Consider the following 257,328-nt stretch of genomic DNA (forward strand, 5'->3'; position numbering starts at 1 on the left):
TGTCAATTAGAATATCGGTTATCCCCGTTTGTTCTCAGATCCACACCGCTCTCTTGACTGTATATCTTAACAGATGACTATATCTTATGAAAGAAAATAGTAATACAGATGAAGTTCTCATTTTAATAGCGGAGCTGTTTCAGCCGGGCCTAATGTGTCCGCTGAATCCAAAAATGTGGGCCGATCCTGGCAGCATTGCAGAAAGGGTCCAAGCGCAATGGCACATACACCTGTGAACTAGCGAAGCTGAGCCTGGATAAGTCTAGCTAAGAATAGTGGGGACTAATTGCCTATCGATAGGCAATTGATAGCCAATCAATAGCTAGTCGATAATCGATCAATAATCAATCAATTCCCGAAAATGCTGGGGATGACTTTAGCCTAGCCCAAATACGTGGCCAATACCTTACGATAGCCAATCTACCGCCAATCAATAGCTAATCGATAATTGATCAATAATCAATAAATTCGGGTAAGTTGGTAGTGCTTAACCTATCCCAAATACGTGGCCAATATCTTGCAATAGACAATAGATAGCCAATCAATAGCTAATAGATAATCAATAATAAATCAATTCCGGGAAATGCTGGGGATGACTTGGTAGTGCTTAGTCTAGTCCAGAAGCCAGGACTAGCTAGGTGCCCATCATCTCCGCTGTCTCTTTAGCATTGCGCAGCCAGTGCAAGCTACGCTAATTTGTTTTTTTCCTTTTCCGCAAAAACGAACATTGTTTCCGCGTAAGGAAAAATAAATTATACAAAGAACCACTCCTCAAACCATTTCCATGTTACCGCTTTTGCGATCGCACTATTACCAGTGTCGATAATATGGCATTATTTTAGCGCTAAGGCCAGTTACTTTTTGCTTCAATGCATAAAACAGCGTTTTCCTCAATAAGTTAATAGGAACGCCCATAAATTTTGTCAGGCATATTGAAAATTAATATCTCGAAACTGGTTCAGTCCTGAGAATTCGTTCCAAGTGGATACGCCTTGTGAACTCAGCGGCTATAATTCGTAGATTAAAGGATGTGTCGTAAAATAATTAAAAAGTTAATTCGCGTAATTATGTTAAATATTCAAGTAGGCGTTTTTACCATCCATTAGGCCATCCATGTCAGAATCAGCTTGTAACTACAAAAAACAATTAGCCTCCTTAGAGCGTCGTCGCATTAATGCGAACACAAGAAATCCTGAGATATTGTCAATTCCATACTTCAGAACACTCTATAAGCATCAGTCGTTAATACATGACCTACCATTCACTTTCCACAGATAGAAAAATGGCGGTACTTTCAGTAAGAAGGAACTCAGCTGACACTTTGGTCACTTGTAATGTATCTGATGTGATTATTATTCTGCCTTTCTGTATGGTTCTGAGTATATAATATAAATCCTGTTTCGTTTTATTAGCAAATGTTGATCTTGTAAAATTCAGCCTCATGCTATGTTGTATAGCTGGTTGTCACCTTTACTTGGGAGTGTGGAGAGTTGCGTGCATGCGCTACTCTCGATGGAGGAGAGACACGACCGGCGGCACAGCAAACGAGGATTTAATATGTACAGGGACAGTGAACGCACGCGACACACAACACAAAAACCGAAAGTCAAAACTAAAGGCACGCGAAACTAAAATTGATTCAACAAAAGTCTTCACTGGAACTCAAACAACAAACTCAGATTAACTACAAACTACTTAAACAGAACTATCTCAGTTTCGGAGCCTCGCTCCGCCTTAAAGTTTCTCGGTCAGTCTTAGCTTTTGCTCACCAAAGTCTGGCCACCTTGGCCCCGGTCTAACTGCGTCGCAAACAAAACGTGGGCTCTTACGGACCGCCGATTTGAAGCTACTCACGTCGGGTCCAAGTCGCATTCATTCGGGGCGTCGTTACTGCCGTAGATGCCGACGACTCGCGTAGCCTCCTTTGTCGGTGGTGAGCTCGTCGGTATCTCGTCGGTGATGCGCTCGTCAGCGACGGCGCTCGGCGTTACTTAGGCCCACCTGCCTAGGCCTAGCGTCGGGATGCGTCGCAACTTCTTCAGGAGTGCCGACGTGGCGTCCCCAGGAGAATCGAACGTGCTGGTCTGCCGCAGAAGGGGGATCCTCTCTGGGGTGCCTGGTCTAGCCGTGAGAAGCTGCAGCCCGTCTAGGAGCCTCGCCCGAACTTGCCGAGGTCGACGGCCACACCTTGGACGGCCAGCGTCGCGGACTCAACCAGACCCCCAAGTCTCCCGTCGCTGGAACGTAGCTGGAGATGCAACCTTCCTGACCCGGTGCCACGTTGAAACTCGACGGACAGCGCCGTTCATCCCTCGACTATGCCTCGGTTCGTGCGCCTCGCGCGCTCGCGCCGTTCGGAACCCCGTGTTTCTCGTGCTCCTTTTCTTTTTCGCGCCACCGGCGGCCTCTTACATATGACATGGGTCCCCTTTTTGAGAGTTTTTTTTCAAAAAAACTGCTTACTCCTGATCTGTGGGGGGAGGGGGCGACGTTCGGGTGATGACTGTGACTCCTCGTAGTGACATCGGTGCCGGTTCGTGTGAAGACTTGATGCACCACACAACACCACCACACACTTCACCGCACAATTCACCAGTTGCACTGTTCACCACGTTTAAGAGTGTACTTTATGCACATTTCATCACCTACAGCATTTAACTCAACTGTGCACAATGTTCACTATCTAATGTTCTGAAACGCTCTCACGTGAATAAACTTTGGGCCTAGACATATCTTACAATACTTCACATGCCCCATATATGCGTAGGTACTGTTACAGTGTATTCCTTTCTATACACATTTCTGAATCCCGCAGTCTTCCGCATGCCATTCCTAAATGTTTTTTACTTTTGATTCCGACCATCGCGTCTGCCCTATTTTTTCCATCTCTTGCGAATCTTTCTCCTACCCTTACGCGTTACATGTCTATGGCGATTTGTGTATCTATCCCCTTCGCCCTTCTTGTCGGAGTCCCAATGTCCCATCACGTCTAGTGCTTCATACTCCCTGGACTCAACATCACTTACAGACTTCCTATCTTTCCGAGGTGAAACGACTTTTTCCACTCTCTTCCGCTCTTCGGGTATATAAACCTCGATCGGGATGTTGTCCATCCTCTTATCCCGGTTAACCTGAACCAAGGGCTCTCCGGTCGTGAGCTTCTTTACGGCGTCATGGGCACTATCTACTCTGCCTGTGTCCTTCCCTTCAGCAATCGTGCACACACTCATATTCTTGTTTTTGCCCTTAGCCATAGTCTTTTGACATACGTCACATGACCTGACGTATCTCCTCACGTCGCTCTGTACCCCGATCCAAAAGAAATCTGTTAATTTTTCTAAAGTGTCTTTTATTCCCTGGTGGCCTGCCGTTACGTTATCGTGCCCTAATTTCAGTACTCTATCTCTCAGTTTCTTTGGGACCATCAATTGCTGAACCTCTCTTCCCGAACTGAACACACACCTCCGGTATAATAAGTCGTTCTTCTTGAAAAACTCCGCTACGTTTCGACTTCCTTGTCTTCGTACTACTTCCCCTATCTTCTGTACGCACTTCTGCAGTGATTCGTCTTTCTCCTGTAATTCCTTGAACTCAGCGACCGTTATGCTCAACCCCTTAATGTTCGTGACCGGTAATGGTTTTAAGGGTTTAGTACTCTTACTCCTGGCTCGCGTTTGTACTGCCGCTGCTACCTCTACCTCAGGTGACTCCTCTTCTAGCGTCTCTGGGTTTTCTCTCTTCTCTAAATCTTCTGTCCTCTTCCAGTTTGGGTCTGGGTCATCCGCCCTTCTCACCCCTGATACATTCCCCAAAATCAAGTCAAACAGAGGATCTTCTACACACCTAGCTGTGATTACTCCTGTGAAATATGGGGTTGATACTTGAACTCGCGCCTCTGGTAAATACTTAACAGACCTGTCCGCCAACATGACTGGTTTGAAATTGCCGGTCATGTTCTCGGATGGTACCAGACTTTCCCTAACCAATACTGTGTTCGCCCCCGTGTCTCTCAAAACTGTGGCCCTGCGTCCTTGAACTTCTCCCTCCACCACGGGCATGTTCTTTTCTCTCGGCTCACCCTCTTTACCTTTCATCATACATGCAGCTTTGTCTGCGTATCCTGATCTGCATTCGTGCGCTCCATGCCCTCTCTTTTGACATAGCTGGCAAACCACTGGTGGACCACGTCTACTATCCTTCACCCGACAGTTCATTGCTATATGACCCAGCCGGTTACAAAGAAAACATCTTTGGGGCGTCCCTTGCCTGTTCATTGGACCCCGATTCCTCGTCTCACCTGCAGCTGCCATCGGCGCATCCTTGCCACTCTTTCCTACATTCCTTAGACCCTGCGCCTCTACAAACTGATCTGAGTGCGCTGCCATCTCCTCCACTGTTTTTAATTTCCTCTCTTTGAGGAATACCGCCAGACTGTCGCTGCACCTGGCGAGATATTGCTCTCCTACGACCTTGTCCCGCACCCCTTCATATGTCTTGTTGGCCTCCGACAACTCCATCCATCTCTCAAAGTAGTTTGTTAATCTACATGCAAACTGTTTTCCAGTTTCCGCGTCTTCCGGCTTGCATGACCTGAACTTTTCGCGGAAACCCTCAGCGGTTAGCCGAAATATTTGCAATAAAGTGTTTTTTACTTTATCGTAGTCTAGACTATCTTCGGCGGGCATCCGGCCGAACACACTCAAAGCCTCACCAACTAGACACAGGCTTAAGGCGCTAGCCCACTCGTTCCTTGCCCAGCCTTGCCCGACCGCTATTTTTTCGAAGCGATGCAAGTACGCATCTAAATCGTCCCTACGCTCATCAAAAGGAGCCATTAATTTCCTAGGACAAATTTGCTTTGATCTGGGCGAAGTTGAGTTGGATGACGCCGATCCGGGTGAACTCGCGCCGTCACGAGAACCTGCGCCCATCTCCGCTAGTCTAATCTTTAGTTCTAAAATTTCTTTTTCGCTTTTCTGCTGTTTTTCCTTTTCTTGTTGTGTTTATTCAAAAAACGCCATCGTCTCCTCCTTCGACATATTTAAATCCTTCGCTACCGCCGCCAAACGTTCCCACTCCATCTTTACAACTCCCGAGTATCGGTGACTGGGCCGTATCAATCCTGGCAGGCTCGCCAATATTTTGTCACCTTTACTTGGGAGTGTGGAGAGTTGCGTGCATGCGCTACTCTCGATGGAGGAGAGACACGACCGGCGGCACAGCAAACGAGGATTTAATATGTACAGGGACGGTGAACGCACGCGACACACAACACAAAAACCGAAAGTCAAAACTAAAGGCACGCGAAACTAAAATTGATTAAACAAAAGTCTTCACTGGAACTCAAACAACAAACTCAGATTAACTACAAACTACTTAAACAAAACTATCTCAGTTTCGGAGCCTCGCTCCGCCTTAAAGTTTCTCGGTCAGTCTTAGCTTTTGCTCACCAAAGTCTGGCCACCTTGGCCCCGGTCTAACTGCGTCGCAAACAAAACGTGGGGTCTTACGGACCGCCGATTTGAAGCTACTCACGTCGGGTCCAAGTCGCATTCATTCGGGGCGTCGTTACTGCCGTAGATGCCGACGACTCGCGTAGCCTCCTTTGTCGGTGGTGAGCTCGTCGGTATCTCGTCGGTGATGCGCTCGTCAGCGATGGCGCTCGGCGTTACTTAGGCCCACCTGCCTAGGCCTAGCGTCCGGATGCGTCGCAACTTCTTCAGGAGTGCCGACGTGGCGTCCCGAGGAGAATCGAGCGTGCCGGCCTGCCGCAGAAGGGATATCCTCTCTGGGGTGCCTGGTCCTGCCGTGAGAAGCTGCAGCCCGTCCAGGAGCCTCGCCCGAACTTGCCGAGGTCGACGGCCACACCTTGGACGGCCAGCGTCGCGGACTCAACCAGACCCCCAAGTCTCCCGTCGCCAGAACGTAGCTGGAGATGCGACCTTCCTGACCCGGTGCCACGCTGAAACTCGACGGACAGCGCCGTTCATCCCTCGACTATGCCTTGGTTCGTGCGCCTCGCGCGCTCGCGCCGTTCGGAACCCCGTGTTTCTCGTGCTCCTTTTCTTTTTCGCGCCACCGGTGGCCTCTTACATATGACACTGGTGCTGCGTTGTTTTGTATAGCTAGTATTGTTATTGTAGTCTTGTTTAAAATGCATTCTGTTAAAACTTTTCCAATTCTGTTAACTCGCCGTTACGCAAATATTCTCTGCCTTTCCATTCATAGCTATTTCGTCTATGAGGAATTCCAGCGATAGCTGGAAATATATGTGAATTATTTTGCATGTGTGGTCTTTCGGGTCATGTCAAGCTACATATGTAGCTTTTAGTCCAAAATGACCGTCCAGCATGTAAACTGGACGATAAATTGATTTGATTTGATTGATTTCGTCGGACACCTTGAAAATTATTATCTCGAAACTGGTTTAGTCCTGAGAATTCGTTCAAGTGGATACGCCTTGCGAACTCGGCGGATATAATTAGTGGATTGAAAGATGTGCCATGAAATAAATAATTAAAACGTTAAATAGCGTAATTATGTTAATTCTTCAATTAGGCGTTTCGATTTCTCGGGGAAGTAATGGCCGCCTCATCGAGTAGTTTTGATGAAGGATTGTAACTGTGCTATCTGCCACAGGCAATCTTTAAAAATTTGGTTCAGCTAAAATGAAACGCCCTGTATATTTGCATGCTAAATGACATCATAGAACCATATCGTACAAATCAAGGTAAGTACATGCGCACCACCAGAAAAATAGTAGCACAGGCAATGGGCCGGATTACTGATGTTCCCCTGGGAGAAACAAAGATTTCGGCCTTTTATTGCTTATATACTGCAGCTGATTAAACCTCGAGAAGGTGAGGCTGACAGATACGGTACAATCTGTAAGTAAAAAAAAAGCAATTTTTTCTTACAGGCCGGGCCTGGTCATGCACACGCGGGCCCTAGCTAAGCTTAATAATGAACGCCCGGGCCCGGACCGGGCCCGGGCTCAGTAACACGGGCCCGGGTCGGGCCCGGGCTTGGAACCACGGGCCCGGGCCGGGCCCGGGCTGGTCTCGGTCATGTACGCTCGGGCCCGGGCCGGGCTCGGGCTTTGTATTACGGGCCCGGGCTGGGCTCGGGCCTCGTAAAGCGGGCCCGAGCCGGGCTCGGGCCGAAAAATCAGGCCCGTGCAGTGCTCTAACGTATATCCTGGCATAGCCGAGCTAAGCCACTGCAACTTTTTTTTTCTTCTTTTTTTTAGCAAGCCAATTTGCGCCTATTTTTTATGAAATCGCGCGAATCTGTGTGCGCAGGTGAATGGGGAGTGCTGTGTGCTTTGAACAAGTGCTTTTGAGATGTGTGATTTGACATGGCTGGCCAACATTTTAATGGCTATTCTCTTACGTTTTTTTTTTTTTTTTTCATTTTTTCGGGCAAGCCAATCTGCGCGTATCCTTCTATTCAACGCGTAAATCTGGGTCCATTCTCTACTACGGTGCGATAACCTTTTCAAGAAACACTACCAACCTGGATAGAGTGTATCTGCATTTCGGTACTTATCTATAGTTGTATAGTTATTTTCCTTAGAAGTCTTTTGGTGTGCTTAGGACTGTATAATACGTTCTTGCTTTTTTATTGTGTTCATCTCATATTCAGTGTTTCTCAGTATTTTTTTTTTAATCCTCCAACCACTGTTCTGAAGTGGACAGGTTCTAACTTGGCAAGTGTAATGTGAACTTTGTTCTCGTATTTGCCACACTACTAGATGTATAAAATCCAGTTGTTTTCTTTTTGTAAGCCGTTATTTTTTCTTCCCTCACTCTCTTAACAACTTTTTGTCGTTTGGAATACCATTAGTAGTGCAACGCACGCGTAATACGGAGGCTGTGGGTTCGCTCCCATCTGTGGCAAGTTATCTTTTCATCCACTTTTGCATTTCCCTTTTGTGTATTATTTCTTGCATTTCACTTTCAACCACAACTAATTTCCCCGATGCTTTCCTTGGCTTCATTTTCTGTTGGCTTTATATGGTCACGATATATATATATATATATATATATATATATATATACATACATACATATAAATTGTTTGCCTTGAATCAGTGCTCCTATACACATATGTGTGCAAAAACTGTGCAAATATATGTGCAGGGACTATGTGAAATAGTCCCTGGTGTGTGTGTCTTGATTCCAGTGGGTGGGGTGCGGTATTGCGCCCAGAACCACGTGACCCAATAAAATTTGTATCAGCGTATGAACATGAGTTATATTTGAGCCTGCACTTGAGCATAATAATTGCTATGTGATCCAACAGAAAGGCGCTGCAATGACTGCCAGCTAAAGAGAAAAAAAAATAAAAAATAAAACGAGACACAGCAGGAAAGCACAAAACACAGGGAGGTGTCTTCTTGTCGGGCTTCTGGGCTTCACTTTCTATCAAAATTGTTCCGCTCCAGGCTTTTGGCAGTAGTGTATTCGGAAAAGTCGTAACGTACACTATAGTCAATAGCTGCCCTCTTCCGTTGTGTCTGACGTCCACAGTGAAATAAATGCATGGCTGGTGAACACTGGTGTTCCTTGCAATGTATGACGTCACTGCTGCGAAACAGGAAATGCCAATGACGCGATGTCGGCCGCATCACCTTGAACACATTCGATGAGTTTGGCCTTCACTCGCCCTGAGGACTGTGCACAGTGTTCCAAGTGCGAGCAAGCTGTCACAGTCAGCTGTCGTGTTGAGGACTAGGATTCGAATAGCTGGTGTAAGTGGTTTCAACGAGCTATTGCTCGTCTACATGACGTTGCAGAGGCTTCCATACATGGATTCTCCTCGAAGCGTGATCATCGAAGGCTGTCGGCTCAAGTCGTCTGGAGCCGCAGGCTAGAAGCATAAAAGAAAGAAGAAAACAAGGAAAATGCCATTTGTGTAACCAGCTTGGGCGCCTTGCACTCTGAGCTTCACCTCTTTGCCCGTGTTCTAGAAGGATCTACGAGCTGACTGCCGTTTTGGTCGAAACAGCGCAAGCCATTGTGGTCACAAAGGGAAACGTTCGTATGCTGAGGTTCCAATGTTGAGATTGCACTGCTACGAGATAGATGCTAGAGACAGCTTGCGAAATATACGCCTGATTGACAAGCCCACAATTCAAGCTGCAAACAGTGCAAAATTACACGAAGGTCAGTCATGTGTCTTGACCGGTGTGCAGGAGTGGCTCAGTTAGGGAACAATTTGTGCTTTAACAGCCGGCAAATTCTGTGTGTATGTAGCTTCTTCCAGTGTTTTCACTGCATCTGATTTAGTTTTATAAAATGAAACGTTCATTGAGAGGAACTAATTTTAAAATATATATATACATATTTGAAGGGCATAGCGCTGTATAAGGAAGATGACTTTGCATGTTGTGACTGTGAGATGTCGAATAGAATTGGAAGACAAGATTTTCAAATACTTCAGCGCTAAGACAGTGCATATTGACACACACACACGCGTGCGCACAAATATAAACACTTTGACAGATGACCTGTTTCTTTAAAAAAATTAACTTAGATGGAGTACATGGCGCGCCAATATAAAAGGGACCACCTAACCGATAGTCCTACAAGAAACTGCTGCACATATGCAACTAATAACAACACTCTACTACGTTCCGACTAAGCATCGCATTGTACATCGCGTTCTCCAGCACCATTTCAAGTTCAGAGATATTTCAGTGAAACCAATTCACTTTTAGAGAAATCTAGTACTCTGTTTAGGATTCCGACCCCCACCCCCTTTTGTTCTCATCTACACCCGTGACAAAAAGTATACGAACCAAGGCTTCTGCAAAAAAAGAGAATTTTCACGGTGCCTTGGCACGTAACCTGGAACCGAAGTCTAAAGGACTAACTTGGCATTACAAACGCTGCAGTTCATTCGTCGTTAGCTTGAGGTTGCCATCATCAGCTGCCAAGAAATATGTTTTCTTGGTCCCTGTTGTGCATACTTTTGATTACGGGAGTACGTTCAACTATGATACAACTCACCTGCAACCGTAATTTATATAATGCTTGTGCAAGAGCCGTATTGAATAAACTGTTCGTTCCTGCGATTATACCGCATTGTAAGGGTTTCCATGGCACACTGTCTTCATATGTTTGTTTGCCACTCCCGCGTGCAATATATTATCACAGACACATAGTTCACTTGAAATTTCTTAAAGCATGCAAGCTACCTCGTTATGCTGTTCGTCCGTTTAAAAACAATACCGGCTTTTTGTGTGGCGCACATGCTTTCAGATGTGACTTTCCTCATTGTAGACTCTTTTGAGTAAACAAAACTTTACAAAATGTCTTGAGAGTACAGTCTCACCGCTGGTGTTGGGAACGTTTAAACTCACAATACTTAGGACCGCCACTGTTCTCAAGTGCGCAGCAGACTTCATTAAACAATATTGCGTCTCGTGTAAGAAACATTATATACACGGCATCAGCAGCCGCGTAAAGCTGAAATTTTCTCAATAAGTCAACATGCATAATTGAGACCCTTGGACTGACCATCAGTATTCATCCTTAAACTCTATTTTACAACCCTTCTCAGCAAAACATGCTGTAACAAGTGGAATATGTACACCACTGTCGTCACTGAGCCATGAAATTTGGCTGTAGCAGAAACGAGCACAAATATGACTAGGATTCAAGTATATTGTTGCAAACCTTAAATGATCAAGAAACGGTGTAGTCTGTAGCTACACAAAAACAATATTTTTTTAAAGCACCGAATGTTTTACATAGTTTAGTTGCAATGTTGTCACGAAAGTAATAAGCGAGAGCTCGGCATATAGTCGTCCTTTTAATAATAGCCAGCACTAGGAGAGCACGCACACCACAGCACATTTGGTCGTTCTTACCCAGGCGGCCCTGCGGCTCTAGTAGGCAGCCTACTCCACGTCAGTATGATGTTGCTGAAGTGATGCATGGATATGTATTTCCGAAAGAGATGTCTCTAACATAGCTCACTTAAGCTCGCTCACTTTCAGACAATCTAAGCTGGCTAAGTGGCTCAGCAACATTATTTGGCATATTGAACAAGGCAGACAACACACACGACTACACAGAACAAGGCAGAAAGCAATACGCATTGCACGAAACATCCATAATAACGGACCCACAACAAAAGCCCGTAGAGAAGCTTCAAGTTGGAAGGTAGAGGCTCATCAGCAAAGGTGTTGCTGAACATGATATCTGAAGAAGATGCTATTTACCTTGTGTATACATATGGCGGGTGGCCTGGTTTATTAATTCCATACGAACTTTTCTTAAATTTAAGTCGTCCTCGACTGATTTTGCACACTGCAGCGGCCCTGAAGTCAACCGCTTGCAGTCAACATACAAATCATATCCCAATAAATCATGCCCAAGCCTCAAAGAAATTGATAAAAGTATCGATGCACTGGCTAAAATCATCACAAAAACAATAAACGGTATGTAAAAGAAATAGAGAGAGAAACAGGTGGAGCACCGACTACAAATAAAGGCACAGAAAAGACGAAGACCCCATAAAGAAGAAGCATCAGAAAAAATCAAGTACCTGAAACCACAAAAAAAAAAACACAGAAGAGAATCGATCTATCCCAACAAGCACAAACAGCCCTTCCTTTGTACTGTTACTTCTGACCTTGAATGTACAAGTAAAGGGCCAATTTTGCACTCTTTTTGCAAGAGGAAAACTTAATTCACGGATATGGTGACAAAGAGTGCGCTGACACCATGCTCCAAATTTCCTCTACGTGCTCAAAGCGTCTACAACTTATGTGTTGATTTGTGTAAATCACTTGTAAAATACTCAAACACATTTGGATATCCTGCTGCAACTGCGAACCCAGCCCTACTCAAGAAACACTGCCAGGATTCTGAAGATACTAATATGATCATGAGTGATGGATGCTGTCGTCGATAGCCTAACAGCGGAGTAACTTTTAGTGCGACAGCAGCTATAAGTTACAAGCTTGGTTCTCTAAGCCTGTCCGTCGGCCTTTTCTATTACATTGTGCTCGTCACGTCATCGTCATATTAAAATGTCATTGTCGTTATCTTGTCATTGTCAGTCAGGCTGCCTCCTTATCCTAAGATTCACTAGCCCCCTATGTCGAAGAAAAACTAAACTTTGTTCACCCCAATTCGCTGCTGATCGCACTCATATTCTCCAGCGGCTCCGCGTACTTGGGGGCCGGACGCTCTTACCGTTCCATTATCGTGCACCATAGGTGTTTAGAAAACCTTCACAGATGCATGTAAGTCTGATAACTGATACATGCAAGACAGCGAAGCTGTTTAAACAAGTTCTCACACCCCGGGGATATGCTGGCTGACGTCTTCGAGAACGGTCGTGGCTGGCTGTTCTTAGTAACCACCACACCGGGTGCTTTGCAGCACCACGGCGACAGCCTTACACCGTCACAGGCGTAAAAACTCCTAGCAGACGTCCAACATGCAGAGGGTATAAGGCAGCATTAAAAACAAAAATTACGGATTGCCGGTTAAATCGAAAACGTGGATAAATGTTGCTGTCTGTTTGAAATAACATATATACAAGGTAACTTTTATTTTATAATCATCATTCATTACGTTTCAAACTCGAATTCAGGACTCCCACATATGTGACACTGCAATTACATTTGATATCGACCACGTCATCCCACGCCGGCCTTCAGCACCGCACGAAAAGCATTGCGAAATTCAAACGCATTCACTCGCTCTAACAGCTTCATTGTAAAATATGCATGGAATTTTGTAGGCGAAGCAGACAGTGAGAATGGTAGTACCTTTGCATGCACTTTGGAGGCCACAGCAGGTAATACCATATAACGAGGACGACGTTGCATGTATTGCCAAGATATTATTCAGAATAAGCCGACATTTCTAAGCGAAGCTTTTTTTTTGCTCCTCCTCCCCGCCCTTTTGCGGGTTCTGGCTGCTGTCTTGCCGAGTGTACAACTTCAGTCACTAGGTATGTCTCAATAGACAACTTGTGACACCGGGTAAGTGCAACGTGGCATATGCTATTCAGTATTTTTCTAAATAGACAAGTTGGGACGTCCTGGTATCTGCAACTGTGCATGTGAACATTCGTGGCCAATCATCCGGAATGAGTATGCGCCACTGGATAGGTGCAAAATTAGACTTGCAGAACAAGAGGCAGCAAGTGAAGTCGGCAACAGAATATTTTCGGAATCAGCTACAGAAATGTGAAGAAGTCGACACCAGAAGCAGTCTAGTGTGGAGGAAGGAGTGAAGGGAAATACTAATGGGACCAGAGCGTGCATTCAGCGAGGTGCGTTGAGGTGCATAGAAGTGAGGAACAAGTCGGCCACAGAAAATCGAAGATGTCACCTACAGAGAGGGGAAGGAATCGGTAACAGAAACGCGCGACTGTGGAGAAAGGAGTTGAGCGAACAGAATTGAACCTGAGTGTGCATTGAGCCATGGGCGTTGAGCTATATCGAAGTGAACGTGAAATGCGGTGAAGACATTTTACTAAATGGCAATAAAAGCTTCGCTTTTCACCGATTCACACATATGCGTGAGAACCGGCGATTTTCTTTTTACTCTGCTTTCCTGCCACCGCCTCTTCCTGCAGGGAATGTCATTTGCATTCCTGACAAAACAAATAGGTTTAGCTTTATCGGCTGACATTAGGTGCATTTCAGTTGGGTGCCGACCACGGGACCACTCTATCAGCTCTCTCCAAGTTCATTCACGCGTCCGGAAGGTTGCGTTGCTGAAGTTGCTGATCATAACGGGCTTAGTGTGAAACACTCTTTGGCTCATCCCAGGTAGGCAGGTATAGGTCCCTGTCTCGCATCGTCTTAGACTTCTTCAATAACAAAAAATAAAATGTCCGAAGGTGGCAATGAACCGGGGACTCTCACCCATCCCGGTGATCTAATCATTAGACCACACTCTCTATTTTTTTTTATTACCATTAGGTCACAATCCCTGCGCATACTTCTCTCGTGCCACTATGAGCTCGTTTTTTTCACACCCCTGGCATATGGGGCTGCGTGAAGCATGTCGCGTTGCACGAGCGAGAGCATCTGTGCAATGCGCCAGTTTCAATTCGGCCACAGTCTCGGGAATAAAACGTACAAGTAGTCGTCAATCTTACCATTGTTTTTGCATTCGTCACGTCTCATAGCAACAAGTTGCGTATAAAAGCGAGAGCGTGCCAGTTGTTCCCATTATTCCCTAGAGGCCGCTGACGCTTGGAGACGCTTTGCCAGACAGAACCGCCTTCGTTATCGGCCTGAGGTCGTAATGAAGCAGGTTGTGGGTTTTCTTTGCCGCTGTACAAAATCAGTCGTAATGTCATTGCCATCATACTATCGTCGTCACTGTCATCTTGCTGCTGTTGTCGGACACACACGCTCGCTTAGTGCACATGATAGCTTGCGTTGCAGAAAAGCTTTCGTTCATAGCTCAATGTGAGAGTAATAACATCTGCGAGACGGTAATACTCTCGTATTAGAAGAAACATGAAAAGAAACTAACAAACAAACATCTGGAGACGCAATGTACGCAGAATGATATTTCATAATTCGACAAAACGATGCAAATCCCGCGCACTGCGGGAATCGATGTCATGCCAAGCCTGCAGGGTCCAGCTTTTTACAGGAGGCTATCCAAGCATCGTTTAGGGTTCTGCAAAGCGTTACCAACTGAGCCAATGTTCTTGATGATGATGTACTATTGCTTTGTGATGCAAGCGCCCCACGCTTCTAATGTGAGAGTATTACCGTCTGTGAGGCAGCAATACTCTCATGGGTATGAGCCATATTCTCAGACCACGACAACAACGGCGGTCTCATAGCAAGGCGCTGAAAGTGAGTCATAGCAGGGTGCTGAAGTGCAAAACTTGATATCCACTTTCTTGTACACAAGACAAAACATGATAATTAATGCGAGAGGTTTTTGATTCAACATGTGCATTATATCGAAGGTCCTCACAGTACAATATCCCGATTGCATGTCCCGAAAAAGTTGGTAGTTAAATAGCGCAGGTACAGATCGTTAACGTTATTCCACAGTGAGAGCAACACTCCTTGGTCAGTACTTTAGCTCTGTGTGAGATGTAGTGAACGCACTAAGAGCCAATATTCATGGCTCATAACAAAATCATTTCCCTTCGTACATCAAGGCAGACGTAACATATGGTATAAGCTGGTTTCAGAGTTCATTGGTGCGGGTATTTGGGCCTTTTTGGTATGTTCTCTGCCTCGCTGAACCACTTTCACTTCGTATTTCATCAATATTTTGGTACAGACGGCTTCGGTTCGCACATTTAGTGACAATGATTGATGCAATTTCACGGCCTGTTGATATGCGTACGCAGTGAGGGACATCACAGTATAGGGCTGCAGATTAAGTTTCGACATGTCGCGTACATCAAAGGTACTATACTCACGGAATGAAACGCTGACGATAAATTTTACAGTAGAACACCCAATAATCACAATTACTCGAGAGTGCAACGTCACGCCCCGGCGCATTCGTTCGCTAAAGATGACATGAACTCTGATATAAGCAAGTAGGTGTGTTAACGAGGCCTAAATTGACGCATTTCGTACTGTGACAGTAACACATCGAGGACTCTCAGTGCGCTGGGAGCTTCCAACAAGATTCGCCGTGGAATCAAATCTTCTGCCTGGCAATGAGCAGGAGAACCCCACCGCCACTTAATCAGCACGGCGGATGGTTCTGAAGATTTGTGGCAGATCTGACGTATTTACCTGGGCTCTGAATCCGCTGACAAAACCTGTGCTGTCTTACGTGCTTTGCGACCCACGCACATCTTTTTCCATCCGAACCACCATTTCCTTCAAGACATAGTGCCACATAATCATCTAAGTGGGTTTGTGCCTTGCGTTTAAACATTCGAAAGATTGCGACATGTATCCAGTAGCACGTACTACACATATTTGAAACAGCTCAGCATTCCTTATTGGAGCTTGCACTGTTAGCGGATACGCACTGGTGACTCTTTCTTTACGATTGAACGTGGTGACCAATCAATTGCATCTTTTGTCCGACTAGTTTCATTTTGTCGCTTGCTTTGAAAATTTGAGCATATGCTCCTTCGCCAAAGATGATGATGCTGTGATTTGTTTACCACCTTCCCGATGTAGTCGTGTCATGGACTTACCGGTTTTCCCGTTAGGCTTTCTTTTTCAACGAGATGGCAGAACGTACTTTTTCTAAGGGCACGTTTCAGCTTCCGGCCCATTTAGTGTATAATGTTTGCATTGAAATAGCCTGGGCTGCACTTGTAAGCACACGTTTCTCGTTTTCAATAGGGCATGCAGCCGACTTAGGCCGTGAACATCTGGAAGCGGTTTGGTAAGCCCCTCGGACCTGCTTTTTATTAGCTTCCTGAGTTTGCATATAGCAGTCGTTTGTTTTAAAGCACAGCTCCAGCGGGTTTAGGTATTTGTTCGTGGACTGTTGTTCCAGTATTTTCGTGCTGAGATTCGTACATAGCTGCTTAAAATACCGTCAGTATACCAGTTCCTTTTTTTAACACCCTTCAAAAAAGAACGTTTCAACCGAGCATGGACATCTCACCCTAACAACTTTGACTTCTAATGTTCAAGATTCGTAGAAACTGTCCAAGCAACACTTCTACGGTTCAAAAACGGAAAAGGCTCTAAAGACCTATGATTTGTAATTATTAAGCTGCAAGCATTATCTCAATATGCTTTCATTTGTATATGTGACACCATGCAATTTTTATCAGCATGCCATTGAGGTGATCAGGGGCAGTATTCTGCAAGAGTCTACCTAGTGGACTGTCCATTTCGGCTGTCGCTGATTGGCTGCTGCTTGATGTGCAGGAAGGTGCCAGCCAGTCTCCTTCCTGCACGTCAAGCAGCAGCCAATCAGCGACAGCCGAAATGGACAGTCCTACTAGGTAGACTCTTACAGAATACCGCCCCAGGAGAAGCTGCGTGAGGGCGTGGCACTAAGCCCAATATCGTACATTTCTACGCAGCCAAATTGCGTAATGTTGCCGCTAATGAGGAACAGATTCCATCTAATTCGATAAAGGCATAAACATGGCGCCACTTCATGCAGCAAGGTGCTCATAAAAGAGTCCTTGGTTAGATGCACGCATTTGTTTGTCGCGATGTTCGGCTTACTGCTGCTTTCGATTTTTACGCGTACATGACTGTTTCTTTGTCACAAGCGAACAGTCACCATAAATAAATTACTGTGTTTACGCTGTCTAAAGCTTAGCCTAGACAAACATTTTTTGAACTTTGCTTTACCCATCTTGTGACTGCCTGTATTAATATTTATATTGTTTACTCCTGTTGAGACTCTTACTCTGTGTCCCCCCTTACCTAACGCCCTTAAATGGGCCTGCAAGGTATTTTAAATAAATAAAGCTTGATCATGGTTCTATCATATTTGGGATATTTTATTTTATTAGGCTACATCCTGGGCAGGATTGTTTCCAGAGAGTTTAAGGATACCTTGTCACGAAACAGCTTAATTTCCTTTGGCGGATGGTTAAAAGAGAGAGACCTCAGTATTAGTAAGTTTTCAAAAATGATGCAATGATGTCTCCAATTTATGGTTGATAATTGTCAAGTGGAAATTTTGTAGAACAATACGGCTAAAGCCATATTGAGGTGCAGTTGTGGTATCGTAGAGGCTCAAGTATGTGGCAAAAAAAACTGTTTGTTTTTATTTATTTCTATAACTGCTCTATAAGAGCTTTGCTACATGCACCCAACAACACTAACCAACGCTGATTTACCAACAGTGTCCTAATTATAACTTTACCCGGTGGATTGCTGTAATTAAGATTCTACATTTGTGGCCCATGCTGGCATAAAAACTTACACTTATGCGCCTAATCCTCACAGCTTTCGGCGTCAGCAATAAATGCGCAGAAAGAGCAAGCGAGAGAGGAAAGGCAGGGAGGTTAACCAGAAGCGAGTTTCCGGTTTGCTACCCTACACTGGAGTGGGGAATAAAGGGGTTGAAGAGAGTGCAAAGACAGAGAGAGAGAGCGGGAAAAATAAAACAGGCATAGGGTAACAGAAGAGGCGTTCCGATCACAGGCGTTCACACAGGCCAGTGGACTTCAGGAAGCGCAGGAGCGCTTGCATGGCCTTCTGATACGATGTTGAGTCGCATCAATGTTGCAGAATTCTTTCTTCCGATAAAGGCTGGTCGTCCAACTGGTTCAGCATGACAGAAAGCGATTGTCTCTGCACACTGTATTGTGGGCACTGACAAAGAACATGACAAATCGTTTCTGCGTTCCCACAATTGCCACATGCTGCACTGTCGGCCATCCCTATGCGGAACGCGTAGGCATTGGTGAACGCGATGCCCAACCATAGCCTACACAGAAGGGTCGCACTCTTCGGGGAAGTCTTGGTGGAAGTCAAAGGCTTAAGGTTGGATCCAAGGTGTATAATGGGGCGTTCATAAAATGTGGTTTATTCCAGACTGATGAAGTGCATTGGCGTGCAAGTAGGCGGAGCATCCTTGCAGCATCTGTCCTAGGCAGCGGGATCGATAGGCAGTTGTCTTCTTCATGAGCTGAACGAGCAGCTTGATCGGCACGTTCATTGCCAATGATTCCACAGTGACTTGGCAGCCACTGAAAGATTATTTCGTGTCCTTTCTCAGTCAGGTGGTGTATGGCCTCTGTGATTTCGAAAACCAGCTGTTCCTGTGGACCACGCCATAAGGCTGACAGTAAACTCTGCAGTGCCATCTTCGAGTCGCAGAAAATGGACCATTTGTGTGTTGGTTCGTCATTAATAAAGTGTAGTGCGGCTCGAAGCGCTGCGAGTTCTGCTGCTGTCGACGTTGTCAAGTGATATGTTTTCATCTTGATAGTGGTGACTTTTTCTGGAATAATGACAGCAGTGGTAGAGCTGTTCTGCAAGACGGAGCCGTCGGTGTATCATCATCATCATCATCATCATCAGCCTATGTTTATGTCCACTGCAGGACGAAGGCCTCTCCCTGTGATCTCCAATTATCCCTGTCTTGCGCTAGCGTATTCCTGTGAATTTTCTTACTTCATCATCCCACCTGGTTTTCTGCCGTCCTCGACTGCGCTTCCCTTCTCTTGGTATCCATTCTGTAACCCTAATGGTCCACCAGTTATCCATCCTACGCATTACATGGCCTGCCCAGCTTCATTTCTTCCGCTTAATGTCAACTAGAATATTGTCTATCCCCGTCGGAGTATATGTGGGTGTAATTCCGGTCCTTTTCATATAATAGGAGTAAGGTAAGCTGTTTAAGAGCTGGCGATGACGTATCTACTTTTTTCCAGACGCCAGGTACTGTCAGGTTGATCGTTGGCTGAATGAGGCACCAAGGAAGAGTGGAAGGTCTCGCGGCAGGTGTGAAGCAAGATGTTATAGCCTCACGATGTGCAGATATCGTTCGGCAGACCGAGGCATGTGGTCTCTCCGCATGTAGAGAGGCTAGATGGTGGCAAGGAGTCCGTGCAAGGTGCCTTACATGCATTCTTATTGCTTCAACTGCGATGTGGGTCTTGATGAGGTGGTCTCTGGCGATTGCAATAGTTGCCGCCGTTGACGCACTTCGAGGAAGACCTAGACAAATCCAGAGCGCCTGGGCCTGCACACTTTGTGTAGTACGTAGGCTTGTTGTACTTGCGTTAGTTAATGCTGGCAAGCTGTACCGCAAGAAGCCGAAAAAAAGTACTCTATATAGTCGAAGCATAGCGCTCGTCGACATTCCTCAGGTCTTTCCAGCGAACAATTTCAAAAGGTGACAGATGCCTGTCAACCGCTTTTTCATGTACAATACATGGTGGCTCCATGAGACATCTCTGTGAATTATGACACCCAAGAATTTGTATGACCGTACAAATGGTATCATCTGCCCATTGATTATTACACTGTAGTGCGTCATATATAGGCTTACGCGTAAATGCCACAAGTGCACATTTATCAGAGGAAATCTCCAGGCCTTGATTTCGGAGGTAGTGTGTAGTCTGAGTGACAGCTTTTTGGAGCCTTGCGCGCAGCTGTAGGTGTGTCACTTCAGACGCCCAAACGCATATGTCGTCCGCATACATTGATCATTTAACTGTGTTTGGAAGGTGACCAAGGAGACCAATCAGCTTAAGTTCAAACAACGTAGGGCTCAGTACACCACCTTGGGGGACACAGTAGGTGTAATGCAAAGAAGTGCAGCCGTCCTCGGTGCTCACAAAGATCGCATAGAGAGATAGCTACCTATGTATCCATCGGAACATCCGACCACCGAGGCCTACCTCTTCGAGTGCGGCGAGGATGGCTTCATGTGCTATGTTGTCGTACGCCCCTTTGACAGTCGAGGAACAAAGAAGCGCACAGACGTTTACACCCTTTTTGGTGCTGAACGTAGGTAACCAGGTCGACAGTATCAATCGACGAGCGGCCACGTTCGGAATTCCTGCCATGGCATCTGGGTAGACGTTGTGGTATTCCAAGTACCACTCCAGGCGTCCGAGGATCATCCTCTCCGTCACATTTCCCACGCACCTCGCCAATGCAATCAGGCGATACCATGAAAGCACCAATGGAGACTTTCCAAGCTTCAGTAGTGGAACTACGTGACTAGTCTTTAAGCTTGTGGGAAGTGTGCCAGCTCGCCAGGATTCATTATAGATTTCAAGAACACTCTTCGCCTGCTCACCCAGATGACACAGAGCTCTGTAATAAATTCCATCAGTTCCAGGTGATGACGCGTGTCTGCACAAAGCTAGCGCCTGCCTTGAGTTCATGGATTGAAAATGGTAGATCCATGTGGGGGCCACAGTGGTGGCTAGAAGCTGATGAACGTGATAAGTTGTTGGAAGCTGTGCGTTGCCCGGATAATCTGGCACAGAAGTCTTCTGCGAGATCAATATCTGGTCGTTGTTGGAAGAGGGCCAGAGCCTTGAATGGAGACCGCTGTACTGGTGGCATCCTGAGCCCTCGCACCGTCCTCCATAAGTGCGATAGGGGCTTGCGAGGGTCTAGCGATTCACAGAAAGCAGTCCAGCGCTGTGACTCTGGCTTATCTAACCGGCGCTGGATCTTCTTTTGTAGGCATCTAGCAGTCCGTAGATCGTCCATTGACTTCGTGCGTCGGTATCTACGTTCGGCACGTCGTCGTATTGCACGAAGTCGCTCTAATTCTATGTCAAATTCAGTAAATTTTGAAGAGCACATTAGATTACGTGTACTGTTTTGCACTGTGGTATTGATTATGTCTTCCAAATTATATAATAAATTACCTTGACATTGGTCTTGAACAATCACTTGACTTCGCTTCGACGATGACAGTCCTCTGATCTTGACATATGTGAGAATATGGTCACTCCCGCGCGTTTCAATGTCCATAAACCATCCTGTACGCTTGACGAGACTTCGCGATACGATGGCCAAATCAAGACAGCTGCGGTATGTTGAGCCGCATAAAATAGTAGGACTGCCGTCATTTAAAACCAAACCGTTGCTCTCTCTTGCTGGTTTTAAGAGCCCTGGAAGGTCTGTATCGGGGATCTCAATGTCAATGTCATAAATGACTCCTGCAATGATGGTGCCATCCGCTGGGACAATGGATCGAACTCTTATGTTGCCCAGCTGCGTTATATGCTGCAGAGGGCTCAGTGCACTCGTGGTCATCATGTCGATGGCTAAGATGTTTTTCCGTGTGTTTAGCCTCACATCCTCTATCTCGTTCGGTACAGTGTTCTCAAGAAACAAGGACAGAACTTGCCTGTTGAGGATGCACAGATTGTCTGTCGAGTTCTGTGGCACAAACAGGACGGTATGAGGCCATCGTTGAGGTGCAGTTTTTACGGTGAACGAACTTGACACCAAAGATGCATTGACGATGCTTCGCTTGGCTTTACGGTGCAAGACAGGTTTAAAGTTGTCTTGCAATGACTCGTCAGCCGATGTGGAGTACAGCTCAGTGTCCTTGCCATCGCTAGATGTATTTTCGCGCTTCCTCGAAGCGATTCTCGTTGATCAACCGAAACCGGACGGGGCCTTGGGAGGTTGCACATCTATCACCGCGAGATGTGGGGTGGCAGGCCCCACAAATCCAGTGAAAAGTCCAGAAAAGCAGAGAGACGGGCAGGTTGTTGTTATTGTTGTTGCCTCAAAACATGGCTCGTACCCACAGGGGGGATTGGCCACATTAGATTATTTGAAATGTGCGTCTAACAGGTTGTGTTCCACAAGAGAAGCACTTCGTCGTCGTTCTCAAATAAATGCCCAATATAAACATACCCTATGATGCAGAAATGTATATTGGGTGGCTTAAGAAGTACAATAGACCCAAAAAGTTGTTATACCAACTGACGGAAGCTTGCGAAATGGTTAGAAAAATTGAAACAACACATCGGAACAACAAAGTTACTTGCAGGACAATGCACAACATGCACACAACAAAACGTACATTATCTTATGCTTTATTGCGGAGTGCCATGCGGTTACATAATTTTGCACACACTTTCAACTTGCAAAACACAGAAAAGCCACTCTTTCCACCAGTCACACGCGAATTGTTTAAGGAAATCAAGTCACTCGCAGCTATTCGGTTGTTTACGAGATGATCCAAAACACAACTCATCATAAAGAAGTACAGACAAATTGGCCGTAGAAAAATACACCTAATTGTTAAATTGATGAACTCCACACAAGAAAATTGGACAACACGTTTGCTAGAAAGGAATGCTCTCGTATTTCATTGCTAAAGAGTGAGATCTGAATAGCACAACCAGTCGTCCGAGAAAATACCATCATGATGGTTCTAAAACACTGTCAAGCTAAATAACTTCCTTGCGCAGCTACATGCGGGAAAACATTCTTAAATACTTCGCTCCGGCCTGTCGAGTTGGAGTAGCAATTGTCATTGTGGATAGCAAAGCCATTTATTGCGAATTGCATGATACACCTCTCGTGTTTACCTACGAATTGCAGGTAGCGCCTTGGTCAGGAGGTCACTGTCCGCTATGTGCAGTGGATTTGAACAGCTTTCACAAACTTCAGCATCTGCTGTTCTAAAAAAAACTAGACCAGCAATTTCACTAGGCAGTACGAGTATGCTGTCGAAAAGGCTCCAAAATATGAAATTCATGACTTCTGTTGCGGCGTTAGAAGAACGCTGCTAAATGCTTTGTAGCTCTTAGAATTTGTCAATTTGGTCCTCCACTTAATGTCTTACGTTCAGGAGGAATACACTTTATAATGGTGGAATCATTCAATAAAAAATAGGTTTTGCATTTTTATTAGCAGTAAAGAGATATCTAGTGGAATGTATGTATAAATTGTACTTATATGTAGATATGCGCAAGCGAATTATTGAAGATGAGGAGGAGGAGGAGGTTCGACTGCCCTGCGAGTGGCTCTTTAATTTGCCTTGGCTGAACTACGATCTCCCATTTGCAAAACAACGCTATGCACCGTCACAACATGTCATAAAAACACTCCCATCCTTATCACACACTGCAGTATAAACACATTGTCTCATTTGAACTCTGCACACAAGGAATAATGCGTCATGATGATTCAAACATGACCTCACATATAAAATGTTTACCACAAAGTATGTTTTATTGCAAAGCTCTATCGTAATAAGTATCAAGCCCACTGGAATGTTCACTGTTATCTATGTCGTCTCAAAACATATAGTGACTTTGGTGAAAATGCTTAGCTGCTGTGATAAATGCCACCTGAGTGAGCCTACAAAAATGCATCTTTGCTGTTAGAAACTTTTCAAGTTATGGCAACTCCTTTGTGGCACATCCCAACCAAGTTATTACACCATTTGTGGGTATGATAATAAAATATGTATTTGTATATGAGGTACTTGTACGAAAACCTTTCCATGTTAAACATCATCGCAAATGCATTCAATTGAGCGTACTGCCCTGTATCACGCTGGTAAGTGAACAACAAATTGCGAAAATCAACAAACTGCTTGAGGCAGTGGACGTAATTAAAATATCGCCTCCAGAATTCTTCATCCAGATGGATATACGATGAAGTATTTGTAGTCATACCAGGAAATGTCGGACCCTGCTCCTTCGGTCATTTGTCGAACTTCTCCACAATGCACCAGCGTAACTCAATGGGCAGCATTTCTGAAAATAATATTTCAAAAGGCCACCCAAACTTCAACAACGTTCAGTTAGCGATGTCGCGTGAATACAGCCTTCTAATAACATGTGTATTTATGGCACTTATTCCTAACTTTCCGGCTGCGTTATAGCAGTGCTTTAATCCTGACCAAACTACAATGATGTAACGCCCTTACGACCAAGTGCCATAAATGCACATGTTGATAAAAGAGCATACCCTCTCGACGTTGCTATAACTGAAAGTTAATAAAATTCGGGCGGCCTTCTGAAATTGTATTTTTTATGCTGCCCATTGATATACACATGTGCACTGCAGTGAAGTTCGACAGATAGCCTAAGGGGCAACGTACAAAATTACTGGACCTGGGTTCAACCATTCATGAATTCCCGTACCTTTACTTTTTGTAAAGCATATATGAACAGAAATGAGCTCTAAGGCCTAACTAAAACATTCGCATGGCACGATAGCTTTAGCCTGCTAAGCAGCTAAGCGTCTGTAGGCCTATACTAAAAAAGAGTAACTTGCAACAACAAATAATGGCATGATACGTAAAATGAGCTCACAACACAAGAAACCGCTAAGACTAGCCGCACGATAAATGATAAAAGCATTGGACAGCAGCTGCAGCTCTCGGTGTCCCCATCTCTGCAAACCTCTTATTTTTTCTTATCGACACCCACGCCCACAATTTAATGGAGCTAATGAATTGCCCCTGGAAAATTGCGGAGTTGTCTCCAGCACAAACGTAAGTGCACAAATTACGCCGCAATGTCAGCTGGTCAGCTGTTTCACAGATGGCGTCTAGAAGTCTGTGCATTTGTATTACGTGCTTAGCTGCAGTCTACTGAATACGGTCACCGTAACGCTGCAGCTAGTATTCTTTGGTTAAAATAGGGCCACTTGAGTTGGTTCTGCGCTGCAGGCCGTCTTGATGGCCGGAGCTGGAAGAACTCTTTGCAGGAGATCAAACTGTCCACTCTTGATCGCCACGAAGCAAGAACGAAAGCGTTCGTTACTGCCACACTCCAAACCAAAGGAGATTTGAGATAGCACAAAAAAATGTGCGAGGAAGCGCTTTAAAGAGGAGACAATGATGTAACCTTAGAAGAAAACTCCTGCTGCCAAAGCTGCAGTGTCATTATTTCGAAGGAAACAAAATACGTGATCCTGTTGTTGCAGTCGCACTGAATGAGATGCCATTCTGAGTCCTCAAAACCACGTTGAGCAAGCACTGATGGGGCCAAAGCCTTCTTGGTCGAGCGTGAAATAGTTCGCGATGCCACTGGTAATAAGCACTCTTGACCTCTACAAGCAAAAACGCCACAGTCTTTTGAGCACACAGGGCGGATGGGTGGTTGAGTTCGTTCTCATAAGTGAGTGCAGCAGATGCACGATTTCACGACACACGCTGTTCAGGAGGGACGAAATGTCTTGGCACATCTTGTGGCGGAGAAGCCGGCCTAACCCTAGCGAGGGTTACCAACCACTGTTTCGCCGAGGTGCCCTCACGGAGCGCTCCGGTCGGCGCGTTCCCTTCCTCAGTCGGATGGAGAGTCGTAGGGGGCGTTGGTGAATATCAAGCTACCGCTATACGCTCCCAGTGTGTAGGCATTTGACGGCTGCAAGAGAAAGCGATGCCAGAGAGGCCCAATCACATTAAGGTGCGGTGCTTTTACGCAGACTACGACACGAAGTTCCAGGGTCTTTAAAAGCGAGACACTTCAAGCCCCTTTTGTGCAGCCGATTCTACGAACAGTAAAGTAAGTTCACCGCTTGCTCGTAAAAATGCCGAATTCGTGAAAAAAAAAGCAAAATGAAGAGTGTTAATGTCTCGCATCTTACCAGCTTTGCCGGTGGTTGGAAAGAACCTGAAACGACGCGTTATATCCTTATCCTTGTCGTCTTGTTAACCTCATGTGAGATAAGTGTACAGCGCCGTGTATGCTCTCTGCTCGCTTTCTACGTTGGCTCTCATAAAAAAAATCTTTCTTTTTGACCTGTTTAGTGCCATGTCCCCCTACGATTTCTTTACAAAGAGACGCAGAGGTCTGTTGTCTATTCATAACAGTGATAAAACCAAACTCAGTTTTTCTTTTATTGCATATACTGATGTAGTCCCTAAGTTTGAGTCTTCAGGCAATTGAGTCTTCGGCCAGGCACACTTAAGCAAACATTCCAGCCAGCAGCCTTATCATGCAACTATACGTCTATGCTCTAAACTGCCCGTGGTGAGCGATTCACAGCAATCGATTTGTTTTGCGTGTCAAAGACCTGAGTTCTTTTAGCTGTTCCGTGTACGAGTAAGTGACTGCAAAGACTAATCAAACTATGGTATATAAGTACATGTGCGGACAAAGGCCATTGGAATACGCGAGCTGTGGCCGAACTGTATCGCAATGTCCTTTAGCAGCCTTGAGGAGAAGCAAGAAATTAGATTACACATGCTGCGCAGGCCGGCCAAAAAGTTAAATCTCAATGGGATGCAGTTCGGCCCCAGCTCCCACGTTCGAATTACGCTTGTCCGCACCTGTACATATACCACCTTCAAATGGAAAAATCGGGGTCACGCTACTAACTTTTCTCACATCTGGAAACAATCACGCTCCATGCAGCCGATGCGTCTCAAAGCCCTTAAAAAACAGGCATACTTTGTATTTTTACACATGATAAGGACGTGAATCCTGCCGCTGTGCGCCTAACATGTTCCACATTAGGTGCATAAAAAATAAAGCAAGTAAAGGAGTTAGTAAGCGATAGGTTCACAGAAAGCCCCAGCAACAAATAAACAATAAAGGATGCTTAGCAGAGCAGGCAAGAAGAGTATTAGATATTTTAAGCCACTAGATGTCAGAGGATGATACAGTCAAGAAACTACTGTGCTGAAACTGCCATAAGTAAAAGCAACCACTGCTGGACATTTAGTAGAGGGTCATACTGACAAACAAGAGCTAAGGAATGATCATCACCACTCGTCACATGCAGCAGTAGGACGGAGAAAATCGCCGTTTGTTTCGATGTGTGCACTGAGGTTTACACAACTGTCTGTTTTTGTTTTTTTTCAAAAGAATCAGTCACACCAGACAACAAGTTCAATGACAAATTTTAATTTATAAAATCGGTGCTATCGTGATACATGACGTGGGCTGTCAGTGCTGCTTACATAAAAATAGTGACTTGGCTATATACACACTCTCTGTTCTCAGCTCGTGCAGTGAAGCATGTAATGGCGCATCATTCTCTGAACTGTGTGAGGATGTCATAAATAGGAGACTTCACATACAAACAGAACATAGCACCACACTGCGGCATACACTCACAAACACAACAGTGAAGAAAGAGAACAAGAGTGTGAGAAAAAGACAAAAAAAACTATGGGACAGGACACACAGGACAACAAAGACATCAGCAGGTAATAACATACTGCTTAGAATTCATATAATACTCTTTCTTTAAATTAAATACAGAGGCCTAAAGCAGCCTTCCGATATACGCGTGGAACAACCTAGAAGGAACTGGTTTTCAACACAACGCAAAGTTGACTGTGAACCTGTCATTGGTCGATAGAACGCGCTCCGTATCACAGAGGATAGGAAACTTGGAATGGAGAATAAAAATATATGATGCCCATTGAACGCTTGCATCCCAGAAAGAGCGTACCTGGCTTTCAATCATTTGCCGCTGTGCCAGTGTAGACCTTTGAGAAATATGCAAACTATTCTCAACGATCAGAATTACAATTTTGGACACTTCATACAGAACACAATATTTTGAAAAAAAAGGGAAATTTTCAAAGAAATGTTTAACTTTAACGTCACCGTGAAAGACGCGGGATAAGATCAATTTGCAGGCCAGCCACTCGGCAACGTGGAATTTTGCACTCGAATGATTGCACTAATTTTCTATTCAAATCAACGAATAATGGAACTTAAGCAAAGAGCTACTCGCACTGTCAACACATGATCATTGACAGACTTCATTTTTGATTACAGAACAAAACCAACATTTTTGCTGCTATACTTTCGTTTTAGGCAAACTTACATATGAGCTCTAGCAGTGCCGTGTCACAAACAGTTAAACAAGCATAATGCTTTGCTGACATAACGGCTCTATAAGTAAAATCACTGGCACAGTTTTAATCCATTTGCTTTGCGTAAGAACTCAGTAGGGCCAAATTCACTGTTGTGCCTCACCGATTCTTACACCTTTATACGGCGCGACATCATGAGTCTATTGTTTCTAGCTTGTCGATTTATGTTTGTTAATTAGACGGTCTCTGATAGATGAGGGATTTGTAATAAATAGGTTATATTGTGTATGTGGCCCTGCGCAGCACGGTTGTGTAGTGCTTACCATGACTTACACTACTGTGATTCCTGAAAGCAGTCACAACTCTTATCTGTCACATGAAGAGAACTCGGCATTCAGACTTCATAAATGATTACGGTGGTGGAGCGGTCACGGATGAAAAGTTTGTTCGCCGTCAATACTGGGATTCAGGGCGCAGAAACATACAGTAAAGACTAAGAAAGAAATTCTTGTGTGCACAAAGAAAGAGAAAAGATAAACTCATCCTGTTGGCCATTGCAGCCATCATGAGCATTCAACAGCCGGAATCTAAATATGCTTGGCATTTAACTTCTGATCTGATTGTTCTGTCCCTTGAACAATATGAAATCATTAATAGAATATGCGGCCATAGCTTATTATGATGAGCCACTCGCATAGTTTGCATGACATGTCACAACTCTTCAGTCTACGGTTACATTAGGTCAGTGAAAGTTTTGTGAGCACACACTTTTTTTCTATGTCCGCTTAAAATGCTTCTTTTTAAGGTGAACTATGAGCGAACAAACTAAGTTTTCCTTTTCCTCATTATCAGAGCATAGCTTGTCTTTCTTGTATAAATGTTCCCTCAACTGACGACTATGAGAAATACTTTTCTTGATTTCAAAATTTTCTACAAAGCCATCTTTGAGTAGCATTGTTGAAAAGCCCGAAAGTTGACTCTGCCTAAGGGATACATTTTTACTCGTCTAAACTCAGTTTCTGCGCCCTGGTCTCGACGAAAAAAGAAAATAATGGAGAAATATCTTCGCGTGGAATGACTGACTGCCAGTGCTAACTTTAAGAAGGCACAGTCGCCTAAAAACTGTTGATGGTGACTTCACTCGTAGACGCAATTGGCGCGTAATACAGAGGGCGCTTCTTTACCATCGGCTCTGCATTGCTCGCCTTCCTGGGCGTCTCGGGAAAGTCTTCGTCATCTCCAAGATCCATGGCACTCAGTTCCTTCAAAGAAGAAACACGTGCGCTTCAAGTCGGTGGCGCCACCTCATGTAATAGCGAGGAACTAACGGCCGGATCGCGTGATTTGAGTGGGAGAATTTCAATCTCTGTTTTACAAGACGGTTGGCACAGATAAAAAAAAATAAACATGCAAAGGTGGGAAAAGGGCACGCATCACAAAAGACAGTACATCTGACCACATTAAGCGGCGACAACCACATGGAAGAACCACCACCACGAGTGCTAAAAGTGTTGTACTAAGAGTGCTGAGCTTATGAATTATATTGAAATATGCACGTCGTGAATAATGCACGTGACATCAGCTGTCTATTCTCTGGCGTACATGGCTGCGAACATGTTGATTATATAACTAAAATATTTAAGTTTCATTTTGGGACCATGGTATTACCGTGCTGAATTTACACATCCCTTTATTTCATTGATACTTTCAAATATATTTTAGCATATGTTCCTTGGCAAGTGAACCGAGTTTGAGTTTATTAAAGTAAATTATTTAGTGCTGAAATAACTATAAGCGCTTGACCAGTTTTGTCAGTTAAATATTACAGCCTGAACAGAAGGCCTCATAATACAAAAGCTCAACAACAAACTTGAGCAATCAGTTAATGAAACTCTGCTTTGTCAGGAATCTAGTATTTCCTTTCTTTTTGTCCTACCTGCATACACCACGCGATGACTACAGTGTGCCAGATTATCGCAAGAGTGGTGCTTTAACCGAAGTAATCTTGTCCAATGGATTGATGAGCGCCCTGTCACAGTGAATGGCTTCTGAAACGGTGGTATCTTCACAATGCCGTATACATAAATTCCTTCTTCGCTTCCTATTAACTTTTTCTTGCCTGCTTTGTTTTCCAAAGTACTAAGTACTGACTTGGAGTTTCAGTTGTTCTTTCATTGCTGTGTGTCACGACCCGTACATCTTAACATAATCTATTTTCCAATGATATATCATGCATCTGTTTCGTACTTCCGTTATATAAGCGAATATTCATTTGACACTATTTTTTTAATAATCTGTGGACCCCTCAGACAACTCGAAGAGGAGTTTTGCGGCACTCCCTTTAAAACATTTTCCTGCGATTAATTATGATTCGCAAAGACTTCATTTGACTTGATTTTGAATCTACGAGTACATCCATTCTGTGGATCTGCCAAGCCGTGACTTACCGAAGAACCCAGAATATCGTGATCGGCTGCAGGATCCCATTCAAGTTCTTGGGAAGCAGTGGATATGGGTCGCCTTGACTTATGCTGACCTAAATAAAGAGAGAGAAATGCAAAAAAATCTTCACACATCCGTAATGTTGGTTCTATAACTTTAAATTTCTTTGAATTATATGCACCGCAATTAGATTTGGACTTTCGCACGGCATGTTAGCATTCCCAGCCGATTTTAGCATATCAGAATGTGAATGTCGATTTAGAAAGCTGGTACATATTTGAAGCTCAAAACATTCAAATACAAACCTCGTGTATCATATAGTACAGAAATGCGCCAAATATTTATTATATTCAGAATTTATAGTACTTCCAAATATGTACCGCATGCACCGCATGGCACGTATACTACCATATGGTCCAAATTTGGTACAAATTTGGAAGTTCGAAGCTTGTAAATATGTGCCAGAAAGGGCAGAAGAGAACATAAAAGAAATTTTCATGAGTTGCAAGTCGAGCCTCTATCTGTGGTTCTTGCTCATACCCCATGAATTCATTCTCAATCTTTAAGCACCAATCGGATAGCGATGTATTCAGTACAGAACCTTATCGCTATGCTACTGCGCAAACATATACTGATCGCATGTTTCCAATTTATCTTTGCCGAGCCCAAATGGGCAGGTTCCTGGAGTTGTACGAAGATTTGAGTGAATTTTTACGCGGGGACTCAAAACCTGTAGGTGCGTTCGATCGATATTTAAAAAGAAAATGCATCATAGTTGATAAATAGAACACAGCACACTTTTGTGTAATGCTACATAAACAATAAACTTATTTTTTTCTACGAATGAGAAACTTTTTTTTTATTTCTGGGGAACCTGTAACATAATCCCCAATGGTGAATAAGTGATTATGGCGTACTGCTGGTGAGCACGAGGTAACGGGTTCCATTCCCAGCAGTGGCGCGGCCTCATTTCGATGGTGGTGAAATGCAAAACACTCGTGCCCCTAGTTGGTGGTCCAACTAGGGACCACCAATTGGACCACCAACTGTCCACCACAATTGTCCAATTGTCCCACAGGACCACCAACTTTGGTGGTCCAATTAAATCCGGCGTCCTCCTCTCATACCCCACTGTGCAGCTTCGAAATGTTAAACCCCACGATTTAATTCTAACTGCTGATGTAGAGGGTTACCTTGGTAGCTTCATGGTAGTTTCATTGGACCCATGGCAATGTCCGGAATCTCAACTGCACCCTACTAAAGTGCTCATAGCCTTCCCAAGTAATACAGGCATCCAAAGACAATGTGTAAATAACATTTACATTAGTGCATTTCTGTCGGTGCATGTGTTAATGTGTTTCCAAGCGATAGTGACTGCATTTCGATGGGGGCGAAGTACAAAAACGCTTGATTGCTTAGATTTAGGGGCACGTTATAGAACCCCAAGCGGTCTAAATTAACTCGGAGTTAGTCACTACGGCGTGCCTCATAAACAGAACATGATTTTGACACGTAAAATCCCAGAATTGGTTTAACACAATACTGCGCTTTTACCGGTCAACGTTTCCTTTTTTATTATTTTTTATTTGCTCCGCGATATCTATCGCAATTTAGAAATGGCTGTGCACTACCCGAAATTGTGAACTGCGCTGCTCTGCGCATAATAGGTAGGAAGAACATGGTGGATGATAATAGTAGCAAACTTGGCGAATGGGTACTGGTCCATCGTTAAAAAAAAGAAAATATTTGTATAACGAGAGACAAGGCAAAGAAGGATAACAGTACACATGCACCAACTGCAACATAAGGACTACAACTGAGTGGACAACACTGGCTGCGAAAGGAAGGAGGCGTGACGGAGAAGTAAGATGTAGCTACTTAGCAAGGAATGCGAGCATATCCAGAGACATTAAGGTCGACGACTAACGAGCGTGCTGGCCGCTATTATTGTAAGTTCAGTGTTTCCTGTCTTTCTGGGCAGACGTTTGCCCAATAAACTCTTTCATTCTGAACTCACATTTTCAACAGTGCTTGATACTGCAACGTCAATTCAACGTGACGCTATCATGTCATTATCTAGCTTCTTCATGCTTAAGTTACGGTGTGTCTGTTTTATAAGAAAGTATGGCGAATTGAAAATTGCAGCATAGAGAAAATGTACCTACCAAAAGCGACACATACAAAAAATTTAAAGATTTGAGTAGGACCGCGTAATACGTTCCATTATGAGAAGACGCCCGCCCACATGCCTCTGCTAACAGTTGTTGGCGTCAAAAAATAAAGAAAGAAATGAAGCTGCTACTCCCACAATCTCTGCACTCCATAGAATCAGCTGTATTAAACTCCTTTTTATTCACGAAATGAAAATTATCGGCCAAATTTGATTATTTAAATAACGTATATGATTGCTTAGACGAGTGCTGGGGTTCGCTAGAACTCCCTAGAACTGTTCCAGGGACCTTTCGCTTTGGCGACAGAACCACCAGACGCAGTGCAATGACTCGGGGGTAAAATAATCTGAAATAAATTTCTTCGTAAATTCAGTTTGTGTTTTCCTAATTCGAGAATTCACGAACATGCCTCATGTGTACGTTGTACTTACAGTAATTCATAATTTGTCAATAGAAGCTAGAACACACAATAACGTGTTTTTTTTCTTTTATACATGAAAGTGTTTTACGCCGGGGTCCACCATCAACTTTCTGTAACGGATGTGACGTTGGTGCGAACGTGTAAAATATGCTCTAATGACTGAAATATGGACAGGGATGGCAGCGCCGTCTAGGAGCGGTGGAGTGAAGTACTGCATCATGACACTAATGAGCACCGATAGCGAGCGCTTCGGTAGTCTCAGTGCAGCGGAAGCGCTAACACGGTGTAGCTTGGCATAGGCGGTGTAGGCCTTCTGCTGAGGTGACGACGCAGTTCGGATTAGCCTGTGACGCCTTGTCGCCTGCGGAGTGCAGCTTCGACATGCATCAGCACTGCTTACACGCCGCTTACTGCTTCGCTTGTGACGGCACCAACTAAAAATACGTCTGCGCTAAGCGGCACAGAAAGGCAACGACGTCAACGGGCGAATCTCGCTTGCTTTGGTCTGGTGAGAGACATGCCAGCGTGAAGCAGAACGCCTTTTCGCATTCGCAGCGCATGCTGCAAACTCTGCCACTCACATTCATGAAGCTGAGCGCATCGCAACGCAATTGGCTGCCTAAGACACTACGGAGCCAGATCAAAATGCTCGTACCATCGCCGAAGTACATGGGAGCAGGACGCCACTCGCCAACAGGAAACCGTTGACTGAAGACACGTTCACCGACCCACAAATCATGCGCCTTTCGCTGCAGCAGTGTCCGTGAGTTCAAAAGCGATTTGCTACCCGTTTGGTTTTGCTTGTATGGTTTGCGAACCCCTGTGTTTTATGGCGGATTTGCATGCTGCTCCTGCGCGTGCAATGCAGTGTCTCCGGGGGATGTTTCCCGTCCGCGAGTAGTTCGACCACTTTCACTTATGCGGCCATTGTCGAGGATCCCTGTGCAGTGGTTGCAGTGCACCGATGGCCACTTGCAACTTTATTCTTCACGTACAATAAACATGCAACAGGTTCTGTGAAGACACGTTTCACTTTCGTGTTCTACCGATTCCTACGAAAGTGAGGTGAAACATATCTTCTTTTTCACATGGAAGTTACTGTATCCAGTAACAATGCTGAAAGGCAAGTACGTGATCGCGTAAGCTTGCTTAGTGAGCTTGGTTAAGTAAAATAATGCAAAAACGGCTCTCTTTGCTATACTTTAAGCAGGAATGCTTGTGTTAAAGCGCAGCTGGATGAACATCCCCCTTGCGACGTGTTGGACGCTATAACACGGCTGTGATTCAGCCTTTCATATTTAATAAAATCATAAAACAAATTCAGCGTCGGGCGGCCTTGAGTTTGTAGACTTTGCTGCCGCACTGGGATGCTTTGCCTTAACGCATCGATTTAGCCGATCCTTACACGCAGGATCTGCCTTCCTGAGTAAGAGTCATTAACAAATGCCATACATTACCACCCCCTGAGTCCATGTTGTGCCAAGGATAGTACTAATTAAAAAAAAAGAAAACACACCTTTCTGCTCATGACATCACAAGATAACCTATCGCATCTGCCAATACCATTGTGGGAGGCGGCGCGAAGCTTTAGCCGCCGTGGCCACGGTTTATTTAAACCGGCCAGCCATGGTGACGCATGATCTCGGAAGCAGCGGACACCGGGGCCGCTCAGGTCGAGAGCGCTAGCGTGTTCTTTTCCTCGTGCTACCTGCACATGAGCCACCTTCTTTACCAGTTCTGGAGGCAATAGTCGCACCGCTACAGGGTCCCCCTCCTAGTGCGACACATGATTGAAATATGTGCAAAAGGCACGTGTTTTCTTGTATGTTGAAACTCAGCAAGCACAAGTTGAGGCATATTGGCCATTTTGTGGTGCATGCTGAGAGTTCAGGTCATTGATAGGAACAATGCTAAAGACGGTGTCGTCGAACGGCGTGCAACGGTGGCAGTGGCGTTGGTAGTGTCATTGGTAGGGACAGTGGCAGTCGTTGTAGTGTCGGGTTCCGCAATTAGGGAGAGATGTACCAGGTAGCACCGGCAGCCTAGGTTGTGAACGAGGCGCAGCCACAGTGATGCTGTAGTGCGAAATCACAACCTGCCACAGGTTCTCGTAGATGCCTGGGCCTGTAGAAGTCGGGGCTCCGAAAGAGGACTATATGGTAGCTCACGACTTGCGTGGAAATAGCGAAAGTGTTGGTCACTAAAGTTGTTGACGTAGTGCCTGCGAGAGTGAAATTTGCACCTAGCGGAGCCGGTGGGAGAGCCTGTGAATCGGTGATGAAGGAGGTCCTCCCAAACAGAAAGCAGATAGCTTGCGGGAACGTCCAAGCAAGAAGGGCGACGGGCCGTAGGGTAGCGGAAAGTGCTCGAGTTGGGCACAGTGAATACATTGGAAAGAGTTGTTGCACAGCGACCTTTGAGAAGGGGAGGAGGCTCATGAACTAAGCAGAGGTTTGAAGCAGGGGCCGGCACATGCTGACGAATGCCCCGGGAGGACGCAGGAGATGAAGGACAACAATACGTGAAATGACGTGACGGCTGAAATGGAGAGAAGCTGTTGTGACTGAGAGCTCAAGATGGCGTAATGAGCAAGGATGGCTGCCCGTAAGTCCTGGTAGAAGTCGGGGCCGGGGGCGGCATCCGGAGCCAGGAACGCAGCTGGACCCTGGAATGTTGTAGTTACGGAAGTGGCTGTCCAGCTGGATGAATCAGATGTCCGGCATGTCGATATAGAACTCTAGGACACCCTACCATCACGAGACGTTTGCCGAACCGCATAAGGCCACATTGCTCTCGCCTTTGTAGAGTCGGTGCGTTGATGCTGGCATGGCTGTGCTCGGTCATCTGGGTCACCAATTTGTAGGAGGCGGCGCGAAGACCTAGCTGCCGTGGCCACGGTTTATTTAGACCGGCCAGCCATGGTGCCGCGGGATCTCAGGAGCGGCGGACAGCACAGCCACTCAGGTCAAGAACGCTAGCGTGTTCTTTTTCTCGTGCTACCTGCAGGTGAGCCGTCTTCTTCACTGGCACTGGAGGCGATAGTCACGCCACTACACCACATTGCTCCCGAATGTACTTGAGCTGCTGTGCTTTCATACATAGCGCTTCATTTTCGAATATCCTTATCAACATGATGTGCTCAAATGAGAAAGTCGAGTTTCACCCGAAAGGCGAAGCATCAACAGCAATAGCAAATTAGCAGAGAGCCATACGAAGTAAGGATAGTACTTTTACCGGCTGTATCAACATGTAAACATTCGCATGCTAACTAAATTCACAAGCATGGAGTCAGCGCCCATAGCAAACAAGAACACATCACACTTGATGACCGCAGACACTCGCTGTCAAAACGCTGGCGTGGGGAAACGCGGAAGCGGCAGCGAAGTGACCTTCATGTTGTCTATCGCTTCAACATAAACTGAGAGCTGAGAACACACATCACGCACAAAGCTACCAGCCGCCCACGCACCTAGACTCTGCCCCCAACGCAGATCACTCTCAAGATACGGCCGCGCAACCACGCGAAGCCGCAGGGGCGTAGCCAGAAATTTTTTTCGGGGGGGGTTCACCGGCCCGACCGGGGGGGGGGGGGGGGGGCAAGCGTCTGTTTTCCTCTACGTGCCGTGATCGATAATAAATATCGGTAGGTTAAGCAGACTCTATACATGTATATCACGGACATGGGACAAGCAAGCTCAGTAAAATGCAGTAAGTACGACAGGTACAGTGGGCGTTTGGAGCAACGGTCTCTCATCGCGCCAGTGAATGGACCAGTCTTCGAAAACGCATCATTGAGACGACCCGCCCGATCGGAGAAGCCATCATTAATTGTTAATCTTCGTTAAGCGTAGATGGCGTCGTCCTCGTCGGGGCGAAGTGCGTTAATTTCACAAGTCAAGGCCGGCTATACACGTGAAAATGCATGCGTGACCAGGCTATACCTACTCCCATAGCAATAGCTTGTTCGCTGCGTCCTTGCGCTAGAAAACTTAAGTACGCGCAAAAACGGGGAAGGCTTTTCTTTTTTTTTTTTTCGAAGCTTTCATCGCCCTGCTTCCTCATACGAGAGGGTTGCATTTCCAGCGGCAAGTGCATGGGCCGCCGTGTCTTCCGCTGTGTGCGAGGGTGCAGCCGTAATTTGCCTTTACGTCAACAGATTCAGAATTGTACAGAATATTTCACCGCACAGCATAGATATGGCATGTGTACGCATTTTAAGTAGTGCGTGCAACTCATTTCTGCTTCACTTACGCCGGTGCGAACAGGAAGCGGCCTCGTACCTCACAGAATCTCGACTGGTTGGTGTACTAGTGATGCAGGAATGAACTCCGGTCTTGTTCAGTGCCTAGTGCACATAATCAATTTCTCAGGACGCGTGAACTCTGACGAGAACTGTCAGCGCCTGCAACAAGAGTTTACTTACGCTGTACTGCGCACAGCAGTAATCCATGCTTGTCGGCTGTCTGTTTCGTGTATTCTGTTGCGAGTCGGTGGAATTTCACTGCTGGCATCAACCCCTTCATGTGTACATTGCTGGTTTGGGATTCCACAACACAACAGCAACTACCAGCTTTGCGTAATTGCTGGTTTGGGATTCAACAACACAACAGTAACAACCAGCCTTCCGTAGGGGCGCAATCGCATACAAGAGACGTTTCGCGCGCAGACTGGCTACGTTCCCACTTGGAAAGCGGCAATGCGGGCGGAAAGGCCAAAGCGGCCGTAAAATCTTTTCCGCGCATGTCCAAGTTGTTCACATTTGTTTTGCTACCGCCGCTGCCGCTTTCGTCCACATCCATCTAGTCTGCGTACATTTGTCGGCGTGGTGGCGCTCATTATCGCATTATTTCGAGCGGTATGTTAATTCATTGACCCACCCGTCATCAAAAGTGATCATTTTGCGCAACTTCGCGTGTCATTTGCGACCTTCGGTAAATTCCTCGTTAGTGCTCCGTGATTCGCCTCACACGCGCGCGGTAGCGCTGAGTCACAGGTTGGTGCCTAGGCGTGATTATATTTCTTTAATAGCTTTTATTTACAAGTTGTAATAACATTTCATCATTTCGTATTATTGTCGGCGCCTCCAGGACACCAAAGCGGCAACTGGAACACCAAAGCTAAAACCCGGGCTGGCCCTTGTGTTGGGGCTCGCCGAAGCCTGCGCGTCCTACTTGAGACCTACGCTCCCAATCTATCGTCGCAACGAGAAAAGCACCCCGCGACTTCTGCAACATACCGTGCACGTGCACGAATTATGGAGCGCCAACAAGGAATCTGCCCAACTATTGTCTGCCATGGAAGTGGAAGAAGAAATGGCTTTTATACTTCTACCTACTTGTTTTCTAGAAATGGAAAATGAATAAACGGAAGACGCGGACACCTCGGAAACGGTGGTGGTGGGTTTGCCTGGCTTTGCAAAATCGCGAGAAGTTGGGCCACGCCAAGGCTTCGTTGCCGCACCTCCGGTCGCGCGACATTGAATACTATCGCGAGTATTGCTGGCAGTACGTTTTAGTACCACTCTTGTCGTAGAGCAAGGGGTGGTTCTTGATCGCGTCGATCAGCATTGCAGCCTACACTTTTGGTGCCATGTTTTTAGTACCGGTTGTTTACATGCTAGTCTAGCTTCCGGTCGAGCAGAACGACTTTCCGACGCGTTTACGCTTCGCCATAGCGAAAAAATCGGTCCGTGACCGATTTGGCTCGCCGCTTGTTTTACTGCCTGTTTTGCCGCTAGACGGGTGGATTTTAGCAAGATTTTGCCGCTTCCGACAGCTCCGAGACCAAGTGTGAACGTAGCCTAAGATCCTGCGCGAGCGCGGCCTAACCGGCACCTGAAGGGAAGCGGCGGAAATGTATACCGGAAATTTGGACCCCCTAGGGTCTTTAACGTGCACCTAAATCTAAGTAAACGGGCCTCGAGCATTTTCACCTTCATCTAAAATGCGGCTGCCGCATTTGTTGCTTCAGAATGCGGCCGCCACATGCTCGCCCAAAGCCTCAGAGAGTGTCAAAGCCTTGACAGACACAGTGACAGTTTTTTTCCATATGCAGAAATGATTCGCTGTAAATTACCAACCCAAACGGAAGCGCCCAGGAATGAAATTGTGATAGTAGCACCGGTTCCTTGAATTATGTCAACGCGAAACGACGAAAACAAAGGGTGGGTAAGTGGGGCGGGGGGGGGGGGGGTGCGGAAAAAATTTCGGGGGGGGGGGGTTTGAACCCCCCCAACCCCCCCCTTGGCTACGCCCCTGCGAAGCCGTCACATACGCAGTTCCAGTCGGATTAGAATGCTGCCCCCCGATGCTTTGAAATGCGCGTGATGGAAGACAGTAGGCTTCCTGCCCGCTTTCCTGCCCGCTTTCCTGCCTTTCGCGCGGGGCGAGATGTAGCCGCGATCGCCGGTTCCCCTCGCACGCTTTCACTCGCACGTACAGCGTAGGGCGCATGGCGACGATATTATCACCCTTGGACTTCCTACGGAACCTGACGGCGACGGCAGAAATGTGCCTGAAGTGTCCATATGATTGCTATCGCAATAATAATAAATTTAGTACTGGCACTTTTTATTTAGATTGTTTTATAAAGCGCCTTTTGTAATGCCTTGCTGCTTGGTCCTCAGCCTATATTATGTGCTGATTAAACAAGAAATAATTATTAATGGCATTGAAGGTGATGTCATGAAGCGCCATGGCTGAGCACGAAAAATTAATACGATGTCCCCGTTACCCGCATACATGAGAGCGCTAATGCAATGCTACTGTGAATCGTTAGGCTACTTCCTCGTGATACCTTCCCAGCCTTTTTAATCATAATGCTATGTTGTGATATTTTTTGCAACGTATTTGTGATGCTGTTGTCTTTTAAATGTAAAAGGAAGTTCATCAATAAAGAAAAAAGGAATGACCTCAGTTCGACAGGCCACACCTTTTCGACGAACTGCCATCCGCATACTTGGAAACCAACGTATTCAGTCTTCGACACAGGTACCAGGTCAATATTACTGGACATGCGTTATATTAATTGTCCTATCACTGTCAGGTTGTCAAGTATAGACTACATATTCTGTTACTCTACTGGCATCAGTGATTTCGATGGTGCGCTGAAGCTTGAAATCAGAAAATTAGGTTTTGTTATTTTGATTGATTAATTGATGTTTTCATTGATTGATAGACTGATTCCTTGATTCTTATGGCTGAAAGACAGTGTAGTCTCCCGATTATTTTGACCAGCCAAAGTGGCAATTTTGGCGAGTTGGTTACACATTGCGAAATGGCTTTTTCGCTAGAAGACGCGGATAAAGAAAGGGGGCACACAACACACGAGGGCTTCGTCTGTCCTGTAATCATTTCCTTTGTCCCATCTTCTAGCGCAAATACCATCTCACATTGTATTTTTGAGCAGCCTGTTCTTTAACGCGCACTTAAATCTAAACGAAAAAGCGTGTGTCCGGTCTGCTTCTGTCATAATGCAGTCACCAAGGCCTGAAGCTTGGCCACGATATCGCACACTCAAGCATAACCCCTCAGCCATAAGCTATACCGGCGGGTGGTTTACTTATCACAAAAGCAGCACATGATGAGGCACTAGTCAAAATTTGAGAATATTTCAAATTTTCAGTAACACAACACTACACCATGTATATTCTACCGTTTTATGCTGCTGCAAAGAATTTCAGGTGATGTGAATTATTCAAGAAAATCTAAGAAACCTTGTGTGTGCAGTGTATTCTAGTCTGATAGCACGTATGGTCCAGCACAAAAACTTAGGGATAGCGGGATCTCGGGGAAAGTTGAATTTCCAAGCAGCCTGGAACAGTATAAGCAGTAAAACCATACATCACAAAGTTGTTCGCATATACCATATTGTAGAGGCTAGAAATTCAAATACATGGCTGCGTTGTGGGGCTGTAGATATATTCACCTTCTTCCCAGATCTGGTGGCTTGTAAAAATTTATGGTTTACTGTACTCCTAGCGTCCAGTGCCAAAAACCCCTCGAGTCTAAGCTTTGTGATTACCTGCTGAGTGACCTGAATATTGGAAAAATCTGGCGAGATAGCTACCTAGGCCATTGACGATGGGCGACACTGCTGGGGTCGAGTTTCGGTTGTTCAGGATGGGCTTTGGCGGTGTCGCATTGGCCAGCGGCACAGATTTTGGTATCACCAAGTCCAGCGACTTGCGAGGCGTCGACGAAAGCACTTCTTTGTTTGTCTGAGGCACCGGCTGATAATCACTGTTCACTCGGCTGAAGCTGACAGCTAGAACCAAGGTAAAGGAGAGAAATAAATAAAATGTCATCGACATGAAAGAAAGCACAACAGGTTGAAAGAGTAAGTGAAAACGAGAAAACGAGAACAACTCAAAGAAGCCCCAGGCATTTTCATGGCTGCTGCCGTCTATATACTACATGCCTATTAAAAATTACCTTTGTTTCAGATACCAAGACATAGTACCTGCGACAGGAAGTATCTTGTTCACTGAATGAGATTATCCAAAGCTGCAAACACTGTCAATGCATGGTGTTTCCGTATGTTTTTTTCACGTCTTCGCAGCTTTAGACCTCAGTTATTACAAATAGCAAAAGATGCCTACAATAGTATCAGGGTGGCTCATTTAGGCAGGAAATGTGAGCAGCACCACCTTTTGATTAAACAGTTTAGCATATTGTACGGAGATAACAGCCGAAAGCATGCAAACAATGTGCGTACAGATTTTCTTTTTTTTGGGGGGAAAGCGCACAGGTAAAACAAGGTTTTCCGATAGTGATGTAAGAAAACAACAGATGTGTGTTATTACTTAGAAGCAAACACCGATACTCGCCCGCTCTCCTGCACCTGCTGCCACAATTCCTAAGTGATCCCTTTATGCTTTACGTAAGTATTACTTGTTCTTGGGCAAGGTTGTTAACGTTTTATGAAGTCATTTTAACTCAACTAGGACAAAGAGCAGAGAACCACACATGTTGGGTTTTCTGTTCTTTACCTAAAGTCGACTGACCTTTAGCGGGTGAGTTGACCTTGCGCCTGGGAGTCGGTCGTGCCGGATTGTAAGTCGATCCCTGCCGGAAGTAAGTGAGGTCCTCGCGCAACTTCTGGTGCTTATGACGCTTCTGCAGTCGCCAGGCGTAGAGGAACACCCCAATCAGCACCACGATGAGCACGACACCCATGATGACCGCCACTCCTGCGAAGACGCCGATGGTGAAGACAGCGTGATCAGATGTATGTACAATAGTTTTTGGGAATCAAACTTCGGAAGCTTCAATTACGATAGCAATTATATGGACACTCCAGGCGAACTTGCACCGTCGCCGTGATGTTCCGCATAAAGTAGTGCGGTAACGTCCTACCGCAACACGCGCGCCATATGCTGTGAGTGTGAGGGAAAGTGTGCGAGGGTCAGCCGAGAAGGATGGTGGCTCAGTGCGCGACGTCTTCTCACGCGCTCGATGTTGAAAGTCACGTGATTAAGCACGCTTTGTAGGGGGCGTGAGCGCTCGTCTCCTCCTCTATCCTGGCAGTGGCTGTTGCGAGATGAGCCTCTGTTTTTAGTCATATCAGTATTAGCCGGCCCTTGAGGTTCCGGGGATTATGCAGCACGTACGGTCAGCATCGATGATTTACGAATCTTGGGTTCTACAGAAATGTTGCCTTTCCTAACACTGTATGCCTCTGGACAGTAAAAAGCCAAATACGTTATGCAAGTCACACATGCTATGATGTATTGACGGCGAAGAGCCAGACAGTGACAAATTCTGAGTTAAGCAACTACCAAAGAAAAGTTGACTTTCCTAACAGTTTGTGCCTCTATCCAATAAAAAGCTACAAGCACTATGCAAGTCGCGCATATTATGATGTACTGATGGCGAAGAGCCAGACAGTCACAAACTGAGTTAAGAATCCACAGTATACCTTTGGGCGCGCTGGTCATAAAAAGTAAGAATATAACTTTTTATCGGGTGAACTTGTCGCAAGAAAGACGGGCAACACTCAAACGATGACAGCGGCGAGAACCATCGTCAGTTCTCGAATCTTAACTCACGAGTCAAGCCCACAGGTCATAGAGTTTCGTACAAAATTACTAGAGAGAACTGTGGCGCTGGTGTCCACGGGAGCTCCAAGCATGGCGGTTCATCAGCCAGAGTGGGAATTTCGATGGTTAGTACACGGATTTGCCAAAGCTTTGACCTTATGGCTTCACAAGGTGTTTGACTGCAAATTGATGATTTCGGGTAAATATAGCGTTATAAAAGCCACAACTTGCAGTTTTTATGTATGAGCACAGAGTCTGAGTGCTATCTGCATTTATAAAAGTGAGATTACTTAGAAATTTAGGCCCATAAAAGCGGATAAAGCACAGTAAGCAAAGCCACAAGAACGTCTGAAGGCACAAGCACGAACGTTAGACAAATCCATGTCCTAAGCATCATTCCCATGATGGCTGAACGATAGCAGCGCCAGAGCTACCTCTTGTAATTGAAGTAGGAACTCTATAACATAGGCTATTTATGCATCAAGGTACACAGTCGTCCAGTGTAAAAGGAAATGCCTCATTAGTATTCAGGCTGGTATAACTTCAACATGCCTTCTACTTCACGGGGCAAATGTGCCAAATACGACACCTGATGATGATACTGATAAAGGAAATAATCGTTCTCTTTATTTTGCGCTGAGCATCAACTGCTATAGGCTCTTGAATACTAATCAGGTGTTCACCCTAAAGTGACGGGCCCTGTATGTTACTGAGTAATCACTGGTGCTAGTGCACATTCGAGAACGCACAACACTGCTTGCGTGGTGCAAGCAATCTGATTCGACATGACTTCTTCGCTATAGAATCGGCAACCAGTATAAGGAGATTTTGTATCGGTACGCATGTCCTGCACCAGGACATAACTGGATAACAATGATAATCTGGTGAAAAAGAATATGTCTGTGAAATTACTAGTACAAGCTGAGAATACCGATTACCCAGGGTGCAGAAATATCGAGCTTTTTCTCGCATCTCATGCCCCATAAACTTCTGACCCCGATAGCGTGTTGAAGCATCTGTAATTTCAGCCCCCAAGCAATGTGCTTAACGATCACTCCTTGACAGGAACTGCGCCGTATTGTCAAACAATCCTGGACTCCCTTCCATTGATGAATGAGGCTGAACCCCTTAAATCAGGCAGTGACACACGTCACCTAGCTGTGACTATTAACATATTTAGTACTTTGTGGAGGGTGAAATTTCACTCCTGCCTTGATTTTAACCACTAATCAGATAACCTCTGTTTGATTATTTCTACCCACTTAAAGTCTATTTTGCCTCCACTGTCGCTAAACCCCAATGCTTTGAAAAAATCAGCCCTGTTGCTGGGCTCAACTCCACCGAGTTGAGCCCAGCGTATTCTTCATCCTCGGGTGAAGAATACGCTATGCTTATCAACAATTGACGTAAAGTGTCAACGAAGCGCAGAGACCACTTCTGCCGAAAGGCGGCACTGCCGTCGCACTGCTTCAGACAAGGTGGAGTGTTGAGTGAAGGAAGGTTCCTGAACGCACGAGACTTCCAACATCCATCTTTCTCACATGCAACATCTCAGCTAGCTCGTTGTAGAAACAGAAGGCACTTTTTGTGGAGTCCACTTACGCGTGCTGGTTGCCTTGGCGTAGAGGAGCTTGGTTGCTTGCGGATGAAAGGAGTTGTGCTTGTAAGGAACCAGGACGGGGTTTGTCTTGTGCCACTCCGGTACGCTGACCTGAGGACAAGGACTCGTGAACTTGCATTCCCGTACATTCAGGGCACGCATTCACTGAGCGTTAAAACTGCACGTGTAAATTATTACTATCGCAAAAGGCTGACCTAATTCGCTTTGGTGTAAATTTCAGTATGTAGCCATACAGAATGCGTCCTGAAATGCCTTCTTGCCATCATTTCTCTTGGCAGCAACCCGCACAACCTACTTCCTTTAGCACAACATGATGCAGTTGCAAATTACGGTGATTGTCTCACTGAGAAGGCAAAAATAATAATGCTAACCAAATAAAGTATTACTGCAGCACGCTGCAAATTATATTTATCATCAAAGAACACCTTCCGTGAGTGAAAAGGACACGGAAATTATCTTTTAGCTAAACAACGCAATGGCCGGTGCGCGAGAGACCTCCGTGATCGCGACTATTGGTGGAATACGAGACATTGAGAATATTACTATCGTTATGATGTACGCCGATTGCTCACAGTGCAAAAAGCAGAGGATTTCTCATACTCTGTGTTGTATGTGTTTCAGACGGAGCTGCTTAAGTGCAGGCACTAGCTTTGCGACAAGGTATCACAATTATATCTGTGCCAATGATCGTGCACCACTGTACCAAGTGCCTACATTTGTGAACCAACATAAATTTGGCCACAGATTCACAGAAAGCACAGCTCCCTATGCTGCCTTTGTCCTTTCGGGAAAAGCTATTCACTTGAAGTGTGCAGAATATAATAGTTTTCAAAGAGAATTTCTGTCCCAGCAATAAGCGTCATTATTGCTTTCTGAACTGCCATCCTCTAAACCATATGCGCTGGGTATGCTTATGTCAGGAACATTGTAGATCCACAAAAGATTCAGAAAGAAAATAAATCCAGAAGAGAGTGTTCGATACAGAACATGACCACCTAATGGCAATTTTTTTCTATACTCCTGAACAATTTTCCGCGGTAATGAAGAGAAAGCAGGAGCAGAGCTCCTGCCCATGTGCTTCTGCCCATATTGACAGCGCTTTCAATTTCGCCAGAGTTTCAGTTTCCCACCGCACATACTGAATGGTGCTTGGTGTAGCTTGGTGTATTTGTGACGGTTGAGTGCTTACCAGGACTCGGAAGACTAAATAGAAAATAATGAAATTCAAATTTGTCGTACTTTATGTCTTACTTTGGATAAGCGATCTTGAATTTCTGTTAATTAATGTGCTTAATGCTTGATAATGCCTGCCTTTTAAATTATTCTGAATCATGTTAGTTTATTATGAACCGGTTTTTATCAATTCTTCACGTATTTTGATCCTGTTTTGAGCACTTGTTTTGGAGCCTGATCGCGACGGACGCCGACGACAGCCCAGGGGCCCTAAAGTGATTCGCACTTAAAAGCAAATGGGTCCGCGGGACTGTTTTTGGGAGCGCTGCCACCAGTGCACTTCGCCTCCGTAGCATTCCCTTGATTGCCACAAAACGTTGGTGAGTACAGCAAAAACCCACAAATGGCGCAGAATTCCTCACAATTTGCGAATCACTCTCTTGAAGAAAAAAGGAACAGTTACCGCTGGCGGCTTGAAGATGGCCTCAGTTTTGTCTCCTATGATGGCCGCGAACTCAGCGCATCTTCCTTCCCGCAAGGTGCCGTAAACTTTGACTTTCTCCAGCGCCCCCTTTTGGTAGCCGAAGTAAGTCTCCAGTGGACGAATGTTGAGCGTCCGCAACTCGACAACCACGTCTACAGTGCAAAAAAGAAACGCAAAAAAGCAATAATAGGCATGGTGCAGTCAGCCTCGTCGGCTCAGCCATAACTGCAAACCCGTTGAGAGAATTGACCAATGTTTTACGAGACCAGCGAATTTCTGCAGACAACAGCGCACATAAAATGAGGACAGACAGACGGAGAGAACATGGGAATAGCAGGGAGATTAATAAGGAAAAATTTCAGTTCGCTAGCTTGCACGTTGAGAAATGGGGGAGGGGGGATATTAAAGCGATACAAACAAAGAAATGGAAATGGGCGCACGAAATTCTGAGACAGCACACATCCCTGTCACAGACTGTATCTCACAGGCCGGCAGATTGCAGCTCTATGCTAATTTACGACTAATTACAATAAAATGAACTGCTTGTCGAAAAACTCCCTCCCAGGAAAATGTCAAAGTGTTGGGGTGACAACTTTTAATACTGTAACCCTGTACCCCACCGGTACATAGCGTCGCGAGTTCCTTGGGGCTTCAGACGTTTCGTGGGCGTCACTGCCTTGTTACGCGAGTCAACATGCCAGCAGTAGAGCTGGACGAGTTGAGCTACAAGTAAGCCTATTGAAAAGGCTTAAGATACATTGACATCAGACAGTCTAAAGTGGCAAACCTTTCTCTCTGATCAGCGGGGCATGGTACAACTGTAGTTATAACCATAGAATTTCATACAATAATTACTAGAGGGAAATCTGGCGCTGCGATCGTTCAACCACCATGGAAATTATGGGTAGTACACATGGATTTGTCTGATCTTCATGCTTGGGGATTCATGCTTCATCTGGGCCTAAACTGACATAAATTTCAAAGCATTTTATACGTTTTTTAATGTAGACGGTAATAGGATTCTGCAAGCACGCAACATCATCATCATCAGCCTATATTTATGTCCACTGGAGGACGAAGGCCTCTCCCTGCGATCTCCAATTACCCCTGTCTTGCACTAGCTGATTCCATCTTGCGCCTGCAAATTTCCTACCTTCATCAGCCCCACCTTGTTTTCTGCCATCCTCGACTGCGCTTCCCTTCTCTTGCTATCCATTCTGTAACACTAATGGTCCACCGGTTATCCATCCTACGCATTACGCGGCCTGCCCAGCGAGCATGCATAATCGCTTCTAATTGCAGTCAGGAGTTCCGCTTGTCCATGGGCCCCTGGTGTAATTGTTTCAATGTCAGGCTTCTGCACAAGAGGTCCTGGTTTCGAATCCTGCGGTGGGACAATTTTAATAACGCTTATTTAATTATTTACAACACAGTGCTTTCTTAAAAAAGATCACTTTACAAAGTCACGAAGCCATTTTAAAGCCAGAAAGACGAAGTCTACGCAAATCCATGTACTGCCCACCATTCCCATGCTGGGTGAACCACCATGCTTGCAGCTCCCATATAGACACCAGCAATAGAGTTCTCTCTAGTAATTTTTGTATGAAACTGTATATTTCCCTCTAGTAATTTTTGTATGAAACTGTATAGTTATAACCACGGTGTAAGAAGATAGGTGTTCCGACGGCGCGCCCGCGCTGGGGCGAGAGAGCGGCCACTTCCTGTGACCGGAAGTGAGCGCCGCCGCTAGGGGCAGCACGTGTCCAGGAGGCCTTGGAGAAGCGGCACAACAGTGGATAATTTATGACCTCCGTCAGCATTTAAACACCCATAACCAAAGATATGCAATTTTTCGTTATTTAGATGCTAAATCCTGAGAAGGTACAAGGTTTCATGCCACTTACAGTCAAAATACCGTCATTTCGAACACGAGAGAGACGCGTCGTCTGCTTGAGCAGATGGCGCGCTTACCGCTGCTCGCCGCATCGGAGTCAATCGGAATGCCGGCAGAAATATAAGGGACGTTCCTCCAACCAAGTAGAGTCGTTCTAAGCAGGCGAACGACATATATTCATCGAAATAAAGCACTTCTGCCGCGCGTGCTCATAAAAGCGCCAGCAAACGAGCGAAAAAGTGGCCCCCAGAACAGGTGCTGCCCCTTGCGGCAGTGGCGTGCGTAGAGTCACACTAAGTGGCCGTGCCTCGCACCGCCGTCGGATCACCTTCCTTTTTTACACCGTGGTTATAACCATAAAACTTCCCACAAAAATTACTAGAGGGAACTATATTGCTGGTGTCTATACGGGAGCTGCAAGCATGGTGGTTCACCCAGCATGCTTGCAATAATGAGCAAAGAGCATGTATTTGCCTAAAATAATGACTTCAAATGGCTTTGCCACTTTGCAAACTCATTTTCAACAAAATATTGCGTTATAAATGGCACAATGCACAGTGATTATACGAGTATGCATGTTCGCAGAGTCTTATTCCCTTCTGCGCTCCGAAAAACAGTATTGCTTCGAAATTTATGTCCATGTGGTGTACAAATTTAATCCACGCCACAGCGACGCGATACCTTCTAACTGACATTAATCTCAAAGGCCCATTGTATGCGCCGGAAGTGATTGCAGAGCCGGAAAGCTATAGCTGAACAATCGCATTACAACCACACTCGAATCCGCAACAATTTCATTCATCGTTCTTTTCAAACCCTTCGTCATTGGCTCGCACGCCGCCACGCCACCATTATACCTAGAATTGGCCACTTGGCAATGCGCATAAGAATAGAAAACGGAATGTACCATCACCGAATAGGAACCGTGCTGCGCAGCAGTTGTTTGGCCTTCCTTATTGTCTGCCATTGAGCTCAGGGCCACCTATACCGCGGCAGCTCTATGGCGCTGCTCTGCTGAGAACGAGGTGATGGGTTCGTTCTCACTCGCAGCGGCCACATTTCGATGGGGACGAAATTGAAAACACTCACTCCTGTACTTAGATTTAAATGTGCGTGAACAAACGCCGGCCAGCATATCAAAATTAATCCTGAGTCACTCACTAGGGCGTGCCTCGTATTCTGTCGCGTGATTTCTTTTTTATTAAACTTATGAGTGCTCATGCTCACGTCACCTGCCGTCTCATGGCCTGGTCCACGATCGATCAGGCGTGGACCTTATGGCCGGATTGTAGTCTAACCACACGTAAACGCACGCGGGATGGGTCTCTCGTCCCTCCATTCTTTTCGTTCCGGAGAGTGCAATAGTTTAACCGCCGCCTTTTGACACTATGCCTTGCGACAAATCCCGCACATAAATTTTCAGTGAGAGCACCATACCCACCGACATACGAGGAATGGTAAACGGACAATCACTTACTAGAGACGCATCCTTGGAAGTCGCCGTAGTCGCCGAATCTTGGGTCGCGCTTGGTTCCACCTACGATGACAAGGCTGGAGCTGATGTCTACCGTGGGTCCCGAAGTGTCTGGGGTAGTGCTGGTCAGGACGTACTCCTTGCCGTCAACCTGACCGACAAGAAAACAGCAGTGTCTCACCGACAAAGGCATCGTAACATGTGCCGCACTTGTGTTCTATAGCTCAGCTTAAATTTTCGCACAGAAAAAAAAAGAAGAAAACAAAAGTACAGGAACTAACCACAACTCGGGCGTCATTTTCCACGCGTCGGTAGAGCAGCCAGTGCCTGAAGCCGTCCGCGAAGTTTCCCATCTGCTTTCCGAACACTGTACGAAAGGCTTGTAAAAAACAAGGTCAATGACTGAAATGCGGGTCATGCACAATAAAAAGGGTCTACCTTTTGCCGACGCGTGGTTCTCTTGAATCTGTAGTGCCCCTTCCGGTGTGACAGCCACGAGGACGTAGTGTTGGCTGCAGTAAGGGAGAGACAGAAAGGAGGGAAGTGATACACATGAATCACCAAAGAAATGGGATAGCATAAGGACAGTGATTGAAATAAAGAAATTCCCTGCTAAGAATCGCTGACAGTCATTCCGAGTTGTCAGGTAGGTTGGTCACATTTTTCACGCTTGGAAAGCGTTGAGATGAGAAAGTTGGCGCGCTATTTTCTGACCGGTTGGAGACACAAGACAAGGCGATACTTCTCCATAAATTTTAAGATTTCACTCGTGCATTAGTAGCCCATATGGTTCACTCGAACCTCGAAGTGCTTGGCATACATTTTCTTAATTGCACTATGGCATGTGAAATCATTCGTTAACTGTTTCAAAAAAAGTAATTCCATTAAATGGCCAGACAGAGTCTATGCTTAAATATCGAATTACATCACTGCATGAAAACCTACGTGCAATGTTACTTAATACGTTAATTTTTTAAGCAATGCCTTTCACCCTGATAACTTTTTAGACAAGTGCAACAATTAAGGCGGTTCGGAAATGTCATAACATGTTGCCCATAGAGACCTTTCAAAGAAATGAGAAGTTCACTAACCTCTGTGCATACTGTACAAGCAGGATCGCCTGGCGTACGCTTGCCTTCGCCTTGGTAGAGAACGCAAGCGCAATAGATATCCTGTCTTGCCCCGTCGTCTCGGGCGTGAACATGTACTCGATCCAAGCCTTGCCGTCAAACTGGGCTCCAATATCTGCACCGAAAAAGCAAGAATCCAGTGGTGAAGTGCAATTCGAGAGGTTTACGTGACTACCACTTTTTTATTATTATTATTATTATTACTATTAATATTATTATTAACGCGACACCACTCCGTAAGTGATCGTAATTTATCAACAGAATGATGCAGCCATTTGTGAAATTCGCATAGGCGTACGTCTGCCAAATTCCAGACGTCGCACAATACAGCCGCATTGGTCATCATATAAAGAATGCCTTTTTCTTCAACTGGACAGGTTATACATGTACATGCATATATATATATATATGTATATATATATATATATATATATATATATAAAAGCTGTAAGTACAGCAACCACGGCGTTTATGCGGAGGACTTGCAAGGTGAGGCAGCATACTTTGCCGCGAATAGCGTGAACTTCAGCAGACAAATTAACAAACAATCATTAATTAGCGTCTCTGCTAGGGCCTTGGGGCAGTTATTTCAATGGCGAATTTAAAGGCAGTCATATCTTCATGCACCTTCATTTGAAAAAAAAATTGAATATCACGCAAATTTTGAGATAGCGATAATTGAATTTCAACTGCAAATCGTGGTAATATCGGAACCGAGCGCGCTGGGACAACACCAACTAGATAGCCCAAGGCCTACGCACTGCGATCATGACGTAATGCTACCTGCCCCGACTGCCATAGAATCTAATGGGGATGCTCCCGCGTAAGCAACAGTGAGTTTGAAGCCACCGCTTTCGTTACGCCAGCCTTGTCAATGGAAATTTCAAGCCAGGTAGCATGCCGTCATAGATCGGAGTGCGTAGGCCTGTGCTATCTAGGTGGTGTTGGCTGGGAGCGCAAAAAAAAAAGAAACAAAAAAGCGGCTCCACTAGTATATCTTAAAGAATCATACTGTGATGAAATGTGCGGCGTATAGTTTGCAACTCAGCGCCTCGGCGAGTACTGGCACCTACTTATATGGCACGCTTTGCCAAAAATTCATGTGCGGCTTTGTGGCGTTTTTGGTTTTACCGCGACATGCCATCATCGTCACACACTTCCTTGCGGGCGTTTTCATGTGACGTAACAGAGAGACGCGCTCCGTTTCCATATTGGCCCGATTGAGCTTTTAAAATCGATTATGAATATCTCGAATTAGGTGCAATCTTCCAGATTTTTGTAGGAAATGGGGGTGCATTGAAATGTGCGCCTGTCTCCAAATTACCACTTTAGACAACTGCCTCCAAGGCACTAAAACATTAATTAATCAATTTGTGTTAACTGGTCTTCTGAAGCTCACGGTTTTAGCGGCAACGTATGCCAACGTTGAACTCCTTTGCAAGAATGCCACGTTGGCTGCATTTATAGCATTCTTCATAAACAAAATCTGCATGGTATAGAAAAAGACACCCTGTACAGAACAACATCGCTTGTCTTCAGAGTAACCCGCAAGTAAACAAAAAATCTGTTAGTATTGACGTTTTCAGTAATTTGAATGCGAAGGCATCTTTCACACCCTGACCCTCTAGTGATTCTCTGCAGATTCGCTTTGATAGGCTTGTATGGTAATTCTTCTTTCATTTTTACTTTGACAGGAACGTGACGATAGCACAAAGCAGATCGAAATGACCCTGCACGTACTTCGTATGCTTGCCGACGCCCGCGAGCTCACGCCTGGGCACCTTGTGTTTGCTGCGCCATGCGAGGAACAGCAGTTTGCATCAACAAGAGACTCTTGGTTCATTCAAAGACGTTTTGAACAGACTTGTTTCATACTGTGTTATTGACAGTGCTTTAAAATGCTGAAATATTGATAAACGCAGATGTTTTATTTTTACAGTCGTTAGATCAGTGCCAAACTAAGGAAAAAGCACGTTCTCTCATAACAGAACTCTGCCTCACTGAGTGTTGATTGCTCCACGCTAGGTGCATGGAAATGCGAGGCCGCCAAGCACCGACATCTGTGCATGCATAGGCACTCTGGCAAGCGTACGTACGGTTTGGCCTTTACACAGCAGATGCGAATGCATGTGTGCAAGTCAGCAAGGCGTAAAGGTATACTGATTGCTCTTTCAGCACAACGCTTATTCCTCGGGCTTACTAATTCACTAAACACGGCCCTTTAGGCGAGAACTGCAGCGATTTCTTTTTGCACATATTGACACCTCAGTCAGTACCTCTCAATAAATCAAGCTAAAGTAAAATGGTAATAATTAAATCTTCAAGATTTCGAAACTTCGATCTAACTAAAATCAAGGCGCAGGCAAACGATAAAACAAGCAACGCCGGCCAGAATAGCATACATGTAAAAATGAGTTCTTAATGCGAAATGAGCGCTGAGGCTCATGCTGCTTTTACGTTTCTTGTTGATTTTTCATGCAATTTCTGATGCCTAAATAAAGTAGCCCACAATAGCCTGCTTTTCTCGCAGTGCTCGCACTAGCATCAATGAACTGCAAACAGGTAAGCCATGATCTTTTTTTTTTTTGTAGCTCTGTAGCATAAAACTTGTTCAGTAGACTGGCAATTTATTCAGCATTCAACCAAGTCTCTACACTGGCTCATACATCCAGAGACAAAGAAAAGTAAGGCCAAAACTCCCTAATGGGAATTATCATAGATGTGCGAAGCTTGAGCTCGTTGGCAAGACTAGCATACTGTCATTTATACTGCCGCTTTACTGAGCGACTTAGGCACAACGCTCACTCTCCTTGGCCGCGTCACTTTTCTCTCCATACAAACTGCTTCTACACACAGCACGGCGACGCGCTTATGACGTGACATCGCTTGCGCATGATGTGACACTGCCTCCTGCTGCCTTCGAGACTGTCACACCAACGGGACCTTGATGATAAGTGGGCACAGGTCCCTCTACAGCTAGGTGACCTTGCGATCCCAAATTGCCACTAATTGTACTTTGGCCACTAGCACGACCTATAGCACGACTTTGCACCCAGATCTGGCTCCAAGGCTGCACACTACTCATCTTAATACCGCTTTCCGCTGTAATGAGAGTTTTATTTTGTTATATAAAATTAACGAGATTAACGAGATAAATTAACATTATTAAAATAACAAGCATTGTAGTGCACGTTAAAGAACCCCAGGTGGTCAAAATTAATCCGGAGCCCTCCACTACGGCGTGCCTCATAATCAGAACTGGTTTTGGCACGTAAAACCCCAGAAAGAAGAAGAAGAAAATTAACGAGAGCGCTTTGAAACGTGAAACTTGCCTATTGCATTCCTCATGACGTATACGTACGTTATATATTAGGCACGTTTTAGCGTATCTGAACATGCTACACTGATCCTTTTGAGACTGACCGTAAAACCACCTCTACACCGTTGTGTGAGTAGCCGTATAATGTTTCGCACTAAAAGACAACGCCAAGTATTTCAGTAAATATATGCTAAATACTGTAAACCCCAGTTATGGTATCGGAGTGCACAATGCCTCCCACATTTGTAGACAGTTGAATGCTTGTCAAATGTTTATACAAAAGATTTGCAGTCTCGAAGATTACATAGTCATGCCCAAAGTTCCGCTGTGTCGAGATGCTTGAACTCTACCAACAAACCCACGTACTATGAAAGGTCAACTGGAGTTTAGAGTAACGACAGCTTATTCGCTCGGTTATACCTCAAAGCACTGTTTGTGCCAGCCTTGCATCAATTTAGGTCATACATGAGTGTAACGATGATCTATGACTCACCAGTCTGGCAGATGTCTCCTTGATATGACGTCATGGAGCAGTCGCAGCTTGTCAGGTTGTTCTTCCAGTCTTCGATGCAGAGACCGCTGTGATGACAGGGCTTAGAGTCGCACATCATCTTGCAGCCGGGCCGTATTTGCCCTGGAAAACAGGATAAAATGGAAACTTCATTGCCGCTTCATGTCAATTTTCAATCCGTAGTGTGGTACTGTCTAACAGTAGACTCGCCCATAAAAGTTTGCATTCATATCTGTATACTGTAATTAGTATTCATACGTTAGTACCGGTAGAATGCGACTGTTGACTTGTTTTTTCAAGCATATAGGTGTAGGGTGCTCATTTAAATTCTTAAGTAAGTTTCCCTCTCCTGTTCCGTGTTCCCTGTGATTAACTGGCCTTGACTGAGGAATACAGAGAGCGGTGTGTGTTACAGACAAGACGGAAGTATCCGATACTTTAGTAGAAATTAAAAGAAAGAAATTGAGTTCTACAGGGCCATGTAATGCGTAGGCAGATAACCGGTTGTCTATTACAGCTAGAAACTGGGTGCCAAGAAATGGAAAGCGCAGTCGAGGATGGCACAGAATTAGGTGGTATGATGAAGTTGGGAAATTTGGAGGCATAAGGTGGTCTCAGCTGGTGCAAGACAAAGGCGGTTGGAGGTCGCTTCTTCCTGCAGCGGACATAATTAGGCTGATGAGGATGATGATGGTAACGATGCTGCTAGTTCTAAGAAGCGTCGAGACAAGCGAAACTGGAATACGCTTGTCTTTGTAGTGCAGTGCGTATCAAAAGTTTTGAAGCAAATTCTCTTCCGCCGATATCTCTCGTACCATTCTACCACAGGACCCTTGCGCTCAAAGACAGAATATAATCAAACATGCTGCGCCCTTTTGCCTTATCAATGGTCTGGTCATCTGACATTTTCTTCTGCGAATCAGTAGTCAAAAGGCACAGCTTTGTTGAGTAAACACATTTGTGCAGTCACGTACTGCCTACTGCAACATAAAAGCCAACCGGGCACGCCACCACGTAACCACACTGGCACCCGCCGTTATTGCCACGATTACGATGAAACGGAGCTTGCTTGTCCGTATAAGAAATACCGACGTAGGCCACTGTGAGCTACATCAATAATTATACACTGACTAGAGTCATCAGTTAAAAAAAATGACAGATTCCATGCTTATGTGGGAAACAGTATAAAGATGTTTGCACAAAACGTAACTCTAATGACCAAATTGCTTGCTGAAAATGACGTATATAAAGTGCAATTGTACGTAAATAAAGTCCCAATGACATGAGCGCAATCCAATATCTATGCAAACGTAATGCGGCAAGGCAAGTGTAACGTATTGATGCAACTGTTAAGAAGCAAGCGTTGTGTCTATTTAAGGGCGACAGAGTTGCACATTAAAGGCACACACCCACCACGGGGATAGCTTATGTTGCCAACTCCATGTGTAATGCTTTGTTGCCAACTTCTTTTTGCCTGTGATAATTATAGACCCTTTTGCTGTTCACAAACATACGCCCTGGACGGCTTCCGGTTGGGCTCAATGACGTAGTCCACTAAATATAGCGAGCAAGAAAGGCAATGACGGTGATATGACACAGTAGACTGATATAGACATATAGATATAGATAGACACAGTAGACGGTGATATACACAGTAGACTGATAAGGCCCGTGACCGGAAGTTTCTTGGGGGCGCACTGTCGCTGCTGTTATCGCGCGAGCGAAATCGTCTATAGTGGGCTGGGATGCCAATGGGACGGCAACGGTGTAATGTCCGACAGAATGATCACGATGAAACCACGTCAGTCTGAAAACCACGGCATGACGACTACGCAGTGACCACAGCTGCATGACGATGACGGCATCTAACGACGACTTCATCATTACGAAGTTGTCACGACTGCATGTGAAGATAGAATGATGACGAAGCAGCAAGGACAACAAAATGAGTGACGCTGACTGAGTGACGATGTCGGAACAATCGATGAAATCACAAAGGCTTCAGGACCGCGGCATGGCCACGACGGATTGACGACAGCAACTTTGACGGAATGCCGACGACACTATGATTATGATGACGTGAGGACATTCACGACGACGTGAAGACAACCAAATTAGAATGCCGTAAAGGCGACAAAGTGGCAAAAATGGCACGTGACGAACGAAACACGACAAATAAATGACAACGATGGACGGATGACGACAAAGTGATGACAACAGAATATCCTCAAGTATCTCGTCTGCGCTATATACTCTTTTCGTGGAGAAGTTTGTGCCACAAAACCGAGATGGCGCTTTCGTCGGCATGTCGCACGTTGTCTTAGTGAAAGCACACGAATACGACACCAATAGCACTTGCGATCTGCTTCTGTACGATCAGCTCCCGGAAATGCAACTGGGTTGCCACTGACGCACTGCGCTTTATTCATGCTGCAAAATGTGGAGCGGTGGAGTAAAGACGGGTGCAGTATAGCTGGCTGCAAAAATAGTCACCAGCATATTGAGGAATAGAATGAATCTGTGTGCCCAAGTTCAAGGATCACTGATACATAAGGACTGTCTGTGTTGGCAGCCCTTCGCGATGCACAAATTTCCTCGAGAATAAAAAAAAGTCCCTCATCTGCCAGTGTTGTATAGCTTACCTTCAAGAAAAGGACTTCAACTCTGGAACATCGGCAATGGTGAGTACCGCTCGTTACAGTGACTCTGGCTGAAGTACGCCGTCTATCTAGTCACCGTCTACGATATCCGCCGAAACGGAGGTTTTATGTGAGCCGCACTGGCGTCATGTACATTCAATGTAAACACGGAGGTAACGGAGGTAGCTGAGACAAGCAATGGACGCGTCACCGCATGATGAAACATGGCAGCGCCCCTGGTATCGCCGCGAAAAGGGTCTATATCCACTGACAAATGAATGACGACAACGGCGTGCAGATGAACGTGTTTGTGAGTTGGAGATCACGTTGGGTGGTTGTGCATATCATCTGCCACCCCCATGCGCATCGCTTTCCACTATATCCGATGTTGGTCAGGACGGCAGTCATGCAATACAGCAGCCACCACCCAGCAGCCAGCACCAGACAAACAGCCAGTGGCACATAATCAATTATCCAAGTTGTATAATGGGCAAGACAGCAGCAGCCAGCAACCTAAAAGAGGGGAGAAGATACAAGGGAAGCTACACTTTAATATCAAACTGTTACATTATTTGTCCATGCTCCAGAGCGCAATAAAAAAGGCAGATCCTATGCACTGTGAGAATCCTTATAGGCGAAGCTTTGTTAAGTCTGCTAGACAAAATGCTGTAGTATGATAAGAAATGCGTGGCGGATTTCCGCAACGAAGGCGTCATTTAACAGTCATCAGCCAAGGTGTCGTACCTTGCAGATCGAAGGTAAGTTTTGTCCGGGGGCAATAATCTCGAGCGATCGCTTTCAGTGATAATATCACCTTCGCGACATTTCGCGTGTATCAGCACCGTATGATTCGTAGTAAATGATTGAAAAGCGTTCCTGATATTGTACGAGAGTAACGAGCTTGGCACAGCGCCAGAAACGCTGTCGACCTCATATACGCTGACACGTCTGGTGCTGAGTCGCACGACATATCGTGAAACTGATAGCATACCCGATAGGGACAGCTTTCGCTCCGCGAGACAGTCGACGTCTGGGTTTTATGTTGTGCATCATCGAGTATCTTGAATTTCAGGGTGCGTTGGACTGACAAAAGCGATCCGGCTTTTAGGGCAATAGCTCTACTACTCTAGGTGAAAACACAGAAAACGTCTGGTTCTGTAAATCTGACCTTCAAGCTCAGCCAAGGTCAAACTTAACATAGCCTGCCACTACCGGCGTCTGCTGCGTATGCCGCGTGGGCGACCATATCTTGAAAGCGATCTGTGATGTGACCAGAGTGCACCAAGTGCTGGTAGCTTCGTATGCACTGTGCTTTCGACGCTTAGTTCTCCTTGAAGCGAGACACAGCATGAAGGTCTATTCGCTTGCTGCTGCTGCCGCGCCGAGCACCGTCTGTGTGTAGTCTTGTGGTGCAATTGCAGATGCGGTAGTTGCCAACGGCGCCGAGCAGCATCTGTGTCCTTTCTAAAAGCAAGCAAAACCGTGTTATCGCTCGACGAACTTGGGCCGGTATTTTGTAGCGATGCCTTGTAACTTTTTCTATACTAGTCTTATCATCCACCGCTCACGGCCGGCTGATCCCATTGATAACGCAAGTGGACCTGTCGCTCTGACCACTGACAAAGCGCGATAAGCGAGAAAAGGCATTAGCACCGGAAAGGCATCGCTACAAAATACCGGCCTTGGCTTAACCACGTTCAACCACGGCATATTTTTTCTTGAGTCAGCAGCCGCATTTGTGTACACCACGCAGGAGCTCATGAGGAACAGTCGTTTCTGTTGCTGCGACAGGCTTTATCCACATCGCCGAAACTTTGTTGTCTTATTTGTAGTAACAGTAGTGCCGCACCACGGTAGAAGATTGTCCAACGTGGTAGCCCGAGGAGAGTCTGCATAGAAGTGGGACTAAAGAGTCACCACAGGCGGTATACACTGTGTTTTCAGTTTTCCTTGTTTGTTCACGCTGGTTGACAAGTTCCGAGATAGTATTAGGCTGGGCGTGCTCTTGTAGTGTACGACGTGTACGAGTGAGACGTGCAAGCGCTGTGGTCGCCCTCATGGCATCGAAATTTACTATTTTGAGTCCTGCCCATTGCTGCGTTGTCAACAAGTGGAACTGCGCTGGATATATAATGCGCGGCTGTATATATATGTATGTATATATATATATATATATATATATATATATGACTCAGCGCAATAGTTCGTGAGCAACACCGATATGGGATCCCCCCACGAAGTGCAAAGTTTCAGTTGACGTCTTGCGGACCTTTCGGAGCCATTTGACGCCCGAGGCAAAGGAATGCATTTCAAGCTCTAGGACTCCCAACCCTTCTGTTTTTGATATATTTAGCAGCCAATCTTTAGTCGAAATGTCGTGTCTGCGACTAAATTCCTTCCCCACTTGTTCGTTACAGGCATGCAGCAACACTTTTGTCTTGATATCTCGAGGCCAGCATTCTGTGAGTAAGCATGAATAACATCAAGAGGTTCTTTCAGCTGCTGGTTTTGCATACCAAGGTCTTTGTGTGCTGACCAGAGTGTTATATTGTCAGCATAAATCTGGAACTTGATGTTGGGAATCATTTTCAGTCACCATGCGAGTGGGCAGGCATAAAGGCTATAGTAAATAGCAACGGCACAAGTGCAAAGCCTTGCGGCACTCTGCGGTTTGACGTGAACAATCCACCATCATGCGCAACATGACCCACGCATACTGAAAATGTCCTGGAGCTCTAAAATGATTGTGCCAACTTTGTTACTCCATGCGATAATCCGAGATCTTCCATGATTTAGAAGTATTGTCTTGTACTCGACACTGTCATCGCCCTATATTCATGACCATGACCGTAAGTACTAGGTGGCTGTGAGGTGAGACGTATTAGAGCCCCTCTTCCTTACCCAAATATGGTCTGAATCGAATTTTACCTGGATGGCACTTATTGTGATGTTCGAGTAACCATAAAAGTCGGGTGGCCAGCACTTCACTCAAAAAGCTTACAAATTATCGGTGACAAAGAAATGGGACAGAGTGCCTGAAAGATCGTTGGTTTGCTTGGCTTTGGGATGGTTACTACTACCGAGCATTTTCATTCAGGTGGAATGACTCCCTCAGTCCACACTCTATTCATTACATGAAGTAGAGCTTCAATGACATCTCCCAACTAGCAGGAGATATTCTCAAACCCTGGCGATGAGTGTGTCTTTGTACGATCAACGGCAGTGATCAGCTCAACTTTGCTACTTGATCTGCGGGCCGCACACGGAGCAATCAAAGCCGCCAGTACGCTGAATTGGTGTCGGTGTAGACACCAATTCGTGTCTACACCGACTCCCTCAGGGCTGCACAGCACCTCATGAATGTTTGCAAGACACCATGAATTCGCGAAAACATGCACAAACTTCTCAGGTCATCCCCGTTCACCGTCTGTATGCACTGGGTGCAGGGACATGGTCAGAACCAGTACTAAGATCTCGGGGACAGAAATTCGCGCTATAACTCCGCACCAGAAAAACCGCCTCACAGCCTCCCCTCAGTACTGCGCTCTATCCTTTTAGCTTAAATATCCCTTGTCCGTTTAGACACAAGCGCCTTAATCCCTCTGTGTGTCTGTTCCCTTCCTCGTAATCTTTCTGAAGTGGTGAAAATCACACTTCGGGGAATACAGGCTGAGGCGACTTGCACTTTCCGTCACCTGGACATGGGGTCCAATGCCTGAAGATTCATTGAATTGTCTTGAGTATTCCGTTCGATGCTTCTACAGTGGACAATCACCACCTCTTGTGGCTCTGCCCATGAACGAGGGTTACTCGACAGAGTTTGCTAAGAGCTGCCAAACTACAAACGGATCAGGCAGACAGTTCGCCAAGTCACTAATGCAGTTCCTGCATGAGGAGAGCCTGCACGCTTTCATTTAAATAAACAACTGTGCAGGCAAACTTCACACACACACAAAAAGAGACAGAGGCAGAAGATGACCACATGCACAATCACGGAGGTAAGCAAAGAGAGATTCACTTTGGAATAAATGTGATATCAGAGTACTTGGTCTTGTTTTTTAACACTTTTCCGATAAGAAATCTACAGAATTGCTGTTCCGCAATCTACAAAGCAAATCAGAAAGTCTTTGCCCCTATTTTTTACTATCCAAAATAAGGTACATACCGATAATTAATTACAAATATACGTGCTATTCTACGTACCTTACACTATTTTTCCACATGGTCCCCACACTGTTTAAGACATTTTTCCCATCACAACACTACATTCGAGATGCTCCTGTGGCAGAATTCGTCTGGCTGACTGTGGAACCCCCATCGGACTGCTGTCTGCCTTCACGGCCTTTTGCGAACTCACAACACTACCACCACTTCCCACTTCTCAAAGCGAGACACCTTTCCCCATACGTGGGCTGCATTTCCGTGTGGATTTCGATGGGCGTTTGCCCCTTGCTCCATAGAAAATTAATCACACTTCGTTGCTCGAATGCCGTGGACGTGTGAAGCACAACCGCCATCTTCAACAACTGACAGCAGCGCCGTGCCCCGGAGCTACCGGCAGATAAGGCCGGGCTGGTCCAAGAAACGTCCACTGCTAGGAATGGATATGTTGACTTCGCATTTAGAGCCGTAATTTGGCTTTCATAAAATAGGAGGAAAGACTTTCTGATTCGCCCTAGTTTGTTACCATCATCAAGTCTATTGAACACCCACCATACAACTGAAAGCACGTTTGCGCCTGACTCCCCGATGCGTAACTTACCTTTGGTAACATTTTGGTTCTCGACGTCCTTGACAAGGTCCACTTGAGTGGTTCCGATTCGTAGTCCCTGCAGACAGCCGACCAGACCTGGTAGGTTAGTGGTGGCTCCAACGAAGTCGACGCCTCCCAAGTACATCTGGCTGTTGGGAACACTCTCGAACGTTCCTCTGGCCGGTTTCACGAGTTCTTGGCGCAAAAGAGAAAACATGTATATTTTGTTTAATATCTCTAGCTGATCTAGTGTAAAAAACACAATTTGCAGATCCCACGCACTGTAGGAGTCTGTATCATGCGAAACATTCCGGCGCCTTCCCAAGGTTCGTTCGTGGCAGCTATGGAGAGCGAATGCATCCAGTTCTTGCTCTCGGTGTGTCGGCGTCAATGCCATCAGCGTTCGAGAGAACGCTCACCTGTGCCTGCAACATATTTTTTCGTGGGCGAACAGCAAGACGTGCAACGAACGAGCGAGTGAGTGGGCGAGCAACAGCCTCTCCCTCCTCCTCCTTCCGGTTCCTCCACGCCCCTCACTTGCCCAAGAGCACGTGCAACTTCCTTCGCCTTCCCGTGACGAAGAAGCGCGCGAGTTAACAAGCGACAGTGAGCCCCCGAGGAGGTTTAAACAATAAATTACTAGAGGGGAAATGATGACCCGAAGGTCAAGCTGCACCACAGCTCTCTTAGGGGGGGGGCGGCACAATAAACAACTACTGTAAAGAAGCGCTTTTTTCATATACTATCATATACCAGAAAAACAGATTTAGCAGACAGATAGTAGGCTCATTTTACCACACAGATACCTATCTACGTGAGTATGTCTGTATTACTGGTTTTAGTAGTGAAATCTGAACATCCTGGCAAATTTTATTGGGGCCGATCATCATCAACACTCAGAAGAAGTTAGTATTTTCGTTGGGATCAGCCAACTTTTATTTTCTAATTAGCCTAGCATGACAATAACAGAGTGAAATCACTTAATCTGTAAGTGGACATCACCCGACAAGGCTCTATTTCAGAGGTATAGGAGGGGCTAAAGTCCCTAGATATTTTTTGCTTTAAAAAGAGCAGAAAATCTAGGGACTCTAGGAGGAGCAAGCATTGGCTTCACCTGTCCTGGTAATAAGCTGCCGGAGCTTCCACTCCAGCAAATTTTTTAAAACCTCCGTGTGCGCTCCCCACCCTGCTTTCCAGCCTCCCCAGCCACTCGGTTACGGGAATACCTCACGCAAGATGGTTCCCCCCCCCCAAACCTCCACATTTCTTGCCTGCCCATTTTCGCAACTCAGTTGCCGGAGAAGTAAGCATGCCATCCTTTTGTCCCTTTGCATCGGCTTGTTTCTACACCTTCCCTGCCTCAAGTTCGACTACCGTCCTACCGACGACCTACCACGAAAACGGCTGAAAGAGTCAACGAAAGTTATTTTCTTTAAAAAGGAATGCTTTAAAATCAAATGTGCACTACCATGACCATATGGAACACACACGAAATGCACTTTCAGCGTGTAGTCTAGGTTATCCTCAAGGGCCTATTTATGTGTAGGTCTAGGGAGAAACGGCACAGGAACTTTCCTGCCATTTTTTTTCTTTTCTTTGTCTGTTGTGATTTGTTTACTCTTACATTATAATGCACCTATTTATGTGCGTACCTAATGTAGATATATCAAACACTTCATACGTTCCTACCGTATATTCTGTGGGTAATCTTGAAGCATGATCCACACACTGGTGCCCTTTATAAAAAGCTTGAAGTTTCTCTTAGTGCAATGAAGTCAAATGTGCTTAATAAATCGCAATGCCTTTATATGTTCTACATCAATGCGTTTGCCCGAAGAGGCTGTATGCAACATTAAAGTATTTGGAACTCCGTTTGTCTTTGCAAAACAGAACGGTCACACCAAACACAGGTGTATGACGCACAGGGCCAGACAAATTTAAAACACGAAAGTAGTTCAAATTAACTGTTCATGCTTAGAGAAGCGCGTGCCGCTAACGCTTGAAAATCATATTGCTGTTAGCTTTTGTGCATTGCAGATTATAGTCTAATATCTCTTCCATTAGAGAAAGTGTCCGTTACGTAAAATTCGTACCCATCGCAGATCGCCTCGAAGATGAGGCCCCGCGGGTGCACACTTCGGCCACATAGCAGATCGCTTTCAAGATACGGTGCCTGCGCGGCAGCTGCGTCAGCAGTCAGCAGCAGCTGCAAAAGCAGAAGGCGCCCCCCACCCCTACCGTCTCCGTCGCCTCCTCCCTGTGCACCGCGAGTGAACGAAGTCCGCGCGCTTCCGGCCGCCTTCCTCTCTCGCGTGCGCGAGATTAAACTGTGGTTGGCGGCTCACCCTCGCACGCTTTAACTCACACACACAGCATGCGGCGCGCGGCGATGGTTATATCGCCGTCAGACTTTATACGCAACCTCACGGTGACGACAACGGCAAAAATGCGCTTGGAGTGTCCATATAATTGCTATCGCAATAAAAGAGGGGGAAGCAGAGCGGTTGCATCTCTCTCGCTGCCTTTTATATCATGTTTACCATATGCCGTAATAAATGCTGAAATACATTCCAAATGGCGAGACTACTGCGATATCCAGTTACTGAATAGGAAGACGTCTCCACTATGATTCCCGCGAAGAAAAGTCACGTGACGTAAAACCATCGCGTCGACCGCGGACAACGAGCTAGCACTAAACGCGTCTTAGTGACGCCTCGTGTGGGCGCTTCTCACCACGCTCGCGCTGAACAACACTTACCGAGCTCCTCTCCTTTAATCCACGGATCCTTGTAGTAATTGCTGAGAAAAGCCATGGGGTGGGGTATGGTGACGTTGTCGCCGTTCACTTGCAGAACAGTGCGGTCAGGATGCCTGTCCACAAACACCTGCACGATGCGACCCGTTGCCAAATCTGAAAGCAAATAAAAAAAAAGATTGCAGTTTCGTCGATAATGCGAAACAGTAACGGGATTGCTAGAGCATTATTACACGCAGCAAGTCTTGCGCCGTCTTGCCTGGTATCGGTTCGAGTAAAATACAAAGTCGTGCCTAAGCATACTGCTTTTGAGAAGAACAAAACTTTCTTTAATGTCGGCTTTAGTCACTTCGTGTTTCTTTGCGGCAGGCGGCGCTACCCATGAGTAAACAAGCGGAGGGACACTGGCTTCGTCCTTCTCTTTCCTATCCTGCTTTTCGCATTTGACGGCTGGCTTTAAATAAATTACTTCCCCTCGGCGGTGAATTATACGTAAGCTGCAGAAGCGGGGGCACCAGCCAATTATGGGAGCTATAGCGGCGCCACCACGCTCTCCAGGCGATGTATTATTTTCTTCTGTAGTGTCTTTGGAGTGACCAAAGTGTCGGACCGAAGCACGGCTCCCAGTAGGGGCATTGGACATTTTAGAGCAAAGCTGTTTTTGGCTAGGGTTCCATGCATTTTTCAACTCCGCCAGGAAAAACTCGGGTCCCGAATTGGATGCAAAATCGCTTCATTCTAAGCAAAACCTAATACGTCTCATCACTTGGATATGCATTTTGAGTAGAGTAGTTATCAGTAGGCACCAATTTCAAGATCAATAAAATCTCTGGTCGATAATAAAGGTTTCTGAAAGATTCACCACTGTGCAGCCCACGTCGGCCATGTCTACGTTCACCCCGCCCTCTGATTGTTGTCGTTCCAAGGTCGTGCGTGCCTAGTTTCCTTCCATTCTCCCGGGGCGTTGTCGGAAATACAAGCTGTTGTTCTCTATTTTGAATTTCACTTCTCTCGTCGTAATGGGGGGTCCGCGTATAGTGCGCACTCCCGAGGAGCAGCGCGCCTACGAATAGCGACGGCGAGAACAGATGCGAGAATGCAATCAGCGGCGGCTGGCGGCTAACATCGATGAAGATGGTTCCCGAGAAGCCAGCCGCAAGCAGCTCGCCATGCAAGACGGCGCAAATCGTGCACTCTGCGTCGTGTGCTAAACAGCTTCGCTTGTCATCCACCTTCACAGAGTGGAATGGCTCATTATTTTTGTTTATTCGTTTCGTTATAATCTAGCAAAGCGATTCGGGATTCCTGTGATGGACACTAGTGGACATCAAAGTGATTATGGGGGTGAGCCCATAGCAGTTATCGCTGTAAAAGAGTTTCCTCCAACGTACTGTGTTGTTAAAGGTTGCTATGACACCGCAATAATCTCCAGGCCAGCTAACGAAAACTGTCTATGACTTGCAAATGCAATATTCGCAATTGCTCTACAATATGTTATCGCATACAAAGGTGAAAAAAAATTAATGCAGGAAAAAGTCCAAATGCACTAGTGTCGTAAATGAACCATTAGTGGAAAGAACTGTCCCTCGTGGTTTCACATAACACAATTCCCTTCCAAATTGTTTTACTCACATTCAACTGCTTTTCAACAGAAAGTTTATTAAGCACATTACAAGCTTAAGAGGAACCCGTTGAAAAGTCAACTAGAATTTTTGTCAGGGTTCGCCATAACAAAACACAACCATTTTCTCAATTCAGTGCGAGTGCATATAAGAGAAGGGTCGGAATCGTAGGCAACGTCATCTAAACCAGTCCTGTTTAGACATACGAGAAATAGCGATACAGCTCCTGTTTCCTTAAACTCCAACCTGAGTTCCCATCTGAGCACGAAGACCTTGGAACGCCAAGGGAAGACCTCCATCTGCCGTTATACTACAGCCAATAACAGACACCAAAACCGACGATGGGCTGGCAGGATGCATTTTGGCATACCAGCCTATTACAGTCGGTCGAGGTCGTCATATTGTATCTGGTGCTCAGGCGGACGACGCCAATCACACCTACAGACATTTCTAGGAGGCTATGGTTTCTAGGTTTCTGGTGCTGAACACGAGGTCAGGGGTTCGATTCCGGCTGCAGCGGCCGCATTCTGATGGTACCGGGACGCGAGAATTATACATGTACATATAACTTGCATGCATCACAAACTTTATGCACAGGGCAAACTTTCGAATTAAAAGAGAGAGAGAAAGACAACAAGAGAGTGCTTGTGCTCCCAAATTTGGAAGTTTTCATGCTGAAGCTCCAAACTAATTCATTCCATGTTCATCATGCTCAAGCTCCAAACCACATTATTCAATGGTCACCCAGTGTCGACCGTTATATTCTTGGGACCATAACCGTCGTTCGCGCTATGCGCCATAAGAAGGTTGCTGCACTTTTTGAAGACGACTGAACTATGCAACCACCTCTGATTGCGCAGTGAGCGGTGGCACGTGTGCGCGCGCATTACTTCTTCTTCCTTACATTCTTCCTTTATTTTTTGTCCTTCTCTGCCCGCTTCCGCCTCCCCCAGCGTAGGGTAGCACACCGGGTGCAACCTGTTTAACCTCCCTGCCTTTCTGTTTCTTTTACTTTCTATCTCGTGCAGCATGTGATAGAACACGTGACATAATTTTCCAGGCTGGCGCGGAATGAAAACAGAAAGATTAGCCGTTTTTGCAGAGCTTCAAGGCGTTGCTTGAAAACCAAGCCAAAAATGTATATAATAAGCAGTTTTATGTAGAATTACGCGAGTTGCCTTTCCTACGTCATACGCAAATACTTTGCGACACATTGCGATGTGCGTGACTTGAAGACCTGCAGTTTAAAATAAGGGCGAGCTAAACTAAACAAAATGGATGGATGGATGCTGTGAGTGTCCCCTCTGAAATGGGGCGGTGGGTTGCGACTCCAAGCTATTTTTGCTTGTTTTGCCTAATGGCCCTTCCTATCTTCTTTTTTACAACCAAAAGATTCCGTGCATCAAACTTTCTGTACCATTATAGGGAACTTTGTGTTTGCACACCACCGTGGTTTGTGGTCTCCATACTTTTCTGCCACCAAACCTCCAATCGTCTTTTACTAATCTCTGTTGAGGTCATGTTTACTTTCCCCCTGCTATCCCTGAACCCAAGAGCTTCAAGGAGGCCAGCGGATCCTAAACCGGCAGCCGGGTTGATATCGTCACATTCTAATAAAACGTGTTCCACCGTTTCCCTAGCTTTACCGCAGCAAGCACATCCTTCTTCTTCCTTGGTGTACCTCGCTTTGAATGAACGAGAGCACGAGCGAACAAACGTTTTCCTTGCCGAGCGCTCCATTTACCGCATGTCACCCTTCAGACACATCAAAGCTCACGCACAATATCACGCGATGCCTGGAATAAAATGCCACCAGAGCTAAACTTGACGCTTGCTTCGCGCCGCGCATCAAGGCCGCGCGTCGACACCACTCACACTGAACACGATTGGCTGGTTCTCCCCCGTGGTACCATGAGCACCGGCCAATCGAAGCGTCAGCTAATTCCCATCTTTCCCTGCAGATGGCAGTAGTCGTCTGCTCGTTGACTCACGGAAACGACGAGATAGCAGAAACAGGTTTGACTCGAAGTAGAATGCTTCGCATTAAAAAGTAACGCGCAACGAAAGAAAAGTTAAGCGGAACAAAATAGTTATGTAGAAGGCTTTGAACTTCTGCAATGAAAGCTCACCAGGGGCCTCGACGAAACCTTGCACGATGGTGCGCTCCGAGTTGAAGGTGAAGACGACGCGCTTCCGCTTCTCGAAGTGCAGCTGCACGAAGTTGTTGAGATGGTTGAACGAATACAGGAGCAAGGCCTCGGACTGGTAGGTGCGGAAGCTGAGCAGGATGTCATGTTCAAGAACGGGATCCGACACGTTTCCGAGGGTGGCCCGGTGGTAGCACGAGCTAGACGTGATGAACGTCATCGAGTTCTCGTTGAGGTCTAGTCGAGGTTAAGGAAGAGGACAAAAGAGAAACAGAGCAGCAAAAAAATCAGAAGGTGAGACAGCAGCGAGTCACAGCAATAAAGCAAGAGCGCGGCAGTTCTAAACATAGGCTAAACGACTGAAATAATTTTACAAGTAAGATCTTGGGCTAGTTGATACATCTTTAAGCATACGAAAATACGAACACCAGAAAAGTACAAAATCTACGTATATACAGTGCTACAAAAGTTACTCTGATTACATCACTGAGGCTGTATTATCGGTGCACGCAGACGTCATTTGCAAGAAAAACCAAGGTAATCCATTAACTAATTAAATGAATTACATTATTTATCTACTTATTTATAAACTTTACTGCACATGTTTATATTGGAAAGTTGACGTGAACAGTCCTAACAGTCTAGTTCTATGTTTCCTGTGTTTCTACATTTCAAAACAGCTGTGTAGGCCGAAATAAGTGGCGTACAATTATACATTAATTACACTGACTACGCACACGATACCGTGAAACAGGCCTCTCCGTCCAACCCCTCTGTATAACGTGTAAGTGTGACGTAAAATAAAGCTGCTGTTGCACTGCCCTCTTCCCACAATTTTATGTTTAATTAGCGCTGTGCGCAAAACCAGGTTGCATGCATAGTCACTTCAGCAGCCGGGGCTAGACGGACCACCTTTTGGTGCCGTATTGTGAAGCTTTATTCGCTACACTACTACGTCACAGTGAGTATGCACTGCAAGCCGTAAAGTTAACGTGTAAATAGAGTAGTAAACGCCGAGTGGCCGGATGAAAGGCGGGGATGGTGTAAGGATGTTATTTCAAGCACAATAAAAAAAAATGTCCTACATATTCTCGCTCTTTTTTTTCTGCACTAGATTTGCCCACGAACGAGCCACATAACGTTTTGCGGGTGCCACAAGCAGATTCTCCTCAATTCGTGAAACCGCCGTCAAAAATGATTCCCACTGTAAGCTGCACTATTCGCCCCTATATATCCTATAGTGTGTCACGTTCTCTTCCCGCACTGTAATATCCTGGTCGTATCGTGAAAGCTCGTCCAAACCGGCACCTTGACTATCTTGTCTATGCATAAACCTGGACGAACACGAGAAAAGTGACTTTACGTCAGTCCTTACACTATTAAGCCGAGTAAACTTCTACCAATGGCAGGGTAGCTGATACAGCAGCTTCCATGGCTACAAAATAATACAGTCAGCAGTTTCGAGAAGTTCGTTTCCGAATCTGCCAATGTGTACATTGACATTCTCCACAGTTTCATCTCGCAGTGCGTGAAGTATGTTTTCTAGGAAAATAAGGTGAACGACAAAGCATTTGGTGTAAGTTTGCCGGTGCATGTCGCTTAAATGGCGATACCAAGTGGACATGCCTCGAGCACTGACCCCTATCAGTTCTGCACCCGACATGTGCCCTATAGAAAATAAACAAAATTGAGGACAGTGAAATTTACATAATAAAGCAGTTGGTCAGAGACTATCGCATAATTTCTAATGCCTGCCAGCCGAAATAGTGTGTCACCTAAATAGAGCCCTCTTTATCTATGTACTGTACATTACTCAAAGATATTTACTCAGACGTCTGGTATAAACTCACCTATAAGCGTGTCATTACGTAAATCTAAAATAGTTCAAAAGTTACTCGAGAGAAACGGGAGGGGGGGGGGAGTCTAAGTACGGAAATATTCGTAATTTGTTTAGTTGGCTACCTCACAGCTGGAGAGAGGAATAGAGGAATGAAAAAAAAAAGAGGCGAGACATTTGATAATGGATCTACAATTGACTACGTGCATTAGCCAAAAGGAAGTCTACCTATATAGCCGGGAACTCATGTTCATTGCCTAAAGCTATACTGTAGAAGCACTCACGGAGATGTGACACGTCCTTACTGACAGCGTTTAGCGTTTGCCAAGCAGCTTATACCAGCAAGAGTGACAGCTCCGAGCACTTTCTTCCCTCCTATCTCTGCCTCTCTCATGCCTTGTCTTACCCCTACCTTCCATTCCCCAAATCGCTTACCGACGTTCAGTGACAGCGACGTTCAGTGACAAGGGCTTTCCCCTTCTCAGTCAATCGATCGCTCTTCCTCTCCCACGGGGCTTTAGGGGCTCAAAAAAGTGATAGTGTTAGCTTCTGTAACCTACCCGCCACGGTGGCTTAGTGGCTATGGTGTTGCGCTCCTAAGCACGAAGTCGCGGGATCGAATCTCGGCAGCGGCGGCCGCATTTCAAAGGGGGCGAAATGTGAAAACGCCCGGGTCCCATGCACTGGGGGCACGTTCAAGATCCGCTGGTGGGTCAAAATTAATCCGGAGTCCCCCACTATGGCGTGCCTCATAATGAGTAGGTGGTTTTGGCACGCAAAACCCCAAAATTCAATTCTGTAACTTCTCGATTGAACAGTCTGCTCAAAGCATACAACAGAGCCTAGCGTGAGAATGACTACCAAACGCCTCCTATGCTACTGTTCCAACTTTGCAAAATAATGGCAAAACATAGTAACAGCTGCTAAAGCTTCCGAAGTCTGGTCAAACTACACACAAAGGCAGAATGCACGAAAGGACGGAAGCTATAAGAGAAGCCTGGCAGCACTCAACTGTTCTCGCAGTTGAATCCGCTGTGCGCGAGCGCGTTCTCGCACTCGCAGTTGTACGAGCCCCAGTTCTCGTGGCAGGTGGCGCCGTTCTGGCACGGGTTGGACGAGCACGACGGCTGGCAGTCCATCACGATGTCCGGCACCCTGCGACCACCATCACCGCGACGACGAGGACGACAACAGGGGAGGGAGGAAGAAAACAACAACGATTGCATTGAGAAAGACGGCAGGTGCTGAGTGCAACAATGGTGGCAACAGGAAACGAACGAGGTCACTGAAAGGTTCCAAGAGATTTCTTACGAAAGCAGCAAAGACAGGTGAAAAGTAGGTGAACAGGCGGGTGAGTAGGTGAACTTTAAGCTGTTGGTGGTTATATACTGTTGGTAAGCTCAGGCTAGCCCCTGAAATGTTGAAATTCAAGCTCAACTTGTGAGATGATAATAAAATTTGCTTCTGGAACATCCTGGTGTGCTCTGATAAACTCTATTATTCCTACATATTGTCAATCCTGGCTCATTTCTGAGCCTAATCGAACACTTTGCGGGAAGATAATGGCTTCAAATAGTGCCAGAGAGCATGCAGTGCCCAAGACCAATAGTATGCTGTAATCTATATCGGAATTCTAAGCCCCAAAAAGTGTAGCCTTGAAAGACCGGTGCTAGAAGATTTCAGTTACGACGTTGATAAAATATAGCGCATGAACCGTGAAGTTGGGCAACTAGCCCAAATGAGCCAACCTTATGGTCCTTGCATGCTGTAAACCCACCGTTGTGTTGGCGCACAGAGAGCTTCAGCAAGTGTTACATCAAAACTGCCTAGTCACCCAAATATGCTGAAGAAAAGCAAATAATCCATCAAGTAAACAGATCAGACCTGTAACCACAAGAACCACAGCATTCTAAATGTGAAGAAAAAAAATGTGCGTAAACTGAAAGACCTCATGTTGCAACTTAGCAGATGATTGATGGATAACTGCTGTTAGGTAAATAAATTAGTTCCGTGAAAGGAGTGTCATGAAAGGGAAAAATTGTCGTCTACCTGTAACTAGCACGAAACTACAATAAACATACAATTTTCACGAAAAGAAACTTTCATGGTTGAATAAAAATTCGCCATGGCCGGGGGGATCAAATCCGGGATGAACACCATTCCTGAATGCTCGCTTTGCCATGAAAAGGTTAACTCCGAATCTAACATTTATCAGCGATGTGAACTATTTAATACCATTAAACAGTTTCAACCTCAGTTGCCGAATTTGCGCTGTACAAACTATCGAAAAAAAAAAACACGAACAAACCACGCGGCATGCCGCCGTTACATCGCTTTGCTTTAGCAAACGTCTCAACCAAGAAAAAAAATCTCGATACTTTGTGGGTGGTTTCTATTGTGTTGCTTATTGTCAGTAAATAGCATCAGTTGCAATCATTTGAGGAAAAGAGTTAAAATTAGTCTATTTGCATAATTTTGCGTAAACTGTTGTCATCGGCATTGCGTTATACCAGAGGAAATAAAAAGGAGGCTTGAATAAGTGCCAGGAAAGATTGTGCCATAAAGAGTTGAATGAGAGCACAGTGTCATTTTGACGTGCAGTTTAAGTTCTAGATATTAGTGGAGATATAAACAAGAGTCACAGGCCGTGTATGCGTGCTGTTAGTCACCATGCTAAAATTTGGCGATCTGAGCACTTACCGATCTCTCGCCCTAAAGGAAGGAAGAACAAGTAAAAGAATCGATAAAGTACATCGTATACGAAAGACTATGTTTACATAATGAGAATTTTATCGCTGCAGTTAGGGCAGTATTATAACTGGTATTCTTTAATTTCGAAGACCACGTCGTAGCCCGTATTTTTCTCGGAATGCATAAAGAAAGCTAGCCATTGTTTGGCGATTGCTGAAAGCAACGCGCATGACTTAAGTCCGCCTACCGCTAAAAGCACTGATCAGAAAGAATATTTTACATAAAACACATACATACCCTAACAGTAAACGAAACACAATTAATTATGACCTCCAGTCTTGTGAGGTGCACAATGAAGAGATAAATAGATTACCCAGTTACGAGATTATCCATTACAATGGTGCTGCATAGTAGGCAACACCATACTTTGGAACAATAGAAGAGAAACTTAAAATGACAGGTTAGAAGATGGATGCACGCTGACAACGCTACTCACCTCCGGCTTAGGTGGTTGTAAAGGTTCACCACGTGATTGTTGATTATCAGTCCTCTAAAGCACCCTATGAAGCCTTCAGTGATGTCCGGATGGGTAAGCAGATCTCTGAAAGGTAGCGAATGGACGTGTTACGTCTCAAGTGTATACCATAAACTTGCCCACATCGTCACAATATAGATCTGATGAGCGCAAATCAGTGTGAAACAAAGCATAATATATTACGAGTGGTCCTTACTGTTTACTTTTTTGTTGATAATAATGGACTGAAACAGCATTAACAAAACAAGAAGGGCCGAAACTATCTGTATAGAGTATACGATCTGTAAGACATTTTACATCGGCGGCAGTGGAAACTAAGATTCAGCGATTAGATTAGAAAAGTTGGAGCCGCAGGATGGATTTGGCTGCAGAAGGGAAGGGGTAACGGGCGATCACTGCGGAACATGCTAATGAATGTTGTAATGATGATAATGATGATAATAATGATAGCACAAGCAGCGATGACAATGATTTTACAAAAAGTTCACGCAGAGACCCTTCTGGGAGCTGGCTAAGCATGCATAAGAATTGTGCTACTTGCTCTTCTCCACGCAGCTCAGTGTCATTATCAATGTTATGAAACTTGATCCGACCAGTGTAAATGACAGCGCTGCGGCGAGATGAACTGCTGTGGATGGCAGCTCAAGGTGAATCAATGATGCAAGCAAACTACTGCAGGTGGCGGCGCCAAGTGCGCTGGTGACGTACCGATCATTAAAGCCATTATCGTTCTTTAGTGTCTTATATCCGCGTCGAACCATTATGAACAGCGATCAATCGTACTCTAGCAGCGGCTTCGTATGGCGCGGCCGCGCGGGTCCTATCTTGACAGCGATCTGCGATGGGGACAGAGTGCGCCGAGTGCTGATAGCCTCGTGTGCACTGTGTTCTCGCCGCTTAGTCCACGTTGAAGCGAGAGGCCGCACGAAGGTGTATTCGCTTGCTGCTGTGGGCCCTATTTTGAAAGTGATCGCCTTACGTGACAGATGGCAGGACGGACAGACGAACGAACGAGTTTCCTCGTTGGGTAGGCATGGAAATGCTTACACATTAAAAAAAGAGTGTCACCAAGACAGCGCACCCGCAAATGCAGCAAGCGTTTCCAAGCAAGCAGCAGATTGACCTCCTCATGAACTCTCTCTGGCGCCATTGAGTTCTTCCAAGTATCTCGCAACAGGGAGTCTTGAAGGCGCAATTGCAGAAAAAAGGTGTACAATTCATACTTTAGACATGCTGCAAAGCACGTCACCAAAATACAGTGGCGCTGTTGACACATTCTATGAAGGCGAAAAGTAAACTTCAACAACCTAATGACAGGAATTGTTTTCTGAAGGCAAGACTAATACAAATGGCTGAGTTTTCAATATTACACTGTAATGATTGTTGCTCGAAGAGGCTAACGGAGAGGAAGCAGAGAAGTTTCAATGGATAGTGATCTGCTCATTTTGCCTGCTCCTTGACAAACATACCGCTTGCATACAGAACAGCTTCACAGCGAGACCTCACGACGATTCGACGGAGCTACCATCATATTCGGTGCAGTCGAAAAAAAGAAATGGCATGAATTTTTCGCGCAAGAAAGATTAAGAGATGTGGCGAAGCTACCGGTAGTTATTTTTCAAAGAATATTTTTCAAAGCGCTTTATATCGAAGAAGAAGAGAATTATCATAGTATGCCATTTTCGCTGGAACAATGCACAATCATTTACAAACATTCAGCTTCTCTAAATTACACATGGCAGAATTAAAACCTATTGATTTTCGCAGTCGCAGAAAATTTTCCCAAGTTCATCAATGCACCTTTGTCTAAAAATGATCCATTGGGCCTTGGCCGGACCCTTGTTGGCGGCATGGTGTACTAGAGGATCCCATCAAATTCTTGCACAAGAGTGGTCTGAATTTGAGACTTTGAAGAGTGTTCACTGTTCAAGCTCATTCACCACCATTTTCATGGTCATCATCAACAATTTTCTCTCTTTTTCTTTTTCCTTCCATTACCCTTCCCCTATGCTGAGTATCTGGTCGAAACCTGGATTCAGGACAATGTTACAGATTTTCTATGGTAATAAATTTCTCTCTCTCTCTCATCCGTTCTCGCGTCGGTGCTCGAGTACCAAGAGTCAGTGCTCACTTTGGTGCGCCGCCAATGTACAGGGGACCCTCGAAGGGCCCGACGCCTTCGTCCTTGGCCAGGTCGACCATGACCGAGTCCAGGTTGACGGTGAATCGCATGTGGTGGGTGTCGTGGTCCAACCACACCTGCTGCCACTCGCCCGTGTTGAGGCGGCTGCGCGACAGCAGCTTGACGATCCGCGGCTCTCCATTCACCGTGTACTCGAAGGAGAGCTCGTAGTCTGCGATAAGCAAATGGTTAACTGTGGGGAGATTCTCATAAGATGCGAGTTGTGCCGCATTTGCACCGGCTACATGCCCCGGATTTACTAATTCAGTTCGGCCGAATCAATACCATGTTAGCGAAAGGTCACCATGGTCATGAATAAAGTATGAGCATTGCATATTGTTATTCTTCACTGTGGTAAACGAAGTGCTGGCAATGCTGGCAGGACTAACTGCTCAGTCCTATATTTACCGAAGTTTTTCAAAATGTTATGCTGCCATCCTCCCCCAATTAAAGTACGCCTCCTCTATGATTAGAACACATGCTCTGGCGGTGCCCTGCGTTACAGGGTGACGAAGACGTTACGTCGTCCAAGTGGGAGGCTGCTCTACGCAGTCCAGATTTTGAAGCACAACTATGGGCAGTCCAACGGGCCCGTGACGTGGCAGGAGAAGCTAGGCCTTTCAGTCCCGACGTGGGAGCGGCCTGCTACGTGCTAGTGCACGTTCCGAAGGACCTCAATAAAGTTTTTCCATTCCATTCCTCTATGATTGAGCACAGACCAAGTAGAGATACTCTATCTCCAATTATATAGTAATTGATACTTTGTGTGGAATATCTTAAAGAGAATAAATAGGCCCTTTTTGGTACTATTTAATTTTTTTCTCATCAGATAATGCAATTTGGGTCACAAAGGTAATGCTGTGCAGACTTGATTGTCCTAGCCTTCTCTGTAGACAGGCTTGCGAGGAACAGAAAAGATGGTCTCGCCAGTGCAGAACAATCAAAGCCGTGCTACTGAATACCACTTGCGAAATTCCAAATAGGCCCCATGTTTCTAAACCTGGACACATTGATTGGCAAACTGCGCAGGAGTTTTGTCCACTCCTGCATCACTTATGGACAGCAAGACTGACAACAAAGCACTAAGCATCGAGCACAGCAGCAAACTAATATCTCGGCACGCACAGTAAGGAAAGTCAAATAACGAGTATTTTTTAATCAGCGCAGTCTTTTCCAGTCAGATAAGTGACTTCAGACACTTTTGCTGAGGCGATGTATGACGACGAGTTTAATGTCGTCACTCATTGGTGGCACGAATGTCAATCAAACCCCAAAGAAATGCACTCGGGCATGTCAAAGAATTTGAAGCGGAGTTTCGAGCTTGTGTGATTCAAGAACTTTGGCTAGAAGAGCTGGTAGACACGTGGTGGCGCCGCGATGACTGGTGATCTGTACTCACCGCTGGTAATCATGGCGAGCAGGTACCCGTGCTTCTCGTGCAGCGCCGCCTGGTAGAGCACGACGGCACGCTTGCTGGATGTACGGAAGCTGAAGGCCAGATCCCCTCGGCGCCAGCCAGTCTGCACCTCCAGGTATGAGGGCGCCGTCTTGAAGGTGATCACGTACTGCTGTGTGTCTGCACAAAGGATGATAGGATGTCAAAGTTGCTGCAGGGCCTCGGAGCTGAAAACTGAGTGCAGGAGAACTAGATACGTCCTTGATCAACAGGCAGAAAGTCACCGTAAAAACAGGAATAGGCAGTGGCCCACAAATGGAAAGCTTTGGATAGGTAATTTCAGTAGTCTCATTCACGTTGTTCAAACTAAAGCAGTGCTGTATTTGGAATTGATATGTGTTTCGGAGATGATGTAATGTTCTAAATACATCGATGTTGAATGTTGACAAACTAATTTACACGACTAAACAGCACTCTGCTTTGCCCTTCAAAGCAACGTTACTATAACAACTTAGTTTCACAGCTCCGCTGAAAACATGGGCCAAGTGGCGGTTGTGAGAACTAACAGCGCTGCGATCGAGTCGCGCTACCGGCAGCACTTCCGGTTGCGTGCCTTGTTCGCTGCGGCTGTGTCCCATGTGGGTGTTTTGTTGCTGCTCATTTGTTGTATCGTGCAGATGTTCGTTTGAAGGCTTAAGTATTCGGAGCTCGTGCTCATCTGCGGAGGCGTGAAGCTTGGCTCAAGTTGTGTCGAGCATGCAATATGCCGACGTGTTTTGTACCGGGTTGCAAAAGCGGCTACAAGTTGTCAGCTAAGTGCCACTTTTAATGCCTAAGCATTTTTTGGCAAGTACCACAGGTCCGTCACGCGAAAAGTATAATGCTTTGTATCTGCACAAAAATGCGTAATGTGCGAAGTTAGAACGTTAATTGTTATAATAATATAAATGTGGATGATTGGTAGCTTTATAAGTGATAAGGAACAATTCACACAAACAAAAATTAATCAGAGAGAATACTCCTGGGGATACAAAGGGCTCCATAGAATATGCATGGGGAAGCTTATAGTAAGGGTAGGGCAAATTAAAATTGTGGGTGGGTCAAATAAACGTGTGGGGGGGGAGGGCAACTTGAAATTTGGGAATGAGCCACCTTAAGTTTTGGCGTGGGCAAACTTGAAATGTGGGGTGGGCCGACCTCAAATTTGGGGGCGGGCCAGCGCACATTACGACTCTAACTTCCTCCAAGGAAATGCATAGCTTACATAGGATGTAAGGGAGCTCTTCATTTGCAGATGGGGCAATAAAGAATAATTTTTTAAGCTTTTTCATGCTATCCGGTAGTTTTTTTTTTGTTCTTCTGCCCTCATTAGCTATCCTGTTTTTATTTCCCTCCCACTTAATTGATTATGAACTGCCTTATCTGGCGGACACATCCAGTCACACCTGATGTCGGAGTAGTTTCACAGTTATAGCATAGCCGTTGAAATTGAAGCGTGCACGTCGCCCTTAGGATTCGCACTGCGCTTGCGAAGTTGTCACTCATAGTGAAAACCATGAACTCTAATTACGAAGGCAGTACAGCTATTCATTGGAGTAATAAATCGACGCAGACGAGCCAACGTGCCGCGCCGCTGCAGCAGCAGTGCAGCAGCTGATGCGGCCAACCGGTAGCGGGACTCGACCGCGGCGCCATTACTTCTCGCGACCACCACGTGGGCCACATGCTTGCACCGACCAATATGCGGAGCTGTGCCTTGCAGTTTAGGGAACCAAGAGCGACACACATGTGAGCGGCGTGTCGAACCATTTGGAAGTTCAGTGTAGCTAACCACGTGAACCACGGAAAGCAAAACGCCTGTACAAAGCTAATTGCACGGTTCTGACATAAGGCACTTGGCTCGCATGCCGCCGACGCAGGTTGAAGTTCGGAAGGAGACATGCATTCTTTTTTCTCTCTGCAAGTATAGATGGAATTGGTTAAGGTCTAAAAACATCAACATAATTTTTAAAGCGTCCCATAGCTATTGTTGTTATTTATCTTCAATTGGCGAGATTATCTTAAGTGTCAGGCTCGTATCGTGCGCTTAGTTTACGCACTTAGGACATTTCCATGTTATAAAAAAAATAATAAACCGATACAGTCTTAAATATGGTACACTCAAATAAGACCTACCATTTCGCACTCTGTGACGGTGACAAGAACTTTATTTGGTCCTGAGAAACTGTGGCCTGGGGGAGCCGAAGGAGCACTCGGGAGCATCTCTGTATGGTGTAAATTTTATCGCGCCCCTTAGGGTCTGATTATGTGTCAATACACTCTAAAATCTTCTACACCCTTTTGGACTTATCTCGCACCCAGCCAATATTCATCATCTATATTTGTATTCCATCTTTTCCTTTCTCCCAGCATAGGATAGCCAACCAAACGTTTTTCGGGTTAACATCACTGCTTTCTCCCTTTCTTTTCTACTCCAGTATTGGGCGTTAAGCCAAGGAGATAGGAGCATGTTGTCCGTGAACTAAAATATATCGAGAGCGTAGCGTAAAAAAAAACGTCGAAGTTTCGCCCGAAAAGCGAAGCATCGATTGCGATAGAAAATTAGTGGACATCTATACGAAGTAAGGGTAGTAGTTTTATCGGCCGTTTACACTTGTAAACATAGACATACTAACTAAACGAACAAGCATGGTGTCCATGGCAGTCCACTGTGTTTTCTGTGCTGTGTGTACACTAGACCTATACACTAGACCGCGCTGGTGTATACACTAGAAAATGCCAGAACACACCAAACCGGTCTGGTGCATTTTTCAACTAGGTGTGACCCGACGCAGATAGCTTTCAAGATACAGCAGCCTGGGCAGGCGCGCGTGGCCGCAGCAGCCGTCCGGAGTAGATAGCGCCCCCACCCACTCCCTTCCCTCCCGCCGGAGCATTGCACACGGCGGAAGACCACGCGCTTCATTCCCTCGTCCCTCCCTTGAGTGCACGAGATTAAGCCGCGATCGCCGGCTGACTCTCGCACGCTTTCACTCGTACGTAGAGCATACGGTGCGCGGCGACAATTTTATCACCCTTGGACTTTATATAGAACCTCACGGTGATGGCCATGGCAGAAATGCGGCTGGAGTGTCCGTATAATTGCTATCGCAATAAACTGCACGCGATATAGATAACAATTAATGTCGGGGCACAAGTCAGGTCCAAAAAAGACATTTTTTTAGAGCGTACAATAGCCGCTGTCTATATTGAACGTTTTCTTTTCTTTTTTTCACTGTGCATAGAAAGAAGTCATGACGCTTGTAACGGGAAAATACCAAGCGAACGATTGAGTGCGATTACTTTTTGTGCTGCTAAATAGCAATCTAAACGGTGTTCAGACCACGGCCATATTGACGAAGGCCCCTAAGTAAGCCTGGTACCTTCACAATATAAGGTCATACGGGTTTATCTTGAAACACACGGGTTTTCATGTAAAAATTGATATTATAATACATGAATATGGACACTGGGCACATGGAGCATGTGTCTTTTTCAAAGAGAAAAATTTGTATCTAAGTGCAAGTTTATGCTCGCTGCAAAATAAGCTTTTTTCCTCACTGGTATCGGTGCACTCGAGGGGTCCCAGGGTCATGCGCGCCTCTGCGTCGTGGGCCAGCCCCTTCGGCTGGAGCATGTATATGCGCACAATGCCCAGGTCCGCGGGCCGGTCGTAGACCCCTTCGTCGAGCCGCCAGCGGCCGTCGGCCACGTCGCAGTTGCAGAGGCGCGACGCGTTCGAGCAGCTTCGCGTCTCAGCGCACTGGCACCAGGCGGGCCGGCCACTGCCAATGCTCGTGACGTAGTGGCGGCCGGACGATGACTCCAACCATGTGTAGCTCTCCAGTCTGGATTCGTGAGCCGCGGCAAGAACAGGTACGTGCACAGAAAGGAAGAATGATTCGGAAGATTAAAATAACATGCGGGAAGAACAGCGACATATTTATATCGATTAATACAACCACAGGAAAATAGTCGTTTGTCGTTCTTCCTTGTCCACGTCAGCTGAGCGCTATGGTCCCGATAACTGGCTTTAAGAGCCCATGGTAAAACCACAAATGAGGCAGTGCAAGGTGGCACAGGTTGGGCTTGTTTTTAAGTCAGAGAAGCGCAGAGCAAGGTTAGTTTTGAAGAAAGACTAAGGAACATGGATGAAAACAAATGGCCGGCTAAAGTGAACAAATAGCGGTTCCCAAAAGCGTGGACATGGAATAGAGGAAGAAGTCAAGAAATTTGGCACCCAAGTACAGGGTAGTTGAAAGTGCAAACAGGCAACCAAGAGTCATAAGAACGAAATTGAGAGAAACAGAGACGGAAAATTGAATGGAAAGGGTCGAAACTAAGAAACCATGAATATTTACAAAAACGGAAGGAAAGAAATAAGGAGGGAAAATTTATATGATAACAAAAAGGCGAGTGCCTTGCTATTTAAAGCCCAAAGATATTCTGTGCCACTTATTTTACCGTAAGAATGGTTTTAGACAAGATCGTGCGCAGACTTGCATTGCACAGATGCAACAGAAATTACTTCAGCACTTGACATGGCTGCTCCGAGCCTGTTTAGGCCTTCTCGCTGCAGGCCGAACGGGTAGCAGTTTCTAGCCCGTCTGCCCCCTTCAAGAGAAGAGAAAGGCCTTGTGAACTTTCGCTACACTTTAACTCATCTCGGCCGCCAAGTTTGGGTGTTATCCTGGCGGTCTTCTTGAGATTGTTTCTCGTTATTGAGGGATGAAGACTAGCCTATAGCCAAACACAGGCATCTCTCGATGTCACTGCAACGGAGCAGTCACGCAGTCTATCACCGCTATGGCAAAACAGGGCGAAACACACAGATGGAGCCACCATCAGGCTGCAGAAAAATGAATATCTTTTGAGCCATGTCACCAGTGTCACTGAAGCCGACATGCACTTGACACTAGGCGTTGCTTGAAGCCACATACGCCAGCATGTATATGCCCCCTCGCTCATGCATCAATGCTCAGATGTGTCAACTAAATCATTCTTATAAATATTTCGTGACTCCTATTGCTTTCCATATGCGTAAACTTCTTGTGGCTAAACTGTACTAAACTGCCTGTGTCCTTCGCTCTTTGTGTGCGCTAGTTTTATCATGATTAATAACCAACTCACTAAGCTTTCAGTTCTTCTGCACTTTATGCTTTAGTAACGTGTGCAACAACCTGGCATGACTTTGTCATGAGCAATGGGTGCATCGACGGCAAATTCTTCGATGGAGCTCGCAACTCCTGCGGTTACCTAACATTGGTTCAGAAATCAAATATTTCTAAAGTAATTTTTCTGTGTTTGAAAAAGACTCATCGTTGCGCAATAAAAATTTGGTCCTACTGTTTAAAAAAAATCACTTGCCATGCTGGTACCTGCGGCACATGCTGCGACTTTTTAAATGCTTGGTGGAGTCGCCTACTGAATCGCATCACAATCGATGAGGTGCACAAGTGCTGCATTTGTAATTATTATTCTTAAACATGCCGCAAGAGAGGAAGTGAAGATACTGTTGCCCAACTGTAGGCCAAGGAGTCATCGTCGGCGCTTCCTGAGAACACGTTCCCCTATATTTTCTGGCCGTGCAGTGCGACAGGGCCCCCTTTCTATAGTAAACATTGCACAATATGCTTAGTTTCTTACCCCAGGGGAGCCTTGAAGCACTCGTAGCTGATGTGCTGGTAGCACTGCTTGGATGCATGGATCAGGGACTGCAGCATCTCAGGCGTGAACTCCCTGTAGGTGATGTCCATGTAGAAACCTTCGAGGCCATATTTTCTCACGACCTGCAATGAGAAAACCCGAAGCAGGCGCAAAAAGAAAGTCACTCATGAGAAAGCAAACACAGGATGCTTAATGCGTCAGTTAAGTTAGCTGTCTTTTTAATGCGAAATAATTATATGCCGCATTACACGAAAACCCGTCGGTGTGACCAAAAGATTGTACCGAAAATGGCCTGCGCCGCAAAGAGTAAAAACACATAAAAAATGCTCAGATTGACGTCACATTCCTCTGGAAGATTCCTGTAAGCAAAGTAAATTAATAGATTTGAAAAGAAAATTTGGTACATTTTGGTCTGGGTGGGAATCGAACCCGGACCTCCAGAGTGCGTCTCTACGGTTCTGGCTTACTAAAGGTCTGCGTAGTGCGTGCATAATTGCACATGTCACGTCGCAGCTATCTGGCTGATTAAAGCTGTGGCCTAGTGCCTGCGTCATTGGGCACGTGACGACGCAGTCAAGGGAGAGGAGGTGGCGCCAAGTCATGAGTGTATAAAATGAGCGCATTCACAATGTTCTGAGGTCTACAAACGGTGTAATGCTTTCGCTTCCCAGACATAAGCAATCTTAAATGTCCCTGCCGAATTATTTTTCTTTTTGACAAAAGATGAAAGTGATAGTAGCGACTGATTAGTAGCACCGCATGCAGGTAAGCTCAGCCTACTGAGTGGGGTACGCAGCTTTTTTTCATCTCCGATTGCCATTCACTTATCAGAAGCAACGAGCACTCCCGCTTGAGCCGATCTTGCAGCGGAGTGTACGTTGCAAGGGAAGAAGCAAGACGAGGAGACCAAACAAGTTGCTTCTGTTTTGCCATCATAAATAGGAAAGACGGGACAAGAGCAAAATGGAGGTAGGGGGGAGCGGCTGGGTGCCGAGCCTCCCTAGACCCCCCTCCCACCTCCTCCCTGGTTTCAATGTATGTTTTGATGATGCCCCCCCCCCCCTCCTTCAGGCTGCTCTGGATTCACCTCTTGCCCAAGCACATACTCTGAAAAATCAAGTAAGGCCTAGCGGGATGGCTTGAAATATGATTGACAACAACGCCAAGTCCTGCAACACGTGACATAATTCGACAACAGTGGACCTTCAAGACGAGTAAGAGCAGCAGCCGACGTCTAGTCAATGTTGCACGTATTGACGGCAATCACATAGTGGACTCATACTGTGCAGATTAAGGATCATGTCTAACTGACAGTCTGGTGACTGAGTGTGTTACCCAATTTCTACGTGACCACATGTAAACACAACTCCCAGCGTATAACTGCCACGGTAGGACACTTCCAACAAATGTCTGGCTGAGTGCGAGTTTCCACAGAACGCGGTAATGCAAGGATCATCGCGTTCCAGCGCTGTTGCAGACTGACTACACGGGGTTTCATGGCAACTAGCACGAGCGAGACGATGCAAGCATGCGCGGCAGTTATATTTCGAGGTATTGTTGCAATTCAGTGCTTTCCACTGACCATTTCGCGTTGCATGTTGTGGTTGACTTTGGTTGCGATGGATCCGTCCGGGCGCTGCATGTCGCACTCCACGTGAGCCGGCGGGAGTGGGCCGTTTCGGTCGATGTCGATCTTGTACGTCCCGGACTTGCGGTAGCCCACGAGGAACAGCTCCTGGCATGTCCGCTTGTACGTTGCTGCGAACGTGGGCAAAACCGATTCGTAAGAGAGAACAGCAGGGAAATAATCACTCACAGATCCCACGCGCTGTGGGCATCGGTGTAAGAGAAAATTTGATAAGCCGGTAAGGCAAACCATCACATCACGATAATAAATGCGCAGCGGATTTCAGCGATGAATGCGTCCCGTAAGGGTCATCAGCCGCGGTGGCGTATCTTGCAGAACAGAGGTAAGTTTTATTTAAGAGCAATATTCTCGAGGTTTCAGTGATGAGGACTTAGCACCGGAAGCATCGAAGTAGACGGCCAAAAGCTATCTTGGCACTGTGCAAAGATAGTGAGCATGGTACAGCAACAGAAACGTTGACAGCCCTTATAAGCCAAGACGTCCACTGCGGAGTCACGTGAAACTTCGCGAAAGTAATCGTATTCCCGACCCCGATTGCTTCTACTCGGCGAGACTGACGGCGACTACGATGACACGCCAAATCACGGATAGGTAGGCTTTGAAACTTTCACTTCAAAAAATTCACGGATGATTACGATACCCCCTAATGCAATTGTGAGCGGAGCCATTTAGGTGTTTTGAATTCGCGATATATTGTGGCAAAGAATTTTATTCTTAACGAGAGGCTCCTCTCGGCGGTGCCGCTGAGCCTCTGCTCAGGCAGCTCATTTAGCAGCAGCAGCAGACGAAGCATTTCCACCAGTTGCGTCGCTCGTTAAGAAAACGTGAACACGGGAACGCGTGGCTCACGCGGAGCGCATTCTCTATCGGCAGCGGCGGCGCAGGTGAAGTAGTGCATGCGCAGTGGGTCCGAAACCCACGCCAGCGCTTTGTTTCCATATATGGTGTTGGTGGACCCGCTCACTGCATGCCTAGTCGCCACCGTGAAGCATGACTCGTGCGGCACTCCGCTTTCCTCCTTACCCTTTGGCCGTACTCTCCTCCTCCGATTTCTTCCTCGCGCTCTCTTCGCTACCACTGTCTTTCATACCCTGCTGTGCTCCATGTTCACTCTTTCATCCTTCGCTGTGCTCGCACGCTTCGTTACGCCGAGGGACGCCAATGCTCGACGCAGGAACGGGTGCTTAAGAGCTGTGCTCTAAAAGTTAATTAAAGTAATTAAATTCAGCATTTTACGTACCAAAACCCCAATATCATTATGAGGTACGCAGATAGCAGGGTACTACAGAAATTTTGACAACCCGTAGAACTTTATCATGCACCCAATGCACAGCACACGAGTGTTATTGCATTTCACCGCCATCGAAATGCGGCGGCCGCGGCCGGGATGCTCTGTAGCTTATGGCTTAATTAGCTCGTGCTTAGCAGCGCAACGTCATGCCACTAAGCCACCACAGCGGGTCGCTTCAAAAATTGAGCGGTAGCTATCGGAGATGATGGTCAAAGTCACCAAGTAAGACACAACCAATTCGAATTTCGCACGCGGAACATAAGGTGAAAATGTCACCCGAATGTCACCCGTCTTCCGCAAACGGAAGCAAAACCATATCGAAGCCTAACTTAACGCTCTGTATAATAATTGAGCATATGAATAAATATCTAGCAATTAAATTGAGAAGGCACTCTGATTTCTACAGTGAAAGCTGCTATATGGCTAGGCGAAACGAAAAACCGTTCATCCTATGTTTCGCTAAACGTCTCCATTGGCTGCACCATCAGTTACGTTGCTCTCTACGTCGCACCCAAACGTGCGCGCCATTGGCAGCTCCATTAATGACGTCATTAGCGGATGTGTTTGTGCCATTGCCACAGTATCGCTGCTCTGCCCACAACGCCGCCTCCTCGACTCGCTGTTGTCGCATGCGTTCAATATCTCGAGTTAGATTGGCGTCGTGGTTAGCAGCATTCGCCCGCCATTGGCGCTTGCGTTCCACTAGAAACACAAACATGTAACCAGTTACTGAGAAACGCTTCAATACAGCATCAGGATTAACCCACTGCTAAACACCGGGGCCACACGTTTCAGCTTCGCTGGTTAACCATCGGTACGGAGTGCTTGGGCGGCATAGAGTTTCTCACTATAACATCTAGAGGGTAAACTGGCGCCAGCGTCTATGCAAGTTTCTTAAAGGGCGCCATGCCCTCATGGGAATGACAGGATATGTGTCTGCGAGGCTTGTGTTGGCTGGTGTTGAACGAGGCTTCGTCTAAAACGTGGATGTGGCTACACAAATAATGCGTTCTTAAAGTAAAATCTACATAAAAGGCTTTCATGCACCCATATTACATCTCTCAATAAAGTTTACTCACCTACAATGCAGAATCAAGCGAACAAAAGCAAGAACAGACGACAAGTTGTTCCAAAGCGAGCGATAATCTTGTCGTCTGCCCTCCAACTTTAGCGGCCAGCTGATACTTTTTACTTTTCATATAATTGTGCACCCAATAATAAGTCCTCAAAATTAAACAAAACATGTTTTTGTTTAAAAATAAAGCTAAAGCAGTTTTTTACGTGCTGTTTTAGCAGGAAATGAATCATTGTGACAGACGGAACGGTGCTAGCCAGGCACGTCTTCAAGGCTTTCTTGGCTCTCCGAGAACGATGCCAATCCGAAGTCACAATATACCGGCATTCCCATGGATACCACAGCGCAGCAGCGCCAGTTTTCCGTCTAGGTAATATAGTGAGAAACTCTATGTTGGGCGGTGTTTTTTTATATATATTATCGCGCTCGGTCCTCAAGCTCAAGACATGTTGATGATGCCAATCTGTTGAAGTATATGAAAAGCACAATGGCAGCAAGCTTTATTTTTTGTTTTCTCTAATATTCATGCTACTTTTTAGACCTGATGATTTATTACACACTTTTCTTTTGTATTTAAGTCATATTTTTGCCGTTAAATGCATTCAGTGCCTTTTTTTGCTCTAAAATATTTATTTTGTTTGCGATAGACACTTTGAAAAACCCACAAGTGTTCTTCTGCACACACAGCATATGACTTAAGCTGGTTAAGCAGTATGGTGGTCCTTGCTGCATAGAATTGTGAATAATGCGTCAGAGTGTCGAATATGTGCCAAAGTTGAGGCTGTCCATCACTCCTTGCAGCATCCCACTTTTCAAAACGCAACTCTTAGCTTCATGTATGCTTATTCGCGGAAGAGCAGTGCACAATGGTTCTCAAGTTAGATAGATAGATATATTTTATTGATAAGAAAGACAGAGAGGTCGACCTGAGCTAGTGTGCTCTAGTCTGCTACTCTGTACCGGGGAAAAGGAAGGGAAGTGAAAGTACTTGGATGGATGATGATGATGAGAGAAGTGGTGAGTGCATGGAAAAACATGCTGACGAAACTTTGCATATCGTATATTCTCTCTATCTTCTTTCCTTCTCGATTTACCCTAGTGCTATAGCCCGTCCACCGCTGTGAGAATTTGCCACTTTACTTGTAAGCCAAACAACCACACTCACAGAAGTGGCAAGTCTTGCCCGTGTATCCCGTGCCGTTGCAGTTGCACTTGAAGCGCGAGCCGTCCAGGTAGCACTGGCCTCCGTGCTCGCAAGCGTTCGGGTTGTTGCACGGGTTGATGAGCTGACAGTTATCCAGCGAGACCTCACCGTGCGCGTACTCCGTGCCGACCACCTTGCGAGGATCCACCCACTCCTTCTCCACATAGATGTCGCGGAAGCATCCCACGAAGCCTGCAACGAGTGATGTGGTTTAAGACACGTTCAGTAAACATGCTTGCACAATAAAGCGTGCTTGTTTGTCCCATGGCTAACTAAACCTAATCTAACGTAACCTAACCTTACCATTAACGCTGTGATGCCCAAACACAGTTCCACATCAAAGACAAATGGAAAAACTTATGTACCTTAATTTCTGGCTGTGGGGAGCCCATTTGTACAAAAATAACATGGGGAGCAATACTGGAGTTAGAGCTTCATTAATGCAGTAATTAATTATTTAGTAACTGGGTTGTTCAATCATCCACAGATGAAACTTTACTCAAAGAAATCAAAAACGCAATCCTGAACTCTAAGTTGTATCCTGCGCTTTTGAGGCATCAAACGTACCTCATAATATACGTTGGGGATTACAGGGTTAAATGTGTAAGTAATTTGTACTATACAAGACTTGAACTACACTTGTCTTGAGATAAGCAGCATAGTTAAAAACTGCGTATCTATTTCAGCCATCCGGTGCGCACCGAAATATCTGATGCGACAGTGTGAAAGTAATTGCTATGGTCGATTATTTTATGTAGTGTTTGTGTCACCTGTTGTAGCTGTTATCTTGTTTACTTGGCACAAAAATTCGGCAAGGAAAGAAAACTTCATTTGTCCCTCTTAACAATTGGATGTTACCCCCTAAGAGTGAGAGTATTAATGGGACAAACCAACCACCCGGGAGGTTGAAAATGTTTTACTATCCATTCTTTCCCAAATCAATGTGCTGAAGCTTATCCAGCTGAATAACCCCACGCCTTGACAGAACACAGCAGTTCCTTTGCAAAGTTATGCTCGGAAGTGTCGACATAGCAATGCGGGCCTAGAGTATACGTGTATGGACTTGAGATGCTTAAAACTGCCGAGCGAAACAAACAAAAGGCTAATTGATTAGGTGTTTATTGATAGATTGATTTTAACGGGTTCAAGCGACATGCTATTTGAGAGACTGTCATCGAGGGAGGCTTTAGAATAATTTGGACCACGTGGGGTTCCTTCACATGCATGCAAAGCTCGGCACACCAGCAGTCTTGCATTTCTGCTGCTCGCGCTGAAATGCAGCAGCCGCGACCGCACATCAAAGTCGTGTCATCGTGCCCAGTAGCAGCATGCCATAAACACAGCCACTGCGGTAGGTCCAATTACAAAAAAAAAAGGTGAGGCGCAGTAATAACACTAACGAAAACTATAATATCTTGTAGGAGGGCGTGATGTTTGGAAATAACACATTTGGTTTTCAAATTACTCTCAGTAGAGGGGTCCTCTCAAAATGCCACCTTAGAATGACATTATGTGTTGCGTGTTATCGCAATGGACACTTGGCACCATTACAGTGATTAGGTGTGTCAAGCCTTGAAGCCCGCAAAGCTCTTGTACATTTTCATTTCATCCTGAATGTATTTTTTTGTCTGCAAATTATTTCACTGGACCAACCTCATCTTCTTTCCTAATAATCGCTGTCAGCTTCTACGATGCATTTTCTTCTCTAAAATGGAACTTTATACTGTTACAATTGTCAAACTGAGCGTGAATGTTAGTTTACTTCATATATTGCCCGATGCATGGGGCTGCAATGGCGCAATAGAGTTATAGGTCTCTATGGCTTTGTTAAGTCATCGATAGGTAGAATTTACAGGGTGCTCCTCGGCTATCATGTGCATATGTGATGGTGACATACAACAATCTTTATTTTAAAATTGAAATATCTGCTCTCAAAAGACGAAGGGCCGAGGAAAACGTCGGCGTTCTTGATTCTCACCCATGACGTGCTGCTTGGGGAATCCTCCAATCACGAGCGGCCCGACGAGCTCCACGCGACGGGGGTAGGTGTCCTTCAACTTCCGGTTGAAGTCGATCGTCAGCTCGACATTTCTGCGACAGAGCACAACTGTTGTGAGATGACACTCTTACTCGAATTCATGCACTTATCAGAAATGTAATGTTTGTACGAGTGTTTGAAGTGCCCGTTCTCATGAAAGCAATGACAGCGGCACACAGAAGTGACATACACGACGAAGACACATCAAGAAAGACGGAATCAGAGCGGGACGACGGTGGGACGACGGCACAACATATGCGTGACAGCGCATAGCGCAGTGTAACCGCAACGAGGGGAAAACCCTGTTTTGGGCTCGTGGTGCTGTGGCAGCAAAATATTATACCGTTTCTGTTTAGCATGTGCAATAGTCTAGCTTGCGCAAGACTTAACGCGCTTATGATTACATACTGACAAGCCAAATCAGCAACTTTGGTGACAGGGGTGGTATTCTGTAAGAGTCTACCTAGTGGACTGTCCATTTCGCCATTTCTGTGACCGTTGATTTGCTGCAGCTTGACGTGCAGGAAGGTGCCAGCCAGTCTCCTTCCTGCAGGTCAAGCTGCAGCGAATCAGCGGTCGCTGAAATGGACAGTCCACTAGGTAGGCTCTTACAGAATACCGCTCCTGATGTGACATGCCACGTGACGCGGAGACGAGGTGCGAGATTCAAGGTGGTGTAGGCACATGTACTGTGATCCCACGTCGCTTTCAGGAACGCCAAACCTGTGCTCTCGTGGAAAGTGCCTTATTTGGATTGCCCCCACCGTGACGTACCAATTAACTTACACATAGCTTAACCCGCAGGTTTCCTCTCATTGCAGATAAGTTCGAAGCTACACATAACTTTAATGCCATCCCAGGTGTGAGAGACCTGCAGCCTCTGTCAAAAGTGACCAAACAAATCAGCGCATCAGTGCAACAGAGTTCTGGTCACGTAATGACGCTCTTGTGGTATTTCTGCACCCTTAGAAAGTCCTGAATCCTGAGGTAGACAGTTGTGCCAACTCTCTCCAGATATTTTTAACCGGAAGCTTTAGCTTGGGGGCTCCTCTCTAAATGCATCAGAACGCAGAAATCATTTTTCTCGGCAACCACTACACCGAATTTGATGAGGTTTGTAGCATTTAAAGGGAAAAGTTAAACTCTAGTGACTGTTGGAAGCGGAATTTCGGTTTACGCCGTCAACTTTTTATTACAAGTTATTGAAAACTGAAAAAAAATTGCAAGAAAAAGACAATCAAGTTTACAACTCTAACTCGGCAATGAAAAAATATTACATATAAAGAGGACAAAAGGGATGCATTATACATTGCATCCCGTTTGTCCTTGTACACTGCACATTGCATCCCTTTTTAAGATTGCAACACATTTACCGAAGTGTTAAATCATTATATCAAATGTGTCCTCTTTTGATGTTCTAACGGATGCAGTTTACAGAACTGCGATATCTGTAGTTGGTGCAGAGTTCCGAATTTGTAAACCTCGTGCTTCTATTTTCTCGAACTTCCCAATGTTTGGCAATTTTTTTAAAAGGAATCAGACCTGAAATCATAATTGTGCTTGCGACTGTGGTTAGAACATACCTTTTTCTCTCAAATGCAACAAATTTCATCAAAATCGGTTGAAGGGTTATCTCAAAAAAGCATTTCTGCGTTTTACATGTATTTGAATAGGGTGCATCGGAGCTGGGCCTGACAATTACCTGCAGAACGAATTACCTGCAGTCATTAGTGCACTGACCTCTTAACTTTAGACAAAGGCCCCTCCTACAACGCATTTATGTTCTCACCGAGCCGCCATATTGACGACTCCTGCAAATGCTAGTGGCAGATTTGACGTTTATATAAAAATATAAACAGTGCTAGTGGAACTGCCTTCATGTAACTGTTGCCTCGTAAAAATTAAACTGTGGAGTTCAACAACCTGATACTACACAGTGGGTTATGAGGGATGCCGTAATGGTCTCATTTTGACCACTGGAAGTTCTTTAACATGCACCAGGAGTTACTTAGCATTAATCAGGAGTTCATTAACGTGTACCAGGAGTTATTTATCATTCATTGGGAGTTATTTAACGTGCAACAGGAGTTATTTAGCATTAATCTGGAGTTCTTTAACGTGCAACAGGAGTTATTTAGCGTTAATTGGGAGTTCCTTAACGTGCAACAAGAGTTCATCATCATCAGCCTATACTTATGTCCACTGCAGGACGAAGGCCTCTCCCTGCGATTTCCAATCATCCTTGTCTTGCACTAGCTGATTCGAACTGGCGCCTGCAAATTTCCTAACTTAATCACCCCACTTAATGTTCTGCCGTCCTCGACTGCACTTCCCTTCTCTTGACACCCATTCTGTAACTCTAATGGTCCACCGGTTATCTACCCGACGCATTAGATGGCCTGCCCAGCTCCATTTCTTTCTCTTAATGTCAGCTAGAATATCGGCTATGCCCGTTTGCTCTCTGATCCAAACTTCTCTCTTCCTGTCTCTTAACGTTAGTCTACAGAAGTTATTTACCATTAATCGGGAGTTCTTTAACGTGCAAGAGGAGTTATTTACCGTTAATCTGGAGTTCTTTAACATGCAAGAGGAGTTATTTAGCATTAATCGGGAGTTCTTTAACGTGCAACAGGAGTTATTTACTGTTAATCTGGAGTTCTTTAACGTGCAATAGGAGCTGTTTTGGCAGCGCTCATTGGCTGAGGCGAGCTCACAGGCTGAGTAGCTGTCGTCTGCTCGAAGCACCATCGTTGTTGCGTCGTTTGCATTCTTTCTGGCACTCTTTTTCCGTTTTATTTACAATAGATCGGTGGGGAATAATCTCAGTGTTACCGCCACCGAGTATCCGCCTGTCAAAGCCCCATACAGCTGCGGTATGGTCTCCGACGCGACAAGCATCCTTTGGGAGAAAGCGACGGTGGAGCCGTCACTTTCTCCTGAATAGCGTTTGAATAATTTTCAATAAAAAATGCCTCAGCGCAGAGCCCTCGTTGGACCCACTCCCCCAATCTAGTACACTTTACGTTGTGTTTACACGTACAGAAAGCCTTGGTAGAGAAATCACGTAACCTAATTAGGCGATACAACGTCAGCCCAGGCGGGAGACTAATGGGCTCGAATTGCTGAAGTGGCAGACACACCCCAGGTACTTTCAGAGGCTGCCCGTTTACAAGCATGACTCCAGACATACACAACACAACATGGAACGAGGGCTCATAGTACTCGTGCTCAGTGTATGTGTTTATCACATGGTCGTTTTGTTCGGACTACTAAATTCAGCATGTGGCACCTAAAGCAGAAGTTATAAGCAACGCCTTTAAACCACTTGTACATAAGCATCCTGAGTGGAGCACTCACGAACCAGTGGGAGATGGGCTTTCTTTTCTACTCTCGAACGATTCTACAACAAATGACTCTACAGCGAACACACTTACAGCGGAATGACCTGTGTAAAGAAGGATTTAAATATGACCCATCCCAATTCCTATCTTTCATATGTATTGTGAACGCTACTACAAGTAAGGACACTACCACTAATTTCCCTGCGCAACTAAGGAATTTAGGCATCCGTGACGGCTGATTTGTTGCTTTACAATGAACTGCACGTAGCGGTGCCACCACTACCCTGCTCAGACGTAACCAAGGAACGCTCTGCGAAAGCCCTACAGGCAACGCTAGCGACTCAACTGACTACCGCACCACTTTCAGAAGTAGTCCTGTTGCAATGCTCCAGGAGTCGCCCAACTTGTACGCTACTTGCTGTAACGCATCCGCGGGTGCGACGGCTGACAAATACGTAATGACGACGTGATGATGTAATTTTAACTGACGACTGATGACATCTTCATGGCCATCTACGACGGCAATGGCACTAACAGCAGTGAGGAATATTCTGTAAAAGAACCAAGAACCAAGCAGGTTTACTTTGCGTAGTTCCCGTGTTTCGCCGCGAAGCATGCTGTGACCTTCGGTGCACTAAGGTAGGCTATGGGCACACATTTTGTCCAAGTGTGTGCACAAAAATATTTGCGACTTATTTCACTAAGTCTCTCCTGAATTCGCGTTAAAGAAAAGTTTTCTTTTGTTAAATGTGCTTATCCTGCTCTATTGTGAGCGGCACAGTGCGCGACATCTATAACTAAGTGACCTGTATAAAGACGGGTTTTGAAGGTCCAGTGCACTTCGTCATAAAGGCATTTGACTGATCATTGAAGAATTCAGTGACGACAAGCGAGTCTTACCCGTTCTCGAAAATGACGCCAACCTGATGCCAGTGGCCATCGGTGAGCTGCTTGCCCTTACTGAGGAACCAGTAGTGCGACGGGTTCGTCTCATCTGGAACGATGGTGAAGATGGCGGTGCCTTTCTTGAGACGAATCTGCAGGCAAAGAAGGGAGAAGAATCCATTCAGAAACCATCAAAGATGATTATCTAAGTAACGAATAGCCGGTCCTGCCTCAACGGGCATTCTCCACACTCATTTTTTGTGTACGATGTTCTATTTTTTTGGCATTGTCTGCAGCTTGTCATTGACCTTCTGTCTAGGCGAGTGAACGACGGCGTTCTTTTCTAATGGTCTTCAGAAGAGATCAAGCTTTGGTGAAATTTCCGAGAGCATTTCATTTACAACTGCTGACACCAACACAACACTCCTCCCTGGCCAGAAGCGAACACTGCGAATGCATCCCACCTGACGAGAGGAGTCACACAATCATTTCTTCTCGGCGCTAAACCATATGGCCTCGCAAGTCCGGTGTGCAGCAGTTGCAGAGTTCGATTCGCGTGCCATCTAAGTATCTTCCAAGATTGTGCGCCAAGTTTGCTGTTCGATCTAGAATCATCGGGAGCCTACATTGGTTAAGCGGCTGGCGACCGACAGCCCATTTACTTTTTTTTTCTCTCCGACCCCTGCTCCATCTTCGTAGTTCAAACAATCTCTTCTCCAACGGGACACACGTGCTCTAATAATAACCCCGTGTGCCTGATTTCTTCATCTTACTCTAACTCGGGTGGAGAAAGTCTCTCTCCAGACTTCGGGCTGGAGCAGCCCTTGTGCCTTCGGTAACCTGGGCCAGCGGTCGAGGACCTTGAAAATCAGTGAAGTTATCAAAGCGCAATATTAAGCATCTGCAGCGGATGATCTCCATCTGCTGTGGCTGTGTCCAGAACAAAAGGCCAAAAGAAGCAAAGTGCTTTGTTTAGACGTGCCGGGACACAGACAAACCAGCCTACAGACTAGAAACGGTTAATTCTGTGCAGTACGTTCGACAGGCCACTTATGCAGCTTCTTCACAAAGAATGACTGTACTGGTTCATTTAACCACAATATGCCATATGTCAAACTCCGCGGTGAAACAAAGAAAACAAGGTGGGAAAGAAAGATGTGTATGCGCTCTGACTGAACATGTAGCTTTAATTACCTCCCAGAAGCCCTGTCCCTTGTCGGAGCGGAGCAGGCTGGATGCGATGACCGTCTCGTTCTGTTCGGTCTTGAAGTCGACGGAGATGTCGAGGCGCGTCTTGCTGGGCAAGTTCAGCGTGAGCCGGGACTCTGCGAAGGGAAACGTGAGCGGGATGGTGTCCACGAGAGCGCAGCCATACTCGACGGGGAAGATGCCGTTGTGGCGGGCCTTCGGTTCGTTCTTGCGAAGCGACTGCAGGCAGTTGTCCCGGTTGAAGTATACCTCGCGGAAGCAGCCCACAAACTTCAGGTCTGTCACTAGCCCTGCAGCGAAGAGAGGTATTGCATTGACTCAATACAGAAGCTGTTGTAGATGTACCAGAAGATTTGCATATTCAACTAGAGATGATGGAAAGGGAAAAGAAAGGCTGGGAGGTCAATCAGACACATGCCCGGTTGCTATCCTACACAAGAAAAATGGGGATAAGGGAAAAAAAAGAAACAACGAAAGGAAAGTGGGTATACTGACGGCGTGTGCACCCGGAAATGCACATACAGAATACAGTGTGCCACTGAGGTGTCTGTAGACTTCAGGAACTGCAGCAATGCATGTCTCGCAGTCTGGGTTTGTGACGTATGTGGCCACGGTGAAAGGACCTTTGCCACTGAGAATTACTTTCGAGTGCATGTGGTCTAACGTGGCATGAAGATGAAGGCACTGGTCTTCGTAGCGGGGGAAGACGCAAATGTGATGTTCTGTAAACTCCCCACACTCACGAATGTCGCATGCGGGTACTATGACACCTAATTAAGTGAGCCAGCAGGCAATAGAGCCAAGGATATCATAGGGGTAAAATTAGCTGTGGTTGAAATTGAAATGCAGAAAATAATGAAATTCAGATTTTAATATTGGCCTTCGGGCGTGGATTGGTCTCTTCCTAAATTGGGGAGTCCAGACCAGAGTCGATGTACAAGTGGGAAGAACGTCAAACTGACGCACGCCGGTCTCAAATTGAGACTTTTTTGCCTGCGCATCAGTCTGCTGTTTACATGCATGGGGTCCCCTCGATGCGAAATAATAAGAAAAGCCGAGGACCTAAGGCTAACCGCAATAAAGGAGCAATACAGCGAGGAATCGCATTTGATAATACCAGGTCGTATAAATCCAGATCCTTGCTGCATTGGCCCAGATCGCTTGTCTACTTATCTGTTTGTTATTTATTTTTATTGGGATAGCAATTACATGGACACTCAAGGCGCATTTCCATCATCATCATCGCCGTCGCTGTGATGTTCCGTATAAAGTCTAAGTGAGATAACATCGTGAGAGGCGCGCCTATGCTCTGGGGGCGAGGAAAAAAAAGCGCGCGACGGTGAGCCGAGGATGGTGGCTCCATCTCGCGCGCGCAAGGGAGGAAGGCGTAAAGGAAGCAAACCGCCTTCTATCGTGCGCAGGGCACCAAAGGAAGGGGGAGGGGCGTTCTACTCTGGCGGCAGCTGCGTATGACACGGCTGACCGCGGCCACGTAAACCCTATCTTGAAAGCGATCGGCGATGGGTACCGAGCCTAGATGCACCCAGCACTGATAGCTTCGTGTGCGCTGTGTTCGATCTCGCCGCTTAGTTCGTGTTAAAGTGGGAGGCAGCATGAAGGTCAATTTGCTCTCTGCTGCTGCCGCTCTCCGTAAGGGCAGCATTTTGAAAGCGCGTTTCCGTGGTCATCGAGTGAGATGCATTCATGTTTGCTGTGCGTGCGTGACACCACGCTTGTTAGTCTATTTTGTAAGCTAATGTTTACAAGTTTATAGGGCTTTAGGTGGGGCATCGCGTTAAGTGCCAATGAGCGCTGTTTGAGAAGCTAGGAAAGATTGCGCCGCGTGTTTAATCCTCTGGCATCATCTTAGAATGTGCCCTTCATTTACACACACTGCACAGGTGCAGCACAGAGGATCAACGTACCACTCAAAACAGTTGAACGCTGCTAACAAAACAAAGAACAAGTATGGAAACTCTATCTACATTACGATGCTGGCTGATAAGGACTCAAGAGAAGTCGCACCATAACCAGGCCTGCCAAATATCAAGCGATGGTCACCAATAGTCAGCCCCATTAAAAAGAGAAGTTATCTTTGCTATTGAAGGGGAGGTCCTCCAGCAGAGAGAAACTCGAAACGCAAGCAGCTGTAAGATATGGAAAAGAGCAAAGCAATGCGCCATTCATACATTCTATAAACACCGAAAGTTTCTTAAAAGTGGGTAACTGGAGCTGTTTGCCGTAAATAATGGCAATATTACCTAAGTAATGACTATATTAGACCTAGAATAAAGTTGGCTTTGAAGTTTACGTCAAACGGAATAAAATTTTACAGTGGCCTAAAATGTACAATTGCGGTGCCTCGGACAACATGGATAACAAGACGCCTGGTGCAGAAGTTGTGCATATTGTCTCTGCATATTTCATTAGCACTCACATTTCAGATGTACTGAACAATAGCCAGAACATGCAGTCCCGCACGACGCTTGCCGTTATTGTAGTAAAAAGCACCAGTTGTCATTTAAAATATGAAATAGTGCCTTTATTAAATGTTACCGTGTGTACAACGTAAACAGAAATCAAATCAAATTTGCCTCGTAACTATGAGTTCTCTTCGTAGGAACTGCATCTATAGTTGCATGCGCCATTGTTTGAAGCAAACAAACTGAATTCTTCAAACTCACATTACATAACGCTTTGAATATGAGGAGTGCTAAAAGAGCAAGGACGGACATCAGATACAATGCACTGCACTAACGATTAACTGTTTATTTCAAGAATGGGCACATTTTATATGGATCTCATTGCACATGGCAAACAGCATATGACATCGTATCAAAGATGGCACACCGCCCCTCCCCCCCCCCCCCCCTCCTTACAAAAGCAGTCAAGAACGCCAATCCCCTAATATATAGGGACAGGGATGCAATGTTCGCACATGCGCCCGCTAAATTTTGGGCAAGGGTTTTATACACAGTTCATAATGGCGGAAATGCTTGAGGGTACTTCACCGCAATACAGATATGTATTGCGGTGTGATTATCAACAAGGATTTTCAATGTGCTGTATAATGGGCCCACCGCAATACAGCATTAAAATGCGGTGAAGCATACACTTTGCGAATTCTATAATTTTTTTTAATTTTTTTTAAAGTTAACTCACTTCTTATCTGCTCTCAGCTACTTTCTAAAATATACATTTAGAAGTTCTTATGGTCATTCTTATCTTTTCAGCGCTACTCAGATTACGAATATGCCATGCGAACATGCCGAAATGAGTGCCTTGGTCAACTACACATCACCATCACTAGCACTTTGGGTGAAACTGCTCACGACATTGCTTCGTACCTGGAGCCTCGTGAGGCACCCCTCCGATGTAGATGTCGGGGTCAAGGTGCAGGTAGTAGTTGGTGTCACTGATGCGCAACGTGTGTATCATCTTGTCTAAGTACACAGTGACGTGGTTCCCGTCGTGGACCATCGTGAAATTGTGCCACCTGGAGTAAGGAAGTGAAATCATGGGTTCAATGCCCTGAAACTGTCAAGTGGATTATGGGTGACTCCGCAGAGGAGGGCTCCGGATTAATAGTGAACGCCTGGGGCTCACTAATGTATACCTAAATGCAAGCACACGAACTTTATGCATTTCGCCCCCACAAAAATGTGGCCGCCACAGTCGGGGGATTCGAATGTGCGACCTCGCGTTCAAAGAGCGACGGTGATATAAAGAAACTCACTTGCGTTCCGAATCTAGCGGACAGTACGAATGCCCCCAAAATATCTCATGTGATCTAGCACTGCAACACCGAGGTAAGGACGTTGCCAGATGATGAGCCGGGCACCATATGTACCACTTAATTTTTACTTGCAGATGCGTTACAACCAAAAGGGCTGTCTTGAGGATAGCTATAAACACGCAACAGTACATGCGACTTCCCCTCCGCGACGTTCTTGGATAGTGGCAATGTCCTGAATCTGAACTGCACCCGACTAAAGCGCTCCTATTGCATCCCTACGCAATGCAGGCCTCACTGACACTCCGTAAATAAATTTTGTGCTATATAGTGCCTCTGGCTCGCGTGTATGGTTCTTGCTTTGCTATCTTGCTCCCTTTCTTTCATCCCAGACTATCTCAGCTTGAGTACAATGGCAAGCCTGTAGCTAAGCCTACCTCCCCAGATGTCATTAATTTCTCTGCGTAGGGCCACTTCAGAATGATCATTCGTTCTCTACACGCAGCCGCAACAAATAGAACAGTGGCTGATACAATTGCACACAAGTAACCCATTTGCTCTTTTTATAACTTTCTTTCTTACAATACGATGGATGAGATAAAGAAAAAGATGTGAAACAAGTGTGAATACTGCTCGACTTTTCGTGTAACCGCAGCGGTGACTCAACCATTATGGCATTCTCCTGCTGAGGTCACGTGCTTGTTTTTCCGACTGCGGTGACCGTATTCCGGTAAAGGCGTAATGCAAAAAACGCTCGGGCAAGAAACGCTTCTGGCGCATATGTCAAACGAAGTCCAAGTAGCCAAAATGTGTAAGGATAGTTAAACTAGGGAGTTTAAATCGTTCGTAACTGGCACAGGGTCGCTCATACGTAGATTCTGCGTCGCTACGGTGCGTTAGACGTTATAAACTTAGCTATTTAATTCCCGTGATTGGAGTGAAAGGGAGACATTGCGCAGAACGAGATACACCGATCTTCTGCCTATACCGCAAGGCGAATTTCAAATATACACAGGTCTTATCAATGATGTACACTCTGTGACAATAACCACCAACACTGACACGAGCCCATACACGTCCCTCGTTTATTCTACGCATACAGACGCCAAAATTTGCTTTCTGAAGGAATAAAGTATCCCTTGGGATGTGAACTGCTACTTAGAGCCTTAGTCAAAAAAACCAGGCCAACCGGTCAGAGGTAATATGACGAAGGAAGAAAATTAACCACATGAAAGAGGTGCTCAGGAAGAGAAAGCTATACTTTAGCTTGCATGCAGTGGTGGAACTGTAGTCAAAATAGTTATACAAGGCAGCGTTACTTCGAATCTCTAGACACTCTCTCTGGGCCATATTCATTACGTAGAACGAATGGCTCAGTATTAAATAAGCCTACGCAAGCCAACGTTCTCCTGGTACTTACATCTCGTCGTGCAGATTTGACCCCATGGTGACGTTCAGCAGCCCTCGGCCAAAGTCTATGCTGAAGAAGAGAGCACCGCCTTTTATGCTGGCAGCAACTGTGTTCTTTGGGTCGTGTTCTCCTGCGGCTAGGAAAAGGACGGCTTCGGGAACGTATACCTAAAGATGAAAGAAACAAATTCCGTACATATATTACCTCAGCGAAACGTGCGTTGTGGTGGCATATAACGCTCGCTGCGGTGCGATGACGTTAGCCCAGAAACAAAAATACAGTTTGGCACAGACCAGGCGTGTTGTCACAAATGCTTTCAGGGTCAACTGCACATGTTACAGGACCAACGCATATTCAGGAGTTTTAGCTTGTCGGTAAACATGTTGACCTTTGCGCAATAGGAATGCCGGGCTACCTAAAACGTAAACGTTAGCGACCCTATTAGTGGTACCAACTGCTGGCGCAGAGTTTAACCAGAGGGAACACAGACGCATTACAGTAGTAACCACTGATATTATGCTTAACTGCATCTTTAAACCGCTGGCAACGGCGTAGTGGTCAATATGGAGCCTTATTTCATTTTCAGCGTAAGGCATTATGGGCTCCATCCAATAGCTGATTCGGTTAGCGACGCTGTCCGCTGTCGTCGCCGTCGCTGGTGTCCGTCGCAGTTATGGTCAAGAATGAGAATAAGTACCCAGTTCCAGCCTGGATCGAACCTGGGCCCTCTGCGCGGGAGTCTGCCACTCTACCACTGCGCCATGCCAGCGCTTGCAGGATGCTGCAGAAACATGTCTTAGCGCGCGAGGAGTCACGCGATGTGAGATGCGCGTCGCGTAGCGTCGATACGTGCACATTTTTCATTGCAGTTGCATTGTATTTCACCAGGTGTGACGACATGTAGCAGTTCCATCGTATTGTGCCATGTGTCAAGGGAAGTGACATGTGCGCTCCGTAGTGACATGTGCACTCCGTAGATACCTTTGTTTACTGTTCGGTACACATTATGGCACCTCTTCGCAACATATGAACTGCTGCTGAAGAAGCGAATTGTAGAGCTACGCGCGTGGCGCCAAGTAGACAACATCAGACTCAGCAGACCGCTGTGCAGAGAGCAGCACAGGCCGCAGCTCGCCGGGTGCTCAGTTCAGTTCGTTCTCATGATGACGAGTGTGTTTCAATAAATGTATACAAATTACACTGCTTTCCGTATACTCAGTATTTAGAATTACCGTCTTCAGGCAGTTTACGACGATCCCCTATGGAGCCGCTCCTCCAACTTACGCTGTGACTGCGCTGCGTGTGCAGGCCTGTTACTTTTTTCTTGAACAAGAACACCAATGCAAGCGCGTCTAATGCATTGTAGTAGGGCGACGCGTCACAATATGTCGCCGCCAGCACTGCTGCCGTCCATGTCTCCGGTAATTAACCCAGTATTCCGTCAATGTCAATACGTATACGGACAAGCTAATTACTGTGTTTACCACACAGTTTACTTTAATTACTAAGTTTACTGGAGAACGAACAATACTCACCCTGAACATCATGCTGATCCTGTTGAAGTCCGAGTGCACGCGATCTTTCCAGTCGTATATGCGGTAAATGATGTACGAGTTGCCCCTCAGTGTCACCGTCGTCAGATCTAGGAATTGAAAAGCGAGAAAAGAAATAGTGAAACATTCCGTCACTTCATTGAGCGTCAATAGCCTCTAAACCAACGTTAGCTACTGAAGCAGACTTATGTGGTCCATTAGCTAGGGCAGTTTTTTATTAGAATGTTGATGTGAGAAGTATCTAACACTTTTTATAAATAATGTGCAACAATGCTGCAACATAGCCGTGTTCATGCAGATCGACGAGTTAATTGGCTTGCAGCCTCAGCCTGCCTTATACTTTTTGTGGATCAATGAATATAACATATTAAATGGGTTACTAATTAACTATATATAACTTTTATTTTCGCATGCAGTCTACAAATTACATGCGTTGTACAGGCTCTTTCCATGCGATTCTTGCAATATGAACGTGGCCGCCATATATATTCTACACTATTCCCATAGAAATAGACGTATATGGAATAACACATTAGAGATTATTGCAATGAACACGATCCTTTCAGTGGGAAATGAACGGATCACTGAATGAAAGTGCAGATTGCGGTTGCAGAGGAATGAAACGTAGGTAGTGCTACAGCAGTTTTGCACTTCGGAGCTCCTTCAATGAATATTATTGAATGGTTGTGCAGCAATTAAGAAAAAGAAGAGCATGTACAGCAGCAATTGTCGTTTCTACTGAATTTCTACTGTCAGCGTTTTGTTCCGTTTCATCTGCTTCCTCTTGTTGCTAAAAAGCTCTATATGCATTGAATAACGTCAACACTTCCAAGCCGTCCCCACCTTCTGCATCAAGGACTTCCCTTCAGCAAAGTCTTTTGAGCAGTCCTGTTAAGACATGTGTGCCCACGCAAAAACAGTGCGTTCAACGTTACACGAACAGCGTGGTGGCGCGCACTTACTGTCGTATCCGCACATGTGGTCCTCGTAGTGGGTGCCGTAGCAGTCGCAGCCATAGTAGCTGTAGTGGTTAACGCAGCGGCCGCCGTTGAGGCAGAAGTCGTACTTGTCGCACAGGTCGACGCAGTCCCTGACCACGTCTTCCTCAACTGAAAGCACGGCATCCACGGCGCTGCCGTTCTCGAGACGGAAGCTGACGTGCCCCAGGCAGCCGAAGAAGCTGTCCGTGTTGTAGTGCATGTCCACCGATGAGTTCTTCGGGTCGATGGCTGGGCCATCCACGGGGAAAAATAAGATTAACATGACCGGACAATCTCAAACCAACCATCCGTGTATGCGTGAAATACGTTATGCTTCAAACATGTTTTCATATACAGTTAAACCTGCTTATAACGAACCTCCATATAACGAATTCCTGGATATAACGAAATTTTTCGATTCCCCGCCGTTACTCCATAGAAGCACATGTATTTGAGACCTCTATGTAACGAAGTGGCAGCAGAGACCCCTCGATATAACGAATTTTCTCCTCCGACCACCTAGAGATTTCACCCCAAATTTTGTCATTTTTGCGCGAGCAGCAACCGGAAGCACCTTCTCCGCCGCGATGGAATGCGAAGCGAGCGCACGTGTGCGTGCGTGCGTGTGCGAGGCGGCCCTGCATCCCTCGACCCGGCGATCTTGCCGCCGCGGGCGTGACCTTTCCCCCTCCCTTCATTCAAATCTGATCCTGCCGCTTGCTGCAGCTGGCCTAGGCCGCCAAGCCGGCACTCTCTCCTTTTTCCAGCTGATATTGCCGACGCGCTGGTATACGCTGTGGCATATCAGACTCGATGAGCGCGGACACGCGCTGTCAAACGCTGGCGGCGTGTGGAACCGCCGCTGGAGAAGCGAGCGAAGTGACCTTCGTGCTGTTGTCTATCGCTTCAACGCAAACTGAGCGCCGAGAACACACAGCACGCACAAAGCTACGAGCCGCCGACGCACCTACACTGCTAGACTCCGCCCCAACGCAGATCGCTTTCAAGATACGGCCTGCGCGACCGCGCGCCGCCCCGCTATCCCTCCCCACTCGCTCCCTCGCCAGTGCCTCGAGCGCAACGGAAGAAGGCGCGCTTCCTCCCTGCTTTTCTTGCGCGCGCGAGACGCGGTCGTCGGCTCCCCTCGCACGTTTTCACTCGCACATACAGCATACGGCGCGCTGCGACTGCGTTATCGCCCTTGGACTTTAGGGTACGGCCACGCTAGCGGCAAAAACACGCAGCAAAAACGCGGGTCAGAAACGCGCGGCAACGCGTCATGCCGCGCGCGGCAAAAGCGGCAGGAATCGTGGGTCTTGCGGCGTGCCGCGCGAAATGGGTTCTGCGGCAAATGCCGCGTGCCGCGTGATGAAGAACCAATCAAGAGCGACGAGGGTGACGTCACGGAGCCATCACAACTGGAACGCCGCCGGTCCGCGCCGGGTTTTCAATCGACGATCGTCGTCTCTCGCATGAAACAACGAGCGCTCGCGGTGTTGCTCGCCCGTTCGGAGAGCGCGGGAGATCTTATCGCGCTGCCGCGCGGCGAGACGCGCGTGCCACGGTGGCCTCGCGGCAAGGCGCTGACGCGCGGCAACTTGCCGCTAGCGTGGCCGTACCCTTATATACGGAATATCTATGAGCCAAAACAAATTTTAGTGCTACAACGCGTCGTGGACACCATCTTTATATAGCAAATACTGATCTCAAGGGCCATGCTTTTGCTGGCGGAAACCGAAAATACGTCATAGTTGTCGCCCCCGGTAATTTGGGCGGATAATGCCATCGTCAAGCCACCAAGCCAAGCGACATGAAAAGTCAAAACGGCCGCTCGGGCCGGCGCGGGGTGGCAGTTCGCAACGTAGGATGCGGGAACGGTCCCACAGTTGCAACGCAACAGCGGGGTTACCAATGCATTGAGTTCTAAGGGAAGCTGTGCCGGGACCGGTCGAAAACGACGGAACAGCCGCGAAAACGCAGGCCCCGGGAACGTAACAGCGAGGTTCTACTGTAACACTATACGACGCTACGACGCCATCATGACGCTCGCTCTTCGTTTCCGATGCCTCGCGCTTGTGCGAAACGACACGCGTCCACGCATCCGGTACCTGGTGTGATATTCCGAGGATGAGTGCTTCGACGAAAACGGAAAACGGGTGCGCGTTACAATTGAGGGCGCGTTAGAATCGAGTAAATACGGTTCACGTTTATTTTTCGAATTTTCGTGCCGAACCTGCATATAACGAAATCCTCTTGATAACGAAGTTTTTCGGGAATTTGTCAATTTCGTTGTATCCAGGTTTAACTGTAGAAGACTTGCCAAACTTACAATACCAAAAATACTACTGTCCCAGCAGGAAACCTTGTAATCGTATCACGTCTGTGACCAGTGATCAATGTGATCAGGACCAATAAAACGGTAATTGTATTTTTACACATCTAGCTTTAAATATCTCGGTGTCTATACTTGGACGCACAGCTTTCATGGTACACACATGTTCATGAAACAACACTTAAGATTTGCAGGAAGATACTTCTTCTTTATAGCTTATGTTACATATTCTCCTTACATTCGCACATGACATATGCTATACCAATTTACGGATTAACCTTGCTGAAACCCCCTAAAGTAGCACAGAATAGAGCACTAAGTGCTCTTCTTTTTATACAAAAAACAGAGTCAGTTTGACATGCTCATGGATTACTACACATACATTTCAAAACAGTTCATATCAATTATGGCGTTCTACTACTTGCTAACAAACTCTTACATAACGCTGTCCTGTGCCCGTCCGTAACATTAACATATCAAAAACTAACATATTCACCATGTTCGACCTGAACCGTACCATTATACATGCCCCATATCAGGACTAATCATGAATTATATTAATGTTCTTACATTGCCGCGAAACAGTGGCACTTTATCGCATAGCATGACATCATCTACATCATTTTATATACATAAGTAGCTTGTTCGCGTTCACCTACTTAACTTACAATAGTAACTACGTTAACGAAAAGAACAAAAGTTTTGCACGGATTTGTAACAAAGCTATTGTAATAATTATATTTTCTTTGCCTTGTAATTCACTTGTAATCACGTATGTTGAGAAAAGGAGCCCTGCCACAACACTTGAAAGTGTTCTGGGGTCCTGCCTGTAGAAAAATAAAATGTAATGATGTGTATCAGAAACAATAAAAATTGACTGGGATTGATTGATCGGTTGGTAATTGGTTGCTTGCGTGATTAAATAATGGATTTAACGGGATCCCCTTTCTGCAGACACTAGCCAAATGGCCGCAAGAAAATGAGTTTCAGGTAAAACACTGACTCGTGTATATATATATATATATATATATTGGTCCTCGGAACACTCACAGCCAAAGTATAGGTAGGATGACGTGGAGTCGGACCCGATGTCATATCCCCCACGGTGCACCAGGGAGGACAGCTTGATGTTCAGATCCTCGTGGTCCACACGCACTCGCATCTCGCCCTCAGAGGGCGTCACGCGTAGCGTCACCGTGTGCCACCGGTCCCGGCTGAGACCTGCGAGCGCGGAAACACAATGCGATGCCGGTGAGAAACCATACCCCTTAAAGCATGGCCTCCGAAATTGGTCAGTGCACGCTGTGCACAACCCGAATTTCGGAGGCTACGCTTCAATCATACAGCCTACTACAAACATTCTTAGAGGGAACTCTGGCGCCACCATTGGAGTGATAGGTGGTACTTATACTTGTCTAGTGTTCATGCTTGTGGTATTTACGGGGCTTTATATTTATAAAGGGAATGACGAGCACTGTCTCGCGCTCGTCACCTGATCTCAGAGGCTATACTGGAATATGGCACACTTTACGCACGCGCTACGGTGCAAGCGTAACGTTGCGTCTGAGGTTTGCAGACCCTTTCAAAGGAATCGGTGCTCTTTCCGTTGAAAAATACTTCCGACGGTGACACTGCCAATTCACTGTGCTGAGCGGTAAACGTACTTTGTCTTGTACTCAAATGAATGGATTAACTTTCTACAGCGGCAGGCAGTTCAGAGTGCTTCCTGGAAAAGAAAACCTGTCTTGTCCTCTCCCATGGCCTCCGAGGTGTGCGCGTGCCGGTTCGCACGCAAATCTCGGAGGCAATGCCTCTCCTCTACAGCTTGACTATTTAGACAACACGTGGCGCGCGAGGCACCCGCACGCTTTAGGCTCCCTAATGCACGCGCGGCAATCGTGGGGACGTTGTCTGTTACGAACTCGTTCGTGTTTGTGAAGCAAGAGCCTGTGAGCGGTTTTCAAACAATCTCCACAGGCGGTCTGGAAGAGGTATCGACGTAAAGCCCAGAGGGAACAGAATAAAGCTTCTGTTCGTAGTGTAGAGAGTCGTTAAGTCCTAGACTCACCTTTCCCGACGTAGAAGATCTCGTTACCCTCCGTGTTGAGGATGTGTATGATTTTGAGCCTGCCGTTTTCGAGCATGACGTAGAGCTCGTAGCTTGGCACTTTGTCCAACTCGGACGACTCCTCCAGCAGGTGGTAGAATAGAAGCCCATGCGGCTTTTCCGTTCTGCACGAAAAAAAAATGGCAAAAAAAGATGGCAAAATATTTTTCGTTTAGCGGAACGTTGACGGGAGCTTCAGCAAGCATCGCTACTGAATGCAACGTAAGCAGCTCTTCTCCATCTCCATCCATCTAGCAGCTCTTGCACACTGAACACACAAAGTGACTTTTATCTTTTACCTTTGTTTTTACGGATTTCATTTCCTTTCACGATTTGCATTTTGATCGTCATATACTTGATACGTCGCATTTCTGCAATCCGCCTTTTTCATTTTTCTGTGCTGCCCTCTGCCGCACGCCGCCGGAAACGTTTTGGAAGGGTGCCGGGGCTTTCGCCGGTTGATTTGTGAACCTGCGCCCTTGTTGAGTGAGCATCGGTGTGTACATTTCATGGATCGCGAATCATTATTAATGGATTCTGTGGGGCAGCATGTCGTTCCTGGAAGCCATGTAGCACTAACAAACTATATATGTATTGACCCTTTTCGCGGCGATCCCGTGGGCGCTGCCATAAACGATCACGTGGTGACGCGCGTCCATTGCTTGCCTCAACTGCCTCCGTTGCCTCCTTGTTTACAATGGAAGTGTATGACGCCGGCGCAGCTTAGAAAACCTCTGTTTTCGGAGATATCGTAGACGGTGACTAGGTGGACGACACGAAGCTTTGATCACAGCGTCAGAGAACATGCAAAAGCGCTTTCGGAGCTGATTAAGCTATGTCCAAACGGCGCAAGCAGCGTATATGGTGCTTGTTCTAAAAGCGGGGCTAAATATGTATTCCAAGCTATCCAAGCTTTCCGATTATGAATGCAGTCAGGATTAGTGTGTTTTGCTCTTTGTTCTTTATTCGGCGAATATTTTGAAGCAGTGGCTTGTCAGTTTCTGACTCAGTGAAGTTCCTCGGTGCGGCCACTATCTGATTATTTTCTGCCTAATCGCTCGCGGGTGTGCTTAGTTCCGATAGATTTGTTCTTGCTGCGCACAAGGCTTGAAACGTAGCTGTTTTGTACATTGTAATGTCTTGTAGCAAATATATATTACAGCTAGTAACTCGCTTACTCTTGTGGACCGTCACGAAACATTCAGCTTCGACCATTCGTGCGCCATAGCTAGGTGTAGTCCGTCATTTATTCTGCGTATACAGTGCGCATATAAGTGTGCGCCCATTCACTTATTCTTGATACGTCGGCGATATAGTGGGCGTAAGTTTTCCTGCCATTTGGGACAGATGTGTATAGATAACGTGCACAAAACTTATAATGACAGGAAGCGGCGCTACTCCCTTTGTCATTGTTTAACGAATGGTACTCACTCTTTCCGACATTCTGGGAGTGAAGCCCTTTCTTTGAAGGTTAGCGATACAAGGCTGGCGGATGAGCAAATTTCTGTATCCTCGAGGAAAGCCGCACATCATAAAGTGCCGGTAACACGTTCGGACAGTTGCAGCAGCGGTCCACGAACTTGGCCACACAGATTCATTCTATTCCTTAACATGCCAGTCACTATTTTTGCATCCAACTACTGCACACGTCTTCAATCCACATGATTCAATCTAGCATGATTGGAGCACAGTGTGTTAGCGAAAACGCAGTTGCATTTCCGACAGGCTGCTGATCGCACAGAAGCAAGGCAGAAGCGGTAATGGTTTCGTATTCGTGCGCGGTCGTTGAGGAGAGGTATGGCGCGCCGCCGTGAGCGCCATCTCGTTTCTCTAAAACAAACTGCTTCGCGAAAAGGGTCAATATAGGGTGAGCAGGCGTGAGTGCGCTGTTTTGTTTATAGTGTGGCCGATAAAGGCACGCTGAGTTTCCTCTGCCGGCGCGGCTGCTTTGTAGTTTGATGTCGCTGACTCCTGCACTTGCACCTCGCTTTTTAAAAATTCTTTTTGCACATTGTTTAGGCATTTTGCATAAATAAGAATTTTTCGAGCGCGGAGCCTTCCGCGTCGGATTTAGCAAAGCGGTGCACTTGTTTAAATTGACATCTATAGCCACAGATCTTTGTTAGCATGAAAAGTGGGGAAAAGGTGCATCACTGATATGAAAAAAAAAAGTCAAAACGTCGAATAAAACACACATACCTGCTCATATGAGCCGCGTTATTCCACCGTGAGACGAGTCAGTATGAGCGCCTGAGCTACTCAACAGCGACTGTGATCCAGTTACAAATATCGGGCTGTTAATTTATATGTTGGCACAGCCGTTGGGCACAGCGCTGTACGTGTCGCCGCTTGCAGCTTATTGTGTACGCGCCGTGCGAAGCGAAGAGTAGTTTATTTCAAATCGCTATGGCCAGAACTGAACTATAAAAGCAGTTTCCTTCGTCCTAACTTGCTTACTTTTCAGTACAGGTCCGCCGGTAGCGGGTGCGCTAACTCGACGACGTCAGGATTCGCTGAACAGGATCAACATTGGCTCAAACTTCATGTCCACGGCTTGAGAGGGTCGAAGCTTGCGCATTTCAACCTTTCAACTTTGTAGGCATGTTTTGACTCACTGTGAGCACGATTATTTATATATACCAACGAAGGCGTTGCGGCTATCGCGTTATTGGTTCGACGGCCTAACGCGCGGGGTTCGGTCGAACGATGGTAGGCACGGCGATTTTATCGGTGCCGTCGACAAGAAAGCCCGTCGTAGTGCCAAAGGCCACCGCAGCGATGGCCTAGGGGTAGAGCATCCGCCTCGTATGCGGGAGGTACCGAGTTCAAATCCCGGTGCCGCCGGGATCCCACCGGTTTTTCTAATGGGTAGATATGTCCCCTGGCCTGGTGCTCGGCTGTCGTGGGGACTCACATCTCGAAAGAGGGCCCAATAGAGACTTGTCTCTGGGCGCCTCTTGTCCAACCACAGACGGCCTTGTAGACGAGCATCCGCCGCGGCTGTGGGAGGCAAGTGCTGCCGCCGGGTACCTACCGGTAAAATTAGGTACAAGCGCGCTCCCGGTCTGGTGCTCGGCCATTATGGGACCTCAACGCTTGGAAAGGGGTGTTTGACCTCAACCCGAAGGCGCCCTCACCTCAAAAGGTGCTTGGACCGCCATGGGAGTGGCCCAGACATCACTTTTTTTTTTTCGTGCTCACGTTGGTTTCGACGGGAATTCAGGGCGCAGGCTCCTTTCCCAAGCGCATCACCCCTGAAGAAAGCCGAACGCCAGGCCGGAGCACGCTTGTACCCATTTGAACCAGTGGGTGCCCGGCGGCGATGGGAATCGAACCCGCAGCCGAGGCGGGCGCTCTACCACTAAGCCACGCACGCTTTCAGTACCGCACCGACGTCGAGCTACCAGTGGAGTTTCAACGCTGTACACGGCACGAGTTGGCAGTAGCGCGCGTCCGAGCGCTTTTTTTTTTTTTTTTTTCGGGGGACGTTTCCCCGAGATGGGGCAACGGATGGGGCCGCACGGCCGCGCGCGCGACACTTCCAAAACGTTTCGCGACTAATCCGCCAGGGCAGGGCGCATGCGCCGTCGGGCCGTGAAAAGGGCGGATTGGATACGCATTCCGGTACACTGCACCGCTAACATGGTGTTTCACATGTTTCTTGTTGTGATTAATGACATCACACATGCGCTGTATTAAGTAACCCATTCAACTTTCTCCTTTGCACATCTTGAGCTTTGTATTTCAGTGCACAAGTCTTGTACGTATTTATCATATTGTTTTAGCCTATTGTGTGTTGTACGTACATGTTGTATGCCTTTGCTGATGGGTACCGTCCCTTTATTTTTGATTGATCTGCACTGTTTCTACTACAGGTACGGTTTGGCTACGACAGGTTTGTTATCGATTTATAACACTACTCCTCACACCAATCGGTTGTATAGCACCCTCTAACTCTGTCCTCTGTAAGGACATTTTGAAATAAAATAAAGTAAAATAAATAGAAAGACGCGCCGCCTTCTTTGCAGGATTTCGCTACGACAGCACCCCATAAAGTGAACACGCCGAGAAGGACGCGCGGCACTTGATGCCGGAATGTTTTAAAAATGCTATTGACATTGTGAGCGTCACAGACCTTAATTCGATTTCTAAAGGCGATGCCCAGCTATGACCAGCACCGGTATAACCAGCGTTATTGCGTTCCACGCAAATCTCCAAAGGGAGTGCCATAGCTCGAGCTGGCTCATAAGGTTCGCACACTGGTTTGTTTCCGAGCAAACCGCGTACGTGCATGGCTCATCAGGAATCGACTAAGACACGTGTGTGTGTGCGTGTGTATGTTGTGTGCGCGTGTGCGCGTGCGTGCGTGCGTGCGTGCGTGTGCGTGTAGACAGAGAACGAGTTATAGTTTACGGATAGGATAAGCTCCAAATGGTGCGAACTTCTTTTTCTTTTTTTTTTCTTTTTTGCTTTTTAGAATACGCGCAGTGGGCCTGGCGTATGACACGTCCTACTAACACATCACATAGTATATCGCAGCAAGCGAAAATCGCTCTAATAAGAATTGCGAAAACTCACTTGAACGAGAAGGTGATCTCCCTGGTCTGCTGCAGAGGCCAGAAGGTCGGCTCGACGCGAAGGAAAGAAGTTTCCTTGAGGAAGGTAAACACTTGACTAGACAGCATCAGCTTCCGCTTGGTGCCACCGGGACCAGAAATTGACGCGCCGTCCGCCGAACTGTTGCCGACGTCGTCCACTGCTTCGCCGGCCGACGACGACGACGTCAGGCCGTTGCCGCTGGCGTCTCCTCGCGACACCGCACCTATTTCGGCCACCACCAGGTTGACTAGCCAAGCGGCCACGATGACCCGCGGCCACTTGTGACGTGACATCGTCGATCCGCGGTGCATGGCTTTCGAGGCACCGACTCTCTGCGAACGTGCAAAGTACTCGCGAGATTTTCGAAAGAAGCGAGAAAAAAATTGGAGGGCGCTTAGTGGAACGCTTCAAGTGGAACGCGATAGCGTTATCGGGCTCCGTTCACATCACATTTTTCTTTATGAGTAGGCTTCACTGCAACAGATAATGTGGGAAAGCCAGCTTACAAAGACCAAGCTTAAACTGATCCCCTTATTGTCGGCTTCACTTTTAAACACAAATGCATTGCTGGAAAGACATTTTCAAAGGAACAATTTAAGCCGTCCTATATCATAATGTGAAGGCGCCAAGACCTTTTCATCATTTTATTAATTGTTTGCTGTTGCCCGAGGCGCGCGCGTGTCAAAAATGTAGAAAGCCTCGGTTTTCAACATTCTCCTCAATGTTGGCTGAAACGAAAGTACAGCCAAACACTATCAGAATTGGAGGACGCTTAAGCTTCGCCTTTAAGAGCGGAACGCAATAGCATACGAAGATCCCTGGCTACTTATGAGGCTTCCCGGCAACTGAAGCTTTCTTTTTCTCCAACTTCGCCTCCGCATGCGGCTGCCGTAGGGAGCCTAAATGCAAGCGCTTGCATGTAGGCTCCCTAGGCTGCCGAGGACGCGAGCGCCATATGGATGGTGTTTTTGCACGAAAGAAACGCGGAGCACCGCTCTATGAATTGTAGAAATGTTAGAAAAGGGGTTTGTGTTTCAGTTTATGGGAATTATGTTTTCTCGTGCATTCAAATTACAATCCGACGCTATCACGTCTGCAGGTTGTGGTTAAGTCGTACTTTACGATTTTTCTGACGAATTTTACTTTGAGAAAGTAAAATTTTTTTACGAACGTCTTCCGCCACGCCGAGTCTTGATCACCCCGACCACCCCTCGGTGGTCGGGGTGGTTCGGGATAATTATTTCCGCCAACGACGCTGGTGAGCTCGCGCTCACGCCGACGCCGGATTGTCTGCGACCCGGGGCCCTTAACGCTATCGCGTTAATACATATTTCAACAGCATTTTCTAAACGCTGAATAGAGACAACAAAGCACACATAATCAGTATACGGTAAATCAGTTCTCCAAAAGACCCCAACCTGGATGAAGGTTCATGAACAGTGAAATTGTCGTCTACTCGACTGGAGGAAACACGGGTTTCTCAGAAAAAGAAATGCAAGGACCGAGCCCGGAACCAACGCCTTTCCGGGGCGGTCGCTCTACCATTTCAGCGTAACCTGGAGGCAAGCAGATCGCAGAACGAGGCCGAATAATCGACAACCCGTAGTACAGACACACTGAATATGGCAAATGATCAGTTCTGCGGAAGGCTCGCAAGGCGGAAGAATAAGTAGTTGTTGGCCTACACTTGCTATATACTTGCTGTGATCGTGCGGCTTGTGTCTGTAGCTTATGTGTCTGTGGTTTCTGCGTGTGTCTGGAAGGAAGGCTGCATTATGCAGGGCGGATATTCCAGGACACAGTTACCAAGGGGCTCCGAGTAAAGTGTGAAATCGGTTCTACGACTGCTATGCCTCTATGTAACTCGCACATGAATAACAGAACTATAGAACATTACAAGCTTACACGAGCAGCTTAAATAGAAACTTAACACAGAAATATAGAACTCCGAAGAGGCCTTCCATTTCACAGGCATTAAGTGAAAAGATCTAACGCTGTGCACTAAAAGAACCAGTATGCGACATGCAAATTGGGGAGCTTGTAGATTCACATCGAAAAATAAAACAAAAATAAAACTGCAGAAAAAAAAAACTTGGGAAGCTTATCTATAGCGAAGCGGTCGATAGCATATTTCTGCATAAGTGCCCTTAAGTTATCCTTGGCGAATTCATCTTGTTATCGAGTGATCTACTATTTACTCCACTCTTACGAAGCAAGGAAAGCGCCAAATTTAGTGGTCTGTGCGGCGAATACGCTTATCGAATAAGAATCGAATGGCAGTATGTTATAGGGAGCGGACAAGTCCACTCGCAGGATCGTTCGCGCCGTGCTAAACCGCTCAAGCGCGTGCACATGTAGCCAGTGCATGAAGCAAAAAAAAAAAAAAAAAAAGGAGGGGGGCGACTTAACACTTATTTATAGGCTTTCTAGTTACTTTAGAAAAATTTGTATTCCAGATTCACGGCAGTGGCCAACGGTGCGTGTTTGCAGTGTGCCTATATGGTTTCATGAAAAAAACGTTGAGTGCTTTAGATGCTATCGTACAGCAATAACAAGGCACAGGGGCATTTATTTTTATTCGGGACGTTCACCCCAAAATATGTGTACAATAAAAGAGACACGCAATTACTCGTCTTGAATTAGCACGAATGCGTTGCCTTCAAATCACTAATATGGCGGCACTTGAGTCCCCCAAAATTAACCATTAAATTGAATTATTAAGAGGCACGCCGTAGCGGGGGAATGCGGAATAACTTGGACCACCTCCGTTTCTCTAACGTTCGCCCTAAATCCAAGTACACAGGCGTTCTTTTGCATTTCGCCCCCTTTCCGAATGCAGGCCTGGATTGAAACCGCATGACCCCGAGCTCAGCAGCCCAACACCATAGTCACTAGGCCATAGCGGCGGGTCACTTGAGCTCATACTACGCCACTCGTCTGTTCACAAATAGCTAAAGGCATTGCTGTGTTTTCTACCAGCGACACTTCTTCGTATTAGTTAGTACGAATCCAGAAAACTGAGTACGAATCCAGAAATAGAATTGGAGAAACTAACTGTTACGTTTATTAAACACCGCCTTGTACGATCTGCTTCAATAGTTCCCTCACGGCTTATTTAATATTTTTTTTCTTGAATTTACGCTTTTTAGTTATCTAGTCGCTTCTGTGAAATTTTGTGTGGTGTCATATGTAAGGTGCAAGGAACGTTGTCAACGCGTTTCCCCCCTTTTTTTTTTATTATGTGTGTTTACTGTTCTACAACGATCTTCTGGTATGTAGTGGTGTGCGAATATTCGAAACATTCGAATAAGAAATCGAATAGTGTCCTATTCAATTGACTGTTCGATTGACTATTCGTAAGCGCGAATATTTTTCGAATACCTTTCGAATGTTTCATAACGTCAACTGCGCCCAATTAAACATAAAATTGGAGCAAAAGTACGGTAAATTCTCAACCCCGCGAGCATAGCACAGACATAAAGCATCAGAAGTTGCGTAGTGGAGCAAGCTCTGTCGCGTAGATATCTATACTTTACATGCTATAAAGCGATCATTCGCACTCTCTGAAGAGTCCTGTGGATGCGAAGAAAGTACTTTTTCGCTCCTAATGCTCTATTTTCGATTTTAATAAACAACGCTTCATAACGTACTCTATGTAATGACAGAAACTTAACTTTAACAATACTAGGATGTAAACATAGTTTTATATTATTAGTGATAACGGCTGTTCATTATTCGAAAACTATTAGACATTTGACTCGATTCGATTCGCTCCTGGCACCACTCGATTCGTATTCGATTCGTTCGCAAAAATCACTATTCGCACGCCCCTACTGGTATTTGTATATATGCAAGATGTCGTATAGTCTATTTTTGCTGAATTTATTTCTGCTGGATACGGAAATCGCCTGCCGTCTGTTTCCATGGAAGGGTGGGGTCAGTGAAGCTGCCTTAATGCAGCTTTTTTACTAACCTCCTCATCACGCCATGTGCTCCTTACATGTTGCCAGAAATAAACTCAAGTTCAAATACGGTTAACGGAGATGTAGAAATAATCCGGAAAATATAAATCAAGTTGGCCGACCAGATAACTCATCACAGCTGGGAACTGAATCCATAGTGTAGATTAGATTTTACAATAAATTTGAAAAAAATTTGATTAATTTTATGTTCGAGTTGATATTTGATCAAAATTATATGCTTTATTGTTGATGAAGCTGTTAATTTGATATTTCATGATTGTACTCTTGATCTTGTTCAATGCTGTCTAGCCTGTCTGAATCGAAATTGTAAAAACAATTTTTTTGGGACACAAACTAGCCTAGAGCTAAAGGTCCACTCAGTGTGTGAAAATTTTATGTTACAAAAGAAGGAAATAAAAGTCAAGCAGTCAAACCTACATACCCCGAGTTACACGTGCAATGCTTTCCGTTAAGCTACAGCGACGGCTGTTCTCCAGTCATCTTTCTCGGACATTCCTGTAGGTGTATAAGATTAGCCCTGGGAGTGTTAGCCAACGCCACTCACAGCCATGACGGTGAATGTGGAACACCCTTTTAACGGCAAGCGATCGAGTCACACGTGAACAAATTAGGAGCAGGCAACTGGCCAGTAAACCGTCGTATGCTACCTCATGGCATCAAGGCTACCAAATTCGAGGCCCTCACTACGCAATGAGCTAGAAGGATAAGGTGATCCGAAGGCTAGCTTTCTTTTTTGTTTATTACAACCTATACGAAGAAACCCGATAATGAAGCCGGAGAAAGAATGTGGGCGGTATACTGTTACGTTTAATTGAAGGGGGCGAAATAATGAATAGAGTGAAATGAGAGTGGAGGAAAAAAAAATACTCAACTTGTTTTTTTTTCTGTATGTAAATCTCCAGCAGGCACCTGCTCCTTCTTCATCTCCCAATTTTTTGTGCGCTCTTTCCGCATTACTCAGTGTAGGGAATGTTACGAAGTTACAAACTTCGTAACAAAGTTATAGAAGTTACAATGTTTACCTGTCTTAATTTTTATCGCTTTCTCTCTCCATCGCTAATTAACAAAAATCCAGGGCAAGACAGATAAGTTACATCTTACACGCCCGAAGCTACTTAGGAAATGATCGGGGAAACAAAATGAATTTCACTCATATATCCTTTCAGATATCGCGTAGAATGCCCTAAATGAATGCGGCCACTTGTATGTATGCTTTTCCGAACACATTTTATTGCATTACTTAATTTGTTTGCTTTAAAAAAGTTTGCGAATACCAACTCAATGAGGGTGACAGAGATGTCCAAACCGTCATGGCGAGCCCGGGTTCATTTCGTGGTGTAGGAAGGCTTGAGTCGCATCACTCAGGCCGACCTCTCCACCTTTCTCTCGTTTAAGGTTCCTCTCTCTGGGTACGTTGCGAGAGCTTAAGGTTTATTCACGTGCCGCAAATATAAGTGCAAACATTTCTCTTTTCTTTTTCTTTTTCATTGCACTGCGACCATGTTGAGTTTGCATCGCTCGGGACTCAATTATGTGACCCTATGTTCTGCAGAATATCGCCACAATTAAGCCCATGGGCACCACATCGGTGCGTTTTGCGAGTACAGTGTATATAAATGACGCGTGAGCATAAACCTTTATTGGCAAACTGGCGCATCACCGTAACTTTTGTGTGTGTACACGGGCACACAGGAAGAAGCTTGAGACGAAGTGATCAACAAGAGCCGAATTCACGAAGCTTTTATTTCGTAAACGCTCTTATCTATTGGCTGGTTGCCCCTTCGCTAATATGTCCGACGCCAGGATCGATTGGCTCGAACTTTCTCTTACGGCCGATTTTAGCGTAAGAGCTGTTAGTGAATACGGGGCCCGATTATCGAACAAGGAATACAACAAGGCTAAGTAGGCCAAGTGTTGGGAGAGTTGGTACATCGTCAACTTAGGCAATAGCCAGCGAAAAAAGACTCGTGCGCAAGAAACAAGGTGACACAGGACGAATACTGGAAATAATTCGTCCTGCATGTTCCTTGGGCCGAATTCACAAAGCTTTTCCTTCGTAAGTTCTTTTTTTGCCATTGGCCGGCCGTCTTGGCTGATTACATGTCCATCATCACGATTTGCTAGAATTTCATCGTACGAACAGTTTCATAGCGTAAGAGCTTCTCGCGAATACGGGTCTTGGTTTCTTGCGTATAAGTCTCTCTCGCTGGTTTTCACCTTAGTTGAGCGAGGGATGCCTTGATATTGAGCCAGCGTTTCGACAAGTCGGCTTGTCTTCGTCCGAGCCTGACGAAGACATGTCTCGTTGTAGAAACGTTGGCTTCGCGTTGGGGTATACCCTTGATGGGCCGCGATCGATTACGAACGTTTGCTGGTAAAGACTTCGCATACAACTGTAAAATAATTTACGCCCTTGTTCACTTTAAAGGGTGCAAACTATTTTGCGGTGTGAGGTGCACAAGAAATTGAAGAAACGGGGCTCACCGATGGGCAAGCGTGTCGCTTGGGCTTCCGTGCGATCTACGCCATGGTACCTCCTGAAATAAATAAGCGTAATGTATAAGTTTCAGCTCCCCGGCCAATCTTGGATGCCCTGCCAGATCACGGCCAATCAGCCACCTAAACTGGGACGCGGAGAGTAATAGCGGTCACGAGAAAAAGTCATACGACGCGTCGCGAGAGCCTTGGCCCACTGTTTCGCGCCGAATGATGGATTGAATGAGAAGCGTGGCACAGGGATATGGGAGTGACACTTCAGGGCATAGAGACAACGGGTGTTAGCTTTAGGCACTCTCGTGACACAGTTAAAGCACTGGTGAGACAGCCGAGTTAGTTCTTGTCGAACAAACTTTAACTAGTTTTACCAAGTTGGTGGATTATTCGACTTCTTCGTAAAGAACTGCTCGTAAAAAAAAAAAAAAAAGAACTTCGCTGCCTACAGCATCGGCACATCGTATCATACTGCCTGTAGATGTGGTCTATATAAAGGAACGCCATGCGCCGTTGAATGCTTTAAATCGCGTATATTTCTACAAAACAAACAGAGTAGCATACATTTTCGATGAAGGCGTGCTCTCATGAAATGTTTCATGCGTGACACGTACACTAAGAATATATTGGAGAAGCAAGAAAATAAACGCCTTATTTATGTTCCCCTGCCCTTGCTCCGCCATACTTATTATGCAAATGTTCATTTTCAGATTATCCTTTCTTCTACTTTCGACATGTGCACATACGGTAAAATATGGATTACTAAACGATAAGTTGCGTCGATTCATATGAGCAGCGCAGGGCGGTGTGCTCCAACCAGTCGTAATAACACCCGCTGAAGCGGTAAACATTCCCAGTACTTGCCAGAGGCTACGATACTGCCCCGCTGTGTTGTTGGTGAGGTAAAAGTACATGATTCATACTCCAAATGGGAACTGACCAAGCACATTTTTTTTGTCTTGTCTTGTTGAGGAATCAGTCGAGTGAGCAAATGCATTGTTATCACACTATGGTATCGGGATCATGCGTGCTCTCAAAGTGGCACTTGATAGAGCATAGCGCAATAGTGCCTTTTCATATCTTCTGGCGTCTCTTGCTGTTTCTGTAGGACATCAAGAAGTGACAGTCGCGCGTGAGATAGACGCGCCCAAAGGACCATCGGGGCTATGCGCAGTCGGACTCATTTAAGTGAATTACCTCTGAGTATTAATTAATCGTCCAGTAATTAGGTCAAGCACTCACAGCAATATCGAAGAACGCGCAACTTGCACTCCATAACTTATCTTTGGTCCTGAGAACGGCGAAGAAAAAAAAACACACGAAAAAGTGAAACGGCGCTGGTGGGTGTGTCTAAAGGCACCGTAGAGAGGTAGAAACCGACGCCCTTTGATAACCACACCCTGGGCGGCTTGGCAGGTTCCTCCCGAGACATTTTGCTGTTTTGCAGCTTCAACAGCAGAACTTGCCTGAGCTGACTCGTAACCTTTGCAGATGCACCAGACCGTACACGCACGGCCATTATATACGCTTGCGGCATGCGCATAGGTATATGACAGTGTATTGCGTCGCAAGATGGCGAAACTTCTCCATGCCAAGGTTGAACAACGACATGTATGCAGCTTCCGTTTTACGATGCAGTAATGCAGTAAAAAGTGGGCAGCCGGACAAGTTACGAAATTGGAGTACGTGGGCCTGAAAGAAAAAGTAAGATCGAGAACACGGAACACTAACCGAAACAACGTTTTTTTTTTCGTTTTTTTTTTTCAATTGAGTTACGCAAGAATTAGGCAGCTCATAGTGCAAACAAACAAGAAACACGTTTATGCCAAGCCAAGAAAAACAAAAAAAAATAGCCCATTTTTCATTTTTATTTTTCTCTTGTGGCTTTTGTCTGGGATAGACGAGTGGATGGATAGTCACAGGGTTGGTCATATATTCGGGATTAACGCTTCGGAGGTGGAGCTCACGCAGTCACGTACACGAAGGGTTTGCGAGCCCGCGAACGGGGACGCACACGCTAACACACGCAGAGTAACGTGCAAGCTAACAAACACAAAAAAGCCACATTAACGAACGTGCCATACACAAGGGTAAGCCTCTAATTAGCCGCAACACAACCATGCCCTGCTCCAGTTTCAACGCGTTCAATCGATTAAAATATTCATTGTCACGGCCACGCAATAACAACGTTACACCTGCCTGTCCTGTAGGATGAAAAGCTGCCATGATACCGCCACCCTGCGTCATTAACCCTTCCTCAGCCCCCCTACAACCACTTCAGCCTATAATTTTACCCAAGTGTTTAGAAGCGGCTCTAAACATGAAGCTTTTACTAGGCACAACAGATTGTGCAATGCAGCGCCTGCTTTTTGGCTGAAAAGGTCACTGCGCGTCAGTAACACTTCGTGGTGGTTCCTACGACGAGGGATTTCCTTGAGAGCAATTCCTCTATCTCCAATACATCCAAGTATTCGCTCAGAATGCCAGGTTACAATATTTTTCGCAATTATGATCATTAATGAAGAGACGAGTAATTCCATGGTGTCCATTCAAGAGCAAGTCATACTCATATATATATATATATTATATATATAGTCAAGCAATATAGATACATCGGTGTATACGTAAACGGGGAGATGACCTACTCAAGCGTCCACCAAGATAAGCTAGAAATGAAAGGGAAGTAGAATGCAGCAGTATTGAAACGGATCCAGCACTTTGGGGCTACAATAAATACAAGGTGGTGCGAGAAAATGGGCAAAGCGTAATGATGCCAGCGCTAACATTTGCAAATGCAATTTTCTGCTATAAATCAGAAATCTTGTCGGGGTTGGAGGGAGATTAACCAGCGGCCGGTAGGCCAATTGGCTTTGGAGGCCCGCGGTAAAACCACAAATAAGGCAGCGCAAGGTGACATGGGTTGGGCTTCATTTGAAGTCAGAAAAACGGAGAACAATATTATTTATGAAGAAAGAAACAGGAAGAAAGAGAGAAAGGCGAAGGAAAGACAGGGAGGTTAACCAAAGATTATCGCCGGTTGGCTACACTGTACCGGGGGAGGCGTAAAGGGATGCGATTGGCGAGAAAGAGAAAAAGAATTTAAAAAATCACATCATCTCACCCTACGGGCAACCATGGTGGGATGCGAAAGCATCGCGGGGGGTGCGCGTTTTTCTAGTGCAACGCAAACGGCGTCGGACGAGGACCCGTTATGACGCGAGGAACGCCGCTTATTCTGGTCACGCGCGAACGCGCGCTTAATGCTGCGCCGCGACACTTGCGCCGCCTACCGGCGTACCCTTAGAGAGAGAGGGGGAGAGTGAGAGAGAGTTATATGCAATGGTTTGCTGCGCCGCACATGTGGCGGAGACGGGGAGAGGGGAGGAGGAGAGCGCACAGCTGCGTAGGAGAGGAGAATGAGGGAGAGTTGCGCATGCGCAGTATGGGTGCGGACGCCGCAGAACGGACACTGCCCCGGGCATAAGATGCTGTCGTCGCATCTAAAGGGGGAACAGGAAAAATGGGTAAAGAAAACCACACACACACACACGCACACACACACACACACACACACACACACACACACACACACACACACACACACACACACACACACACACACACACACACACACACACACACACACACACACACACACGCACGCACGCACGCACGCACGCACGCACGCACGCACACCCACACACGCACACACAAAACTACTGTTTCTGTGGCCACTGTCACGCAGTCTGCGAAGGCGTTCTAGTATATTCCATAGTATCAACATCCCATCCTATACGTCACACAGTGTAGAGTCACAATTTGTCACTGAGTCTGGTGTAGATTAAATAACGCAGCAGTGCCTACAGGCCGGCTCGCAATGGATGAAAAGAAATGGCTGGCTAAAGTGCGCAAATATCTGTACCTCAAAAGCGTGGGCACGGAATGGAGGAAGAGGTCAGGTTCGCAACCAAGTACAGGGTATTTGAAAGCGTAAATAGACAAGCAGGAGTCATTTAAAAAGAAAGTGAGAGAAACAGACACGGTAAATTGGACGCAAAGGATGGTAATAAAAAAGAGCACGGAGATTTACAAAAACGTCAAGAGAGAAATCAGGAGAGTAAACTTATATGACAACGCAAAGTGGAGTGTCTTGCTATTTGAGGCTCGCGCTGTCTCCCTGACGACAAAAACATACCGGAGCAAATATGCGCCACAGGAGAAGGCACGTGTGTGCTGCAAAAAAAGCCCGGAAACGACTAGACATGTCGCAATGTAATGCCAAGGTACTGACCAGTCAGACCCGTAGGTAACGTACACCTCCCAGAAGTGTTGGGATTCAAAGAAGATGGAAGGACTAACTGGTAAGCAGTCGAGATAAGTAACAGACGATTAGAGTATTGCTCGAAGAAAAGCAGGGAAGAGATTGATGGAACCGGAGTCATTGCTAGTGTAGGTGATCCTGCAGTATATAGTGACAGATGTTTTAAATACGAAAGTTACCATCGAGATCGCATATGGAACATTCTAGATAGGGATAGATGTAGTGAAACCTCATTAAATCAATCAGGTCAGTGGACTGTTTGTCCCCGCCCCGTTTCAAAGGCGACTCCAGTAAACATCATCATGATCATTAAGTCACGTTGTACTTGTCGAATGAAGCAACGCACCGGAATGTAGTAGTTTGCTCTTTGTACCTGTACTCGCAAGAGCACCACCTCGGCTCGGCGTTCCACTTCACACCGTGGAGTGTACGCGACCACTCCGCGACTGAAGCCCTACGTGCCCTTCAGTGACAATTCGCGACAACCTAAGAGATGGGGAGCTGCTTGGGAGACAACACTCCTCTTTGTTTCCTCCAAGACGACGTTGAAAGCGCTGTTCTAAAGAAATTGCCAACAGCGTTATAGGAAAGCGCGATCAGCACTATACGGTCGATGCGGCGGTGATGCCCACCATTAAGTTGCAGGGTTGCTGCAGGGCTAAGTTGCGCAGGGCTGCAAACCAAGATTTTTCTCTGTGAGGAAGCGACAAGCCGAGTACTTCGGTTGCAAACACATGCATATGACGGGGATTCGGAAGCTTACGGCAACCACCGGCACTTACGGCAACCACCGAAAAAACGCATCATCTTCCCCATCGCAAGCAGTATTCATTATAGGATAACGAGGTGAGACTTGATGATGTGTTGTGTTTAGTGGCGCAAGGGCCACGAGGTGAGACTTAAGCTAAGTTTTGAAACAACAAGGAATAGGAAAACTAAAGAAACACTCAGTGTTGTGAAACAGAGCACGGTAGCCCATATACATATCGTCATCAATGTCTCCGTCGTTTTGTTCACAATGACTTTCTCTTCCCAGCTCCCAGAGGCGCTCTATTGAGGCACCTTACTCAGCTGAACTGAGTGTAAGCGTCGAGTCGGCGCTTTTTTCGATATGCGCCCGTTAAAATCCATGGTTACCCCACGGCGGTGACCGAGTAGCCGTACAGCGTTGCTTTGCTGAGCACAAGGTCATGGGTTCAAATCCCTGTAGCGGGGGCCGCGTTCTTATACGGGCGGAATGCAAGAACACTCGTCTACCTTGCTTTACGCGATCTCCAATTGGTCAAAACCAATTTGAAGCTTCCCACTATGGGAGGTACCTCACTTATTTGGTTCGTGAGGCTTAACTTGCCAAAGCAACGCTCGGGCTATGAGAGAGGCATTAGTGGAGGATTGATTTCCACCAGGGGTTCTCTAATGCGCACCTAAATTTAAGTACACCAGCGTTCTTGCATTTCGTCCCCATCCAAATGCAGCCGCCGTCACCGGGAGTAAAGCCCGCGACCTCGAGCTCATATCCAGCGCTACGCCAAAGCCACTGAGCCTCACCGAGGCGAGTAAGCCTGGCGAGTGACAGAAGCCATAGTGAATTTACACCCGCTAAATCTTGGCAGTCCTCGACTGCGCCATTCCCTTCTCTTGGCACCCATTCTCTGACTCTAAGGGCGCATTCACACTTGCGACTGGACGACGTCCCGCGACCGATTGCGACTGGCGACCAGACAGCTACTCAAGACGAACGATGTTCACACCGGCAAATGCGACCGACGAGTCGGTAAGCCGAAATGTCTCGCGATGTGCCGTTCACGCCTGCTTGAAATGTTATCGCCGCGTAAAATAAGCGTCAGCGTATGCGGACGTCCTGTTTCTTTGCATTTGATTGGTTCAGCTGCTCTGCGACTGTGGTCGCGCGAGTGTAAAATCTAGCTGGGAGCGACTGGGCCCGAAACGGTCGCCTTTCGAGAAAAGCGACCATTTGCGACTACTTGCGACTGGTCGCTTTGCGACTAACTTGATCGCGCGACCTCGCCTAGTCGCAAGTGTGAATGTGCCCTAATGGTCCACCCTACCCTACGCATTACTAGTTGCGGTGATGAAATTAGGAAATTTTTAGGCGGAAATTAGAATCAGCTATCGCAAGACAGGGATAACTGGAGATCGCAGGGAGAGGCCTTCGTCCTGCAGTGGACATAATAATTGGCTGACGATGATGATGAAATGTTGGCAATGCGCATCTAAGTGGTGTCCCTTCGCTGATTTCCGCGCGCATCTGCTCACGCCTTCACGCGTTGGTATAAGCGTTCTATAACCGCTCACGCATCGACGGGCTCGGCGCAGTGACACACACGAAGGGCCCACATATCGTCTCCCGCACAGATCTGCGCCACTATTACGGCGCCGACGACAGCGACGGTTACCCCGGGAGGCGAAGCGCGCTCGATCGCATCGGTGTCCGTTCATGCGTGTAACCGGATCAGGCAAGCACCGAACACGAGAGCCGCGCATGCGATATGTATACGCGACGACGTTCCCGGCACTGGCGCATAGAGCACGCAGTGTCATTGCAGCCAGCCCTGCAGCGGCGATGATACGCTGTAACGCACTCGGCGTTGTGCCAGTTCGGTGCAGCACCGCGCGGAGTCCGTGCGAGTGTACCGTATACGCGCGCGTATACAGCCGATAGGAAAGAGCTTTCGTAGCCTTTGCAGTGATTAAAACTGCGCCATATTGTCGACGCTTGGGTAATCGCCGTGAATTTCACTGTGGTGGCCCCACCACGGGGAAAAAGTGTGAACAAGAGTATATACAATAGCCGCCGCGCTAGCTCAGTGATGCTATGGCGCTGCACCCCTGAAAACGAGGTTCCAGATCCGGTTACTTTTGTGCTTGAATGCCTAAAACGACGTTTTCTTAAGAAAGTAATTGGAGCGCCAATTCATTTCTCCGCAGAGTTCGGCAGTTATAATATCTCGAAACAGGTGTCATCCGGAGAATTCGTTTCAAGTGCCTTGCCAACTCCATGGCTAGAATTTGTAAATTGCAATATGGGCCGTAAGGTAATTGGTTAAAAACTTAATTAGTGTATTTTTTCTTATTTAGTCGACTGTGCATTTCAATTTTCTGTGCAAGTAATGTCCGCTTCTTCAAGTCAACCAGCTAATGAACTAGAATTGTGCTATCCGCCACAGGCAACCTTTAAAAAGTTTTGAGTGTTCGCTGGAACACCCGGCATATATATATATATATATATATATATATATATATATATATATATATATATATATATATATATATATATATATATCTACAGAAATAAGGAGATCAACAGGACAGCTGTTATTTGAAAAAAAAATGATGGCACAATGGAGGCGATGCCGTAAACCAAAACTTACGTTTATTGATAACAACAGTTTGGAGAGTGCAACTCTGGGTGCTCGAAGAGATTATGGCGTACTGGGTTCTACAGCAGCCCAAATACCAAAATTATGTAGCGTCTATAGCCCAGAATTGCGACTGATGCGGACTCCGGTGATAAACTGAAACGCAGTCGATCTGCCGAGGTGCGGCGATATGTAGTCTGATAAAAAAATATTTTCTCCGCAATGCCATATCCATCGATATTCGTTGTTCCCACACTTGATAACAATGGTTCAGCATGACTGAACAAGCAAACCAGAAAAAGCCTGTCAGGCGTGCATGCGTCAATTTTCCAGTAAAAACCGCAATGAGATGTTCACTAAATTTATGCAGAAATTTGACACCATTTTCCGCAAGGAATAACCAAGGACAGTCTAGAACAACCAGAGTAAAACATGTAATCCGTGCGACATATAAGTGCAGGTTGACATGTAATGGATACAGAAGGAATGAATACGGAGTTGGTCATGGCATGGAATCAAACGGAGTATAATCAAATTATCTAAGCGACTCAAGAACTCTGGCAGACGTGTTGTCGTAGCACAGTAAACCAAACTAGGCACGGTTACGTTTACTGTTACGATAGTGATAATGAGACTGTAGGGTCATTTTGACGAAGCGTGACCTAAAGAATTAAGACAGCCCCAAAAGACATGATACAGCAGGAAGACGGGACACCACAAGTACTTCTGGGCCCGTACTCACGAAAAGATTTTACGCTTGAATTGTTCGTAAGAGCAAATTTCAGCCAATCCTGACACTGGATATAATGATTAGAGAAGTTGACCGACAAATAGCAAGGATCACTTCACTTATGAACTAAACGCTTTGTGAATTCGCCCCCTCGTCTCCAGCATTTTGATGCTTCGTTTTTGTTCGTTTTTAATTATTTCGCCATTTTTAATCCTTTAAACCTGCTAACAATTATGACTAGGACGATTGATTAACAATAGAACCTGCCAATACTTAAGCTTGTGACCTGTCTGCGGAGTAGCGCCGGGTGAGCAGACAGCGCATAACACCTGTACCGACACCCACGTAACCGGTATACCGGTACCCACGTATACCGGTATACCGACAACCACGTATACCGGTACATAAGCATATGCACCGACAACCAGCTGTACCTACAAAATGTCACAAAATGCTTCGCAAGAAAAGGTCACAAGCAGACAACGCATAAGACATGTACCGACAACCACGTATACCGGTACATATGCACATGCACCGACACCCAGCTGTACCACTTGTCGCAAAATGCCTCGCAAAAAAAAAAAAAAAAAAAAAAAGGTCACGACCAATGCAAGTGGTTCAAAACTGCCATCTGTCATAAGCGACGGCCTGTCTGGCATTCGGAGTAGCAGAAAAAGCAGCGAAAACGTTAAATTGGTGCTGCTTTAGGCTCTGCATGGACATTGTACCGCCTGAAGGATCGTGCGCTTCTGAGCTTCCAAAATAGCCCAACAATGTACATGTTTTTATTTGCAGTCCACAGCGTATGAGCAGCAAGTAAACAATAGTGCTAATCGGTTGTATATTACACTTCATTTTGTACACTCGCTCTTAAATAAACCGATACATTCTAGGCTACAGGCATACGACAGAAGAACAACATCGTAAACTTTGCGTAGCAGCTGAAAACCTGAAAGAGAGTCGTACATATAAAGAGATGTCATATTGTGTGTATGTGTGTATACGCAAAAGCTGCGGCATTCACTGGTTGTATGGCACTTCGTGCTCAGCAATGATTTATTCATCTGTGCTAGTACACGTTGCTGTTTTTTTAATAGCCGAACCATTCCACACGTAAATTTGCACAACAGGTCCATTATTTCAGGCAGTTAGGGCTTGAATCCCCCCCAAAATTGTCACGATTTCTTTTTTTCACTCAATTGCACACTCCTGATTATGGCCTCGTCGGGGCTAGTAGTACTTCTGAAATAACTAAATAAATAAGTAAATCTCACAAAAAGAACTTTTTTTTACCGTACTTTTGCTTTACACATTTTTTAGTGACAATGTGCATTCTTGATAAAATGACACACGCGAAATTTAGCCCTCGAGTGACCACAAGAATATCAAAGGCTTCCAATTTTGTTGTTAAGCCTGTCCCTTTCTGTTAAAGAAAGCGGCACGTGATCACAATACCAAATGCACTCGATGTCTTGCAAGAGCCGTTATCAAAAATATCGCTTTTATTTGTATACATGGCAGAGCCTGCTGCATAACCTTATCTCCCATTGTGGATAAAACGAATATTTCCATTCTTTCCGAAAGAAAGACGTGATCCATTAGACGAAATGTGCAGTCAATCTAGGGAACAATATTTCGGGGAGGATATTCTACAATAGGTCATATTCATTTCGGTAATCGCCTTAACGAGATATCCGCAGAACATAATCTACATGCATAACTTATATTTCTAGATTACGAAGCTAACAAAGTCAGATTTGGCGAACATAGCAACAGACGAGGAGGTATTCCATAATGAAGGCGCGGAGAAGATTACCCCCCAATATCTTTAGGAGAGCCAGTCATTCCTTGCGACCATCTGTAACAGTGAGGAGACAATCGAGCACCTCATCTACCGTTGCACCCCCTTTGATCTACACCATCAGCATCATCAGAGCACACTCAGTCAACCAGACGCTCGACCCTTTGCAGAGACAAAGATGTTGGATGCTTAGCATCGTCCATATTCAACACAGAAAGTTACGGGTGCTCTCGTCACTTTTTAAAATCAAGGGACCTGAAAAGTCGATTGTATAGACACCCCACGCCTATTAAGGTGCGACTTGTCTATCTGTCTTCGCGTTCTTCTAATCCCTCATCCCCTATCAGGGTAGCAAACCGGACTAGTTAACCGGACTAGCTAACCGTCTTGTTAACCTCCCTATCTTACCCTCCCTTTTTCCTCCCTCCTCACTCTAAAGTATTAGAAAATATCTGTAGGTATAACCCCCGCACTCGCACTAGCGAGTGGGCAAATGCCAGCAAAGAACGATGTCAGGCCGGGCACTATTTCTCCGTTGTGCTTCGTTGCCTGTCCAATGTTGGCTGACGCCGGTCATGATAACGATGATAAAACATAACTTATTCCCACACGCGAAGAAAATGCTTCGAAACGCACACCTTTAGATTCATATATATGTAGGAAACATCGCTCAACATCTTCTGTTATAGTTCACCTACAAAAGCCCGCGGCCGTTGACTCACGTCATAACGGCGAAAGGCAAACAGCATATAGTACTTCTCAGCGGGGTGTCCAGAGGACGCTTAACGCAATTAGTATTACATTCGAACCGGGATATATCTAATCTGAAGGGGACACAAAAGAAGTTCGATATATAGGTAAATCGATATATCAAATAAAAATTTTATAAAAGAGATTTCAGGAGGATTTTATTGCTGTTCGTTATACAAAATAATTCGTTATATGTGGGTTAAATATATCCGGGTCCGACTCTATATTTGTTACCTAAGCATAGTATTCAATCGGCTCCCTACCCAGGAGCAGTCCCGGAGGAATAGACTGTCGAAGACGCATGTAGAACATAGGCGCGGATATGATAGAAAAATGTCTGGAGAGATCCCAACAGACGTTATTCTCTTTCACCAAAGTAGCGGAAAAAAAAAAAAAACACCAGTCAGAAAGACCGTCAGGGAGAAGCAATCTCTCGGTTTGTTATTCCTCGCAAGTCTGATGATGGCTGATGATGGATAGTGATAGTAAGCGACGTTATTCCTACAACTAGGAATACGCTACGTAGGAGTACGTAGTGACGTAATCTCTCACTCACACGGCACTGTCGATTTAGGGAACCGCTGCGACTCGGACGGCAGTGCATGGAACTAAACTGAACCGTCGGCATACGGCAACTCAAGCGCACAGGGAAGCCACCGAGCCGTCCACCGCTGGCGCGTGTAACAGGGACGTCGGTTAACGCTTCACGCCGCCGATTCTGAGCCAAGGCCGCGGTGTTTGATGAATCCCTGGGATGATGCGTCCCCGTTCCGGTTGCAGCAAGAAAAAAAAAAAAAAAAAAAAAGGTGCCACGTCGACGGCGACACGCCGTGTAGCTAGCTCGGTTAATGCGAGCAAGACAAAAGAGAGCGGGGGGGGGGGGGGGGGGGGGGGATGAAGAAATGACGAACAAAGTCAACTGCACGCTTTTATTTTTCGGTTGAAAGAGGCAGAGAAGGCCTGAAGCGGCAAACAACTGCTTTGCTCTAACCACTAGTGCTGTTAAATTGTTTGCGTTTTCACTTTTACACGTCTGCAGGGATCGAATTAGCAAAGCTTTTTCGTTCCTAGGAGCTGATTGCCATTGGCGGGCCCCGTTCGCCAATATCAAGTCCAACATCCCGTCTGGTTGGCATCTACTCTTACGAACATTTCTCACTTAAGAACGTCTTTCTTTTTAATAAGAGCCTCGTCGTGGCCCATGTTCTCAATTCCTTTCGCTCTTCATATCTACCTGACGGCAGGGAGAAATCACCCCTTCAAAACGCTCCTTTCGTTCCACTAGGTAAAAACTTTCTTTATGGCTATATTATTTCATAATGTGTTATAAAGTAATATCATGTAAAGTTAGTTTTCGCTATCTGACCCTCTTTCAGAGATATACGAGAACCTGAACTTATAGTGATAAGCTGAATATGTTAGAATTCGTGACGGCCCGCCATGCTATTAAAGACTTTGGTTGAGAGGTGAGATGATATACACAGTGGGTGCCCAACACACATAACACAGCACGCAGACACACATGCACATCCATGTGTACACGGTAAGCCCCCCGTAGACAGTATACTGACAATGATTGTCCGATCAACAAACAACAGGGAGCAACAGCTGCTTAGCCAAGCTGTATAGTTGGCGTACAGGGGCGTAGCCAGGGGGGGGGGTTGGGGGGGTTCAAACCCCCCCCGAAATTTTTTCCGTAACCCCCCCCCCCTCCCCCGCCCACTTACCCACCCTTTGTTCTCGTCGCTTCGCGCTGACATAATTCAAGAAACCGGTGCTACTATCACAATTTCATTCCTGGGCGCTTCCGTTCGGGTTGGTAATTTACAGTGAATCATGTCTGCATATGGAAAAAAGTGACACGGTGTTTCTCAAGGCTTTGACACTCTGTGAGGTTTTGGGCGAGAATGTGGCGGCCGCATTCTGAAGCAACAAATGCGCAACAAATGTAGCAACAAATGCGGCAGCCGCATTTTAGATGAAGGCGAAAATGCTCGAGGCCGGTTTACTTAGATTTAGGTGCACGTTAAAGACCCCAGGTGGTCGAAATTTCCGGTATACATTTCCGCCGCTTCCCTTCAGGTGCCGGTTAGGCCGCGCTCGCGCAGGATCTTAGGCTACGTTCACACTTGGTCTCGAAGCTGTCGGAAGCGGCAAAATCTTGCAAAATCCGCCCGCCTAGGCGGCAGAACAAGCAGAAAGACAGGCGGCGAGCCAAATCGGTCTCATAGACCGATTTCTTCGCCATGGCGTAGCGGAAACCTGGCGGAAAGTCGTTCTGCTAGCCCGGAAGCTACACTAGCATGTAAACATGGCACCAAAAGTGTGGGCTGCAATGCTGATCGACGCGATCAAGAACCACCCTTTGCTATACGACAAGAGTGGTACTAAAACGTACTGTCAGCAACACTCGCGATAGTATTCAACGTCGCGCGACCGGAGGAGCGGCAAAGAAGCCTTGGCGTGACCCAACTTCTCGCGCTTTTGCAAAGCCAGGCGAACCCACCACCGCCGTTTCCGAGGTGTCCGCGTCTTCCGTTTATTCATTGTCCATTTCTAGAAAACAAGTAGGTAGAAGTATAAAAGCCATTTCTTCTTCCGCTTCTATGGCAGACAATTATTAGACATATTCCTCGTTCGCGCTCCATAATTCTCCTCGCACGTGCACGGTATGTTGCGGAAGTCGCGGGGTGCTTTTCTCGTCGCGACGATGGATTGGAAGCGTAGGTCTCACGTAGGACGCACAGGCTTTGGCGAGCCCCAACACAAAGGCCGGCCCGGGTTTTAGCTGTGGTGTTCCCGTTGCCGCTTTGATGCCCTGGAGGCGCCGACAATAATACGAAATGATGAAATGGTATTACAACTTGTAAATAAAAGCTAATAAAGAAATATTAGCACGCCTAGGCACCAACCTGTGACTCAGCGGTACCGCGCCCGTGTGAGGAGAATCACGGAACGCCAACGAGGAATTTACCGAAGGTCGCAGATGACACGCGAAGTTGCGCAAAATGATCACTTTTGATGACGGGTGGGCCAATGAATGAACATACCGCTCGAAATAATGCGATAATGAGCGCCACCACGCCGACAAATGTCCGCTGACTAGATGGATGTGGACGAGAGCGGCAGCGGCGGGCGCGGCGGTAGCAAAACAAATGTGAACAACTTGGAAACGCGCGGAAAAGTTTTCCGGCCGCTTTGACCTTTCCGTCCGCTTGCCGCTTCCCAAGTGTGAACGTAGCCTTAGTCTGCGCGCGAAACGTCTCTTGTTTGCGATTGCGCCCCTACGGAAGGCTGGTAGTTGCTGTTGTGTTGTGGAATCCCAAACCAGCAATGTACACACGAAGGGGTTGATGCCAGCAGTGAAATTCCACCGACTCATAACAGAATGCATGGAACAGACAGCCGACAAGCATGGATTACTGCTGTGCGCAGTACAGCGTAAGTAAACTCTTGTTACAGGCGCCGACAGTTTTCGTCGGAGTTCACGCGTCCTGAGAAATTGTTTATGTGCACTATGCACTGAACAAGACCGGAGTTCATTCATGCATCACTAGTAGACCAATCAGTCGAGATTCGGTGAGGTACAAGGCCGCTTCCTGTTTGCACCGGTGTAAGTGAAGCAGAAATGAGTTGCACGCACTACTTAAAATGCGTACACATGCCATATCTATGCTGTGCGGTGAAATATTCTGTACAATTCCGAATGTGTTGACGTAAAGGCAAATGACGGCTGCACGCTCGCACACAGCGGAAGACACAGCGGCCCATTCACTTGTCGCAGGAAATGCAACCCTCTCGTATGAGGGAGCAGGGCGACGAAAGCTTCGAAAAAAAAAAGCGTTACGCGTTTTTGCGCGTATTTAGGTTTCCTAGCACAAAGACGCAGCGAACAAGCTATTGCTATGGGAGTAGGTATAGCTTGGTCACACATGCATTTTCACGTGTATAGCCGTCCTTGACTTGTGAAACGCACTTCGCCCCGACGAGGACGACGCTATCTACGCTTAACGGAGATCAACAATTAATGATGTCTTCTCCGATCGGGCGGGTCGTCTCAATGATGCGTTTTCGAAGATTCGTCCATTCAGTGGCGCGATCAGAGACCGTTGCTCCAAACGCCCACTGTACCTGTCGTACTTACTGTATTTTACTGAGCTTGCTTTACTTTTTACTTAATTTCCCCACAAGCACACGCGAGCGGGATTACGGAACCAGTAATTAAAAGGGTTGCTGCGGGCGAGAACGTCAATGACATACAGGGTGTCCCAGCTATCACGCAGCACGATTTTTAAATAAAGGAGGTACGGCGTTACGCGAAGCAAACCTAGTGCGTATTGTTTCCAGTACAGTGGAGTAGCCGCCAGTAATTTTTACGTTACTGAGATTTAATTAGGTAACTGGTCCCATGTCCTTGATATACCTGCATAGAGTCTGCTTAAACTACCGATTTTTATTATCGATCACGTCACGTAGAGGAAAGCAGACGCTCCCCCCCCGGTCGGGCCGGTGAACCCCCCCCGAAAAATATTTCTGGCTACGCCCCTGTTGGCGTATGAGGGCAGACTGAAAGTCACTTTATGCAAATTGACGAGAACAGTTTATAAAAGGAAAACAGAAATAACGAAAAAGAAAGATAAAACGGCAAGCTGGGCAGCTGTCGTAAGTAATTGTGTCATTTCAAAGCTCTTTGAGCTAGATAAGGGGATCAACAAGCGGCCTTCGGCTTATAAACAAACACCTCGGGGTAAATTTTACCAATGTCACAAACATTAGACGTCAGGATGAACAGCCACGGAAACCGACAGTCATAATTCATAATTTCGGTGCGGCTAAAATCCTGCCAAACGTGATGCGAATGCAGCGACTTCTGCGTCATTTTTTCTTTTCTTTTTCGAGTTGCGTAACATGACAAAAACTCACCAAGTCACCCGAACGAGCACGTTTAACCCCGTACTACACCAGTCATGACAAGTGTATATTAGTCACATTACACCCGGTCAAGCCTTGAGACATAACGCCTTCCTTTTCCGGTGAGTTCGACATCCACTCAGATATTTTTCGTCCAGTCAAGTACAGGTCGCTTGTCTCTTTATAGAGTTAAATTGGTCGGGAAGAAAAAAAGAAAAAAAAAAGAAAAACAAAGTCGAATACTTAACAATGGCCGCATACGTCAAGCCTGAGCCCGGAGACAACGTTCTCCATCTTACGTTGAACTTACGTTCGTCCTGCCGGTAAAACCGATCTACTCTGCACCCGTCGCACTACACCCTCGAACGCCTCAAGCAAAGCAACGTTGTGCAACCGCTCACCTGTCTTACGACGCTTTCAACCGAAGGCTGCCGACGTCGCGGTGCTCGCCAAAACTAAGGGAAGAACACCCAAATGCTACAAAATTTCCGGCATCCCTTTGATAACCGCACTCAATTTACAAGGAACGACTAAACGAAACCGGGTGCTAGCTCCGCAAGTAGCCAAGCGAGCCCCCACCGCCGGAGCCGAGCGAGACGTCTTAATCTCGAGCCATTGAGTGCTCCTTCCGGCGGCTGGGATAGTAGTAACCGTCTCCTTATCACCCTCACGGTCCTCCCGCGTTATCTATATCTCCTCGGGCAAGAAGAGCGCGCACAAGCAACCCAAGCACAGGTGCCTGCTGCTCTCTCTACCAGGGCGCCTGATCTCGAGTACCTCTGCTCTCCCCGAGTTATCGCAATATTCGTCGCCGTTCGCTCCGCTTTTCTCTTATATAGGCCTCGTCTCCCCAGACGAGCTGCGAGAACCGTCTCGCCAATAAAAGGACCACTCACGGAGGTGTGTGTGTGTGTGTGTAGTGCTTGCGAAGAGACGGGGAAAAAAAAAAAAAAAGGTGTCCACGCCGTATATGCGATTGCCCTCGAATTCCAATATCCTGCTTAGCGAAGTAAACAATCTGTATCTCCAGCGTAAATGCCAAACGGTCTTACGCAGTTCCGCTGCTTGAACGGGAAGGATGCGTAAAACGTCGAGCTTTGAAGCTACTGCCTCGAGAATGGAAGACAACTCAGAGACATAAGAACCTTTGACGCCCGTCCTTATTGCCTATACCAGCGCGTTTACGAATGCGAAAAATTCAGTTTTTGTTTGTTTGTTTGTTTGTTTAAAGGGCCACTAAAGAGAAACGCTAAATCGATTTAGACCTGCAAGGTATTCCTGAACAACTCCCCTTTCATCAATTTCGCGATGAAAGGTTGATTATTATAGGCAAAAATTTGACCAATGTTCCATTTTTTTATTTCGCACCCGAGCCCCTGCGCCTGTTCGTCAGTGTAACGTAACGGCTTGCAAATTATTTTTCGGGTTTAGACCATTGCGCCTCCGTAAAAAGTATTTTAACTTGCTAATTTCAGTTTCTGGCTACCTTAGGATGTAGTGCAGCACGACTAGCTTTACGGATACAAAATTAACTAGGTCCGAGCTGACTTTGGGAAAAGAAAGGGCCATACCTAACACAGCTCGAATCATTGTTGTTATTTTATTTAGTGTCGCCTTAAGAACCACGGCTAGATACTGAAAGCAGCGTTTCCGTGTGTACAGGGTGTCTGTCCCAACTATCATGTTCCAAGATTTAAAAGTATGCAAATACCACGTAGTTGGACAGAACCAAAGTAATATTGTTTCCAGTCGCTTGGAGATACTCGGATTATTTTCTTGCATACCGCCTAATTACATAAGTAGTCTTATTAATTAATGAACTTCCTAAATACTATAACTAGATGAAAAGTGTCCAGGAGAAAATTGTAAAGCAACATGACAAACTCCCGATACAGCTTTCTGTTGCTCAATACTTGCTACACAAAAGCGTGAAAGAAGCCCGCGAATGCACGCAAAACTGCCGCGTGACCGGCCGCTCGAGGCACTCTTGTCGATCTGAGCTGCGGTGGCCGTGTTCGAGAGAGCTGACTCGGACATGGTAGGCATAATCCATCAAACTCAAACCTGTAATCATCAGAAGTTAAAATGCCTACGAGTGTGTAATTTGTTGCAGAAATTGGACGGTTAATTGCTCGGGTATGGCGCCGCTGCGCACGACACGCACGATTCACAAATGGCGTGAAGAAATTCGGGCAGCAAGACAAAGGGAAGCCAATTTGCATCTATCACCTTCAACCATGGCGAGCGCACTACGAATAGGGAGACCCCCACTATCTGTAATATAAGTGAAGCATGAAAGCTTTAGTAATGCGTTGATTGACGGCACTTTCCTTTCCTTTTTTTTCAGTTTTCTTCTTCTTTTTTTGCGAGCCTGTGATCCGTATACTTTTGCTCCCCGTTGTACGCCTCAGAAGGAGTGCCTAGTTATTTGGGAGAGGCAAATTCATAATTACTTATTGAACATCATATCATGCAAATGACCTTATTCGTAATATTTCGGGACGTAATACAGGCCGTGGGTGAGCAAACTGTATTTGAAAGCTTAGACAATGGCTAAGGATGCTTTCTATGTAGGATGCTGATTATCAATGTTATTGATTGATTGATTGATTGATTGGGATGAACCTCTTTAAGAAACACTGGAGGCGATCGAAGACGTCATAGTGGGATAATCCGGAACAATCATGACTACCTGGGGTTCCTTACAACGTGCGCCTAAATCTATGTACACGAGTGTTTTTTGCATTTCGCCCTCATTAAAATCTGGCCGCCGCGGCCGAGTATCGAACTCAGTACCTCATATTGAGCAGCAAAACGCCATAGCCACTGCGCGGCAAGTTCAATAACGTAGTAAAATGCAACTGGATTGTATACGGCAGCGGCAGCTGCGGGCAAGGGTGGTCGCACGAACACAAAGGTAGCCAATCATGCCTTTTGTGAAGCCTTAGCCACGCCGCGCACCTGTAGCTGCCTAAACATGATAATGAAATACGTTACGGCAAGTAAAAGACGAGGACTAATGGCGAACGTTAGAGGCTACAGCGAAGAGCAGAAGAGAAAAATAACGAGCACCAAGGAACATTTTGCTTATGGAGGCTAAGGGCGCACCGAAGACACAAGAAAGTGAACGTTACGCAAATGGCAACCGAATAAAAAAGCGGCACTCCTGCAGGAATCGAAGAGTTCAGCCATAATCCGCGATAATTTCACTCACGCGTAACACGCAAAATGCCCAAGTGCGTACGTCCATTATACGACAGAATTCGAAGTTACAAGTGCCAAATCCTGCATTCAGAATTCGCTGGCTTCAAGTCATATACAATTCAAAGTATCCACTCGAAAAAAGATCGAGATCGTATTGAGCAACTCGCCCAAGGACGACGGTGTTTGGCATTCGCGACATATATAGCCTCTTCCCGCAGCTTATGCGAAACCATTACCCTCGACAGATCAGCTACGTGGACGCCTCGACACACCCTCCCCCCAATTTCCTTCTCTCGTCAATTAGTGCGTGCTACGGAAGCTGATAGCGCTACAGAGGTCGGCCAGGCGCGTGTAATCCGTGGCGCAACGACTACCGAGTCAATTCAACCCCCGATGAGTATCTGGTCACGCAAAGTGTAGGCGACTTTCGTCTCTCAATCGAGGCGTGCTACGAGAGCGTTCTGTTCCGGAAACTCCTGCGGCATTCCGGACAACCTGTAGTGAGAGCCTTACATTTTGTTCTCGATGCGAGCCATCTCACGCGCTCGTTTATCGCGAATATCACATGCACGAGTCGACGCGAAGCAACAGTTGTGCCACCTTGGAGAATTACTCAAACGTATCTTGCGCGAAGGGTGCCCTATACGCGTACTTCATGAGAAACGACTGCCAACATTTGAATGGAGAAAAACAATATTGCCCGCTGGGGCAGCTTAGTGGCTATGGCGTTGTCCATACTAAGCCTGAGGTCACGTGCTCAATCCCGGCCATGACGGCGGCATTTCGATGGCGACGAAATGCAAAAACGTTCGTGAACTTTGATTCAGGTGCACGTTAAAGCACCCCGAGTAGTAAAATAGCACGTGTATTTTGTATATCAAACAGTTTGAGAAACAAGGTCATGCAACACACACACACACACACACACACACACACACACACACACACACACACACACACACACACACACACACACACACACACACACACACACACACACACACACACACACACACACACACACACACACACACACACACACACACACACACACACACACACACACACACACACACACACACACACACACACACACACACACACACACACACACACACACACACACACACACACAACGGACTCCTGGTGTGTTGTGTGTGTTTCTCACCCCTTTATTCTCGCGCTGTTTACGACCACGAGATACAATACCACTAAGCCCAATATCGCATCCGCCTATCGGTTGTACGTATGATACAAAAAAAAAGAAAAGAAAGAGAAGAAAATAATAAAGAAGTCGCAGTTCTGCGCGAAAGGCGAAGCATCAATTGCGATAGCAAATTAGTAGAGCGCTATACAGAGTAAGGATAGTAGTTTTATCGGCTGCATAAACTTGGACACATTCGCTTACTAACTGAATTAACAAGCGTGGTGTCAGCGCGCACATGTGTAGATCACACTTGATGACCGCACACAACCACTGTCACAACGCTGGCGTGAGCGAGCGCGTCAGCAGCAGCGAGCGAAGGTTCGTGCGGTCTATCGCTTCAACGGAAACGAAGCGGCGAAAGCACAGCACATACAAAAGTAGGAGCCGTGTGGAGATCGCTTTCCAGATACGATGCGCGCGACAGCCTGCAGCCGCACAAAGTACAAGTATGCAGTTCCTGGCAGAGTAGAAGCCGCACCCCCTCCCTCCCGCGCTGCCTTCCCATTTCCTCCTTTCGGGTGAGATATTGAGTCGGCAGTTTCCCTCGCGCCCGGTCGCAAGATATGCATTTGGTGCCGCAGCTAAACGTCGCCTCCCCTCCCTCCCTCCCATCCCCCCCCCCCCCCACGGCCTTTTGCGCGACGGAAGAAGTCGCGATTGCTCTCCGCCATGCGTTCGCTCTCCGTGAAACCGCGCGTCCCTCGCGCGCTTTCACTCGCACATACAGCATACGGCGCGCGGCGACGATTTTATCGCCCTAGGACTTTATACCGAACCTCACGGCGACGCCGACGACGCCGACGGCGGAAATCCGCTTGGAGGGTCCGTATAACTGATTTCGCAATAAAAAATAATTCTCCGATGAGTTCAAATTACAGGTGCATGGAAAAAAAAGCGTGCGATTTAGGCCATACGGTCCCGCGTACCAGTGCCGGCAATCCGCGAGCACCCGTGAACGGTGCGGAAGTTCTGCTTTTCTGGAAAACAGGCGTGTTACACGAACGATGGCGCACAGGACTCCTTGCTTTTATTTCCTTTCTTTTGCTTTTTTTTTATTACAGCTACTCCGCGAGGAGTACAAAAACAGGGTGGCAGCTCTATGGAGAAGGAAGTGTGCATTAGTGAGTGCAGGCCCAAACGTAGGGGAAACGTGCAAACGCTGACGTATACTCCGATGCGAATCGTGGTAAACATTGCAACTCGGTCTGAAATGAAGGGCATACGTTCGACTATATCCTTTGCAGTTCTTACTATGCGCGAATTTGTGCTGATAAGTGCTTGCGCGCTGTTATCGCGCATGATTTGCAGTATACGCTGTTCTAACTTCTTTATCTGTGCCGACGGAAGCCACGGGGGCGATGGCGTCATGGGGCTTACATATAGACGGCTGCGAATAGACGCCGGGGGCCTCTTTCGCGTGGCTCCGGGAACTGGGCGTGACCTGCGTGATCTTTCATCGGCGGTAGCTTGGCCTCTTGGTCACCGCCGCACGCGACGACACGACAGGATGGAAGCAATCGGGCGCGCCCGTCAAGTTCTAATAGTAATTCAGAATCAGCAAGGAACATCAGCAAAGGGCAAAAACGCCCACTGCCCGCGACGCGCAGACTCTGGGACTTGCGTCATAGAGTATTTACTGTACGTATTACTGTACGCATGCGTATAGCCAACACCACCAAGGTACCCGCCGTGGTTGCTCAGTGGCTATGGTGTTGGGCTGCTGAGCACGAGGTCGCGGGATCGAATCCCGGCCACGGCGGCCGCATTTCGATGGGGGCGAAATGCGAAAACACCCGTGTACTTAGATTTAGGTGCACGTTAAAGAACCCCAGGTGGTCCAAATTTCCGGAGTCCCCCACTACGGCGTGCCTCATAATCAGAACTGGTTTTGGCACGTAAAACCCCATAATTTTTTTTTAACCACCAAGGTATCACAAGGCCTGTTCACTCCGATCCATGACGTCATGTTACCTGACCCGAAATTTTCATTGCCAAGCCCTGACGGGACGAAAGCGTTGACGCCGAAGTCACCGCTGCTTACTCGGGAGCATCCCCATTAGATTCTATATGGCAGTCGGACTAGGTAGCCTGACGTCATGGATCGGTATAGCACGATACCCCCCCCCCCCCCCCCCCGAGGGGCAGAGTAAACCAGGGAGTCTTTATCCGGCGTTAATGAACTGCGCAGGCTCTACTTGTTCCTGCGTCTTCGGTGGTTGCCTTTGCCTTTTGTTGAGCAAGGCACTGCGCTCTTTTTAGCAACTAGATTTCGATCATTCAGCATTGCTCGAAGTAATGCAGGTTTTTGCTCAAGATGTTCGCTAGCCTCCTGATCTGCTGTTAATGCATACTACCTTGAAAAGCACATGACAAGAGTTTTGTGACAGTGGTTTTTCATTTCTATGGAAGCGTAGCTGTTAAAGTGTATTAGCGCTAAGGGCAGTTCTGAAAGGGGATAGTATCGCAAGGAGCGCGGAAACATGACTGAGATTAAGGAAGAAGTGAACGACACGGGCGCTGAGAGAAGAACACATGACACAGCGTCCGCATCGTCCATGTGTTCCTTAGATGATGTTGGAAAAGGTGGGTCTTGCCTGGCAGTCGAGGCCAGCGGCAACGGATGACATGCAAAGTTCTGTAAGCGGGCTTCCCCACATATCAAACATGTCACAACCAATATGGCTGCGTTACCGCCGGTAGCACTGTTAAACCGTATTTTGAAAGCTTGGACATTGCGGGGAAGTGCCGTATAGGCGGCAGGAATGATATCCCCAGCATATATATTCACAGCTTAATTGCGATTCAAGGGCGTATTATTTAGATCAAAATAGGTGTGCGGAGAAGCACACCTGCAGGTATCGTATATCATCTATAAGCCTGCAGCACCTTTTTCAGGGTGTACAAGTTAGACACAGCACCTCTGAAAGTACATGGTCGAGAAGAAACGCAGCCAAAGACATCTCTGGTGGCCTTCTGGAGACACTAAACACTGCACACATTTGTGGGAAAATCCTCCGCACGGAATCGAGTGACACATTTCGCTACGCAGTGTAACGCCTTCATGATCATGTGATATTCCGCCAACACTGTGTACCAGGATGCTCCTGGCACCAAGCACCCGAACGTTCTCGCCTCTGGCGGAAACGGCCGTACGAGACTGTGTTTTGCGCGGAAACAATCTGCTGGTTCCAAGATGAGCGGTAACGACGGTGAGACGTGCAAGGAAGGAAGATGAAGTGCAAGCTTCACCCTCCCTTCCCAATTGCATACAAAGAGTTTCTACTGGGCAAAGCTAGTTTTTATGGTCTTCAATTTGGGAAGAGCGAAAGAGGCTTACCTCAACGAATAGACAGGGGGAATTCCCGTAACGCAGGGACTCGAAGGTTGTCTCTCCAGACGGTGATTACTGCTGCTGGGGAAATCCCTGTAACGGTACGTATTGTGCGACTGAGTTGGTTGTTGTAGTTTATTAACTGCAACAAAATGGGCGGGGGGGGGGGGGGATTTGGCACCTAAATAGCATGCTACTCTATAGTCAAGAACAAGGCAGTCCTATAAAATAGAAAATAAGAATAACGATGTGACACACAGGCTAAAGAATCCGACAAAATATGAACTCACTAACAACAGAACGGTATAAACACAACAAAACTAAATCCTACGAAGCTCGCACGTATGGTACCATGTTTTCAGCTTATGAATGAGATAGTGCAGCCGTAACATATCTGGAAGACATAATTGTCTTGCCTCAGTCCTCCATTGGTGTGACTATCTAAAAAATAACCTGACGTCATATCTGTCTATAGGTTGAAGAGAAAAGGTGCGAATGTATATTTTCAACTCAATTTTACGTCTGTTGCAGTAGCCTTAGCCCGCTTAAAGTGGTGACTTTATGGTTTGTATCCGTTACTTTTGTATGTTTTTGCAGTTATGGTTGTGGACAAATTGTGGTATTGTTGTTATTGTTGTTGTCGTCATCGTCATCACCACGGTAAGAGTTCTGAGTGCTTGCGTGACTTGATTGTGTGGCCAAATATACGTTGTTTTACGCAGTCAAATTCCTCAGTTTTGAATTCAGCCCAATATTCACTTCTCCTGTTGATCTGTTCTTTCTCTTACTTGCTTCTATTCGCGCTGCGTTTCACAATATTAGTGCTAGCTCGGTGTTCACGGCCGCAACAACATCCGATAGAGTGAATACAAATACACGGAGCTCACCAAACGAAGTCAATATGCGTGCCATGAGACCAGTTTAATTTGCTTTGAGTCGACCCAATGAAAGTTCGTCAATTCTATTCCTCAACCACTGCTTAGATTTTAAGTATAATTTCCTTCACGAAGGAACAAAAAAAAAAAAAGAAAAAACGTAACACACCGGACGCACGCAGCATAAAAAGAGCTAAAGTGTATGAAGACGCACCAGCTTCCCGCCTCTGAAAATGACGACCCCTTTTTCTTTCTTTTTTTTCGGCATTTCTTCGTCACTACAGTAATTTTTATGCTTGCCAGATACTTAGCTTTTCATAGGCCTATTCTTCAATTGCCAGCATTATTTATAAACAGCAGCAACAAGAACAGCAATGTATGCTCCCTGTCAGGTTCCTCGCTGCAACATTTTCCGCACGCAATACAGAGGCGACTACGGGTTTGCGATGCGTGCGAGTTCGTTCCTTTCGTAGCAAAGTGTGCAGTAAAGTTTGCTGCGCCCGTCCACCTTTTTAAACGTCTGTGGTTTACCGCGCAATAATCTGGCGTTGCCAGCTGCCGTCAAGAACGCGATGCAAACCAGATCCGTCGAGTAGGAACCCATGTCTAAGGAGGGGGGGCACCGCACAACATTGTTCGAAGAATAGACGAAAGACGCCGGATAAGAAACCAATAAACGCGGGGCTCTCGGCCCCGAAAAAGCGGCTGAGCGGCGTTCAACCCCTACATGACGTCACGACCACGCCCCCTGCTTGTGCGGGGAAAATTTTTCCCACGCTCTTGATTCCTCGCATCCCCAAACGTGTATACCACCTTTATCCACGTTCGACCCCGCACGCGCACGAGCATGCTTTCTATTCATCCACCCCCTCAGCGTTCCCACAGAAAGGATATTCGGTAGCTGGGAGGAAGGAACACAACAACCCTGAATGCACCGAAAAAAAGAGTGCAGCAGAAAACAAGGCTCGCTATAGGGAGCCTTCATACATACGCACGCGCAAGCGCTAGCGTAGGTCCTTGTACGAAGAATCCTTAACTTCGTTTCATACAAAGTAGGCAAAGCTACGAATGTTAGATAGACTTTTCTCCCTGCGGCACCTTCGCAACAAAAAAAGTAGTGCGCAAGATATGACAGAAGGCTATATACATATGCGCCATATATAATTCAACGTATCATAAAGTCTCGTGCGCTTAAAGTCGCAAAATACGCGGTAATTATTACACGGGAGGCGTCGCACAACTGAATCTATTTACCGCCGAAATAGCGGAGTGACACATTCCTGCGACCAGCGGCCGTAGTGCTCCGCTTGTGCTCGCGATCAAAAACATAGTGCGGCGTATATACTGTTAGCACAAAGATGCACAAATAATGCGTTAATTAACGTAAAGTTCTATCCACAAGTTGCAACTTGTAAGCTACAGTATAAAGTGCAGTTATATTCAGCAGAAAGCGACGCAGATAATTAGCAACTGCACGGCGAAGCGTGCGAAGCAAGACTTCTGCAACCGCACCACTTGCGTAACTTCTGCCGTGCTGCCCGCAAAGCGTGAAACGGAGGGTTACAAGGCTGGCATCGTTGCCCCGCCAAACGGCAACCGACTCGGCTAGTTCGATGCAGCGCTTGCAGAGGCGCACCTGCGGCTGCTTCGTACGCTCGCACAACCTACTTCCGACAAAGACTCATCGACAAAATACGTCGAAAGAGAGCACCGATAGCACGCGCCCAGTCACTCGATTTCAAAGCACCATCTTCGCCGGTGTGCGCGTTTCGATTAATTGGTTGGACTGTTCGTGCAACAACCGCCAATCGCCAGCGACAACTGCTCGGAACCAAAATTAAACTCAAATCGTAAAGCGTAAAAGGATAACTTGATTAAAATGTCCACTTTGTGAATTAAATAAGATATCCTCCATTTGAAAGTTAGCTCATTTTAAGGAAAGGGCCAGATTTTAGTCACACATTTCTAAAACTCCTTGACTGTGCATCTGTGAGTTCAGTTAGATTGAGTCGACCGTGCACAGCGCCGCAAAGCGGCGTACGGCGTCGTACAGAGTGTAAGCCCCAGAATGTTACGAAAAAGCGTAAGTGAGTACCGCGGATCAAGCACAGTTAGTGAATATGCGTGCGTGTTCGAAAATGACTGCGGTATCGTGTAGAGTTCAACCAATGAAGTTTTAATTTGAGTTCAGCCAAAGTTCAGCCGCATATAGGAAACCGCCGTGGTAGCTTCATGGCTACGGCATTGCGCTGCTCAGCTCGAGATAGCGGGTTGGATCCTTTCCACAGCTTCCACATTTCGATAGAGGCGAAATGCAAAACACGCTCGTCTACTTAGATTTACGCGCACGTTAGGGAAACCCAGGTGGTCAAAACTAATCCGGAATCCGCCACTACGGCGTGTCTCATAATCATATCGTGGTTTGGGACCGTAAAACGCCATAATATATTAATTTTTTAAACTGAATACACAGAATGATTAGTTCCAGGTGTCCGTGTTTGCACGCCTGCCTTCCATTACAACGTGAATCTCCACGAAAATGCGCAACACTCAATCGTTTAGCGTAATGTTGCGAAGTGTCGAGTTTGCAAATGTTCAGCAAATTACAACCTCAAGTGATTTATTCGTGAACGTAGAGCACCGAATCGCTCTAAACAAACCCCAAGAGACCGGCATCCAACACAAATGAACTACAAAGAAAAATGTAACAGGCTGCATTCTCTATACATTCTCTAAATACAATCTCTATAGAAATCCACGCCATATCAGAGCAGAATTCATTAACTTTATACCCAAGGTTCATCTAGTATCGGAACGACCTTCGGCGGCAGACTTCCCTTTAGCGTTCCGATAGCGTGAAACTCGGAATGTGAAACGTGGCTTCAGAGATCCGTACGCGCGCGCTACAAGCCTCGGAGGCCACGCATGAGAACACGCTACGTCTTTCACCACCGTGCACAGAACTGCGAAGAGGCGGCAAAACTGCGCCCACTTGATGACGTAGCGGTAAAGCTGAGCTTGCATAATCGGCAGCGATCACTGAAAAGCTCGCGCGGATGAAGCGAATACCCACCACCTCCTGCCGCCCTGCTCCCTTAACCACCCCCACCCCCTCCGCCTCCTCCTCAACTTTCCCATCAATTTTCCTCTATAACTCTCTAATCCAACTGGTGACGACAAACAGCAAGTATAAATCATTCAGACTGCCCGCTTCGGAGCTTTTAATCCTTACATACTATTAAGTGTCGCCAAACCGTTTTATTTTACACCTTTCCCACGGTCCTGGAAAAAAATAGAGCGTCATGTTGAGCACGGAAGGCTTTGGGAATCGTGTCGACGCTCAACTTGCCGGGTACCGCGCAATTTTGTTTAGGACACTTCATTTTCTCCAGCGGCTACGCGAACACTCACTTTTTAAAAGCGTAGTTATATTTCCTCTAGCTTTTTTTTCTTTCTTTGCAAATAAGTAACGTCTCTTAAAACTCCTTTCCGCTATACATGTGTATCAAGGGACCTGTTTAATCTGTATGCGGCGACAAGGCTAATTATTTGTTCAATTAAAGAACACACATCTGAATTGGCACGTCGTACGTCAGTGACATGGTGGAACAGAAACGCGGAGACGTACCGGTACGTTAGTGACTCGGAAAGGTTTCCGAGATTTTCTTCGCACTGGAACAATTTCTGCATAGCGTTGCCACTACGCCGAAGGACGTTCATGGCTAGACCATTGTACTGATATGACCATGGCACTCAGGCGTAAGTCCCGTATGTGTGCTCGTAGTAAAACAACGCACACGCGCAGGCTCAAGCGGAAGGGGCAACTATACCTCCTTAAATCACGAATTGTGATGAGCCGCCAATATTCTGTCAGAGTTACGTAACTTTAATCCGAGGCGCCGCACAGCGCGAGGCAGGGCGGTAGGGGGATGCCTTTGTGCATTTGTCTAGTCGGTCCACACGATCACAGAATAACCAAATACCCAGTCATTTCCCCCTTTCCTAAAGGTACAACAAAAAAATTTAATCACTGGCTCGAAGCGCGTAAACGTGTTAACTATTGGCTGCCGTCGTTACGAGAACGGAAAAGCTATTGAATCGCCATTGCTGACGCAGCGCGATACGTGAAAGAGACCGTGAAACATGGTGCAATGCCTTGAGAGTGGTGGTGCGTTGTAATGCTCCGAACTCCCAAGTGAAATGGAGCCGCACTGAACACGAATTGCGTTCAGTTTACGCGAGGCTCGCTGTCCTTGCTTTCTTTCATTTTTTTTTACCACTGCACACAACTCGCGCGAACGAATCACTGGCACAAATGTGTGCACAGCGACTGAAGGGGACACGCTGAGCTTTAGCTCGGGGACCCCTGTCTAAACACATGGTAATCGTTTTTCACGGCAACTACTTCACCAAATTTCACAAAAATTGTTCCACTTCAAATAAAAAAAAGGGCTATAATCTAGTGACTGTAGGAAGCAGGTTTTGTATGTATGTGCCCAGCCATAGAAAACTGTACACTTGCCACCAAGGAACTGTGGGAGGAATTTGTCAGAAGCGACAAACACCACATCCAGCTCCATGGGCAGTCCAGAAGGCCCCCAACATCGCAACGTGACTTCGCTTCCCGGTGCCGTCGTGGGCGGAGCCGCCGACTTGACCTGAGGGAGCCTTCGGCTCCCCCGGGCCGCAGTTTCTCCGGACCAAATCGAGTGCTTGTCACCGTCACTGTCAAGTTTTGCGATTGTGTAACTCTGCAATTAAAGACCCTATCACAATTCCGTAAACTAAGCCTTATAATATATCTGAAGACTGTGAAATTTGTACATTGCAAACACCTCCGAATCGTGTCACTAATTTGTGTCCGGGGCTTTGTCAATACATTCGCAAAGCGTGGAACAAATTCACGTAAGCTGCAAATTCACATATCAGATTTGTCCGCTTTACATGACTTTATCGGATTCAGCTCACAGAACTGCGATATCTGTTTATTTTTCGATGCCGAGTTGCGAATTTGTAAACTTCGTGCTTCTATTCTTCCGGTCTATTCTTTCGGAAACTCGCCGACGTACAGCAATTCGCGTAAAAAAAAAAAAAAAAAAAAAAAAAAAAAAAAAAAAAAAAAATCGAGGCCTCTTCTCAAACTTCGGCTTGCTGCGTTCACCTGGATATAACTTTCTCTCTCAAGTGCAAACAAATTTCCTTGAAATCAGGCCCGCGACTGTCTCGTGAAATTATTTCGGCGTTTATACGTGCATCTCAAATCAGTAGTTGGCCCCCAGCTACAAAGCCTCCTATTAAAACCGCTCTACACGAGCGCAAAAGGTGTACCGACGCGGATTTTATAGGGTGTCGCGTTTTCACACACACCTACGTATATAGGGTGTCCCAGCTAACTTTAGACAAGCTGTAGAACGAAAAAAAAATGAAGGGGTTGAAAAAACACGGTGCAAGACACAATTTTAAGGCTTATGGCGTTCGGTCGTCAGACCTGTGACGACCGAACACAGTAGGTGTTATAATTGTATATTGCACCGCGTTTTTTTTTTTTTTTTACTTTTTTCCGTTGTACAGCTTGGCTAAAGTTAGCTGGGCACCCCATAAATGAGCCGCGGCAGATGCAGCCCGTGCCGATACGCCCTAAAGGGCGCGGGGACACCTTATGGCATTCCCGAGAGGTACGGCCGATATATCAGCGTCGGCTGACAAGCCTCCGTATCGCCGTGCCCTTGACACCCTAACGCCCGAGGTGTTGTTGACCGCGCCGGACATGCACGGCTGCTACGAGAGCGGCCCGTGAGTGGCGTCGCATCTTTCTCCATTGTATACCGTACGACCTTACGCAGAGCGCTCGCTTACGTCCGGATGCACATTTCGTCCAAAATGCACTCCGAACACTCAGCAGGAAGAAGCGAGGATAAGAGAGAGAGACAGAAAGAGAGAGGGATAGAGAGGGGGGAGGGGGAGATTTCCTTGCGGTATTGCAGAGAGAAGGGAGGTCGGCCACAGCTATTGCACGTTCTGCGACCTGCTACTTCACTCTAGGGAAGGGGGAGAATGAAGAAAAGGAGTAGTTACTTAGTAGTTAGTTATGTAGGGTTTTAATGACACAAAAGCACCTAAGGCTATGATGCGCCAACCAGAACGATGAAAAGAGGTGACGACGAAGTTTATAATGATGATGATGCGACTAAATTGAGTATATTAGGGTGTACGTTGGCAACTTTCAAATTCCCTGATTTTACTAGGCTTCCCACGACTTTTTCCCCAAGCTTCCCTGACGTTATATGACACTGGAGGTTCAGGCGCAAGGAAAAGAAAATGGAAGTTTATAGCTTCCCAAGTTTCAATTTTCGACAACTATACTACCGGAAAGCTTTGAATCAGGTGGGATGCACTATAAGGCTTGACTGAATCATTTGTTTCACGATATATTCCGACCACGTGGTATAAGCCTCAGACGCATAAAACCATAAAATTAGACATTATTTGCGGATTGCGTAGGTTCTGCTTGAAAACTACGCTTCCTTCTGGAATACAACTAGCTTCGCCGTATCCGCCGTATCCGCCGTAGCAACCGATTCCCCTGATTAAAGTAACCGTGGTGAAAACTCCCTGTTATATTTTTCCCTCGACATTTTTTCCCCAAAGTAACAAATAACTTATATATATTGACACCAGTGGTCTATGCAAGCTCAGCACGTTGCGGCATCTCTAAAACTGTGTCTAGTCCCAATGCCTGGTAAAAAAGCTAATAAGTACAATAAAGTACAATAAAGTAGGCAAGCGCGTTATTGCTCATTTACCTTTACGTGGCCTCTCAGCGCAAGCGTTTGCCAATGAGCCTTCGCTACACTAACTTATCCGTGACTTCCCTGTTCATTTCGGTTGCATTAGGCCGACGAGTTTTTGCTATGGTCGCAAACAGGCCCATTCGTTCAAGCCACACCGTGCAAAACTTACGGCTTGCTCGGGGCCAGCCCGTTCGCCACGTACGCCACAGTAAACAATCTGGTGGAGCGTGTATTTGTTCCAAGTGCACGTGACCAAGTGCAGGGAGGTCGACCTGACCTACAGAGGAATCAATGGAGCTAGTTGGTTATTTTGGTCTAAAAGGAAATGAAAACAAATCGCAGTTTCGCCCGAAAGGCGAAGCATCCATTGCGATAGCAAATTAGTAAGAGCTACACGTAGTAAGGATAGTAGTTTTATGTGCTCTATAAACTTGGACACATTTGCCAATAACTGAATTAAGAAAGATGATGTCAGTGCGCACAAGCAAGCCAGAATAGATCACACTCGATGACCGCAGACAACAGCTGTCAAAACGCTGGCGTGAGCATGCGCGCCAGCAGCAGCGAGCGAAGGTTCGTGCGATCTATCGCTTCAACAGAATCTGAGCGACTAAAGCACAGCGCATTAAAAGGTAGGAGCTGTGAGCAAATCGCTTTCAAGATACGGTGCGCGCGACCACTCGCAGCAGGGCAAAGTACAAGTGGGCAGTTGTTGGCAGAGTAGAAGCCACATCCCCTCCCTCCCGCGCTGCCTGCCCACTTCCTTCTTTTCGCGCGCGAGATTGGACCTCCAGATCCCCTTGCGCCGGGCCACTAAATGCGCAGTTGGTTCCGGGGCACAACCGCGCCCCCCCCCCCTCTCCCGCTTCCATCCCCCACGGCCTTTCGCGCGACGGAGACGTCGCGTTTGCTCTCCGCCGTGCGTTCGCTCTCCATAAAAGCGCGCGTCCCTGGCGCGCTGTATGTGCCTCCCTCGCACATACAACATACGGCGCGCGGCGACGATTTTATCGCCCTTGGGCTTTACACGGAACCTCACGGCGATGGCAGAAATCCGCTTGGAGTGTCCATATAATTGCTATCACAATAAAAAGAACAAAACCGCGGTGATTTAAAAGCAATGCACGAAATAAGACGGGAACAACAGCTGTCCCGTAAACTTGTTTTCTTTCTTTTTTTAATAATGTTTTTTTTATTTTAATCAGCGCGTTTATAAAAGAAATCAAAACCGATATACACCTTGTTCAGGCCGGCTACTCTACACTAGAGAAGAGGGACGGGGGAAAAAGGGAGCAGACGTTACCAGTATACTAAATTTTCAGACACGTGTGAAAATGGCTCATACCTCTCGCCCATGAATAGTAAACGTTACTTGCGGCATACGCATGTATGTGAGCAGATAGGAGTGTACACACAATTATGCGTATACGTATACGCGCGTGTGCAGTTTGACATGCATACGTACGCAGCGAAGGTGATGTGTACCTTCATATGCACAGCTTTTGTCAAAAGAAACGAAGTCTTGAGTACGCGTATTTAGAAACTCCTGGGGCCAGCAAGATCCGGAGAATGATAACGACAGTTCGCCTCCCTTCTCCACAGACTTCGATGAAAGCACCTATGACGAAGCCGACTATTATCGAATGATAAGGTAAGCTTAGAAGCAAGGTGAACATAGCAAGTTGGTAGGCGTTCACCTTTAACTTTTCAGCACGAAAGGACTAATAGGAGAGAACCACGCGACACCAACGCTGATTATCAACGTTTTGTTTGATGAAAAGCTGAAGGAAAACATCAAAAACAAGGATGTGCACTTGTATTGCGCACAGGTTATTGCTGTGAAAGGGCACTGGAGCGGAAAATTACGATAAGCAGTATTGGCGGGGGAAAAAACATAAGTAAATAATGCATTGACTGATTGGCTGCCCGTTGTCATAAAGAAAGGAAACTTTCTTGTCACGCAATGATAGCAGAGGCTGACTCGCACATATTCTTGTTTATATGATATGTCTCAACCATTACTCAGGTCAATTGGTCGATGTGGGTGAACAGAACGTTAAGGGCAAGGGGCAATAGAAAGGGAAAAAGAAACAGTGCATATCTAAAAGAGATGAACAAGCTGGTCTTTTCAGCGGAATCAGAGAGAGATAGAGAGGCGATCTTCGAAGAAAAAAAAAGTTTGGCTCAGTGGTCTCGTCTTCCTTGCCCAATGCTTCCACAATAAACAACATACGCGCTCGACTTCATGCCCGAGTAATTAAATGAACTACGATGGTGCATGCAGTGACTTCCTTTAAACTTAGCGAAACCTGTGCATGCAATATTCGGTTATGAACTTTAGCTCGCGAGCGTTTCACGAACGTCTAGATCTAAATGTGAACAACCAAGAAGAGGCTGCAATTCAGGCATATAGGTTTTGGGGGAGCTTCAGAACGTTATAAATGTAAAGATTTCATCATGCATTTTTCTGCTCCCGTCAGAGGCTTAAATATATTGCTCAGTTTTTTCTCCTTTTCTTTCTTTTTTTTCACTTAGCGTCACTCACTGACTTCGCTTTTTCATTTATTCTGCCCGTATCTTTCGCGATTGATAAATTCGAGCAGCTTATCACAGCACTCCGAGCAGCCACACAGGCCCTCGATGAAGGCAGTTCAGTAGGACGAGAACCTTTGACAGTGCATTGAAAAACGAGGCGTACTAACGATTGCTCCCATTCGCAGCTCACGCACCACTGGATCGAGTTTGCTGCTCATGCATCAACATTAGCGAGTTTTAGAATAGGGGCCCCAAAAGTTTGGGGCCCCAAAGAGCTTTGCGGGTGTTAGCGTTGGGGCATGCAAGAGCGACGAGTTTTAGAATAGGGCTTTGCGTTTGCGAATACCGTCTTGCGCTTGCAGCGCCACTACGGTGTCAAAGAAAAGCTATAATAAATATTAAAATAAACTATACCATTTTATGATAGGAAGAGTAATTTTGACTTTCGTGGTTTTGCGTTTAATTGCAATTAAGGTGTTAATCTATTAGCAGCAAGCGATTTATTGCGCCTAATTTTGAGTAACCAACTTGACGTGCCTTCACCAGCCAAGCTAATCCACGTTAGGCCTACGAGCCATGAAATCGACAATCGAATTCAGAATCAGCGGCGTCTAATGAATCAATCTTCATTACACACGTTAGTTGAGAGAAAGCGATAACCGCAGTCACTTCTCCTAGCTTACTAACTTCACGCGTTACCAAGAATCAAGCCGAGTTTGGTACTCGGAGAGCCGCCGCTTCGATGGGTGCCGCCATGTTTGTTGACGCAAAACTTTTGGGGCTGCTTTTGGGGCTCCCGCTAAATCGGCGAAATAGCGTGCCCAACGCAAAACCCAAACGCAGTTAGCGTCTCGCGCATGCGCAGTGGTGTCGACGCTATTTCTTTGGGGCCCCAAAACGTTTGGGGCCCCTATTCTAAAACTCTCTATTGTCTACTAAAATTCAAAGCTCGTCGGAACTGACCGCAGTTGGGAGATAAGCATAGAACGAATGAACGATATTACGAGCGAGCAATATTAATTACCACTAATAGCCTTGCGCTACGCAATGTTTCAGCAGAAAATGGGAAAAAAAAGAAGCGGCAAGGGAGGGGGGTTTAGAAACTAAAGGGCACGAACTATCAGAAAGGGCACGAACTATCAGAATCCTGGTGCTTGAACTGCGTGGTTTATTCGAATAGGCGGACGTTACTTGCGCAATAAATCGAAATCTATAATTGACTAAATATACATTACTTCACTAATTAGGATTTTAGGTAGCGCAGCGTGAGTATAGGGCTATCTCTCCAACATATTTGCCAGCCAACACGTGCCTACGTATTATCGCTCACGCATTCTTTCTTTGCAAACCAGCGGGTGGTTCACCGTGACGCCTCCTCGCGCGATCTGCAGGTATAAGGTGGCTTCAACAAGAGGCGAGAAGGCGAACATATTTCTCTTGAAAAGCACGCACGGCGTCTCCGCGGTGTAAACAACGCGACTGTGAATGCGCGGTGTTCATTTCGCGCTCAGGGTCTGGTCGTACGAGAGAAGCGAATAATACTTTTTTTTTGCGAATAATACTAAAGTCCGATGAGCCACGTATTAACACCGAGGCGTTTCTGGCTACCTTGTTTTGCTGCGCTGAGTAGTTATGACATCGGTGTCGGGATCCCTGTAACATCACGCTACCTTGTAATATCTGGGCGGCTAGTGATATCGCACTTGAAGCCTCGGAAACGGCAATTACAATGTTTACGATGAATTCGCCCACTTGTTGCAGGGACAGAAATTGACAACAGTGCACAGTGTCCTTCAAGTGAAACCCAATCTCCAGCCTTGATTATGATGGGTTGTATGATTGAGCTTGGTTGGTTACGTGCAAGGAGAGCTTTGCAGTGGAGATGCTCCTCAACACAGTCATTGATTCAGGGCTCCTGAATGTGACCATTTATTTATTTATTTATTTATTTATTTATTTATTTATTTATTTATTTATTTATTTATTTATTTATTTATTTATTTATTTATTTATTTATATATATATATATATTTATTTATTTATTTATTTATTTATTTATTTATTTATTTATTATTATTTATTTATTTATTTATTATTTAATCATAATTGCGCATGCAGCCTGCGCATCTTTATCTGTTCTTTTTGCACTTCAATTTATAGAAGTTTCATTAAATCATGATATACTGTGAGAACGAATAATAGGTTCTGTGTGATTCTTTCGAATCCTGGCTCATCTTTTCTTCTTCCTTGTTTCTTTATTCACCTGAATGGCCACGCCGCATAATGTCGGAATGAAATTATACGAGTCGACAACCTAATTACTGCTAATAAACTAGTACCAATCACAAGAAATGTATTGTGCGAACTAATCACCTTGTTTCTCTGCAGTGCACCACACTCACAGTCGCACCACAGCAATCTCATACGAAGCACGCTCGTGTCAGAGTGATATCGGCAATAAGGGTTGTTCAATTTCATAAGCCAACAGTGATTGCCTACAAGTAAAAGAAGCAAATCTCGAAGGCTATGTTGATTGCGGAGTGTATGCGCCGGAAATGATTGCGCAGTCACAAACACGTCATGGCCACCTAGTTCAAGACACCACCTATATGTGACTACGGTGATGGTGACTGAAGAACGGCGACTGCGATCGTCTCTTCTACTTCGTCCGCGTCTAGTTGTTGCACAGACAGATCATGAAGTTGCATAGAACTATGGTTGTTCTGTGAAGATAAGACACTTATCGTTTTCAAAAAAAGAAATATTGGAAATTAACGCTCGTTTCTTTTTTCTTCTATTTTTGGTGATGCCGCGCATGTTAGTAGCAACAAATATGCACTAAACACTCAATATATCAAAATCGTTTCATTCGAAATATTGCCGTATTTGAAATGTCTTGTGATTCTGACCGTAGAGTCAATTTTAGACCGGTTTATTCAACGTTTACCAGCACCTAACTCTGCTTAGTAATGCACGGGACCTCTCGGTACAGCCCACACGATGACCCTTTGCGTTTCTTATCAACAATCTGACGAACCAAAGATCGCTGCGAAGGTCACCCCACCAGGTGGCAGAAGCTCATTGATACTAACCGTATCGCGCGACGATAACCGACTGACGAGGCAGCTGTTCACGGGAGTAAACAAAATTTCGCTACTGTGATGCCATCACTATCAGGTATTCGACTTTGTCTCAAGCAATACAGTTTGCGAGTGTATCATCATCAGCCTATATTTATGTCCACTGCAGGACGAAGGCCTCTCCCTGCGATCTCCAATTACCCCTGTCTTGCGCTAGCTGATTCCAACTTGCGCCTGCAGATTTCTTAACTTCATCAGCCCACCTAGTTTTCTGCCGTCCTAGACTGCACTTGCCTTCTCTTGGTATCCATTCTGTAACTCTGATGGTCCACCGGTTATCCATCCTAGGCATTACATGGCATGCCTAGCCTCCATTTTTCCATCTTAATGTCAATTGGAATATCGGCTATCCCCGTTTCCTCTCTGATCCACACCGCTCTCTTCCCGTCTCTTAACGTTAGGCCTAACAGTTTTCGTTCCATCCATCTTTGTGCGGTCCTTAACACAATTTTATTCTGTAAATTTATTTCCCATGATCAGGGTCCCCTGTGAGCAATCGACCTAGAAAAACGCACTCCTTTGCAGACTCAAGAGGCTGACTGGCGATCCTGAATTCTTCGTTTGCCAAGCTATTGAACATTATCTTTGTGTTCTGTATATTAATCTGCAACCACACTCTTACACTTTCCCGGTTAAGTTCCTCAATCATTTCTTGTAATTCGTCCCCATTGTTGCTGAACAGTACAATGTCATCTGCAAATCGAAGGTGGCTGCTGAGCACGAGGTCGCGGGATCGAATCCCGGCCACGGCGGCCGCATTTCGATGGGGGCGAAATGCGAAAACACCCGTGTACTTAGATTTAGGTGCACGTTAAAGAACCCCAGGTGGTCGAAATTTCCGGAGTCCCCCACTACGGCATGCCTCATAATCAGATCGTGGTTTTGGCACGTAAAACCCCATAATTAATTATTAATTAACCGAAGGTTGCTGAGATATTCGCCGTTGATCATCACTTCTAAGTCTCCCCAGTCTAAGAGCTTCAATACTTCTTCTAATCATGCAGTCAATAGCATTGCAGAGATTGTGTCTCTTTGCCTGACCCCTTTCTTGATAGGTAACTTTCTACTTTTCTTGTGGAGAACCAAGGTAGCTGTGGAATCCTTGTAGATATTTGCCAAGATATTCACGTATGCCTCCTGAACTCCTTAATTACGCAATGCCTCTATGACTGCTGGTATCTCTACTGAATCAAATGCTTTTTCATAATCTATGAAAGCCGTATAGAGAGGTTGATTGTACTCCGCCGATTTCTCAATTACCTGATTGATGACATGGATATGATCCATCGCAGAATATCCCTTCCTGAAGCCAGCCTGTTCTCTTGGTTGGCTGAAGTGAAGTGTTTCCCCGATTCTATTGGAAATCATCTTCGTGAATACTGTATACAATACTGAAAACAAGCTAATGGGTATATAATTCTTCAATTCTTTAACGTCTCCGTTCTTATGAATTATTATAATGTTGGCGTTCTTCCAGCTTTCTGGTGCACTTGAAGTCGTGAGGCATTGCGTATAAAGGGCCGCAAGCTTTTCAAGCGTGATATCCCCTTCATCTTTGAGTAATCGACTGTTATTCCATCTTCTCCAGCAGCTTTTCCCCTGATCATGTCTTGCAAGGCCTTTCTAACTCCCTCGCTTATCTGTATACTGTTCATGACTACTTCGAATGAAAGTAGCTTGGCTGCTCTGTTCTGTTCAGTTCATTCCTATTCATGACGTCATGCTCAGTGACCCGAACATTCTATTGCCAAGCCTGGCGTGCCGAAAGCGGTGACGTCGAAATCACCGCTGCTTACTCGGGAGCATCCCCGTTAGATTCTATGGCAGTCGGGCCAGGCAGCTTGACGTCATCGATTGGAGTGAACAGGCCTTGTGCTATCTAGGTGGTATTAGTTACACCCGTGCACAGCGTAGTATAACAGATGACGAGGGCAGGTCTGCGTTGAACAGACGTAAGCAACGCGGCTTTGAGAACGTTTCTTCTTACCTAAATGTTTGATTCGCGATCATGTCTCAAGCGTAACTTCGTAGATACCGTGTCACACAGCGCGGCTTGGTCTCAAGCGTGCACTTCTAGATACCCTGGGCCGTAGTTGCTCAAGCTAAGGGTAAACTTATGACTTAAAATATCCGAGTGTTTGTTATGCGCATGCAAAAAAAATAAGATCGTGAACTTTTCTATTGTCTACAGTATTTGTCTTTTAAGCTAATTTTCTATTACCGCGTAAAAGAAAGAAACCAAACGCGTTTTCCTCCAGAAATTGTGAGGAGATGCTGCCGCAGACATTTTAACCAAATACCATGAGACGCACGACTGCACTATGCCACAATGGCTTTTCACTTCATGCAGGTTGGGGCAGGTCCCTTCTTAATAGCACTGCGTTCTCATTGCGAAGATATAATAGCGTTTGACTTTGGAAACTAACCGATACTTTCGCGTCTAACCGTTTTCGTAGGCCAAACCCCAAGATAGGGCGCCCTAACATACAGAAAAAAACACCACAGTCGTAGGGTAAGGGTGGTACTAGTGGCACCGTGCAGCACAGCACAGTGGTAACGGTAGCTTTCTTGTATTCTTCGCTCATGACAACTAGCGTTTTGAGAGGCTGGTGTTGACACGCCGCACCTCTGGTCGAAGACGCAGACGCTGTCGTTTGAGACGCCGCGCACCCAGAGCTTCTACAACCAGAGGTGATCGCATACGCTGCACGGGGTTCCGAAACTGGTCCTTGATGACCCATTTTGGAACTCGTATATTGAAATTACAATCCGACGCCATCACGTCTGTAGGTTGTGGTTAAGTCGTACTTTACGATTCTTCTTGCGGATTTCACTTTGAGAAATTCAATTATTGTTCACTAACGCCTTGAGCTAAGCAAAGGGCCTGCTGGTCGGGGTGGTTCGGGATGATGTGGTTCGGCATGATTATTTCCGCCACCAACGCCGGCGCTTTACGCTGACACCGACGCCGGATTTTCTGCGACACGGGGCCCTTAACGCTCTCGAGTTAAATAAAGAATGCGCCGAAGACGCGCATTACGTGAGGAAGGCGCAGATATGACCCTCGGCACCGAACGTCTCCCACGTCTGGGCGGTCGGCGTGAGACCGTAGGCACGCCACGGCGGCGCATTTCCGGTGCGATCCACTTCGAGCCGGCGCCAGCCAAGTGCGGCAGCCAAGCCAAGCGTGACGATAGGGCGCACCTGTTGGCACTGCGGCGATGGCCAGCGTGGTCGAGATGCCGGACACGCCAGACGGTGCACGAGTGGGTTCGACGTCCGCGAGACGCGCACGACGCGTACAACCGCGTATCACCTATTTATGAACGACTGGCGAGCGCGTTTACATGGAGTGGTTTTGAAGGCCCTTAACTACGGTTGTTGCGCTTGTCTGCGTGCGAAACAGATTGCGTATAGTGTATCGTGAGAAGTTGAATCACGTGAGGGTGGGACCCGAGCGGCGAAAGAGGATAAGGCATTATTGATTCGGAGATATGTAGTGGGCTATTCAGGCCGTGTGCGTGCTCGTACACTGCGGGTTACACTGCAGGTAACCTGTATGCCGAAAGAGCAGCTCGAGAATTTGCACATAACCGAGCACTCATCACGACGACTGCAGATGACCCTGACCCAGTTGACCCCGAGTATTCAGCAATCCTGAACTACCACAGAGGGAGTCGCTTGCGATATCCCCCACCCCATCGAATACTAAAGACGGAGGATGCCGCGGCCTGGCGTATAGGCTCCAGACAGGCACTGACACGAACCTACACATATTACATCGCATGCACCCCACAGCCTACAGGGACGAATGCCCGTGGTGCGGGGCCACACCAACCCTATACCACATTACGTGGGAGTGCACGCTACACAACATAGAACACCATGACACGAACACCACGAGGAAGCAATGGGAGGCACTGCTGTCCAGCTCGGCGCTCGAAGACCAGCTCAAGCTGATACAGAGAGCAGAGAAGATGGCAAGAGCCAGCAGAGCCCTGGACTAGGGGCCCCGACCATTAGCGATGCTCCATTGAGGCAAGACAAAACTGTATCTTTGCATTAAAGTTTATCTATCTATCCACACTGCTGATAATATGAAACCCAGAACGTGAGATAGTAGTATATTGTGAGCAGTTGAACCCTTGAGCGTGGGATCGGGGACAGTGAAAGAGAGTAAATGCAATTTTGTTTCAAACACATTGTGACTATTAATCGCAAGCGCTTATATTTTACGCGTACGTGCTTCAAAGAGCGAATTCACTAAGTGGTGGATGAACATCAAACGTTGTATACAAGAAAGCTTGAGTGTGAAAATAAAGCTTTGCTTCGGTAAGCCAGGGAATGTACATGCGTCCAATAAGAGGGCAATAACGTTCATTATTATCTTATTTTTACTAACTATAAGGAAAGCAGAGAGAGATCATTTCAGTAGGCCTCCGCTCTGGAGATGATATCACACGACTGTTGATTACGATCTCGCAAAAAGGAATCTTATAGGCTTTCAACTACACTCATACATACGAGTGACCAATGTTAATTATTTAAACTTCAATGGAACAGCTCAGCTTACAAACAAGCACCCACACTCACTAACAAACGGCAACGTTTACTGCGTGACTTTCACGTCACACTTAACATTATGCCATACCGACAGCCTCTAATCGAGTGACAGCGTGGCGCACTTTTTACCTTTAGTATTTTTTTCATGCCCTACATTTCATAGGCACAATGAACTATCATTGTCATAAACGTTTTCTTTCCAACGTCTGCGTCTTCAAGCCAAACGCAAACATCGGAGGTTGAGATGTTATTGACAGCCTACAGAGCGGGCAGTAAAGAAGTTGCATCACTTACTGCTTTACTGTATTTTTTCGGTAGACTCCAATAACGCTGATTTGCCTCTAGTGGCAAGAATAATACATGTCACCGAGTTTTCGATAGTCAATAGGCAAATACCAACGTTCAAAGCGGCGTACCGCGAAAAAGAAGTTCAGTGTCGACGTAGTAGTCTGCTCGTTTAGTCTATACTATGCGTGCTTGTCTGCAAACGTGTACATAGTCTCTACGCAATACTGCAAGGCATGCAGTCCAACAAGAACTACCAATCAACGACGACAATGAATAGTATAAATTGCACAGAGAATGAAAAGCTGCCTTGCCTTTTCTTCAATCACCTCTAGCAGTGTCCCGCAGCTGCCAAAATATTACGCAGCTTGAAGCGCACCTGTGCAACATTCGCAATGAAGGCAGCTACTGCACACAACTTCTACGCCAGCAGCAGCAGGGTCAACCAAAGCTCGCGCTCACGACAGCAACGGCCTATCTATTTCCTGCACGTGTGCATACAAACCCGTTGCTCCTTCTCACAGCTATACAGCGCGGTGACGTTATCCTTCGAGAGCCGAACGTAATCGTCAAAGAGCAAGCAAAAAAGGAAACAAACAAACACAAACTATCCCTCGGGCAGGTGGAGGGCGAGACAAGGCAAGAAGCGAAATTAGTCCGGCAAGCGACGTCGATCCAGTGCACTCGCAGTGAAGTGCGCCTGCATAGCCCCCCCGGACGAAGTGGCGAGGGTATAGATAAGTGGCGAGGGGGAGAGGCATAAGCGGGGCGGAGATCGCAGCTGCCTCGCGCGAACTTCGAAGGGCACGTCCGCTATCAAGGCCGAGCCGGTGGGCCTCCAAGCACACGCCGGGTCAGTCAGTCGGTCAGCGGCGGCGACAGGCAAACGCGTTGCGGAGTGGGCAATGAGACACTTCCCCGAGCCCGCCGGTCAGCTAGAGCACGCGTAAGATAAAAAAGCTCAATTTGTAACTTCGGCAATTGCAAATCAATTGCAAAAGAGCAACTCTTTACCTCAGCGATTCGGTAAGAAAAAAAAAAAAGTGCCCAACCGAAAGATGCCCCAGCCTGAGTTCAAGTTGAAAACTTCAATTCAAACTATTGAAGGAAAGATTACGATTACTTGGGGCAAAGAGTGCCGTTTACATTTAGAAATCTGCGAATTCGTACCTTTATATGAGTGTCACTGCGCCTAGAATGTACACGCTTGATAGAAACTCAGAAGAGAGGGATTTCAAGTGTGTGCAGCGGACAGAAGCGTGCAAGAAAGTGCCGCTACAGCCTAACACGTTTCACGTCAACTCGGCTTCGAAAGAAATGCAGAGCTTGCGTCCCGTAAGCGAAATGTGCCAGACGAGCAGTGAGCGATGTCGACGTGGTGATATGAAAAAGCGAAACGTTGGGAACATTGCGAAGGAGGCTCGAATGTAGGACGGCAAACCGTACGAAAAACAAAAAAGAACAAGAAAGCTATGGAAACGACTTGCGAACCAGTCAGCGTGTTTCTTTTTGTGCACCCGGAGTAGCCTACTGAAGCAAGGAAATACCTTTGCCAAAAGTGCTGCCAATGAATGAGCGTCGTTGCGACAGCTGCAGAAACCGGGAAGTCGGGCAACGAGCGGCTTGACTCGAAAAAGTGCTTTCCGCTGCGCCTTTCAGAATGAGTTTCGGCGCTAATTAGCCCAAGTCTCTTCGGTGTTCGTCAGTTACGACTCATTGGCAACTTCTCTTTACTCGCAGGCGTTGTCGAACGCTCGACACGGCGGTTCCGAGTGGCGAGGTTGTGGCTGCAGTTGCTGATCGCGACGGTCACACATATCCGTACAGTTGGCATGAGAAAAAGAAAGAAAAGGAAGGAAGGAAGGAAGAAAGGAAGGCCGCGTACTGAGACATCGGTTCACGTCTACGCATCGCAAGTAGTCAAAATCAGTACAGACTTTATCCACTACCCGTTCCATGTATGAAGTCAACCTGGGCATATACCATGGTCAGCTTCACCAAGGTTCAATAACTAGAGGACTGAACGTAGCTGGTACCGCACGCTTGAGTGTTCTCTTTAAGAGTGTCCCGCATTGTATTCATTACAGAGTGACGTCTTCGTCTCCCTCCAAGCAAAGCCGTTCGTAGAACCCACGTTTCTTCTTCTGCCTTAATTTTTTTTCCTGCCTCTTTCATTCACGAGGTTGGCAGGCACTTAAATAAATAATAGAAGAAAGAGAGAACTTGAAGAAATTGTTTTTTCCTGTCAAAGCGCATGACGGGGTCTGACAGAGCCCCCAGCTTTCCTTCCAACTCCGCCACCCCCGCCATTCGACGCACGCCGGCCTTTAACGTATTTTTCTCGAAGCAAACCAATGCCAAAGTTTAGCGCGCTCAATGCCCAGCGGGGAGAAGAAGGGGGAGGTGGGGCGGCATTTTACAAAAATAAAAGAGGAAAACTCGGGGAGAAAGAGAGAGAGGAGCAACACAGGGAGAAGAGAGGAAAAGAGGAGGAGGTGGGCGTCAAGGCGAGACGTGATTCCTCGCTCAGACTGCGTGGCGCCAACGCACCTGGTCGGGACGACCGGAAGGAGAGGGCGAACACGGAGTGAAAAACGAGGGAGGGGGGCAACAGATTCGGGCACCGCTCACACAATGGCCAAGGCGAAAGGCGCGAAAAACTTCATTGTTGGGATGGAGGAAAAGGGGGGGGGGGGAGGGGGGAGGTAGAGTTGCTCAGATAGCGGGATATCGTGAGGGGTGAAGGAACAAAGAAAAAGAAAACGCGTGTAGACGGGATGGGGAGGAGGTCTGTATCGAACAGAATCAATACAGAGGCCAAGTAGAGAGGAGGAAAGCTTTAACAATGAGGAGGCGAAGTGGGAGGGAGCTTACCTCCTTGTTATTTGCACTTATATATATATATATATATATATATATATATATATATAATATATATATGTGTGTGTGTGTGTGTGTGTGTGTGTGTTTACTGTATTTTATTTTATTCCTTCCAGCGGGCGATTCACCGCGTACTTCAATCTCGTCGCGTGTACCGGCTGAGAGGAACCCCCCGCTCCCTTCTTTTGCAGCGGCTTCATAAAAGGCAGGATCTCGCGCTCTTTTCCCCCAACAGCTGATTCGAGCATCCGTGGTATGTAATGCGACGCGTAAGAGAGCCCCGAATCGAAATAGTAAATACGCACAAAATAAATAAAACACACAGTACCGTAAGTGCGTAAAGAGACGACGGGGGAGCGGGTAGTTCCCAAAGCGGGGTACAGTAAGCCCGCTAAACGGCCGCGTGTAGCTACAAGCGAAACCAGCCGGCGAGCTGATCAAAGCTGACGGGGCAGCTGGTTTCCTCTAGCGCGCGCTTTCCCGTCCCGGCCCAACGGTCGCTGGGGACGCCCGTTCTTTTGACTCTGACAGGGAGTGCGCTCTGGCTTTCTTTCTTTCCTGTACACAGCGCCGACTCGCGTTGTCCTGTGTCGCTCGTTCGGTGTCGGAGCAGCGCGTCAAACGATCAAGGCGTCCCCGCTATATTAAAGGCGACGTGCTAGGCGCCAAATATCGACCGCCGTGGGGATTGTTTCCGTTCGATGTCGGTGTGAATGTTTTGGACGCGGTCGTCTGAATTCCCCGTAATATGCGTATAGTATAACCACACCTTCCATTTGTGGTCCATCGTTAAGGATCTGCGCTGCTTAAGTTGACCCTGTTTTTCTGCGTCTTCTCTCTCTCTCTCTCTCTTTTTTTTTTCGTTTTCTTTCTCACGCTATTTATATGCTTTAGGATGGAAAAGATGTAGAAACTGATTACCGAGGGTTATGGGATGTACATCAAAATGTAGTACAGCTGAACGAGTGTTGGAAGTGAGGAGGGGTGAAACACACACGAATGCACTTTTTATTCGTATAACCGAACCTAACCGCTGTTTCGCAATATAAATATGGCTTGCGACGCCGCCAGCACAGTGAATGAAACTGCTGACATTTCAGCTGGCGTGCAAACATACGTAGCATATATATCGCTGTCTGCTTCTCAGGGTACTTCAGAGTCAAGGTTCTTGCAATTTCACAAGTGTATAGTCAAGCGGGGCACATTATTCCGAGTGGGAGCCAACAAAACTGTTATATAGTACTTTGTTTATACTATACTGACAAAGAAAATGCGTGGAAGGACAAGTCGCATTACTTTTTGTTTTACTGTTGGCATAGCCACATGGAGAGGACGTCGTTTTAGTTTATTTTCAAAGTCATTGTACGAACAAAAAAGTGAATATCTTGCCAAAATGACAGCTATAGCAATAACGATCACAGCGACCTACAAGAGGAAACGCTGTGCCTCGATCTATGGACTATGGAATATTCAGAATAGCGCAGCAGCAAAGTTTAAAACCCCTCCTTTGTATAAATGTGTTTAACTGCGTACGTGTTTTTGCGATTACCCGTGCTGTAAAATTTTCCTCTTAATGCGTAACTGAACGCCATCCATGTATACAGAGAAAACGAAAAATCAAGTTTTACTGTGCGTGCTAGAATTCGAGTTTTCGGTAACCTTCCTCTGTGTTCGCTATCACGTGTGCTTACGTACGTGATAAGGCGCGCCCCTGTGCGCGTCTCTGGGTGCGTTAGCCTGACGCCGATGCCGGATACGTCGAAGGCTGCGCGTAAACGCGAGCCAGCATTGAGCCAACAATAGCTGTCCTCGTGAAACCACCGAACGCTGACCATGGGATACGACGTTCCTATACACTCTTCATCTCACTCGACGTAAGTTCCACTACGCTACGTGGGATTTTTTTTTTAAATTCAAATATGGCCCATTTAGTTGGCGGAACCTACATGGAACGAGATTAGGACGTTCGACTTATTCATTGAAACACGTGAAACAATAATAATAGTTATACAAAGTAACCGTGAGGAAGATTATATATACATATATATATATATATATATATATATATATATATATATTATGAGAGAAAAGCTGAGAGGTCGGCCTGCATGGAAGAAACGCTGACGCAGGAAAACTCGACGCTAAAGGACCCCTATTCAACATAAGTCGGTCACAATTAGTAAGTGGAACATTTCTTGAATGTATGATGTTCTTGGCTTCGAAAGCTCTGTTGCAAAGCACATTTATCAATTTCGCAACAGCTCTGTATTGCCCCCCCCCCCCCCCCCCCCCCCCCCCCCCTCTGCTACGCTCTCAACTGAGCGGCAGGTATGGAAATGAATGAATTGATGAAAACGTTGCACTCACTTAGCGTATACTTATCGGAATTATGCGTGTATAGTCACGGTAATGTTAAATCAAGGATACTTGCAATAATGGGTATACTGGGTACACATTTCTTTCTCGGAAATTCCGCAGCACTCTCTGCAAGGCCATTATTCTGAGAAACTGGCTGGAGGGAAAGAGAGAGCCATATATAGACAGCGAGAAAAGTAATGAAGGCGCTAATGAAAGGAAAAAAAATGGCGGAGCTTCCCACGCGAATTACACGACAGGCACACGTGTTTCGTACCAACTCTCTGCCGCGACGCGCAGAAAAGAAAGTTACGCAACCGCTCGCCGGCTTACCGCACGTTGCCTCACTCGGAGGAGTGCGAGTAAGCGCCGGAGGCCAAGTGCGCTGCTATAACATACCGTAAAATCTCGCACATAGGATACGAGCTTCTCACTCTTCTCCGTTTCGGCGTGACAACAACAACAACAACAACAACGTCAGCCTTGAGCGAGTGAAATTTTACTACTCGCATTAAGCGTGAGACGGGGCGATACATCCTCGAGCGATATATCCGCCGCATATATACCCTCTGTCCTGCCAACAACTGCCTCGAACGAGTTTCCAATCGGTTTCATCAGGTTCGATCGGGTTTCAACGGCATCTCTCATGCGTTGCACGTAAGCTATATCGTACGCCATGTCCTGTGTCTCCTCATTTCAAGAGCGAAACACATGCGCGATAAAAGCCCGGGCCGTCGTACGACTCGCTGCACAAAACAACCGCTTCCAACGAGTTTCCAACAGTGCCAGCTGCACCGTCGTCTGATGGATCAACTGATTTTGACGTGTGTTTGTCACCTTGAATACGGCTACGAGGTGAAGGACGTACAGGCTTCTGCGTCCAGGGGTAAATGACGGAATGGCATGCCGAAGAACTTTAAAGGAAGATCCTGAATATTCAAAACAATAGGGGGGGCAGCGGTGAAGAATCGGTGCTTGGAGGTTGGCTTTAGTGCCCTAAAATCGGCTTGCCCGTGTTGTAGGGGCCTATATATAGCTGGCGACGCAATGCTCGACCGCGATAGCTCTTGCTCTTGTTGCAGACATAATCTTCGCTTCGTAATTGACCGAACCGGTCGGGTAACCAGGTGTAAACTGTCTCCCTTCCAGGCTATACTCGGATAGCATTATTTTTACGCATTCAAGTGTTTTTAGTACTGAATGACCGAAACAAGGAGAACTGCTCGTTCGGCTTTGATTATTTTTGTCCCTTTTCGGCGCCGCAATTTTCCCTCGCGTCCGCATTACACGCGGGCGTTTACGGTACCACACACACTCATGCTGGGAGCGCGCCGAGGCGACGGCCAGACAAGCCGTCTACGAACGAATGTGCGGGTGGCGCTATTGTGACGCGCGACGTTTCGGCGCTTCATTTAATGCGACCGTTGCTCTCCGGCCGAGTCCGTGCTCACGCAAGCCTGAGGGGAGAAAGTCAAGAGGTGAGCGTTGCGTGCGCGCGCAAGACGGCCGGGCTATTTGCAGGAAAACAAACAAACCTAAGAAAAGTGAGAGAGGGAGAGAGCGCTTTTCTTTCAAAGCACTGAGGGGGCCCCGCCTGAAGGGAGAGGATGTAGGAGTTCCTGTTACACGGAATGACAAGGTGAAAGGGGGCGGAAGATTGAGGGGGTCGGGGAGGGGGGGGGGGGGGGAGTGCTCGCTGCCCTACGGCCGTTCGCGAAATTTATGGCCCCTCAATTAAGGCTCCACCTTCTCCTCCTCTCAACACCCTTTCCCGGGAACGCGCCGGAGAAAGCCGTACGTTGGAAGGAACGGCGAAACACAACGGGAGGGAGAACGCGACTTTTATACAGAGAACGGCGCCTGCGTCTCGGAGTACTGTTAAGCACATAGTTTCCTATAAAAGTTGCTAGAGGCAACTGCTGCGGTTCGTGCCTGTGGGAGATGCGAGCGTGGCGGCTCAGCAAGCATAGAAATTGCCTAGCGCAAGCGTATACTTGCTTCAGAGATGCTTCGGCAAGCATACTCGCCGAAGCATCTCTGAGGCACGCCTTCCGAAGGGTCGCGTGGATTCCACGCCCACGTGTTTGCAGCTTCGACACACGTGCCCGTCGAAACAGCGGTATCCGTGAGATGCGGTGCGTCGGAAGAAAAAAAATGAGGCTCCGATTGGACGGTAGGAACGTGTTCGACACTTATTGGAAGCCTTGTTGTTGGTGCAAGTTGTTTGAGGGATCGGGTGGTGTTCCGAGCATGGTAACAGGTCAGGTTGGAAACTTCAGTAGTTGGAGGCTTGGCAAACACGTTGTTTCAAATCTTATTGGTACTAATAGTCGCGTGGCATCAGTTGTATGGAAAAATCTTAGCGACACGAACAATCGAGTGGCGTCACTCACGCGAGTTTAGCGCTCTCGGAAAGCGTAACGCAGCAGGACATTATCTAAACGGCAAGCAGAAGCGAGAGAGGGCTGCGAAAGGCCGCTCATTCCAAATTCTAGCCACGTACTGCGGCGATTGGTGTAGAGTGTACTTCCGCGGGCAACGTCATAAATCTATCCTGCGGCTATCGGAAAACACCATCGTTCGAGCGAACACGAGTGGGTTGAGGTGAGAAGGCGCCGATCGAGTATCAGTAGAACGGTTATTATTCTCTGTCTTCAGGCGGCAAGATATCCGAAGCGAAGCGCAAGAGGATATTGAGCTGCAGAATAACTTCTTCTTGGGCGAGATCATCTTTGCAGCGCAAAAACTCGACAATAAGAGATAACAGTTAGAAGCGAGAGTTTCTGCGCTACGAAGACCATGTTAAGGATATTGAGCGCTCAGACAAGACAAATTCGCAATAGTGATGAGTTCAACATGGACAGAAAATGCTAGGTGAATGCTTTTTTTCTTTTTTTGCGTCTTGGCAATATTTTTCGTCAATAATGCTCAAATTGCTAGAGTGATGCTAGTAGCTTCGTGGCTGCCGTAATTCGTCGCGTTTAATGCCCTATGAATGAGGTCTGACTAAATAATTGATTTTTCTTTTCACCTCGAAAGTCCGCGGAACGCACCAGTCATCACCAACTCTATGGTTTTACTCATTACAGCGCTTCGTAAATACACTTTTGCGTTGTTCCCTCTATTTGCATTCAGAAACAAGTTGGACTTGGCATCCATAAGCCCAACCATCCGCTTTACGAGCTACCGCGCTTAAATATTCACTTAAGTTTAAGAGCGGACGTTGACTTCGTTACTGCGCAGAGGCTGCGGCTGGCACCGGTTTTCTAATTGGTGCCTTAACCGGATGTGACATTTATCGCCACAAGCTTCCTTTCTTTCTTTTTTAATTTTTTTTTTCAGCGGTAACCCTCACCGGCCCAATCGCATATGTAGAGAGTGTAGGAATGTTCGTATCTCGAGCTGTTCTTCCTACCGTTGTAGATTTCTTTATTCCGTACGTTTCTTTCCATAATCTTGGCTTTCCGAATATTGTTACGGGAATAGCCTGTAGGAATACACATAAAAATACTGTTTTGTTTTTGTTTTATTTGTATACCTTAGTTGCTTTTTACTGTTTGTTTTTCGTATGACAAATCGATGCGTGCTTTCAGCAGCCGCTTTGTGTGTAAGCTAGTGCTCTATTTCGATGTTGTACATTATTTCCCTCATTATGCAATATCTCTAATGTGCCACGTGACTTAGTAGTCCGAGGTAATAACAAACAATGAAACGATGTTGGAGTGATAGCCTTTTTTGTTTCTTTTTTCCAGGAACACAAAACTGTTATTCTTATTATTAAGTTATTATTAAATTATTATAACCGCTACACACTTAGAATATAACGTACCCGTGCTCAATTGCTTCGTGATCCATACCGCCGCCTTCACATCGCTTAACATTTGCGCTGATAATTTCATTTCCATCGCTCATTATCTGTTCGGGTAAGCCATCACGTGGTACTGAGCTTCTCTCAAAGTTTCTTCCTTTGTCCTCCGAATTATTACGGCTGCACAGGATGTACTGACAGAGTTCACTGATTGTACTTGTATTCGCACATTTCGGTGAAATAGGCCAGCTACCATGCAATCATCTTGCTGCTGCACAGTACAACATAAATGCTGTCGCACTTTTTTGCTGCCGTTTCTTTCTTTCTTTCTCTCTCTCTTTCTTTTTTTTTTTTTTGTACCACTACAATTAGAGAACGTGGCAAAAGCGGACCACCTGTTCTGAATGAAGGCCACAGTGTCGTTCGCGGTCGCCAGCAAGGGCTTCTCACGCGCATCGCGCTTTCATTGTCATTGCCACGATTGTTAATTACGTCACGGCCATTTGCATGCACGTACCATAAACGCCACGGGTAACTGCGCCTCCACTGCCGCGAGACAATAGAATTGCGCCTTTCTTGTCTTTAATCATACTCTATATACACGCACCGTGCGCACGCATCCCGACGCGTCAGTCTAATGAGAGTTTTACACAGCCACGCCTACACCGCGTGCAATGTGTCTGCGAACAGGGGGGAGCTGTCCCAGAGGTAGAGATGTCTAGATTAGGACGAAAAAAAAAAAAAAAAACACGCAACGGCTTGCGGTCGGTGACCAAGTCAAAAGTTAATTGACGTTTCGGCATTGTGAACAACTCCTTACGGGTTCCCAAACGCCAATTACTCTCTGACGTCATCATGACCACAAGCCTGTGCGTGTGTGTGTGTGCGCGCGTGCGCGTGTGCGTGTGCGCGTGTGTGTGTGCATTCGCGTGCGGACGTTTCTTTACACTTCCGTCGCTCTAGCAATTCCGTAGACAGCGAAGAGACGACTCGGATGCACTCTGTCTGTTCGTATAGGCTACAACATGCGAAACGCTTGCAACCGCGTTCTTGGGTCGCATGACGTCGTCGAGTGCCATTTGAATGTTTTACTCCAGTTAACTCGGCGCAATTTCTTTTTTCTACGATCGTACGGCAGTTACCACCGTTTAGGCGTCTAAACTCCAAAGTTCGTTCGTTAAAGAACGCCGTACACAATTTACCAGTTAATTTCCTTCCCTGCAGTTTACTGCGCACGTATTTGAAAAATGAGTTCTGCGCAAACCCGCAGGGTGGAGGGAAGTTCGTGAAAGGGAAAACAATTGTCATCCAGCCGACTGAAGCACCAAGCTGCAAAAGAACCCGTACGACTTTTTCAGATAGAAAGCGTTGAGGTTGAGGAATAAATTTGCCCTGGTCAGGGGATTCAACCCTGCACCAACATCTACCTGGGATGGTCGCTCTGCCATGTGGACTAATCGGGAGGCTAGCAGATCGCATGGCGAGACTGAATTCGTTTTCCTTATTTTTTCTATACCTTGGTTTTATTAATTTGTATGATTTTGTATCGCACCAGTGTACTCATTTCGCCTTTTATCTGCTCGACAATTTTCAAGCTTTTCTCCTATACTGCATATATTGTCCAGTTAGCTTTACTTTGATCTGTTTTTTTTTAATTTCTCGTTTTACATTGGCACCCCTTCCAGTATAAAACTGTTTCTGTATGAACTTACTTATGAATAAAATCGAACTGAATTGACTTAATGGAAAACTCAAAGCAAGGAACACTTAATGTGACAAATTAGTTCTGTGGAAGCCCGCGAGACGGATCACGTAAGGGGAAAAAAATGCCATCCACCCCACGGCACGGTAAAGTGGATGCCAACTGTTTACTTTCATTATATACCTTTCTGATACCTGTGTGACGTGCAGTGATCGGGACGCTAAACTCCCCAATTTCATTTTGAACATGCAAAAGTGGTCTCTTCTTTTCTTTTTAATTAAATGATCTTCTAATGAAGAATTAATGGCTTCAGAGAGGAGGACGAGATAGAAACAATCCACAGATTCACTCACTCACTCACTCACTCACTCACTCACTCACTCACTCACTCACTCACTCACTCACTCACTCACTCACTCACTCACTCACTCACTCACTCACTCAATCAATCAATCAATCAATCAATCAATCAATCAATCAATCAATCAATCAATCAATCAATCAATCAATTTTCCTAAGCACTTTCCTTGTTCCTGACTGCCTATTTAATGCACTGATAGGGAGAAGGATATCTACAGTTTTCAACGAACTAGACATATCGATCGAACAGAGGGATCTCATCGACCGAACTGGTGGAACTCGATCCAACAGAGACACCAATTTCTGTAAACAGACCTTTCACTTTAAGTACGAAATCGCACCCAGCTGATAGCAGGCTTTTCGGGCGTCTGGTAGTCACGACGGACACAGCTGTGCCTATAATACTGTTATCGGCTTGAATTCCTCAACAATTACACAAGCGTTAGATGTTTTCGTAGAATATGGTGTTTGGAAATAAAATGCAAGCCTCCCGACCTTACGGTGAACCTACAGAGAAAAAAATGCCTCCGACATATTACGCAATACGTTATAAAGCTGGCGCACCGCGGCGGCGTTGCTAACCACGTGTCTCAACGGGCAACTCGGGTCGCTCGCGCTGCTTATCCTGTTTTCCTAAAGGAAGCAGAAAAAAAATGCAAGTTACGGCATTCCGATAGTCCTTGTCGCGAAGTTGGGAAAGAGCGTACGTGGGCGTTTCAGGGACACGTGATGAGCGAGAGCCTGTGCCTGGCACCCCCTGCTGTGTGTACACGCGTCTTGTACATATACGGAAACACCCGCGTACGCTTTAATTACGACTGTCACCTTGCGGAATCTCGCGACTCGACGATAGAGCCGTAGATGCGGAGAGTATAGGGAGGCGACGAGGCGACGTTATGCGCCCGACAACTAAGCGATCGAGCAGCAGAGGAGTGCGTACACTGACCGCGAATGCGCGCGTTAATCGTCAACGCACAGAATACGCGGCTGTATTTCATCGTCATAGTTTAGCACAGCACAAATCTATTAGGCTGGATCACGATTGTATTTCAAGGTGCTATCGAAGACATACGCCGAGGCAGAAGGCAACTATTCTTGAGAAACCATTGCTGCCATCTGTTTTTAAAGCGAAGCTTCATATGTCTAGGCGAAATCATAAATGACTAGGCGAAATCGCCTCTGTGCAGAAAACTACCACCATCAGCATTGGCTCGAGCGTCGTCGTCTTCTTCCGCAGCTGGCTGCGTTGCCGCTCATCATTCCAGCGTAGAATTTCACTTCTCATCTGTCGTCGTAATGTGAAGGCCGCGTTTACGGGAGTATTATCCGTTGCTTGAGGGGGTATGAGCCTGTCTTACGTAACGAACAGATTTAATTTTGAAGCAATTTAATTTTGGAAAAAATCGCAAGCGGGAATGGCGGGCGAATGCTGCTAACGATGCCGCCGAGGAAACTCGAGTCATCGAACGCAAGCGACAACGGTGGACTGCGGGCATACCGTCAGTGACGTCGTTCTCTCCGTCGCGGCCGAACGTGTGTGTAACCGCATACTTGAGAAATACTTTAATGAACCGTCGGGAGTAAACCAGTGATAAACACCAGGGCCGCACGTTTCGGCTTCGCTGGTTAACCATCTTCACGGAGTGGAAGGGCCGACGAAATCTATCTTTCTTTTTTTCTTTTTTTGTTCTGCTCATGCAAAGATTGGCAGTGCTGATACTTCATTTTGCACTCGCTGTAACGAAGTGGGCGATGTAGAGCATTTTTGTCTGGTCCTGCAAACAATTTCGTTCTGGGAGGAGGAGGAGGCCTCTGATATTTCTACGCGATACTAAGCTAACTGATTCGTCGTGACAGATATTTCTTATCTTTTATATATATATGAATACCTTACAGGCCTTCAGGTAGGCACTGGGTAAGAGGGAACTGCGGTTACATGAACGTAAAGTCGAAACTTAAAAAGAAAATGTCGGCATAACAAGAGCGCTATTCGTACAACGCAGCAGTACGCAACGTCTTAACAGTCAATACAAAAGTTAGGTTAGAATGAAAACTAAAAACAGGACAAAAATGGACACGGAAGGACATTTGTGCATATTACATTGAGATCATTGTATTACAGGGTAGACGTACAAACATGACGGAAGCCTTATATCAACTGGCGAAGTAGCGCAACGCTAAGTAAAACAAAAACAAAATAAAGCAAAGAAATAAAAAATAAGGATGACATGAATGAAGCGCTCAGGTGGAGCTATTGCCGGTTTAGCCTGCAATGCAAACCCCACCGGTAGCAACATCATTCATTATCACCAGCCCCATCGCGCTTCTAATAATCTAAATAGTTTATGTGGTTAAACATTCCTAAGCTGCAAAGTATGGGCTTCGAGGTTATCTTCCGGCTGTTTTTCTTGGCTAACATTTTGGTAAAGGCAGCACTTTCACCGGCCAAACTTCCAATATTTTCACAGGAAATGAGGGAAGACGTCGTGGTGATGGGGCACCCCTGATTATTATTGCTTTTTTTGAACACCTCAGGTTCCTAATAACTTGCACGCAAATCTAAGCACACCTGGCCTACTTGCATTCCATCCCGATGGAAGCGCGATCGCTGCAGCCGGGATTCGATCCCTCGACTTCGTGCTCATTTGCATACCACCCTAATAGTTATTACAAATGAGCCATTACGGCCTGCCTACTACAAATCTTTGGCCGTAAAAGCCCGCAGTGTTCCAGCCGCCGGTGCTGCACACTTTGCTCGACACTCTGACGATCCCGCGCAGGCGATGGAAAGTTCCCCAAATCCTCCGTGTCGCCCCCCCCCCCCCCCCTCCAAGTGGTGGCGCAATACGGCCTCGTAACAAAAACAAACATCAGCGAAAACAGAAAGGGGAGCCTGGCTAGTCAATAACGACGACGTCGAAGAAGATGATGTCGATCATGGTCAACTATGACAGGGACACACAAAGCGGGATAGGCCACGAATCGGGCGGTAAGAAGACACGCAAGACAAATAATTACTCGAAGGAGAAAAGCCAAAAAACTCGAGAAAGAAAGACGGTCCTCGTGTTTCTCTTTCTAGCAAGAGAGAGAGTAAAAAAATGTGGTTGATCCCTCTTATATAGGAATCGGTATAGAACACGAAAGTGAAACGTGTCTTCACAGAAGTAGTGTAATGTTTATTGCACATTGATATATAATGTCTATTGGTGTTTTGTGGCTAAAGCGCCCTTAGGCGTTGATGCACCCACGCTGACGCCTGGTGGCACGTCTCCTCCATCACGACTACCAACGTCGATGACCATGAGCAACCGTCGTGCATATGGAAGCTGCACTACGCTGCACACGCTAGCACAACGCGAAAGACGAAGCACGTAACTGACACACTAATACAACGCGCAAGACAAAGCACGTAACTGAATCGTCACCGAGTCAAATCAGCGCGTACAGCGCGTCGTAATTGCAGCCTCCGCGATCAACTTCAGAAACATTTTCAGAGCTAATTGCGGAGGCCACGCTCCGCTGTGCTGAGTACGGTGAACGCCACCTAGGTGGCGTTGGTAGTGCTTCTTGATGCCAGCGTCCCTTCGAATGCTGGCATCGAGGCGTCGTAGTGCTGAGACCACCGAAGCGTTCACTGTCGGTGCGCGTTAGTGTCATAATGCAGTACTTCTCTTTTCTGCTCGTAGGCGGCGGCACCGCCCCGAGCAAGAGCGCGGGTACACGGAGGAGTGTTAGATATATAAGGCGCGTCTGTGTAGCTCTCTGCAAATGCGTTTGTGGCGCAATGGGTTAAACGCTCGGCGATCTATCGTCGCGGACCGAGAGGTCGTGGGTTCGATTTCCAAATTTTGCATGTTTGTGGAACTTTTTCTTCTGGTTTCTTTCTTTGTATTATGTTCGTGTACATTGTAAGAACGTCATTCCGTATTTCCGTATGACGTATTTCCGTGACGGAAATACGTCAGTGAAGTCTTGGTGGACCCCGGCATAAAACACTTTCGTGTTAAAAAAATGAGAGAAAGTAAACAAAACTCCTTCGAAAAGCGACGGATCGTTTTGCTTGGCTTCCTGGCTCATCGCACGACGCCCCCATTCTCGATGCTCCGAGCGGAGACGTCGTCAGGCGCCCGTGACGGACGGGCCAGACCACCAGATCACGAGAGGAAGGGAAAAAAATAATAAGCACACGGAATAGGAGAGAGACAGCGAGGGACTAGGCGAACGAGCGAGCATAACTTGGGTCTCGCGTTATCGTGTGACTGGGTGAAACGCGATAGCGCACCCAGCGTCAGACATACGCGCTCACTTCCTGCTGCTGCCGCTGCCGAGGCTGCTGCTACGCCTAGACAGCTTCTGACGACGACAACGAATGACGGCGAAAGACCAAGGTTAGCGGCGCGGACGGGAGAGCTGGAGACAGTATCCCCCTCAGTCACGAATTATGATCGACTGTCGATACCTGAGTGAAGCATGCATAATTTTATGTCAGGTTGCTTGAGAGACTCCACTGAAGGGAAGTCAAGGTGGTAGAATGATTCTGTGCATTTCATGATGAGTTATCATAATTACAGAGCAACTAAATGTTTGAATATTATAAACGTTGCTTCATAACAAAAATTGTCGCAGTTTCCCCTGAAAGGCAAAGCATCAATTGCGATAGCAACTTAGAAGAGAGCTATACGGAGTAAGGATGGTAGTTTTATCATCTGTATAAACTTCGACATGCAGCAGCACCAGCAACGCGCAGAACTTTTGTCGACGCCGTCGCCGTTTTGCCCGCGTTCGCACCGAACGCGCGCAGCGTTGGTTACTGTTGCCAGGGCCTCTGGGGGCGGCTCGGAGGTTTTCGACGAGATCAGAACGGGAAACTCGTCCAGCAGCGTCGGAAGTCTTTACCACATTCTCGCCTCACGACGTTTTTATGTATACGCATTTGGTGCCGCAGCTAACCGCCGCCTCCGGTCGCCAGTGCAGTAAACGACGCGTACGTTCCTACGCAACAAGTGGCCTTTGGCAGCAGTAACGCGCAACTACCTTAACCATTCTTATTTTATAGTTTTTTTTTTCGGGGCATTCTACGGCGGCCAACGCGTATAGATAACGACCGTTGGCCGCCGCAAAATGCCACCGCTCAACGTCGTATATTGACGATTCCATCTAAACGAACCCACACACATAACCACGTTTTAGAAAAAACACTCTTAAAGATATCGCATCTCATTTTTCACCGCAGTAAGATCGTTCTAGGAACACGATATTAAGTTTCCTCGGTAGCATATACCTTTTAATTAAATTTACGTATTTGACTTGGCAATATAACATAAATGTAATTTTAACTCAGTGGAGTTGTCGCACGCAGACATTTGGTGTTGTTGCGCAGACAGCTTTCAACCAGTTACAGTAATAGCGCACCGCCCCAGATGGAGCTTTGAACCCGATTCAAATTAGAGTCGCAGCACGCACTGTCGATTCAATTCACGTTCGACGTCTTGTGTTGATAAGTCGACGGTCGCGAAGCGCACTTTAATTGATTGTGCGGCTTACGGAGCAACCGGCACGCACCTGCGCGTACTGCACCGAACTAGTGAGGCGCAACGTTAATCGTTTTGGCGGGGTCACTACGCAAACCTTGTTCTCCGCTGCGCTCTTTTCGGTGCATGCTGGGTGATATTCCTTCCTCGCAGCTACCGGTTAATATCCTATCTATGCGTCTCTTGTCGGTCTGTTCGCCTTTCAAATGTGGAAAGAATCAGTGTTCGCCACTCGCCGCCATCGGACTCTGTGTGCCTTTGCAAAACGTCGAATGGTCTTAGGACGTTCAGATACTTTTTTTTTTTTTTTTTTGCTGGCATGAACGAGTTCGTGAGACGAAGTGCGAGGTATTTTATCAGAACTTGCGGCTTATCTTGAACACCGCGGTTGCTGGCATGAACGAGTTCGTGAGACGAAGTGTGAGGTATTTTATCGGAACTTGCGGCTTATCTTGAACACCGCCTTAGTTTAAATGCTGTGGCTGTTGTACCGCCTAAAATGCAATGCTCGCCGCCAGTCTGCATTATAACGTGTGTCCCAGTTATAAGGTTAGCCAAGCTGCTCAAAGAAAAAAATAATTTCAAAAATGCGGTGCAACATACAAACATAGCACCTACGGTGTTTGGTTGTCAGAGGTCCGAAGATTGAACAGCATAGGTTTTAAAATTGTGTCTTGCAGCGTGTGTTTTAAATTTTTTTTTTCGATGAATTAAGAGTTTGGCTAACGTAAGCTGGGGGCGCTCTCCATAAGCCGCATCTTATAGATGCATTTCTGAATGCAGGTGGCGAACTTACAGCGCTGGTCGATTCCCACACTACATAAAATACTTGTACTTATAAAACAGAACCGCAAAGACGAAGCGCAACGGACAAAACAACGGACTTAACTTTGCAGCGCTGCTCTATAAGTAGAAGTATGTTATTCAAATTAGCCCCACGCAGCGCAAGCCTTAATAAACTACACAACAGTTGCGAATTATTATATCCCCCTGTCACCAGATACGATGCACTGCCAATAAACGCGTGAAATTTGTGCAGGCGAGATTTCCACAGATCACCTTCCGGTTAGGTAAAATCGTTACTAGTACAGAAGCAAATATCTAATCAAAGTGAAAGTGGCATTTCCAGATGCGTAAGGATCCCTTGTTCACCATGGGCAGCCGGCTAAACGCAGAAGGTTCCTAAGTAGTCTTGAGCGCACGACGCGAATTTCGGGAGCACACGTGATCGCTGCGGTAGCGTGGTTGCTGTTGTGCCGCTGGTCTCCGGTACGATCCCGTGCGCGGTGGCCTCAATTCGAAGGAGGCGAAATGCAAGAACGATCCCGTACTGAGATTAATCACCGCGGAAAGGTAAACAATCCGATCACGTGACACACCGCCGCCTTCGCACCTGGGGCGGTATTCTGTAAGAGTCTGCTTAGTGGACTGTCCATTTCGGCTGTCGCTGATTGGCTGCTGCTTCACGTGCATGAAGGAGTCTGGTCAGTGACAGCCGAAATGGACAGTCCACTAAGCAGACTCTTACGGAATACCGCCCCTGCTCTTGGAGCGCATGGAACTGTTTTTTCCATGAGTGAGCAAGCAGTCGCACTCTCGCTTCACTACTGCACCGCTCCTCTCTGATCCTTGCCTCCACTTCTGTTCTGCCAATGGAATGCGCCAAAAGGCATACTACATAGCACCTCGTTATATAGCAAAGTCGCAGGAGAAAATACATTGCGTGAAGTGTAGTTAAACAAGCTCCGCACTCCTAAGTTGAATCTAAGAGAAAGCGTAAAGCTCAGGGAGCCATGCAGGGAGCGCGTGCATGTAGGCTCCCTAGTGCTGGGGGGGGGGGGGGGGGGTGGAGGCACAGAATATTTCTTTTACAGCGAAGCTGTTAAGGGCTCGCTATTCGATGGTCGCATCCGGATGTAAAAAAAAAAAAACGCTCATTGGCCGTATGCTGTATGTGCAAGTGAACGGCCACGAGGGACGCACGCTTTCACGGGGAGCGAACGCACGGCGGATGCAAACGCGACTTATTCCGTTGCGCGAAAGGCCGTGGAATGACGGGAGGGAGGGAAGGGAGGCGACGTTTAGCTGCGGCACCAAATGCGTATCTTGTGACCGGGCGCAAGGGGAACTGGCGACTTCGCGAAAGGAGGAGAGCGGAAAGGCAGAGCGGGAGGGAGGGGTTGCGGCTTCTGCTCTGCGAGCAACTTGTACTTTGCGCGGCGCCGGTCGGTCGCGCGCACCGTATCTTGAAAGCGATCTGCCGCACGGCTCCTACCTTTGCACGCGCTGTGCTTTCGCCGCTCAGTTTCCGTTGAAGCGATAGACCGCATGAACATTCGCTCGCAACTACTTGCTCGCTTGTTCACGCCAGCGTTTTGACAGCGGTTGTGTGCGGTCACACAAACAACGCGCAGAACTGTTGTCGATGGCGGCGGCGTTTTGCCCGCGTTCGCACCGAACGCGCGCGGCGTTGGTGACGTGTTTATGAAGAACGTGCCACCTTTGCCGCACACCCTATCGCGGTGTACCGTAGCGACCATAGGGCCATGGTCCCTGTGGTCACTAAATAAATTAAAACCGCCGGATCATATATTTCTCATACTTTAGTACTTCAAATGAACAATTACACCATCAAATCTTAATAGTCATTATTGGAAATACATAATTCCCACCATAGTACAGCTTCGCTGGTCTTCGATCTCCACCCCAGTGTAAGGGCTGACATTTCTTTATTCTATCACACCCCCCGAAGATTTGGTCTGTTGAGATGCGGAGCTCAGTCGGAACAGCTCGATCTTTCAAGGAAGCAGTCCTACAATACCGAAAACCATCTACGACAGCTTGCAGTTGCACCTTCCGAGGAATGAAACAACGGAGCTATATAATCTGGGTGCGACCGTCCCCCTCCGCCCGGAAGCACCATAGAATTTGCTTTTCATTGGTCTATTTATTCATTTATTTTTGTCTACTTAATTGCCGCTCTTGTGCGTGCGTCTCCCTCAGGCGTCCCGAGGAGATGCAGACTAATTTAAACTTTCCCACCAACAAATTGTACAACAGAAGAAAGAATATTTGAAGGACAAAAAGAATTGACGGAAACTCAACCGAAAGCCTGAAACACAGCCCGAAATAGTGATAGCTAAGGTGACAAGACAACTGCGATATCCACGCCGGCACGACGACGGGATGATGGCTCCAGGGTCAAGGAGGGGGGGGGGGGGGGGGGCTGGATGGAGGCAGCGAAGGATTGAAGGCAACGAAGGATTCTGGCAACTTGTTTAGCCACGAAAGCATCATAAGAACATAACATTTCATGGCCTGCGACAGACGCCGCCAAAAATGAAGGGAAGCTAAAACAGAGCTATCCCTGAGGAAGAAAATTGACAAGGTCTCCTGTTCTTCTACTTCCTCTTCTTCTTCTTATTATTATTACTAGATAATAATAATAATTATTATTATCTCGTTTGAAAACATATATGCAGTGGAAAGAGAAGTAATCAAGCAGGAAACTGCCACCGTAAAAGGCACGACGCCTGCCTACTCTTCCGAAAGGAGCTAGGGGACAGAAACAGAGACATAGAAGGTAGACAGAAAGAAAAGAAAGAGGAAAAAAACAACAACAAAATGACAGATCTCCAAGGCTAAAGTAAAACCACTACAAAGAATACAGTATAGCGGTATAGGAATGGAAAAAGATCACTGCAGATCGCGTTACTAAAAAAATGCTTTAAAAAATAGACGAAATAATGTCCCAGGAAAACGAAACACAAGAAAGTTCGTCCGCCTCTGCCAGTAAGAAAAAGCAGAAAAACAAGCACGCACACAGCACTTCTCGTAATGAGATGGGCGCACTTCTCTCGTCGAGGGTTTGGTGGGGAAGTGCGCGGCAGCGAAAAAAATGTCATGCACGTACACGCCACCGGTAAAGCCCCCGCGGCTGACAGGGCACGCCCATCGAGTTCTTCTTGCGCACACGTCATCAGCATGCGAGCACACGTAGCTCATAAATGTGCGACCGCAGCGCCCTCTGAGGGAAACGCGTGCTCGCGCACGACTGTCGCATGTGGGCACACTCTGTCAAAAACAGTCGTCGGGCAACAAACGCTGTGTCACCAAAAATGTCGGATACTGCATTATAGGGGGTCAGCTTAATAATCATTTCTTGGGGTTTTACGGGTCAAAACCACGACCTGATTCTGAGACACGCCGTAGTGCGCGGGGGGGGGGGGGGGGGGGGGACTCAGGATTAATTTTGACCACCTGGGGTTCTTTAACGTACAATCAATGCACGGTAGACAGGCTTTTCTTTCCTTTTTTTGCATTTCGCCCCATCGAAATGCGACCGCCGCGACCAGGATTTGATCCCGCGACCACGTGTAGTCCTGCTTACCAGTATAAGGCCAAAGTCGCTAAGCAACCACGGCGGGTTTATAGGACTAGCTGGGCTTCCTTTACCTATCATACGTTATTTCCAAAACCTGCCGCGATGGCTCAGTCGGCTAAGGCGTTGCGCTGCTGAGCACGAGATCGCGGGATCGAATCCCGGCCGCGGCGGCCGCATTTCGATGGAGGCGAAATGCAAAAACGCCCGTGTGCTTGCGTTGTAGTGCACGTTAAAGAACCTCAGGTGGTCAGAATTAATCAGGAGCCCTCCACTATACGGCGTGCCTCATAATCAGAAGCGGTTTTGGCACGATACCCCAGAAAGAAGTTATTTCCAACACACATTATAGATTTCTTCCTCATGTTTTCTTCATTCGTGCATTCCGGTGGGGGAGGGGCCAAATCGGGGGAGGCGGTGTTAAAGCTGTGTGCCTGTTATGACTCAATATAAAGCAATTTAAGAAAGCACCGTCTCGTGGCCGTTTTATGAAATCGTAAGAATAGGTTCAAAAATATTGATAAAGCACGCCGAGAAATTGCACATGCATACAGTGTGCGCGATCAAGCCTAAAGTGAATGCTACAAGTTGCATGCCGGTGGCCATAGGAGACAGCGCATTGGCTGCCGGGTGACGTAAGCAAATCGTCGCTTCGAGGGGCGCGGCTTTGTGCTCGTTGCAGCCCCCTAGTTTCGGTTTAGCGCGCGCTCTGATGGCCGAATTTAAGCGACTGGGTACCACGTACCACCCTTCGCTCCATGGGCACCACCACTGACAGCACGTCTTCGGTGGAACGGGCCTTTTATTTCAAAACGGCGATTTTCAAATATTACTTAGTCTTCAAAACACCTGCTCACAGAAATGTTCGAGTTCCGCGTGCTGTATGCTATACATTGCTACATAAACCAGCAGAGAACAATAACAGTTACATAGTATAAGCAAACTGTATCATATAAACACCAAAATGTTATGTGCAGTCGATAATGTACAAGAGAGAATTTACATGAACCCTTCATGCACGAATTACGACTGAGTGTTCTTAAGGCCTTCGAATGTCTATACTTTTTTGCTGAAATCAGGCGAGACACTTCAGGAAGTAACTTTTGCGCGTTTGGATTAAGTATTGAGGTCACTTCCGGTGAGTCCTGATAACTAAAAAATACGAATTATGGCCATCGACTTCCTTAGGTGGTGCGTGTATATATATATATATATATATATATATATATATATATATATATTGCAAGGTGGAAGGAGGGCACGAGCTGGTGTCGGGAGACAACCACGTTAGGGACTTGCCTGCTCTGGCTGTCTTTTGTATATAAGCTGTCAATAGATTTCACTATTTCTTTAATCCTTGTGTCACAGTATATGTATACATACATATATATATATATATATATATATATATATATATATAAACCAACACGTTTGTTACAGCTAGATGTACCATTGTAACTGAGTTGGGGCCCTTCTGATGCAAGCAACAGCCCGAATTCACAGCAGTGATGCAGAGGAACTCGTCGAACTCTACATGAAACCTGGTAGCGCACCTCCTAATTAGGCTTGTTTCGCATTACTCTCCATATTAAAATATCATATGACATGGTCTATGTTAACATAGCGTTGCGTTTGCATTCAGAGCATTGGTGAAGAAAGTGCTTTTCTTGTCATCATCATTCGTAACATTGCAAGATATGTTGCATATCCATATGCAGACACCATGACTGACCACTAGGTGAAGTTTATTTGGACATTACAAAACGTAAATGCACAATGCCACAAATGAGATTTCGTTTTTCTTCGACATGACAAAAAAAAAAAAAAAAGGTGTGAACATCGTTCTATATTATATGCGATAACGGCTGTTCATTATTCGAAAAGTATGCGATATTCGATTTGATTCGCCTTTGGCACAGCTCCATTCGTATTCGATTCGGCCTCAAAAATCACTATTCGAACACCCCTAAAGTTCGTTAAAGAGACCTCGATCCCTTCGGAGGTGAACTCCACCTCGGACTCCGGAAAGGCGACGCGTTATGTTCCACGCAACTTTCGTGGCGACGCATTCAAACAGGGCGTGCTGTATATAGTTTCGCATTTGCCCTATTTTGGGCAATGATGGGTAGTACCACGACATTTTTCATATTTTTTTTAACCAGCGGCCGTGGTAGTACACCCAATTTTGAGTCAAATACCTTTACGTCGCTTGGTAAACAATATTTACGCCATAGCTTCCGTGTTCTATGCTTTTGTATTGCTTCGCTTCTTCTTCACTTTCGCAATTCAGACATCTAAATCAACACCGCACTGTGAACAAGATCGTCGCCGCAGCAACAGCAGCAGCATTTAGATACGGTCTTACATAACCTCCGCATTTGCTCCAGGCAGCTCGGTATACTTTTTCAAAATGTTTTCCCATCAGCTGCTCCACAGTTAGACAAATACACAGCAGCTATAAGATACTTCCGGTGCTGCAGCTACATGTTAATCTATCTTTTTTTTTTGCATTGCGCGCAATTTTAGGCAGCCGAACGCGCTTTAGCCTTCACGGTTGTCGGATACATACGGCTCGATGCCCAAAACAGATTCAGTCGCCGCACTGTCGCCCGAAGCCTACAAGGGGTAGGCTTCGGGCCACGTGACCACGTGACCGCATTTACATGAACTAGTCTGGACAACCACGCCACGGCACACAGCGTCGAGCCGAGACACCAACGCGTTCGATTTGGGCTTCAACGATTCCCGCTGCCCGTCTACAACAGCTCTATTTCACGGGTCTTATCGCTACGATGAGCTCGCACTGCACACGGTGCTTCCCGTGTCCTGATACTATTCCCGACGCAGGCACATGAATTGCGACGCCGTAATGATTGGTCCCGCGCAAAATATCGGCGCTGGCGGGCCCGAAATGGATTCAGTGGCGATTTAGTGGTAAATGTGACAGAAATGGGTTAGAGTTACGCCGCACCTGTTTGAGGTACCGGATGCATAACTTAACGTAAGGCAACTGCAACTTTCAGCGGAGTTCTCTCAGGCGTATTGCTTGTAAATTGACCTAGAATAAACGAATAAATGAAGAAAAAAATCACAGCATATCTACGGGGTGAATGATGATGAGTGGGCGAAGCTCCGGAGGCAATCATCGGATCTCCCGCTTAAGGGGACGCTAGCACAAACGCGTTAGAAACGTGCAGTACTCTCTAGTAAAGGGGAGCGGCCACAGCGTCTTACGCAGCCATTTACACATGCCGGAACGTGCACCGCGTTTGCCGACGCCATCACATGACTGCTGAGAGAGTATACCCCCCGTATTCATTCATAAACGCTCCTCGACTTGAACTTGACTTGCCACCGGTTTGGGCAGCGCGTTCGAAACGCGCTGAAGGTAAGGCGGAGAGGCCACAGCGTCTTACACCAGCTTCTTACATGGGCCGTAACGCGCTAGCACAAACGCGTTAGAAACGCGCTAGAAACGCGGCCTTTCGTTAATGTTGGGTATTTATTGCCATCGTGGTGCGTGTGTCCATGTCCGCTTCGTGGCGTAGTGGGCTAACGCCGCGCGCTCGGAAGCGAGGGGTCCCTGGTTCGATTCCGCGCTACGGACACAACTTCAGAATGTTTTTCTCATTTTTCTCAGACTGGTTACACACTACAGGTTACACACTACTACTACGACGACGGGGACGGAACGGGTGCCGCTATAAGGAGCTTCGCCCCTAACAGCGTTCCTTACATTGCAAAGTGTTCTTCAGGAGCTCACTCGAAAAACGTGCGGCCTGGTCGAGGAGCGAAGTGAAACTGACGGTGCAACTGACCGTCAGTAGCACTATATATATATATATATATATATATATATATATATATATATATATATAAGTACGTGACCGGCTTCCAACACTTCACACATGTCTACTTTTTTGTCCACTTTGACACTCCTAATGCTAACGCATTTCGAAAAATTATCCAGCTGCAACGTACTTGTAAGAATGTAGGTGATGCGAACCTTTCGTTAAGTTGATAATTCAATGTTGCAAGATTACATGTGACGCGGACAATGTTTTTATTGCGATCCTATAAGTAACGTGTGATATCATGCTATCGCAGAAAAATGTCAACGCTATCGAGTCTTCTCTTTCACATGGAGGCAAGTTCATACGCACTAAGTTTTCCCACCATGTTCGAGCACATGAGGGGAAATATAAACACGTGATAAAAGATAAAGTAAATCGCGGTGAATATAGGTTAAACATACTTTAGTTATCTATTTTCAACTTGTTACAATAAACTTCGGAGCTAGGATAGAAATGTAGTCTGACAGATTATCAAATATAAATATGTTCGCAGTTTAGGCGACTAGTTGGGAGAAAAGTTCTAGAAGAACGTTGTACAACTGCTATCGCTGAAACGAAAGAGCTCTCAGCGTCGACTCGGGAAAAGTCAGTCTAACTGTAACAATGTTTATTTCGTGATGTTGGTTTCTTGACACGTGCCCTCACTTTCAAACAAGTGTTTAACCTAGCGAGTTATTCTATTTGTGAAGTCTCCTGTTGTTGCACCGCACAGCAGGTCCCAACTTTCAATGACATATGCCACGTTAACGTCGACGCAGTGACGTCGCAAAGGGGATGTGTGGTGTTTGTTTTAGGGAAGAATGGTGTACAGAGGTTTATGCAGAGTAATGCGACGCCAAAGGCAGTGGTAAGGTTGACTAATATTAGCCATTTCAATTCCTTTGTTTATCGCGTAATGTAAACCGGCGCATGCGCTCTAAACGGCAAAATAGCAGCAGCAGCATCCACGTGGTAGCAAAGTACGGCTGCATTCACAAATAAAGGAAGAAGAAAGCGGCCGCAGAAATTCTTGTGTTTTTACGTAGCGAACTTAAAGCTCAACATTTGAGCTCTAAATTCTGACCATTTACAGTAGTTGACGAGCGACCATAGAATGGGGGATTTTGCGTATTACACTTTTACGCGCCTCCTTAACCAACCGCCACCAAACCTCCTGATTTGCTTCTCTTTTTTTCTTTTTTTTTGCCACAGTTTCTTTATTGGATAGCGATTATGACCAAAGACAGGGAGAATCAAGTTCGTAATTTTATAAAAATAATGTTTCGTGCGTCCATATATTTTTTTCTTTTGATAGTATACTTTGCGCCTAATCTGATAGACTGTGCAATGTTGGTAAATTTCTTCCGGACTTTGTTCCAAACAATTCAAACAATTCCTGTTGCGAAACTAAACAAAGCATTCACCTTTGGCTATACGATACTAGAAGCTTTCCGGTCTTTGAACCTAATAGAAAAAATCGGAAGGCGGCCGCTGTGGCCTGAGATAGAACCGGCGACGTCGTGCTAAAAAAAACCACCGCCCAAGCACTCCCTACAGATGGTTAACCAGCGAAGCTGAAACGTGCGGCCCCGGTGTTTAGCAGTGGGTTAATCCGGACGCTGTATTGAAGCGTTTCTCAATTATTGGTTACATGTTTGTGTTTCTAGTGGAATGCAAGCGCCAATGGCGGGCGGATGCTGCTCACCACGACGCCGAGCTAGAGTGTACTAGATAATGGTCGAGTGGGCCGAACGGCGCTCTCCCGCTGAGGCGCCGCGTGTGGAAAAATTTTGCGAGGGCGCTGCGAGCGAACTGGATTGGGGCGGAGACGCGCTCCGCGGCATATTCAACGCACTTTCGCTGCGGGCGCCGAGGCCGATTGCGCATAGTACGCTCTTAAAATAGTGCTTTATTTCAACTGCAAATTTATGTTTACGCCATCTTGCCAAACATATATATTTGAGGCATGGATTATACAACGCGTCGTCTTCAGTTTTGCTGTCGTTGTCAAGCGCGTCGTCTGCTAGCGAGCGCGCGTTCGCTACGCGGACGCTGGCGGAGCCCAGTTTTTCTCGCAGAACGTCTTTGTAGTACATTTGTTTTTATGTTTTAGTTACTTTGGTGCGCTCATGACTCTTCACGGCGGGTACCAAAGGTAGTTTCAGTCAAGTGAACCATTGTTTTTAACACTGTCTTCTAAAAGCAACTGGCATCTCTGCAACATGAAGCTACGTACGAAAATGTTATTATTGATAGCGTGTCATTTTACGCGCGCTTCTTGTCGGTGGATATTGATCAGGAACAATGATCGAAGAAAACAATATTAAAGTGAAATAAACCAGGTTTATTAGCTGCGTGGCGCGAAGAATGACCGATGTATTTCTACGTAATTAAATCAAAGGGTACATTGAGAATGGTACAAATGGTACAGTGAGAACTCCCGACCGTGCACGTTTGCATACGAAACACACGTATTAGTGAATACTGCACATAAAACTCTCATTCGCAGAAATATTACTCATAGCAGGCAATTGAAACTATATATATATATATATTTATTTATTTATTTATTTATTTATGAAAGTGTTATTGATATGCTGTACGACGCCGAACAGTCGTTTCCGTACGAATGTAACGCATAACCGCACTATTGCAGTCTCAAAGGTGAGAGACCGATGCAAGTGCGGACTGTTATTCCGAATGATTGTGCTGCCGGAGAGTTGTGGCTGTTGCGCAGAGGCGCAGTTCCTGAGAAAATTAACGCAGAGTGTTAATAAGTCCGGCTAATAAGCTGCTAATAAGCCCTGCTAATAAGTGTAATAAGCTGTTATTCAATATAAATGCCCCGTTTTGGGGCCGCCTGTAAATCTGCTAACTTGATTCAGGCAAGGAAAACTTTTTTTTTTTTTTTGACAGTCTCACCATCTTTGCAACCCATTAAAACTGGGTGCCCCATGTGGTACCACACTTATCGTGTTGAACGAACGAAGCAGATCTACACATATCTGCACGTGTATGTGAGGTATGCCGTTTCTCTAATTGCTTCATTATTGTCGTTATGATAGTGCGTCGAATAACTGAAAGCAGCCGCTTATAATATACAAGCTGCTTAGTTGAGCGGACAGACATTTGGGAATGGCATTACATTTATGTATGACATATAGGATAAGCGTAACATGTTTTTCTCGGAAATCAGACCCGAGAATAATTTATTTTGTTTACACTCCTAGCAAAAGGACGAAGAACGCAGCCACCTGTCTTTTTTTTTTTTTTTAGTCCAAACAAATTTGTGGGTTTTACGTGGCAAAACCACGACGTGAGTATGAGGCACCCGGTTTAGATTTCCCCACCTGGGGCTTTTTAACGTGCACCCAAATAGAAGTACACGAGTGTTTTCCATTTGTTCCCATCGAATTCCGCGACGGATTGAACCCGCGAGCTCCAGTTTAGCAGCGCAGCGCCGTATATTCACTATACCGGGTGTTCGAAATTAAGGCTTAGGAGATTTTTAAAAATCTCCTGCTGCAGTTAGCACAATTCTCATTGATGAGCTGGGTTATTCGAAGAGGCGGACATTAGTAGCACGAGAATCGAAACACCTGTTCACATTATTAACAAAATTGATTAATGAACTTCTTAGTTAATTACTTTACGACACATATTGCAATTTACGAATTGTAGCCGGTGATGTTGCAAAACGCATCCACTTGAAATGAATTTCCAGAATGACACCAGAATGACACTGACCGCGATAAATGACCCTGTACCCATTACTCCGCATTCTGTTACGCGAGTAAGGCGGAAACTTGAATAGAATGTTGCGCTGCAGTTTTTTTTTTTTCAATAACAATGCTTCCCGTAAATCTGAGTACCCGCCGCGGGGGCTCAGTTAGCTAAGGCGTTGCGCTGCTGAGGACGAGTTCGCGGAATCGAATCCCGGCCGCGGCGGCCGCATTTCGATGGAGGCGAAATGCAAGAAGCCCGTGTGCTTGCGTTGTAGTGGACGTTAATGAACCCCAGGTGGTCAAAATTAATCCGGAGCCCTGCACTACGGCGTGCCTTATAATCAGAACTGGTTTTGGCACGTAAAAAACCCCAAAAGAAGAAAGAAATCTGAGTACAAGGTGCCGGATGGGGCAGATATGCTTTACTTGTTTGAAGCGGCAAGCAGGAAGGTTACATATGTTTCTCCGTTTGCGTTCCGCAAGACCTACTGATGGAAAACTATATGCGGAACAATACACACGAGAGATACATGCTGCTTGAAGAACGAGAAAAATATTTGTTCTCCAAAGGGAACCGTACAATAACATAGTAGAATGAAAGCCGACACTGCGGCCGCAATGCACGGGCAATCACCGAGCGGCATTAAAAAATAAAATGAAGAGAAAGAAAGGCATTTGTTCTTAAGACATATATACATGTGATATTCGATTATGAACACCGTTTGAGAGGTCTGAACGCAAATACCAGTGCGCGAAGTAGTGCGATTGACCCTGCCGAGCAGTATCGCCAGCAGTTTCCAGCGGCGCGACCTTGATGCGGCCCAATCCAGTTCGATCGCAGCGCCGCCACAGTATTTTTCCACGTCGGGCGCCTCACTGCAAAGCATGCGCCGCCCCAGCCGCTCGTCCCACTCGACCATATTCTAGTACACTCTAGCCGAGCTAACTCAAGATATCGACCGCATGCGACAATGGCGAGCCGAGGAGACTGCGTTGCGGGCAGAGCAGCGTCAACGTGGCAATGGCGGGAACGCGTTCGCTAACGACGCCCCTAACAGCGCTGCCAATAGCACGCGCGCTTGGGTGCGACGTAGAGAACGACGTAACTGACCGCGCAGCCAATGGAGACGTTCATCGAAACAAGGGACGAAAGGTTTTTCGTTTCGCCTAGCCATATACAGCTTTCGCTGTAAAAAAAAGCACCGGAATCGGCTCGTGCGATTGGTTTCTTTCTTTCCCTGTTTCCTGTATTGTTGTTTTTTTGCTCATTGCTTCGGCGGATTTCGCGGACACCTAACGTCAAAGTGACGCCGTAGACACGCCATCCACTTCGACAACAAAGCTTAATTCACTCGAGGCTCCCGAGGCCTCCGGCGTCCGTTTCCGTACTGATATACACACTAGCGTTTCTCAGAGCGAAAGCGATCATGCAGGCGAAAGTTGTCGACCCCGAAAACGCGAGCCCGTGTGTTTTCCACCGGCAGCGGTTACGGTCGAACCCGGATATATCGAACCTGAAGGGGGATCAAAAAAAAGTTTAATATATAGGTAATTATATACATCAAACTTTAAAAAAAAATCGTCAGCCCCTCCACTCCGTGAAGATGGTTAACCAGCGAAGCTGAAACGTGCGGCCCCGGTGTTTATCACTGGGTTAAGCCCGAGGGTTCATTAAAGTATTTCTCAATTATGAGGTTACACACACGTTCGGCTGCGACGGAGAGAACGACGTCCCTGACGGTATGCCCACTGATTTTGATCTGCCGACTGTTGGTGACAGCAGTTTACCGGACGAGAAGGGAAACGCTGTCGCTAACAGTCGGCAGACCAAAATCCGTGTCATGTCGGCCTAGTGTGAATGAGCCTTTACTAGAGAACCACAAGACACGTCAAACCACTTGGACGTTAGCACACATAAATCTCGGCGTTATAAAGTAAGTTCGCTCCTCATATGCTTGCCTTGGTTTCAATGTGTTCTGTTGGGTTTGCGCGGTCGTTCTGCATTTGCTGAGAGATTATTCATCGCGCCTGCCTAATAAGGGGGCGAGCGCCTGTCGTGGGAGGCGTGACGGCGCGCACTCATACGTGGAATACTTGTCTCAGCGGCGCGCAAAATGCGCACGCAATCCACGGAAGCGGGTATAAGGTTTGCTAACGCGAATTCTGGGCACCGGTTCAAGTGTACGGGCGGGAAGGACGGCGACAAGCAAAAGAAAGACAAGAAAACAAGGTGAAATCAGTAAGAGAAGACGGGAGACGATCCGTAACGCCCGTTCGCGCTTAAAAGAACTCGCGCTTCCAGACACGAACGTCTCTCCTCGCATGTCGCGCTGCTGCGTGCCTATGCTGCCTGAAACGCATGAGCGAGATCTCGATATCCGTCGTCCAGATTTCCACCCGGCGTAAATTCTCTTATTCAGTTTTATTTTCCGCGAAATATAGGAATGCACTGTAGAAAGACTGCAAGTTGGGCAGGTGGGGACATACGGCACAGTTTGCAATGAAATATAGGAAGTTAGGCCACAAGAAGGGCCGGCTATTCCAAATATATAGCTACATGAAAAAAGCAAGAAAAGATAAAGAAATTATAAGACACTGTACAAGCTCTATAGCGAAATAAAACGTTACAAAGAAAACCCATGAACCATGCAAGAAATGTAGATAAAAAAAAAGACATTCGGTTGCAGTAGTACAGCTACAACACAAGCAGAAAGAGTCATATGACCATAAAGAAAATTATAAATGCGCACAAACCATACAGTTTACAAAGAAGGAATCTAGTAAATGTTCACGAAAAAATCCCGTAGAGCCTTCGGAACTTATTTCTCTGTTAGGGCATGACCAGGGTTCAAGTACTGCTGCACATTGTAAAGGCACTTATATATGAAATGTTCAGACGACTTCGAAGCATATCTCGCTACTGGTCACGTTGCGGGCCCTCAACGTCAACGAGGCAGTGCTCAACAGAACCTTCAGTTGTTCCGCGGTACAGTTATTGAGGTGAGAACCCTTTCTTGCAAGAGGTAAGGTGTGCAGGCTACTTCGTGCCAGTAACGAAATACGTTAGAGAATCACGGAAAGACAACTTTCACTGTTACGTCACTTCGACGCGTGCTCACGCTCAGGTTGCATAGTCCGAAAATAGGGGCAAGTAGATCAAGTATAGCTAGTGCCTTGTAACTTCTTTTCAACACTTCAGCCTCCCACTAATATATTAGAGCCTCTTAAACCAGATCACTTCTGCGAAAATAATTGGGTAAAAGTAATTCGTCAATACTGCCTCATGACTTCAAGTGTACCAGAGAGCTGGAAGAACACCAACATTATACTAATCCATAAGAAGGGAGACGTTAAAGATTTGAAGAATTATAGACCCATTAGCTTGCTTTCAGTATTGTATAAAATATTCACCAAGATAATTTCGAATAGAATCAGGGCAACACTTGACTTCAGTCAACCACGAGAACAGGCTGGCTTCAGAAAGGGATATTCTACGATGGATCATATCCATGTGATCAATCCAATCAGGTAATTGAGAAATCTGTGTAGTACAATCATCCTCTCTAAATGGCTTTCATAGATTATGAAAAGGCATTTGATTTAGTAGAGATACCAGCAGTCATAGATGCATTGCGTAATCAAGGAGTACAGGAAGCATACGTGAATATCTTAGCAAACATCTACAAGGATTCCACAGCTACCTTGGTTCTCCACAAGAAAAGTAGAAAGATACCTATCAAGAAAGGGGTCAGGCAAGGAGACAATCTCTCCAATGCTATTCACTGCATGCTTAGAAGAAGTATTCAAGCTCTTAGACTGGGCTTAGGAGTGAGGATCAACGGCGAATATCTCAGCCACCTTCGCTTTGCAGATGACATTGTCCTATTCAGCAACAATGGGGATGAATTACAGCAAATGATTGAGGACCTTAACCAAGAAAGTTTAAGAGTGGGGTTGAAGATTAATATGCAGAAGACAAACATAATGTTCAATAACCTGACAAGGGAACAAGAATTCAGGATTGCCAGTCAGCCTCTAGAGTCTGTAAAGGAGTACGTTTATCTAGGTCAACTACTCACAGGGGATCCTGATCATGAGAAAGAAAATTACAGAAGAAAAAAATTGGGTTGGAGTGCATACGGCAGGCATTAGCAAATCCTGACTGCATGGGAGCTTACAACTGTCGTTGAAAAGAAAATTGTACAATGATTGCATTCTACCGGTGTTAACATATGGGGCAGAAACTTGGAGGTTACCAAACAAGCTCGAGAACAAGTTAAGGACCGCAGAAAGAGCAATGGAATGAAAAATGTCAGGCCTAGCGTTAAGAGACAGGAAAGAGAGCAGTGTGGATCAGAGAGCAAACTGGGATAGTCCATATTCTAATGGACATTAAGAGAAAAAAAATGGAGCTGGACAGGCCATGTAATGCATAGGGTAGACAACCGGTGGACCATTAGAATTACAGAATGGGTGCCAAGGGAAGCGCAGTCGAGGACGGCATGCAGAAAACAAAGTAAGGTGATGAAGTTAGGAAATTTGCAGGCGCAAGTCGGAATCAGCTAGCGCAAGACAGTTGTAATTGGAGGTCGCAGGGAGAGGCCTTCGTCCTGCAGTGCACATCAATATAGGCTGATGATGATGACTGTAAGGCAGGCGGAAGGAACCTCTGATTAGTACAGCACCCAGTACCCAGCCACCACAAGACGTCGCGATTGCCTATTCGTAATGTGTTGTAATTCGTTTAACTGACTGACTACTGGCATTTGCTGCGCCGATAAGAAGCACCAAAGTATGTTTTTCACCCACTGCAATAGAGCTTGGTTTGCTCTTGTTTAATGCACAGCCATCGGTCGTATCATTATAAGGAAAGGGGGGTGCGTTTTAAATTCAAGCTAGCTTCCTCGTGACGTTGTGCCCGCAGCTGGCAGCCACGGCCGAGACAGCAACGTATTGCTTCCGGTGTGGCGTGTGGACTTGCAACAGATCGCGTGGCACGTTGATGGATGCTTCCGAGCAAAGCGCCTGCTGTTCGCAAGATACACGCAAAGTGCTAAGTGACTCTGGCCGAGATGTGGTCAGGACGCAAAAAGAATGCGTGCTCTTCCGATTCCCCCCGCGCGCGCGCACACACACACACGCGCGCACACACGCACACGCACACACGGATATGTCCCTGCGTACACGTGAGAGATGCACAAAGAAACGGCAGAGGAAACGCATCCCTTTTTGGCACCAAGTATCAAGGACGACTTGATCTCGGCACAAGCACTGCTGAAGCGGAGGCGACAGCTTGAAATCAGATCGAGCGAAAGCGGGCTCCCAGCAGCAACAAACAAACGGCGAAGAAGAGGCCTAAAAAAGAAAGAACGCAACGAGCGATACTACGACCGCCACACGCCAGCCATCCATCATCCCGCCGCCACGGAAAGGGCGAGCGGCTCCCCCGAAGAGTGACGTCACAGTACCCGACCGACAAAAGCGCGTGCCACGAAACGTGAGAAACACGCACGTGACCCCGCACACGACCCACACGACAGAATCCCAAGCGCAAACCACGCGAAGCGCCTAACAACCAACCGCAGAGGCCACGGCCCCCAAGTGGCACCCGAGCTAAGGCCGAACCGAGCCGAGTCCAGCCTAGCGTATACTCTATAATGCTCGAGAGAGAGAGAGAGAGTCCCTAGATGCCGGTCGCTTCCGAAGAGGCACCGCTAGGTCCTAAGCGTCTGGCGGGCTCCTTATCGGCCTGTTTACCGCCAGAGTTGTCAGGGTAGCGATAAGGCGCTCCCGGAACGGCAAGAACAGCCAGCGAGCGGCTTCTTTCCGACGACAGAAGGCCTTGCGTACCCTCTGCGGTCCTTCCCCCAGCAACCACCCCTTCGAAAACCCCCTTCGAAAACCTCTTCAACTCCGTGAACCACAGATGGGCACAACGAAAAAACAGTTCGCGTTTCAAATTGCCGTCCTGTGTTTCTTACTCAAAACAGTGGCCGCCATGCCTTTTCAAGGCTATAGATCCGCCCGTAACTATAGAACCACTCTCACCCATCGTGGTGGCGTTTTGTGGATTTGGGGTTGCGCAGCTAAGTCCGAAGACATGGGGTCCCATTCCGGCCGATGCGGCTAGATTTCGATGGGGGCAAAATGCAGAAGCGCCCGTGTACAGCGCATTGGTTGCGCGTTAGAGAACTCTACAAGTGGTCAAAGTTAATCCGGAGTCTGCCACTACGGCGTGCCTCGTAAGCAGATTGTAGTTTAAGCACGTAATACCCCAGAATCAAATTTAACCATTTTCTTCTTCCTCCGTCTCCAACCATGGCTTTCGAAACAGCGTCAAACCAACCATCGTCAAAACAGCGTGCCGAAATGGAAACCGAATAACGCAGTAATAACATACCGCGAGATATCAAAATAAAACTCGGGAGCAATATCAAGTCATGGCCGGCGTACTGCGGTTTGAAGCGCAAGTGGTCGATCCCGCAGCACAACATGCAGTCCGCATAGCTGCGACAGTACCTCACCACCTGCGGGGAAAAGAGAGAGAGAGAAAGAGAGAAGGGCGATACAGCTTGCGTAAAGGGAACGAGGAGCGCTAGTCGCATTGACGTCACTTTACGCCAATGTCGCCTTTAGGTTGAGCCGTTATGATCGGTGGCAGCGCATCGTACGCTTTGCATCACGTCGATGAGAACTCGAGTGATTTCCTTGCATTGGGGGCGCGTTAAGAGACTCCACGTGGTCAAAATTATTCCGGAGCCGGAACTACGGCTTTTTCACGATTAATATATGTTGCTTTGGCACAGTGAGCTTGATTATTCAATACATCGCTCAATCAGCCGATGTCTCTCGACGAAATAACTCGAGTGGCGGTTTGTGAAAAATGATTGATTGATTGATTGTTGGAGTTTTTTGGCGCAAGGGCCAGATGCGGCCAAAGAGCGCCAAGGCGATGATAATGACGTGTCAGTGGTACATGAATGGTGAATTAGAAGGTGTGGATAAAACAGATGTGGCATGGCTGTAAAGAGGCCTAAAATAGTCGCTGTAAAATGCGTAAAATCTATAGTTACTAAGAATATGGCAATGACTAATGAAGTGTGCTATGGATACGAGGGATGCATTGTAAAAGATTGATGATATACTAAGATATGTCAGAGGCTAAACTGAACTATTATCACAGTGGCATCCTCTTGAGAGAGGATGCATTACGTATTTCTTGGGCTGATAACATGCAAGACAACATCATTAAAAAAGCGAGGACTGCTTTGGTAGTGAAAAGCGGTTCTTTGCCAAGAAACATAGCAGGATGAAGAGGGATAGAACAGCGGTATGCCAGAGGAAAATGTTTCTTCCTCTCTCTCTCGGCTTCCCTACATTCCAGGAGGACGTGAAGAACGGTGAGCCTCTCGCCACATCTACCACAGGTTGGAGGATCATTACCATTCAATAGAAAATTGTGGGTACCATATGTGTGTCCTATTCTGAGGCGACAGAATAGGACATCAGTTCGCCGTGTTTTTGATGCAGAGGGCCAGAAACCTAACTGTGGCTTAATCAAGTGAAGCTTATTATTTGTTTGCGCATCCCACAAACGTTGCCAGTAGCTTCGCAGTTTCTTCCGCAAGAAAGGTTTCAAATCTGTTACAGGGACAGCAGCGGTAGGATTAATAGCGTGCGATGTTATTGATGTGGCCATTTGATCGGCAAGAACATTACCCTCGATGTCTCTATGCCCAGGCACCCAGCATATTATGATTTGTTGTTTAGATGCATAAACAGAGCAGATCAATGAGTAGAGGTCCATAATTACAGGGTGTTTATGTTTTTGCGGCATCATTAACGCTTTAACAACGCTTAAAGAGTCGGTAAATATTACAGCCTTTTGGAGTTTCAATCTATCAATGTGTTTCACCGCCGATAGTACTGCATAGGCCTCTGCCGTAAAGATGCTTGTGTGGGGATAAAGTACATCGGATTCCAAGAAGGACGGACCGACTGCCGCATAGGAAACGCCAGCATGTGACTTTGATGCGTCTGTGTAAAATTCAGGGCAAGAGTATTTTGACTTTAGTTCTAAAAAGTGCATTTGAATGTGTGCGTCTGGCGCGTGTTTTGTGACTTCAATAAACGATGTGTCACATTCAACCAGCTGCCACTGCCAAGGCGGTAGCAGCTTCGCTGGAGGCATTAGGCAATGTTCAAGTAGTGCAGCACCCATTTCTTCACTGAGCTTTCTCACGCGTAGCGAGAAGGGCTGCTTCGCTGTTGGTCGATTATTAAATAGTGTGGCAGATGTGGTATCGTTTATGGTAAAATAGGTAGGATGTGTACGGTTTGAGTTTATTTTAAGGAAATATGTAAAGCTGGCATAAGTCCTCTGAAGGTGGAGCGACCACACGTTCGCTTCCACATAAAGGCTTTGTACGGGGCTTGTCCTGAAGGCCCCAGTCGCGAGGCGGATTCCTAAATGGTGAACAGGATCGCACGAGGCCGAGTCCACGTTCCTGCTTTTTGCATACTGGACTCGCCCGCCGCGCCCCCGCCCCGTCATGTGGAGCTGATTTGGGTGCCCGCGCACTGCGGGAATCCTGGAAACGAGGCCGCAGACCTCTTAGCCCGAGGTTCTTTAAACCGGGCTCTTGCGGCCTCCGATCCGGGATTCACGAAGGAGCGCGCGCACACTTTCAACGAGCTGACGCATGCCTCCAAGGCGGCGCGCCAGCTGTACCCTCCACTGCACGAATCCCTTAGCAATCGACAAGCAACCCTTTGGCGCCAATTACAGACACACACTCTCCCCTCTCCTCTCATTCTTTCTCACTATCACCCACTTTTCCTCACTTCAGCCTGTACTCTCTGTCCGGAACCTCGCGCTTCTGCTCTCCATCTCCTTTCTCATTGCCCGGCGGATCCTCCCCCGCGGGGCCTAGAACACCTGAAGACTTGGGAGGACTGGGAGACCCTGCTCCGCTCCGGAGACCCGGTCGTGCAGACCATTGCCACTGACCGGGCTGCCAGCGTTACGGACCGGACTAACATAAACGCTTGAGTGCCGTGGGGTCGTGCGGGGGCCCTGGAGCCTGCGTGCTCCAAACTCCCCAGTCTATATAATAAAGTTTTTATGATGATGATGATCCAACATTTTTAAAGCGCTGGGTGCAGCAGACTGGTAAACTATCGCCCCGTAGTCAAGTCGTGAGCCGACAAGGCACCTGTACAAGTTCAAAATGCATTTCCTGTCACTGCCCCATGTTGTACGCGACAGCAGCTTCAATAAGTTCATTGTTTTCAGGCACTTAGCCTTCAAATATTTGATGTGCGGAACGAATGTGAGTTTTGAGTCCAATATGATGCCTAGAAACTTGTGCTCTTTGCTTACAGGTAATGTGGTACCAGACAGCTCAATAGCAGGGTCTGGTACTATTCCTCTCTTATTAGTGAAAAGGACGCATGTGCTTTTCTGTGGGCTCAACCTAAAACCGTTTTCATCAGCCCATTTAGCCACTTTATTTAAGCCATGCTGGACATGTCGTTCGCAGACAGCAAAGTTGCACGATTTAAAACCAATCTGGACATCATCTACATATACGAGTAGAACATCGTTCGTGGAATAGCCGCGCGTAGAGAATTCATTTTCACAATAAACAGTGTACAGCTAAGCACACCGCCCTGCGGGACACCAGTTTCCTGGGTGAAAGACCTAGACAAGGCCTGGCCCACCCTTACACGAAAGGTACGGTTAGAAAGGTAGCTTTGCAGAGTACTCAACATGTTGCCGCGGACACCCATAGCGGAAAGGTCTCGGATAATACCGAAGCGCCATGTGGTGTCATATGCCTTCTCTAAATCAAGAAATACGGAGAGAAAAAACTGTTTGTGTATAAAGGCATCCCTTATGATTGCCTCGATGCGGACAAGGTGGTCTGTAGTCGACCTACCTTCCCGGAAGCCACATTGGTAAGGATCTAGTATTCCGTTGCTTTCTAGGACACAGATTAGGCGCCGGTTAATCATCTTTTTGAAAAGCTTGCACAGACAGCTTGTCAAAGCAATGGGTCTGTAGCTACTAGGTAAGGACGGGTCCTTGCCCTGTTTAAGTATGGGGATTACTATAGCCTCTTTCCAAGAAGATGGAATGGAACCAGCAGCCCACATGACATTAAAAAGAGAGAGCAGTGTCTTTTCTGTTTCAGGGTGTAGGTGCTTGATCATTTCATACATGATACGGTCAGCACCTGGTGCCGAACCGTTGCAACAAGCAAGAGAAGCTTTAAGTTCAGCTAAACTGAACGGGCAGTTGTAATGTTCATTTCGGGCACATTTCCGATCGAGGGGCTGTCGCTCTGCGCGTTCTTTGAACCTCAGGAATGTTTGTGTATAATGAGATGCACTGGAGACATATTCAAAGTGTTCGCCCAGACAGTTTGCCTGATTCTCCAGGCCATCTCCTTGGGTACTCACTAAGGGCAGCGGGTTCGTCTCACGGCCGTTTAATTTATTCACCCTGTTCCATACTTTTGCCTCGTCTGTGTAGGAGTTTATTCCAGAAATGTACCTTTCCCAACTCTCTCTCTTTGCACGTCGACGTGTCCTTCTGCCTTGCGATTTAACCTGTTTGAAATTAATAAGATTTTCGGCAGTAGGAGAATCGCGAAGCAATCCCCAAGCTTTGTTTTGATTTTTGCGGGCTTTACGACATTCTTCGTTCCACCAAGGAATGCGGCGCTTCTGAGCCAGTCCACTAGTTTGTTTAATACATTTTGTAGCAGCGTCAATAATAAAACCAGTTAGATATGCTACGGCGTCGTCCACGTTAAGAGCAACAATGTCATCACGGCCTAAGTGTGTTAGCTCTCGGAACAGTTCCCAGTTCGCCGAGTCCATGTTTCATCGAGGAAGTGGTGACAAGCATCCATCTCGTTTCGTTGAGTTCAACATAATTGGGAAGTGGTCGCTTCCATAGGGGTTCTTGAGGACGGACCACTCCAGGTATGGCATTAGAGTGCTCGACACTATGCTTAAGTCTATGGACGAGTATGTGTTATGTGTAATACTGTAGTACGTAGGTTCTTTCTTGTTCAATACACATTCACCTGAAGAAAACAGAAAATTTTCTATAAGGCGCCCTCGCGCATCGCAACGAGAGTCGCCCCACAGGGGGCTATGAGCGTTAAGGTCACCAGCGACTATGTATGGCGGAGGAAGTTCATCGATGAAGCTCTGAAATTCTGTTCTGGAAAGCTGATGGGAAGGGGGAATGTAGATGGAGCTAATTGTGACTAGTTTACCAAACAACAATGCTCGGACAGCAACTGCCTCAAGGGACGTTCGGAGGCTTAATTGCTGACATGCAACGCCCTTATCGACCATTACGGCCACACCCCCTGACGAGGCAAGAGCGTCGTCGCGGTCTTTGCGGAAAGTGACATATTGCCTTAAAAAGTTCGTCTGTGTTAATTTTAGGTGTGTTTCTTGTACACACATCACCTTTGGACTGAATTTGCGGAGGAGTTCTTTAACATCGTCAAGATTACGTAGAAGTCCTCTCACGTTCCATTGTAATACTTGGGTATCCATAATGGAAAAGAAGTTAGTGATGTGTGTACAGAAAGATAGAAGTTAGTTCACGAGACCTTTCCAGGCCCCGTAATACGGGATTTTTCTTTTCTCCCGACGCGCTCCATGGAGCTACGCCGTTCCTTCGGCGCCTGGGACGCCGGAGTAGTGATGATTGCATCCATTGCCTCGTCAGAGGCGCTGGCTGCTGCCCGCTCCGCGGGCACACTAGGGGGTTTTTGGGGCCGGTCTGCACGAGCAGTGGCCCTGGGACCGGCAGGCCCGGAGGACTGCTGGCCCTGCGATGTAGGGGGCGGAACAGCACTGGCTGCTCCTGCCAGGGGGGCTGATGGTGTCACCGCTGTCACACTCTGTGTGACTCGGGCAGCCGCCGCAGGATGTGACGCTGCCCCCCTGCGCGCCACATCGGTGTAGGAAGGACTGGACTGGTTGTGGGCAGAAAAACGCTTGCGCGCCTCTGGAAAGGAAATGTTTAGCTTGACTTTGAGCTGCAATATTTCTTTTTCTTTCTTCCATGACGGGCACGATCGCGAATAGGCGGGGTGGTCTCCGTCACAGTTGGCACAATGGGTTGTGGAAGTGCAGTTATCTGAGGCGTGTTCTTTAGAAGCACATTTTGCACAAGTAGCGCGCCCTCGGCAGCTCTGAGACCCATGCCCAAAACGCTGACACTTGAAGCATCGGCGCGGATTGGGCATGTACGGTCGTACACGGAGCTTATAATATCCCGTCTCGATTGAATCTGGAAGGTCACTTGTTCCAAACGTGATAATTACATGCTTTGTGGGAATTTCCTTGTCGTCACGCCTTAACTTAATTCTTTGAACCTTTACTACGTTTTGGTCTTGCCATCCATCCAACAGCTCGCTTTCGCTGAGTTCTAGAAGGTCGTCATCCGAGATGACACCACGTACAGTGTTCATTGACCTGTGAGGGCCCACTGAGACGGGGATGTCACCAAATGCAACAAGTTTAGACAATTTGTTATACTGGGGTTTATCACGCACTTCCAGAAGCAGGTCTCCGCTTCCCATCTTAGTTACCTTGTAACCTGGGCCGATTGCTTCTGTCAGGCATTTTGCTACGACAAATGGAGATATAGTACAGACTGTCTTCGTTTCGTGTTGGCTATGAATGACATGGTACTTGGGAAATATTTCTTTGGGTTTCATGAAAAAGTTGAAAGTGTCATCGGTGCGCCCCCTTTTCAGGGAGCGATCAGGAAGTGGGGGAAAAGGATTTGCCATATGAAATTGCTAAATTCGGCGGCGATGGTAGCCACCCACCACCGAGCCCAACAAGGGGACGCTACAAGGATGGAATGCTTGCAGACGCCAGCCATGCATCGCCGCTATAACCTAATATAAAATACCCAAGGTTGGATAGCTACACCAGGTTAACCCTTGCCGCCCGGAAATTCGGAAGTGAGAAGAAGTGACTAGAAGACAGGACAGATGGAAAAGTGAGAGAGAAAGACAAAAGATTGAAGAGGGGGACAGGAAAAGGCGACTGCCGATTTCCTCCAGGTGGGTCAGTCTGGAGGTGCCGTCTATGTGAAGCAGAGGCCGAAGAGGTGTGTTGCCTCTGCCGGGGGGCCTTAAAGGTCCAAACACCCGGCATCGGCTCAACCTCCAGGATCCCCCTTTCCCCAGACACGGCTAAGCCGCGCACGGCGACACGCGGGAGGGTCCAACCCTCTTGTGCTCGGGTCCGTGGTGTCGCAGCACACCAAACGCCTGCTCACGCAGACGCCCCTGCGGGGTTGTGAAAAATGGCATAAACCAACCCACTTGCGCTGTGGGGATGATGATGATTAGTAGGGTTTATTGGCGCAAGGGCCAGATGTGGCCAAAGAGCGCCAAGGCGATGATAATGGCGTGTCAGTGGTATATGAATAGTGAATTATCAGGCGTGGATAAAACGTTAGATGAAGCATGGCTGTAAAGGGGCCTAAAAATAGTCGCTGTAAAGAGCGTAAAATCTACATGTAATAAGGTTATGACAATGATCAATGACGTTTACTATGAAAGTGAAGAATGCATTGAAAAAAGAGTGAAGATATTCAAGTTATTTCACATGTTGTAATTGGCAAAAGCACTACTGCCTAAACAGAGCCCTTGAACCACCAGGGCCTGGAGGCAGGTGCTATACTGAACTACTGTCACAGCGGCATCCTGATGATGATGATGATATTTGGTGTTTCGTGGCGCAAGGGCCAAAGGTGGCCAAAGAGCGCCAAGACAATGAAAGATATGTTTGCCATGATCAGTGAGCTCCGATGATAGGATGCGATGTGGCTGTAAAGGGGCCTAAGAACAAATCACTGTATAGAAGCGTAAAACATATGTAGAATATAATTATGGCAGTGACGTGTGGAGTGATCTGTGGGTCGTGAATGTATGAAAAGTGGTCATGGTGTTAAAATTAAGGATATAAAAGTAGCACGATGCCTACCGAAGGCCTTTGTGGACAAAGACCATGAGGCATGTGCTTTATTTAATAAGATACTGCAGCACCGGCCTCTGCAGAGAGGCCGTGCTACACGTCACCTGGATAGAGTGAGTGAGTGAGTGAAATAACTTTTATTACAGGTCCGGCGAGGACGCGAACTCGTCGCGCACCCGGCTAGTCCCACGTCGGGACCGGCAGGTCTAGCCCACCAGCCCGGTCGCGGGCACACCGGACAGCCAGGATTTGCTTGTCTAGAGCGGGGCTACGCAGAAGCGAGTCCCACTCATCCTTGCTGAACTTGGGGTATCTCGACCCGCACTCCCAGAGCATGTGTGCTAGAGTGGAGGTCTGCCCACAGGATGGGCAGGCGTCGTCGCGATATACGTCAGGGTAAACTTCGTGCAGAACGGCCAGACACGGATATGTGCCGGTCTGTAAAAGTCTAAGCGAAACAGCTTGCGCCCTATTCAATTTGGGGTGAGGGGGTGGAAAGACCCTTCTGGACATGTAGAAAAATTTTGTCACCTCGTTGTGAGTAGCGGGAGCATCCCTGTGGCCGTAGGGGGGAGGGGTGTCGGCTCTCCTTACAGAGGAAGCGCGGTCGGTGAGGTCGCGCGCAGCCTCGTGAGCAGACTCATTGAGGTTCGGGGGAGCACCCTCGACCGACCCTACGTGAGCGGGAAACCAGTGAATCGAATGATGCGTGAGAGCATCCGGATTGGAGACGCTAAGAAGACGAGCAGCCTGCTCGGCGATGCGACCCTTCTGAAAAGCCCTAACTGCCGTTTTGGAATCGCTGTAGATCTCAGACCCACGACCGTCTAGCAGGGCGAGGGCGATGGCGGCTTGCTCGGCGACTTCGGGGTCTGAAGTGCGAATTGAAGCGCTATTGGAAAGCTTGCCGCTGGAGTCGACCACGACGATGGCAAAGGTCTTTCCATCGCTGTACTCCGCGGCGTCGACGAAGCGTGCTCTGATGCCTTGTTGATAGATCTGTTTCAGAATTGCTACTGCTCTCGCCTTGCGTCTGCCCTCGTTGTGGACGGGATGGACGTTTCGAGGCACGGGGGCCACTTCGAACTTGTCTCGAATGCACCTAGGGATCGGGGTACTGACCCTCGAAGATACCACAGGAGGGTAACCCAGCTCTTCGAGGATGCGTTTACCTGCCGCTGTGGTGGTCAGGCGAGCGAGTTGCGCGCGTTCTTGGGCTTCGGCAATCTCCTCGGCGGTGTTGTGTACCCCCAGCTTGAGGAGATCTTCGGTATGGGTCCTAATGGGTAGCCCGAGAGCCCTTTTGACTACTTTGCGGATGAGAGCATTGAGCTTGTCTCGCTCCGCTCTGAGCCAGTTGTGCATAGAAATCGTGTACGTGAAGTGGCATAATACGAAGGCGTTGATAAGGGTGAGGAGATTGGCTTCCTTCATGCCTCTGTGCCTGTTTGCGATTCTGCGAACGAGGCGGAAGGCGTTGTCCGTCTTTGCAATGATCTTGCGGAGAGCCGTTCCGTTCCCGCCGTTGAATTCGACAAACATGCCCAGGACCCGAATGACGTCGACCCTGGGTATCACCCCTCCATCACAAGTGTGAAGACAGATGTTGCTTTCGGAGACTGGCTTCCAATCGTTCGGTCTTCTTCCCTTCTCTTTTCTGTAAAGCAGAAGCTCCGACTTGGCGGGGGAGCACCGAAGTCCGGTGGGGCGGAGATACTCCTCGATCACGTCGATCGCCTCCTGCATGGCTTCTTCGACTTTGCCCTCGCATCCCCCGACGCACCAGATGGTAATGTCGTCAGCGTAGATGGTGTGCTTGACGTCCTCAACGCATGCCAACCTCTCGGAAAGACCAATCATACAGATGTTAAATAGTGTGGGGGAGATTACGGCGCCCTGAGGAGTGCCCCGTGCTCCGAGGGGCACATCTTCGGAGCGGAAGTCACCTGGATAGATAACACGAAAATTATATATGCCCTTTAAAAACGCGAGAAGTGATTGATATTTAAAAAGAGGTTCATTGCCCAAAAACATAGAAGGATGTAATGGGAGATTTAGCCGTGATGGTAATGGAAAATGTTTTTTCCTCTGAGGCTCCAACTGAGGGCACTGTAAGAGGACATGAAGTACACTGAGTGGCTCGCCACATTCGTCACAAACAGGCGGATCGCCACCGGACAATAAGTATGCGTGTGTACTGTATGTGTGTCCTATCCTGAGTCTGCAAAGTGTAACCTGTGTGTAGCGTGTTTTCGATTCTGACGGCCAATGAGCGAGATGAGGCTTGATAGTATGTAGTTTGTTGTTCGTTTCTCTGTCCCATAGACGTTGCCAGTAGGCTCTGACCTTTTTCTTGATAAATGGCCTTAGGTCCATTACAGGGACGGCTATGGGCGAAGTGGCAGCGTCTGTATGAGCAGATGTGGCTAGCTTGTCGGCCAACTCATTCCCTTCGATCTCGCGGTGCCCTGGCACCCAGCACAGCACAATTTGTTGCTTAGATGCATACGCGGTGCAAATTATGGAATAAAGAGCTATAATGACGGGGTTTCTGTGCCTACTGAGAGTTTTTAAACATTTCAACACGGATAAAGAGTCAGTAAAGATGATTGCCTTGGGTATGTCTAACCGTTTGATGTGTTTAACCGCCGCCAGGATGGCGTAGGCCTCCGCTGTAAAGATGGTTGTGTTTGGGTGTAGAACTCCGGCAGCCCAAAAGGATGGACCGACTGCCGCGTAAGACACGCCAGTGTGTGACTTTGAGGCGTCAGTAAAATATTCCGGACAAGAGTATTTGTGCTGCAATTCGAGGAAGTGCATACGGATATGTGCGACCGGCGCATACTTTGTAACATCAACGAAGGACAGATCACAGTCAATCAGCTGCCACTGCCATGGCGGCAGCTGTACAGGAGAGGACATGACATCGTGTTCGTGGAGCGACACATCCATCTCTTCGGCAAGACTTCTTACTCGCAGTGCGTAGGGCTTTCTTACGCTAGGGCGGTTCTGAAAGGTTTGGGCACTGGACAGGTCATTTATAGTTGTGTAGGTAGGGTGTGTTTTGCTTGAGTTTACTTTCAGGAAATACATAAAGGACAAGTACGTTCTCTGCAGATGGAGTGACCATTCATTTGATTCTACATATAGGCTTTCTACGGGGCTTGTTCTGAATGCACCCGTAGAGAGGCGGATGCCCAGATGGTGGACAGGGTCCAACATCTTCAAGGAGCTCGGAGTCGCGGAGTGGTATATAATGGAACCGTAGTCTATACGTGATCGAATCAGGCTCTTATAGAGATTCAGTAGACATTTTGTGTCACTACCCCACGTAGTGCGAGACAACACTTTCAAGATGCTCATTGTCTTCATGCACTTATTTCTTAGATACTTTAGATGTGGGATAAATGTTAACTTCGCGTCCAGAATTATGCCTAGAAATTTGTGTTCAGTTTTTACAGGTAGACCCTCACCTTGCATCTCTATGTTGGGATCAGGGTGCAGACCTCTCTTTCTGGAGAAGAGGACGCATATGGACTTTTGTGGGTTAAGCCTAAATCCATTCTCGTCTGCCCACTTACATAGTTTGTTCAAACCAAGCTGAACCTGCCGCTCACAGATTGCAAGGTTACATGAGGTGAACCCTATCTGCACATCGTCGACATATACTGAATAAAATAGGTTGCGTGGGATGTACAGACGCAGAGAGTTCATTTTTATGATAAAGAGGGTGCAACTAAGCACACCGCCCTGTGGTACTCCAGTTTCCTGCACATATGGTCTTGATAGGGCATTACCCACACGAACACGGAATCTGCGATTGGACAGATAACTTTCAATGATATTCAGCATATTGCCACGTATTCCAAAGTGTGCGAGGTCTCTCAGTATTCCGAACCGCCACGTGGTGTCGTATGCCTTTTCCATATCGAGGAAAACAGACAGGAAGAATTGCTTGTGGACAAAGGCTTCACGAATCTGAGCCTCTATGCGTATCAGATGGTCAGTGGTGGATCGGCCATCGCGAAACCCACACTGGTATGGGTCAAGCAGCTTGCTTGATTCTAGGAAATGTATTAGACGCCGGTTTATCATCTTCTCGAAGACTTTGCAGATGCAGCTTGTTAGAGCTATGGGCCGATAGCTGGATACGGACGATGGATCCTTGCCCTGCTTTAGGATAGGGATCACTATGGCCTCTTTCCAGGCAGAGGGGATCTCGCCGGAGGTCCAAATAGAGTTATACAGACAGAGAAGGGTTTTCTTCGTTTCAGAGGACAGGTTTTTTAACATTTCGTATAGTATGCGGTCAGAGCCTGGGGCAGATCGGTTGCAACAGGTGAGTGATGCATACAGCTCTGCTAGAGAGAAAGGTAAGTTATATGGCTCGTTCCCGGTGCTCTTTCGGTCTAGGTTTTGCTTTTCTATTGCTGCTTTGTATTTTGTAAATGCTGGAGAATAATGTGATGAACTGGACACATGTTCAAAATGAGCACCCAGATGATTTGCTTGGTCCTCCAGGCTGTCTCCCTGCGTGTGTATCAGGGGAGGCGGATGTGTTTGTCGTCCTCTTACTCTATTGACCCTGTTCCAAACCTTGGCCTCATCCGTGTACGAATTGATGCTTGATAAGAATTTTTTCCAGCTGTCTCTCCTGGCTTGTCTGCGCGTTCTCCTACCTTGGGACTTAATTTGCTTGAAATTGACAAGGTTTTCAGCAGTAGGAGAATCGCGAAGCTGCCTCCATGCTTTGTTCTGCTGCCTACGCGCATTCCGGCATTGTTCATTCCACCACGGAACACGAGGTTTACTAGAAAGTCCACTTGTTTGGGGAATACACTTAGATGCTGCATCAATTATGAAGTTGGTAAAAAACTCGACGGCATCGTCAACTCCGAGCACAGACATCTCAGCCCACGAGATCGTACTGGTAAGTGTCTGGTATTTCTCCCAGTCCGCTGCATCGACCTTCCACCGCGGAGCATGTGGTAGAGATTCGTGTTGTCTTGTTGCTCTCAGCAGTATTGGGAAATGGTCGCTCCCGTAAGGGTTTTTTATAACTTCCCATTCAAGTTCGGGTAATATGGATGGAGAAGCTATGCTGAGATCTATAGAAGAAAAAGTTTTGTTTGCAAGACAATAATATGTGGGTTCTTTTTTGTTTAGCAGACATGCACCGGATGAGAAAAGAAAGCCTTCAATTAGACGGCCTCGAGCATCGATGCGAGAGTCGCCCCACAGTCCGCTGTGTGCATTGAGATCCCCAAGAACAAGATAAGGTTCTGGCAATTCGTCTATTAGGGACTGGAATTCATGTTTGTGTAAGTGGTAATGTGGAGGTATGTAAAGCGAGCAAATGGTGACGAGTTTGTTTAAGAGAACAAGTCGAACTGCCACTGCTTCGAGGGGCGTTTGCAGCGGTAAACGTTGACACGCTATGCTTTTCTGAATTATAATGGCAACACCGCCTGAAGATGCAAGAGCATCATCGCGGTCTTTACGAAACGTAACATACTGTCGAAGAAAGTTTGCATGTTCCGATTTTAAGTGAGTTTCCTGTACACACAGCACTTTTGGATTGTGTTCGTGGAGAAGTTCTTGCACATCATCGAGGTTCCTAAGAATGCCTCGGACGTTCCACTGTATGATTTGTATATCCATACCGAAAGTAAAATTGGTGCTGTGTGTACAAAAAAGGAAGTGTTGCCTTAGATTACAGAACCTTTTCCAGGCCCTGTAACACGGGATTTGTCCTTTCTGAAGCGGTCGAGGGAGCCTCGCCGCTCCTTAGGCGCTTGATGCGCCGTCGGGATGGGTGTAGTGTCCATTGCCTCATGTGAGGCCCTGGACACACGCTCTTGCGAGCGAGAAATTTCGCGAGAAGGTCTCACCGCGAAGGACGAGACCTTTGTGCCCACCAGCCCGGAGGTCGATGGGGCTGCCTTTGGGCCTGAGCTGCGCCGGCTGTTGCCAGCGCCAGAAGAGGCCAGAGAGGGTGAGGCAGCCTTGACTGCACCCACCGTGGGAGCTGCTGGCGGTCCTGCGGGTTCGCTACTCATATCGCAGGCTGTCGCCGCGGGCTCTTGTGCTACCGGCAACCCTAGAGTAACCGGGCCTGTTTGCTGGTTGGGTGGAGTAGGCTTAGATCCTTCCACCCCAGGGGCAGGAGCCACAAGCGACAGCTCGCTGCGCGCGGGCTGGGCAGGTGGCAGTGGCCGCTGCGACGCCGCCCCCCGACGCGCCGCATCAGCATAAGGTGTGCTGTGGAAAAGTGAGCACCTCTTACGGGCTTCCTTGAAAGAAATATTTTCTTTTACTTTTAGGGTGATTATGTCCTTTTCTTTTTTCCAGTTCGGGCAGGAACGTGAGTAGGATGCGTGGTCACCACTGCAATTCACACAGTGAGGAGTGCCACTACAATTGTCAGAGGAGTGGCCCTGGACTCCACACCTTGCGCAAGTTATTTGACCACGACAGCTCTGCGAGCCATGGCCGAATCTTTGGCATTGAAAGCACCGTCTAGGGTTAGGGACATATGGTCGGACAGTTAACTTAATGTATCCTGTTTCGATTGTTTCAGGCAGAACGCTAGATCCAAATGTTAGCACAAGATGTTTGGTGGGGATTTCTTTGTTGTCCCGTCTGATGATGATACGTTTTACATTGGTGACGTTTTGATCTTTCCACCCTTCCAGGAGTTCTGCTTCCGATAATTCTAGGAGGTCTGCTTCTGATACGACTCCGCGTGAGCTATTCATTGATCGGTGTGGTGATACAGAAATTGGTATGTTGCCGAACGTCACAAGGTTGCCGAGTTTCTCGTGCTGCTGTTTCTGAGGGACCTCAAGAAGAAGGTCTCCGCTAGCCATTTTGATCACTTTGTAACCTGACCCTAAAGCTTCGGTTAAAGATTTCGCAACAATGAATGGTGAAATTGATCTGGCCGGTTTTTGAGAGTTCTCACTGTGTACAACATGGTATTTTGGATAGTTATCTTTTGGTCGGTTGAAAGATAGGCAAAGTTCATCGGTGCGTCCCCTCTTTAGAGGATGACGATCAAGTATGCGGGGAAAAGCTGGTGTTCCCATAACGGTTTGTTTTATTTCGGCGGCAATGGCGGCCACCCACCACGGAGCCCAACTAGGGGACGCTGCAGCACCTAACGCGTAAGGCTGCAGGCGCCAACCGTACATTGCCACTATAACCTAATATATTATACCCAAGGGAGGGCACATACACAAGGTTAACCCAAGCCGCCTGTGAAGATTTGGAAGTAACGGAAGAGAAGAGATGATAGGAGAGCAAAAGAAAGGAGATAGGAAAGCAAAAGGTTGGAGAGGGGGACAGGAAAAGGCGACCACCGATTTCCCCCGGGTGGGTCAGTCCGGGGGTGCCGTCTATGTGAAGCAGAGGCCAAAGAGGTGTGTTGCCTCAGCCGGGGGGCCTTAAAGGTCCGAACACCCGGCATCGGCTCAACCCCCAGGATCCCCCTTTCCCCAGACACGGCTAAGCCGCGCACGGCTACACGCGGGAGGGTCCAACCCCCATGTGCTCGGGTACGTGGTGTCGCAACTCACCAAACGCCTGCTCACGCAGACGCCCCTGCGGGGTTGCGCTGTGGGGATGGTCGGTTGCGCTTTTGCAGAGAATAAACTGTAGGCGCATTCGCGGTTTAATATATCGGTGCGTAAGTGTGAAAGGGTGTGTATGTCGTGTCAATTTAGGTGATCAATGTTGTAGGTGGAGTCAGAGTAATTAAAGTGGCAGTAAAGATAAACGAGATAGGTGGTTGACATTCATAGCGAGCCCTTTTACTTTTATAGTGCAACGAATAGACTTGGCATGGTGGAACGAAGCGCTTACTCACAGCTGAAAAGTCTATCAATGCTTTGCGTATATATAGACATTGACGTAATCGCGCATGCGGAGCGAGACAAGGAAAAACAAAAACAAAATGACACCGATAGTGAATTGTGAAGTCTACAAACCATAGAAAGGTACATAGCCAACCTGCACCTGTGTTAACAATCGAGAAAAGCAAATTTCTTAAGTATATAACATGACAGAATGATGGCTGACGCACGCTTCCCATCTTTTCCTAATACGAAAGGTCTGCACTATAATTCTCATGTCAGCTGGTGATAACTTGTTATAAAAACTACCGATGTTTCGGTAAAAACGGGATAGCACTCGCATACTAGGATTAGACCTCAAAAAAGCCTTCGACAAAGCAGTACATGCAGCTATATTCAATCAGATAAACCCAATAAGCTTAGGATCGAGGGCATATAATTATGTGAAGAACTTCCTAACGGACAGAACGGCATCCCTCGTAGTGGGAGAACTCAGATCTGAGGAGAGACACATGGGTAGCGTTGGCACGCCTCAGGGTTCAGCCATAACGCCCATGCTGTTCAATCTAATAACGATAGGACGCCTGCAACGGCTCAACTCTGTACACGGCGTACATCACTCCTTATATGCAGATGATATCACCATCCGGGTGTCTGAAGGTAGCGACGGAGAGATAGGGCAGAGACTCCAGGAGGACGTCGACACGATCGAGGAGTATCTCGAAGTACGGCCTCGAGTGCTCGCCGGATAAATCCGAACTCCTCCTCTATCAACCGACGCTCAAAGGCAGACCACCCAAGGGTTACAACCGGGACCGAGCCTAAGAAGAAATCCAAATTCGCACCAAAACGGCAGGACCATCCCCATAGTGGAACAGATCAGAATCCTAAGACTCATCATCGAATCCAAGGGAACTAACGGAGAAACCGTCAGGAGGCTAGTAACCAAAGTCACCAACGCGATAAGCTTAATCAAGATAGTCACAAAACCCAAGGAATGGCTGAAGCTAACGTCGTCAGACTTATATATTCATTCGCCATAAGTTACATTATATACGTGGCGGCATACCTATATTGGCATTGAGCCGTAAAAGCCAAGATCAACGCACTCATACGAAAGGCGTGCAAGCAAGCTCTAGGCCTTCCAGATAGTACCAGCACCGAGCGACTACTTCAACAGGGTATACACAACAGCTGATAGAGGCTCAACAGATTGCCCAGCCGGGCAGACTAGCACGGGCAGGAGCATCCTCGACAAGTTAGGGGCAAGCTATCACAATCAACAAGGACGTAAAGTGTCGGTTCCCAAGGTCATCAGGGAAAAGATCCAGGTCCACAATCTGCCCAAAAATATGCACCCCGAACTTCATCAGGGCAGGAGAGAAAGCAGAGCTAAAGCTCGAGTCAATGCATACGGTAGAGATAAGGAGGCGTTGTTCGTGGACGCAGCGGAGTGACCGAGTCACGAATCCTACGTCGCGGTAGTAATAAACTCCGACCACGAGTGCATAAGCGCGTGCTCGATACGCTCTAATAACAGTGAAATTGCAGAAGAAATAGCTATCGCTCAGGCCTTAATTTCCCCCAAATGTAGATACATCATCAGCGACTCGCACTCGGCCATCAGAAACTACGCGCGAGGAAGAATATCGCCCGAGGCCGCTAACATGCTCCACGGGAAAGCCCAGCTCATATCATCAGAGGAATTCGAAGAGAGATACATCATTTGGTTCCCAGCGCACACCTCCTGTGAGTCCCCCGCTCCCAACCTCAACGAGGAAGTCCACCGCGTCACGCGAGGTCTTATTTACCGCGCTAGCGAAGAAGCTTCCGCCGAAGGAACGGGAGGGGAGACCTGGAAGGAGAAGGACAGAATGTTCAGATTCTGCGACGTCACCCGCTTCTACCAAAGGTCGACGGTGCAGATTCCCACCTCCTAGCTCCAATTATACAGATCTCAGGTGGTTGACTGAAGGCGACTTCAAACCAGAACCTTCCCCAACCCGGTGTACTTACACCGCATCTACCCCGAACTGTACCCAGATGACTTGTGTAAATTATGTAGGACAGAACACGCCTCCCCAGAACACATTCTGTGGGATTGCGCTCATGTACAAGATAAAAATGCAGTCTCCTTGGAACAGCTTGGGGCGCGGTGGAAAGCTGCGCTGATCAGCTCAGATCTGCAAGACCAACTATGGGCCATCCAGCGAGCTCTCGAGGCGGCTGGAAGACAGGGTCTCTCTACCGTCCCTGGCGAGACCTAGGCCCAGGCCTCAATCCGCTGGTTTCAGTGAAGTTGTTTGACTGACTCACTTAACTCGCACCCTCTGCAATGGAGGTGCGACGGCCCCCACGGTTTTCGTGACGCCTGATGATCCCGTAGACTGACGTCGATGTAAGGGTCAGATTGGCCCATATATGCCTTGCCACAGCTAAACGGGATCATAGTATATACGATACCTGAAATACATTTCACAAACTTCTTGCGGCGCTTATTGGCACATTCAGAACACTTTCGTTCAACACGGAATCAAGAATGTTGACATTTATTATTAGCTAACCACATGAAAGGTCTTTGTCGTTTTATACTTTGTATACATTGGGCGCAGCTTATGAATTGAAGCACGCTGGTGCCAAATATAGAAAATAGAGCTGCCGTGGTGAGTCGCTATGGAAGAAATTCTATTCTACATCACGGCTAGGAGGAAAGGATAATGAACGTTCTGGCGGCAGTTCGGGCCTACTGGCAGGGACATCGAAACCGTGACGTCCCCACAATACCGAAGCTCCCCCGTTGTACAGACGGTTTCACTTCCATGATGATCGCGTCAAGCCTACATCTTCTCTTTAACATTAACCGTGTTTTGTTAGAGTAACCTATTTCAGGCCTACCCAGCTGCTTCTTATCATGAACGTATCATTTAACTCTCAAATTGTCACTTTATAGAAATAATTCCGACGATTCGGCTTCTACATTGAAGCAGCACCTCTCGCACAAGAATCTGCCAGTAAGGCTTACAATAGTTAGCAGTGTACCTATTACCTAAACAGGCCTCGAGACACATCTTCACAATGCCGTCCTGTTTGATGTTTTCTTTTTTAAGCATGGTTTGATATATAATTAACCATTGGCAGTCCGTAGGCTGGTATGTCTGTATCCCGTCGCTTCTAAGCAATTTCTCTCTCGTGGCCTATGTCCCTTTAACACAGCCACAGCCCGTGAATATGATCTGTCGCCACCGAAGTCGTGAGACTTGTGGACAGGCTCGAGTGGCCTCTTTCTCGTCATGCAAAGATAGCGCGATCGGCAGGACAGGTTTAAGCACTGCCCACAGCACTGCGCCGAGTGCCCCACAATGGGTGGGCTTTTACACAGGCCGCTAGACTGACGCTGTATGTGCGATAAGGAATCGCATGTTTCGAACATGAGCGACTAACCAACTCTCAAGTCTGCCTCCAATCGTCCGCGATCGTGGCCTTGACCTGTCGGCAGGCGTAATCTTTGCTTCACAAACAGTCGTATTCCTCGGAACGCAAGCAGTCAGTTATCGATATGTTATAAATCATGCTCTTCGCACTTGCTAAGTTGGCATCATTTTACGTGCGACAAACGTGCGCTAACATTTCTACAACTTCGTAAATATGCGTCACTACTCCTTTAAACATAGCGCGGTTTGTAGGGCATTCTGATTTACACTCTTAGAAGAAACAGTGTACTCCCTACTCCTTTTTGCTAGAGTAAGTGCTTGGTCCCTCACCATTTCGCTATTTTTAGGGAGTTATTTTTACACCTTCCATTGTAGTACGTGCACTCCGATCGGCCACCAACGAAGGAAACTTACTTCGTCAGTAACCATGGTATATGGAATAAATTATGAGAACAGTAGTTATACTCCCAGAAATAGGATTTACCAGCACTCCATCGTTTTTCTAGCGTACGACACGAAGTGTATTATACTGTCATGCTGGGACGTGGGTGAAAATACGCTAACTGCTGGCGTACATAGCTGTACATAATGAACAATTTGAAATGTCTCCGTATGCAGCTCTCGACATAAATTTACAAAGATTTATTCATTATAAGTTGAAATGACAAATAACAATTTGCGCAACCTAGAAATATTCCGTTTAAGTGTGTTACCATTTCCTTTCGCGATCGTAAGGTACGGAAGGTCTGCGGAATTATTGGACTTTATAAGGAATACGATTCCGAATATACGGATGCTACAGAAGGTGTGGGTTTGATAAGTATAGTATAATACATTGTAACGCATTATATTAATGTATTACGTGACGTTTTCCGTCTACAATAGTATATCACACGCCAAGGCTTTCAGCATTTGCCACCTGTAACAATAAATCTGATCGTTTCGCTTACTCACATCATTCGTTTTGCGTCCACGGTCTAATTTGCATAATAGCGTGCACAATCACAGACAGTCACAAATTGCGCCACTTCATGCTGTTTCAGGGGGCGCTTAGGGATACCTTTTCTTAGGGGACATGTGAATGCTCTTTTCGGTCTTTCCGTTTCTTCCTTTAATAAACAACACCGCATAAACAAACCTTGGCACTATGCATCTGTCCTGCCCACCCCGGGCCACGTCCACCTACGTTGATTCTTTCCGAAACGAGAGGTCAAACCGTTCTCATATATTTTAGGGGTTGCCTAAGCATGGTTCTCCTCGTGCAGTGGTCGTCGCTGTGTCGTAATCATATTTTTCTCCGTCTCGCTTTAATTTTGCTTTAGTGCCTTTTTTTTTTCTTGCTTTCGCTTCCGAGCGGACGCTCAGGGAATATACATGCACTGAGCGCCTCGGCAGTCGGCAAAACGCGCGCGCAGCGCCTCACCCAACCGGTCAGGTTGGTGCAGCGAAAAAAGAGCAAAACGGCGAGTGGATGGATGCGCTTGGCCGAAGGAGAAAGCTCCGAAGTACCGCGGGAGCGCGTCTTCGCGAACGACGAGCTAGGAATCAAGCACGAATGGGTGCAAAACAATGTGTGCATAGTGGCGATTCAGCTCTTAAGTGCCTGAAGAGCAAGAGTGGAGGTCCCTAGTGGTGCATTGTGGGGGCACGGACGATGACGATGACTGCTCTATACTCGCGGTTCACTCTCTGCGGCTGCGAAGGGAGATCTGTGGAGGCAAAGCGCGGACAGGTAACATCGCCTGAAAAAAAGAGGTTTAAAGCCTCATTCGCGTTAAGGATAGAAACATCATGAACAACTACAGCGCTGATATTAGGATACCACGCAGCGACATACAAAATATTTCACATATTTTCTTGCATTCTTTGTTCCGCGGTTCGTCAAATGCGAGACCGCGACACGTCAAAGCTGCGCTGACTCAGTATTCTTCTTCAAGAAACCTAAAGCGCTGTCACACTATACCGGACTACTGGGCGCAGTAACACATGTGCAGAAGATGTCGGCGCTTTAGGTTTCGCTTCATTTCCGCAGAAGGTTGTCAGCGAGTACTCGCTATTCCATTGAAAAGAAATAAATTCTACGTTGCTAGCAGCAGCAAGCGAGGCGCGAGATCGGCTTTTTCTATATTTCGCTCTCTTTGTTTTAAACACGGGGAAAAAAGAAGTCACGCAAAAGACAGCGAACTGCAAACAATTGAAATTGGTGTTCCCGAATGTGCTCTAAAAGATAGTGTTGACGTAGTTGATGCAAGTGTAATTTCGATTATGTGGCCACATAGCTTGTAATGCGTCTACTTGCTTACCCACTGTACTTAACGACGAGGAAGACGTTTCTAACCGACATGATTCTCTGCGAGAACGTATAGGCAGCGAACTCGAAGTTGCAGTGTGCTTGGCCCACCATCAAAACACGCCGTGACTCTTCGGAGACGCGCATTAGTGGCACGAATATAGCAATATAGCACACAGAGTCAGATTAGTTATGCAAAATTATGCCGCAAGACATTCTGACATCTGGCACATACAGCCACCCCATATCAGTAAATGAGATGCCTATGCAAACTATCACTGCAGTCGTCAGTGCATCTCTTCGCTGTTATGGCAACTGATGCTCAGAGTTGCTTATTATTTTCTTTAAGTAAAATTCTGCGCAGTTTTTCTCGTTGTGTAGACGCTGGTAAGTATGTAATGTGGTTTAGAGAGAGACTTTATGAAAAGCAACAACAAAAACGTGGAAAATACCGCGCCACCATGTTACTCCAGAATCAAACACGAGCGCGACAGTCACGCATCGCGTCATCTTCCTATAGCCCGTTGCGTTCATGTGAACGGGGTTATATAAAACGGATCGCCTTGATGCGTGAGCCGAAGGTTGACCAAAAACAGAAGTCGTCATTGAGGAATGCATGTAAACGTTGACGTATGGCATTAACATGACAAGCTAAGGTATGTGATTCTCTACTGGGTCATTCATGTCAGTCAGAACCAGGTGCGCCTAAGTACACAGCAAAGCGTTATCGGGCTAGCAGCGTTCATTTACTTTTGCACTTACGTCCGAATAAATGATATGCCTAGAAAGTAGTCAATTTCACCGTTCCAACGAATAATTGCTTTCATATAGATGCGGATATATAAGTGCAGCAGGGAACGCAGGGGCAGTGCACATCATGAGCCTCTCCAGGACCTTTCGGGTGATTTCTATAGAAATACATTTCTATAGATACTGTGCCAGAGCTGATAGACAATCCCGATTGCAATGTGCACCATCATTGTTGTTGGTCCTTCTATACACAGCACAGGACCGCACATATAGAAATGGGCAACGCAAACAATTCAATCGGAACACGAGGGAGAGATCGGCGAGGGAAAAGTGCACAAGGAACAAATGAATGAAAGAATTTTGCGTGCCTGAAACTAGGGACCGGTAAAAGTAAGAATTACGGAGGTGGGAAACAGATCTTGCAATGACTGATACTTTTCCTTACGTCCCCTTCAGAAACGCACGTGCCAAGGGTGACATCAGTTCGGCTAGAAGCTTTGACAGGTACCCCATAGGTACATTTAACACCTATAAAAACATTCTACGAGCGGACTATTTACCGCTTATAAAGCGCAAATATAAAACGCACGTAAACATAGAAGCAGAGAGCCGGATCGTTACTGCTGTGTACTTCCCTGCGTGCGTTTATGTGCGCTTCACATGTGAGCTCTAATGACGGTAAAAAGTTGTTATCTGTGGAGAAAACCTGTGTGCACAAAATATCCTCACAATTTTGTCATTTATTTGCATGTCTCCGTAGCAAAGGCGTACAGAAGAACCTGTGATCGCTACTGGCTGCGCAGTTTTGTGCGCATTTAACTAACTCTCCGTAAGGAGCCTTAAATGCGCACTTGTAAATACAACGTAATTACTATTTCCGAATAGGCAAAACCAAAACGACAATCAACAAATGCTAATTCACATCACCGTTGTAAAATGTGTCAGTGCCTGCCTGTGGACAGCATCACAGCCAGTCACCACTCCTTAAGAAGCTTTATTGGTCCAGTAGCTATAGAAACGACAGCACCATATCAAGTGCACGAAGCTAAACTTTAATGAAACGACCACACAGATGCCGATGTGCAGATGTAAATGCAGATAACGACAGTGGTAATAAAGGCGGCAGAGAATTCAAGCTGTACAGCAAGCCGATTAAATTTTTTCCTGTTAAGGGTTGTGACACCTTGCTTATTAACTCTCTCCCACCTAACTTGTTATGCTCCATACAAATTCGAACGGTCATCTATCGCTTTAAAATTTCAGTCGAAAGCCAAGCCTTTTATGTTATTTTATTGTATACGTTTTTGTTCGTTTTGCAAGGACATGCTTGAATGACCTATCTTTATTTGATCGGCTAGAAAGAAAAAAAAAGCAAAACAAATAGAAGATTAGCAGGATAAATATGCGCAGGTAGTTTCGCCACTGCAAGTTCGTTTAAACACTTTTTTTGTGTTTATACGCTTGTTTGTTTGTTCAAAGTACATTTTGCAGGCGCAGTCTCGGAACCGGTTGGTAACGGTGGTGCTCGTTTGCATAAGGATGCTATAACAAAATAAAAAGGAAGGGTAAGGTCGGTCACCGCGCAATATATAAATACTTGCTTATATGTGGTATATGGTATGACGTATGAAACGTTATTTTCCTCGGAGTACACTTGAAATATGCAGCAGCACTTTCCACTCTGAATTTAAAATCAAATACTACATTTTTCTCAGAAATAGGATGCAATGACACTGAAGAACATTACTAGCTGTCGCTTGTTGCACAGCAGAAAAAAAAAATCATAAAAAAGATGTAAAGATTCAGTCATACGGCCATATATATATTTTTTAGTGCTGATTAGTGACTGCAGTCCTGTATCAGTGGAGGAAAAGCTGATTCAGACTGCCACCCAAGGACTGTATATTGAGACAACGTTTGGCCGCGTTACAACCACGCGAGCGCTGTCACCCGACTCCTCGGCCGTCGCTCAAAAGTGTTCAAATAATCATCGTCCTCCGGAAAGCTGATCCCGCGCCAAAAGCTACGCAGCTTTTTACTTAGAGAATATGGGCCCTTTCACAAGCGCAGCCGTCCGTTCCCGCTCGACGTTAACTGTCAAAGAGCAAACTCTCATATCTCACCTTCCGGGACAACCACGGCGATTCCTCGTTACTTCCTTCACCAGGGGTTTACACCGATGTCAACTCCAGTAACGGTTTTCCGGACGGGACCCGGTGAAAGGACAGTTGGAGAAGAAGCTTCGTGGACGAGAGCTTCGAAAGGAAAACGGTCAGAGAGAAAAAAAAAAAACCAAGCTGCTTGAAACAGGTATCCAACTCGGGCACGGACGCTCCCGGCCGATCGACTCGCACGGTGTCCGGTCGCACGGAAGTCGGCGACGACGTCCCAAGTTCCGGAGGAGATGGCGAGGCTCTCGACGACGTCTAGATGCCGAAACGCCGCTTAAGAGCGTTGCCGTCGACGACGGCGGGACCACACAAGTCGGCGACGACGCGCACGGGCCGTTATCGACACGCGAAGTGCGTATCCGGCGTCTCGCGCGCGCGCTGGATCTCCCAATAGGAGAAGTGCGTGCCGGTTACGACTGCGATACACTTCGCACCGCGGCCACTACACAAACACGCGTCGTGGTGGAGAGCGGCGCGCCGCACAACCCCTCGCTCAGCGTGGCGCGCAACATCTGTCGCCTGCTGCGCGGGAAAAAGAGAATTATTCCTCTCTCGCGCCTCGCCCGAAGAGGACGCCGCCGCGCGCTGCATGCAGCACGTGATTGCCGGTGAACCGGCCGCTGAGAACCGCGCCGGCCGGAACCGGCAGATCGACCTGCCCGCGTGCGCGCGGTGTGGTTATACAAGCGATTGACAGATGGCGCCAGCGTTACTGACCGCGAAAATACGTACCCTCAAAGTGGCGTCAACGTTTACCGAACATGCCATGTCGCACTCGCCAACGGGGTGTGTAAGCAAGCCATGCTATTCTTATTCTAGGGCACTAACCTGCGACGAAGACATTGCTTTATTTATCGTAAATGAACAACACACCTCTCTAGTTCTTAAGCATGTTCTAACGACATTGGTCTCACGTGATCATTGGGTCAGTTTGTGCCCGGTAGGCTTAGTACGACAGATGAAAAAACAAAACAAAACAGAAGCACTATCTTATCTGAAGGAACTCGTCGTGAAGAAGTGTAATTCTATAGCAGGTGGAAGTAAGTGCAATCATCATAATAATAACAGTAATTTATGTCCACTTCAGGATGTAGGGCTCTCCTAATGCTCTCAAATTAGCCCTGCTTTGCGCCGGCTGGCTGCGTTCTATCCCTGCAAGTTTTTAAATCTTTTATCACACCGCTTAATCCTCTGCAGCCCGAAATTTCAAGTTGGCCCATCCCCAAACTTCAGTTGGACTACATTCAAGTTTAACGTTGGCCCACCTCGAAATTTGAGTTGGCCCACTTCCTAATTTAAGTTGGCCCACGCCCAAATTTCAAGTTGACCCACCCCAAAATTTCAGTTGGCCTACGACTTCTATAAGCTTCCCCATGTGTTTTCCAAGGAGCTTTACGTATCTCTATGGGTGTTCTTTGTATATTTTTATTGCTTTAAATTGTTCCTATGGCTGAGAAAAGCTACCAATCATATACATTTACGCTATCATAATGATTAAATGTCTTGACTTTGCAAATTACGCATTTTTGTGCAGATACAAGGCATTAGACGTTTAGCGTGACAGGGCTGGGGAGCTCGCCTAAGATAGCTTTCGCTTTAGAACGTAGGAGATCAAGAAAACAAACCAACATGGAAGCAAACAACAAACAAAACGTGCAAGCAAGTTATTAGGTGTCTTGGTAATAAGAGGAACGTGTCATAATTTTTACTACAAATTCAAGCTTTAAAAGAAGGCAGAAGCGTTCAGTGTATTTAGATAAAAGACACGAAATCACTTCAAATCATAGGTTAGCACGAAGAATTTTTCCTCCTCCTCACCAAACCCTCAAGAAAGCACAGGCCGTCACTTACAGACAATTGCAGACTAGGACATACATCACACCAACAACACTAAGCAGGATCAATCCAGACTTTCCTACTGCATGCCCACACTGCGGCCACGAATACAACAACTTCGAACACATGCTCTGGCTGTGCCCTGCCAACGCGGGCACGGACTTTCCTGACCAGTCCTCCTGGGACTCAGCGCTCAGAAGTACAGAGCTCATCGCTCAGCTCAAGGCTGTCCAGAGGGCCCGGGCCGTCGCCGAAGGACTATGTCTACCGGCCCCGACCTGGGTGGAGCCACCGGATAGATTAGCGGGGCCTCCGGCCCCGCTTTAATTCTTTCTCCTCAGGACCTAAATAAAGTTCGTACTCACTCACTAGATAAAAGACACTCTCAACACGAAATGTTTCCACGTATACTCTCAATTGGCCAGGCTGCGACGCATTCTAAAAATTTCATTAAAAAGTATCATTCAGAGAAGCAGCCTGAACATATTTTTTTAACACAACATCCTGGCGTGAGATGCGGGATGTTTGGCTCTGAATTAAGTACTCTTCGCATCGAGTTTGAGCCGCTTGCCGGGATTGCACATGTGATTTTCTACAGATACGCCTGTTCTCTGTCCCGATCCCAAAAGTTAATGTAACGAGTCGATAAATAATTAGGAACGGGTGCATCGGCACCACTCTCTATGATCGAGCCGTAGTACGAACCGTACTACCGAACCGAAATAGTACGAACCCTAGCGATGAATGACAAGGCAGAATTTTATGCATGCACTTTCTGTGCAAGCAATTTTCAGTTTGTAAAAATGGAGTTTGACGAACAGGTGCAGCACAGGTTAAATATCACATTTCTTGTGAAACTGGGCTAGAATGGTGAAAGATATTATAAAATGTCGGAAAAGGCCAATGGAAAACGTACCCCAAAGGAAATAATGGCGTTCCACTGGGTACAGAGTTTCGGGGAAGGCCGTGAAAACCCCCAAAACGACGCAAGATCAGGATTCCTCTCCACCTCTATCTAGCGAAGGTGAAAACACAGATTGTGTGCATTCTCTCACGTTCACTGATCAACGAAGGACTATTACAATTATATCAGAAACACTTGTGTAGGAAAAGTAGTCTGTTTGCAGGATTTTACTGAAAATTTGGTGCTTAAAAAGGTACAGTGACGTTTCACTTCGTGAACGCAAGTTACGCGAAAGCGTATGGACGCCGCGAACGTGCACATATGCAAAGAAGAGAGAGAGAGAGAGAATAAAATTTATTCAAGAACCTCGGTCCGGGTTCGCCTGCTTTGTTCTAGTTGTCTGCCAAGCCGAGCGTCGTGATCAACTCGATCATGGCTTGTACGTAGTCGGGGGAGGAGGAGTCCCGCCAGCCATTCCTCAAGTGTCGCAGGTCTACGGGTGAGTGTGAGTTTAGCAAGGCTCGCCTGAATAGCAGGACGGCTCCCCGGACAATCCCACAGAATGTGAGCATTATGCGGGAAGCCGCCACAAGCCATGCAGGAAGATCTGCCAGGCAAACTATGTATGTAGCGTTGGAAGTGTGGGGACAAGAGAGGATGCGTCTGCGCACGCCTCCATAGTACTGCCTCTCTTCGCTTCATGTGTGTGTCCGCTTGCGGATACGTCATGCAGTTGTTTGGAAGAGACGCGGCGAACATGCACAGCGAGAAACCGCGGCTTGGAATCGCAAGCAGAAAGGACGCGAACGCGGAGATTCTCTTCTCTACCCGCAGGCGCTTCTCTCGTGGCGACAAACATAATTTCGCTGATTTCACAGTCTGCACATCTACGCTAAAGGTTCCCGCCAACATGGAGCTGAACCTGCGGGTTCCCGCGCAAAAGCTACGACGAAAAAAATGTTGTATTGATTACAAAACTTCAGACGACAGCAATGAATTCTTGCAAGAGGTCATCACCATCGACAAAACGTGCATTTACGAATGCGAAATTCAGCTGAAGTCGCAGAGCAAGCAGTGGAAAACGAAAGGTGAGTGAAGGCCAAGAAAAAAAAAAAAAAACGCAAAAGAACACAGCATGAATCGAAGTCACATTGCTCGCGTTTTTTGACTGCCACGGAATTGTTCACGAATCTCCGACAGTTGAGGTTAAGGTCAAACTTATTTTTGATTTGTTCCTCAAATGCAAAGTGGGGCTCAAGGACGACATTTCGAGCTTGTAAGAATTCAAAAGCAAACTACACTGTTGCTGAAGTGCCTGACCCTTTCACGGGATGTGTGCTTCTTACCAACTGTTTGCCTCTATACGGAGACAGCGGGAAGCGCTTCTGCCACCATTACAGTGTGCTGAGAATTCGAAGAAAGAGGTAAAAGCTGAAAAAAAAAATTGGTGCTACTCTCTAGTAGAAGTAACCGAATCTGTTTACATGACAATTTCCCCACGGTATCCAAGCATTTCGCCGGAGATACAGTGAGCCGTGTAGTTGCCATTCTGTGGCCTAAAACAGATGCATACCTGCTGTGCAAGGGTTTTCTTGATAATAACAAGACCATCTAGCCTGTAGTATACAAAACAGTAATTTATCGCGACATTTTCGCAGTGAGTACGAGCGTGAATTCACTGCGCGCCTGCAAAGCGTTCTTCATATTGAATTTGAAATTTGTAGGAGGCAATAGTAGCTCAATATATGTAACTTTATGAATTGTTGCCGTTGTATTTAAATGGCATCAGGAAGATGCCTGCCACCATTTGAAGTAAGAAAAAAAAAAAACTGACGAAACTAGAAAAAAGTATCGCACTTTTTTTGGGCCGCAGGAAGCATACTTCCTACCATTATATCTCGATAAAATGCTGTCTAAAATATGAATTTGAAGAAGATAGTTATTCAGTTCAGTTTTGTAAAGAAAAGTAAGAAGGAATTACTTTTTTCCGCTACAGAAAATCGGCCCTTGAGAGGGTTAACAAAAAGGACTTCCAAGGGTACAAGGGTACCAGGGTTTTTCAAGCGAGCATATTAATGTAACTGAAAGACTGTGAAATTATTTTTTTCGAACGTATTTAGTAAATACCACGTATATCTGGTGTGTTTAATATTACACAATACAGTGAATACACTTTGAACTAATGCGCGAAGTTGTTCTGTGATTTGTTTTTGAAGCACACAGTGTCCACTGAGTTGAAAGTACATTTCAATCCATTTAGTTGCACCTATAAGCTGCCTTATACCTGTCTGCACATCGCACGTTCAAGTTTATGAGCATTGAGAGACTATTATATGAACATTTGGCAAAGATGCAAACCTGAGTGGCAGGCGTTGCCCTTACAACGGATTTTCTGTTCCCTAGAGCCTACAGCCGAGTACTAACGACGTACACGGGCAAGTTCCGTTATGCAAATTTCGCAAAAGTTCGTAATACCATAGGCGCATTCATTCAAACACTTGCGCCAAAAATCTGCGGGTCCCACGTGCTTAGCGAATCAGTTTAAGCGAAGCTCGCCAGGTGATGTCCTGGGCTGACTCGGAAGTACCTGTACCAATAGAGCTTGCTCTACACTGAAAATTTGTTGGAGTTCTAAATAAAAAGATTTGCTTCTTTATCGCGTACGTATCTGGTCTGTCTATTCAGCGGTGGCTTTCTTTCCCTCTATGTTTTTACTGTCATTGTCAGGTGAATAATTGTCAATTCACACACAACGCCGAGGCAGCACCGGAGGCAACCTCGGGTGTATTGTTTCATCGTGAGTATAGTTGGATTACACCTGCACCTCAGCCCACCGCGTACACCGTCAAAACAGAAGATAAAGCTGAACAGAACTGTTCCGACCTCCTAGCTGGAGAAATATGGGCGAGCACTTGTAAAGCGCTCATAGGATTCATCGCATACAGCAATGTGTGGTTGCCCGAACATTAACAACATAGTGAGGTTTACAACTGAGTGGACGTTACTTGAATTTATTTGAGTCTTGTATGCAACGTGGGAACCATTCGTAGACAACCGAGGGTTCTGAGCCTTTGCCAAACTTTTTCCCTCTGACATTACCCCTATCATTATTCGTTCCACAACTCGCTGCGCAGCCGTTAACTTCTCAAGCGTCTTTTTTATCCTTCATGTTCCTGCACCACATGTTAGTACAGTATAGCCGGAATGCAATGATTGCACACTTTTATTTTCAAGGATAACTAAAAAATGTCGTTATAATTTGGGGGTGCTTGCCATAAGCAACCCCGACGCATGTTTCTTTGTTCAGGAAAATTCATCCTCAAAGTGTGTAATTACTATGACCCATATGCCTATAGATTTTATGTATTCTACAACTTCTAGAGGCTGACTACGAATCATGAGTTCTTGTTCTCTTACTGAACTATTGAATAATTGAACACTACCTTAGTATTCTGCGTGGTAGTCCTCTAACCTACTGTCATACTTTGGCGCTCAGGGTTTTCGAGCTATTCTTGCGTATCCAGTGCTGCTGAACTGAACAATACTATCTGTGAACCGCAGGTTGCTGAGCTATTTACTGCGGACCCCCATACCTAATTCTTCATGGTATAATGATTTGAATTCTTCCAAGTTTTTGCAGTGAACATCATAGGAGAGATTGTCCCTCCTGGTTTGACACCCGGCTTAATCGGTGTTTTACCACCGATTAAGCCAGTGGTCAGGCTGAGTCGGTGGTAATCGGTGAAGAAATAATATAGCTGTAGAATCTTTGCGGGTGTCTATTAGATATTCACATATACATCTACTTATTTCAAACGCAGTGCCTCCATTTCTGCTGGTATCTATACTGAATGGAAAGCCTTTTCGCAATCTAGGAAGCTCGTATAGACAAGTTGACTGGTTATATTCCGTATATTTTTCAACTACTCGATACATTACACAAGTGTGAGCCGTTGCTAAATATACCTCTTTACCGTCAAGCTGTTTTCTGTGTTCATTGAAGTGAAGTGCCCCGATATTATTCAATTTCCCTCAATAAATTTTTGTAAAATACTGAAGGCAAATGGCCTATAATTGTTTAATTTTACTGCATTCCTTCCTAAGAATTAATATTACATGAGTATTTCCAAGTATCTGGCACACAAAGTCGTTAGAACTTTCGTATAAACTGTCGAAAGTTTTTCGAGCACAATATATCCGCCTTATTTCATCAGATCGACTGCTAATCCTCTATTCTCCAGCCGCTTTCTGCCACCGAATTACCTTGCAAAACCCTTGTTACATACACCATAGTTTAACTTACTACTTTTCGGTGTACCTTTCCAGTCCGTGTAATTGTGATTACTTGGCTGTTCTGAGTATACTGCACAGTTCCGTATAGAAATGCTCTGCCGCCCTTACAGTGCAACGTACCGCAGGGACACATCACTTCTTTTGGAGAACAAGACCGACACAGCCATCTAATATCTATCACTTCTACCCTCCTTCTATCACTTCTAGCCTATCAGTAACCACCAAAATTTGAGGCAGAAATAACACCACGGAAAAATACAGTAAATCCATCACTGATTATGATGGCATGACCACAGTTCCCAGATTCACTTATTCCTTCAATTTCCCTTTTATTGCGATAGCAATTATATGGACACTTCAACCGGATTTCTGCCGTCGTCGTCGCCGTCGTCGTCGCCGTGAGGTTCCCTATAGATAAAATCTTCGCCGCGTGCCGTATGCCCGAGCGGGAGCGTGCGGGGACGCGCGCTATCACGGAGAGCGAACGCACTCAATCTCCCACGCGCAAGCAAGGAAGCGGGAAGCCAGCGCCGGAGGGAGCGGGGGGGGGGGGGGGGGGGGCGCACTTCCACTCTGCCAACAACCGCGCTCGTCGCTCGCTCGCACCGTCTCTTATCTCCACACGGCTCTGACCTTTATGCGCCGTGCATTCGCCGCTCAGTTTCCGTTGAAGCGATAGACCGCACGTACCTTCGCCGCTGCGGCGTATGAGCTTGCTGCCAGAGTTTTGACGGTCGTTGTCTGCAGTCATTCAGTGTGATATATCCATGTTTGTTTGTGCGCGCTCACACCAGGCTTGTTCATTCAGTTAGTAATAGTCGGGCCACATTTTCCAACGCACGCTACACATGCAATGCTGCCCGGATCGGCAGTGCAGCGCTACAGGTGTGTCCCTTCGCAAGCGCTGCCCACGGGAGGCGCTTCTCATCAACACCACCGTTTCACACGCGCCTCCTCGTGGTCATCGAGTCTCTCATCATGTCGGTCTACTTACGCCGCAGCACACCTGCTTACTTAATCAGCTCATGTTTACTACAATTCATATTGCTACCAAAGCCGCTCACCTTACTTCGTATGACATTGCTGTGTTGCTATCGCATTCATTGCTTCGCCCTTAGGGCGAAACTGCATGCGACATTTTTTTCGTGTTCGTAACCTTTGCCCGTCGCAATAATATGGATATTGATGACATTTCCGTGCTTATCTTTGACAGCATACATCTTCAACGTTTTCTTCCTACTGACTTAATGCTCATTCGTCTCTTTACTGCTTCCTCAATCTTCAGAATGTCATAACATGTAATTTCGATTGCCATTAGTTTCTCGTTGATCGGTTTTGACAGCTCAGCCAATTCGGCTGTCTCCAGGATTAGACACCTTCCCACCCTGTCGCTTCTTTATTAGGTCATTGGTTATATGTGACATCTCGCCTCTTTGCTCACCGCGCTTACCGCCATTTTGTTTAAGCTCTGCAATTCACTGATGCCTGCCCGCTGTGTCTTCATGAACTACAAATCCTACCCTCTCTTATCTGGAAGGCCTCTGTAGCATAGCTTGCGCAAATTAGCCAACTGTGTATGTGCCTTTCAAGCGCTCCCAATTATACGTAAAATGATATCCCAGGTAATTATCAATAATAATGGTAATACTAAAGTAATGCTAAGATTGCTTCACTAGAGAAGGTTCGCATGTTGAAAGTTGCCTTGTTCAGTTTCCTGCGGTACATCCGGATCCAGATATTAGCACCATCTGCTACGTCACAGGCCCTTTCACGGCCTTTATCAGGGGCTCCGTAGGCGCTGTGAACTGAGGGCCAGGGCTAATCGCAAGGTTAGCAAGAATCATCAGAGAAGTTTTTTTAATGCAGTGGGCCTTCCTAATTATATTGCACCCAGACTAGTACACCGCCATGTCTCCGCGGACTATTGTCTTCTTTTTTTTTACTGGATACCTGCATTCAGCGAAGCCTTAAAAGTATAGTGCCTTAAACGTGGATTCAAACTGAGGGCCTTGAGTACAGAAATCCGATGCTGTATCTCTCTACCCAAGCTCGTTCTCTTCTGCATAGATTGCAGATTCATGTATTCAACCCTTGGTCACGCGTCGTCTTGGACAAAAATACATTTGTTAATTTTTTGCTTACATGTGTGTTTTCCAAGGTTCCCTGCCCGATGCGATGGCAAGAAATGAGAGAGGGGGCTAGAGTTATCATGATAAAAATTTCAGAGCCACCATAGTCCTGAAAAGTTATGGTCGCAAGGAAGGCTTATTAGGATGTCTCAATGAGGCAGTCATGGTGGATGAGTTCAGCTATACGCCTATCCAGCTTCAACTATAGCTAGCCGAACGTGGCCCCCCTTTCATTGAGTGTCTAGTCTTCTACTTCTTGCTGAGGCGTAAACATAAAAAAAATCAAAACCCCTTTCTTAAAGAAAGATGGTTGAACGCGAAGCTTTCTCCAATGCAAACTGAATCAAAGTCTAAAGCAAACGACCACGCCATGAACCCAAGAAAAGCTGAGCGATCCAAGGCGATGCATATGTGATTTGATTGTTGCAACGCCCGTGTCAAGTATAGTGGTAGCGTCGTCTGCTACACGGTGCAGCGCATAGAAGCCGACGAGAAAGAGGTGTGAAGTAGTGCGCGTGGCACGCGGAATTCGGTGCATGGACTCGAAAAGAAGAAATGAAACCCTGAAGACGAGCTGACGCATTGTCTCTTGGTATCAAGGCTTGTCCGTCCCCGACGACGAAGCCTGCTCTTTCCTTCGAAAAGGCTTTCGCCTTTACATTGATTGCTTGTTTAGGATTGCATTTTTGAACGTTGAAGTTGAATGAACACACATCTCATTAAGTTGCATAGCCTTTATTTGAGATCATGTAGCCGTTGATTACACGCACACTAACACTTTCACGGACGACCCTACACTTGCGCAGTTTTGCCTTGTGATCGCTGTGGTAGACGGTCAGAGGCTCCGCCGTTGCCGATACACGGGATCGGCCTTACGGTCACGATCGCGCTTACGTTAGCGTACAACAGCCTCTTCTGCCGTGCGCTGCACCCGCGGCCTACCCATGGTGACGGCCGGGAATGCATTGCGTGACGGGCATAACGCAATGCAGATATATACAGTTCGTCTGGGTAGCGTGGCATTGCAGTTCCCATTGTTCTTATCGGTACAACTGCGAATGTAAACTGTAGTGTTCTAGGATACGTAAGTCGTGCACCGTTGTTGTATTGTGTGCGAAGATGCGCAAATAGTTCCATTGTTTAAGTTGGCTTTTCTGCAGTGCGTTTTCGGCGCTCATGGACGAATCAGTGAGACATAGAAAGCTTCGCTTTAAAAGCCATATGGGGTTGTCACTGTGCATGGGAGCATGCATCTATATAGGTTGCTCTGGTTGTTGGAGTAAAAGCGTCGAAGTAGGCATCTGTGCGAAACGACGGGGTCGTATATTTATTTCGTTTGAGTGGTGCCAACCACACGTACCGCAGTAGAGAGATCAGCAGACGGTTCAGAAGGCACACAATTTATAAATCTTAGGAACACATACGACACATGCACTTGCGACTCTTCCAAAAACTGTACGAGTTCTGTATGCTGCGTTTTCGGCCCGCCGCGCTGGATAAGGGCCTATGACGTTCTTCTGCTAAGCACGATTTTGCATGTTAGGCTCCCTATGCCTGCGTTCCCGTGCAAAAAATGCTCCGTGCACTTAGATTTAGGTGCTTATTTAAGAACCCTCGTTGGACAAAATTATTCCGTATAGTTCTCCACAAATGCGTCTCTCATAATCCCAGGGTCGTTTTGGGGCGTTAAGCCCCATGAAATAAACACTTGTTTTTGTTGAGAAGACGATCACGCGACCGCAGAATTTACAAGTACATTTATAAGCATGTATTCAACTCCGTGCATTACACGGCGCCAGACAACACGTTAAACTTTAAAACGCTGATCCTGGCGCCGTGGTTGCCATTTTATTACCCCTGTAACATTTGACGTGCTCTAAATCGCGTTAGGCTTGCCGAGAAAGAGCCAACTGACAAAAAAGAGCGCAGATGGTATACCATTCTGTTAGTTAACATCCCAAATGTTATCTTTACATATTAACACTTGCACTCGTATAAATTGTTTCTTGATGGCTTTGCTATATTGCTCTCGAATACCTCCTCTTTGGGTGTATTTCTTTGTCATTTGTGACTCTATAGGCATGAATCAGGAAATATTGTCACGAGTATAAATCTATACACACGATGTATTTACAAGAGAGACATAAACAACAGCTGAGAATCCAGAGAGGCTGTTGCCACTTCGTCTTCTCCGTCGTCGACATTGTCTTCTTTCCTCACCGTAACATAATCTATTACGATTGCATAGATGCGAAATGTTGCATACTTTATCTAGGTACACGCACGGGAGAGGAAAAAATGGTTATGTAGTATGCCAGCGATGATAGAAGCGATGATCGGGTGCCCACATATTTCTTGGTTAAACTTACCGCAATTTACGGGCACTTTCTCATAAAATACACCGCTTTTTGAACGACCCAGAGCAAGTGTTCTTCCAATAAAGCAGCTGGCGCAAATGTGAAGAGCCCACGAGCCCGCGTGGACCTCGTACAATAGCGATGAGTTCTGACTAACGTTGCGTTATACCAAGAAAAGTGGGCCAAACGTGTGGTAATGCGTACCGCATAAGCTGTCTTAAAAACTTTCCTTCTGCTTTTTAATGACCAGCAGAATTTGGGGAACATTGGTAAGTGCAATGACTGAAGCTTGTGAATCCGTTTCGGTAATTTTTGCGGCACTTTAGCAATGCGAATAAACGTAAACGCATATGCAAGGATTCCTTAGCAGTTAACACTTTATCGATAGATAGCTTCTTTTTTTCTAAATCACAGTGAATTTTAAAAATTGGCTATGAAAGATTGCGTAATTTTAGTTCTTGAGCTAGATTACTAGACGCGGTGGAGGTTACTCGCACGAGAAATCGAAAAGCATAATCAACGAATGAAAAAAAAAGGTAATGAACATTTTATTTCATCACTTTACGCCGCATATGTTTAGAAGTTGCAGCCAGTGAGCTTGCGATGCATATTCAATTAGAACGAATTCTAATGATCGCATGGTCTTGAGGTATGCGTCGTGAAACCTGCACACAGCCTCTTGTGTCCGTGTCTGGACGCATTACCTTTTTTTTGCATTATGAACCCTTACCAACTAGCTCAGCTTTCTGTCGTTCTAAACATGATCTATTGTATCTGGCTGCTTGCAAATTAAACAGTGCGATCACCACGATAAAATAATTGCTTTCCCTACAGAAACTTCTTAACAGGTTATGTTCCGGTGTGTACTTTAAAAACAGAAAGTTTTTGTTCCTGGTACTTAGGAGGGAGATTATACAGCCACGCTTGCAGAACATGCATTTATGCGAACCATATGATTGCGTTCGAGCGTCGTCGTCTTCGCCCACAGCTGGGCCATTCGCACGCTCGTGCTCTGCGAGGTGAAGAAGAGGTTTTGCGCGCTATGGTCGGGAGAGAGACAAAGAAAATGAGAGCGAGAGAGAGAGAGAGACACGCATTCACGGAGCGAGTCTGCTGGAACGCGTTGTAGGCATTGCAACGCGGTGGAACGCGGTGTCGGCATTGCAACGCGGTGTCGGTGTTTCAAGCTGCGCTATGCAACGCGCAGTGACGGTCGTAAGTCCGAGACGCGCGAAAAGAAATTATCATCATCATGAGTAATAAGATGAAAAGTTCGCGCGCACTTCCGGAAAATGCTGGGCTACGATCGCCCAGCTTCGCTGTTTCAAGCGTTGCGCGGCCAAGTGCAAGGTTAAGCGTTTTTTTTTTCTTCCTTTCCTTCTTCACAAAGGGCGTCAAAGGAGCAAAAATCACGTTGTACAGTGAAACAAGAACGGTTATTTCCACAACCACTTCAGGCAAGGCAAGACATAATCGGAATTCAGGCACGAATTAATGAAGAATCGTGAATCCGAACGTCTCTTTCTGATATTTCCTAAGCGACTGAACTATTAAAACATAATTTCATATGTTATTCATTGGTTGGAAGAATGAAGTGTTTCCTTTCCGATAGGTCCCAGTGAATATAGATGAACGCTGTGTCTGCCCTCCAGTTATCTACTGTGCATATATATATATATATATATATATATATATATATATATATATATATAGTTTCACTGAGAAGGGTTACGAACGGGAAACCAATATTTTGGTATTTTGGTATAAAATGATCACACACACACACACACACACACACACACACACACACACGCGCGCACACACCACACGCGCGCACACACGCACGCACGCACGCACGCACGCACGCACGCACGCACGCACGCACGCACGCACGCACACACGCACACACGCACACACCACACACACACACACACACACACACACACACACACACACACACACACACACACACACACACACACACACACACACACACACACACACACACACACACACACACACACACACACACACACACACACACACACACACACACACACACACACACACACACACACACACACACACACACACACACACACACACACACACACACACACACACACACACACACACACACACACACACACACACACACACACACACACACACACACACACGTGCAACACTGATAAAGAGCAGCGGGGACTGTTTTTTCCCCCTTTTCGAATGCTCGAGCTGTCTTTGTGCGCATGAGCCTATGCTTAATAAAGTTGGCCGTTGAAAAGCGAAGTTTCTTTTGTATTATTCCTTCCCCCCTTTCCTTGTCACTACATGGTCACAGGCAGTACAGCGATCATTGGGCCCGTTGCTAGTGGTCGTTGCTGCGTTGGTGACATCGGAAGGCCACGCTGTAAACAAGAGTGTAACGCGGTTACCAACTTATATCGAGTGAGTACAGCATCGTAGGTTGCCACATACATGATTAAAAGAAAAAAAAAAAACACCGCATATCCACAGGGTGAATGATGATGAGTGGGCGAAGCTCCGGAGGGAATCATCGGCAAACCGTGAATCTTCCGTGTAATTCGCCCAGTCTCGCCGCACTAAATCGAACAATTGACTTCCACCAATGACACGCGCCATATGTGACGTCATTCCTATTTTATAACAGCGCCCTTCATTATAATTGCACCATCTCCCGCTTAAGGGGACGCTAGCACAAACGCGTTAGAAACGTGCAGTACTACAGTGCAGAAACGTGCAGTGCAGAAACGTGCAGAAACGAGCAGAGGCCACAGCGTCTTACACCAGCTTCTTACACAGGCCGTAACGCGCTAGCATAAACGCGTTAGAAACGCGCAGTCTTTCGTTAATGTTGGGTATTTATTGTCATCGTGGTGCGTGTGTCCATGTGCGCTTTGCGGCGTAGTGGTTAGCGCCGCGCGTTCGGAAGCGAGGGGTCCCTGGTTCGATTCCGCGCTACGGACACAACTTTCGGAAATTTTTTTCATAAGAGTAGACGTGGCTACCTACTACGACTACTACTACTACTACTACTACTACTACTACTACTGCAGAGAAGGGACAGACCCACACCCTAAGGAGCTTCGCCCCTAAAACAACTTTCGGCTCCATTCCACCCCGTGAAAGTGGATGTACAGCGAAGCTGGTGAGGACGTTAGACAAGTACCACTGCCCCAACTGACGTTAGACGACGTCACACAAGCACCAGCACCACAAGAGACGCACGTCACGCGGGCACGCGCGTGCGCAGGAGTGCAGCATACATCCTCATTCTACGAAGCCGTCTGCCAAGCGCAAGTGCCTCATTGAACTCGGGTAATGTTTAAAAGTAAATTGCGTCAGAAAACGAGTTAAATTACGACCTACACGCAAGCTGCAGACATGATAGCTTCGGATTGTTATTCGAATATGCGAGAAAAGATGAATCTCTTACGCGAAAACTGAAAGACAAAGCCCTTTTCCAGATGCCCTTTGAGGTCTGAGCGGTCGCAAGGTGGCGGTACCGTTAACATAGCATACTTGGTCATTCTTGTAGGCCCTCAGCCTAGCGCAAGCGTGTTCTTGTAACTCGGGCACCTCCTTCTGTACTAATGATGAATGACGAAATGAAATAAATAAATAAAAAGAAATGCCCGACGATTTGAGAGGAACCCCTAAACCTTTTAAGTCCAATTTTCCTGTTCAAATACATGTAAAACGCCGAAATGCAGTCATTTGACAAACACAAAACCAATTTGAATCAAATGTGTTGCACTTAATAGAAAAAAAGATACATTCTGCCGAATGCAGGAAGCAGACAGAACATTGATTGAGGACCTCGAAGGCTTTTAAAAATGGTAAACATCATGTATGCATGTTTATGTAAACTAAAGCACAACATTAACATATCCGTTAACTCTGCATCAAATATAGGTGTCCAGTTCTGTAATCGGCATGTTAGAGCTTCTAAAGTGCACAGATGTGACGTATGAGCGTAGAGTTTACGTGAAATTGCTACGATGCTTGCAAGAGTTTTGCAAACGTGGTACACAGAAATACGTGGTATACTTTAGAGTGGTGTAGAGCACATCAAACTGTCTCAATAGGTGCACTTTACAGAATAGTGAACAACTGAACTTGATTGTCCAGTTTTTTTTTCTTTTGCGATATTCAAGAAATTCTTGAGAAAAAAAATTTCGCACTGAAATAAGTAATACGCCTCCTACAGTCGGTAGGCTTAAGCGTTGACGTTTAAATGCACAAAATCACATAAAAATTGGTGCAGTGGTGCCTGAGAGAAATGATTTCCTCCTTCTCATGCATCTAAATAAGAACTCCTAAGGTAATTTGCACTTCAGGTATGCTTATTCAGGCAAAGAAAGAATGTGTATATATATATATATATATATATATATATATATATATATATATATATATATACATATATATATATAAAAATTCAGGAAGCAAGGAATGATTCATGTCGAGAAAGAACCTCAGCTACCAAAGTTTGACTTCCAATCTGTCAGGCGATACCACATGCTATGATAACGCATGAGATATTTCTCTCGAGATTAGAGTATTGAACGTCTTAGCTTCGGAAGCTAGGTGGAAGCAGCAAGAGCATGAGCATCATCTCCGAGTTCAGGCGGCGCGGTGAAAGTTTCGGAGGTCGGGTCATAGTCACAGGCAACCAACAGTCAGAACAGGCAACAATATCTTGGTCCATTGCACTTGAATAAAACGAATTCCTGCGCACCTATTCTTTCCATTTCCCCTCCCCAAGTGTAGGGTAGCCAACCGGGCACGTCGTTGGTTAACCTCCCTACCTTTCCCTTATCGCTTCTGTCTGGCTCGCCTCAAATATCGTTACCCCCCCCCCCATGCCCTCATGCACACTCTATCTCCTTTCTCTACAGTGAATACGTCGAGGAATGGCCGGTAGACGACCAGATACCGTAAGTGCCCTTGTGCCACTCGCAAGGCCATTAGCAATTCAGCTCAGTGAAAATCTGCTTCAACTGATTGCAGCTTCGCACTGGTAGATTCATGCTTTAACTAGCTGCAGCTGCGTGGTTGTCGCTTAACTAATTATAGCTTCGCTGAAAATCGTTATCCTTGGCTTGAATACATTTCTTCAGTTGAAGAAATTAATTTTTTCTTCGACTGCTGAAGCTCTCGAGCTCTCTCTCTGCGGAACCCCTACTGCGATTCTTTATCTTCGTTGTATTACCTGGTGAAGTACTTTCCTTTCATGAAACGTCATTTTCTCTTTAAAAAATGCAGATTCAATGTGCGCACCGATTGAACAAGTCCAGATAGAACCGGCTCTATTAAACAGAAAATAACCGCTCATTTAGGAAAAAAAAATAACATTTTCGACCGAAGGCTGAGGAATTGACAGCGATTACAAAGTATATTAGACAATTACACGAAGTAAGGTTCGTAGATTTATCGGCCGTGTAAATTGCAGTAAACATTCGCTTACTAATTAAATTAACAATCCCGACGTGGCACGTGCAAAGACAGTCACAAACTGATCGCACTCAGTGACCGCGAACACTCGCTGTCACAACAGGCGTAATGAAGAGCATCGCACTCGGCGAGCGAACGCTTCCGGCTGCCTCTCGTTTCAAGGCGTCTGACACTAGACAGTTTTAGTTTCACGTGCGCGGAAGGCTTTGCGCATACAAACATGAGAGTTCTACGTCGCACGCGCCGCATACGTGCGACGCTTATTGTTTCACGTACGCCGCAGTCTATGGGTGGAGGCGTCGCAAACGCATAGATCGTTGCTTCTGCATGTATACTGGCGCCCTCTGCCGGCTGACATGCCAATCAGATTTGAGTCTCGCACGTCGCGTAGTAAGTCGAGGTCGTCGTACTTCGAAAAGCGTAAACGCGCAACACCTCACGCATCGTCGGCAAGGCCGATGCCATCCTGGAACTGCTCTCGGCTGCTTCGAGATCTCGTGCGAGCAGCTCGCAGTCAGTCACGTGCAGTCAACCACAAAATATTACGGAACATGAAATCTGAGAAAAAGCTGAATATCTACGCAGCTTCACAACGAGCCTGGTATTTGTATTTCGTGCCTCGACTAGAATATGCTAACAGCATTGTCGTATACAGTTTTACTGGCTACTGCTACAGTCTGCGCGGGAATTGAACGTTTTCTGAGACCCCGTGATCCGTAAACGTTTGTGGTTGACTGTACGTGAGGCACGCAACACAAAGGGGCAGATTTCACGTGCGTATGTGAGACGCGACGAGGCACCTGACGTGCGGCGCATGCGCATTTCGATATCGCAATATCTTCATGCACGTAGCGCTAATACGTACGTAAAACCAAGGCTGTCTACTTCCAACACTATAGGAGCTCGGGAAGCCTTCTGAAGAAACAAGCCTCTCGGTTCGGCCAAACTTTGCACCCGCCGAAAATTACCTCCATGATACGGCACAGTCCGCGTATGCCCTAAGCTGCACGAACAGCCATGCGCAGCGACAGCCGAGGATAAAGGAAGAGATGCACGCTCACCTGTCCCCACCCCAGCACGCGTTTTATCACGCGACCTCCAACATTGTTGGAGGTCACGGGAGGACGGCGCGCATCAAGCCACCACCCTTTTTACATCACCATTTCGCACAGTTTCCGCGCTCCTACAGCAAACCGTGTGTGAAGCGCTGTTTTATTGCACTTGGACTTTACACGGACGACACTTGGACTTAGAAGACGACCGGAAAAGTTCGTCTGGAGTGTCCATGTAATTACTGTCGCAGTTAATATGCTTTAACACTATGATACGTTTTATGCTTGTTCGCAGTAGCATGCACTCAAAATGCGCCTGCGCACCAGAGCTAGATCGATCCATGGGAAGTTTCAAAGCTATAGAAAATATTCTGTTTGCGCGTTTATTCCGAATCAAAGTGAAATTGCGAAGGCCAAATACTACAAAGTGAAATAAAACAATTAGGCTCGAGGCATTCAAAATCTAAGTGTCTTGAAAACTTCTTGTCGCCCCCCCCCCCCCCCCCCCTGCGAAAAAAGAAAACTTACTTCAATATGTTTCTTCAAGTGCCAAACACCAGTGGTCTGTACGCAGGTAGCAACAGTGACTTAATTATTCGCAACTCGTATTGAATCAGAGGTGGTCATAGCGCTAGAAGACACGGACAAGAACGAGAGAACAGGACGAGCGCTAACTTTCAACTGAGTGTTTATTTCGAGAAACAACCGTATTTGTAGGCCCGCATACAGAAAAGGCCCAATCATCGCACATGAAAACCGGCCGCATCCAGGAACGCGAATTCATTTGTAGTCAGCGCAACTGAAGGGGAGCTGATGCAGCTATCACCGGCCCTCGCTATCAGAGTGGCTTCAACAACCTCTCGCGTAACTTTATCTACATTTCTATACAAAATAGAACACTTGTTGAACAAGGGTTTACACCCACAATCACTGCAATGCACAGAAACATGACCATCTCGGTATCGGTTCAATTTTTGTTTGTGTTCTATTAACCTACCATTCAGGCACCTCCCAGACTGCCCAATTTAAACTTTCCCACACGATAACGGAAGGCGATACACAACATTCTTTACGCACGACACAAGAGGGGGCTGATGGTTCTTTTTACAACCTGCGCGTTTCTTGGCAAACGGACCTGTGGCACTGCATAAGCTAAGCAATTTCTGTGGAGCGGAAAATATTACATCTACTTTAACCTTTCGTCCAAGCTTCTTTAGAGCGTGTGATACGTTATGCAAATACGGCACAACAACCTTTTCCATGTTGTCACTACTGCTCATGTGCGTGCCATTCTGTTTCTTTAACTTCTTTAACGCGCTTTCCTGATACTGATACAAGTACATGGTCAGGGTATCCTGCGTCCGATAGACGTTCTTTTTGTATGTCAAAGCTTCTGGACATTTTATGGGGGCATGATTTGCGGAACGCGTTGTCAAAACACAGATTAGCGATTGCTCGTTTGACCAGCTTAGAATGTGATGAATGATGCGGAAGCAGCATCTTATTGGCACGAGGATGATATTTCCAACAAATATGATTAGCGAACAGAAAAATTCTTAAGTCTAAAAACTGGATGGAATTATTGACCGGTAGATCATGTGTTATCTCCAGACTGGCACGACATCGAGAAAAAATGTTAACTACATCATTTACAGATTGAGTGGAATCAAACAGGACTAGGTAATCGTCCACATATCTAAATACTTTCGTGATCTTCACCGCTGGCATACAACTTTCTATAACTTTGTCATAATGAGCCAGGAATACATGACTGAGTATGGGTACCAGACACGACCCAATGCAAACCCCTCTCTTTTGAGGGTAGATGTGTCCATCGCATTCAACGAGGTTGATTGCAAATAATCGGCTAGGGAAGTGCTTGGAGAAAAGTGAGGACCTTCACTTGAAAGTCATGTTTTCTCTGAAAACTCACAGACCGGAATGGCCGTTTAGAGTGATAGTGTTACAGAGAGGTACTTGGCAGAAAGCGCTCCCCAGTTTTCTTCAGGATTCATTACGCATGTTGCACATCGATGATCCGTTTATTGCAAGAAGCTCGAGTGATGTGGTGCAGTTCTTTAGAACGAATTGTGACAAGGGAATTTCTGCCTGTTCTATGGACGTGAAGGACTTGTATTACTCCATTCCCCAAAGCCCCCTTTTGGCATGTGTTGAAGAATGCATTGATCACTTTGGAGTAATTGGGTTTCAGACTAAGACAGGCATATCAGCTAGTGGGTTCTTAGAACTTCTTACGTTTTATTTGCAATCAACCTACGTTGAACGCGATGGACACATCTACCCTCAAAAGAGAGGGGTTTGCATTGGGTCGTGTCTGGACCCATACTCTGTGATGTATTCCTGGCTCATTATGAGAAAGTTATAGAAAGTTGTATGTCAGCGGTGAAGATCACGAAAATTTTTAGATATGTGGACGATTACCTAGTCCTGTTCGATTCCACTCAATCTGTAAATGATGTAGTTAACATTTTTTCTGGATGTCTTGCCAGTCTGGAGATAACACACGATCTACCGGCCAATAATTCCATTCAGTTTTTAGACTTAAGAATTTTTCTGTTCGCTAATCATAATTGTTGGAAATATCATCCTCGTGACAATAAGGTGCTGCTTCCGCATCATTCATCACATTCTAAGCTGGTGAAACGAGCAATCGCTAATCTGTGTTTTGACAACGCGTTCCGTAAATCATGCCCCCATAATATGTCCAGAAAGCTTTGACATACAAAAATAACGGCTATCCGACGTAGGATACCCTGACCATGTACTTGTATCAGTATCAGAAAGTGCGTTAAAGAAGTTAAAGAAACAGAATGGCACGCACATGAGCAGTAGTGACAACATGGAAAAGGTTGTTGTGCCGTATTTGCATAACGTATCACACGCTCTAAAGAAGCTTGGACGAAAGGTTAAAGTAGATGTAATATTTTCCGCTCCACAGAAATTGCTTAGCTTATGCAGTGCCACAGATCCGTTTGCCAAGAAACGCGCAGGTTGTAAAAGAATCATCATCCCCCTCTTGTGTCGTGCGTAAAGAATCTTGTGTATCGCCTTCCGTTAACGTGCGGGAAAGTTTACATTGGGCAGTCTGGGAGGTGCCTGAATGATAGGTTAAGAGAACACAAGCAAAAATTGAACCCATACCGAGATGGTCATGTTTCAGTGCATTGCAGTGATTGTGGGTGCCAACCCTTGTTCAAGAAGTGTTCTGTTTTGTATAGAAATGTAGATAAAGTTACGCGAGAGGTTGTTGAAGCCACTCTCATAGCGAAGGCCGGTGATAGCTGCATCAGCTCCCCTTCAGTTGCTCTGACTACAAATGAATTCGCGTTCCTGGATGCGGCCGGTTTTCATGTGCGATGATTGGGCCTTTTCTGTATGCGGGCCTACAAATACTGGTTGTTTCTCGAAATAAACACTCAGTTGAAAGTTAGCGCTCGTCCTGTTCTCTCATTCTTGTCCGTGTCTTCTAGCGCTATGACCACCTGTGACGTATATAACCAACTAGCCCAAAAAGCCATACTCGTATTGAAATTTACGAAACATTTTCTTATTTTTTATGTCCCTGGTCGTGGCTCAAGAGTTCTGGTAAGTGTTTCTGGATGAGAAACCTGACTTTATTGCAGTTTGCAAATTGTACTCAGCTTAATAGGAAACCGAGCCAACAGGTGTTGACTAAACGTAATGTACTGTAGCGCCATAGACGTGATGTGACGTCTGCTTGTTAACTTGGTCTTGTGTCATGTCTATCGCTTTACAGCAAATCATGTTGAGTGGGCTCAAAAATTTAGTCACTTTAGGCATACCGCCAAAGAGGGTTAAAGCAGTTAAAGCAAGGTTAACGCATTAAAGCAGGGTGAATAACCATGCTTGTTCAAGAGACATTCAATAATTTACTTGACATTCTCATTCGAATGCGTTGTTACTTCTTATTACTTGTTTTCTTCCACCAAAGGTCATGAGTTCGAGTGCCTTATTTGATGCTACCTTAATTAACTGGGCCTTAATTAACTACACCCTAATTAACACCAAAGGTCGTGGGTTCGACTCACAGTAAAGGTTGAGGGTGCGACTCTAACCAAAGGTCATGGGATCGAGTGCCTAAATTAACTGTACAATAATTAACTGTGCCTTAATTAACTTCGCCTTAACACCAAAGGTCCTGAGCTCGACTACCACATAAGCTCGAGGATTCCACTCCTACCGAAGGTCGTGGGTTCGAGTACCTGAATTACTTCTACCATAATTAGCTTTGATTTTTTTTTTTTGGCATGATGAGCGGCATCGCAGCCAGTTGTGGAAGACGACGACGAACACGCGAGCAGTGGCACGAGCGTGTCTCTGCACGAGGCGAGCTCACATGACTTTCTGTACCGCACGCTGCGTTTTCAAGGCCACCGTCTGATGAGACATTTGAGACTTTTCACCTTAACAAACGCAGCCAACCGAACACCATTATAGCCTAGTAACATACTGCAGAGCTGCGGTGTATAATAGACAGGTCTGCAGCTCTTCGAAGATACCGATGCAGGCGATGCGTGCATTAAAACCGCCTTGTAACAAACTGGAGTAGGACAGTACTATAGATGTAGCCTATAGACTTTTTTGATCGGGCGAGGAGGAAAGGACGCGCGGCGAGTCCTTTCATCCCCTCTGGCTTGTGCGAGTCGGCGTGGCGATCCTATAATGTGTTGCCATCGCGTGCTGTGGGAAGATTTGATATGTTTTAGCTCGATATCAGTGAAATTTACGTGATGTTAGTTCATGCCAGGTCTTTGGAGAAACACAGTGTAGACTTTCGGTGCAGCAGCGGTAACTACAGTATGCGGAAATTTGTCTTGCCTACACAAACATGCGACGCGTATATCATCAGCCGCGGTGTGTGTGCGTGTTTGGAACTATTTTGGCTGTATCGGTTTCTATTCAGCGGAGAGCAGCGGCGTCTCTGAATTGTGAACGTGAATTGGAAAATTTACACACTGTCTGATCGCTTGGCATCAGAACTAAAACATAAGGGTGCTCGTGTACAGCCAACCTAATGCAATCCCGAAACATTAAAGCGCCAATCGTTATAAAATATTTGTGTCAGCCACCGGCATCGCTCTCACGCATTGCCAGTCTAGTAGACCTGAAATCACTACGCTATGTCTACGATAGCCTCCTTCATGATGTCGATGGTGTTGATCAACAGAGCGATCAAGGCGGTTAGTAAACCGGAATGATACATATAACAAGTGTTGTGCTTCGTCATTGCTTTTTGCCCTAGTAAAGCAGTAATGTGCGAAGACAACCGCATAAAAAAGAATCCGACGACTATATGTGAAGACATAATTTCCGTAAAACGGGTCAGACCATCCTAGACTGGGTGAAGAAGACCGGAAAGAAAGAAAGAAAGAAAGAAAGAAAGAAAGAAAGAAAGAAAGAAAGAAAGAAAGAAAGAAAGAAAGAAAGAAAGAAAGAAAGAAAGAAAGAAAGAAACACGGCTTTCATCCTCTTTGAAAAAAAAAAAAAAAAACCACAAGGGCTAACGCCGCATAAGACCTCGCATGCCCATGCCGCATGATCGGATCATGCACCATATAGCCCAAACAGATCTATCACCCAGCATCTATATACTGCTTTGGATGTTCGCGCCGTCTGCAGCTGGTCGCTCGACCACTCGACATGTGTGATCCCCATTGCACGGTATGCTGTTATTACTAACCAAAACTATTTTTTCCTGGGTGCAAATCTTGCCCAAGAAACGATGTAGCCGTGCATTATATCCACGAATAATTATTTGTTTGCCGGTCAAAGTAAACACCGCTGCATATTTCGCAGCAGAAAGGTACCCACGCTGTTGGCAACATCATATATTTCGTAACTACTCATCGCTGCTAAACCGCAGCTTAGAATTACAATGAGAATCCCGCCGTAAGGTCAGATTCGTGAATCAAATTTTCGGGAAAACTTAAGTGATCTCCGAGGCTGATTGTAGTCTCAAACACGTGCGCACGTACACATCGCACTGGGTGCTCTGTCCACCTCAATACCAGCAGAAACTCCGGCAATAACGACCTAAATCAATTCAGTACGTCCACAGAACCGTTTCCCGCCTAAAAAGACGCCACCTGATACTAAACATATCACGCGAGAGCAAAAACAACCACCGGAAACTGCCGGCGAGCGTGTGCCTGGCATACAACACGGAGCGCTCACCCAACCCAGCATGCCGACGGCAGTTGCCACTGCCTACGAAATATGGCGGCGGCCATAAAAAAAGAAGAAGAAAGAAAGATCACCGCCCAAGCACTCCGTACAGATGGTTAACCAGCCAAGCGGAAACGCGTGGCCCCGATGTTTATCACTCGGTTAATCCCGAGGCGCCATTAAAGTATTTCTCAATTATTGGTTACGTCCTTGTGTTTCTTAATGAGGTTACACACACGTTTGACTGCGACGGAGAAAATGACGTCACTGACGGTGTGTCCGTAGTCCGCCGTTGTCACCCATTGCCGCTTGCGATTCTTCAAAATTAAATTGCTTTAAAATTAAATCGATCCGTCACGTAAGACAATGAATGGTTCATACCCCTGGCTCATACCCCCGTTAACGTGGCCTCCGCATTACGACGACAGAAGAGAAGTGAATTTCTACACTGGAATGATGAACGGCAACGGAGCCAGCTGGTGGAAGAAGACGACAACGACGAACGCGGGAGCAGTGGCACGAGCGCGTTTGCGCGTTCGCGCCGAGGGGCGCCATCGAGCCAGCTGTGGAAGAAGACGACGACGCTCGAGCCATTGCTGATGATGATAGTTTCTGCGTACAGGCGACGGACGGACGAATCGGCTAGCCATATACGGCTTCGCTGCAAAAAAAGGTCTCTAGTGCACGTTCTCTCGAAAGCTGTGTATACATGCACAGCGCTATGCAAACGTTTGTATAAACAATGATAACAAAGCTTGTATCATCTAAATACATGGGAAGGAGAAATTGTTTCTTTCGAAAACCACTACACCAAATTTGATGAGGTTTATGTCGCATTCAAAAGGAAAAGGTTAAGTGTAGTGACTGTTGGAAGCGGATTCTTGATTTAGGCCGTTCATAATTTAATGAAAATTGTTGAACATCGCAATATATTAGAAAACAAGACCATCAAGTTTACAACATTATAACTCAGCAATAAAAGATGATATCACAATTCTGTAAAAATGCATTTGCCAGAACATCAAAAGCGGACAAAATGGATGTGTCATACATGGGTCTAAAATACGCCAGTGATATGTGAGTAGCACGTTTGTGAAACCCTAGTAAATAATGTATCAAAATCACGTAAGATATAAATTGATATAGCAAGTTTATCCCTTTTGGACGCTCTAATGAATGCAGTTTACAGAATAGAGATGTCTCTATCTAGTTCGATGGGGGGCGAAATGCGAAAACATCCGTGCACTTAGATGTAGGTGCACGTTGAAGAACCCCAGGTGGTCCAAATAATTCCGGAGTCCCCCACTACGGCGTGCGTCATAATCACATGGTGGTTTTGGCACGTAAAAGCACATAATTTCTTCCTTTATTCTGCTTCTAGTGCAAAGCTAATAATTTGTAAACAGCGTTCTTCTATTTTTTTCTAATTTACCAATTTTTGAAAATGCGATTAAAAACATTCAGGCCCTAAATCAGAACTTCCGCTTCCGATAGGCACTAGAGTTTAACTTTCTCTCTCAAACGCAACACATTTCGTAAAAATCGGCCAAGGGTTATCTCAGGAATGCGTTTCTGCGTTTTGCGTGCATTTTAATAGGCGGCATCGGAGTTGGCCCCGAGCTAAAGCTTCCTCTTAAGGTGCTGTCTTGTTAGGTTAGCGCAGGTTGCGAGCAGCTTGCATTAGCGGCTTGCAATAAGCAGTCGTTGTTTGCATTGACGTTCGCCTCACTCCTGCCCTACTAACCTTCCCGACACTAGCATGCGAGCAAGGGGAATAGTCGATACTGACAAATATACAACGGTCGAATCTAACAAGAATACACCAATTCGGTACTGAATTCAAGATATCACACAGTCGCATTCGCGCACATGTTATGGGTGAACAAAGTTTTGCCCATATAAGGTTCGCAAGGAGGAAGGTGAATACTTAGTTTGTAATTAAATAACAACTTCTGCGTAACTGTTGTAACAAGGCCACACTTTATTCTTCGAAAGGACAGCTATTCGAGTAATATTTACTTTATTTTTGTGCAAGAACAATTACACATCACGGTTTTTAAAGTGCATCAGGTGTCCTCCTTCATAATGATCACTGCTCTAAATCAACTGTATCCTCTCTGCTAACATTTTGCTTATTTTAACCCTAATTAGAAACCATGTGGACTGGACATGGACTGCCAGTATGGATTCGGCTGCACCAAGGAGGGATGCACACCGTTACCAGGAATGGTAATGTAGCGCACTGCGCTCATCTTTACGTCAACACAGCGCGGAACAAAAGTAGTCACGGCAAGTGAAAACAGGAAGAAATTAGGAGAGTCATCTGACCCCAATAAAGGTTTCTTCTTTTCTTTGGAGTACGGAATGAACTCCCTTTTTTTGTGTGATCGTCAGAAAATTGGTCCAGCTACAGCCAAATAAGCTAAATGAGTCAAAGAGCCACTGTTGTCAACGTAACATGGTAAAATGCTTCTCGTTGATTTCACTCGTCTAATGGGAACGGAAGTGACGGTGCTGGCGGGAGCTGCAGGTTGGCTTAGGCTGACATACTATAATAGAGTGTTCATAGCGGCCTGAGTATCTCATATCCCTCCACGCGAGCACACCAAAGATGAGTATTATCGTATGATCGTTCGAATTTTATTCGTTTTGTTGATTGAATGAAACCACAAACTGCATCAAATACGTCCCTGTGGCTAAAACCAAATACCGAGGCACCGAAAGTAAGTACTGTTTCTGATGTTAAATTTACCTCTAATTTAGCAAGCAGTATTTCAAGAAGTCTTTTTCTTTGTAATTTATACCGACGACATATTACAAATAGTGTTCTACGGTTTCTATTTCTAGGCAGAATTGACACAGCGGCGATATCGCCAGACCAGCCCTGTGTAAATATATGTTTAATGGTGGGACACGGCAACGTAATTTTGTAAGGATAATTTTCGGTTGTCTTGATGGACACCAATAAATTTTCCACGGAAATTTTAGGTGCTGAAATTGAGTCCATGATGTTATTGTTTGCATGATATCTCTACAAATTGTATATTTCCGATATGTGATCGCTGTTATTTGTGCCACCACTGGAAGGACCGATAGTATCGGTCCATTGAGGGATGCTCGCGCTAATGAATTGGCCATTTCATTTAGATGTAATCCACAGTCTCCTGGCACCCATTATAATTTTATAAGATTCAGCTGGGGGGGGGGGGGGGGGGGACTTATCTTAGAAATGTCTTTAGAGCCGGTGAACTTGTTGAAGCTGTAATCGCCGTACAGACAGAAAGGGATTCTGTTATAATTACCGCGCTGGATTCATTTAAAGGGAGTTTCCGCAAAGCTAGAATCCTTGCTAAGAGCTCAGCTTCAAATACGGGAGTAAAATCTGGCAGTCTCAAGGAGAATGACCAGCCAAGCGAAAGCAAGAAAATGCCTACGCCCGCCGTTTCGTCGTTCATGGAAGCATCAGTGGCTATGTTAATTGTGTGTGCGTGTGCGAGGTAATCTTGCAACATATTATTTAATAACCGGACTGAATGAAACTTAGGGTTCTATGGGGAAATTTCATCGAATTCAATATTTAAATTCTGATTTGAATCATATGATTGAATAACGTCTCGAATTTTACATTTAAACTGTCTAATTGCTTTTGTACAAAATAATCTGTGAGATGTGAAAACGGGGCCAATGAGCAAGAAAGAAGGAGTTTGGATCGTCTAACTGGAGAACTGTAAAATTTGAGAAATGTTTGTATCGTTAAGATGCGGAATCTGCAGGGCAATGTTGGTAGGCGCGCTCCCTGATAAAGAACATTGTTTGCTACAAACCTAGGGAGTCCCAGGCACAGGCGCAGGGCTTCACGCTCCAATAGAACCAGAGGCTTAGCTTTATAAGCAGGGCTTCCCGAGAACAATACACAGCCGAATTTCAATATTGGACGCATGTACATTTTGTATATCATTATGAGGGCTTCCCTACGTAGCCCATATTTTCGGTTGCTCAGTCTGCGTAGCAAACCTAAAGCACGCTGATCCTTAGATGCCACGTTTTCTATATGTGGACTCCAGTTGAGTTTTCCGTCATAAATGATACCTAAATATTTAAGAGACTCAACCTGCGGAATGTTTTCTTGATTGTAAAATATAGAGATTGAAACCGGATCCATAAGTGGGAACACCAATATTGCGCTTTTACTTACGTTTAATGACATGCAAATTGATTGAAGCCATACCTCAAGCATACTCAAGTATCTCTGCAATTTTTGGTATAAAGAATATATGTCGTTGTCGGCCGCGAAGAATGCAATATCATCTGCATAAATGTAAAGTCGGGCAGATCTTCTTCTTCCTTCCTTTTCTTCTACGTCACCCATCGTGTACGGCCCTTAATGGTCGCTTTCTTCTTAGTATTTTGTTCCGACGGCGCTTTAGATTTCACGCGCGTCATTTCGTCGTCGGCTTCTTGCGCTCACCCATTCGCTCTCGATGTTAAGTTGTCTTCACCACACCGCTCCCTTTATCTACAACACTGGCTTCGCGCACTGTCACGCCCTAACACAAAACACATCTGCGACATCGGGTAGTCAACTGGTACCAGCAGGTACCGCGACAGCTCATCGTGTTCCTCGGTTGGAAGGGTTTGGTGCCCGAGCGAGAAGAAATCTTCCGGCGTGGATGGGGTGGACAAAGTGAAAACCAGGATTGGTCGGTAGGGTCATGACGAATGTGAGTCATGCGAGGACTGGAAATTCTTCCATCCGCCGCGAAGTCCCCCAGGTGGCGCTGCGATCCTGACGTCATCGTTTCTGTGCGTCAGGCTGGCACGCCGGCATGGAGGAAAGAAACTACAGGAGGGAGCCCCACGTGACAATCTTGAAGCACAGTCATAAAAAAATATAACGAAAAAAAAATGCACCATAGTCACGTGGCAGGCAAAGCGGTAGTTATTTGCGCCTCACGCGGTCGCCCATGCTCCATGCTTGACGTGCTGCGTACGTGCGCGCGTCTGTTCAATGCCGTGGAACGTTTACAAAAGGAACGCCGTTCCCTCTGCCGTTCTTTCGTAAACCTAACGAGTTGCTGTTACACCGACCCTTAATGGAACGGTGACATTTCTCCGTTCCTCCCAAAAGGAACTAATTCCAGGAACGCCGTTCCGTACAACACTGCACAAGGGTATGTGCCATTGCGCTTGGAACTTTCCTGCACTGCCGCCAGGACCGGTCCACATTTTCTGTTTACGCGTCATGGACTTACGGCCAGCTTAAACAGCTCCGCCATTAAAAGAAAGCCTGGTGCATGTAGCCCGGAAAACCATGGCCTTCGAGATCCGTTTGCGTCACTTGGAGGGAGCCGTCGCAGGGCGCAGATTCGGACACCACCTATTATGATAAAAGTAACTCAACTCTTCATAAAACATCAACCGCGAGGACGCCGGCTTGATAAACAAAATATTACTTTCTTACAGTTAAAGCCGCACTTGTCGTCTGCTTCCCACCAATGCCAGCGCATAATCGCTATCGCGCTCAGCATGTTTCTTGAGCACGACTACATCCTCAATGCTGATCGGAAAATTCTGATAAAAGCTGCTCCACGGCGTTTTCCTCGTGAATACTGTATGATTGAACACTCTGACCAGTAAGCTTTCCGTTGCGATAAAAAAAAAAAGCGGTACCATAAGTATTGGTTGTCACTCCATTTAAAGCATCATTTACAGTGCCGGCCGACGGCGCTCAATCAAGCCCGTTGAAAACTTTTTATGCGCGGTTTTAACTCTAGGAGTATCAGTTTCGGTGGATAATCCAAGTATAAACAAAAAAACTCGAATCAAACGCTTGATTAGTAGAGCAGATGATTATTTGTTACGGTTAGGAATATCTACCGTGGCGTAGCAAATGCTTGCTACATACAGCTTCTACAACAATTACTTTGAATTTAACTCTTTAGAATTTGCTTGCTTAGTCCGGACTAGCAGTTCTTGGTCAAATCCCCAATTTTCGCGTTATTTGATTCGAACGTCAGGCTGTAGTATATACAACGACTTAAATAGCACTGAAATCGAGATTCAACTAGCGCCGTTTGCTCTTTGAACTACTTACCAAAAGTAGGTTGTTTGACGCCCGTTATAAGGAGCAGCAACTAAAGGAAACGAGTTGAGACTGTCGGTTGTTCTCAGTACCCGGACAGACTGTGGCCAGTATTTTAATGCCTTTTTGTGCTACGTGCTCAACTCGGGTCAGTGATTTACAAATTTCTATTAGCTCAGGAACAGTTATGACAGTTAGTTTTGCAGAGCTGACACAGTGGTTAGGCCCAGCTTTTATGACAGTGGCACCCAACAAGCAGTCGACGCCTCATTAATTTTCTGGGACAGACTGAAATTATAACTCTCTGAAGAATGCGTTCAGAATAATCCCATTCATAGAAGGCTTGTGGTGCCTTCACGAAGTCAACAACTTTGCGCTTAAACCAAGATGGATCGAAACATTGCGCTGCATCAGGCTTCTTAGTCTGTTTGTTTCTCGGTAAGGCAGCACAAGCGCGCTCGGCTCTACTGCCTAGACAACAACCTAGGCACGCCAACTGGGTCTGTAAAGGACTGCCTCGTGGTTTCATTTCGAAGTTCCAATGAAGGGACACGTTTCGCGAGCTAGGTACAACGCCATAACGATAGCCTGTTGGTACCGCTGTGAGAGGAGTGTGTTCTATCATCCAATGAAGGCACCTGCAAGCCGCAAGGAAACATTCCACAGCCTTTAATGACTCGGATCTCGGTCTTGCCAGGGAGAATTTATAGGTAGGAAACTCCCACCGAACCACGTGGCAATGGAGAAACCGTTTTCTTTTTGGGCATGCAATGCAGCGCTCTTTATTAAATTTGTTGCATTAAACCATTCATATCCTCTAACTGCAGGAAGTGAGTTTCCATTGATGACACCAATTTTTCTTATCAAAATTCTTTAAAATTTCAAAAAAGCTCAATTGCGAAGTTTGCAAATCGGTAACTCTGCAATAAAAAATAACACCACTGTTCTGTAAACTGCACCTAATATTACATATAAAGGTACACATTCGATGTATTATGCACCGCTCTCACATATACCTTAATTTGTGAGTAAAACTTGTAATACCTTCATAAACACTAAATTCTCCACGCAAGCTCTAAATTCAGATATAAACTTTGTCCTCTTGTTGCATTACCTCAAGTCGACAGGTCTTGGCGACCGTCTGTAGACTTCGTGCGAAGTTTCAAATCTGCGCCAAACTGTGCTATCTCTATTTCCTTTCTCTCTCTTTTCATCCCTATACCCCTTTCCCCAGTTCAGGGTAGCAAACTGGACGTGCGTCTTGTTAAACTCCCTGCCTTTTCTCTTTTCTATTTCTCTCTCTCTCTTGTCCGCTTCAACTACTCTAACAAATTCAACTTAAGGAACCGCGATATTTGTTATCGCTGCGTTATGAATTTGCAATCTTAGTGTTTCCATTCTGTCTAACTGACCCATTTTCAGCAATTTGCAATAAAAAAAATGAAGTCGTAAATCAAAGTTGGGCTTGCTATAATTAGGTAGAGTTGAACATTATCTGCGGTATGCAACAAATTTAATTCAATGCGTGCAGCGGTTGTGTCATGAAAGTATTTCTGCGTTTTAGATGCATCTGAAACGGGAAATGAAACTTGGCGCTTAATAGATAGAGCGCCCTCTTAACAAGATAACTATTTGCGGCGATTGCGGCCAGGTTTTCCTGAAGTATATATTATATGTCAGACGCAGTCGGAATAAGAGGCGTGAACAACGCATTTTTCTTTGTGGCTGTTGCCAAAAACAAATACAGTGCTGGGTTGTTATTTTATGGAAACGGCCTGCCGCACGTTTCCCTTTACAAATTATTATACGCCTACATTTGACCAGAGCCACTCACCAGATCAATCGAAGCTTGATTGAAGGCTGGCAGGCAGTATCCGCCTTATATGAGCATTTGAAATGTTCGCGCCAAATGAAAACGTTGCTGTAACGTATAAAATGCAGCGTCTGCCGCCGATCCCGAAGGCGATGCAATCTAACACAGCCTATCAAAGCGCTGTCTGCCACGAGGCAAGATTAGGAGGAACAGGTACGCTTCCTCTCGTGACGCACGCGAAAGACAGCGGTACGTTTTTGACCAAATGAAAACCGGCGCGCGCACGCGCTGTCGCTCGTGCCATGCGGCATGACGCGCGTACCCGTCGTCTCAAGAGCTAATATAGTCGGGGAAAACTTAATGTTGGCCGTGAAGCGAAGGCTAGAGAGGGCGGAGATCTGCACAGTCATGTTATTCCGCCAAGTAGTGCGGCAGCTAGCAGCTGCTTTCGATGCCAGTTTCGGTTTTATTTACATGCTGTGTATGGCCGTTGCCCGTCTTCACAACCTCCGATATAGGCCAGGCTGTTTCGTAAAACTTGACGAAATATTGGTTTTACCGTTGAACATGCCATATCTACCATATATCTCATATTTTTGTGAGACCTACGTTCTTACCACAGTTTTTTTTTTTTTTTTAAGATCAGATATGTCTACAAACGTGCTCTTCAGCTCGGTTGTCTGTGGTCCGAGAAATAAAAAAACAAACAAATAAAAGCAAGGAATTCTTTTTCAACAAGCACAATAGTTATCGTATATCATGTAGGGCTTCTCAGAGCATTGTTAACATAATAATAAAACAAATAGAATCTACTTGAACTAGGGAAATGTGAAAATTATTAATGGATTTAGGGGACTCTTTCCTGGCGTGTAACTGCACTTCGGTCCCATAGCTTTCCCTGCACTGCCAAGAAAAGTTGTCTCCGAGTATAGGAGATGTCCAGAACACGGCGTTTGTGACGTGTTTCCGGCTTCACAATCGCTTCCGGCGCATGCAGTTAGCAAAAGCATAGCCTTCGAGATTAGTTTATGTTAGCGTCGCTGGGACGTGTGTTCGGACACCACCTACTGGCGTTGGCACGAGAAAAACATGCGTCCGATCAATAAAGAAAAAAATGTCGTAGCCTAACGGTAAGAGCGTCGGACGGTTGCGCTGGGAGACGAAGGTTCGATCCCCACCATCGGACAGGTACCGTATAGACTCGTGTAAGGACCGCACCTGTGTAAGGGCGCCACCCCCAACTTGGCAGCCCAAAGTTTGGAGGAAAAAATTGCGATGGAGAAAGAATCGCGTTCTGTACCCCGATGCAGCGGGCGTGCATAGGTGAATTTTCGCTCGCTGCGTACTTTTGCGTACCGCTACAAGATGGCGAAATTTGGGGTGTGCACAATATCTATGGTGTGCACAAGTCGTTGGCTGCGTCGGTACCATTTTGACCAAAAGGTGCGGTCCCGCGTAAGGGCCGCACCGCATCGAAATTTTGAAGAAAAAAGTGCCTCGCTTACACGAGTCCATACGGTACTTCTTTTATTGAATGGACCCGAAATGAGGCGAGACAGGAACCTACGCGCCTACTGCAATGTGCCTGCAACGAGATAAAGGAGGATTTGCATTAAAATAAAAAGTCGCAGTTTCGCCCGACATCGAAGCATCGATTGCGATAGCAAATTATTGGACATCTATACAAAGTAAGGATAGTAGTTTTATTGGCCACATAACCTTGTAGACATAGGACACTAACTACATTAACAAGCGTGGTGTCACGCACACAAAACCAAACATGAATGCATCTCACTCGATGTCCACGGAAACTCGCTGTCAAAACGCTGGGTGAGTCAGCGCAGCAGCGAGCGAATTGAGCTTCGTGCCGGCGATCGCATTAACGCGATCTTAGCCGCGAAAACACAGCGAGGGCGGACTCTGCCCCCGCCGCAGACGGCTTTCAAGATACAGCCGCGCGGGCGGGCGCTCGCGGCGCCCTCCACCTCCCTATCCTCCCTCCAGAGCGTTGTGCGCGGCTGGAAGCCTGCGCGCTCCCTTCCCGCTCCCGTCCTTGTGTGCACGAGCCGCGATTGCCGGCTCACCGTCGCATGCCTTCACTCGCACATGCAGCATACGGCGCGCGGCGACGATTGTATCACCCGTGGACTTTATAGGTGTTGTCTTACCGTCGGTGATTCAGGCTCAAATCGTAGAATAGGGTGATTTACGAGAAGAATAAAATGTTACATAGCCGCATAGGCTCACTTTGCCCCATAGGCGAGCACTACGCCACACAGTTGAACTCCCACGAGCATAGACACACGTCTTCTACTTTCACCGACCAGCCGACAACTGCTACGTGTGTCCCAGTTTCAGTTAGACCCAGTAACGTACTATGTAAAGAGCGCTTCCTGAGAGAGGGCGCTAGCGACATGCTAACATACGGAACCGCATGGCGACGGCAACATTCTTGTAAAAGCTCTTAATCGTGCTTCTTTGGCTAAATTTTTGTAAGTAAGCTTTAGAGACTATCATTAAAGTTCAAGCAAAAACTTCCGTAAAACTTCGAGCTCCAGCGTCCCTGGCTTGTAATGGTTAAGCTATCGTTTCAAAGAATACCTCACTTTTTTTTTACTCAGTTGCTAAGGGAAGACGTATATTATTTTACTCTGTAGAACCTAAGTTGCTGCAGCCTTCATTCTCGAAATAATTATTTCAGAAAGTGCTCGGAGATAGTCAAGACCTACAGCTTCGTCGATTTCATGAACAGTCAGTGTTTGAACGCGAATAAACACGACAGCAAAGGTACATATACGACGCACAAAAGCGCTCGCAGTTCTGTGTGGAATGCTCGACTTGGCATGAGCAATGTACAAACTGGGCCAAGAACAGGTTATTTTGAATCCGTCCGTTTCTACTTGTCTGAGAATTTCATGCCATCCCCAAGGTACACGACAGCTGACGATGTAAACTCTATAGCATTGGAAAGAAAACAAATAATAATGATACGGTAAACTGACATTATTATCACTATTACGCATTAATACGAGCGTATCAACATGATACCGAAGTTGTTAACTCTAATGGCAGTGTTGGGGGCCAGTTCTTGCAACAATGTCTTCAGCTAAACTCCATTAGGAAGTTATCTTGCGTGTGGGCATTTATTAGTCCCTTCTCCATCGGCTGCTCATTATCACCATCACATCGGCTTCTTCGTCTTCATCGCTTGTGGGGAATCATCGTGAGATTAAATCTGTGCCTTGAGTGTGATCTGTCAGCCACGTCTTCAGGCGCTCCGCCACGTCCTCAAGTACCCAACGTTGACCTGATGGTCAACGCTGGGTGCCTGTACTACCTCGCTCTCTTTGCGCTCGTGTTCTTAAGGCCTGTCACGACGACACGACTGCTGGTCACCTTGGTTTCCAGAAAACGTACGACCACATCAAAGGTCGCTTCTACTGACCTGGCTTATCCGATAGTGTAGCGCGGTATGTCCCTTCCTGCGCAATTTGCCAGCTCCAAAAGCTACCAACATCAGGTCAAAGCGGAGAGCTCCAACCAGTCCCGTGTCCAGTCGGCACCATTCGAAGTCGTTGGCATTGACCTGTATGGTCCCCTTCCCACGACTCTCACCGGTAATCGATGGACAGTGACAGCCGTCGACCCCTTGACACGTTACGCGGAAACAGTTTGCGTGACTTGGGCGTCGGCTTCTGAAGTGGTTGCGTTTATACTTCAAGCATTAATCCTGCGTCACCGTGCTCCTCGTGTCATCCTGAGCGACCGTGGAAAATCATTCCTTTCACAAATCGTGGACGAATTGCTCCGAGCCTCCAGCACCACACACAAGACAACCTCTATAGTTCCTACCCTCAAACCAACGGCCTGACTGAGCGCTTTCATCGCACGCTCCACGAAATGATAGCCACGTACATTCAACCAGACCACACAAACTGGGACGCAATTTTGCCATTCGTGACTTATGCTTATGCGCCTTACAACGCACAACAGGTTACTCGCCATTCTGCCTTGCCGTTCGCCCTTTTCTTGACGTATATTTCTTCTCCGCCCCTGTCACACCAGCTGCATCTTCTTGTGAACAACATATATCCCGCCTCCTCCATTGTCGCCATCTCTCCCGCATCAACACTGAAGCAAGGCAACAAGACCACAAGACCCTCTAGGATGCATCTCATCACGCAGTTTTCTTCTGCCCTGGCGATGAGGTGCTACACCGGACCCCAGTTAGCACTCCTGGCTTGTGCGACAAATTTCAGTTTCGGTTCATAGGCCCATATACAGTCTCGGAGCAGAGTTCTTCTATTATTTATCGCGTCCAACCTGTTGTTGTCTCAAATGACCGCCGCTGTAGCACTGCCGAGATTGTCCACGTCCCTCGCATGAAGCCTTTCACAAGGCGTTCTCTGTCCCTTGAAGTTGCGGCCAGGCTGGCCGCTCGCCTGCGTGGGAAATTAGAGTGGGCATTTTGTAATCCCTTCTTCATCGGCTGCACATGATGATGATGATGATGATGATGATGATGCCTCAAGCAATGGCACAACCCACTGTGGGAGATAGGCCACGTCATCATCATCACATCGGCTTTTTCGTCTTTAGTGCTTGCAGGGACTCATCTTGAGATTGATCTGTGCCTTGAGTGTGATCGGTCCGCCACGTCTTCGGGGCGTATTAACGGTCGTGTTAACTGCTACGTTACATGCGTAGAATAACTTTTCTGGGCGAATAAAAAAGCAAGAAAACAAAAAGAACAAACATTCACAAGCATTGCGTTCTTTCCAACGCAACACCAAGCATGCCCGGCCAAGTAGGTGGTGTGTACAAAGCTTGGTGGGAAACAAAATGACAAAATGTCGTCATCAGCCCCGCGGCTTCGTTGACGTTCCTCGTATTGCGGTAATACGTCAAAAGTAGCACGTAGACTTATGCTAAGACTTTCCGGTAATGCAGAATAAAATATTTCTGCTGCGCACATTGTAAGCGATTTCAGATAAAAATCTCCCGATCCATCCAAAATTATTCTGAATCATACAAATTGGCTGAGATGCATATTAAGGTCAACGGTAGCCAATATATGTCTGTTCGTAAGCCGAAGGAACAAAACGAAAGAGAGAGATATATATCTAGGTAGTCTCGAAAGCCTAGGAAACAAAGATTGAAAATAAGAAAAATAGAAACCTGGGCAAGTCACTTATCTCTCTCGTACAGTTAGGACGCAACGAGCAAGATGACATGCTTGTACAAGGAAGGCAAATTTGGAGAGCC

General features: G+C 46.5%; 1 protein-coding gene across 8 annotated transcripts; it reads right to left on the reverse strand.

The window, feature by feature from the left end:
• Positions 1–7,201: 7,201 nt before the first annotated feature.
• Positions 7,202–220,432, reverse strand: LOC119465963 (axotactin-like). 8 transcript variants are annotated; one of them, XM_049656832.1, is made up of 36 exons: positions 219,862–220,432; positions 142,632–142,718; positions 118,985–119,037; positions 112,497–112,849; positions 107,880–108,043; positions 106,862–107,032; positions 103,462–103,728; positions 102,482–102,588; positions 100,956–101,113; positions 99,150–99,298; positions 95,788–96,092; positions 94,609–94,745; positions 90,308–90,420; positions 88,291–88,521; positions 84,694–84,869; positions 83,091–83,233; positions 81,006–81,292; positions 77,409–77,585; positions 75,959–76,181; positions 73,789–73,893; positions 71,614–71,756; positions 68,747–69,001; positions 64,999–65,151; positions 62,250–62,435; positions 54,831–54,971; positions 50,980–51,133; positions 50,327–50,400; positions 50,170–50,255; positions 49,892–50,039; positions 46,500–46,672; positions 44,845–44,953; positions 42,208–42,393; positions 41,271–41,468; positions 30,617–30,705; positions 29,354–29,431; positions 7,202–8,871 (listed from the first exon to the last, which is right to left on the reverse strand). In XM_049656832.1, the coding sequence occupies exons 4-36, from the start codon at positions 112,826–112,828 to the stop codon at positions 8,782–8,784; spliced, it is 5,508 nt and encodes a 1,835-aa protein (XP_049512789.1). In that variant the 5' UTR covers positions 112,829–112,849; positions 118,985–119,037; positions 142,632–142,718; positions 219,862–220,432; the 3' UTR covers positions 7,202–8,781. The 8 variants fall into 8 exon arrangements, with proteins under 8 accessions (XP_049512789.1, XP_049512787.1, XP_049512786.1 ...); XM_037726445.2 differs by having other exon boundaries at positions 7,203–8,871; positions 50,170–50,267; XM_049656833.1 differs by lacking the exon at positions 7,202–8,871 and adding an exon at positions 23,383–25,761.
• Between the last annotated feature and the right edge of the window lie 36,896 nt (positions 220,433–257,328).

This window comes from Dermacentor silvarum, chromosome 10, assembly GCF_013339745.2.
Source record: "Dermacentor silvarum isolate Dsil-2018 chromosome 10, BIME_Dsil_1.4, whole genome shotgun sequence".
NCBI classification, from domain to species: domain Eukaryota; kingdom Metazoa; phylum Arthropoda; class Arachnida; order Ixodida; family Ixodidae; genus Dermacentor; species Dermacentor silvarum.

Coding starts and splice junctions, on each gene's coding strand:
- LOC119465963 (XM_049656830.1), bottom strand. CDS start 112,828: ATGCACCGCGGATCGACGATGTCACGTCACAAGTGGCCGCGGGTCATC. Junction 108,044..112,496: donor GAGATCACCTTCTCGTTCAA/GTGAGTTTTCGC, acceptor TTTTTCGTGCAG/AACGGAAAAGCCGCATGGGC. Junction 103,729..106,861: donor ATCCTACCTATACTTTGGCT/GTGAGTGTTCCG, acceptor TGGATGGCCCAG/CCATCGACCCGAAGAACTCA.